The sequence below is a fragment of the Dendropsophus ebraccatus genome, chromosome 7 (assembly GCF_027789765.1).
Source record: "Dendropsophus ebraccatus isolate aDenEbr1 chromosome 7, aDenEbr1.pat, whole genome shotgun sequence".
NCBI classification, from domain to species: domain Eukaryota; kingdom Metazoa; phylum Chordata; class Amphibia; order Anura; family Hylidae; genus Dendropsophus; species Dendropsophus ebraccatus.
Genome location: NC_091460.1, coordinates 56,805,957 through 57,094,314, shown reverse-complemented (window position 1 = coordinate 57,094,314; position 288,358 = coordinate 56,805,957). Strand labels below are relative to the sequence as shown.

The 288,358-nt window shown below is 43.1% G+C and overlaps 3 protein-coding genes, 2 long non-coding RNA genes and 1 other non-coding gene across 8 annotated transcripts in view; 3 read left to right on the top strand and 3 right to left on the bottom strand.

Moving 5' to 3' along the window:
• The window catches only part of BEND4 (BEN domain containing 4), a 118,544-nt gene extending 18,442 nt beyond the window's left edge, over window positions 1-100,102 (top strand). The window contains exons 2-5 of the mRNA XM_069976506.1: window positions 37,974-38,543; window positions 45,929-46,020; window positions 74,986-75,226; window positions 99,418-100,102. Of these exons, the coding sequence (XP_069832607.1) occupies window positions 37,974-38,543; window positions 45,929-46,020; window positions 74,986-75,226; window positions 99,418-99,635 (1,121 nt within the window). The 3' untranslated portion in view covers window positions 99,636-100,102. The remainder of the gene's footprint in view (window positions 1-37,973; window positions 38,544-45,928; window positions 46,021-74,985; window positions 75,227-99,417) is intronic.
• Window positions 100,103-116,869: 16,767 nt separating this feature from the next.
• SLC30A9 (solute carrier family 30 member 9) lies at window positions 116,870-186,808 on the bottom strand. 2 transcript variants are annotated; one of them, XM_069977574.1, is made up of 18 exons: window positions 186,540-186,806; window positions 177,419-177,580; window positions 168,076-168,138; window positions 167,522-167,621; window positions 165,556-165,648; window positions 162,829-162,911; window positions 161,959-162,017; window positions 157,835-157,902; window positions 157,496-157,598; window positions 149,816-149,871; window positions 145,243-145,378; window positions 145,120-145,159; window positions 144,313-144,384; window positions 142,714-142,821; window positions 136,947-137,112; window positions 134,427-134,556; window positions 133,822-133,935; window positions 116,870-120,620 (listed from the first exon to the last, which is right to left on the bottom strand). In XM_069977574.1, the coding sequence occupies exons 1-18, from the start codon at window positions 186,637-186,639 to the stop codon at window positions 120,576-120,578; spliced, it is 1,698 nt and encodes a 565-aa protein (XP_069833675.1). In that variant the 5' UTR covers window positions 186,640-186,806; the 3' UTR covers window positions 116,870-120,575. The 2 variants fall into 2 exon arrangements, with proteins under 2 accessions (XP_069833675.1, XP_069833676.1); XM_069977575.1 differs by lacking the exons at window positions 157,496-157,598; window positions 157,835-157,902 and having other exon boundaries at window positions 186,540-186,808.
• On the top strand, window positions 186,705-194,740 carry LOC138797434 (uncharacterized). The gene is made up of 3 exons (XR_011363935.1): window positions 186,705-186,920; window positions 193,992-194,149; window positions 194,665-194,740. It is a non-coding gene; the product is annotated as an uncharacterized lncRNA (long non-coding RNA).
• A 7,630-nt stretch (window positions 194,741-202,370) lies between these two features.
• Window positions 202,371-202,561, bottom strand: LOC138797957 (U2 spliceosomal RNA). The gene has a single exon (XR_011364044.1). It is a non-coding gene; the product is annotated as a U2 spliceosomal RNA (small nuclear RNA).
• A 4,339-nt stretch (window positions 202,562-206,900) lies between these two features.
• On the bottom strand, window positions 206,901-223,827 carry TMEM33 (transmembrane protein 33). 2 transcript variants are annotated; one of them, XM_069976505.1, is made up of 8 exons: window positions 223,808-223,827; window positions 217,125-217,180; window positions 216,177-216,271; window positions 214,023-214,210; window positions 213,000-213,067; window positions 211,018-211,151; window positions 210,189-210,272; window positions 206,901-208,153 (listed from the first exon to the last, which is right to left on the bottom strand). In XM_069976505.1, the coding sequence occupies exons 2-8, from the start codon at window positions 217,167-217,169 to the stop codon at window positions 208,024-208,026; spliced, it is 744 nt and encodes a 247-aa protein (XP_069832606.1). In that variant the 5' UTR covers window positions 217,170-217,180; window positions 223,808-223,827; the 3' UTR covers window positions 206,901-208,023. The 2 variants fall into 2 exon arrangements, with proteins under 2 accessions (XP_069832606.1, XP_069832605.1); XM_069976504.1 differs by lacking the exon at window positions 223,808-223,827 and adding an exon at window positions 223,549-223,687.
• Window positions 223,828-230,495: 6,668 nt separating this feature from the next.
• On the top strand, window positions 230,496-258,016 carry LOC138796809 (uncharacterized). Its single transcript, XR_011363826.1, has 3 exons — window positions 230,496-230,580; window positions 234,344-234,414; window positions 257,574-258,016. It is a non-coding gene; the product is annotated as an uncharacterized lncRNA (long non-coding RNA).
• The last annotated feature ends 30,342 nt before the right edge of the window (window positions 258,017-288,358 follow it).

The following is a 288,358-nucleotide window of genomic DNA, read 5'->3' as shown; positions in this document are numbered from 1 at the left end:
AGTAGTCTATAAATCTTGGGGTAATAATTTTATGATGAAGGCAGATGTATATTGCATATATACACCGATCAGCCATAATATTAAATTCACCTGTCTTTTTTTTTACTTAACAAAAATTATTTATTAATTCCTTAATTGAAAGTTAACAAACAAGTAGGCCTGCAAGCCGTGACATCAGCCAACACGAGAAGTCAGGTAGGCTCAAGAATAAGTTATATATCTTCCACTTATTCCATTTTATTTAATCACACTCCACCACCCCCTCCCTCACAAGGGGCACGCCACCTATTTAGGGCTTCCCAGATTCCCTAAGGCCTCATTGGTCCAGTTTCTTTTATATATAGCCATTAACCCCAAATAACACAGTTTTGGGAGTTCCAAAACTGTGTAAATCTTTGCGCTGCTGTACTGGCTGTGAGCTCTGAGGTCTGGTCTGCAGAACACTGTCCGTGCATGGACAGTTTTTTGCAGGTGTGTACCCTTACAATGTTAACAGCAGATTCTGTATGTTGTGAGTTGGATCTATAGATTAGGCATTGAGAAATTTAAAAGTAGACTGCACACCTTGATCTCTTTGTCATTTTCCTCGTTCCTAAACAGTTTCTGCCTACAGGAAAGTACTTGGTCTGCAAAAATGATATTGGTATGTGTCCAAGTAACATCCTCATGAATGCCAGGAGACAGGTATTTCCCAGGACATTACACTGCCTCTGCTGGCTTCTGTTTTTTCCCATAGTGCATCCTGGGGCTCAGGGGCGTAGCTAAAGGTTGATGGGCCCTGGTGCAAAATGTTAGCTTGGGACCCCCCATCTCACCCGATCAGGCAAAGTCCTATCTAACGTTATATCCAATTAATCTTATGTGCCACCATGTTCTAATGCACTGCGACTGCCTCCACCTCATGTACTGCACTACTGCTCCTATAATTAATGGACTGTACTGTGTCATTGTCTAATCATTGTATTCCAATCTTTGACTCTCCAGCTGAAAAACTACAACTCTCATCATGAACTGCCAGTTGGATATGATGGGGGTTGTAGTGCTGCAACCTGAAGAGCCAAATGCTGCAAAACTCCCATAATAAACTATCAGCAGGGCACGATGAAGTTTGAACTTCTGCAACCTAGAGAAGTCACCTGATATCACCTGCAGTCCTATGTAACACCACAGATAACAGCGATATCCCTCTGAGTACAGATAATGTAGTAGATGTCACATGCAGTCCTATGTAACACCACAGATAACACAGTGATATCTCTGAGTACAGATCATGTAGTAGTCACCTGCAGTCCTATGTAACAGCACAGATAACACAGTGATATCTCTGAGTACAGATAATGTAGTAGTCACCTGCAGTCCTATGTAACGCCAGACAACACAGTGATATCTCTGAGTACAGATAATGTAGATATAGACCCCCTGTGTAGCCCCCCATAGTATAGACCCCCTGTGTAGCCCCCCCACAGTATAGACCCCCTGTGTAGCCCCCCCACAGTATAGACCCCCTGTGTAGATCCCCACAGTATAGACCCCCTGTGTAACCCTCTCATAGTATAGACCCCCTGTGTAGCCCCCCTCCCATAGTATAGACCCCTTGTGCAGCCCTCCTCATAGTATAGACCCCTTGTGCAGCCCTCCCAGTATAGACCCCTTGTGCAGCCCCCCCAGTATAGACCCCTTGTGCAGCCCCCCCTCATAGTATAGACCCCTTGTGCAGCCACCCCCAGTATAGACCCCTTGTGCAGCCCCCCCTCATAGTATAGACCCCTTGTGCAGCCACCCCCAGTATAGACCCCTTGTGCAGCCCCCCCCCCAGTATAGACCCCTTGTGCAGCCCACCCCCAGTATAGACCCCTTGTGCAGCCAAGCCCCTGCCCCCCAGTATAGACCCCTTGTGCAGCCCCCCCCAGTATAGACCCCCTTGTGCAGCCCCCCCCAGTATAGACCCCTTGTGCAGCCCGCCCCCCAGTATAGACCCCTTGTGCAGCCCCCCCCAGTATAGACCCCTTGTGCAGCCCCCCCCAGTATAGACCCCTTGTGCAGCCCCCCCCCAGTATAGACCCCTTGTGCAGCCCCCCCCAGTATAGACCCCTTGTGCAGCCCCCCCCAGTATAGACCCCTTGTGCAGCCCCCTCAGTATAGACCCCTTGTGCAGCCCCCCCCAGTATAGACCCCTTGTGCAGCCCCCCCAGTATAGACCCCTTGTGCAGCCCCCCCAGTATAGACCCCTTGTGCAGCCCCCCCCAGTATAGACCCCTTGTGCAGCCCCCCCCAGTATAGACCCCTTGTGCAGCCCCCCCCTGTATAGACCCCTTGTGCAGCCCCCCCCAGTATAGACCCCTTGTGCAGCCCCCCCCCTGTATAGACCCCTTGTGCAGCCCCCCCAGTATAGACCCCTTGTGCAGCCCCCCCAGTATAGACCCCTTGTGCAGCCCCCCCCCTGTATAGACCCCTTGTGCAGCCCCCCCCTGTATAGACCCCTTGTGCAGCCCCCCCCCTGTATAGACCCCTTGTGCAGCCCCCCACATCGCAACATTTATGTAAAAAAAATAAAAAATAAAAATAAACTCACCTTAGCTGGATCCTTGATCTCCCTCAGGCCTGGCAGCTTCTCTTCAGTTCAGTGAGCTTCCGGGATGCCGGCCCCGGCCAGAAGCTCACTGATGCAGGACCGCGGTGCCCGGATTTCTCTTCTCTACTGCACGGCGGCTGACATGTGACGTGATGACGTCACATGTCAGCTGCCGAGGAGGAGAAGTCCCGGCGCCGCGGTCCTGCATCAGTGAGCTTCCGGCCGGGGCCGGCATCCCGGAAGCTCACTGAACTGAAAGAGGTCCGGGGGGCATATCCCCTGCCGCGCCCCCCCCGGATTGGGGGAGCACAGGAGGAAGTGGCAAGGGGGGCCGTGCGGGCTCCCCTAGCGTAGGGGCCCGGTCACCATGGCGACCCCTGCGACCCCTATAGCTACGCCACTGCTGGGGCTATTTCTTCCCATAAGTAAGCCACACACATAGGCCCATCCATATGATGTAAAAAAAAAAGCTTATTATATGTTGTAACACCACCTGTAAAATTGTTCATGCCTTTGCAGGTGTTGGTTGTTACCTCTTTATATGAAAAATTAATTAATTTAGAATTAGTTAAAAAAAAAAGAAAGCTTAATTCATGTGACAAATCCACCAGGAGAGTAGGGTGTACATCGGGGAAATCGGGCACATTTTTGTGCAACCTGGGTGGTTTGCACAATAATCTGACCTTTTCTCTGCCGGGGTGTCTTTATAACAAGGCAGGCTAACCTCTTCCCCCCATACATACACCTCAATGAGCTTTGATGCCCCATAGTCCGTGCAACAGTAGTTTTGGTAGGTACATATGGTAGGTGCTAACCACAATATACTGAGGACACCCCACAAGACCTATGATTTTGGAGATGCTCTGACCTAGTCATCTAGCCATCGAAATTTGGCAAAAAGTTGCTCCCTACATTTGCCCATTTTTGCTGCTTCCAACACATTTTAATGCAACATTTTAAGGATTTGTGGTTAGATACATCATCTTGACAATGGGATTGTAAAGCTTTCCCTGTGAGGGTGGTAAAGGCAACCCTGTCTACATTGTAAGTACAGACTGTGGTGAGTAAATGTCAATAAATTGTCCTTTTCCAGGATGTTTGATTTATTATTCTGGATCTTGGTTGGCTACCACTAATAGGGATCATTAAAGTACCCATTGGGACTGCCACTGAGAACCTTAGTAGGTCCCAGCTGCTTCTTCTCTCCCACAATACTGTCTCTGTCAGCTTTCATAGTAGCTCTGATGTTCACTAACTGTGTTGCTAGAGACCCAGGTAGGAGAGTATCTGTAACCCTGCTGCAGCAACCCGATGCACTGTGAAAGTGAGTGCCAATCTGCTAGATCGATGCTTGCTTACCAAGCCTATTACAGCTCCATGATCTTGCAGCAAGGGCTGCATGGACATTCTTAGTGATGTCCATGCAGCCCTTGCTAAAGAAAGTGTATGATAGGTGTAAAATAATAAACATTATACTTACCTCTCCAGGCTCCCCTGGTGTCCTCTGGCCTGTTCTGAATGTTCCCTGCTGAACGCAGCCACCACTGGCTCTTCTGAAGACATCTCTGTAGTGACAGGTCATTTAGCCAATCACTGGGCAAGACAGGACTGCACCACGGCCAGTCATTCAGAAGACTCAACGGTGGCTGCTGTTAACGGGGAAAAGCCAGGACACCAGGGGAGCATGGAGAGGTATAATCATTATTAATATAATTTACCTTGTCATCGTCTGTCGGCCGTGCATCGCTATTACACACAGCGATGCAGACTGGCTGCCGATGGTTTTTATACATCTTGAAAGACCACGATCAGCTGATGATTGGCTCTCCCGCTGATCGTTGTCTTTATTACTCAGAGCAATTTCTGCTCGAATCATCCTGATTGGACAGATAATCGCTCCATGTAACAGGGCCCTTAGAATACAGGTCAAAAAATAACGTGATTACCATCTGTTAGCATTGCTGTTGTGGCTACGGTCTCCGCCAGCTTTTAAGAAAGAGCATTATATGTTGCCAGCTTATGATGTGAATATGACACATAGCTTGTAGATATAAAGAAGCTTTTCTTAAAGGGGTTGTTCAGAGTAAAGATTGGGGGGTGGAGGGGAGGTGTTCCCAATGCTTTCACCAGAGAACCAGTAAAAAAAAAGTTGCAAATACTTGACTTAACCCCCTCGACCCAATACACTTCCACAATCCTGGTCTGGGCTCACTTTTGTAGATGTAAATTATTCAGTGTATAGTTCATAAAATTCTACATTAACACCAATCGACGATGTAAATGAGGCAAGACGCGTCTACCAGGGTAGGGCTCTCTAGATCCCTCTCCCTCAATTTGGGGGTATGTTTTAGCCGAACCGCCTATGTGATTTGTCCACTGTTCCTTGGTGGTGTTGGGGAGCAGTCAGACAATCCTTTCTGAAAATTTCAAAAATTACAATATTTGATTTTACAGCTTGAGGTTGGGTTCACACAGCGTGAGACACCGGCCACTCTGTGAAATGGCGGGGGTCACAGAACGGCCGGTGTCAGTGAAGATCGTCCCAGACACTACTGCAGTACTGGCTGGATGCATTTCATTTATGTTGAATTGGGATGCGGGTACACCCATATGTGCCCGCATCCCAATTCACCATTGCACACAAGGGACAGTGTGGCCGGAGCCGCACTCTCCATTGTGTGACCTGACAGTTCTGTGCGGCCGCTATTCAATAAATGTCAGTCTTTCTTGTGGCAGCTAAGAATCCCGGCCGGGGCGTATACTATGTGTATACACTCCGGTCGGGATTCCATTCATTTTCAATGCAAGGTATCTTTTGAATTAATCTCGGCCGTTGTTGCAAATTGCAACAACAGCCGTGATTAATTAAAGAAATACGTTGTGTGAACTTAAAAGGCGTAAACACCCTTCTATACTGCTGATCAGGAATGGAACCTAAGCAGGGGCTTCACAATGCAGCTCTGTATTCTCAGTCTCTGAAGCTCAGCATGATAGCTGTCGAATGGACTATCGTTTATTTAATTGCAGTAAATGGAAGCGCTTGTGAGGTCCTGGAGTGAAGAGCATTATCAGCTTTAGCTTCTACAAAGAAATTTCAAAGCTGAATATTTGTTTTCTTCTAGTTTTCCGAAATTGCGCCCCACCCCCCAGCACCCCATGTGGCCACCTTTCCCACCTATATCTATCCTGGCTTTGGCGCTAATAAAACCTTCTTTCTTGTAGACGTGAATGCCCAGTGAATGACAAGGAAAGTTAGAAACCACAATTGGTCCCCTATAGAACCCGTATGTGCTGTCAGAATGATAAACTACAGTATGGTTATGATAACTAGAGATGTCGGAGATGTTGGCTAGTTGAGGAAAGGTTAAAAAAAGATTGAGTTCCTTTGGATAGATACGCATGACCAACAACCCATCCCCCCAAATCTCCCTTACCTATTTATCTATCTGTGATCAATCTATCCATCTGGCCATCAATACATCTTCCTATTTCTCCTGCTGTCTAGATATAAAAGTGGACAATCATTTATGCAGATGCATTCATTTTAAAGATAAAGTCAATGAAAGACATCAATGTTACAAATGAAATGTGTTAATTCCTTTATCTGATTCCTTTACACAAAGGATGTGGTAGAAACATTGTATCTGTATTTCCAAGAAAGTAATTTTCAATCTCTTCACAGAACACCAGAACTGACATGTAACTAATCATATCTATGGTAATGTTCTTTCAAAATAGAATCCACTGGGGAGACTTTTTTCTGCATTGATTTGCAAATACTCTTTAATTCCCGAATGATTATGTTGAGTGACATGCAGAATTCACTGAAAAATAACACTGTACTTTTATTATTAGTATATCTTAAAGAAACCCTTCAGCTGGGAGATATAGCCTCTCCTGTCAGCTTCCTACAAGTCTGCCGTCTACCGCTCTACATGTTCTCTATCCGTGCGGACTAGCAGCCATCTTCTCTTATGCAATTCAGAGGCATAAGTGCTAATGTCAGCAATACTTGGGAAGTCCATGATATACTGCTAAAATATGCCATTGATGTCCATCTGATGGGGGTGTTTCTGCTGTGACCCTCATTGTTTGCTAGAACAAAGTCCCTACGGCACTGTGACCTTGCTGGCTCTTGATGGCTCTGCTTGTCTTTTCCAGAAGCCCCATGGTCATCCAAAAAATATTCTTGGCAAAAGGAATCCCATTCTTTACCGCCATTCTTTTTTTTTAGATGTGTATACACTGGGTGTGAAATGGTAGAAAATACACAATTAGACTACTCAGTACTACTAGTATTCAGAATGATCAATGGGTTTGGACTAGTAATGTCCTCATGTTTCCTTCCGTCTTTAATGCAGTCACGTAGATCAAGTTATTAGCTCCTTAGAAATGTATTTCTTTTATATTTAATAGGAATTATAGGATTCTAATTCAATTCAAGTTACAGTCACTAGATCACTAGAGATCAATTGGTGATCCAGGGATTTACTGTATTCGGATCCCCATTTGGAGTTAGAACTTTTTTCCCTAAAATGACTAAATTATTTCAACCCATTGAGATTTGCCTTCTTGTGGGTCAACGCCAGGTGGATTTATGATTTTTTTTTCCGTCTTAGAAACCATTTAATATTAATGGGGAGTTAAGTTTTTTCTAATTACTATATTCATTTTTAATAACATTTAGATAAAATACCAATGTTGTTACATAACATAAGAAAGAACCTTCAATCCCATCCATAACTTTGTGGAAAGGAAAAAAACTATTTAACAATATATTTGCAAGTAAAACAACCTCAGATTCTGTCTGTCCCAATCCTGGAAGTGTGGAGGAGCTGCAGATAACCCCTCCAGAGTTACGTCTAACCTTAAAAGAGTACTCCAGCAAAAAAAAAAAAAAAAATCTTTTAAATCAACTGGCGACAGAAAGTGCCAGAAACTTGTAAATTACTTCTATTAAAAAATCTTAAGTCTTTGGCCATGTTCACATGGCGTAAGAGACCGGCCATTCACGGAACGGCAGGTCTCTGAGAAGATCATCCCTGCAGTATGGGCCGGATGATCTTTTGGGCCGCAGTGTTCTGATGCGGGCGCATCTGTGCTTTCTGTCATCTATGTTTTCTGCGGCCGCTATTTAGTGAATAGCAGCTGCAGAAAACCATGTCAGTGCACACTATGGAGCGAGCGGCTGTATACGCTCGCTCTACAGTGTGCACTGACATGGTTTTCTGCAGCCGCTATTCACTGAGTAGCGGCCGCAGAAAACTGAGGTGGCAGCAAAGAGCACTGTGTCAAATTGGAGAGAATGCCCCACTTCCTGCAAGACATACAGCAGCTGATAAGTACTGGAAGACATGAGATTTTTTTTATAGAAGTACAAATCTCTGGCACTTTTTGACACCAGTTGATTTGAATGAATTTCTCTTTCGCTGGACTACCCCTTTAAGAGCTGAATCAGATGATTGTACTGTATCTTCACCTCCTGTAGTTATAGTATTAAAATACCTAGAGTTGCTGCTTCATACCCACCCCTTGACTCCATGGAATCAATGTTATCTACTTCTCCCCTGGTATTGTTATTGCTGATTGGTTTATAGCCGAAACTCAGGTATAGCAAAATTGTGAGCATGTCATTTATATAGTTGTCTTTTACTTGTTCCTTTGAGCTTCTTAATGTCATTCTGAATTTGTGCTTCAAGTGCATGGATTGGTAAGGTTAGTGCCATCTTGCTTTCTATCTACAGTATACTCCAAAATCTTCAGTAACATCCAAAGGTATCTACACGTTCCAGCTCTCCATTCTGAGAAAAAAAAGGTTACAGGAAATACCATGACCCGGAGAGTTGAGGTCCTTGTGTTTATAGACACAGCTTTACATTCATTTTTCAGTCTCTTATATTTGCTCTGCCACGTGCCATCTCCATTATATTTCTTAAAAGCTGGATCTTTTGATGTTAGTAATTGATCTAAGTAGACAGAAAATGTCTTCTTCATCTAGGTCTTCACCATCAACTTTAAAGTTAGATTTTATCCCTGTTGTTATAACCTTTGTTTTCCTTTTATTCTCATTGTTCTGTAGCTTGTCTCATAAAGATCTTTAGATCATCTATATTTTAGGAATACTCTTTAGGGGACATGCAGAATAAAATCTTGTTAAATGCGAAAAAAATTACAATCCTGTCAGTATACTTACATCTATCTTTATGACCTGTCTAGATCGACCTATCCCTTTATTTATCTCTATCTATCTATCTATCTATCTATCTATCTATCTATCTATCTTTCTATGTCTTAATTTATTTATTTATTTATTTGTCTGATCTATCTGTCTTTCCATTAATCATCTATCTATCTATCTATCTATCTATCTATCTATCTATCTATTATCTATCTCCTATCTATCTCCTATCTATCTATCTATCTATCTATCTATCTATCTATCTATCTATCTATCTATCTATCTATCTATGTCTTAATTTATTTATTGATCTGATCTATCTGTCTGTCCATTAATCATCTATCTATCTATCTATCTATCTATCTATCTATCTATCTATCTATCTATCTATCGTATCTATTTATTGATCTGACTTATTTATCCATCAATCTATCTCTATCTATCTATCTGACCTATCTATCTATTGATCTGACCTATCTATCTATTTATCTACGCACCTATCCATCCCTTGCATGTATTTTTTTATCTTGTGGCATACTTATTTATATATGTATATATCTAATCTCTATCATATGTCTCTATATTTAACTTTTCTCTTTCTATGTGTACATCCATCTCCTCTATGTATCTATTTCTGTACTATCACATATTCTTCAATCTGGCGCAACATCTATTTATCATATTTCTGTATCCAATTTATCTATGTCATCTGTCTATCTATTTATCTTTCCGTATTAGATATTTCTGGAATCTCAGGCTGTACATCTATACAACATGTCATTTCAGCCCTTACATAGGGCATATTATAGGACAGGCAGCTACACTATGTATTGATTTATGGATCAGTTTAGCAGCCGATGTAAAATGTCAGATAGGAGAGGTTAAAGCTGCAGTCTTCTCCTCTACTGTGTTTATGTATATGTGGGATAAGACCGTCAATTTGTCTGTTTGGTTATCTATCTATCTATCTATCTATCTATCTATCTATCTATATATCTATTTATATATCTTCTATCTATCTATCTATCTATCTATCTATCTATCTATATATCTATTTATATATCTTCTATCTATCTATCTATCTATCTATCTATCTATCTATCTATTCATTTATCTTCTATCTATCTCCTATCTATCTATCTATCTCCTATCTATCTATCTATCTATCTATCTATCTCCTATCTATCTATCTCCTATCTATCTATCTCTTCTATCTATCTATCTATTTATTTTTATATCTTCTATCTATCTATCTATCTATCTATCTATCTATCTATCTATCTATCTATCTATCTATCTATCTATTTATCTTCTATCTATCTTCTATCTATCTATCTATCTCCTATCTATCTATCTATCTATCTATCTATCTATCTATCTATCTATCTATCTATCTATCTATCTATCTAGAAGTAAGACAGAGTAAGCAGCACTGCTCTGTGTACGATGGGTGCCAGCGGTTCTGAGTCTTGACCAAGACTGAAGGTAAATATTTAAAGATAGTCCACGGCACACCCGAGTGACGGTGAAAAACTTCAAGGCTTTTATTTACAGCAAATCATAACACAGCACTCCAATGACACGACGTTTCAGCAGCCTCGCACTGCCTTTCTCAAGCGCTTGAGAAAGGCAGCGCGAGGCTGCTGAAACGTCGCGTCATTGGAGTGCTGTGTTATGATTTGCTGTAAATAAAAGCCTTGAAGTTTTTCACCGTCACTCGGGTGTGCCGTGGACTATCTTTAAATATCTATCTATCTATCTATTTATTATCTATCTATCTACCTATCTATCTATTTATCTTCTCTCTATCTTCTATCTACAGTATCTATCTATCTATCTATCTATCTATCTATCTATCTATCTATCTATTATCTATCTATCTCCTATCTATCTATCTATCTATCTATTATCTATCTCCTATCTATCTATCTATCATCTATCTCCTATCTATCTTTCTATCTATCTATTTATTTATTTATCCCCTATCTATCTATCTATCTATCTATCCAGTGGCGTAGCTACCATGAAGGCAGGGAAGGCGACTGCTATGGGGCCCCTGCAGGAAGGGGGCCCGAGGAAGCCTGCTCTGCCTTCATGGTAAGTACTGTATGCCACTGACAGCCGACCACTGTACCCCGCTCCCCCAGGGGTCCAGAGAGGAAGAGGGACCCACCACTGCACTGTTCAGCCCCCTCACTGTAGTGCCGGGTGTGCGAGCTGAACATCAAAAGGAGAGGAACAGAGGAGCAGGAGCTGCCAGGTCCTGCACGGCACAGGAGAGGGATGAAGGACCTTATAGTCACATGACCCAATGGTCCTGAATACTTCTATGTGAAGATCAGCCCAGACTACAGGAGGAGGAGGGGGGAAGCCTGGGAGCTGTAAGTGCTGTGTATGTGTGTCAGTGAGTGTACATATGTATCTGTGGGTATATGTTTATATGTTAGTATGTGTACATATGTATCTGTTGCTATATATATATATATATATATATATATAGTCTGTAACACTGGTGTATATGTGTGTTTGTGTATGTCAGGTGTGTCTCAAGTGATTGACAGGTTTACTCCCAAAGATGTTCTGCAGCAGCTTCTATTAATGCTGGACTCTAATAAAAGAACCCACCATTAATATCTGCTGCATTTTCTTTTATTTCTGGTTGGGTATTTCTTATTACACTGAGATGATTTCCCCGTGTACAGTCTACTCATGGTGTATACATCAGCACTAGTGTAATCACATTACAGCGTATATATGTGTGTATGTCAGTGGCGTATCTGTATATATGTTAATGGTGCCTCTGTGTGTATATATGTGCATCATTGTCTGTGTTTGGCAGTGGGGTGTGTGTGTGTGTCTATCTATCCTCTATCTATCTATCTATCTATCTATCTATCTATCTATCTATCTCCTATCTATCTATCTATCTATCTATCTATCTCCTATCTATCTATCTATCTATTTATTTATTATCTATCTATCTATCTATCTATCTATCTATCTATCTATCTATCTATCTATCTATCTATTTATCTGGGGTGTATGTGTCTATCTATCCTCTATCTATCTATCTATCTATCTATCTCCTATCTATCTATCTATCTACAAAAGGGATACACCAGCAGCACCCCTTTTGTATTATTGAGGACCCGAGTCTAAGGTCCCACCTGCTGGCACCACCAATCAACATAGTAGTGCTGCTCTCATCCTTCAGTATCTATCTATCTATCTATCTATCTATCTATCTATCTATCTATCTCCTATCTATCTATCTACTATCTATCTATCTATCTATCTATCTATCTATCTATCTATCTCCTATCTATCTATCTATCCATCTATCTACTATCTATCTATCTATCTATCTATCTATCTATCTATCTATCTATCTATCGCCTATCTTTCTATTTTGTTACAAGCTTTTAATTATTAAATATTCCTATATTGATGCAACATCTCACTGCCTGCAATCATATACATCAGGGAGGATTAAGGTTTTTGCGGGTGATTTTTTGATTACACGGTTATTAAGGGCATCTTATAATCCATCTTAATAATGGTTCATTTGATATGTTATTCAAATGCGTATAACAACTTCCCTTCTCCATCTATATCAGTAAAAAAGTAGGAGCATTCAGCAGAAGGAATAAACTGCTGTTACTTGCAAGCAGCCCAAATGTAAGCTGTGTTATAGAGCAGGCTGTTATATATTGATTGAATGTATTTTGTATCGGTTTAGCACACAATGTATATTGTGTTCAGTAACCTGTAATTCTGTAAGAGTTCAGACTGCTTCAAGAAGTATAATCTAGATACATACAATTCTAGCAGACTTTTAATTTTGTAGTAAGTCTATATGGGCATTTAGTTTCTGGATGTAAACTAGAATGTTCCCATTTACTCTCAGCAAACAGAGATCTTGCATATGGTAAATTACTTTTAGCCTGGAGCTGGGCAAGATAACAGATTCAGTGACATTTTCAGAGGTTTTGCCGGTCTCAGAGTTTTCTGCACAGGTAAGTCTGAAGGTTTGGGGTTTGTTAGTCATAAGTCTTGCAGGTGGTCCAAAAAGGAGATGTACAAGAAGGATGGTTTGCATCCATCACATATAGGTACACAGGTACTTGGTGAGAAATTCAGATTGTTTTTTGGATAGGCATTTAGGGTATGTTCACACTGAGCAAATGTGGTAGAGCTCTCCACCACGTCTGCCTCAGGGTTACACAATTTCTCTATGGGATGGCTTGCGCACCGCGGGAGTGGAGGCCCATGAGCCCTCCCATAGAGAAATAGTTTAACCCTGAAGCAGACACGATTCCGCAGCGGAGAGCTCCGCCACAGAATTCCACCACATTTTCTCAGTGTAAACATACCCTAAGGCTATGTTCACACTACGTAAAAGTATGGCCGTTGTTGCCATCGGCAACAACAGCCATACTTTATGCAGTGTGGAACATTGCCTACATTTCTATTTGATCCCGGCTGGAGCGTATACACATTGTATACGCTCCGGCCGTGATCCCGTGCGGTGCCGCAAGTAACTGACATGTCAGTTTTCTGTGGCCGCAATTCAATGAATTGTAGCCTTAGGAAACCATGTCAGTTCACACAATGAAGTGAGCGGCTCCGGCCTCTTGCTTGATTGTGTCCTATGGGGAGTTCTGATGCGGGCGCGCACTTATGCGCCCGCATGAGAACCCTGCGGCCGGGATGATCCGAGGAGAGTCACGGAACGGCCGGTCTCTTACCCCGTGTGAACATAGCCTTAGGGTGCGTTCACACCTACAGGATCTGCAGCAGATCTGCAGCAGATTTGATGCTGTGTTCAGTTATTTAAATGAAATCTGCTGCAGAAAATCAGCTGCAGATCCTGTAGGTGTGAACGCACCATTAAACTGGATAAAAAGGACAGAAATAAAATTGCGAAGGAGGATTTATGTCCTTGACCAATTACGATAAATAGTTGTATTGTATAAGTGATTATATAAGTGTTTGGTTCAGTAGTCGCAGTGGTTAGTACAGTAGATGCAGTGGTTGGTGCAGTAGTCACAGTGGTTGGTACAGTAGACACAGTAGTTGAGCTGAGCTCAGGGAGACCAGCGACAAAAAATCAAATGGAGTACTCACTGATGAGTCTCCACTGATGCATTGTCCCCTATAAATTTAAATATGCAAAAGAGGGGTCTGTGGAGCCTCAGTTAAGAGTCTCAAAACACAGGAATAGCCAGATATCCCTCCAGGGGAGGGAAGCCTATTGCCAAGGGGGTGACTCCCAGTGGGGAGATCACCAAACCACCCTGATACGTAGCCCCTTAAGTCCCACTCTGTTGCAAGTATTGGAACATAAATTGGTAACTACCAGGGTGGCCCTTTTTTGCGCCAAAGTCTTACTCTGTGGCGAGCATTGCGTCATGACAAGGGTTTACCAAGGCAGGCATCCATCCACAGACGGCCGTTTTGGGATAGTTGCCCCTCGGCAGTGTGGAGTAGGATTCTGGCTAACAGGGGCAATGAAAAGTAGACCAACAAAACACAACAATCGCTGAGCTCAGGGAGACCAGTGACAAAAAATCAAGTACTCACTGAAGAGTACTCACTGAAGAGTCTCTATTGATACATTGCCCCCTATAAATTTGAATATGCAAAAGAGGGGTCTGTGGAGCCTCAGTTACGAGTCTGGTGCAGTAGACACAGTGGTTGTTGCAGTAGACGCAGTGGTTGGTGCGATAGATGCAGTGGTTGGTGCAGTTGATGTGGTTGTGGTAGGTGCAATAGATGCAGTGGTTGGTGCAGTTGACGAAGTGGTTGGTGCTGTAGATGCAATGGTTGGCCCAGTTGATGCGGTTAATGTTGGTAAGGTAGATGCAGTTGGTGAAGTAGATGAAGTTGGGAATAAAGGTATTATGTATTAGTAATCTTCATGCAATGTGTAGGAATGCTCCCAGCTTAGGAGCCAAGATCTGTGTGCTGACGGCCATTATGTCTAGGGATTTGGACTTAGTTGCTGTAACAGAGACTTGTTTCAAAGATTCTAATGATTGTGAAGTAGGTACACCAAGATATTTTTTGTACAGGAAAGACAGAGCAGAGAGAAGGGGAGGCGGGGTAGCCATTTATGTCAGGGATAGTCTTAAATTAACGGTCATCCAAAATACATATAAAGAGCTGGAGACTCTCTGGGTTTGCATGCAGTTCAAAGAGGGATCTGTTATTAGAATAGGTGTTATCTATAGGCCTCCGGGGCAAAGTGAGGACTATGATAACATGTTGATGGATGAAATTACTGAAATGTCGTTAAAGGGGGACATTGTAGTTATGGGTGACTTTAACATGCCGGATGTGGATTGGAATATCCCTTCTGCACTTACATGTAAAAGCAAAAATGTAACAGAGACCCTTACAGGGGATCTCTTAAACAGCTTGTGAGGTCACCAACCAGAGGAGAGAACATTCTAGATTTAGTATTTACTAATGGGGATCGGGTGTCTGAAGTTAGAGTGGAAAAAAATTTAGTTTCCAGTGACCACCAGTGTTTATGGTTTGACATACAAACTGACCGCGTCCAATCCCATACTACAACAAGAGTATTAGATTTTAGGAAGACAGATTTTAAGAAAATGGGGGAGTATTTAGATAAAGAATTAAGAAGGTGGGATAAAACATCGGGAGTGAGCACTCAGTGGGCAGTATTAAAAAATGCCATATTATAGGCAACTAGACTACATATGCGGGAAATTAGCAAAGGTAAAAGGAAGAAGAAACCACTATGGTTCACTAGAGGTGTTAAGGCTATTGTAAAGGGAAAAGGCAGCCTCTAGAAGGTATAAAGAGACTGGAAATGTAGTGAACAGAGAGCTGTATAAACTTATACAGAAAAAGACAAAACAGAAAATGCTGCTAAAGCCTCAAAATAGAAAGAAATGGCAAAATCTGTTACTTTGGGGAATAAAACCTTCTTCAGATATATAAGTGACAAGAAGAAGAATGGCTGCAGCATTACTAAAATAAGTAATGGGGAGAATACGTTTATTGACGGAGCTAAGGCGGTCGCTGACTATTTGAATAGTTACTTCTGCTCAGTGTTTTCAGAAGAAGGCCTTCACAATCACAGGATGGTTGGACACAGAATTGGATCTAGTTGCATGGATCTAAACACAATGTTTTCAGAGGCTGAAGTTGCAGAGGAACTTGTGCATTTTAAGTTGAATAAGGCGATGGGTCCAGATGGTGTCCTCCCCAGGGTTCTTAAAGAACATCGTAGATGTTTCTAATGATTGGAGAACAGACAATGTTATACCCATCCACAAGAAGGGGAGAGGAGAAGAGCCCAGTAACTACAGGCCAGTTAGCTTAACATCTGTACTAGTAAAAATGATGGAAACTCTTCTAAAGAAGAAGATAATGGATCACAGAAGAATCAACAATTTGATGGATCCAAACCAGCATGGCTTTACTGAGGGCCGATCATGTCAGACTAATCTCATTGATTTCTTTGATTTTGTCACAAAAGTGCTGGATGAAGGTGGTGCTGTGGATATCGCCTATCTGGACTTCAGCAAAGCCTTTGATACTGTTTTCCATAAAGAGCTGATAGAGAAGTTAGTAAGGATTGGACTCAATCCCTGGATAGTTCAGTGAATTTGTTGTTGGTTGAAGGATAAATATCAGAGGGTTGTTGTTAATGGTGTATATTCTGAGCAGAGACTGGTTACAAGTGGTGTTTGTAAGTTTGTAATATGCTTGTAAGTGACATGGGAGAAGGTTTGGCAGGTAAGGTTTGTCTGTTTGCTTTTTACACAATTTGGGTGATGTTCTTGGTGGTGTCAGTGGTATGGAAAATGATTTAGCGTCACTAGATAAGTGGTTCAAACAATGGAAACTGCAGTTCAATGTATCCAGATGTAAAATAAGGGACTTGGGGAGGAGTAATCCTCTATCCGAGTATAGACATATGGGCAGTTCTGTGATGGCAAAGACTTCAGAAGAGAAGGATTTAGGAGGAGTGATTTCTGACAGCTTTAAAATGAGCCACCAGTGCAACCAGGCAGCGGGGAAAGCAAATCGTATGCTGGGCTGTATAGCTAGAGGTACAACCAGTAGGAAGAAGGAGATTGTGATCCTGCTAAATAGAGCTCTGGTGAGACCACATCTGGAATACTGTGTCCAGTTCTACAAAAAGGATATTGATAAAATAAAATGGGTCCAAAGATGGGCTACAAAAATGGTGGAGAGTGTCAGTCATAAAACTTATCAGGTTTCAATCTGTATATTTTGGAGGTAAGAAGAGAAAGGGGGAACATGATCGAAACCTTTCAATATATTAAAGGTCTAAATAAGGTTCAGGAGGAAAGTGAGAGGTTAGTTTGGGGAAAGATCAGAAGCAAAGATAGAAGAAAATATTACTTTACTGAAAGAGTAGTAGATAGATGGAACAAAGTTCCAGCAGATGTGGTAGGTAAATCTACCATGACTGAAGGTAAACTTGCCTGGTATAAACATGTATCTATCCCAAGATAATAAGAAGGGAAATACTAAAAGGGCAGACTAGATGGACCCAGGGGTGTGGTGACAGTCTTCTATGTTTCTGTTTCTAGGCTATGTTCACACTATGTATCTGTGCGGCTGTATTTTTTATGCGGCTGGAAATGTGCGTCTGAAACTACGGCCGTGGGAAAAAATAGACATGCAGCTGAAAACATACTGTCATTTACTTGGAAATCTGGTTCAACTAAAAATAACAAATAAAATCTTTAGAAAGTGATGCAAACACCTCTGGATGCATCTGGGAAAGCAGGGAAACAGTTTACATGAATTGCTATTACCGGGGTTTGCGATCATCTGCAGTATGCCGATGTCTCTCATGGTTAATATATTTAATTAATAAAACACATTTTCGTTGTAATAAAGTCCCTTTCGTTGTTCAATAATTAAATTTAAACGAATCCATCATTTTGCAATTAAATATACTGTTAAAATAAATATATATAAAAATAAATGTATATTTATATATATATTTATTTTTTGACAGTATATTTAATTGCACAATGATGGATTCGTTTAAATTAAATTATTGAACAACAAAACTGATTTTATTACAACGAAAATGTGTTTTATTAATTAAATATTAATTAGTACAGGAAGCTCCATTAAGCCGTTAATTCATATTCCCGGTAATAGAGCATTCTGTACCAATCATCACTTTACTTTAATGAAAACATCAAATGTTTCTTCTAATTATGTTATCACAATAGCATTATTAGAAGAAACATTTAGAATTATATGTGCGCTCAGCTGATTGGCTGATCGGCTGAGCGCACATATAAAGAGCCGGTCCGCAGTACAGTGACTTCATTGTGCTGCGGACAAGCCAAGAGGACACATCGGGGTGAGTATAGAGCTCTCCCCACCCCCTCCCCAGTACTGCACCCATCCCAGTAAGGAAGGGGGGTCACTTAACCCCTTCCTTGCTGGGATGGGTGCAGTCTGACATCAGTCTGGCCCCCAAGGGGTTAAGGGGAATGCAATACATCCTCCCTTAACCCCTTGGGGGTCAGACTGCAAGCAGCGATCTGTAAAGATGCTGCATACTGTAAGGAGCACAACACCGCTCACAATGATGGGTGTTGTGCTCCTGTTTGTGTGTTGTTTTTTTTTGTTTCTCCCTTTTTGTTTTTCAGATATCGGTATCCTGTGGATTACGTCGGATTCGGTGGACTACGTCGATGACCAGCGGTTGTTTGGTGTTTTTTTTTTAATAAAATGGTCAATGAGGGGTGTGGGGGTGTTTTTATTTGAATAAAAAAAAATTTTCACTTGTGTGTTGTCTTTATTTCTTTACTTTATAGACTTAGTAGTGGAAGCCGTCTAATAGACCGGTATAAAATGGCTAACACTAACCCCCCCATTATTACCCCAGTACCCAATGCCACCAGGGGTACTGGGAAGAGCCAGGTGCCAGTGGTCCCGGAGCGTCAAAATTGGCGCTCCTGGACTGGGCGGCAGCAGGCTGGTAAGATTTAGGCTGGGGAGGGCCTTAACCAATGGCTCTTCCCACCCTGGTGTTACCAGCCTGCTGTCGCTTGGTTTTTAACCCGGCTGGTTATAAAAATAGGGGGGACCCTATGCGTTTTTTTTAAAATAAATAAATAATTAAAAAAAACGCATAGGGTCCCCCCTATTTTTATAACCAGCCGGGTTAAAAACCAAGCGACAGCAGCCTGGTAACACCAGGGTGGGAAGAGCCATTGGTTTAACCCCTCCCCAGCCTTAATCTTACCAGCCTGCTGCCGCCCGGTCCAGGAGCGCCAATTTTGACACTCTAGGACAACTGGCACCCGGCTCTTCCCAGTCCCCTTGGTGGCATTGGGTACTGGGGTAATAATGGGGGGTTAGTGTTAGCCATTTTATACCGGCTAACACTAGGCCCCGACTTAGCAATGGATTCCGTCTATTAGACGGCTTCCACTACTAAGTCTATAAAGTAAAGAAATAAAGACAACACACAAGTGAAACTTTTTTTTATTCAAATAAAAACACCCCCACACCCCTCATTGACCATTTTACAAAAAAAAACAAAAAAAAAACAAACAACCGCTGGTCATCAACGTAGTCCACCAAATCCGACGTAATCCACAGGATACCGATATCTGAAAAACAAAAAGGGAGACACACACAAAAAACACACAAACAGGAGCACAACACCCATCATTGTGAGCGGTGTTGTGCTCCTTACAGTATGCAGCATCTTTACAGATCGCTGCTTACAGTTTGGCCCCCAAGGGGTTAAGGGAGGATGTATTGCATCCCCCTTAACCCCTTGGGGGCCAGACTGATGTCAGACTGCACCCATCCCAGCAAGGAAGGGGTTAAGTGACCCCCCTTCCTTACTGGGATAGGTGCAGTGGTGGGGAGGGGGTGGGGAGAGCTGTATACTCACCCCGATGTTGCCTCTTCGCTGGTCCGCAGCACAATGAAGTCACTGTACTGCGGACCGGCTCTTTATATGTGTGCTCAGCCAATCAACTAAGTGCACATATAATTCAAAATGTTTCTTCTAATAATGCTATTGTGATAACATAATTAGAAGAAACATTTGATGTTTTCATTAAAGTAAAGTGATGATTAGTACAGAATGCTCTATTATCGGGAATATGAATTAACGGCTTAATGGAGCTTCCTGTACTAATTAATATTTAATTAATAAAACACATTTTCGTTGTAATAAAATCAGTTTCGTTGTTCAATAATTTAATTCTAACGAATCCATCATTGTGCAATTAAATAGACTGTCAAAAAATAAATATATATATAAATATACATTTATTGATATATATATTTATTTTAACAGTATATTTAATTGCACAATGATGGATTCGTTAGAATTAAATTATTGAACAACGAAAGGGACTTTATTACAAAGAAAATGTGTTTTATTAATTTAATATATTAACTATTAGAGGCATCGGCATTCGGCATTATTGCCGGCTATTTTGGAAGTACTCCGTATGGACCGCCTGTCAATCCACGGCCGTGAATTTGCACAGTTCCAGACGCAAACAATGGTCTTGTTCATTTTTTACGGGTCCGTTTACAATCGGGCCGTAGGCTCATACATAGTGTGCACTGTGCAGCCGTATATCGTATACTTTCCAGCGCACTCATGAACCGGAAAAATACGGCCGATGATTTACCGCCCGCAATACAGCCGCACAGATACATAGTGTGAACCTAGCCCTATACTGCATATTAGAAAGTTGCCTACATTTTCATTATACATTGCAATAAGACTTCAGTTTTCAGTCTTACCTGTCTACTTCTTGTTGCCATAATCTTGTTTCGATCAGAAGTTATTCTGTACCATTTCATAATATAGTGATTCATTGTCTCTTTTTACATATCACTTCCTTTGGTTGGTCTTATGCCTTTTAACGCAAGCTAACAAAGATTATCTGGAAAAAAAGATAAAGAATAGCTGGCTTTCAGTAAAGATAGGCTTCCCTTACCTTACAGACTGGCTACTATGGACTTATGCCTGACAACTTATAACAAAAATTATAGTGTTAAGCATCTGTGCCAACCAGACAATTTCATATTACAGAGCTATTCAGGCTAAAGTGTATATCCAGTATAATATGAAAACTTTACAGTGCACTTAGATCCTCATGTACCTTTCATACCCTCATGTATTACCTTCCAATATCAAGCATTTAGGCTGCAGACCTTTCTAATTCACTTCTAAACCTTACCATGCACTATACTCTGCAGTGTTCAGAAGCTCCATAGAGGATGCGTGGAGTGGTGACGAAGCATGTGTGTGCTACTCCATTCACTCAGGAGACTATTGGCCTCTGTTCTTGTGATCAGCGAAGATCTTCACAGTCAAACCACCGTTATCAGCTAGTTATCCTCTATTCTGCTAATCCAGAGGAGCCATCTCCTCTCACACTGCACAGACTTCCTGCTTGCATCGCTGCCTGCATTCCCTGTGTAGCGGCTTTGCCAACGTAGTGCAGCCACAGCTTCTATTCACTTCAATAGGACCCCGGCACTGCATCTACACAGAAAGCGGCTGCTTCCAGATTAGTTCTCAGAGTAGTGCAGGTGCTCTTCTGGAAAGACTACCTATATATATATATATATATATATATATATATATATATATATATTTGGATAACTACTCACTAACAAGAGTTGACATTTTTCTGTAATGACAGGCGTAGAGTTTGGCAGCACTTTTGGTGCAGTTTACAATATTAAAATCTGATGGTATAAATTACATTCTATATCCACTACTGGAATGTAAGGGATGCTGTAAACAGTTCCCATAAGTCAGCAGAGAAGCAGGGGTCTGAAAAATAGTTTCTTTATATTTCCATCATGTTTTATCATTTCCAACAGGTTTCCTTTTCTTTGACAGACAAGATAGCTTAGATAGCATTTTCATCTGCTGTATCCAATACAAAAGCAGAAATCTGACATAAGGCAGTGGGATCATATAACAGATCACTGCTAATAGTCATTAGAAATGGGGCGCTAATGACCTGTGATTACAATGACATAAGTGTGACCTAGTTATACTCGATTAGTGCTAAGGTACTGTGTAGCTTGCAGGGGATGTCTATGGACTAAATATTAATTTGCTGTTAGAGTAGACAGAACAAAACTAATTTTTATTTAAAACAATGCAAAAGAAAATGTTTCTGTGTCTAGTTATTCTGCCTTGCTGTGAGTCCAGTTTAGATAGCCACCTAATGTGTCCAGTGCAGCCATTTCTTGTGTGCTCATTCTTATTACTTGACCCACACAATATAGGAAATCCCTTTACCACCTGTTTACCGGGAAATCTAGATGGTCTGACTGGGCATGTGTGACCAATTGGATCGGTAGACACTTTTCTAATGTAAGTCTATGAGTCTCACTGGGTGTCCCGTACACCTTAGATTTTAAGTCATCAAAACCTGCTGCTCACTGTGAATTCGTCCATCAATCTAAAGGCCCTATTACACACACAGACTTATATGTCAGATCATTGAAGCCAAAGCCAGAAACAGATTATAAAAAGAGAACAGGTCATAAAGGAAAAACTGAGATTTCTTTTTTTTCAAATCTATTCCTGGCTTTGGCTTCAAGAAACTGTCAGATAAATCTGTATGTGTAATAGGTCCTTTAGGTGTATAGGGCTCTCCTGACTATCCAAGGACAGATGTCAGTGGAGATAGAGGTCGGGCATGATGGAAAACCATGCTCGACCCCTTTGTTTCACGAGAGATAAGCACGGCTTACCTCTCCCCATAGAGAAGACAGGAACTAGTGATAGGTAATTTGTGAATGATGAGTTCAAAATGAACTAATCTTCAAAGTGACCTAAATGATTTAGTTCGCTTTCCTGGCAAAGATTAGTTCAAAATGAACTACAGCTACGTGGTGACAGAGAGTCCAGCACAGCAGCTCCAGCTCTATCGCTTTCATACTTCCATTTGCTTTTTTACTTCCCCATACTGGAAAATGAATGTAATAGAAGACAAAGAAACAAACCCCATTTAAGTCAATAGGACACTCAATAGGTCCTCCTCTTCAGCAGAAGGGAGGGTGTCTGGTGCACCAGAAAACCTCAAAAAGGCTACAAACACACACACTGGAGCTGCAGCGGATTCGGCCGGCCATGGATCCGCAGCAAATGTTGCTGCAAATTCACAGTGTGAAATCCGCTGGGGATCCAGTGTGTGTGTTTGTAGCCTAAAAATGACTTTTGGACAGTTGTGGATATAACTATTACTAGCCATATACCAGTATACTATTCTATACAATACTGGTATATTTTATGGAATTAGTTCTTTCAGTCACAACACTCTTGGGTGTTGGGTAAACCTAAACGCTTACCTGTCTAACCACACTAAGTCTAGACTATGGGGGAAATTTATCAAACTGGTGTTAAGTAGAATTGTCTTAGTTGCCCCTAGCAACCGATCAGATTCCACTTATCATTTTTCAAAGAGTCTGTGAGGAATGAAAAGTGGAATCTGATTGGTTGCTAGGGGAAACTAAGACAATTCTACTTTACACCAGTTTGATAAATCTCCCCCTTAAAGGGGTAATGCAGCGCTAAAAAATTATGCACAGAATAACACACATTACAAAGTTATACAACTTTGTAATGTATGTTATGTCTGTGAATCGCCCCCTTCCCGTGTCCCACCACCCCCGCCCGTTTACCCGGAAGTGTTGGTCCATTATACATTACCTGATTTGTGTCACACATGTCCTCTATCTTGTGCCAAACGCCGAATCGCTGCCGCCGTCCCCCCTCTGCCGCGTCATAACTGTGCTCAGCCGCGATTGCCACAAGATAGAGGACATGTGTGACATGGATCAGGTAATGTATAATGGACCAACACTTCCGGGTACACGGGCGGGGGTGGTGGGACACGCGAAGGGGGCGATTCACAGACATAACATACATTACAAAGTTGTATAACTTTGTAATGTGTGTTATTCTGTGAATTTTTTTTAGCGCCACACTACCCCTTTAATCTTTCCCTGCTGTAGCAGCTCTCCCTTACAACTAACAGCAAGCAACAGGGTCAATCTTTTGGAGACCTGGGCCTATATACACCCAGGTCACCTGATGCAGCCGTCCAATCACTGCTATTCCAGCAGCCAACATAGCTGCTGTGTAGCAGGATCTACCAGCCTCTTTCTCGCATGTCTATTGGCTAATTAAAGCTGCCAAACATACAGGGAGGAGACTATCAATTTTATTCAAGCACCGCACAGTATTCGTTTGAGTACTTTCCAGTACCCTGATACTTGAGCAAATAGTGAGCTAGAACTCGGAGCAAGTTCGCTCATCTCTAATGGAGATGGAAATGTCAGATTCAGGTAGGTTAGTGGATGGGGGAAACACAAGGGGGGAGACTTATCAAACTGGTATAAAGTAGAATTGTCTTAGTTTCCCCTAGCAACCAATCAGATTCCACCTTTCACTTTTCAAAGAATCTGCGACAAGACAATTCTACTTTATACCAGTTTGATAAATCTCCCCCAAGGAGTTGTTTTAAATATATTCGGTTTTAGATATAGGAAGGGTGTGATGTTTGAGACAGCAGACAGACGTGCACCATCGTTTTGTAGGAGTGCAGCGGTGATGTCACAGGATGTGTATCAGCAGCATAGAGATGGTAAAGCAGGATAGATGAGAGTAGACCAGGCCTTCCAGGAGTTTATGAATGGAGGGGAGATTAGAGATTGCAGCACTTTACATAGAGATACGGCTCTGTATGCTTCTCCTTGTCACTCCCTGATCTCTGTGCTTGGACTGTAATAATTTATGGCATTTCACTAAAAATTAAAGTGTCACTGTCGTTATAACATTCAAAATCTAAATCAACAGTAGATGTGATATAAAGCAAGTTTGCAATTTACATTCATTATTTTTTGTTGTTATCATGCTGTAAAACTAAGCTGTACTTACCAGAAATCCAGGTCCATTTTTTAGTTTTGTGCTGGTTGATAAAAAGAGACTAAACGCAGTAATTCCAGCCAGTACAGAGAGTCATGGCTCAATTAGTCCGTCAATCAGATCACTGTCTTCTCTGTAACTGCCTGGACTTCCTCTGTTTGGTCCCTTTTTTTCCAAAGAGACTAAACTCAAGAAATTCCAAGTTTTCCATGTTAACAAAAAAAAACACAATAATAATATAAATTGCAGACTTGCTTTATATCACATCTTCTGTTGATTTAGATTTTGAAAGTTATAATGACAGGTACACTTTAACTAGTATTCATTGCAGCTGCCATAAAGCACACAAGCACACAAGCACGTCAGACAATTGCAGGAAAGAGGTTTCCAATATGGTCAACCCAATGAAGTTTTGAAAAAAGGTTAAATGAATAATAAATTAAAAAATAAAACAATATTTCTTACCTACAGATAAATAAAACTAAAATTATATACATGACTTATTCCCTTTAAGGTTCGAATATAATTTTTTTTTTATTTATTTATGCTTTTTGTAGCCGTATTCAGCTATATAAGCATGGGGAGGAAGCACTATTTACATTCATTGGTGTGCCTTTTTTTATTTACAAGTGCTTTCTGGAGTGGACTGTTCTGCAGGTATTTTATGAGGAGCCTGGCTGTGTTGTAAGTGTGGCTCAGGCGATTGGTAATTCTGTAAGCTGCTTTGTTGCTATGCTGTATTAAGTTAATATTGAATTTTGAATTCTGTGCTTAAATTAAATTTGGTAGAATGAGATCATAAAAGATCTGAGTGATTTCAGCTTGTTATGGTGATAAAACTTCATGAGTGATTTAATTGTAAGCTATAAACACCTAATTGGAAGATCCAGGACTTTTTAGCAAATGCTAATAAGTTGCTGTTTTCAGAGTAGTTACTGAAAACGGTAAAGACAAAGCATGAAATCACAAAGTATCTATAAATGGAATTGGAACAGTATGGTAAGATGCTGACGTCGGTGTGACTAACACCCTGGTGCTGCACAGAAGAAACTTCTCTCTCCTTATGGAAAGGGGATTATTCAAAGTATGACATCTCTTAGGTTAATGGGCTTGTCCTATTATGTGTCTGATCAGGGCATACATATTGTCATAGATGGGGATCCCCCTATGTAGCACCATGTACTAGGTGGTTACCCATTTCAATGAGCATTGTGTGGTACCACATATGTGTTAATGCCATCATGTATAGCTGATCATTGTTTTTGTTCATACACCTTTTGTAACCCCCCTATGAGTAGTCACCGCACTAGTCACCTCAGTGTTTACCGTAGTGCCCTCTTCTCCAACACCCAAAGTAGCCATTCAAAGAAATATCCCTTATTGTGTTTAATACAATGGTTCAACCTTACACTAGTGTCTACACTGTACAAAGTCATGGCCTTGCACCATCACCATTCCCAGTAGTTACAGTTGTGAGGTGTCCTTCTCTCAACAGTAGCTACACCTTTTCCTCCAGTAGACACAACAGTGGTTCTTTACCTTACAACAATAGGCCTTTTCATCTTCCCTAGATGTAGCTGGGGGTTGCAGGTGGAGAATGTCCTTCAGGTGCTGAGTGCCAAAGCGGACAGGTGCCAGCAATACACTCTGCTTTGACTATAGTATTTTATGCAGGGGTATGGGTGCACCTGTTAAAGAAAAATCATAGTTCTCAATTATTTTTAGCAGTCATAGCCCTGATACCCATCATCTCAAATTCTCCTAATCTTCATTCCCTGCAGTTTTTCCCTTCATATAGCTATTACTTTCCATCCCACATTGTGCCCTCTGTTGGATGGATTGAATGTAGGGATGAGCGAACCGAACCGTTACGAACCAGTTTCATTACGAACTTTGGGAAAAGTTTGGTTCGAGTGCCGAACCGAGTGTACTACTGTCCAGATAGAATGTCCAATTTCCTTTTTTTAAATTCTTCATTTATTATTTTTTTATTATTTATGTTTAGAAACAAATGAGAATAACCCAATGCATAAGGGATGAAGAAACAATAACAGGAATTCCACTTGATTGGCCAACCCAGCCAAAAAAAAATCAACCCCCATACTAAGGTGTTATGGCTAGAGATAAGCGAACTTTTCAAAAGTTCGGTCCGACCGGACTTTCAGATTTTTTGGGAAAGTTCGGTTTGACCAAATTTCGGATTTCTTCGGATTTCATAGTTTAAAGCATCTATATGATACTGGGGTAGTGTATTTGGTTGAATTTAGGGCTCTACATGTCAGTAACATCATTATCTTTTCGATATCTCAAAGTCATTTTTTTTTTTTTTTTAGACTTCAATATTCCCCATTACAGGGTCTATGCAGGAAACTCACAATTACAGGGTCTATGCAGGAAATTCACCATTACAGGTTCAAGCCTTGAAAAAGACTCATGTTAGAGTCAAACGTCGCTGTTTGTGATTGGGTGAATAAACCTTTACTTTACATTACTGGAGTGCCGTCCTCATGTCTACATTATATATATATATATATATATATATATATATATAGCACTTTTTTTCAGATATAATGCTTACACCTGAACCAGGTATTTTAGTCTCTCAGGATAAGACGGATGTGATATACACACTATCAATCAGAAGGGTCCAAGTATAGAAATTGTGTATATATATATATATAGCACTTTTTTAAGATATAATGCTTACACCTGCACCAGGTATTTTTGTCTCTCAGGATAAGACGGATGTGATATACACACTATCAGAAGTATAGGACTTGTATATCTGTACTGCACGTTTTGGTTCCGTGCACCCTTTGCTGTCCTATGCCTAATCTATCTATCTTTCGCCCTCTCTATATTTCTTTCTCAATCACTAGATGTTTCTCCTCTCCACTTTCCTAATCTTTCCTTTCCCACAATATCTTCTCAGTAGTCTATAGTACACAACAGCTGCTTGCCTCCTCTCTCTCTCTTTCTTTCTCTCTTTCTCTCTGCACTGCGTGGTGCGGTCATGTGACCGCTCCTTTTAAAGCAATACCGACGTCACACAGGGGGTGGGCTAGTGCAAGATCCCTGCTGATTGGATGTGTTCCGGGCATCATTGGAAAGCGCTTTTCCATCCCAGAACACTTCCTGCTTTCTAGAATGGCGGCTGCCATTTTAGAAGGCAAGGAAAAAAAAAAAAACAGCGGATTTCCAAAAATCCGAATCCGATCGGACTCGGATTTTTGGGAAAATGTAAACCGGATCCTATACCGGCCGAACCTGTTCGCTCATCTCTAGTTATGGCGAAGACATATGGCACATGAAGAAAGACTGAAGTGAGGGTAGGAGAAAGAGAGAATGGGAAAGCTAGAAATGAGATTAACCCCTTAGCGACCCATGACGTATCTGATACGTCATGGTGCCGCGCGGGGTGTTCAGAGAGTGGTGCCGCGCGGGGTGTTCAGAGAGGGGTCCCCGCTCTGAACGGCACTGATCCCGGCTGACATGTGCAGCCGGGCAGTGCCTCTATTAGCCGGTCCCGTTGCCGCGCCTGACAGCTGCACTTAGAGGCTTTCCTCCGTGCATCCCTGGTGTCTAGTGGGTCGGATCTCCCCCCCGCGATGCGATCGCGGGGGGGCGATCCGTTCTTCTGCCCATGCCGGGCCTCTGCGTCGGAATGATGCTGATCCCGGCTCGGCATTAGATTGCTATGGCCTGCAGCAGGCCATAGCAATCTATGACCGATCTAATCGATCTTTGCTGTGTATATACACAGCATTGATCTCTATGAGAGATTAGTGCTGTCTATATACAAGTCCCCCAGGGGGGCTTCTAGTTAAAGTAAAAATAAAAGTAAAAATGTTTTTTTATTAATAAAAAATCCCCTCCCCCATTAGAAGTCCAAATCACCCCCTTTTCCCATTTTCTCTGCATCTAAGGTGAGTAGGGCTGGGGAGGGGTGGGAGGCCGGTTTATTACGTACACTATCTAGAACAGCCAGTACCTTTCGCAGGTTAGCAACCGCTGATCTTCCCTGAACAAAGCCCACCTGGGAGGGAGTGATTAGGTGAGGCAAAAGGATGGCTAGTCTATCTGCCATCATTTTGGATACCAGTTTTAAATCCACATTGATTAGGGAAATTGGGCGATAAGCCGTCGGACACGTGAGATCTTTCCCTGGTTTCGGGAGTACTTTAATATAGGCAGTGTTAGCTTCTCCCGGGATCCTCTCTCCCCCCAAGTAGCTATTGTATAATCCAGTGAGACAGGGTGAAATTTGATCTTGAAGTGCCTTAAAAAATTCCCCCGTGTAACCATCGGGGCCTGGGGCTTTATTGCCCGGTAATTTTTTAATAGCAGCTTTCACCTCTCCCTCCGTGAAGGGGGCGTTTAACATATCCCTATCTTCTGATGAGATTTTAGAAAGGCCCACACTATCCCACGGGAAGGGCTCTAATGTATTTCCCGCTTCCCTCTTAGAGTATAGCTGAACATAGAAATTCCTCAATATATTATTGATTTGAGCCGGATGGGAGGACATTGAACCCCCTTGATCTCGCATCTGGGTTATAGTGAATAGGGGTTGCTTGCCTTTGGCCAAATTGGCCAACAGTTTTCCCGATTTATTGCCGAAGCGGAAGAGTCTCGCTTCCTGGCAGGACAGGTACAGTGTTTCCCTTGTTTCTAACCAATACTCATACTCTTTCTTCGTTAGCTGCCATGTGTGTTTTGTGATATCTGAGGGGGAGGATTGAAAGTCAGTATATGCCACCCGTAGGGCATTCCCTTTAGTTTCTAACTGGGTCGCGATCTCCCTTTTCTTTCTGGCCACATATGACATTATTTGTCCCCTCAGCACCGCCTTTGCCGCGCTCCAATACAGCTGCGGATCCTGCATATGTTCCGAGTTATTAGCTTGGTATTCAAGCCACCATCCCCGCAGCAATTCCAGAAAGGAATCGTCCGTGGTCAACTGCGTAGGAAAGCGCCAGAGGAAGTCCGGGCCGTGTATTTGGGAGGATCGCAGATCCATATTAATTGGGGAATGATCTGAGATTAGCATGTCGCCTATGTCTATGCTGCTAACGCGAGAGAGGAGGGGGGTGGACACCAACATATAGTCAATACGGGACCAGGATTGGTGCGCCCACGAAAAATGTGTGTATTCCCTACTTTCAGGGTGTCTGAACCTCCATGTGTCAGTTAGCTCGGAGGCCGATAAGAACGTTGGTAATGGGGAGTCCCTCCCACCCGTAGTTAGTTTAACCGGTACGTCATGACGCCTGTCTTCTAGGGCGTTGGCTACTACATTAAAGTCCCCCCCTACTATTTTCAAGGGCGTTGTGTCCGCTAGCAGAGTATCCCTCAGGGAATTTAGAAATTCCTTTTGACCCGTGTTTGGAGCATAGATGTTATAGATGCTAATTGGTTCGGGGGTGCCCTTGAACGTGAGACTCACCACCCTCCCCTCACTGTCATGTTGTATGTTGGTGGCTAAAGAGGCTAGGCGCCTGTGGATCAGAATTATAGTACCTGCTTTACCCCGGACCGCTGGAGATCCCACCACCTTGCCCACCAAGAGTCTTTGCATTCGTATGAAATCCGCCTCCTCCAGATGTGTCTCCTGCAATAAAGCAATTTCAGATTTAAGACGTTTCAAGTGCCTTAGTACCATTAGCCGCTTTTGCGGCGAGCGCAATCCCTTAACGTTCCATGTCGTGATCCGCATAAGAGTAATAATGTAGATAAAAGTAATAGGTACTGCATCTGTGGAGAAACCGTCCCCCCCCTCCCCCCCATTAAACATGCCCCAACAGAACAACAGAAACAAAAAACCCAAACATTGCATAGGTGACTCCCTTTTTTCCGCCATGTCAGGTGCAAGACCCAAACTAGGCCAGTGGAGGTAACTCAGACTAAACCAAAAGTATAACAACAGTTTAAACATCTCGAGCTAACTAAGTGCAGGAAACGCACTTCACCCCTCTGAAAACATTATAAAAAGTTACAAATGTATAACCTGTGGACACAGTTACTCAAACCTGTCGGCCTCTAGTTTGTAACTCATCATCGAACCATTAATTATAATAGCATTAATAGCAATAGCAGTAGTCCCCCCTCCCTTTTTTTTAGCATTGAACTAGATCATGACCTCTCACTATTGATCTAGAGTACATTATAATGTCCCCAGGTAGGCTGATGACATCACTTCTGAAGCAGGTCAACCTTCATCTCTATGTGAAGAGAGGTCCACATTCGATCTTGCCTTCCTCGGGCCCCTCTGGCGCTGCTCCTTGGGCATAGAGGGCGGTTTAGACGTCTCCACTACGCGTCTGGCATCTTGTTGGCCCCAAGAGGATCTTCTCTGGCTTCCCTTCCTGTTGTTAGAGGAGCCAAGGGAGTGATCGGCAGGAGAGGAAGGACTAAGTCCCAGGGTTTTTTCTGCGACCAGCGGGTCCTGGAAGGTCATGGTGATCCCGTCTGGGTGAAAAACTTTCAGGGTTGCCGGATACATTAGGGCAAATTTCATCTGCTTTCTGTGGAGTATGGAGCAGAGAGGGGAGAAGATTTTCCTTTTTCTGGAAACCTCTGCTGAGTAATCAGCGAAAATCAACAGTTTATGTCCTTTATACAGCACAGGTTGATTCTGTTGTTTAAAAGCTCTCAAAATCGCTGTCTTATCCGTGTAATCCAAGTACCGGACAATCACCTGGCGAGGGCGAGCAGATGTCTGGTTGTGATTGGGGCCCGTGTCATCCCCTGAGCGAAGGTCAGGGCCTATACGGTGCGCCCTTTCCACCTTGCATAGTCTAGAAATGCGTAAGAGCTCAGGTAATTCAGAGTCGCAGAAATGACGTAGGTCTTTTTGTGGTATGGCTTCTGGTACTCCCACTATGTGCAAGTTATTCCGGCGGGATCGATTCTCTAGATCCTCCACCCTCTCCCACAATTTTTTATTTTCGCGTTGCATTTCTTGAAGGCCCGCAAAGGAGGAGTCGACATCATTTTCCAATGAGGGAAGCCGCTGATCTATGTCATCTATGCGTTCCCCTTGCTGGGCTACTGTTTGCTGGAGCTGTTGGAGTGAGCGGGCGACCGTATTTGCCAAAGTCTCTTGGATGTCCGGCGCCAACTGTCTGGCCACCGCCTCTGCTAGGCGTTTGTAATCCAGTGAGATATCTTGTGACCCATTCTCGCCGTCCAAGGCTTGTTGGGAGGCTGGAGGTCCTGATATATCAGGAAAACTGCCATTAGAGGCCCCGTCCTCTAAAGAAGGGTCTGACAGTGCTGTCGTTAGTTTTGTGGTTTTCACTGTTTTGTTCTTAGTTTTATTGCCCATTTTGACCAAGTACTGCTCCATCCAAGAAACCCGTTCGCTGTAGGAGCTTTTTGCCGCTCTTCTCAAGTCGTATATATGGCTGTACAGGGTTATTTGGATGTCACTGTAAAAGTCCAAGCACCGCTTCCCAAAGTTTCCACACTGGCAATACCAGAAAATATGGAGGTATATACTGATACCAGCTGATGGGGAGGGCTGAAGGTGTTAATACTGTAGCATGCAGTTAAAGTGGGTGGACAGTATTATAGGTGGTAGAAGTATTGCAGGCTGTGAGGGGCAGAGTCCATGTACTAGGCTCAGGTTCTCGTCTCTCAGCACTAGTGGGGGGATGGGGCGACAGGTATCAGAGTCCAGTGGTGGCTAAGGAGCAGGCCTCCGATCTATCTCCGTGTCTGTCCGTCACCTATTACCCCCCTCCGGGTACCTCACCACTCGCCGGTATCGGTCTCCTGACCGCAGCTCAGATAGCCCTGATCACGTGGCAGGATGGTGCCGCAGCCCGGTTGGGCAAGATGGCGCCGCAATCTTTCGAGGGGCCCTCTCTCTGTACCGCTCCTGGTCTGACAGTAAGTCCCCTCCTCTCCTCCACGGTACTCACAGCCCTCCGGTCTGTCCCCGTCAGTCGTAGCGCGGCTCCGTCCAGCGCTTGTACAGTAGGGGCTCGTGGTGTTGCGCGGCAAGATGGCGTCCGGTCCCATCCGGCTCCGTACCTCAGGAGCTCAACCCCGCAACAGTAGCTGGTTGCGGCGCCGCACCGATCTCTTGCCCTCCTCTCTGTCCTCCGGTATAAGTGCCCGGCTGGCTGCAGCGTGTGTGGCAGGGAAGGGGGGGATCTCCGTTGTTGAGCGGGGTGGTTGTGCGGAGCTCCCTCTCCACACAGCCTCACATGGCGGCGCCGGAACCGGAAGTCCCCCCTTTTCCCATTTTATAAATATAAATAAATAAATAAACAAATAAATAAACATATTTAGTATCGCCGCGTGCGTAATTGCCCGAACTATTAATTAATCACATTCCTGATCTCGCACGGTAAATGGCGTAAGCGCAAAAAAATTCCAAAGTGCAAAATTGCACATTTTTGGTCGCATCAAATCCAGAAAAATTTTTATAAAAAGTGATCAAAAAGTCATATATGCGCAATCAAGATACTGATAGAAAGAACGCATCATGGTGCAAAAAATGACACCTCACACAGACCCATAGACCAAAGGATAAAAGCGCTGTAAGCCTGGGAATAGAGCGATTTTAAGGAACATATATCTGTTAACAATGGTTTGAATTTTTTACAAGCCATCAGATACAAGAAAAGTTATAGAAGTTACATATCGTTGTAATCGTAACGACTTGAGAAACATGCATAACAAGTCCGTTTTACCATAGGTCGAACGGCGTAAATGCAAAACTCCCCAAAATCAAAACAAATTCCTTTTTTTTCAATTTGACAGCGCAAATGATTTTTTTTCCGGTTTCGCTGCATATGTTATGGAAAAATAATGCCTTTCATTGCAAAGTACAATTGGTTTTGCAAAAAATAAGGGCTCATATACATCTCTAGGTGAAAAAATGCAAAAGCGCTGGACTTTTAAACATAAAGTGGAAAAAGCAAAAGTGACCTTAAGGGGTTAAACAATGCATGAGGGTCCCAGTTTCTTGTTGTTTCCTTACTGGAATTGTATTCATCAGAGTCTTGAAAGATAGTCCAATAGTAACAGTTCATATTTTGTGGAGTTGAGTAGTAAGATCCTTCATCCTTTTCCAATCCTCCTCTGTAGCCATATTTTCAGAGTAGGATGTTTCAGACATTTCCATAGAGTCAGAGTACCCAGTTCTATTATGACATCTGGTATGTGATTGGTGGTAAACATGAAACACACCGATTGTCAAAAGAGCCGAACATAACAGCAATGTGATTCCTCTCAGACTATTGCTTTGTGATCCTGGTGTCAGCCGACTTCTGTGTGATACAAAGCCAACATGCTCAGCCTGTTCTGTTCTATAGTATAAGTGGTATAGGTGTTAGCTGAACTGCTGGGAGAAGGGTGCGCTCCATTTACTGTTTCATGTTCTGCAAAATGGATCTTTAATTGCTTCAGCAACATAAAACTTTGGTGTAATGCAAATTAAATTGTCTGGTTCTGCTCATCTAATTAACTGTTGTCTTTGTTCTATAGTTTAGTCACTTGCAGAAATATTATAGAAAAATACATTGGTTAACATTGGTGCAGACAATAATTTTCGGTATAATTAGTGTAGGCTTAAAGAGCGAGATGTTCAATGTGTTCATTATTAGCAGGTAACCTATGATAGCTACATTTTGTCTAATGGCTTCTGTTAACAGTAATGATAGGTGCCAGAGTTGGCTGCGCTGATCAGTGGCTTATAGCGGCAGAATTCAGAAATTAGTGTTCCTCTACTTATATTTCCTTTAGTATCATAAACTTTTTTATACCACAGAATGGAAGTCGCTTTATAGTATATCTTATTTATCTTTTGTGTCGTCTTTAACGGGTATCTATTAATGTGACCTTCTACCTTTTCTGGGCAGTTGGTTAAAAAAATGTGTAACTAATTGGAAACTGTCAACAAGCGGCAGATTTTTGTTATAAAGTTCTGTAAACATTTTTAGCCAAGAAAATTATATACCAGACATCACACCGTGTAAGAAGAATTCTTTTTACATAGCTAACAAACTGTCATACATACAGATAATTTGGATATGTTCAGTACAATTTCCACCATTTTTGACCACTTTTGAATTCATTTACTTGATTGTACTATTAGGCTATGTTCACACGTCGTATGAGATCGGCCTTTCTGTGACCCAGACAGGTCACCGAACGGCCGGTCTCAGAAAAGATCGTCCCAGTACCGGCCAGATGATCTTTAGCGCCACTGAGTTCTGATGCGGGCGCATCCTTAAGAAATATGGGAAAAAGATGTTCCAGGTAAAACCCCACCATAAGAAAAGGGCCACTGCCTTCACCTGGAGAAAAAAAGGGGCGGACAAGCCCTCTTTACCATGAGAACAGTGATCTGTGGAACAGTCTACCCCAGGATCTGGTCACAGGAAAACAGTAGAGGTCTTCAAAAGCGGCCTAGACAAGTTCTTAGACCAAAATAATATAAATACATATGTATAGAAAGTACCCATCACCCACCCCTTTCCCCTCATCCATCCCCTCCTTGGTTGAACTTGATGGGCATATGTCTTTTTTCAACCGTACTAACTATGTAACTATATTGATAAATCTTCCCCAGTCTATAGATTAAAGATTGTGTAGTTTTAGGAGTTATGAATTCTAAAACACTTACTTAAATTCTAGCAGTCATTGTGTAAAATGAAGAAGGGATTAAGCAGAAGCATTGACAGGATTACCTGGATTACTGTAATCTGTTATTGTTTTCCAATTGTTAGTTTTTTTTAAACCTAGAGAGAACTTTTAAGGAGGTTGAACAAATGTACTAAAGCAGAAAGTACATCACCACATTGGATGAACCAGCATCAGAACAATAAGGCTCCTTTCTTACCAATAGGTTGTGTCTGATATTACAACTTGTCCCCATTCACTTGAATTTGGCTGAGCAGCAAACTATCTATGGAAAGGAGTGGCAGTATTTCTGGATGAAGGCAGCAATGTGTTTCTAATCTCATACAAGCCCTATTACAGTCTACAAAACAAACACTGCAATAATACTGGTATCAGTCCATGCCCGAGGCTTAAATACCTGTAATGCTGTGTGTTAGATTTCCAACATCAAATATTTGAAAAAGATTTATGTCAGTAGTAGATAAGGGTTAAAAATGACAGGTTTCATTGAGTGTAGCGATACACAGAATATTTGCCATTTACTGAACTCTACATTAGTAAAGCGGATGGCTTTTGCAACCTCACTGCAGTTGCTACCTAATATAAATCAAATATTTGCAAACATCATAAAGGAGAGGAAGCAGAAGAATGGATTTTTAGAGCATAAAAAATGGTCCCTGGTTTAGATCACTAGACCTCCAAGTGCTTTTTATGCTTATGCTTATTTTTTTTCTTATAGTAGTATCAAAGGAAAAATCTTCAGTTAATGTACAGAATATGTAAAGTGTATGCTTTCCAATGCAGATTGTACAGAGGAAGCCTGGTGCAGGGGAAAGCAATTACTTCTTTACATCACATCTGACAGATTTACATACAAATGCTCTTACGTGTAAATAGGCCTCTGAAATAAATATATGTACAGTGTTCATACACTGTACTGTATATAGACATACGATAGATAGATAGATAGATAGATAGATAGATAGATAGACAGACAGACAGACAGACAGACAGACAGACAGACAGATAGATAGATAGATAGATAGATAGATAGATGTTTTGGTGCCAATCGGTATGCATCCCTGCAACCACAGGTGCTGAGCCGTAAATAAAAAGATAAATAGATAGATAGATAGATGATAGATAGATAGATAGATAGATAGATAGATAGATAGATATGTTGTCTATAAAATGAGTGCCACTTGTCTCCCCATTTCACCACTGGCCTGACAGTTTAGCAAGATATATTGTATGGTAAAAATTATGAGTCTGGGAAAATTGCTTTTTGACTGTAATAGCTCTTAATTATGAAAGATTGCCGCTGTTATTTCTAGGACAAGCACCGCCTATTCATACAAAAGATGCACCCAGGGCCAAGATAATACTGTGTGCTGCCTTTTAGAAAATCAGGGAATACATTTCCTAGGGTAAACTTACTACAGGTTGAGTTACTATCTTCTAGGTCTAGGGTATGGGCAACATGCAAGTGGTGGAATACACAACTTCACACATATGTGGCACCACTATAGTAAATGTAGTAGTGACTTAGAAAGAGCAAGGAATCGTCTTCTTCCTACGATTCTCATACACATAAAATAACTATCTTGTTGAGCCTATAGCTACTTGTCCTCATCCTCCTACAGTGTACAAATTCACACTTGGCATGGCTGGGCATGCATGCTTGTTCTCAATGAGAAGAGGGGAGAAATCCACAACCAGTGTTTTATCTTTGGGCAAGAATTGGGCATGTTGAAATCCAACATGCAGGTCCATTCTGTTTGCTGGTAGGTTAGTTCTAAGAGGCTACCATACACAAAAGATGGTCAGCTAAGGCAGCCAAAATCGGTAGCTTTAACTGAATATAATCTTAAATTGCCCAAACATCTTCAATAGCTGTCAGTCGAATGCTTATTTGGCAACAGCTACCTCTCCCAATCTCACCATAGGCCGAATATTTATGTCAATGGAGAGAGGAGGGTAGGCTTTTGCCACAAGGGTCCAATGTGCCCAACTATTCTCTCCTCCAACACCATCTTTCGGGGGAGAGACAGTCGGCTGGTCCCACCAAAGTCGGCAGGTGTGTTTCACTTCAGACTAAAGTGTATGGGGACCTTAATGTGTCGTAATGTTTAGTTTATCTATACATATTCATTGTCAGCAGGGGGTGACAAGTAAAAGAATAGTTGGAGGAGGACTTAAGATGCCAGCTCTTTGTCTTCAGAACCAGCTTTTACTTGACACTCAATAAATGAAATGTTATTTTTGATAATTCCTATTCCTTGCTCCTACAGAGTACTATTATCAGTCTTTTGAATGTAAAAGGTGCATTTACTTTGTTATACACATACTACTTCTAGGTTGAAAGAACTCATTTGAGGTTTCTTGAAGAAAGCAGTTAAGACTGGGTACATTCAGATTTTCTTGCTGTTTAATACATGCCATTGTTAATTATGCAAATCAATAAGAACATAAGCAATTAACTTTACATTGCGGTGAAAGCGTGTGTTTCTTGTCAGATTGAATAACGGGTAATTCTGTTAGTTAATGAGGGAATGGGCCCATGCAGTCTCTTTTTTTTCCCTCCGATGCTTTTGTACCATTTTTGTTACTATTTTTGTTCTGTTTTGCAGAGAGCCGAATGATTCTTGATGCCTTTGCCCAGCAGTGTAGCAGAGTACTCAGCCTGTTGAACTGTGGGGGAAAACTTTTGGACTCCAAGCCTTCCCAGTCTCTGGTGTCATGTGTGAAACAGGAAAATAACGGTTACAGTGAGAGGTCAGAGCAATGTCAGTTTAGTAAAGCCTTTCACAGCCAATCACCAGACAAAGCAGACAACGTAGAAATGCAGTACATACAAAAAAAGCAACAGACCTCAGCATTTTTGAGGGTCTTCACAGATTCACTCCAAAACTACCTATTGGCTGGCAGCTATCCTGCTCGTAATACCTCATCTTCAAGTGATTATGGTCACTTGACAGACATGGATATTCTTTCGTCTTCTCCAGTGCACACGATGGGTGGATGGGCATCTCCTGCAACCTCCGAATCACACGGCCACCCATCCTCCTCTACACTTCCAGAAGAGGAAGATGATGATGAAGAAGAAGGTTACTGCCCAAGGTGTCAGGAGCTAGAACAAGAAGTCATCTGTCTACAGCAAGAAAATGAGGAGCTCAGAAGGAAATTAGAAAGTATTCCAGGTATTCTTATTGTACAGCTTTCATTGTATGTTGTTATGATGATTATCCTTCATTGTAGTAGAATGGTTACATAATATCAAGGTGGTATCTGCTCAGTCTGGAGAGAGTTTGCTGTGCCCTATGGTACACCTAATAAAAACATTTATCAACCATGTAAAGAAATGTAAGGCTGAACCTTGATAGCCCAAGGATATGCCATTAATGTTACATCAATGGGAATCTGAACTTTGGGATTACTGTAGATTAGGATGGTACCGCAGTTTAGCACTGTTCGGCTGAAGGTTGTGCCCATGCTGTAGGCATTAGAAGATTTCCTGACACATACAACAAATGAACACGTGGTCAGAAAAATCCTAATGTTTCCCTTTCAGAGAGGTTGTAGCTCAGCTATGAAATCCCTAGTCATTCCCAAAGGCTTTTAAAGGGGTTGTCCAGCGAAAATCTTTTTCTTTCAAATCAACTGATATCAGAAAGTTATATAGATTTGTAATTTACTTCTATTAAAAAATCTCAAGTCTTCTCATACTTATTAGCTACTATATGTCATGCATGAAATGCTGACATCTCTGGCCGACACAGGAACTTTGTCTCGGTTTTCTATGAATCCCAATAGAAAACCTCTCATGCTCTGGACAGTTTCTGTCTCGGCCAGAGATGTCAGCAGAGAGCGCTGTGTCAGACTGAAAATAAAACAACATTTCCTGCATGACATATAGTAGCTAATAAGTATGGGAAGACTTGAGATTTTTTAATAGAAGTAAATTACAAATCTATATAACTTTGTGACACCAGTTGATTTGAAAAAAAAAAAAAAAAAAAAGATTTTCGCTGGACAACCCCTTCAAGGAGCCAAACATTGACCTCCAGTAGGTGGCACCAAAGAGCGAGCTCTTTTTCTTCTGGGGTAGCTACTTTGCATATCCTTTTTCCCAGAGAAGCATGAATGGCCTACATGTCTCCACATGCCATTTGGCGCTCTCCTCAAGGAAAAAATTTTCCCCTCAGCCCCAGGTGTCCTTTATTTTTATGCTATAGTCCTATTGGAAGAATAGGTGTCTGTGCTCGACCTGCAGCCACTGCGTGCACATGGCACTCTCTATTGAAGTCTGTGGGAGCAAGCATTGATCTTTATGCAGACTGTGTAATCGACTGCTATTCTCTCCATATTTGAGCATGCAAGAGTTTGGGTCGACACCTATCAGGCATATTCTTTGGTCACACTATAAATGCATATTATAAGAATGCATATTGCCTCTTTATAGTAATAGCTATCGAGTTTTGCCTCAATATTCACAGAAAATATTTAGTTAGGGGTACATTTCAATATATGGCTGAGATCATATGTAGTCATCCTGCAGCTTAGTGTTTCGGGCTGTTGTCATTTGATTCTACTAATAATATCCCTGATCTGTTTTTTCAAGGGGCTGTTATTCTCCTGTTACCTATGGATTTTCTTTGTGTTGCTTGTCTCAGATGCTCATGAAATTGATAAATGGAATATTCCAGATTTTATACTGAACTCTGATAGCACTGCAATGCTCTATTGATCGTCACATGCATAAAGCACAAAAATTTGTCATGTCACCAGGGAAAAGTAGGGCACATCAGCAGTCGTCTGTAATTTCAGCAAATAACAATATACCCTTGCATTTCCATGATCTCTGATCAAGGTTGTGTTCCGAATGGCAGATAGCAATTCTTTCCCTGCCATTTTGCCACTTTTGCTGAACAAAATATTTTCTGAAATATTGTAAGGTTTTATTTTATGTTTTATTATTTTTAGTTTAAAGGGGTTCTCAACTTCTGTACACAATCCCAACTTGTTAGAAGGGTCCATTGACAACAAACTAATGACAGTCTATTCATGCTAAGAAGGGCAGCTGTTATCTGATCTGTAGACAGTTAAGGCCGTATTACAATGGGGGGGGGGGAGCGAGCGCCAACCTGTCAGGTCAGCAGTCACTTACCCCTCATTCCTGGTTGCTGACTGTGCTATTACACGCACAGACAGCGAGTGGGGAGCAGGGTGAGGGGCTACCCTGGCGATCCTTAGATCATCTGAGCAGCCCATTAAAGTCCTATTACATGGAGACTGTCACTGCACCGATCGTTGCATTTTATTGTGTTGAAAGACCACGATCAGCTGAAATTGTGCATTTCCAGATGTGTTACCATCTGGAAGGGCCAGTAATCGGCCTACTACAGCCAATAATCTCTTAGTGTAATAGGGCCTTTAGGCCTCATGAACACATTGGAGGAGTTTTATCAAACTGGTGTAAAGCAGAATTGTCTTAGTTTCCCCTAGCAACCAATCAGATTCCACTTTTCATTCCCCACAGAGTCTTTGAAAAATGAAAAGTGGAATCTGATTGGTTTTTAGGGGCAAGTAAGACAATTCTACTTTACACCAGTTTAATAAATCTTCCCCATTGTGTTTTTTTTTTTTTTGTACAGTGCTTGTACAGTGCTTGTTAATAAAGTTAAACTGTATCATAAAAGATGCCCAACTCCTGAAAAGGTCACATGATTGCTTTCAGCCTGTGACATTTCTTGGGGAATCTGTATTTTTCTGCAGACCTGTATTAAGGTAATCCGTAAGCAGTTAATCCGCAGAAAAATCTGGGTCCATAGGTGGACAGATTGTGTACTAATAAATTAAGGATCATGTGAATAGCCCAATAGAAATCATTGGGCACTAAGGGCCATATTATACAGACAAGGAGAGAAAGGAGCGCTGCACCTCACACCTATGGCTGACACTAATGCCTCTCGGCTATATTTAAATACCAATGCCAGCATGTTGGTATATAATTTAATCAAACCATATTGCCCCATGTACCATGCAGGTCCCTACACTAACTCACCACTGTGTCAGTCACTAACCCCGCAAAGCGAGCACAAACAGGTAAGGGAGGCCATAGAACGGCCCTGCAACCTCAATGTCACAGGACCAATCCCCAAGGGCCCCCCAAAACCCAGCAGGCACCGCCGGTGGAGAAAGCTGCCATCAAGCAACACAAGTGTGAACATGGTCTTGTCACTCACCATTGCTCCTGCAGGTAGAAAGGGAAATATAGGAGGTACTAGTCATGTGTGCACATGTGCCTCCTGCTGATTGCATTCACATGGGTCTTACCAGGAGGAGTGCAAACACTCGTAATGTAAAATACGGACAAGGAGAGAAAGGAGCGCTGCACCTCACACCTATGGCTGACACTAATGCCTCTCGTCTACATTTAAAAACCAACGCCAGGATGTTGGTATATAATTTGATCAAACCATATTGCCCCGTGTACCACGTACCAAGGGCCGTATTAGACCTGTCTGGTCAGCACTCACTTGCTCCTCATTTCCCCACCCACTGCCTGTGCTTTTACACTCACAGACATCAAGCAGGGAGGAGCAGGGAGTGCAGGGAGGTGCTTGACGGGCTTCCCTGACAATCTTTAGATCATTCAGGTGGCCTATAGAAGATAGCAGCAGTCTGCCACTACTGCTCCTATTACATGGAGCCAGCAGACTGTCGCTATCGTTGTCATGATTATAGGCCATGTTTTAAATCAACCATTGTTGTGGTTTGACTGTTGCTTTTTAACACAACCTATTACACCTATTGCATGGTTCAGGAAGAGAGTTGTGACTAGTCATCTGGCTGTTTCCTAGTCAAGGCTCTCTGCCTATCAGTGGGCTCTGCATCAGTGATTGACAGGCAAGGTGGCCTGTAGACCTTCAGTCTATCAACACTGTCTTCTATGCCCTTCTGTATGTCAGAAAAATTCCCCAGCTCCTCTGTGTGGGAGAGCACTCCCAATATATGTCAGAATCCTCCTTTCCAGCTTCTCTATAAGCTAGAACATTATTCTGTCCCTCAGTGTGCACTAGATCACTCCTACCCACCTGCTACACTCCTTTCCTGCACCTCAATGTGGCAGACATCCATTTCCCCAATTTGCATATGCCATTTCCATCTTTCTCTAAAAACATATTTTTTCAGCCTAAAATGGAACGGAGAGAGTAGAATAGTATTGGACCACGTCACTCACTCACCCACTGTTCTACCCAACAAGTTTGACTTTGGACTAAACTCGGGAGTGGAGTCTAAGGGCTCTATTACACCAACAGATATCTGACAGATTTTTACAGCCAAACCCAGGAATGGATTTGAAAGGAGGAGAAATCCAGTCTTTCCTTTATAACCTGTTGTCTGTTAAAGGAGAAGTCCGGCGAAAATTTTTATTAAAAGAGAACCTATCACCTAAAAATCACTGTCCCTATTATTAAAGGTCCTCTCTCCCTAAGTCTATTCCTGAAGATACAGACTGCCTTTGCAGTCTGTATCTTATTCTTTACCTAATCCTCTTCTTCGGTGTAGTAATGCCGGGGCGCCGCCATCTTGATGACGTCACGCTGGAACGCACGTGCGTTCCAGCGTGACCTCATCAAGATGGCGGCGGCCGGCATTACTGCATCGGAACAAAGGAGTAGGTAAAGTATAAGATACAGACTGCAAATGCAGTCTGTATCTTTATGAAGTCTATTTATGAAGATACAGACTGCATTTGCAGTCTGTATCTTATACTTTACCTAATCCACTTGTTCCGGTGGAGCAAGGCCGGTGCCGCCATCTTGATGACGTCACTTTGCGTTCCACTGCTGGAACGCAAGTGACGTATTCAAGATGGCGGCGGCGGCCGGCCTTGCTGTACCGAACAAGAGGATGAGGTAAAGTATAAGATACAGACTGCAAAGGCAGTCTGTATCTTCATTTTGTCTATTTATGAAGATACAGACTGCCTTTGCAGTCTGTATCTTATACTTTACCCAATCCTCTTGTCCGCTGCCGGGCGCCGCCATCTTAATTTAGTCACTTGCGTTCCAGTGGTGGAACGCAAAGCGATGTCATCAATTTGGCGGCGCCCCCAGCATTGCTGCCGCTCTGCATGACGGGAGCTTCCTGTCTCGCGCCGGCTCTTTTCAAAAGAGCCGGCGCGAGACAGGAAAGTAAAGTGTGTATATCTCAAAAATACAGTTATAAAAATAATTAAGTGCATTTGCAAATATTAATAAAATTTAAATGTACAGCTAATTAGCAAAAAAAAATTTTTTGAATTTCGGCCATGATTGGTTCTCTTAAAGTATTGTATTGCCCTCCAAAAGTTACACAAATCCCTAATTTACTGGCTTCACACTACGTATATTTCAGTCAGTATATGTATATTTCAGTCAGTATATTTCAGTCAGTATTGCAACCAAAACCAGGAGTGGATAAAAAACACAGAAAGGATCTGTTCACACAATGTTGAAATTGAGTGGATGGCCGCCATTTAATGGCAAATATTTGCTGTTATTTTAAAACAACGGCTGTTATATTGAAATAATGGCGGTTATTTACCGTTATATGGCGGCCATCCACTCAATTTCAACATTGTGTGAACAGATCCTTTCTGTGTTTTAATCCACTCCTGGTTTTGGTTGCAATACTGACTGAAATATACTGACTGAAATATACATAGTGTGAACCCAGCCTTACAGTTATTACATGAAATGCTGTGGCTGCTGAAGAGGATGATGGCAGGGGGACACTGAGGGACACAGGGCACTGGAGGGACACTGAGCATCCCTCTGCCATCATCCTCTCCAGCAGCCACAGCCTACACAGCTCTGGGAGTCGGGTCGTGACATCACCATGTTATTCAGGAAGTGACATCACCATGTTATCCAGGAAGTGAAGCCTTGATGCAGTAGTAAGTGCAGGGAAATAAGCACTTTATTAGCATTTCCCATAATAAGTGTATGTTGGTGATTTGTACAACTTTTGGGGGGCAATACAATATTTTTATAAAAATTCTGTTCCTGGGTTTGGCTGCAAAAATCTTTCATATAATCTGTCAGATATCTGTTGGTGTAATAGGGACCTAAGTCCCCTCCACTTTATTCTGTTGGGAAAGCTTAATTTAGGTACTAGAGGGTACCAGGTTGCTACCTCAAGAGTAGTCCTGTTTTGGAAAGTGGCTGGCCATGTGGGCCAGACAGCCCCAGTGCCCAATATATGTATATAATATAGGCTGGTAGCTGTGTGGTGGAGTCATGTCCAGACAAAGGAGTCTGCAGTCTGGGTCAAGCACAGGGGAGTCAGTGTGGTATAGAAGAGTCAAGTAGAGACAACATTAGGTAAAACCATCAGAGGTTAGTTACAGGATAGCAGATTGGTAACACAGACCATGTAGAAAACAACACAGTTTTTGCAATACAATTGGAATGGTAAAGTTGCAAGAAAAAACACATGTGCACCCTGTGGCACAGATCAGAAGGGAGACATCAGGGAGACAGGAGAGCCCAGGACTGGCAGAACAGAGAAGGGATGCAGCGGTGAGTGCCAGGACATACAGTACGCTGGTCTTACTGTCACCCTACATTCACTCATATTGCCCATTTAGGAAGTGTTAAATAAATCAAGTATATATTTCATGTTTGTCTTTCATTACTGTCTCTGTGATGGTCCTGAATGTAAAGTCTGCCAAGTTATATAAATACTGTAGTATCCCCTATTCTAAGCAGATTCACCATTAAATTAAATCTAGGCATGACTCCAAGAGAAATAGTAAGAAATGTCTAAATAAAAAGGACAATTGGCAAGACCAGTGATAAAATACAATAACTATGCCTCCCCTGTGGCTGAGTAAAGACACACGGAAACCAATGATCTACACCTACCAAGACCAATATAAGATGCGAGTCATTTATACAGATGTCCGAATATCTGGATGATGGCCATTATCAGCAGCAGGAGCCGGAACTCCAGTCATGGGGAACATGTTTCATTAACTTGTCCCTTTGTGACTGATCCAATTTAATTGGAAACCCATTGTTTTATTGTAACACAGAGGAATGTATATTGTTTATATTGTTAAAATATTCATGAACGAGATGAAATAATATGAGGATATCATTGTAAGAAAGTTTAGTACTTTTTTGACTTTCATACAATTGCATTTTGTGAATTATTGACATTGTTTGCGAATCTCACGGTGGCATTAGAAGAAACTCCACTTGTGGTGAAACCATGGAAATATGTCACTAAGGTCAGATTTAAGAGTGACTTTAACTTCATGCTCAATCTCGAAACATTAACCATCTGGAATGAATCTAATTAAGGTTATAATGGCCTCATTTGCATTTCATTAGAAAACGAGAATAAAAATTAAATGCGGACTTTTAACGGGAATTAAATCTGTTTAAGATTGCCTCCTTTACTTTAAGGGATACGGAAAGTTTATTAACTACACTTAAGGCCTTGGGAAGATGACCAGATTCTACAAAAAGGTACAATGTATCTCAATTTCATGTTTTATAATTTTTATTTTTGACTTCTTTTTCTTTTACAGTGCCCTGCCAGACTGTGTTAGACTATCTGAAGACTGTTCTTCAACATCACAATCAGTTGATTATACCACAACCCATAGAGCAACCATCTGAGGTAATGTACCTTAAGACCTTCTATAACATGGAAATGGTTTAGGATATGACTAAGGTTTAACAGAGAATTCCACTTTTGTCTAGGTTAGAATTATTCTCATACTAAACAGAATATTCTTTTGCCTTGCTTCCTTTGGGTTATTTTAACCATATAGCCTGCATGGAATGATGCATTGAACCTATCATGTTCTGTGTGATACTTAATTTTCATGGCATGAATCGGTAGAGGGAGAATTTAATTCTTCAAAAACTAGGGAGGGTCATGACACTGCTGTGTGCTGGGGATGAGTTAAAGTTAGGTGGCCAAGCAAACTCTGAAGAACTCTTGGGCCCACATAGAGTTTTTAATGTCTACTACACAATGTCTTTTCATAGGAAAGATAAGTTGCAATAAATGGCTACCAATTCCATAGTTACCAACATTTTAAAAGTTAATCCAGTTATCCATTTGTAAAAATTATTGGTTTACAAAATTGGATTTTGCAGTGGTCTAAAGGTGCCCATACTTTTTATACAATGGACCTGGGTGTTTATGGTGATGGTGAAACTGGTAGTTTCCCCTGGGGCGCCCTTGATTTTGGTGAGGTGCAGAGTAAAGCAGACAACAGGAAGTCGAGGTCTTGAGGTGCAAAACTTGAGATACATAATATCAACAGTCTCTCCCACTGTGGTACCTTCCAAGATGTCCGTCGGTCAGAGATGGGTCACTTGTGTTGGTGAGGAGATTTGTGTGTGAAAATGGAGTCGCCCTTTGAAGTACTGACAGTGAACCACAGACCAGTGGGATGAGTCTTTTTGCATTATCTGGGCCGGGTCATAAGCTATAATGTTTTAGATCCCAGAAAATACTAAGGGTATGTTGAGGAATTCCCCCTTAGTGTAAACAGTGCCTAGAAGAGTGATTATGTTCCCTCTCTGGTAAATAATAAATAGAAATAAGCTTCATAACTCTTACCTGTCGCACTGACTCTGTCTTTGTTAGCTAGCTCTTATAGGATACTCTCACAGTTCCTTATAAGTTTGTGTTCCCCTCTTAGATGCTGATTCTACCACAGATACTCTGACTCTGAATGAGCCTGACTCAGGAAATTCCTCACTCAGCTGCCTTTTTATAGGGAGCTAATTAACATAACCCCACACACTTTCTAGATTTTTTTGTTAGCTGTTATAATCCAGAAAGGAGGCGATTGGTGGTGCTGTGCTTAATCCCCTGATTGTGGTGTGTGTGATTGTAGATAGTGACCCATCTCTACTATAGCTTGTGTCTATCATACATATTAAAACAATTACATACCTCTCATACCTATCATAACACAGGGTCCATTCTCAGCCTAGCCTTAGGGAAGACAACTTCATCACACTGCATGGGGGCCTCCATCTCTTCACTGATAGATGATGTCGGTGGAGTAAAGGTCGGAGGAGCATTTTTGTCATAAGAGATATCATAATGTTCCCACATTCAACTGAAAAAGAACATAAGCGAGAATCATAGGAAAGTCTTATTAATCTGTGGTCAAACAGTCAGCATTGCAGGGAGTTTTCTAAGGTAATTTGTTGGCTGCTCCGTAATGTCCTTAATAGTTTGATGCAAGTGCAATATACAGCCTTTAAAAGGGAATCAGCAGCAGATTAGAAGGCTGTAACCTGCTCAGATGTCCCTATAGAGCATGGGGGGAATGAGTATGAAGGTAAGTTTCTTTCCTTGATACTCAGCACTGTTTTCAGGGACTTTGCAGTTTATTACATTGCACTGGAGGCAGAGCTACCACCCTCAGTGACGTCATTCCCGCTTTCATCACTGCGGAGTGCCAGATGAATATTCATTGGGAGGGTAGGCTGACTGGGGCAGATCGGGTTGTAGGGTAGTAGTCCTGCCCCCAGTGGACCAAAGACACTGAATTGAGCTGTGATGATGCTGGTAGGTTACTACTTCATTTGCAAGTAGTAGTCGAGGACCGCTCTTTTATTGATCTGTGAATCTCTGAGCAGTTGAACCCCCAGTGATTTATCACCTAACTGGGAAAGTGGGCTAACCCCCTTAGGGGCCACATAGACATTGGATATTTGTCAGCAGAAACTCTTAAAGGGGTTATCTAGGATTAGAAAAAAAACTCAGAGCTACTGTCTTGCCAAAATAGCACCACCCAGGTGTGGTGCGGTTTCTGGAAGAATGTGGCCATGTTTGTCTAAGCCTGGATAACCCCTTTAATCTTGGTTGAGAGTTGATTAGAGCAGGTTGGTAGATACTTACCAAAGAACTAGATCAGACATGTTTTTTCTATCTGTCTCAATTTCTTTTTCATGCAGAGGTAAGAATTAAAACCTTCTTGGCCAACAAATATTTTATGCATTTTTTTTTTCCAAATATTTTTATTGGATTTTTCAAATTTTAGCAATAACAATACAGTTACATATCAAAGTAAGATATAAATAAGATACAATATAGTAAGTTTGAAAACAATTTTGCTATAAAGAACAATAAAATCTAAAGAACAAAAATGAATGCTCTACAAGATAGAAAGAAATGTAGATAAAGAATCTCTTTCTTTAATATAATTAAGGAACTCTGAGTACTCCTAGGGTGCCCTTTGCCTCCGTCATCTGATACCAAACAGTATTACAAAAGTGTTTCATAACAGCTTCCCTCTCCTCCTGCGACATAACCTTTTGAGAAAAACTTTACATTTTTTAATGACATGTTTGGTGGAAACATCTTTTTTGCGGATTGCATCCAGCATTTCCCAATGAGGTACATCCTCTTGAATTTAACACACCGATAGAACGGCGCTGTCATGAGGAAGCTGGTGCCATGGTCCTATTTTGAACCGCGGCCTGGTTCCCATGTACGGCGCCGTTCTATCCAGCGGTACTGGGCCGTGCTGAAGCACTGGAGGTCGGCTGGCCCGCCCCCAGTGGGAGGGAATTCCCTCCCCTCTATGACTCAGCTCCATTAGAATCAATAGAGCTGTGTCATAGAGGAGAAGGAATTCCCTCCCACTGGGGGCGGGCCAGCCGACCTCCAGTGCTTCAGCACGGCCCAATACCGCTGGATAGAACGGCGCCGTAAACGGGAAGCGGGCCGCGGTTCCACAAAAATCGGACCGCGGCACCGGCTTCCCCATGGCACTGTTCTATCGTTGTGTTAAATTCAAGAGGATGTACCTGGTGGTACATCCTCTTTAAGCGAGGTTGTTAGCTCAGAAATAGTGGGAAGTGTGTTAGAGATCCAGTGGTTTAGTAAGCCTTTTAAGGCCAATAACAGAGTAAGATAAATACATTTTAAGGCTATAGGTTTTTCAGAGGGATCTCCATCCCCGGCCACCACAACATGAAAAACATAACTGAGTAGAGTTAGAGGTATGGATTCATTCCATGTATTCTGAATAAAGGTTTGTACCAATTGCCAGTATGTCTGAATTTGAGAACCAAGACCAAACACAGTGTAATAAATCTGTGCTAGGTTCTTTACATTTTGGACAATATGTCAAGAAATCATCTGGCATGGTGGAGTAAGAAAAGTTAAAAGCGTAAATTGCCTTATGGAGTAGCCGGAAGTGGATTTCCCTCAATTTCACACTGGGAGTGGCTGCAGTAACATATCGGATGCTATTTAGCAATTTTTGTTCCAAACTACCTGTTTGTATTTCTGCAGCCCATTTCCGGAGAAAAGGGGGAGGAGATTTGTGTAAGGAATCAACACATATCCTACAGTATATTTGTGAAAGTGATAAGGTGGGAGAAGAATTGGAGCATAGAAAGTCAAAATCATTAGTTTTTTCTGCAGTTGCACAAGATTTAACTCTATTAATAGCAAAAGAACACAGTTGTTCAAATAAAACCTGGTGATGGGGAGGGATATCATACATGTCTCTAAATTTTTCCCAAGATAACAAATCTCCCTTATCCGAGTCTAGTAAGTTACTTAACCCTTTGAGGAACAGGCTCAAAATGACCCAGTGGACCGCGCAAATTTTGATCTTAGTGTTTTAGTTTTTCCCTCCTCCCCTTCTAAGAGCTCTAGCACTCTCAGTTTTCTATCTACAAGCCATGTAAGTGCTTGTTTTTTACAGGAATAGTTGTACTTTGTAATGGCGTCATTCATTTTCCCATAACATGTATGATGGAATTCCAAATATATTATTTATGAAGATATAAATAGGTGAAATCGTAAAAAAGAATGCAATATGGTAACTTTTGGGGGGTTACTGTGTCTACGTAATGCACTATATGGTAACAGCGACATGACACTATTATTCTATAGGTCAGCCCGAACACAACCATATGCTGATTACACAGATTCTCTAATGTTATATATAATTTTTTTTATGAAATCCTTTTTTTTGGCAATTAAATAATAATAAAATGGGCCTATTGTGACACTTATAACGGTTTTATTTTTTCACCTACGGGGCTGTATGGGGTGTCATTTTTTTCCGCCATGATCTCTAGTTTTTATTAATACCATATTTGTGAAGATCGGACATTTTGATCACTTTTTATTGATTTTTTTTAATATATAATATAACATAATAGTAACATAAAATCGGTAATCCGCGCACTTTTTCCCTCTTTTCGTGTACGCCGTTCGCCGTTCGCAATGACGGTTGTTATATTTTAATAGATCGGACAATTATGCACGCTACGGTATATTATATGTTTATCTATTTATTTATTTTTATATGTTTTATTTATATTATGGGAAAGGGGGGTGATTTCAACTTTTATTGGCGGAGGGGTTTTGGGGTAGTGTAATAGTGTTTTGAACTTTTTTTTTTTTACACATTTGAAGTCCTTTTGGGGGACTTCTACATTCACTACTTGGATTTTTACACTGACCATTGCTATGCCATACGCATAGCATTGATCAATGTTATCGGCGATCTGCTCATTGAGCCTGCCTGTGCAGGCTCAGTGCAGCAGATCACCGATCGGACTGCACGGAGGCAGGTAAGAGACCTCCGGCGGTCCGTTTCAACGATCGGGACCCCCGCAGTCACACTGCGGGGGTCCCGATCGGTAAGTGATAGGGGACTCCCCCTGTCACTTGCACTTAAACGCCGCGGTTGCGCCGCGATCGCTGCGTTTAAGGGGTTAGTGACACGCTGCAGCGTGTCATTACCGGTGAGGTACCGGCTGCTGATTGCAGCCGGCCCCCACCTCCTATGAAGCGCGCTCCGCTCCGGAGCGCGCTTCATAGCCGGAGAAACACCCAGGACGTAAGGTTACGTCCAGGGTCGTCTGGGGACAGACTTCCATGACGTAACCCTACGTCCAGGGTCGTCTAGGGGTTAAGTGAGTGATTTGTTTTTGTTTCCATACCATATAGTCAGGATTGGTGTTACCGTATAGTAAAAGGGGATTGTCCCATAATGGGAAAACTTAAAAAGACTAAATGGGAGTTTATACAACGGTATACAACGACGGTATCAGCGATAATAACATTGTGTTTTAAATGTGAGGGTAGTTCTGAAATAGAAAAGTGAAGAAGCGAGGCCAAAGGCCAAGGAGAAGAAAGAGCAGACTCCAAGGAATAAGTAGAAAAAAAAAAAGTACAGTTTATCCAGTCTCTGATGTGTCTGAAAATGGAGGCCACATTATAGAATCTGATATTAGGTAATTGAGCACCACCCTTATGTTTGGGGAAGCTGAGAGTATCGTATGCTATTCTTGGTCGTTTTGACCGTTTTTCAAGATTTTTAAAACACCAGGGATGTGTGATGTGGGATTTTCTAGGAACAATAAGGGGTCATCAGCGAAGCAAGCTATACGTACTTCTTCATTGCCTACTTGAATGCCTTTAACTTCAGGTGTGAGGAGAAGAAATCTAATTAAGGGCTCTAATGTTAAATCAAAAAGAAGGGGGGACATTGGGCAACCTTGTCGGAAAGTGTCGGACAAGAATCCAGGTGTATGAATGCGAGCTGTTGGGATATTGTATATAGTAGAGATAAGATCTTTAAAAGGTCCTGTAATGCCATAACAAGAGAGGGTCACATCCATCCATTCCCAGTTAAGATTATCAAATGCCTTTTCGGCGTCTAATGCAAGCAGTCCTGGTGAATGGTTTGGATTTTCCCTTCGTCGTACTACTTCCTGTACGGTTAGAACTGTCCTAATATGAGTTATTGCTGAGCGGCCCTTTATTAAGCCAACAAGTAAACAACTGTCATGAATAATTTGGTAAAGGAAAACTCTTTCTTTAAGATGAGACCTTAAAAAGTTATAGTAGAATAGGAGGAGCAAAAGTAAAGGGAGAAAATGATGGAATATAAAGATATAGGAGATATAAATAAATATCTGAAGTAAGATGATGACTCTTGTTAGACAGTATAGTTCATCACTCCATATCTACTGAAGGAGATGTAGGACTATCAAGACGTCGTCTCTTGTTCTTATCTACAGGAGGACTAGCAAAAGTTGGGTCTCTCAAATTCTCTAGGAGAGTTGAAGCTTCTTCAGGGGTCTGGTATACACTGGTAGATCCATCTGATTTGAAGACTTTTAGAATAGCAGGGAAGAGGAGTGCAAATCTAATTTGCTGCTGTACTAGAGCCGTACATATTGGTGCAAATGCTTTTCATTTTTGGACTACTGTAGCAGAATAGTCATTGAATATCAGAATTTTGTGACCTCTTATAAGAACTTTTACTTTTTTCATTTCCCTTAACGCCTGTAAAATAGCAGCTTTATCTGCATAATTAAGATATTTGACTATCACTTGTCTCGGTTTGTTAGTAGTAGCCTGTTTGGAAGGGGTTAAAGTGTTTGCTGGAGGGCCTAAACGATGTGCCCTTTCTACTTGACAAGAGCCTTGTAACCCTAGGGTCTGTGGTAATTCTGAGGTACAGATGATGGATAATTGTGACAATGCTATGCTTTCAGGCAGACCTATTATGCGAAGGTTACTCCGTCTTGATCTATTTTCTAGATCATCTGTCTTGTCCCTTAATGTTGCTGTAAGTTTCATAGTTGTTTGTAGCTTAGATTTAGTCGTGGCTAGTTCATCCTCCACTAACCCTAGGCGCTCTTCTAATTCATGTATTTGGGAGGTATGATGAGAAATGTCTCCCTGTATAGCAGATAGTGAGGTCATTATAGTGGCTTCCAAGGAAGCAGTAATGTCTGGTATTATTATTTTGGCCACTTCTATGGCTAGTGATTTACAGGAAATAGACAGTCCAGAAATAAAAGATTCAGTGTTGGGGTAATTTGTGACCATTTCAGAAGAAGCAGGAGGTGAATGATTTATATTTGTGTCTCCTGAGGTGATGTGCTGTGCTGCTGTGTGAGGAGACACAGCCATCTTGGATTTTGTTTTCTCCCTCTGAGGGAGAGGTATAGAGGAAGAGGGGGCTCTGTGTTGCTTCCCAGCGCGCTGCTGTTGTTTCTCCATGTCCCTAACTGGTAGAGGAGTATGTCAGGTGCTCTGGTATTTACCGTGGTAACGGGTAACAGCTGGGAGCCGAGTCTATAGCGAGTTACTGTGGGAGCTCCTTCACAGTGCTGCCATCCTGTGTGCGCTGGAACTGGAAGTCCTTATTTTATGCATTTTAATAACATTATTAATTAACATCTATATAAATAGTCACGTTTAGTGGCATACAGTATTATAAGTAATGTAGAGAAATGAACCACACTGCAACTTCACACCAAGTCTTATATGCAAACATGGCGGGTTAGAAATCCTGATTGTTCTTCTCTACCATTGACCTACCTGTAATCATTGACTTACCCTACTTATCCTAAATCTCTGTTACTTTGAATTGTACTTAAAATATGATAATGACATTATTTGTTCACAGCAATGATATGCATTCATATAAGCAAGCTATCTCCACAATTCCCAGTAGTCTCGGAGAGTTATTGAAGGTAGAGGGCACTGTAGCCTCCTGCAAAGTATCCAACTCTCACATCACTTTGATGGAAGTTGTCTTGATATGTTAATTGAAGATCACATCTTATCTTGTGCATAGCTTTTATGGCTACCCACACTTTTTCTCAAGTCCCATAGGACCTTAGATGCATTATGATAAGTAGAGTCAAGCTTCATCTTAAGTAACTGTTGACTTAGATACTTCACTTCTTTAGAAATAAATTGGGAAATGTGTGCACAATATTAACCATAATTTCCCCACAATAAAAACTGTGTTGTATAGTTACTTTCTTAAAGCACACTACATCTAATAAAGCTGCGCTCTGATTTATCCGAAGATGTTGTACTCCCTTTGTCTCCAGATTCAATGGAAATATATTAGAGTCCATAGAAAGCTCTTTATTCATTCTTTCATTTATGATGAAAACTTTCAAACATTTCTGCTGACTTAGCAATGACCTTGTATAAACCTGATCTTATGGAAATATTCACTTTATTGTAGTATAAATGTTACTCCCAAATGCGTACTAACCATGTACATTTCCTTGTATTATTATTATTCATTTATAAAGCGCCCTTAATTCCAGAGCGCTAAGTATAAATTATAGAAGACACACACATAAATTCATGTAAATGGAACCCCTAGTTGATCCAACTACAGTTGCCTGAAAATGGCTGATGGTCCATATAGACATCATAGCCACATGCATTGACTCTGTAAAGTAGCACAAGTCTCTACAGGTCCAGTATGGGCTAATAGAATTTTCTAAGCACCGTATTACAGATCTGTAGAACACAAGGTCATACACTGCTTATGAGTCTAGAATACTGTTTGTATATTTTAGTTGTAGTACATTTAGACATTTTCTTTTACATTTGGCACTCCACCATATCAAACCAAGGGATAGATGCACTTTAGGAGCATATCTTTTTCCTCATTTTATACATATAATGCTTACTGAAAAATATGCAAATCTCAAGTATATTGCTTTGCTTAAATAACCAAAAATGTCAAGTTCTCTCTTTGGAGTCAGTGATCATTAACATTCTTGTCTTTTTCATCGGTGTCATTGCCCCATTCCCCCTGATGAAGTTTTATTTGTAGCAGTGAAACACTTGGAGGGGGGGGGGTATGCTTTGAACATAAAAGGGTTATCCAGGAGTAGAAAAAGCACAGCTACTGTCCTGCAAAGACAGTGCCACCCCTGTTCTTAGGTCGTGTGTGGTATTACAATTCAGCTCCATTTACTCATGAAACTAAGCTGCAAAATCACACCAGAGTTCAGTAACTTTGTTTCTAAGCCTTATCAGTAGAGTTTTCGGACAGTTTAATGTGAATGCAATGATTAAATGCTGAACCCCCTAATGGATTTTTAGCTTTTCTAGGCGCATATGATAAGAGTTAAGGCCCTTGTACACGAATACATTATTGGTCGTATGTGGCTGATTATGGGTCATTACAGCTGGTATTCGATTAGTGTAATAGAAGGCAACGATCAGCCGACATGAATGATGATCGTTGTTGAGCAAGTGAGCTCGGACCTGGCAGGTCGGCGCTCGCTTGCTTTCGAACATTGCCCTGTGTAATAGGAGTTAGTTTCATACAATATTTCAGTGGATGAGAACATAGATTTTTATTTTTACCCACAGTGGTAACATTTTACTTTGTGAAAAAGTGTGAATTAAGGCATTGCATCTATGGATATTTTGGCTGCCCTATTCTGTGGCTGCCTAGATGAAAAACACAGAAAAGTTCTCTTATACTTCTCACTATATAATGTCAACATTTCATTTTTTCAGTATATAAACTGAAATCCCCCTTTAATATTCAGTTATTCAGAATTTAGTATTGATGGCTCAACTGAGATTTTTAGTTTATGAGTTACGGTTAAATCCCTTTAAAAAAAAGCCTCTCAATTGATTAAATGTTTGATTGATTGATTGATCAATTGATCGTCTGTTCTGTGACAATCAGTCCAGTCACAAGATGCATTCAGCAGCAGCTGCACCTTTCATCTGTGCTTACTGACTAGCCCATAGATCGTCTGATCAATTCCGCTGCAATTAATCTTGTGGCTTGGTGCACTGATTCTGCGGATCAATGATGCTGTAGAGTTCAAACCTATATTTTAGACATATGTAAAATCAATATGCAGTGTTCACATAAGCAAGTCTGTCAGAGCAGGAGGATATGGAAAGTGAATGTGTTCCTGCTTTCTTTATCTTTTTTTCCCCATTAAACAGTGATTTGCTGTGAATTTTTCCCTTTGTCATATACCGTAAATAGTGCTGCTTGGCTTGAAACTGCTTTACTAAGTCATCAGAGCAAGAGTCGCTGCTGCCAGTTATCTAGAAGAAATTGCAGATTTGGGCTTCTAGTCACCCCAGACCTCTTGACAAGGTTTTCAAGTGACATCATCTGTACAAAGCTGCATTTATTGCAATGAATTTTACCATCTGTGAAAAAAAAAATACATATACATTATCAGCACAACCCCAAATAACATAACTTAAAATTTCCTTTAGGCTATGGTCACACAATGTTGTTTTGCAATCGTCTTTTTGAATGCAGGAAAGGGAGGAACATAATAAACAAGGTTTACTTACAGTACCTCTCCCAGTGCCTCCACAGCACTGCCTTACTGCTTCAGGACTCCTGCCAGGCTCCCGGATCTGCTTCTGAAGGGACGTCACGACTCATTGAGGCTGTAGTCACTAATTGGCTGAACGGGCAATCCATCAGCCAGGTTGGGGATTTTCTCCTGAGTTATGAAGACATTGAAAATTAGTTCCAGCAGTGGTCCTGGGTCTGTGATGCGACACTGCAGAGGCATGGGGAGAGGTACTGTAAGTAGCACTTGTTTATTATGTTCTACCCCTGCCCTTGCCTCCTGGAAAACCCTGTTGTTTCCCTATTCATGTTCCAATACTCACAACCGATTGGGATTTAAGGGGCTACCTATCAGGGTGGTGTGGTGCTCTCCCCATCATGGAGGCACCCTGGGGCAACAGGATATCTAGGAATATCTGGCTATTCCCGTGTTTTGAAACTCGCAACTGAGGCTACACGGACTCTTGTTTTGCATATTTAAATTTTTAGGGCCATCAATGGAGACTCTTGATTGAGTTTTTCATTGGACTTTGTTCACTGATCTCCTTGAGTTCAGTGATCACTGTGTTTTGTTCTGTGAGCCACAGCAGCCACAGAAGTATTGAGACTCCTGCTATAAGGGTAAACATTCTATGACACACAGAGTACCTACTGCTTTGGTAAATGGTAAAAACGGCAATGGTAAACACACAGTATTTTTGTCTGTCCCTTTTGCCCTACTTAAGGGCATATAGGTTCAATTTGGCCATTGAACCCCTTTCTAGGTATCTCCCTTCTACAACAGATATACAGGGAGTTGCGGTTGAGGGGGGGAGAGGTCAAGGTGGGTTTGTTTGCTGATGACCTTCTGTTACTGCTAGAATATCTAGAACAAGATTTACCCAGTGGTGTAGCTACAGGGGTCACAGCGGTCGCCATGGCGACCGGGCCCCTAGCTACAGGGGGGCCGCTGGCCCCCCTCACCACTTCCTGTCACTCTGCAGTACTTCCGAATCAGCTGTGATAATGTCAGCTGGTTGGGAAGAACTGCAGTGAGCTGCTCTATTCTCCTGTTCAGGCTCGGACCGGTGTGGGCCCCTCCCCCTTCCTCCTCCAGGCCGGCTGCTGCAGACTCCTGTCACCTGGTCACTTACTGATTCTATAGTGTGAGCTGGAGTTCCAGCTTATTGTATAGAGTCAGGGAGAGACCAGTTGTGTGACCAGGGAGTGTGCAGCATGTAGTGTAGGGATGCCATCAGGGAAATATTGCTGTTACTGCTGTCAGGGGCCTGGGGACCTGCTGCTGCCTCACATACTGATATGTGGCTAAAAGAACGGCTCCTTGCAAGACAACCGAGGCCGTTCTGTATATGGAACTAAAATCATGGCCCCTCCCCCCTGCACTCTCTGTGGACTCTCTGCAGCAGCTCTGAGCCTCCTGCCTGCCACCCTCCGGCCACCCAGGGTGCTCCCCCATGGAGTAAATAATCCCTTAGGTATAAGACAGGAAGATGCAGAGAGGCAGCAGGCCCCCTTCTCTCTCCTGACCCTCCCCCTGCTATGATGTTAGCCTACTGCTGCTGTGTATACACTGGTATACAGCTCTGCAGTCGGTGCAGAAAAGGAGGGGAGGGCCTGCAGGCTGTAAGGTCCAGACTCGGAGCAGAGAAATTGGACCTGGATGGAGACTTTACAAATGGACCCCCCCAGCTTCAAGTCCTTCATAAAAAGTAAGTGTGTGTATTTGTGTCTCTTTGTCACCTGTGTGTGTTTGTGCATGTCATGTGTTTATCTGTGAGTGTGTGAGTACTATAGATGTGAACATATTATACTTACTATATATGTAATCTGCATGTGTTTTTAGCTGTGTTATGTTTGTGCATAGCTGTGTATATATGTCGTGCAGCGACATATATAAACCCCCATTATATGGGACAGTGGCACAATACATGAGGGGGAGGCAGTGGCACAGTGCATGAGGGGCCAGTGACAATTCATTAGGACACGGTGGCACATCAGGGGGTGTCACCTTAGAGGAAATAAATGGGTCTGATAGAGTGGGATAGGGGGGGGGGGAAACAAAAATTTTGCACCAGGGCCCATCAGCCTTTAGCTACGCCCCTGGATTTACCTAAGGTGTTTCAGGTATTAGAGATGTTTGGTAAATACTCTGGGTATAGGGTCAATGTCTCTAAGAGCGTCCTTCTTGACCTCTTCCTCAGGGGAGCCCTCGACAGTAATCTTTTATCCGTTCCAGTGCAGGTTTCCCATTCCTCAGTTCGGTATTTATGGATTAATATTGGTAGATTGCCCCATTCCATATACTCACTGAATTTTCCACCGATCATCCAGAAAGTAGTTAGCGAATTACATGATTGGTCTCACTTGCCTTTACCTTTAATGGCATGTTGTCACCTTCTTACAATGATGTCCTTCACTAAATTGCTATACCCTCTTCAAACAATACCATTGTTGCTTAAACATTTAGATGCCCTGAAACTTCAAAGGCATTTATGGACTTTATATGGGTGGGTAGACGTCCGCATATAGCGTACAAAAAACATGTGCTGGCCAGGGAACAGGGGGGGGCTAAACATGCCGGATATACGGCTCTATAATTTGGCATGACTAATTGGCTTAGAGGATCAGAGGGGTTTTCCAATATTGCTATTGGAAGTAGATTGGCCTTCCTATGGTCCTTGAACTCGCTATTACATACTACATTTTCTGTTCTTCCCAGCTTCATTAAAAAAAAGTGTTCTCTCTACCCCCTAGTTTTCCCCCCACTTCCCCTCCCCCCCTTTTTGTACTCCAGTTGTGTGGTACTGCAATCATTATCCTCTTTGAATCTGTTTGTACCATTCCTGCACCTTGTGGCACGTGTTTGTATTATATTTGTTTTGAAAAATTTTAAACAGATTTAACAAAAAAAGAAAGTGTTCTCTTTAGAGACACAGTGGCTGCTTGGAAGACTATTAGAACTAAGCTGTCGCTTCCTCATAAGGTGAGCAAATCTATGACTTTGTGGGACCATGTGGAATGTCCAGCGGGGAGGGAAAATAAGTTGTTATAAGTATGGAGGTCTAAAGGGATCATGAGGGTCAGTGACATCTTACGTGATAAGGAACCGCGTATACTTACCTGCTCTAAATTGTCCACACGTAAGAGGCTCCATTCGGGTCATTTCTTAGCATATAATCAGGTGACGTCATTTTTATCCTTGCAGCTGCAAGTGGTCTAAGGAATGTGTAAAAGGGGTGCAAGATGGTTATGTGGACTGCGAGACAGCGGGCCACTCATTGGGGGAGATTTACCAAAGGGTTTAAAATTTAGACTGGTACAAACTGCCCACAGCAACCAATCACAGCTCCTCTATCATTTTACCAGAGCTAAAAGCTGAGCTATGATTGGTTTCTGTTGGCAGTTTGCACCAGTCTAAATTTTACACTCTTTGATAAATCTGGGCCATTGTCTTTTTCATATCATGATCTTAAAATTGCAGACTTATCTCTTGTGGCCCGATCAGTATTCCAATATTGGGAGAGGAAATTAGATACACCTGATTTGTTGAGGCCAATCTTGTCTGGATGGGAGGCTGTAAGAAGATCAGTGATAAACGAGGGGTGGGGGGAAACTCACTCTACATCATGCCACATATGGCTTCTCTTTGCCAAAAACACCTACCCATCCAGATAGGATTATGGCTTGTCCGAACTGCTCCTCTCCAGGAGTGTGGGAAAAATAATAATAATAAAAAAAAAAAATAATAATATATATATATATATATATATATATATATATTTAAAAAAAACTTTAACGGAGGGCATGGGTATTCACTTTGAGCATGTGTGGACTGGGACTGGCAGTTAGATGGTCAATTTAATTGAAGAGGCAGTAGCAGGGCATATTTCTCTGATCACTCAGAGACTCAGGAATCTTCTACCTGAGGCAAGATGCATCTCTCGCCTCATAAAGCTGTGGGAGGCACATAGGGGCAATAGTACTGTTTAGGGTGCAAAGACTGCACTACTACTTCATGTAACCTTTCTCATTTCTTTATAACTCTTACTGAATCCATCTGCTTCACAGTATGTAGTTGACCATAAATTAAATTTTCACATTAGATATGAGTTAAGGGAACAAAAAAAAAAGTCAATACAAAACCAGGCTTGGTCGGGAATATTGCTGCACTAAAACCTTGTGTGGACTCAGCAGTAATGGGTTTTCCAGTATCTATTTCTATGGTTTATAAACACTAAAAGCACATTTGTTTCCTTAAGAAAAAAAAAAAAATTCTTAGCTGACTTGCAGCTGGCTCATAAACCTCCCTACAGAGCCCCATTTGATATCATCTGTGCATCATCTTCAGCTTTTACTGTAAAACCAAAGATTCTCTTTATTGGCTATTTTTACATCCTAATCAGAAGAGGAAGATTTATTTTATAACATTATTTATCCCTGATATCGCCCCCTTACCAGATAAAAAGGCTGAGCAAGCCGGTCTTTGTCTTCTATCTGACATCTTAGATATGGATCACTCACTCGGCTTCCACTTTTATTTGACTTATATTTGGCTGTTATTTTACTGCAATTGACTTTTTTCACACATGATGGGTACCTAGCAGCCGTCCTGTGTGTAACTACAGCATATCAGTATTGTGTGCATGCAACATGGATGTCATATTATGGCTCCTGGGTGCTGACCAAAGGATCACAGAAAAGGGGAGAATGGGGTTATGTATTTACATAGGTCATAAAACAAAACAAAACTGTGGGCACCACCTCAATATGGTTACAGGGTGCAGTAGGACACAAAAACACTACAATCTATCTGAAGAAAAAATCGATGTGTCATATAACTGCACAACCAAAAGAATGGATTCATCATAAAAGCTTATTTTTATTATATTAGCTCAGGGTTATAAAATGCATGACAACAAAAACAAATACATATAACCTTGGCCAAAAAAATACTTAACGATAGCATCCCATGTATTGGGAGCCTACCCCACTCACTGGGTAAACACACAATGGATAGTCCCCTCACAGTCACAAAGTAAATATACAAGTATTCTAAGAAAAGAGCATGTAGGGAAGAAGTGATACCACTACCACCCAGTGGGGAGTGGGATACCCCACTCATATCGCTCCACCCACGGAGCCTTGTGAGGAGACAGTGAGTGTTCGAATTCAGTCATTATTTATAGCCAAAGTAATCATAAATTAATAGTGTTATTTGTGATCAAGTGACCTGTGATCACACAGTGATATTGGGATGCGGAAAGATGACGTACGGGATCGCGTAGATTCCACTGATACCGCTAGGATACATGGCTGCCTGCACTCACAGGTGCATACTATTAATTTATGATTACTTTGGCTATGCATAATAACATAAATAATGAGTTTATATGATGAATTCATTCTTTTGGCTGTGCAGTTATTAAATGAAACATACTGTAGCTTGTTTCTTTAGATAGAATGTTTACATATGTATTGATGTATGGGTATGCCCCTTTTAGTTATACCTAGTGTGAAAAAACAGTGCTGAAGTACCTCCTCTGTTAGAGTGACACACTGGACTTAGTAAATTCCTCCTTGTTTGCTCTTCCTCTTATTTCTCATGGAGATGTGTGGATGAATTGACAACTGGGTGTTTCCTTTCCATTCATCTTGTTAATTCAGTTTTCCACTGTGTGACAGAGGGGTTTATAATGAAAATGCATCATGATTGATGAATTACATTGCTCCTAGATACTGTTGTTAGGGATTGTTTCCTCAACTGGGGGGGGGGGGTCTTACCAATCGGGTTTATAGACAGAGTTTGAACTGGGCAGACAACCTCTTAAAGGGTAGATTCACACGTAACATGTTCACAGCGGATTTCATGCTACGCATATCGCAACAAATCTGCTACGATACACGTTACCATAAGGGCCTGTTCACACTGAACTCGGAATTCCACCTTCCTCGGTGTCAAACAGTGTCACTATTGTCAGAATTGACATGTCAGTTCTTTGAGCGGAGAGTGGCGGAAGCGGAGGCGCTCAAGCCTTCCCATAGAGACACTGTATGATACTGAGGCAGGCGGAATTCTGCCGATTTTGCTCAGTGTGGACTGGCCTTTAGATTCTATAGCCCTGCATTCTCACAGCGGATTTTAATTTAGCTGTGAGAATGTTGTGGCAACTTTCTTGAACTACTTCTATGCTGGGCCAACATAAATAGTAAAGACACCATGCTTACCTGCTCCCTTTCCTCTGGCTTACTCCTATCTGCTTCTTTGGGTCTGGGCCCACTGACAGTCCCACTGCTCAGCCAATCAATGGCTGCATGTGGGGCTGAGTGATGTCCTTATTATTTTTACTGACCCAGCATAGAAATAGTTAAAGAAAGCTGCCACTACATTCTGAGAGTCTTGTACTGTGATATTATACATACACTCTATCTTCTTGCATACCATCTTTAGCGAACCATTATGAGTGAGTAAGAAACAAATAATGTAGATAGCATAATCTAAATGGTGCCGAGTATCATCTCTGGTGGACACCCAGCTATGGCTTGAACTCACTGTATACGTTTATAAGCATTTTTATTGCTAGTGAATCTGTGTTTATTAGAAGGCAGGGAGAGCTGATTTCTATTGCGAAAAGCACAAATGATTGTAAAGTATGCAGGCAACTAAAAAAAAAAAAAACTTATCAGGTAAGTGAAACTGTGTTTTTTTTGCTGCCATTTGTTCAAAACCGCACTACCTGACAGTGTGACACAGTAATTCCTGATCATGCAACTGGGAATTGTTATTTAACCCCTGCCTAAAGGCCCTGATACACGGGCCAGTGCTGAGGAGGAGGCGAGCATCGAGCTGTCAGATTTAGCGTTTGCTTCCTCCTTGTTCCTTGCTCACTGTCTGTGCTCTACGCACAAACATTGAGCAAGCAAAGGAAGGGGGGGGGGGGTGCGGAAAACTTCGGGGGCTACCTTTAGATTATCCAGGGGACCTCTGATCCTATTACATGGAGCAAAGTGCATTTCAGCGGATCATGACTTTTCAACATGCACTATTACACCAAGCGATTATCGGCCAGAACAGTTGGTAATCGTCCAAGTTCGGCCGATAATCTCTTCATGTAATAGGGCCTTAAGGCTGTGGTTACACACAGTAAAATATGGCAGTAATTTTGAGTGATAAAAAAACAATGTATGAACTTTTTGCAAAACAGGTAGTAAATAATGAGCATGTTCATTATTTGAATGGTTGTAATAAATTACGGATGTTTTTCTATACAGTGTTGGTTGCGTGACCATAGCCTGACAGTCCTGCTAACAGTTCATGGTGGGAGTTTTGCAGCCTGTGGCCATCCAGGTGGCAGAACTACAACCCCAATCATGTCCTGCTGACAGTTCATGATGGGAGTTGTAGTTTTTCAGCCTGTAGCTATTCAGGTTGCAGAACTACAACCCCCATCAAGCATTATTGGCAGTTCATAATGGGAGTTGCAGTTCTGCAACAGATTAAAGGATGGCACAGTATAGAAGGGGGGAGGCAATGGCACAGTAGAACTACATCTCCCAGCATGCTGTTTGGTAATATGCAGGGCTACATCTCCCAGCACGCTGTGTAGTAATATGCAGGACTACATCTCCCAGCATGGTGTATGGTAATATGCAGGACTACATCTTCCAGCATGGTGTGTGGGGTAATATGCAGGATTACATCACATAATGGGACATGTAGTTTTACAACAGATTAGAGGATGAGAGTAAAAGAGGGGGAGATGGTTTTACGGTTGCACAGTACCCAAGGGGGAGACGGTGGCAGAGTACACTAGGGGCCATGTGGGTACGTGTGATGTATGTGGAATGTATGTTTGCATAATAGGCCATATTGAAAACTTTTTTTTTCCTGATCAGGAAATCCTGAAGGCAATTCCTGACAGTTTCCTGAAAGTAAAAACGGATTGCTGTCAGGAAATCCTGATGGTTTCCTGAAGCCTTTTGTGGCCTCCTGATCATGCACTACACGGAATCTGCCCAAATGATTGGAACGTTTACTATACAGAACAATGAAATACATATTTGCATATGGTGCTGAATTCTCTGCTTCCTTTGTAAATCTTCTGAGAGGGATGAAATGTGTTAATTTTCAACATTCCGCCAATTATAGAAATTACAATGTAACATTTACATCTTTTAACAATTAAGTTTTTTTTTCACCCTGCATCAACTCGCTGTATATGTTATGAAACATATAGACCATTAGTATGAATTCATTAAAATATGTGCTAATTATCCTGGCAAATTAATACAACACCTTAATCCCAATCATAGTAATGAATGTTAATGCCACGATATTGTGTGCCCTGATCATTGTGTTCCTCATCTTCATCAATTCAGTACATAAAATAGATGTGATATCTCACTTATAGAACAAGATGTAATTTCATGCAATTAACTGTTGATTAATATCAGTAACTGCATGCTTCTCCTAGAAACTGTGAGATAGCTATATATATATATATATATATATATATATATATATATATATATATATATATGGTATACTGTATATCCCATCAGTGGTGGATTCGGCCAACATCACTATAAGGTGTGCATGTATGGGGACCTTTAGTCTTGTAAGCTTTTTATCAGATTAGGCAGTATAGAACTGGCCCTTACCTTTAGAGAGTACAACTGCCATAAAGGGGTTTACTTAGGCCGCATTCACACGTTCTATGTTCTGCACAGAAGACGGATGTGTAATGCATGTAACGGACCCCCCACCCACCCAGGCAGCATCTGTAACTAGATGCTGGGAGTGGGGGAACTGTATGCATATGCGCCACGCTGTAGTGGCATCGCCGCACGACTGCTTCATTACAGTGCGGCACATATGCATACAGTTCCCCTGCTCCCAGAATCTAATTACAGATGCTGCCTGGGGGGGGGGGGGGGAGTCCGTTACAGACGTTCCACGTCCGTGTTCCGCATGGAACGTGTGAATGCGGCCTTAGTCTGTGCAATGGGAAGGGTAGTATGTGACAAATGAATGTTAACCACCAGAACATAACCAGCTGCCCGCTGTCCTATAGTACATCCTGGAGACATCTCTTTCCCAGGTAAGCAATGTCCACACACCTAGCCTCATTACTTATTATAAAGCAGCCAACCCCTTGAAGGGAAAGCTACCTTAAAAAAGGGTGACGTGCGATCTGCTTTGCATATCCTTTTTTCCTAGAGCATAAATGGCCTGTAAAGCTTCATTCACACCTTCAGAAGTTTTTCAAGACCGTATTTTATGTTCACTATTGTCGTTTGTAATCGCAAAAAAATAATCCTTAATGCATCTGTAATCCAAATCTTTTGCGGACTTTTATGTATATTCCGTAAAAATCATGGCTCCGCAAAAATTACATCCACTCCCTATTCTATGGGACACGTTGCAAATCAATAAAACTACGTATAGCGTTAACAGCCATCAGTGAGCAATAAATTTGTCCAGAATTATGGATCTTCAATTAAGGACAAATTTACTAAATGTGTGAATAAGGCTTAAGTCTCCACATTTTTTTCAAGGAAAAACTTAAAGGGGGTACTCTGACGAACAAAATTTTTCTTTAAAATCAGCTGGTGTCAGAAAGCTATACAGATTTGTAATTTACTTCTATTTAAAAATCTCAAGTCTTCCCATACTTATCAGTTGCTGTATGTCTTGCAGGAAGTGGTGTTTTCTTTTCAGTCTGACACAGCGCTCTCTGCTGACGTCTCTGTCCAAGACAAGAACTGTCCAAATCAAGAAAGGGTTTCTATGGGAATTTGCTGCTGCTCTGGGTAGTTTCTGTCTTGGACAGAGATTTCAGCAGAGAGCAATGTGTCAGACAGAAAATACCATTTCCTGTAGTACATACAGCAGCTGATAAGTACTGGAAGACTTGAGATTTTTAAATAGAAGTAAATTACAAATGTATATAACTTTCTGACACCAGTTGATTTGAAAGAAAAAGATAACCCCTTTGGACTTATGACACCTATAATAGAAACCTTTCAAATAGCTATCAGTAGATCTAAGGGATTGGGGCCAGATCAGCTATCCATCTCTCCCCTCATGCATCAGCAAGCTTTAGGTGTCTTATGACCCTGGCTGGTTTACCGGTTGTCCTGAGAGGACATTTTGATCTGTGCCAGTTTTGGGGTCATTAGGATATTTATCACGGCATGTTATAAGTATGACTTCCTTCTCCATGGGCTTCTTTACTGGGCATCAAAATCATGTTACAAATTTAACAGAATAATACCGTGAAAAACACCTGTAAAAATGCTATAAGAAGAAAAAAGTTTAATAGCCTAAAAGGGATTTTATTTAAAGGGAAATGCTCTTTTAATGGTTATTTCTATCTAAGTGATATACCATCACTTCTTGATTGGTGGGACCCCCACTTCTTCTGACAACCAGGGAACCAAAAGACTGCTTTAGCTATACAACCTCATCTGAGTTTTGCTTGCTTTTGGCTACCGGGACCTTAAAGGGGTTTACTTCTATTAAAAAAATCTCAAGTCTTCCCATACTTGTTAGCTGCTGTATGTCCTGCAGGAAATGGTGTTTTATTTTCAGTCTGACACGGTGCTCTCTGCTGACATCTCTGGCCAAGACAGGAACTCTGTCTCGGTTTTCTATGAATCCCCATAGAAAACCTCTCCTACTCTGGACAGTTCCTGTCTCGGCCAGAGATGTCAGCAGAGAGCACTGTGTCAGACTGAAAATAAAAAAACATTTCCTGCATGACTTTACCCCTTTGACTCATTTATGTGAGTTGAGCATAGTTGGTGTCTATAGTAAAACCACTGAAGGAGATGCAGTACCATATTGGAGCTTCAGCCCCTTCATCCTCAGGATTGGCGGGGGTCCTAGAGGTCAGTCCTCGACCGATAATAAAGAGGTTGCATATTCTAGCCATATGCTATTACTTGATGAGATGAAGATGAGTATTTACTAGTAAGGATCTACATCTAATAAACAGCGGATGAATCTGTATTATTGACACATCGCCAGTATAATGATATGTGGCTCTTACAGATTCCAGTAATTAGTCCCAATGCTTCCAGTTAGCCCCGGAGTTTTACAGCTCATGTAAATTATCAGTGTGTAGGATTGCAGCTTGACACGGTGACATTTACTTAGTGCTGTAAACTGCAAGGAATACTTTGCCTTTACATCAAGCGTTTTAACAGGTTTAATGCTGCAGTTTTATTGGTCTGAGACGTTTGTTTTTTATTCCACCGCAAGATTGAGCAGCACATTTTCCACTACTTAATGGTAATTTAGGGAGCTGATGATAAAGCGTCATCTGTACAGTATACTGTCACCCGTCATAAAGACGACTCCTTCATCAGACACATCCCGGGCACCTGACATGTTAATAGAGGAAGAGGAAGGTTACGGGTTATATTTAAATGATGTTCTCAGTCACTGGATCATTGACACTTCTGCTCCTACCTGCTAAAGTGCAAATTATAAATAACTGCTTTCTCAGAGGTGTTCATTATACCTCATTGGGTCTTGTTATGGAAAATGCAAATGTAATTTAAAAGTGTCAGCCCTTAGAATGAGCAATTACTTGTTCATTTCAGAGCATGTTTTATTGTCAGGGTAATAGTATGCTTGTTTTTTTTTTTGTTTTTTTTTCAGGGAATGACTTCGACTACATTTCTTTGTGCGTTGCAATCAGGGCTGGTGCCAACATTGTGTTGTGCAGGAATGCTGCATGTAATCAGGCGTGAGAAGGGATGAATGGGGCACCGATCTATACCAGTGTGCGTGGCGTAGAAAGCAAACCAAACAATGACACCTTGTAGAGGATTTAATTAGGCATATTTAATAAATTGACATCCATATACAATCTATGTGTCTGTTGAGAAAGTTCCAGCACTTTAGAAGGGTGCAAAAAATATGCTTTATTCACACGTATCTGCAAACAAAACAGACGGGTTGGCTGGCATGAAGTGGTTTTGTTTGAATGCTGTATGCAGTTGTTTTCAATCTATATCTATCTGCAGTAATAAAGTGAAAAAAAAACATTATTTCTTCCTATTTGAAAAAAATCCCTTAAAGTATCACTGTCGTTATAACTTTCAAAGCTAAATCAACAGTAGATGTGATATTAAGCAAGTTTGCAGTATACATTCATTATTTATTTTGTTGTTATCATGCTGTAAAACAAAGCTGTACTTACCAGAAATTCAGGTCCAGTCTCTGGAAGGCAGATTTTCTGACACAGGGATTCCAGCCACGGGACTTCCTGTTTTCTGACTGTTTCCTGTTTTTTTTTTTTTTAGAAAACAGGAAGTGTTCTCTATGATAACTAAAAAATAAATAATGAATGTAAATTGCAAACTTGCTTTATATCATATGTTCTGTTGATTTAGATTTTGAAACTTATAATGACAATGACACTTAAGTTGGACTGAAACTTCACATGAAGTATATGAGAATAATCACTACCACTTCAAACTGCTGCAACATTTTTTTATTTTTGGAAGCCTTAAAGGGACTACAAAACAAGACCACTTTTTGCACCACTCTTGTCTCCAGATTGGGTGGGGTTTTTAAACTCAGTTCTATTGAAGTAAATGGACCTAAATTGCAAACCACACCTGAACTGGAGATGAGAGTGGAGCGTACGTGGCCATGTTTTTGTAGCGCTGGATAACCCCTTTAAAGAGTTCTCTGATATCAGGTAGAAAAAAAACATGCTGCAGAAGCATGTAGCATTGTTTACCTGTCTGTCCTAGTTCTGAAACCACCAAAATCTACTTATTTGGGGGTCTGTAGTTCTGTATTTACTGGCTGTACTTCCTTGTTTAGCAGTTGCTCAGTACTACAATTTCCAGAATGCATTGCTTCCATCAGCTTTATCACAGCCTGCCCACTCCCCTCCCACAGCACTTCTGCTAGTTTCCCACCCAAAGCTGTTGCAGAACATCTCACTTCACTGATCACACAATGAGGTTGCAGCACCTGCTGCATGTATTCCCTGTCTACTAGTTCTGTGGCATCATTCAGCACAAGGCCGCATGCTGTAAACACAACTCATTCTCCCTAAGTGTCCCAATAAAGATATATATGTATGACAGGGAGATGGTAATGTAGGCTGTAGGGGCTGGGCAGAGATAGTAATATAGCTCAGGGGACAAGGCTAAAGATCCATTCAAGTCTCCCGTGATATCAGAAAAGGATGTGTTGTCTCGGGAGAGAGGGAGGAGCTGGGGAGCTGTAGGCAACATAACATGTAGTGTAGCCCTTACATTTTCAGTATCTCCAGATTAATCATGCTGAAGCAGTACAGTTAGTGATAACAGTATATTTTAAGGGCCCTATTCCACCAGACGATTATTGTTAAATCGTTCGAATCTAAATGATAATCGTTCGGTTGAAATGCAGTTAACGATTAACGACCAAACAAGAAATCGTTGATCGCTTTATAAGACCAGGACCTATTTATATCGTTGTTCGTTTGCAAAACGTTCGCAAATCGTTTGCATTGAATAAGACATTGTTCGGTCGTTCGCAGTAGATACGAACGCAATAGCAAAGAAATAGCGAAGAAAAAACTATCGCAAATACGATCATAAGTAACGATTATTGTTCCATGGAAATGAGTGAACATTTTCAGGTCTTTCGCTATAGCGGTCGTTTGAGATAGTTAATCGTTAACGATTATGCGAACGATAAATCGTCCGGTGGAATAGGGCCCTATGTTTTATATCATGGGGTGATAGTTTTATTAAAAAAAAATTCTGATACTGACGACTGGGTTAAGGCCGGGTTCACACATCGTATAACACCGGTCGTTCTGTAAGCCGGCCCTGTCACAGAATGGCCGGAGTCAGTGAAGATCATCTTGGCGAGTACTGCAGTACCGGCCAGATGATCTTCATCCCAATTCACCATTGCACACTCTCCATTGTGTGTACTGACATTTCTGTGTGGCCGCAATTCAATGAATAGCGGCCGCACAAAACTGACTTGTCAGTTTTCCGTGCAGCTTGTTGGAATCCTGGCTGGAGTGTATACTATGTGTTTACACGCCGTCCCGGATTCCATTCATTCAAATACAAAGTATCTTTTGCATTAATCATGTCTGTGTGCAGTGTGCACAGCTGGATGCAGTCTTTTCCAGTTGGTGCCAGCAATCCAGGTGTTTAATTTAATATCATATTAAAAAGATTGCAGCACTCCAGTTCAGGGAAAAAAACGTGAAGTGGTTTTATTCCATCAAATGCACAATACCAAAAACCAAAAATATTTCAGGTTCCTCTTGAAACCTTTTTAAAGCCTTTGAAAAGTCCAGATACACAACATTCATGGCCTCATCCCTCCATGCTGGTGCTATGTGATAAGGTTAGTATCATTGGGATACTCCAGTATAGCACCTCTTAGAAAACCCTGATATACTTTACCCACAATAGATGTTAGACTTACAGGCCCATAGTTTCTAGGGTCACTTCTTGACCTTTTCTTGAATACTGGCATCACATTAGCTATGTGCCAGTCTTATGGAACAATCTCTGTCATTGTAGAATGTTTAAATATTAGGAATAAGGTTCAGTCTAACACAGTACCTAATTCCTGAAAAACTCTGGAATGGATACCATCTGGGCCCTGTGATTTGTGGATTTTAATGTTTTTAAGTAAGTGCCGCACTTCTTGTTGGTTAATGAGGTGAGATTTATTGGAGGATTTACATTATCCCTAGTCATGTCATCTGTCATTGGATGTTCCTGTGTAAATACAGTAGAGAAGAAGGTATTTAGTAGATTAACAAACAACTTACACATTGTCGTAGCCCAAAATCATTGAGACTCACCCTTCATTTTACTTAATGATTAACAACAGTACCCGTAAATACATGAAAACAAGAGATGAATAAAAAACTGTACAGATTGAAGACACTGGGTAAAAAAATGTTCATAGATTCCTTGCACAGATGAACAACACAATGCACTAATTAACTCCTTCAGGACCAGACTAATTTTTGTTTTTGCGTTTTTGTTTTTTCCTTCTCGTGTTTAAAAAGTGCCATAGCATGAGCCCTTATTTTTTGCGCCACTAATTGTACTTTGCAATGGCAGGCTTAATTCTTCCATAATGTATGCTGTGAACCCAGAAAAACATTATTCATGTAGTGAAAAAAAAAAAGAATTTGTTTTCATTTTGGGGGGTTTCGTGTTTACGCCATTCTGACATGTTATTTATGTTCCTCAAGTCGGTACGATTACAACAATATGTAATTTATATCACTTTTATTTTATGACTGCTTTTAAAAAATTAAAACCTTAAAAAAAAAATGTGTTTAAAATCGCTCTATTCCCATCCTTATAACACTTTTATCCTTTGGTCTATGGGGCTGTGTCAGGTGTCATTTTTTGCACCATGATCTGTACTTTCTATTGGCACCTTGCTTGCATATATGCGACTTTTTGATCACTTTTTATTTAAATTTTTCTGGATCTGATGTGACAAGGAATCTGCAATTTTTCATTTTGGTGGGATTTTGCGCTTACGCTGTTTACCATGCAAGATCAGGAATGTGATAATTTAATAGTTCAGGTGATTACGCATGCGGCAATAACAAACATTTTTTTTATTTATTTACTTATTTTTATTTATAAAATGGGAACAGGGGGTGATTCTAACTTTTATTAGGGGAGAGTTTTTTTTTTATTAATGAAAACACTTTTTTTTTTTTTACTTTATACCGTACCTTTTGTCCCCCTAGGGGACTTTTATTATTACTGCAGTGATCTCCCCAAGTGTCACTGACGGTTAATTTTTTTTTTCTTTTGCAGAAATCAATAGTACAGGCGAAAGAAACTTTGTAATTGTTTTTTTTTAATGATAAAAATGCATTTTTATCATGAAAAAGCAGTTTGAAGCTCTCCCCCCCTGTCTTTATTGTTCTCTATGGGGAGGGGAGGGGTAGAGGGAGATGAGGCATCAAAACAGGACAACAAAGAATTAATTTAAAGCTACATCACCGGGCTATCTCCTCTGAAGTCAGCACTGACCTCTCTGACCTCTGAATACCAGATTTCACATAGCTCCCACTGTGTAATCCTTTGTTCTCTGCTCTCTGCTGTCGAATAATGTCCCTCCTTCCTCCTCCCCCCTCCCCTCTTCATTAATAACACAGGGCTTGACTGATGTAAAAGAGTCGAGATTTCCTGATAATGAGCAGTGAATGAGAGAGAGAAGGTGAAGGGGGGGCGGGCTGGGGAAAGTATTTTTGAATGCAGATAGTGGCATATTTGTTCAATAAACCAATTACAAAGTTTCTTAAAATCGCCTGTACTATTGATTTCTGCAAAAGAAAAAAGAAACACGACAGTGACTCTTCAATACAGCAATGATCGATTAGATCATTGCTGTATTACTCTGGTCTGCAGCAGACCAGATTCATCGATTGCCGAGCTGGGATCAGCATCAGTGCGACGCTAAGCCCCTGCCTGGCAAGGAGAAGGAATCTCCTCTCCGTGCTCACATCACAAGGGGGAGATCCCCCTAGACACCAGGGAAAGGGGGCACATAGTACATTTAAATGCAGCTGTCAGTTTTGACAGTTGCATTTAAATGTATAATTAGCGGGTGTGGCGATCGGACCATGCCCGCTAATAGTCACGCTCCCAGGCTAAAGAAAGCTCCCGGGATCGCAGCGGTTCAGAGCAGGGTCGCCATGCAGCTCCTCCCGCATCAGGACATTTAGTTATGTTCTGATGCGGGGAGGGGTTAAAGGGGTAGTTTAGCAAAAAAAAATCCTTCAAATCAACTGGTGTCAGAAAGTGCCAGAGATTTGTAATTTACTTCTATTACTTCATTCTTCCAGTACTTATCAGCTGCAGTATGCCATGCAGGAAATGTATGTATTCTTTCCAGTCTGACAGACTGGAATGAAGGGCATACAGCAGCTGATAAGTACTGGAAGACCTGATATTTTTTAATAGAAGTAAATTACAAGAAAATAAGTAACAAGCTACCTCAAATCATGCACTGTGCATACATAAATAGTTGTATAGCATAATATCTGAAATAGTAATAGGATGTAACCAAGCTGTGACCAGTTCCCTCCACCTCCGGCTCCAATGCCCCTTGCTCAGCTTCCTCTGGGATATTCCATGTTTTATGGTTACTGTTGTTAATCATCACTTTTTTATTATAACCAAATGTGACTCTCAATTACTTTGGGCCCAATGACTTTCCGTAGGTTGTGCATATATAAGTTTTGGCTTGTATATGAGATTCATTATTATACATTTAGTAGATTGTTTTTTTTCCTCGTCCCCCTCCACCATTACGCAGAAACTTTTTTAAAGGCCAACAGTTTTAAGGTATGTTTACACTGCAGAATCAGCAAGATATCAGAAGAAGTGGAGCTCACTCTACAGACTCCGCTTAAATTCTGCCTGTCCTATTGATTTAATGGAATTTTTTAAGTGCAATCTGCCATCCGCCCAAAGAATTGACATTCCTGAGGCGGATGGCGGATTGCGGATTGCACTGGATAAGTCACATTGAAACAATGGGACAGGTAGAATTTCAAGCGGAGTCTGCAACAATTCTGTAGTGTGAACATACCCTGAAAGGGGTTATCCAGAATTTAAAGAAACATAGTTGCTTTCTACCTAAAACAGCCCCACATCTGTCCTCAGGTTGTATGTAGTATTACAACTGTTTTATTTACTTCAATGAAACTGAGCTGTAATACCACACACAAACTGACGCTATTTTTTGAACAAAGCAGGTTTTTTTTTCTAATCCTGAATAACCCCTTTAAGTTTCTCATTCGGCTGGGTTCACACTTTTATTTATTTTTTTTTTCTTCCAAAAAACGGATGGAAAAGTGGATGAATTTGTGTTTTGATCCGTTTTTCCATTGACTTGCATTATAAAAAAAAAAGAATCAAAACGCATCTGTTTTTTTTTTATGTGCAAAAAAAGTACTTGACCTTTTTTGTGTATGATAAAAAAAAGATGCATTCTGATTTTTTTTTATAATGGAAGTCAATGGAAAAACGGATCAAAATGGAGGCGCACAAATTTCTTCCTTTTTTTGCCTTACTTTTTACAGTATTTTACAGTTTTTGTTGAGACATCTCACAGCATACACCGTATATGTCTCCATAGAAGCCATTACATAATGGAGGTAGTGAGACTGTATGGATACAGAGAGTATAATTTTATCTTCTGTCCTGGTGGAATACTTTGGACCTTACATTTACTTGTATGGAATAGAGCTGTATACAGTGAAAAAAAAGGTATACCACAAGGCTTGTTAACATCGGAACCTAGATATAACAGATGCCTCCAAGCATCTGTCACATGTACAGTATACATCAGCGTTAATCTTCATGGAATTCTCCAGACATATACACCCGACAGACAGAGTGTGATAAGAGCCTTAGAGATGTACTGGTATATATAACAGTTTCTATGTCTGTTACCTCCGCAGGGCAGCAAACAACTGTTGAACAACTACCCTGTATACATAACCGGTAAACAATGGGATGAGGCAGTCAACTCCTCCAAGAAAGATGGAAGGCGTCTCCTCCGATACCTCATAAGATTTGTTTTCACAACAGATGAGCTTAAATATTCATGTGGCCTTGGGAAAAGGAAAAGGTCAGTGCAGACAGGAGACTCTGGTCCTGAAAGACGTCCCCTGGATCCTGTTAAAGTTACATGTCTCAGAGGTACTGCATCTTTTCACTCAGTGTAAATCTTGGTTTATCTCATATGTGGCGCTTTCTTTTCCAGGCTTCTTATGATAAATCTATTGTTACGTGTTTATTGTTCGGACTGTTTTCATTTACATATATTTATGTGTCATGAAAACTATACCGGAGCGTATACTGAAGAGTATTTTCTTAATGAGATTGGAGGATAAATGTGCTCTGAGTAACTGGAGGGACAGCGGTGTACTCGGCAATCCTTAGCGGCCCCTTGACTTCAGTTGGTGGGACAAGGGACTTCCATTCACAGTGTAGACACCAATAGTTGGACCCCCAATGATCAGAAACCTTTTACCTATCCTGTAAATAGTCGATTAGTTATAATTTTGCCACAAACTCTTATACATCAATTGTGTTTATTAGAAAACAGAAAATACAGATGTGGATTGACCCCAGCACATGAGGTTATAGTCACTGTAACAGTAGCAGAACAGTTGTGCATATAGAATCCACAACTATATATAATACAAATGTATCTTAAGATGTATTTGGTTGTATGCAAAGTTTTATGTTTTGCATGAGTGATGAGCAGAATGGGGTCATATGAGGATACAGGAACTCTAGGGTTATGCTAGACATACATATTAGATAGCTGTTGTTGAAACGCTTCTACTGACAGCTATCTCTCCTGACAATCCTTATAGACATGTGAGAAGAGGGAGAACAATAGACATCTGCCTAGGCCTCTGGATGTTGAAATCCCAAGTGCTCAATCTTTCTTTTCTATTAGCTAATTCCATTGATATCCACAGAGTTTTAGATCTAATGTGTATGTCAGGTAATATGACATAAGCTCTTGTAATGTATAAGAGACCTAAGTCATACTGGAAACTGGGTGAAAAAAAAGAGACAATGCAGAATTGTCATCTTTGTGTTTATAGATGGAGGGTAATTATTCATAAGATTTTTTATTTTTATTTTTTATTTAACGATGAATGGAAACAATGGTTAGTCACGCCCTAATACAAGTGATACCTGCTCTCCAGCTGTAACCAGCAGAGGACGCTACATCTGAGCGTACATTTCTCTGCAGCAACCTAGTGTAATGGCTGTGTGTGTATGAATGGACAGCTCTAAGGGTACTATTACACGGAACGATAATCGGGAGAATCGGCCCTATCCGGCCGATTATCATTCCGTGTAATAAAGACAACAATCAGCCGATGATCGTTGTCATCAGCTGATCGTTGATATAGGTTCTGACCTGTAATCGTCAGACGCCGACTGCGCACCGCTACGTGTAATAGTGGTGCGCAGCCGACGCTGACGATATGCAAAGAGCAATACATACCTATCCAGGTTGCAGGGCTCTTCTTCCTCTGAGCTTCTCCCTGGGTCCCGCTCGCTGCAGCTTCAGAGCGGCCTGTCTTAGCTGACAGGCCGCTCAGCCAATCACAGGCCGGGGCCGCCAGCTGAGACAGCACAGAGGAAGAGGAGCCCTGCCACCTGGACAGGTAATGTATACAGTTTAAACAAGGGCTGCAAGGACATCGGTAACGATGTCCCTGCAGCCCTTGTTAAACGATTATCGAGCCATGAAATAGGCCCAGTAAACGAGTGCCGATCTAGCAGATCAGCGCTCGTTTACAGGTATTATCGGGCCACCATCAGCCCGTGTAATACCACTCTAAGACTTCTGTCACAATGCATTTTTGCAGTGTATGTTAGTCTTGCAGTGTAATATTGATCTTTAAAGGGATTGTTTACCAAAAAAATGTTTCTCTCAGATCAACTGGTGCCAGAAAGTGCCAGAGATTTGTTATTTACTTCTATTAAAAAATCTCAAGTTTTCCAGTACTTGTCAGCTACTGTATGTCCTGCAGGAAGTGGTGTATTCTCTCCATCCTGATGCACTGCTCTCTGCTGCCACCTCTGTCCATGTCAGGAACTGTCCAGAGCAGTAGCAAATCCCCATAGAACACCTCTTCTACTCTCCAGACCAGAAATAATACACCACTATCTGCAGGACATACAGCAGCTGATAAGTACTAGAAGACTTGAGATTTTTTAACAGAAGTAACAAATCTCTGGCACTTTCTGCCACCAGTAGACATATCCATTTACTCCCATTACCGCAACAAGTGTAATTTTGTCCTTGTTTTAGGTTTTGTTTGTCATAGTTTATATTAACGCTGCTTCCGGGGGGGGGATTGTGTAAGTAGACCAATCAGGGAGAAGCACTGCATAATGGGAAACGAAGTTTCCCATCCAGCGCCACCTTGGATATAAATCGGCTCATGGAGCCGCGTCATGGAGGGGCAAGGGTTTCCTCCCACTGGGAGCGGGCCGGGTCACCTCCAGTGTCTCACCCGCGGTAACCATGAATAGAGCGGCGCCGTACGTGGGAACCGTGCAGTGGTTCAAAAAAAGGACCTCAGCACCGGCTTGCCCGTGCCGGCGCCGTCTGATTCATATGTAATTTTAAAGAGAGTGTACCTGATGGTACATTCTCTTTAATTTTTTTGCTCTTGGGAGGGATACCCATTTAAGTTATATCAAGAAAAAAACAAGTTTGTGTCTGATTGCTGTCACACCCAAGGATCACAAGAATGGGGCTCCCTGGTCTCCAGAGTGGATAGAGCAGCAGCGCACATGCTTGACTGCCTCTTTATTCACTTGAAATAAGACTTTAGGATAATATTTGGATAGCTTTGGATAACCCTTTATCACACTATCTCCCTCTTTTAGAGAAAATGCAGGAAAATGTACATATTGAATGATTGTATCACCACGGGAGACCACACAGCTGGGTATCCATTGTAGTGTCACCATGTCCCCAGCCAATTGATCTTTCCCATAATAGTACCATATATTAGTAGTTTTTCTACAGTATTCCCAAATACCTTACTGCCCCCCAGGAGTTGTAATTATAGTGTCCTTAGTTATGCCGTGTGCAATCACTGGGTCCCATGGGGGTGCCCAATAGTTTCACCAGTAGTATCTATCTTATACTGATCTTTCTAATTATGCCACAACACTCCATACATAGCATAGCATATAAATACAGCGTGCCATGGATTGTATCTAGCATGCTGGTGTATTACTTGACTTTTCTATATAAATAATTTTTCAGGATATTCAAATTGTTGTAGTTACACTATATAAAACCACAAACGGCAGCTGAAACCACAGCGATCAGTAAAGCAGATACTGCACCTGCTGTTTAATGATACTGGTTGCTACATTGCTGTTTCTTAAGTGTCTAGATAGATGTTACAAGCTACAAATGTGTAAATAACACTTCTGTTCTCTAAAGGAAACTAGAAATAGCTATTTATTGGGTTTCCAAACGTGCCTTAAAAGCTAGAAACATAACTTTATTCACCTTCAGCTTATAGAATAAACTAAACAGTTAAATAACATTGTAATACATTGCATGGCCTATTGTGTACTGATCCTGAGCTACAGTCGGTATTATAAAAGCTGTAGCTTACTATAAGGCAGTGCTCTGTGTAATGTAGGCTACTGTGGACTAAAGAGAGTTTGTGGGGGGAAAGGGGTACTTAGATACAGGACAATGTCGAAAGGCTGTAGTGATAACTTTCTGATATCCCTGGAGCCTAAATGATTTATCCAGCCTTAAAGCCCATTTACACAGAGCGATTATTGTTTTAAAATTCGCTATAACCATCGAAAATTAGCTATTATATGTCTGTGTAATAACACCCAATGATCAAACCACGAATGAAAAATCACTTTCAACATGTTGGTAGTTCGCCGATTGTTCGCATATCTGTTCGGTACTAAGTCGTTTGCTGATATAACATGTTGTGTGGGTTGTCCTGAGGAAGGATTAGCGAGCATATAACGACATGAAAATGATTGTTCATAACAGTAATTGGTGAATGTAATAACCTCAAAATCGTTTCCTACAAAATTGCGACTGATCATTATAGCGAATTTTTAAGCGATAATCTTTACGTGTTATAGGGCCTTTATAAGTTGATGTTCTATCCTTAGATTAGGCCAGAAAGGGCTGCGGTATTCATGTGCATACCGCAATCTCAGCTTCTACTACTACTCAGTGTTGCCCTGTTCGCTTAAATGGGACCATGCTGCAATACCTCGCACTATTAATAGTACAGCAAGTAGAAGTTCAAGCAAAATTAAACATTTAAGAGACTGAAGTATTTTTACCAGTGCCGATAACTGTCATGATGGACAGGAGGCAGCACACAACCATACTCTACAAGTGCCGACCTGTCACATCAGTGCTCGCCTGCTCCTCATTCCCCGCTCGCTGTTGGCTCTATGGGAGGGGCTGTGGTAGGGGCTGCCCAAAAATCTTTAGATCGTCTGGCTTGCCCAGAGAAGAGAGTGGCGGTCTGCTGCCACCACTCCTGTTACACGGAGCATCAGCAGATCATCGCTATTGTTGTAGTTTTTTTTTTTTTTTTTTCAAAATGTTAAATACAAATTTACCAAAAAATTTCGCCAGACTCTCTCCTTCAATTGGTTCCAGCCATCCAGTAGTAAATAACCAGGACGGAGCACCCTCTCGATAAAGTACTTGGCCGATTACCATCTGTTCTAGACGATATTCATCTGATGTAATCAGCTGACATGCACAGTGTTGGCTGATCAGGATCTTTCAACATGTTGAAAGATACCGATCATGTAAGAGATGGTCAGCTGTTCACTGGTCTGTGTAATAGGAGCGGCAGCAACACACCGCCACTAACTTCAAAGGGCAGCCCAGACAATCTAAAGATCATCTGGACAGCTCCTTCCACTGCTTCCCACTTGCTGTCTCTGCGTGTAATAGCACAGTAAGCAAGGAATTGTTCCAAGTAATACGGCCTTATACAATATATGCCCTTTTGAACCTTATGGGGGACATTTATCAAGACTGACGTATGAGTAGACCAATCTTAAATAAAGCCCTGCCCCCTTTTCCTCGGACGGATCTACTAAAAGGCTCACACCTTTTAGTACAACCACTGCCCCGCTCTAAAGCAGGTGTAGATCTTTGCCTGGTTTACGCCTGTTTCCAGGTGTAAACCTTCATAAATCAGATGCGGAAGGAGGACATGCCTCTTCCCTACTTTGTCGCCCGCCCCCCCAGGCAAACGGGGCATACGGCAGGCATACGCCATGGAAAGGGGGCAAATCTGCTTGGGCGCATAACGATAAGTCGCCCCCTATGTGTTCATGCATTAAATCCATAAACTATATCGGTTAGTCTTAGTTTCCAAATTTAAACTGATCCCATTCATTTGACCGACGCTTCAGTCTAGACGCTGCTTTGCCAGAAACAAAAGACGGAAGAATGCATCTTGCATTGTCTCCAACTACTGATAGTTTATGAATAAAAAGGATAGGATGCCTGATGACATCTGATGTATTTTTGCCATCGGCGCCATTCTCAAAAGAAGGATGGTGGACCGGCATGATATATGCAAACCCGGTCTTACATAAAAGTCTATGTACACCACATGTATGGAGGTGCACGGCTGCATACATGCATACATTCAGACAGCAACATAACTGAGAGCTCTGTATTTGAATATTTTTACGGCTGAACTAGATAAGTGGAGATTATAATTTCCAGACACCTCCGTTTAATAACCGCATGCTTACTAACACATTATAGGAAATCTGGCAAAATATAAACATGAACATCTGTTTCCACACATATTCTATTGTGCTTCCTACAAAATAGTGAGAAAATGTAGAAAAGAATCACGTCTTTTGTATAGTTGTGTCAGCCAGGTTTACAGTATTCTGTCCCATTTTTTTTTTTTTCACCAAAATCAGGAACAGATCCCAGCAATTTGAACATGGGAAAAAGGGCTGGAACTCTTCCTTCGGCACTCAGTTAATGTTACTGATGTGTGGTTGTCTACTCTTACAAGATAAAGGAGATTTTACAGTGTGAATCTAGCGCCCTCTGCCGCCTTCCCCTTGTGTCTCGGTGTCCTCCTATTATTCCCACAGTATTGTGAATGCCTAACATATTGTTAGCCATGGATTATTAAGGATACGGGACAGATGAGAACAAGGTGAACAGGCATTCTTAATAAAGGGGCTAGGAAAGACCATCAGTATTACATTGGTAGGCGTTGAACACCCATTACCCCACTGATCAACTTTGTCAAGTAGCCAGAGTGCTTGTGTGAGTGCCGCAACCTTTTCAGTGTTTACTAGCACTCATCCTTTTAATCACTACTTTTAGTAGAACTGATCCAAGGGTCTGCAGTTGCCCTGTTCACTTGTACAGTATGACATTTTCCTAGTCTATACTGAGAAAGGCTGGTTAACCCCTATAATTACTATTCTAACATAACCTCAGAAGAAACTGGTTATCCTGTTGGTCCAATTACGGTCCAGAAGTCTTTGAGCTTGGCGGAGACTTTGTCTTAGCAGAGAATTTCTAATGGTAGCTGTGATTTCTGAAAGAGTAGTGGTTGCTATGTACAAAAGTGCCCCCATCAGTGTTGGCATGTGGTGTTGGTTACTCCATTTCCATGGCACACTAGACCAGGGGTCCCCAAACTTTTCACACAGGGGGCCAGTTCAGTGTCCCTAAGACCGTCGGAGGGCCAGACTATAGAAGAAAAAAAACTATAATGAAATCCCAATGCAAAATGCCAGAAACCCCCCCCCCCCCTTTCTTTCCACCCCTCACCCAGCCCCCACTCAACCCCTCACTCCCCCCTCAACCAGCCTCCCCTCACTCCCCCTTCATCCCCTCACCCCCCTTCCCACTTTCAACTACCCCTCACTCCCCCTTTCCCCGCTCTATCAGCCCCCCCTCACTTCACCTTCACCCCCTCAACCAGCACTCTGGGCCTCCCTGCAGAAATACTCACCACACTGGGTTCTATCTGTTTGGAGGAGGCAGCTCTGTCAGGATGACAATGAGGCACGCTGAGCTCACGCCCGTAAAGCTGGCTGCAAGCCGAGACATGTGACGTCACGCAGCGGAACGTGCATGAGCAGCGTAACTATCACTTGCACTAGGCCTGTGGGAGGATACCTGCTGTCGGCGCCAGAGCGATATCAATTTGCTCCCCTTACTGACCACCAATGAAAGAGGTGCCCCTTCCGAAAGTGCGTCGGGGGCCCGATAAAAAGCTTCATGTGGTCCACGGGCCGTAGTTTGGGGACCCTTGCACTAGACTGTCAGCATAGTGCCCAACAGAATGTATATACACTCTACTGCCAGATCCCCTGTCCCTGTAGGTACTCAGAGGAAATGTATAAAAGTACCCTACCAGGTGGGAGAGCACCCAGGCGGCAAATGGAGTGAGTTAGCGGCAATTCATACAGTACTGTATGCAATGGCGGATTATAATGTAGGCGGTTTGGGCGGCCGCCCGGGGCCCGAGGCTCCGGGGGGGCCCATGCCTTGCCGCCCACATTATAATGCCGCCCGGGAGGCCCCCTCGCCACTGCACTCTTGTGACCGCAAGCATTGTTTCGCTTGCAGTCACAAGAGTCTCCGGCTGCCTCCGTCTGATGCGCGGCTGCCGGGGGTGTCCGGTCCTCTCCCCGGCAGCGCGCGCATCACACAGCTCCTAGTGCCGCCTGGGGCCCTGTCTTCCGGTACTGGGAGCGCACGTACCGGAAGTCAGGGCCCAGGCGGCACTAGGAGCTGTGTGATGCGCGCGCTGCCGGGGAGAGGACCGGACACCCCCGGCAGCCGCGCATCAGACGGAGGCAGCCGGAGAGAGGATCGACGGGGGAACGCAGGGTAGGTGAGTTATATTTTGTTATTTTTGTGTTATTTACTCACTGGGGGGCATCTATAAAGGGGGGGAAAGGGGGGGCAGCTATAAAGGGAGGGGGGAGAGGGGGACCAGCTATAAGGGAGGGGGGAGAGGGGGACCATCTATAAGGGAGGGGGGAGAGGGGGACTATCTATAAAGGGAGAGGGGGACCATCTATAAGGGAGGGGGGAGAGGGGGACCATCTATAAGGGAGGGGGGAGAGGGGGACTATCTATAAGGGAGGGGGGAGAGGGGGACCATCTATAAGGGGGGAAAGGAGGACCAGCTATAAGGGGGGAGAGGGAAGAGGGGGACCAGCTATAAGGGGGGAAGAGGGGGACCATCTATAAGGGGGGAAAGGAGGACCAGCTATAAGGGGGGAGAGGGAAGAGGGGGACCAGCTATAAGGGGGGAAGAGGGGGACCATCTATAAGGGGGGAAAGGAGGACCAGTTATAAGGGGGGAGAGGGAAGAGGGGGACCAGCTATAAGGGGGGGAGAGGGAAGAGGGGGACCAGCTATAAGGGGGGAAAGGAGGACCAGCTATAAGGGGGGAAAGAGGGGGACCAGCTATAAGGGGGGAGAGGGAAGAGGGGGACCATCTATAGAGGGGGAAAGAGGGGGACCAGCTATAAAGAGGGAAAGAGGGGGACCATCTATAAAGGGGGAAAGAGGGGGACCATCTATAGAGGGGGAAAGAGGGGGACCATCTATAAAGGGGGAAAGAGGGGGACCATCTATAGAGGGGGAAAGAGGGGGACCATCTATAAGGGGGGAAAGAGGGGGACCAGCTATAAAGAGGGAAAGAGGGGGACCATCTATAAGGGGGGAAAGAGGGGGACCATCTATAGAGGGGGGAAGAGGGGGACCATCTATAGAGGGGGGAAGAGGGGGACCATCTATAGAGGGGGAAAGAGGGGGACCATCTATAAGGGGGGAAGAGGGGGACCATCTATAAGGGGGGAAAGAGGGGGACCATCTATAAGGGGGGAAAGAGGGGGACCATCTATAAGGGGGGAAAGAGGGGGACCATCTATAAGGGGGGAAGAGGGGGACCATCTATAAGGGGGGAAAGAGGGGGACCATCTATAAGGGGGGAAAGAGGGGGACCATCTATAAGGGGGGAAAGAGGGGGACCATCTATAAGGGGGGAAAGAGGGGGACCATCTATAAGAGGGGGGAAAGAGGGGGGACCATCTATAGAGGGGGAAAGAGGGAGACCATCTATAAAGGGGGACTATCTCCTATAGGATTAGCACCCTCCTCTCCTGACATCCTCTGTGCTGCTGGGACCTCCCCTATAGATCAGCACCCTCCTCTCCTGACATCCTCTGTGCTGCTGGGACCTCCCCTATAGATCAACACCCTCCTCTCCTGACATCCTCTGTGCTGCTCGGTCCTCTCCTATAAGATCAGCACCCTCCTCTACTGACATCCTCTGTGCTGCTGTGACCTTGGGGGGGGCAACATCAGGGGACCAGGTGAGGTGGCGATATGTTTATTGGGGGCAGTGGAGGTGGGGTGGGCAATGCTTACTGGGGGTAGCAGCAAGGGACCAAACATTATGTTTATTGGGGCCAGCAGGAAGGGGAGGCAGGCAGTGTTTATTGGGGACAGTGGGGGGTGGGGGGGGAACGCAGTAGCAGATTATAATGTGGGCGAATTGACTGGGGGGGGGGGGCAGGTTGGGTCGACAGCCCGGGGCCCGGGGTACATTTAATCCGCCACTGACTGTATGCATCACCACAAATTTCATTGTACTGTTCTATCAATTCTATCAAGCCAGCGTTTGTATGTGCCACACCTGTATATGGTGTGGTGCTCTGGAACACTATTCCAATCCTTTTCAAGATTGTCTGGTTGTTTTTTCTTACTTTTCTGTTTGAGATTCTTTATAGAAACAAGTAACTTTTTCCCATCAACATTGATGACCAGTGACTAAACAAAGTAAAAGAAAGAGGTGACACAGTTAAGGGGAGAGTTATGATACCTTGTGCAGGGGAGCAGTTACCATAGCAACCAAGCAGATTTCAGCTTTCATTTTTTAGAGGCCTTTTTAAAAATTAAATTTTAGCAACCAGTCAAGAATCAGTGGATATTTGGCAGGGTAGGACCCATTCACACTGAGCAAAACAGGCGGATATTCTGAGATAAACCTGTGCCGATTACTCCGTTTGAAATCCGCACTCCGGAATTTCCGCCTGTTTTTCTCAGTGCAAACATAGCCTAACGGAGTAAAGCAAAGTGTTTTAGTCAACACAAGTCAAATAGCTTATATGGCAGTCTAGTGTCTCCCTGCCTTGGAGGGGCTATTGGTGATGTTCGTAGGAAATTATTTTTTCCTTGAAAGGGGTTGTCCAGGCTTTAACCCCTTAAGGACGGGGCCCATTTTCGTTTTTGCGTTTTCGGTTTTTCCTCCTAGTGTTTAAAAGGCCATAGCACTTGCATTTTTCCACCTAGAAACCCACATGAGCCCTTATTTTTTGCGTCACTAATTGTACTTTGCAATGACAGGCTGAATTTTTGCATTTGGTACACTACGAAACCAGAAAAAAATTCAAAGTGTGGTGAAATTGAAAAAAAAAAACGCATTTCATTTATTTGGGGGAACTGTGTTTTTACGCCATTCGCCCTGGGGTAAAACTGACTTGTTATTCATGTTCCTGAAGTCATTACGATTAAAATAATTAAAATCGCTCCATTCCCAGGCTTATAACGCTTTTATTCTTGGGTCTATGGGGCTGTGTGAGGTGTCATTTTTTGCGCCATGATGTGTTCTTTCTATCGGTACCTTGATTGCGCATATACGACTTTTTGATCGCTTTTTATTAAATTTTTTCTGGATTTGATGCGACCAAAATTGCCCAATTTTGCACTTTGGGATTTTTTTGCGCTTACGCCGTTTACCGTGCGAGATCAGGAATGTGATTAATTAATAGTTCGGGCGATTACGCAAGCGGCGATACCAAACATGTTTATTTATTTGTTTACTTTTATTTAAAACCTGGGAAAAGGGGGGTGATTCAGACTTTTATTAGGGGAGGGGGCTTTTTACTATAAACAACACTTTTTTTTTTTTTTTTTTTTTTTACACATATACTAGAAGCCCCCCTAGGGGACTTCTAGTATATATACTTTGATCTCTCATTGAGATCTTTGCTGTATAGATATACAGCAAAGATCAATGAGATAGGCACTCGTTTGCTTTCGGCTGCTGCAGCCGGAAACAAATGAGTGCCGAGCCGGGGACGAGTCCCCGGCCGGCATCAGACAGGGAGATCAGACAGCGATCTCCCCCACTAGACACCAGGGAACGGTTGCCTCCGGTAATCGGAGGCAGCTGTCAACTTTGACAGCTGCCTCTGATTAGCTAATTAGCAGGCACGGCGATCAGACCGTGCCCGCTAATAGCGGCGGTCCCGGGCTACACGCGGCACCCGGGACCGCGGCGCTTCAAAGCGGGTCGGGGTAGTACGGGTACGTCATATGTCCTTAAGAGGTTAAGAAACATGGACACTTTATTCCAGAAACAGCAACTCTTCTGACCTCACTTTGGTTATGGTTTTGCAGCTTCGTTCCATTAAAATGAATGCAGCACACACAACCTGAGGATAGGAGTGGTGCTGTTTTTGTAAGAAACTATGTGGCACATTTACTAAGGAGTCTAATAAGTGCAACTAGTCTAATGGGGATTGGTGTGTATTTTGTTCTAATAATTTGTGATTGATTCATTAATATGTAGCACTGCCATAGTGAATGCATGTAAATAAAAAGGTGCAAAAAAGGCGCAACTATGAAAACATTGCGCAGTTTTATTCACCTGGTTCTGACCAGACATAAGCTTGCGCCTGTTTATGCGACTTTTTAAAAAGTCGCGAATGATAAATTGGGCGCAAACTTTTGGGTGAATACTTAAAACAGGCAGATTTTTAAAAAGTCGCATCTAAAAATATTCAACTGTCGAATACTGGTTCATAAAATAGAACTTAGACCAAAAATGGGTGAAAAATGCAATTATTAAAAATTATTGTTAAAAATTAGGAGCAAACCCGTTGATGAATGTCGCCCTATATGTGTTTTTTTTTCTTCTAATTTTGGATAACCCTTAAAAGCACCCTAGTACATTCCATCATCCAAGATCATTGCTCAATTGTAATACCATTAGTAAGCTGTTTTTGAACTAGATTCCTTAAAGCGTAACTGTCATGTTTTTTTTTATTGAAGAAATCAGTAGTATAAGTGATTTTAAGAAACTCTGTAATAGGTTTTATTAGCCAAAAAAGCCTCCTTCTGTACTCAAGAAGCAATATCCCAGCCTCCCTCCCTGACTTCTTATCTGTGCATTATCAGGCAAACACGTCTTCATTACAGAGAAGCCAGTGAAGACGGGCTCTGCTCTCTCCATTGTAAGCCTATGAAGGGGGGAGGGGCTGAGGGAGATGAGGGAGCAGGAAGAGGTGACATGAAGGTCAGCTGTTTGTAGACTCTCTGGGCACCTAAGACGCTGGATTCTGGGGTCAGAAAGGTCAGTGCTTATCTATGAACTTACTGAGAGAAGATTGCAGGGTGTTGTGCTGTGCAGAAATCCTCCGTGCTCAGTCACTCCTAACAGCCCCTCCCCTCTCCATAGCCACATAATGGACAGAGAAATCCTGCTTCATTTGATGTGAGGGGGGAGGCTGGGAGATTGCTTTTTCAGTACAGAAGGAAACTCTTTTAGTACATAAAACCTATTACAGAGTTTCTTAAAATCGCTTGTACTATAGATATTTAATGTTTTCAGAAAAATGACCCTGAAATGACAGTTACGCTTTAAAAGGAATATTCACATCTCAGCTTGTTATTCCCTGTCTATAGGATAGGGGATATCATGCTGAGATGGGAAAACCCCTTTAAGGGTAGCTTCAGACTTACCATATTACAGCGGATTTGATGGTGAAAACAGACATATAGCTTGTGTTGAAGTTGTATGGCAGTTTCCATTACTGGTAATTTGGCTGATTTTGCTGTGAAATCCGCTGCGATAATATACCTGTGAAAGTACCCTTCTACTATATCCAGAATGCCTGCACCACATTTACCCTGTTCTTGTTTTGTAGCATAAATAGTTTCCTTGAATTTTAGTGACAAATTACTATTCATTTTTAAGTTGTCATCTTTAAATTCAAAGGGTTTCTTCATTTCAATGAAATATATGGCTGCTATGATAATCATAACTCACTTTTAGCTACTGGTACTATTAGTCTACATATTTTATCACTGGGTGCCCCACCGATCACTAGAGTGGGGGCCCAAAGCCAAGCCCTTATTTTTAATAATGCAAAACGGCTGTTGGCTGTTGAGGAACCATGCTGCCCTCCCAAGGTATTTGCTTGTATTGCATGGATTGGATATATGGATGAATATATGGTGAAGTTACTACAATATGCTTTTAATTCAATGGACAGTCTTGCTACGTTTAACTAAGCACCACCATACACACTGGTGCCATTACATGGATCACACATTAAGTCAGCCAGTATATGATCTATTGCATGTGAGTAGTGTCAGTGTTGTCTTTCTCTTTGTGAGTTGTGCATCTAGGAGACCAATAAATAACAGTATAGCAACACAAAAGTTTGATATTTTCCAATACCCCTTAGGCATTTCTAAGGTACAGTATTTCTTATACAGTCTTGATGTTCTGGCCCTTGTTGGGTGCAGTAAATAAAGCTTGTAGCTGGGATTTGTTCTTGCATATGTGCTTTTCATCATCATCTGTACTGAGGAAGATACCGTTTTGTGACTTCCTCTCTATCCAGGGCTCAGGTAGTGGATCAGGTCTCAGTTCCTGTGTATATTGCTGCGTACCTTCCCTTATTAGCTGATAACCTTATTAACATCTTGACAACATCCCCAGAGATGGGCGCCCACATACACAGCGAGTAGATGTTGCACTAACCATAGTAATAAGCATTATTCCAATGCATATTAATTAAAGTCATTTACATATGAATGCTCACTGTTCTATGCATTTATATGGAAATTCTCACTTCAGCAGGTTCTCTTCCCCTAGATTTACCTACAGGATTGTCAACTGTCCGTAAATTCCCGGACAGTCTGTAAATGTACACTTTATTCCCAGCATCTGTGTAAAAATAATTTGATTCATCATTCATTCTTTGTAAAAATTATTGTTATTCTAGTATTACAAGTCAAAATAATTTATTTATTACTAGTAATCTTCATCCTTCATACAATATGTTGGCTATCTATGGTTTTTATGCAGGGGTTTTAAAAATAAGTTAAAAATCAGGTTGGCAGCCCTGGATACCTGTAGACGCAATCCTACAATGCTTTTAGGTAAATCTAGCCCTGGCCATGCCATACGTACTGTGGCACATGGGTAAATTCAAAATTAAAATTAAAAAAAGATCATCTATTCACATTTTAGGTCAAGGTTGATTCAAGCTTTTTGGTGTGCAAAGTGAAAACTAAAGTGGCCCCTCGCACAGATATTGAAAATCATAAGTAAGAAAATCTGCAGCATATGACAGTACCAGCAAAGTGTACTGTATACCTTTATATAAGAGTTATATGGTAACCAAATAATTACTGCATTCCCAGTCCAGACTACCTTGCCTTCCACATCAGTGTCCAGCCATCTTATTTAGTCAATGGAGCCAGTGGTGTGTAGCAGAAGATGCCTGACAGTATGATTTGTGGCCAGTCTATAGAGCAAGCGCCTTTAAGGAATTCTGCAGTCTGGTGCCTGAGGCAAGACACTCATTTCACTTCATAGCAGATATGGGCCAGGTCCAGGTTGTAAGTGCATGATCGCAGGAGTCCAACCATTGCAACTCCCTATATCACTAAATTGAGGTCCCCCATCCTCCGTCAGAGAGGAGTTTGAATCTAAAATCTTTGGGACTTGTCCATCTTTTTGAGCCCCCAAGACATGGAATAGAGTAGCAGGACATAGGTGTGACCACAGCTCTATACCAATTAAATTAATTCTCACGATTAGTGGTGGTCCCAGTGGTATACTGTAGATGATAAATGTTTTGTTTGTTCGATAACCCTTGTAAGAAAAAGTATATTCCCGCAACATACGCACAATACTATCACATTACTATTAGTCACGAGCAGTGTTAATTTCCACTTGCTTCTATTGACAGTCTGTCAAAAACCAGGTTTCATAGTGCTTAAGGTCTAGAATAGCTACTTGCATCTTTTCATGTTTGCATTGACACATCCTGTGGGCATGTTCACATCACTGAGCAAAAGTGAATGTGTTAGAAATTACCTATGTAGTGATGATTCATATACACTACAGTAGATGTAAACCGCATACAGCTCAGATCTCTACACCAGTATAAAGCTCCAGGCATATTGTGATGTGATAGGGTGGGTGGGGGGGTCCTCATAGTCACAGTAATGGATGTAAGGAGAGATGGCTGTAGGACATGACACAGGCCAGTAAAAAGACTTAGTAGCTAAACTGGCTGACAAGGAGTAGCTTTCTGTGTGGGGAACACTGCACTCCTAAAGGGGTAATCCAAGCAAAGTTAAAATAAAAGGGGGGGGGGCAGGAAGTATTGGGAACGTAATAAAGAAGTGATACTTCCCTTACGTCCCATTGGCATCACAACATATGGGGTAAATTCGCCCCTGCGAGCCCCTGGGACGAAGGAATATTTAATGAAAAAAATAACAATTCAATTTTAATCCCCTCCTCCATGAGGTATAAATAGGCTCCACCTCCCCCTAGACCTCAGTCTTTTTTTACTTCGTTGCTGTTAGCCCTAGGGGACTTTGTCCCTCCTCCGTTTTTATGCTTTGTTAACCTGTTGCATTCAGGTTTTCTCTCCAGGTAATGATTGCTGGGATGCCGCTGGAGCCGGTGTCCAGGTAGTATCCTGATATTTGCTTCTGCAGGTCTTAGCTTTTAAGTTTTTCTTACCTAGTGCGTCTTGGAACGCACTCTGCGTGTCACCCGAGCCGCTGGCTTTTCTTCCAGTCGCGTTCGACTGTGGAACGCATCGGCGCTGCGTGCGTCTCAGCACTGCGGCGTCGGCGTGATGTCACTTCCGGGGGCCGGCAGCTGCGCACGCTCTCTGCACGCCGGATTAGCTGTGTGTTCAAGGCAGAAGGTAAGCTGTTGCTACCTCTAGGTCTGGCTGTCTTCCTCTGGAAGGATTTTCTGTGGCTCATTTGGATCTAATAGAAAACATCTGAGTGCAAAGTGCTGTGATCTCTCTTCTATATACTTAAAAGTAAGTGTTGCTGCCACCTAGTGTCTCTTTCCGGTATCACTCTAGCCAGGCTAGTGGTTTATATGTATTGTAATACATTGATTATTTGCAGATGTCTGAAATGGAGACCAGTCCTGCTGCTGGCAAAAGACCTTCTAAGGAAGCACTTCATGTGCCGAGTGTGAGACTCCTCTACCTGACGGCTATGGATACCGTAGGAGGATAATTTTTTCCAGATAAGATTCATCCTTTCTTTCATAAAAATATTTATGAATGCCTATGTGTTTCAGTACACTGTCCTTCATGCAGACCTAAACCTATGAGGAGCCTGATGTTCAGGATGTAGTTGTATGCGTCAAGGACTATGTGCAAAAGACTTTAGCGGCTAATGAGAATCGCCGCCCTTGTCCTAAGATAAAGACCAAACGGAGTATTTCTCTCTTTACTCCCAGCCTTTGAGTATATTACTTTATGGCTGTAGGATTATGGTCATTTTCAGTTTTACTGTGATTGATGAAGTTAAGTCATCATCTTCTTCTGAAACCTCTTCTACTTCTGAAGATGAGAATTATTCAGGGGGTATTTCACAGCTGATAGAATTCACAAGCTCTGCTAAGCTGTGCAAGCTGAAATACACCCTGAGGAAATAGAAGAGGATAAGGACTTGTCCTCCTCAAAAAAGCCTAGGGCTTTTTCTGTGGGTAAGACTTCATTGTCTATGTTACAGGCGCAATGGAAAGAACCGGAAAAGGCTCCGGGTTTGAGCAAGAGGTTTAAGACCTTATATGTTCTCAAGGAAGAACAATGTAAGGACTGGATTGAGCCTCCAAAGGTGGACCCGGCCATAGCCAAACTGTCGAAACATACTGTGCTGCCTGCGGAGGACGGATCCGATCTTAAGGATCCGATGGATAGAAGGGTGGAGGTAGCCCTCAAGAGATCATATGCGGCAGCCCAAGGGGCAGTCTCCATTTCTTTTGAGGTTTCTAGAAGCCTAAGAAGATGGCTGGCCAAGGTCCAGGAAAATTTGGAAGGTAGAGCTAGCAGGGACAAGGTCCTTCGCTCCTTAAAAAAGGTCATTATGGCCATTGACTTCCTCTGCGATGCGGCATCTCAGGGAACCAGGTTAGCTCTCGACCGCTGCCAAAGGGCGCTATGGTTAAAACCCTGGGTTGGAGATGCTAACTCCAAAATTCAGCTCTGTAATATTGAGTTCCAGCCAGGTAGGCTGTTTGGCTCTGAGCTAGATAAATTAATGGAGGAATTGTCTGACAAGGAGGGGAAGTCCCTACCATTGTCCTATAAAAGCCGTGATTCCTTTCGCAGAGCAAAATCTCCTCAGCGAGGCAAAGGGAGATACCAGTACAGAGGTCGAGGAAGAAACTATTCCAGAAGAGGTTCCGGGAAGCAGCAGAATAAGGACACCAACAAGAAACCAGACTTCTGATGCCAGAAGCAGTCCAGTGGGGGGGACGTCTGAGTTTGTTTCTCCCTGCCTGGGAAGAATTAAGAAAAGATCACTGGATGTTAAATATTATTCAAAATGGTTATGTCCTTCATTTATCATCTCTTCCTCCTCCAAGATTTCTTCTGTCAAGAAATCTTAAGCCAGAAAGACACTTAGTCCTAGACAGGGCCGTATTTACCACTAGGCACCCGTGGTCCGGTGCCTAGGGCAGCACCTTGCAGGGGGGCAGCACCAGGGAGCTGGGGGGAGAAAAAAAACTTTTTTTGTTTTTATTTTTTTTTTAATCTCCCACCTCCCGGTCAGACTTGCCAGTAAATCTGGTGTCTTTTTGAGGGGGGGAGGGGGGGAGGTATGGTCAGGTCTGGTGTGGTAGTGTTGTTCAGGTCTGGTATGGCTGTGACGCCTGGAGCTATTACCTACTTATTTCCTTCAGACAATATGCAGACTTCTCTAATCATTGATTCTATGTGAAAATTTAGCTTTTAAGCAGTTAAAAACCATGAAAAACGTGATTCAGACAATATTTCTACATGTTTCTACATGGGGAGCATGTGGCCGAAACCACTCTCCCCATGCTCCCCAAGATGGGGCGTCTTCAGGTTTAGTGCCTAGAGCAGCAGCAGCTCTTAATACAGCCCTGGTCCTAGAGACAGAAATTCTTCACCTCCTTTCCATTGAGGCTCTAGAGGATGTTCCTCTATCCGAGATCGGTCAGGGAGTTTACTCCCCAGTGTTTCTAGTGCCGAAGCCATCCGGAAAGTGAAGGCTTATTATAGATTTGCGATATCTCAACAGGTGCATCGTAAAGAAGACGTTCCACATGGAGAACATAAGATCGGTAAAATCTATCCTCCAGGAGGGAGATTTTATGGTCACCATAGATCTTCAGGATGCATATCTTCATGGACCGATTCTGAAGGCGCACAGGAGATTTTTAAGAGTCGCCATTCAAATCCAGGGGAAGGTAAGACACTTACAATTCAAAGTCCTTCCATCCGGAATACCTCTGCACCCTTTGTTTTCACAAAGGTAGTGTCACCATGATGGTTCGCTTCCGTCTACAGGGGATAAAGTTATCCCTTACCTGGACGATTGGTTGATTATGACAGGATCTTCTGAGAGTTCAGTAGAACTATGTCCAGGACATACTTCAACAATTAGGTTGGCTTATCAACATAGAGAAATCAGACTTAATTCCTAATTCCTCCTCGTCAGGTATCCATAAGAACATTAATGCGCTTTCTAGGGCTCCTTGCCTCAGCTGCAGACGCGGTGCCATGGGCGTTATGGCACATGAGATTTCTTCAGAGAGAAGCACTAACAGTATGGAACCGAGGCCTGAAGGACTTGGATGCGATGCATGTTCTATCGACTCAGACAAGACATTCTCTAATGTGGTGGAGACAAGTCAAACATGGAGTTTTAATTTCAGAACCACACTGGATAACCATCACGACAGATGCTTCAGGAACAGGTTGGGGAGCTCATCTGACAGTCATCACGACTGCAGGATCTTGGAGTCAACAGGAATCCAGGGTCCAGGGAATATTCCAGGGTCAACATCTGTGCAGGAATCTTTCCAGCCTCAGCTTGACAGCTCGGAGACTGAGAGGACCGTATTAGACTCTAGTTTTTCTGAGAAGGTATAGTATACCCTTTCTCACGCTCGTAGTAGCACTACAAATAAATCATATGCACGTATTTGGAAGATTTTTCAAGATTGGTGTGCAAGCAAGAGTATTGATGGACTTAAACCTTCTACTCCACAGTCATTGGAGTTTTTACAGGAAGGCTTCTATAAAGGATTAAAACCTAGTTCCATCAAGGTGCAGATAGCAGCCCTCTCTGCACACCTAAACTCACGTTTTTTTCAGATCTTGGAGGTAAAGAATTTTGTTAAGGCTAGACTAGGCCTAACCTGGTAAAGCAGGTAGACCCATGGGACTTATCCTTTGTGTTGAGACGCCTGTGTCTTCCTCCCTTTAAGCCTTGGGAGGAAGTAGACTTCAAGTTAACATTGAAAGTTTCTCTTTTTACTAGCCATTACCTCTGCTAAGAGAGTTGGAGAACTTCAAGCCCTTGGCTCTGCACCTCCATACGTGATTTTTTCCCAAGACAAGGTTATCCTTGGGTTCCTTCCAGGATTCCTGCCTATGGTGGCTTCATTTGCCAACATCAACCAGCCTATAGCATTGCCTGTATTTTCTCCTACTGGATCATCTGAAGAAGACTTGGATCTTTCTTTATTGGACGTATCCAGAGCTATCAAGATCTATCTACATAGAGTAGGTGAATTTCTTTATCCCTTTCGCAGAAAAAGAATAAGGGGAGGAAGGCTTCAAAACCTTCAATATCCAGATGGATCTGTGACTCCATTGCCTTATGTTACTCCTCTGCAGATCTGGATCCACCAGAATTTACCAGGGCTCACTCACTAGAGCTGTGGCCTCCACTTGGGCAGAGCGTGCCGCTGTGCCACTTGAGGACATATGCCAGGCAGCTACCTGGTCGTCTTTGACTACCTTTGTGAGATATTTCAGGCTGGATACTTCTTTTCTTGTCAAGAACAACCTTTGCAAGATCTGTTCTTAATGCGGACGTAATAAATAACCCGCCCATTGGGGATAATGCTTGCTAATTACCCATATGTTGTGATGCCAATGGGTCTCAGGGAAAACAAATTAACATAATAATTTTAGCTTACCTGTCCTGGTGCATCAGCATCACTAATCACAGTCTCCTGCTGGTCTCCTGTATCTCCCAAACCTGTAATGTCATGGTCCTGCTCAGCCAATCAGTGACTGGGGCAGGACACCTCTGCAGTCACTTACTGGCTGAGCAGGTTGTTCCTGTGGTGCCGTGACAAGAGAGATTCAGGAAACCGGTGGCTGACAGTGAGCAGTGGCGCTGTAGCTGCAGGACCACTGGGACTGATAAGTGTCACTTTTTATTATTTTCTGTCCAACCCTTGCTCTCCCTGTTGTTTTTTAATTACCATTGCCCGGAGTACCCCTTTAACACAAGGAGAATTAGGTTGTGCCGAATGTTTGCTATTGCCCTCAGGAAAGACTCTCAAAATGTGTTTCCTGTTACAAGACAGCAGAGTATTCTGAAAGTCTAGTCAGGAAGTGGTGGGAAGTAATTAAGATGTGATACTTACCTGTCCCGTCCCTGCAGGGCAGCATTAGTAATCAGTCACTTGCTGGTCTCCTATATCTTCCAAACCTGTGATGTCATGGTCCTGCTCAGCCAATCAGTGACTGGGGCAGGACACCTCTGCAGTCACTGACTGGCTGAACGGGTAGTTCCTGTGGTGTCATGACAAGAGAGATTCAGGGGATCGGAGGCTGACAGTGAGCAGTGGTGCTGCAGCTATGGGGGCAGCGGCACTGATAAGTATCACTTTTTATTATGTTCCGTCCAATTTTTGCCCTCCCTGTTTCTTTTTCTTTTTTTTATTACCATTGCCCGGAGTACCCCTTTAACACAAGGAGAATTAGGTTGTGCTGAATTTTTGCAGTTTGCTTCAGGAAAGCTTCTGAAATGTGTTTCTTGTTACAAGACAGCAGAGTATTTTGAAAGTCAAGTCAACAGTTATTAGGTCACATGTCTGACAACGAACTGCTGTCTGTTTCCCATGGCAACCAGAAGAATTTGGAAATTACTCTGTAAATGAATAGAGCAAAGGACATAGGAGAAAAATGTGGAATGACACTGTGATGTACAAACACTTCTATGGGTCCATTGTTTTATTGCTTTAAGGCATCACATACAACACAAAGATGAGCTGTTTGCACATTTACATTTTATCTCTGTTTAATAGGCCTTGGTTCAGAACATTTTTTTGCTTGCTTTGATTTGAATGACTCTTTTTAATATCCATTTGCTAGACAAAAGGGCTAGCTCCGAGATCATTAATTACAATACAAACCACAGTCAATGAACATTCAGACAAATCATATCATTCCATAAATACAGATTAACAGATGTCTCTTTTGATCATTATTTAAAGCCCAGCCAGATGTTACAGCTATATAAATTAAAGCAGTGGAGATTATGAAGTATAAACTAATAAAGCAGAATGTGAGGCGCAGCTCCTTCCCCAGCAGAATGATGGTAATATAAAGAGGTAGAAGCTCCTATTTAATTAACATGATAGCGCTCTAATTGAAAAGATCTAATGTACACTTCATACTGCTCCATTTTCCAAGCACTCCAAAGATCAGCCTACTATGAAACATAGAAGATTGACAGCAAACAAACACCACCTGGTCTATCTAGATGGTTCTTTTTTTAGTCTTACATAGATATGTTTATCCCTGGCATGTTTAACCCATTAGTGACTGTCCATATACTGTTTTATGGTGGCTAAGGAATAGCCTGGCAAAGGTGTTCTGTACTAGGTATCCCTGGATCTAAGTTGTCTAACCCCTTAGATGCCACAATCATGACCTGACCGTGGCATCTAAGGGGTTAAGGGAAGGGAGGAAGCTCCTTCTGTCATGTTACCAACACCCCTGTGATGAAATTTTGCCGTGTAAATGAGTGTCCTTGGCCTAAGGAGGGCCCCAGGACTGCCATTTATACCCCCATAACAGTGCGATCCCCAGAGGAAGCCACATTACCCCAGTGTCTTGAATTATATAGCAGTACCATATTCTTATTGTTCCTTAAAAGAGTACTCCAGCAAAAAAAATTATTTCAAATCAACTGGTGCCAGAAATTTGTAATCTACTTTACTGTTAAAAAAAACAAAAACCTCCAGGCTTCCAGACTGGTATTCTTTCCAGTCTGGAGCGTAGGAGAGTTTTTTTTATGGGGGATTTGCTACTGCTCTGGACAGTACCTGACATAGACAGGAGTGGCAGCAGAGAGTACAGTATCAGACTGGAAGGAAAACACAACTTCCTGTATGACATACAGCAGCTGATCAGTACTGGAAGACTGGAGATTTTTTTACAGATGTAAATTACAAATCTCTGGCACCTTCTGACACCAGTTGATTTGAAACATTTATTTTTCTGCTGGAGTACCCCTTTAAATGTTGTATTCACCCTTACTTAATACAGAGTAATACAATTTGTGCACTTTTCTCGTGTGATACTTTCCATGGAGTAACTTTGACCAACGCGTCCTTGCCTGTAGACATTAATTCTTGATCGTATAGACACAACAGTTCCCTTAACATTTTCCTAAAATTGAGAAATTTGTAAAGATCTTTAAAATCAGCAGGAAACTGTGAGCATGCTGTGTATATTATGTAAATTTCTAAATACTTACTTAAAAAGACACATTTTTCTTGGAAAATGACCTGTCAGCTTTCAGCCGGTGAAGTAATCAATAGGGAATGTCAGCGTACAATGCGTGGTGACATTTCTTGTTCAATACGAGCACTGTAATGGCGGATCAGAAATTACTGATAAAGCCTGCTAATCTCCATTTTGATTGAATCAGAGTGGAATTGTGTTTAAATGTATCTTGTGACATGTCATAGAGACCTAGAAGGGGGTGGTAAGCACAGACTTGGTTACCAAAGTTAAGGCTGTCACGAATCAATGGTGTTTTATCATGGGCCCTGTGATGTGCTGGGGACTCCAACCACATTGTGGAAGATTTTCATGGAACAGAACAAAATTCTTTGGTTTAGAAATTAGCACAAGTTTAAAGAAACATTCTCACGAATGGTATACTCCATGATATCTATATGACAAGTTCCTCCCAAAGAACAGATCAAAATTCAGGCAGAACCTAAGATTCTATTTGGTGTGTATTTCTAATGGGTGTGTATTGGGCTAGTGATTCCCCCTCATGCTAATTCACTTTGTACAGGGAAGCGGACTGCATTTATAAAGCTCTGTATCATATCTATCATGTATATTAGAAACACAGTATATCACCAGTAATTATTCATATAGGTTTAGCAACAATTTGGGTCTCTTATACTCTTCATCAGGCCCTGGAGAGTTCAAACACTGAGAAAACTTGGAAATAGGAAGGTTGCTCAGTAAGGGTATGTACACACATGTAAATGGAATCCCGATGGAACACCTGCCGTGGATTCCGCAGCTTGCACCCACTCGCAGATGCTGGTGGCCGCACACATCGCTGCTGCTTCCATAGACTCCATTCTATGAGTCCTCCCAAAGAATGAACCCGCTCATTCTTCGGACGGACAGCGGAATCTAGCAAACCATAGAATAAAGCCTATGGGAGCAGCACACGTCCGCTAGCATTGCAAGCGGGTGCAAGCTGCGGAATCCGCGGCAGGTGTTCCGTAGTGTGCACATACCTTTATTTGGTCCTCAGCAGCTTCAGATTCACATCTTCCTATTTCCAAGTCTTCTCGATTCTTGAACCATCAATCTATGCTCTCCTTATGCCTGAAGAAGGGTAATACACCCCTGAAACATTGCTATCACTATATGAAAAATCACTAGTGGTATATTTTGGTCCTGAGATACGTGATTGACTAATAAAAACATTTTGACCAATATCCTGTTTTTTTTTAGTGCTGTCCTATCACTTGTAGCTAATATTCCCCCAAAAAACAGGTGGAGATTCAAATCTTTCCATTAAAGTTTTTCTGTGTTGGTTGCATTTATGCTTTGGATCAAAAATACTGAGCAAAATACTTCATGTGACCAGTCAAAAATTCAGATCTATTAAACACATGAAACATCCTTAAAAAAATTTCTCCTTGGTAAGTTCTCTAACGTTTTTCTATTTTTTACCCTTTCAGAATTTATTAGGATGCATTGTACTTCCAACCCGGACTGGTGGATGCCATCCGAAGAGCAGATCAACAAAGTGTTCAGTGACGCAGTAGGACATGCTCGCCAAGGACGTGCTGTAGGAACGTTCTTCCATAACGGAAACTCCTATTATGACCCTATTGACCAACAAGTGTGTCATGAGGAGATATTTAACAGAATCTCCCATGATGGATCTGGAGATTGATGAAGAACGAGGACTAAGACGAAATGGAGAATTAAATAACAAAAATGTGAAAGAAAAAGTTAGCCACAAAACAAAATCTTAGTGTAAAAGTTCAAGTTAATGTGTCTTCAATGTTTTGTTGCTGTGCAGGGTGCCTGGGACTTTTTGTGGGCCCTACCAGCAATACCAGTCTGCCACTAAAACCAGTCCAAAGTATACTACAAGTCTGTACAGTGTGTGTGTGCGTGTAAGACTTTTGTCATCTTGGTAAATGCTTCAGGGACTTCCTGTGGACTGTATTATGTGACTGTTACTCACTCTTCTTCAAATAGAACACAACACAGACTAAACAAGGTTAATGGAGACTGAATGTCACTGGACGGGATGTGTTGGTGTGTTCTGTAGAATTAGCTTTAATAGAATTTGCATTTTCACAATTGGGTTAAATTATGCAAGAATTCAACTTGTTCATCATGTGTTCATAAAATGTCGCCACTAATCCGACACAGAATATTTTTGCGTATTTTTTTTGTGTGGATTATTTCTGTCTCTGATAATATTTATGTGTCTTTGTGCTTATGTTGAGTATATTTTATTCCCTTGGCTGCAAAAGCAAAACAGATGAGAGTAGTTCATTCTCTTTCAGAACAATCACATCATCATCATAATCTCAGGTTTCTTTGTTATACGGCTTATCATGCAGAGTAATGTGCTCAGTGAATCAGAAGCCATATCTTCTTTGATTACTCAAGTGTTCTTCTCACTGTGTTTTATTTGGTAACAGCAACGCTTCTTCTCTTCCGCCAATGTGTTTCTTTCCACTTCTCTATTGTGCTACATTAATAAGCAACAATATACAGGTACTAAACATGCATGTGCAATTAACCCCTTAGGACCAAAGGATTTTTTTTTTTTTATGGCTACATTCCAGGAGCCATATCTTTTGCAAGTTGAGTTGTATTATTGATGGAACCATTTTAGGGTATGTATAATTAAGTTACTTTTATTTACTCTTTCTTTCCGAGGGAATGGACAAAAACAGCAATTACGCAATTGTTTTGTTGTCTTGTCTCTTTTTTTTTTTAAGAAGATCAGTTTTATTTAAACAAGAAGATAAGGAAGTATTAACATATAGTACATACCATGCGCAAATGATGCAAAGTTAACAGCCTTAGCCTTAAGATCCCAGTGCTCAGGCTGCCAATCAAGTGTGTGTGGCTGGGAAGCAGGTGGAGGCAGTGTGACTACATGCTGCTAGGGCTCCAACCCCATCCCTGGTTAAAGGAGAAGTCCGGCGAAAAATTTTAATTAAAGTATTTTATTTCCTCCAAAATTATACAAATCACCAATATACAGTTATTAAGGGAAATGCACATAAAGTGCTTTTTTCCCTGCACTTACTACTGCATCAAGGCTTCACTTCCTGGATAAAATGGTGATATCACGACCCGACTCCCAGAGCCATGCGGGCTGTGGCTGCTGGAGAGGATGATGGCAGGGGGACACTGAGGGACACAGGGCACTGGAGGAACATTGAACATCCCTCTGCCATCATCCTCTCCAGCAGCCACAGCCCGCACAGCTCTGGGAGTCGGGTCGTGACATCACCATTTTATCCAGGAAGTGAAGCCTTGATGCAGTAGTAAGTGCAGGGAAAAAAGCACTTTATAAGCATTTCCCGTAATAAGTGTATATTGGGGATTTGTATAACATTTGGGGGTCAATACAATACTTTCATCAGAGTTCTCCTTTAAGCTTTAAAAACATAGCCCTCTTCCTCAGAATGCATTATTAAATATTTAGTTTTTTTAAACTCACTGGAAAAATGGCTGGTAGTTTCATTCCGGTAAAATTATACAACCGTAAAAAAAAAAATATATATATATATATATATATATATATATATATATATATATATATATATGTGTGTGCAAAGTCCTTTTTTATGTCCATTTACAAGACTTTGTAGAAAATTGTTTGCTCATCTTTTATGCTGTTTTTCATCCCAAACCAAGGCTGGTTTACAAATAGTATAATAGGATTTTAAAAAAAAATGGTGAAAATTTGAAAGCAGCTAAAACAAAAAAATTGGTGCAAAATTGTTTTGCAAATAATTTGTACATGACCATACCTACAACACGGGAACACAACCTAATAGATAAGGGGGAAGCCTCAGCTATAAGAATGCACTTGGAGTCACAGTCCAATATTAATATATATGTGACAAAATCAGAATTCAGTGTTTGACTCATTGCATGTTCTTATCTTCGGTTTAGTAGTTCTTTGCTGTAAACAGAATATAGCTATAGTACTGTACATACTTCTCTTCTTACCTTGCTTTCTCACATAAAAAAGTCCATCTCACCAACATCACTGACCCTATTATACACAGTATTCATAGCTTGCATTAATATAATGATGCTGAGAGGAACAACCACATGAATATTCATCATGCAGCCATGCTTGTATCATCTAGGTCTTGTGCATGCCTAGTGTTTATAATGTAATTATTCAAGACCCTTAGTACACATTGAGACGCACACATCTCACAATACAATGACCCTTATGCACTGAGAGCAATGGAGGTGCTTCATTAAAATACAAGTTGTGATTTTGCTTTAAAAAAAAGCAGCAAGAGAAGTCATAGAAGACATACAGAATGTTATTCTGTTCTATTGTACAGGTATAATGCTATACAGAACATGTCTGTATCAATGTCTATCTCATATTCGAAAGGAAGTAGACATATTAAGGAATTACAATATAATAATTTCCTTATGTTCTAAGGGGTTTCTTTACAGCTTCCTTGTTCTACTGTAGTTTTGAATCGCTACATATAGTAGCCGAAGCAAATCTACTAATGAAATCATATGAGGGAAAAACACATAACCTCACCTTAGATATGTACGCCCACCATTCTATTTATCCTTTACCTCACTTGAAAAATACCATCTACAACATTGAGAAGTTGCTGTTAGAGACTACTCCTTATGCACTGAGTATTTACTGTGCAAAGTCCATACATCCAAGGATTTTGCCACTACTGAGCATGGGTTTCTGGTGGTGACTCGTGGTAAACACTTTGGGTGAAGAAGAAAAGGCAGTTGTGATGTTTAGGGAAACATGTAATCCCTATGTTTGTTTTCTACTGTTGGGGGGTTGTGGGATCTCTGGAGGACGGTGTAATATTGAAAAAGATTGTGTCTCACAGGTCCCACACCAGAGCAGAGTGCATCATAGGTGTTTCAATCCCAAGTGAAAGGCCATGGTAGATAAAGTGCGGACCTTGAAGAGAAAATACTTCTTTTTTAGTCTACGACAAGAAAAGAAGTCACTTTGCCTTAAGGATCTGGCACAGGTCAGGCATTAAGGACAACCATAGAACATGGCAAGATTGGAAGGCAAATGCAACATGGGTGCTATGAATCCATTTGATGTTCTTCTCTGCCATCACTGAGAGCACCTCAGAGGAATTAAAAAATGGGAAGAGTCAATGTGCCTGGTAAGCTTTCTAAGCAATTGGGGATTTGTAAAGGATTACATGCCAGTTTTCTGGTGTACAACAGTCATATGTGCAAATCAAATTTTCTTGCACTGCTTTCACCACTTCATGGTGGGGGAACTTAGAGGAAGGGGAAGGAGCCTTCACAGCCTGGCAAATTTACTATAATTTCTAAGCCAGTAGGTGAATGGCACTACTACTCCTCAGAAATATGTGAAGATCCTTTACATTTGTAGGGTCTGTCTGAAATGATCAGGGAGTATTGGCATTTCTATTAAAGTCTACAGAATCATGTTAGTCAGCCTTTAGGATGGATTTTGCAAAGGACATTTCTGGTAACTTCCTTGGTCTGAATGAGACAAACCTGTGAACTCTAACATCACAGTGTTATGAGGCCTGTGGAGTAGACAATTGAAGATAAACACCACCATACCATGAAGGTCTTCTAGTTGCTTTAGGAAGCTGCCAGAGCTTGGTGTTTTCTTCCTAATCCAAGTTCATAACATAGGCACTTGGTAGAGTATGCTGAATGATGGAAGATATGTTCCCTATGTTCTACGCTCCCCAGGAGTCCTGCAGACCAGCCATTTCAGAGACAAACTCATCTTGGGAGTGACTGCTCCCTCAGCCAATCATTGGTGGCAGCATCGACCCGTCTCAGTCAGTCATTGGCTGATATGGCGGTAACTCCCGAGACAAGTCCATTTCAGTAGTGGCAGGGCTGCAGTCAGCAGGGGACACAGGAGACATCGCAGCAGGACACCAGGGGAGCAAAGAGTGGTAAGCCTAGGCTCATTTTTATTTTCTACTAGAAAATGTACCCGGCGCTGCCCGTGTATAAAGTGTCAGTGTTTTAATTAGATTTGTTCTAAGGTGCCCAAGAGGCCAAGCTAAAGGTATTGTTTCATCTGAGTTAATCAGTGGAATTAGTGTATACCTGTAGTGCATAGTTGGAGGGGTTCTGTATACCCACAATGTATAGTTTTTAGGGGTCTCCTATATCTGTAGTGCATAGTTGGGGGGCTGTATACCTAAAGTGTATAGTTGGGGGGGTCCTGTATACCTGTAGTGTGTAGTTGGGGGGGGCTGTATACCTGTAGTGTATAGTTGAGGGAGGTCCTGTATACCTGCAGTGTACAGTTGGTGAAGGTCCTGTATACCTGTACTGTATAGTTCGGGGGTCCTGTATACCTGTAATGTATAGTTGGTGGAGGTCTTGTATACCTGTAGTTTATAGTTTGAGGGTCCTGGATACCTGTAGTGTATAATTGGTGGAGGTTTTGTATACCTGTAGTATATAGTTCGGGGGTCCAGTATACCTGTAGTGCATAGTTTGAGGGTCCTGTATAACTAGTATAGAGTTGGTGGAGGTCCTGTATACCTGTAGTGTATAGTTTGGGGTCCTATATACCTGTAGTAAGTATATAGTTGGTGGAGTTCCTGTATACCTGTAGTATATAGCTTTGGGGTCCTGTATACCTGTAGTATATAGTTTTGAGGTCCTGTATACCTGTAGTATATAGTTTGGGGTCCTATATACCTGTAGTATATAGTTGGTGGAGGTCCTGTGTACCTGAAGTATATAGTTGGTGGAGGTCCTGTATACCTGTAGTGTATAGTTTTGGGGTCCTGTATACCTGTAGTGTAAAGTTTGGGGTCCTGTATACCTGTAGTATATAGTTTGTGGAGGTCCCGTGCACCTGTAGTGTATAGTTTTGGGGTCCTGTATACCTGTAGTGTCCTGTATACCTGCAGGGTCGTATTTACCCGTATGGCAGTGTTATTCAGTCACATTGTGTCGGTATTGGTCATGTCTGGTATGGGGATGTTATCCAGTCACAGTATGGCGGTATTGGTCAGGTCTGGTGTGGCGGTGTTATCCAGTCACGGTATGGTGGTATTGGTCAGGTCTGGTATAGTGGTGTTATCCAGTCACAGTATGGCAGTATTGGTCAGGTCTGATATGATGGTGTTATCCAGTCACAGTATGGTGGTATTGGTCAGGACTGGTGTGGCGGTGTTACCCAGTCACAGTTTGCCGGTATTGGTAAGGTCTGGTATGGCAGTGTTATCCAGTCACAGTATGGCGGTATTGGTCAGGTCTGGTATGACAGTGTTATCCAGCACAGTATGGCGGTATTGGTCAGGTCTGGTATGGCAGTGTTATCCAGTCACAGTATGGCGGTATTGGTCAGGTCTGGTATGACAGTGTTATCCAGCACAGTATAGCGGTATTGGTCAGGTCTGGTGTGGCGGTGTTATCCAGTCACAGTATGGCAGTATTGGTCAGGTCTTATATGACAGTGTTATCCAGTCACAGTATGGCGGTATTGGTCAGGTCTGGTATGACAGTGTTATCCAGTCACAGTATGGCGGTATTGGTCAGGTTTGGTATGGAGGTGTTATCCAGTCACAGTATGGCGGTATTGGTCAGGTCTGGCAGTGTTATCCAGTCACAGTATGGCGGTATTGGTCAGGTCTGGTATGACAGTGTTATCCAGCACAGTATAGCGGTATTGGTCAGGTCTGGTGTGGCGGTGTTATCCATTCACAGTATGGCGGTATTGGTCAGGTCTTATATGACAGTGTTATCCAGTCACAGTATGGTGGTATTGGTCAGGTCTGGTATGACAGTGTTATCCAGTCACATTATGGCGGTATTGGTCAGGTCTGGTGTGGCAGTGTTATCCAGCACAGTATGGCGGTATTGGTCAGGTCTGATATGATGGTGTTATCCAGTCACAGTATGGCGGTATTGGTCAGGTCTAGTGTGGCGGTGTTACCCAGTCACAGTGTGGCGGTATTGGTCAGGTCTGGTGTGGCGGTGTTACCCAGTCACAGTATGGCGGTATTGGTCAGGTCTGGTATGGAGGTGTTATCCAGTCACAGTATGGCGGTATTGGTCAGGTCTGGCAGTGTTATCCAGTCACAGTATGGCAGTATTGGTCAGGTCTGGTGTAGCAGTGTTACCCAGTCACAGTTTGGTATACCTGTTGTGCCCTGTATATACATGTACTGTATGGATGGAGTAGGGGGCCCTGTATATACATGTACTGTATGGATGGAGTAGGGGGCCCTGTATATACATGTACTGTATAGATGGAGTAGGGGGTCCTGTATATACATGTACTGTATGGATGGAGTAGGGGGACCTGTATATACATGTACTGTATAGATGGAGTAGGGGGTCCTGTATATACATGTACTGTATGGATGGAGTAGGGGGCCCTATATATTCATGTACTGTATAGATGGAGTAGGGGGTCCTGTATATACATGTACTGTATGGATGGAGTAGGGGGTCCTGTATATACATGTACTGTATGGATGGAGTAGGGGGCCCTGTATATACATGTACTGTATGGATGGAGTAGGGGGTCCTGTATATACATGTACTGTATGGATGGAGTAGGGGGCCCTGTATATACATGTACTGTATAGATGGAGTAGGGGGTCCTGTATATACATGTAATGTGTAGTTGGAGTAGGGGGTCCTGTATATATGTATGTACTGTATAGATGGAGTAGGGGGTCCTGTATATACATGTACAGTATAGATGGAGTAGGGGGTCCTGTATATACATGTACAGTATAGATGGAGTAGGGGGCCCTGTATATACATGTACTGTATAGATGGAGTAGGGGGTCCTGTATATACATGTACTGTATAGATGGAGTAGGGGGTCCTGTATATACATGTACTGTATAGATGGAGTAGGGGGTCCTGTATATACATGTAATGTATAGATGGAGTAGGGGGTCTACCAGTTATTACTGTGGATGTTGTGAGGCAGCTTCCCTAGCAACCATTGCTCCCTGTGAAAATGAAAGCAGTAATCCTATTGGTTGCTAAGGCTCCAACTGCCGTGTCTGCTGCAGCTAATTATGTCACCTGTTTGCAGTAAGGAGATTTTCCCATTAATTTCTATGGGGCGCCTCTCTTTCCCCTCCCCCTCCCCTCCTGTACATCTGGCGGGGACGGGACCTTCGCAATAACCTTCCTGGGCACCCAATGTATCTGTGTGCCAAATTTGGGGTCAAACGGTTCAGGCGTTTGGAAGTCTATAGAGGACAGACAGACAGACAGAAGGACAGACAGACAGACTTTGATTTTTATGATATAGTTATAACTATATACCATACATTTTCTCATGACAGACAACCCCTTTAAAGGTAGGTGGGTCTTCACAAACTTCCACAGAGCAAATAGGACCAGGAAGGGAGCAAGCATTATCCTACCACCATAGCCAAGGATTGTACTTGGTCTGAAACAATGGAGAGTTGCAACAAAGTAATGTCTATATGAATTCCAGGATGCAAAAATGGTCCTAACAAAAAGCACCCAGAACACCACGCTGCTTCTCCCAGCTTGATTTCTCATTGTGGATTATGCTGCCATTTCTTTCCTAGGTAAGCAATGCCCATGCACTTAGTAGTTCACAGTATGTAAAAGAAAACATAGTTCATTAGACCAGGCCACCTTCTTCCATTGCTCCATGGTGCCCATTGTAGGCACTTTTATGGGTAGGTATAATGAGCTCCGACCTGTTTGTGGCTATACAGTTAAACACTGTGCATCTTTTTGTCATACGCTATAATAGCGTTATCTTTTTCAGCAATTTCTGCTACCATAGCTTTTCTGTGGGACCTAACCAAATGGGTAAGCCATTATGAGCATTAATGAGCCTAAGGTGCCCATGACTGTATGGTTTATGGGTTGCCCTTCCTTGGACCACTCTTTTTGTTGACCACTCTATACTGGGAATACCCCACAATCCAGCTGTTTTGGACATGGCTGCCTTCTAGCCATTACAATTGGGCCCATGTCAAATTCACTCACATTATTACATATACCCATTTTTCCTGCTTCCAACACTTCATTTCCAGAAACTTACTTGCAGCCTAATATATTCTGTCCATTGACTGGTGTCATTGTTGTGTGATAATCATTGTTATTCACGTCACCTGTCAGTGGTTTTAATTTTTCCGGTTGATTGGTAACATTACCTTTTCCGAAGAAGGTGCAATAGCTGTATTTACAAGATGATAATAGTGTGTGAAGTCTGATGATGCAAATAACAAACAACATTTATTCACAATTAGGAAAGCGTTACATGTACCTTTCTGTACCAGCAGTGTGAAGACAGTGTTACAGTAGGCCGTGACTAAGCTAAGCTGCCGAAAGTAGCCACGCAGTCATGTCACTATAAAGCCAAGTTGCCAACACCTCCATTAGGATGATTTAGTGATTATATATATATATATATATATATATATATATATATATTTTTTTTTTTTTATTTTTTTTTTTTTTGCTCCATGGTATTTCATACAGATCTTAATTTTTCACAGACATGAAAGTCTATAATAAAATGTGAAAGGTTTTATCCAAAGAGCAGAAAAGTTCTATCTGTTCTGCTTCCCCACACTCAACTTCCTACCTATGGCTGTCTATACTATCTGAAGACAAGAGGGGCAGATGCATGTTGCTAGCCTAACGTGATGTTCAATGGCTTCTTAATGTTACAGATATCATGGCAACATTGCTTGCCTCTCTGCTAGAGATGATCAAACATCGGAAAATCTTAGGTTCTATAGAACTTGAACCTTGTCAAACCTTCCGCATTTGATTTCCGATGCCTTCCCGGTCCGTGGAGAAGGCGACAGCCCGGGTACCATCTGGAATTCCGGGATTCAGTCTATTACCTATGCTGCTCAGAGGTAAGAGGTGGCATACACCATAAAGAACCACTTACACACAGACTCTATACGACAACCTCCAAAAAAACAGTCTGACCAGTATCTGTTGTCATCTGCAGCCAGTCTGCAGGGTTGCTTTCTTTTTTAGTGCAGCCATATCCAACCTCACTGCTCATTGTCCTGTGTAACAGGTGACATACACCATAAAGCACCACTTACACACAGACTCTATAAGACAACCTTCAAAAGTAGTCTGAGTAATATATTTTCTTGGCTTGCTGTGATCTGTAGAGCAGCTCAGTCTTGACTGTGCAGTGTCCATAAAATGGTGAACCCCAGGGGTAAGGGTCGAGGACGAGGTTGACCACCAGGCTGTTGCCCAGAAGTAGGCATCATAGTGCGATTAGGTAGCCTCAGAGGCATCCATTCATGCTGCCCCTGCTGTTTCCTGTCCATTTCCATGGTGTTTCCATCATTTCCTGAGGTTGACAGGTTTTCACGCAACCTTCCCTGGGCCGAGCTTGGGTCCCCTGCAAAAATGCTCGAGTTTCCCATTGACTTCAATGGGGTTTGTTACTCGAAACGAGCACACAAGCATCAGGAAATATTCATCAGTACCAAGCACCCGAGCATTTTAGTACTCGCTCATCACTAGTTAGAAATAATGAGCAGCAGCCAATCTGTCCTATATCGAAGAACAAGCCACAAACCTATAATGAAGTATCAGTGAACTAGAGGTTTCCTTAAAAAAAAAAAAAAAAAAAAAAAAAAAAAAAAATTCCAGGGTGGGCAGGGGGTGAAGGAACATAATAAAGAATCTATACTTACCTGACCATGTGCCCTGCAGCACAGCCTCACCGGCTCACTAAAGCCTCCTGTTGCTCCTGACTCCCTGCATCGTCATGTCCCAATGGAAAGTACCTGCTAAGCCAGTCAGTGATTACAGAGGTGTCACGCTGCATGAGTCTGTTGGGGTCTGTGAGCGGTGATGCTGCTGAGTAGGGGGTAAGTATAGATTCTTTTTTTTAATAATTGTATATTTTATTGGAATTTTTTTTCAAAAGAAGAGAGCATTCAGTATGAGACCACAGCGGTCAACAAACAACAGCGGGTCGCAGCCGCAAGTAAAAAAAAGGGCCATAAGGTGTAGGAAAGACACAGTAAGGAATCTCAATCATAGGTATTGAACATATGGCCAGAACAAGTAAACTAAAAAGTACATGTCAATAAGAACAATAGTGATCAGAAAGAAATGGAACAAACCAAGACCTGACGAGACACAGAAGGGAGACACACAGGGAAACAGGAAAGGACTGGAGAGTAGTATAACAACCAGGATCAATATCATGGAGGTGGCGGAGGGCGAGAGGCATTTCTCTCTTCCCAATGGACATCCCATAAGCGCCAAACCTTCTTAAAGTGTTCCATTTTATTGTCAATCATAGCTGTGAGTTGTTCCATATTTCTCACGTCTAGAATTCGAGCGTGCAGGTCTTCCAGTGTTGGAGGGGCAGCACGTTTCCAATACTTAGCTATTAAACATCTAGCAGCAGTGAGAATATAGATCAGTAACTTTAAGGTCATGCGCCCGACTTTGAGAGAGGTCACGTTAAAGAGATAAAAGACCGGATCTAGTGGTATATCTAAGCCCGAGATCTCCTTAAGCAGATCTTTAACTACTAGCCAATAAGGGATGATAAGCGAGCAAGTCCAGTAAATATGTGGGAGGGAGCCTGGGGCCCGCTGGCATCTCCAGCATAGATTTGGAATCGTCGGATTCATAGCGTGCAAAGTCTCCGGGGTATAGTACCAGAATAGCATGATTTTATATTGGTTCTCTTTGTACGTCACACATATGGAAGTCTTAGCAGCCCTATCCCAGATAATCTTCCATACACTCTGGGGTAGTCGTCTCCCAAAGAGACTTTCCCATTTATCCATATAGGGGTATCGCACTTCAAAATCCGGCAAGGGCTGTTTAAGAAGTCCATATATGTCCGAAATAAGGCCCTTAGTGGAGACCCCCGCCTTACAAAGGCGCTCAAACTCTGTCGGCAGCGATACAGTGGTAGAGGAAAATAGTGAGATCATAAAGTGCTTAATCTGAAGATGTTGATATTGTGTCATTGGAGGGAGACTAAAATCTGAGGCTAGACTCGAGAATGATCGCAGGCTTCGATCTGAGGGATTCACGATATCCGCAAAGCGGAACAGTTCATTAGCATACCAATGTTTTGTCATTCCACTAGTGAGGCTATCAGGAAATTTAGGATGAAATAAAAATGACGTCATTGGGGAGCGCTCTGAGGCGAGAGGGAATTTACGTTTACAAGTATTCCAAATCTGTCTGGTGTGTGCAATAGGGCCTAGGGTAGGGCCATGAAGGTTAGTGTCAGAGGTAGACCACAGCAAAGAATTCGGATGCACCGGCGCAATCCAGAGTTTTTCAATAATCATCCATTTTGAATAGGCTCGCAATGCCGACCAAGCTGGGATATGCCGTAAATGTGCGGCCCAATAGTAACATATTATGTCAGGGAGAGCAAGACCTCCCCAATGTTTGGGAGCCTGTAGGATATTTTTTGCCACTCTGTGGCGCCTGCGAGCCCAGACAAAACGGAGGATAGCTGCTTGTATTGATTTGAGCGCACTGAGTGGGACTTGGATCGGTAAGGTCTCAAAATAATAGAGTAATTTAGGTAGTATTGTCATCTTTACCGCTGCTATTCTCCCTGAAAGTGATAGAGGCAGTGTCTGCCATTTGTCCATTAGAGTCCGTATGTCAGAGAATAGCTTAGGGAAATTATGAGTATATAAAGATGCATAAGAATTGGAGATCTGTATCCCTAAGTATTTAAGGGAGTGTTCCTTCCAGTTATATTTATAATTGGATTTCAGATTGGTTAACAAAGAGTCCGGTAGGTTAATAGCAAGGGCTTCCGTTTTAAGGGTGTTAATTTTGTATCCCGAGAGATGTCCAAAGTGAGACAGGAGTTTATGTAGGTTGGGTAAGGATATATGTGGTTGCGTTAGCGATAATAAAACATCGTCTGCGAATAAGGAGATTTTAAAGTCAACCCCTCTAATTTGGACACCGTGGATATCTGGGTGGTGTCGTATTGCTGCCGCTAGCGGTTCGATGCATAATACAAATATGAGGGGAGAGAGCGGGCAACCTTGTTTCGTGCCATTGTGAATTTGGATGGGATTAGAAAGGATATGGGGGAACTTAATAGTTGCTGACGGGGAAGTATATAGGCCTTCGATCGCTGTGAGGAAAGCCCCTCCTATGCCAAATGTTTCCAAGACTCTAAGCATGAACGGCCACCCCAGGCGATCAAAGGCCTTTTCCGCATCAAGGCTCAGAAGCATTGCCGAACCTTTTTCCTTATTTACTGCATCTACTAAGTCAATCACTCGCCTAGTGTTGTCTCCCCCTTGACGGCAGGCAACAAAACCCACTTGATCCTTGTCAATGAGTTGAGGGAGCCAGAGGGACAGTCGAGTGGCAAGTATTTTAGTAAATAATTTCAGGTCAGTGTTTAGGAGAGCAATAGGGCGATAATTCCCACAGTCCAAGGGATCTTTCCCCGGCTTGGGGATTAGCGTAATATAAGTATGTGACATAGTGGGTGGGATGGGCGCACCTTGGAGGAAGGCATTAAACATCTTAAGGAGATGGGGCATTAGAACAGGAGCGAAGGTTTTATAATATATATACGTTAGCCCATCCGGACCAGGAGACTTACCATTAGGTAAATCCTTTAAGATGCCCCCCATTTCTTCAGCAGTGATTTCTGCATTTAGCGCCTCGCGAGCTTCTGAGGGGAGCGTGGGGAGTTTGCAGGTAGTCAGGAAGGAGTCAAAAATCTGCGTTCGGTCTGCCGGGGTCTTCGGCAGTGCATCCGGGAGGTTGTAAAGATGAGCAAAATATTCCCTAAAGATTTCCGCTATGGCAGAGGGATCATGAATTAAGGTGCCATCCTTACCCCTGATAATATGCGGGGTTTGTTGCTCAGTTTGGTCTCTTAATTGTTTAGCTAGAAGGGTGTGAGCTTTATTACCTCTATCATAGTAACGTTGTTTGGTATATAGTAGGAGTTTCTCAACTTTATGCAATGTCAGGCTCTTTACTTTCGCCCTGACGCTTAAGACCTTCCGCAGCAGTGCCACTGAAGGGGAGGCAACTAATCTAGACTCCAGAGACCGCAACTGCGCAGATAATTTGTCTATCATGTGATTTCTATCCTTTTTTAATTTAGCACTTAGGGATATACAACAGCCTCTCATCACAGCCTTGTGGGCTTCCCAAAGCACCGCCGGAGACCCCACCGAACCAATATTGATGGTAAAGTATTCCTGCAGGGACGTGAGTAAAGTATAGATTCTTAATTATGTTTTCCACACCACTACCTGCCTGGTATTATTAGATTCAGCTGGAGTTCTACCTTAAGAGCAGAACTGTGTGCAAAAGTGACATCATTGTAGCAAAGATTTTCTGCTGCAGAATTTTGCCGCAAATCAGCAGCAAAATTCATTCATACTTGATACAGATGTTATTACAGATTTGGCTGTGGATATTTCCTTACACACTACAAATGCTAAACCTACAGTGATAATGTGTGACAAATCAAAGTGATGGAAAATCCATAAGAAGACCTAAACACTGCACTGATCTTTTCTGCTACATGGCATATAGCTGGCATTTAAAAAAAAAAAAAAAAACCCTATCTACATGCATTGTACTTTGATGCTGATCTACAAAAGTCATGTATGGAGTGAAAATTCACAAGAACCTCCAAATAGATGTCTACTCCGTCCTGGGGAGTTTCTGGCTTGGATTATTATATCCCCAGCCATGGTCTAAGTCTTCTTAAAGAAGTTAAACATGGACATAAAGGGAACACTATCTCCAAAAGTTTTTTTTTTTTTTTTAAACACCAGTGCAGACTGTGATGCCTTTTTTAGCCAAAAGGAATTCAAACTGTTTTTCTAACACAAAAAGCATCACATCTATAAAATTTGTATTTCAACTAAGTATTTTCAAACAAAGCAATTATAGTATTAAAACTATTCTATTCTAGAAAATCAGTGGCCTAGGATATATATAGGATAGAGCCGATTTAAAAGATATTGCAGATAAGATGAGATCAGCCAGAAAGATGTTATTGCTGATGAAATACAACATTTTCTCTGATAATTTCTCTTTTCTCTGTGTTGTGGCCCCTGGGAATGCAGAGAGCAGCCAAATGCAGATTCAGATTGATAAGAATATATTTGGACACGCACACCTCCACACTGCACTGATACAATAATAATGGATATTACTGTAAATGTCACCGATGATAAGCTGTCACTCACAGAAAATTACATATAACCTGTATTGAGGCAAAGTACTAAATCTCATCACTAAATGTGATTGTATATATGACGTTGGAACAAGTTCTTTATCTCGCAGGTTCTGTTCACAAGTATCACGATTCCTGTTTTTACGGGAACCATGACTAATGTGTTACAACCATTTTTTTTTCTCTTTTCATAAAGGATCAGTCAGGTTTCCGGCAGGTATAATTTTTTTGTAAAAAAAAAAAAAAAACCTTAACATAAATAACTACTGTAGAAACAATGGTCATTTTTATTGAAGGGTCATCATAACAACAGCCATTAAACTATATATTATACAAATAATGTCTGTTACAAAATAACGGCCGTTATTTATCGTTAAATGATGGAAAGTCCAATAAAAAGAGATGTTATTTTGTGTGTGAACATAGCCCAAAACGGTCTTAGATAACACCCCCTAACTTGGCACAATGTTGTGCCCATGGAAGCTGAATGACCCACTTACCACCATATTCAGGAAAAAACATTACCAAAGCATTAGAACATTCACCCAGGCTCTGATAAAGGATACAGGTTGGGTATATGAATTATTATTCTTATGGTTTAAGAAAGTTAATCTCTGGTCAACCTGATTGACAGAAGGAACTTAAATGGGTACTCAGGAGAAAAAAAGTTTTACAGATTTGTGGTAGCAGGGAGCACCATGTAAGACAAGAGTCCACCACGTTCTGGAGCCACGTCAGAGAGGGGGAGAGGGAATGTTGTCACACTGGGGAGCGCCGGACACGTGCACAGGAAAAGAACTGCGCCAAGTGCAGGAACTGGACAGCGTTTTTTTTTCATTTTTTTATTTTAAGGACTGTGCCATTGTGATCCCCATGCCAGCGTCAATTGGCTTATGCAAGTATAAAAAAAAAAAAAGAAAACCTGAAGGTACATCCGCTTTGGATAGAAGTAATTTACAAGTCTGTATAACTTTCTGCCACCAGTTCATTTAAAGTTTTCCCCCCTTGACCCTTTAAATGAACCAAACTCTCTGTCAGAATGTTCAATGGTAAGATAAGAACAGAAAATAACATTATTTAAATCAGTATAGGTAACATGTCAATATCCACATAAAATAAACTTGCATCGCAGGTGATGTATAAAGAGTGAAGCTTTCTGTTCTGTGTTCAGTTCACTTAGTAGCTTTTCTGTATAGCACAGGACAGAAAGTACAGAGCCATCTAAATATCATTAGAAGGCAAATCAATTTTTTTTTTAAATCAGATGATCGTTAAAAATATATGTATTAAAGTGTCATCGAGACTGCTGATGGGACAGTGGTAAATTCTATTCTGCAGGCGGAAGTTTGGGTTTCTATGACTACAATTATGCATGAGACCATAATGCTGGCAAAATGCTATTGGATCAGAATATTGGGGGGGGGGGGGGAGAAGGTTCGGTATTGCGCACATCAAGGTCTTATGCATGTTTCTAGCCACAGAGCACAGAATTTCCGCCTCAGAGTGGAATTCACCGCTGACCTGGCAGTGGCCCTGATCAAGTCTGTACATAGGTAGCTACAAGAATATAAAGAAACTCACAGCTTTCCACATACCTGATTTATACTGAAGGTTCTCCTACTGAAATAAACTGTACGAGCAGACTGGAAGCATAATAAGCTATGATGAAGTGACAGGCTTGGTGGAGAGCAGTCCCATCAGTGAAGTGATTGTTGGGGGTTATAGAGAACAGCTTCTCATCAAGGACATCTTTGTCATGTCTCAATGACCTCAAGATTTTTAGACTTATCGCAGTTATGCCTGTGAGAATGATACATAGAAAAGGTACAATAGAGACCTGATCAATGCCAAGTTCCTGCGGGATCAGGCTGCTATTTAAGCATTTACAGACCCTATTAGTTTAGCTTTTTCATTTTTCTTGACCTTCAACAATAGGAGATGTAGATAAAGTTTGATAATTGTAGATTTAACATTTTAATTCTATATCTAAATTTCTGCACTAGATTTTACGACTGTCAACATCCTCCATGTGTTAATGGGGTTTCTGCACAACTGTTCACATTAACTATTTCTATGAGACAAAGTAGAATTTCCTTAAGATTATACACAGAAAAATGTCAGTTTGGCCAAACATGATTCCCCCCCCCCCCGGAGTACCCCTTTAAATAGAGTTAAACTTTGTCGACTGGTGATACTTCACATCTGTGCAAGAAATCTGAATGTAAGTCTTGGATTCCTATTGTGACTCTTCCATGTGTGAATATATTCTGATAACAGATCATGTGTTCAAGTCTGTGTAATACAAGCACATCCAGAACAGTGGTACACAGAGTCACTACACCTTGTAGTACCCACAAATAGTCACTTTGTGTGCTATTATACAGGGCGACTCCATAGGGCATAATATTACAATGAAACTATAAAACAGCATCTGCCAGAGCCCTTCATATGAAGAAAGAAAACAAATATGGCATAGCATATGGACATAAGTATAATGTCTAAGAAGCCATCATGTACATATGATTTAGAGCACATATGAGGCCATAATAATGGTGTCCAGAATTTTAGGATGGCACTCAGGCATATATACCTTTCTCACAGCACTGCATACAGCAACAGAATTCCAGTCAGGAGTCAAGTGACATTTCCACATGTGCTTCAGTACTTTTTCCATGTTGTTAAAATGAAGATAAAGAGGCCAAAAATATTTTTTGAATTTTATTTCTCTTAAAATATTTTTTTTTAACCTCCATTATAATATCCAAGTAAATACACAAGTCAACAGTTCATAAAAAAAAAAGGATAGGAATTCTCTCTCGACCTATGAGCTACAGTATGCTAACAATATAATGAAGATTACACATTCACAAAGGTTATGTATCTCCTTAACAAATGGGCGCTCCGCATATAACAAGGGGAGCGGTTACAATCAGTAAATGCTGCCACCCAGCCGCCTGTCATTTGATGCCAAATGTTACTGATGATCCTGACCCGTGTGGCTGTATACTGCACCATTGCTGAAAGTGACAACTATTACACTTTATTAAATGATGAATAACTGTGTAGGTGGCATATGAGGCGATGCAATATAGAATGTAACAGCAGCAAGGAGGCGGCATGTACTTGTGCAATTTGATTAGAGTCTAAGGAAACTAAGGTAGTTTACTGTCATCTCTGTTAGCGGCTCTTCTCTAAAACCTAGCATTTGTTATCGGGTTGTACTCATGGTTAGGAGACTTGAAACCCAGAAGGTTAATATACCCCCCATCATCCACTTCAGACTATGTCACTACAATTTATAGCTTCAGAGCCCAATAACTGCTATGATGAAAAATCTTTTAAAAGAAAGTGAATCTTGACCATTTAACATGCTTTCAGGACCTAAAGATCTTTATAGAAGTCTGAATGCAAAATCCACTGCATAGATTAGAGGCCCTTTATTGACTATATGGTGCAACTCTTACATCTATACAAGGGATATGGAGCTTTGTGTTAGGAAATGGTGTTCTAACAATTATAAAGCAATGTTAAAACTTTAAGGGGGATATCTCAGGATGAAACTTATCACCTATCCATAGGATATAAGTGTCTGATCGGTAGAGCTTTTCTATGAAGTACCACAGCTGAGTGAATGGAGCAGTGGCAAAGTATGTGCTAGCACTCCATTCAATAAAGGGAAAAGGGACCTAATCATGTGAATAAGGAATGCCTTTTACTCTGGGGCTAATCCCTTAATCAGCACAGAATGAGGTTCAAAGGGGTATTCTAATCTGAAGAAGTTATCCCCTATCCACAGCTTTGACCTAAGAAATTGATCTGAGGGGGATCTGAAAGCTGGGACACCTCTGATCCGTAGAACAGGGGACATAATTGTCCCCCATATTAATGAAGCACATAGGGCATGCACAACCGAATCTCTGCTCATTCTCTATGGAGCCACTGAACATTGCCACATGCTGAACTTGGAAATGTTTAGCAGGCACATTGCACTCTGTTCCTTCCAGGCATTATTCTGCTTCTGACAGAATTTCAGACCCCATGTATTATGGATAGCTTCTTCAGATGGGAATACCACTTTGAGGCATTAAGCGTACCACTACTTGGAAATTTTTAGTGCTATCTGTGCCACTCTTTTCTTTGCTACTAAACTTGCACACAAAAAAATGGCACTTGAGCCGCCATTCCATAGTGTACCAACATTACAACAGTTCCTCCATTACCAGGTTGAGCATACTGTATATGTATGGGGCCAGGAATTTTCCTGTTCTTCTGTGAATCTGACAGCAGAATACAGGTCTCTATTCTCCGAGAACGTCTGCATCTGTCATAAACTCTCTTGCTACAAAAGAAGTGATCCTGATAATACCAACTGTATATCAGGGAATGGTTCTTTTTGGAGTTGGTTTATATAATAACTTTACATTCCACTTACACGCATAGCTCTTGTAATTCCTCACACTCTCAGTATATACAAAGGATTATCTACATATGAAGTAACCCAAGGTTTTACTTTCACCTAAACAAATAAACTTGCTATGACAATGAGCCATATTATAAAAACTGCACTCCGACAGCTAAATGCCCATATCTCAATAAATAAAACACATTCTTGGTTGTGAAATTATAGTGAGCATTTTAGAATCCACATTAAACTAACAAAAGAAAAAAAAATGGAGATTTTTCATTAAAAAAAAAGTCTACATAGGTTATAAATGAGATCCCCCCAATGGATATTACAAAAATAGCTTGAAGTCTACATATGATCCTTGGATATTAATGTATTGCTCAGACTGTGATTGGTAGTTCTCTGGGGTTTCTTCTGGTCTACTACCTCCTGATTATGACACCTTACTAGTTGTATTTGTGTATCTGTTAGATATTATAAGATGCGGTGAAGCACACAAGCATTAAAACGTGGCCCATAATGTCCTTCTGTGGACCTTGGCAGTATGTAAGTTTGCACCTTTTGTATAAAATTGTGCTGCTAACTACAGAACCTAGTGAACCCCAACTTATCAAACCCTTAGAAGACTGTCAGAGACTGGCACACCACCAGAAGTCTTTAGACTAGGGCTACATGGTGACACCTGCAGTCTATAATCACAGAGGACAGGGAAAGGAGTGTTATGGTATCTTGTGTTTCAGTTATGCAACTTGCATGACGGCAAAAAACACAGATGTCTTGGCCGCCACTTTGGCAAGTGCCCAGGAAATGTGCTTCTATGACTTAGGTGCCCAGAACTCTCAATTTTGAAAAATTCTGTGGTCCCGCCTCTCAGCTTTGATTGACACTAGTGTCCAAGGTGTCAATCTATATTTAATGTATTACAGTTGCAGTCAGCAAATGTTATTTCTGAAATAATGATGAAGCAAATAAGTTATCATGTAGAGACATGTCTTAAGTTCCATAGGAGCACATTATAAGTCGACTTTTTTTTTTTTTTTTTTTTTTTTAAATCAGAGCGGAGAGTGGAAGCCCTGCAGCTTGTCTTCTCCCCACTCTATCTCCCAAATGGTACGGGTCTGAGCACTCAAACCTGGACCATTCAAAACGTTTGACATATCTCTATGACGTATCAAAAGTTTTGTATAACGACAGGTACACTTTAAGAACAAAAGAAAATCCTTTTCATTATATAAAGAATAACCTTTACATGCTGAAATCCCAAGATCCCATATCTTCAATAAAAGCTACAACCACCAAGTCTCACACCGATTTGTCTGTTCTCTTATGATACTGAAAAGCGATCATTGTTTCTAAACTAAACTAGAACACTTAGATGTTAGTAAATCTCAAGCATAGGACATAAAGATGACACGTATGATCCCCGAAAGGCAAAGAGATGCCTGTCATCATGTGGTATAGAGCTCTGTGGTTCAATTTTATGTAGCAGCTTTATCTAAAAGATTTTGTAAGTTGTATAAAAAACATTATAACCACTTCCTCAAAACTATATGTTCTAACAGAACTCCTGATCTATACAATGCACATATAAAATATGATGATGGAATGGCCTCAATGATTATAGGAGTGCATTTGCCATTTAAAAAAAAAAAGAGCAAAAACTAAAAAAGAACCAAATTAAAACACACCCTAAAAGCGATCATTCACGCCAATGGAATGGAATAAAACAAGGTGGTTTACTGACATGAGGCAGTTGTACAAATAAATAACATTAGCTTTCCTTTGTCCTGCACAAAAAAGTGTAATAATGTTACAACCACGGACTCTAAGATGCTCTTGTAAACATGACTTATTATGCGAAGCATTTGCATTGCCGTGCGATCTGCACTCATTTACAATTTAGTCATGGAGCATGCACCCTGGAAAATGAAATGAAGCTTCTCTTCGTACAGTCTTCTTCTTCCCTCTTCCTCGATGAATTGCATGAATAGGAAATTCTTCTGCTTCTATAAAATTTCCAAGTCAACATGCCGAACATCAGGATTGCGTTGCTATAACAAAGGAGAGATGTAATTAATGACACACAAGGAAACATTTGCATCCCGGCCACATTACTCTGTCTCCAGCAATAGAAAAATGGTCTCTACTACAGATATAGTCTATGAAAGGTAACAGTTGGGGAAGAAATGCCCCCTGCCTGCAGAACTGCAGACGTGCTCTGCAACCTCAATCTCTTCCCATCATAAGCAAGGCTTAATGGTCATAATTAACACTAGAAAGTCCTCTTCTCCCTGCTCCGTCTACATGGAAGCTTGGGAGGAACAGATGGCTGGGCAGATGCAGACAGCAGGGCTCGCCCCTGACCACGCTCCCAGGTCTTAGCTATAAGGCATCTCTGTCCATAGGGGCTCGAAGTTTTCTTAAGATAGACCCAAATGTATTCAGTTTATTGTACCCCCAAGCATAATACATTTCCGGACAGTTTCATACCTGTGCATCAAAGTTTACATTAGCCATGTTTTTCTCACAGGACAAATAGAACAGAGAAACCATAACAGAACACAACACATGATATGAATCTACAGTATGGAAGAGATCTGATAATATTTACAAAAAATTCAAGAAACACTTTGAAATCAAATCTTAGTGCAATTTGAGTGTGAGAAATTGTGACCCCACACCTGTGTTAATGGAGCAATCACTGAAACAATGTTAGCTGGTCCTTTTAAGGCAGGGCTGCAATGATGTTAAAATGTGTTTTGAGGGATAAAGTTCATTTTCTAGGCAAAATATTGACCTCACAAGTAATTGCTGTTAAGCTGATGACTCTTTATAACATTCTGGAGTATATGAAAAATGCCTTTTTAGAAACTTAAGCAGTAGACTTTGTAAAAATTTATATTTCCATCATTCTCAAAACTTTTGGCCATGGCTGTATTGGGCAGACCGAAGAATGGCTACAATAACGATCTCACTCTGCAGGACCCAGCACAACAATGTATTACACAGACGCTTCTTTGATTTTAATGTGAACCGTGCAATGCGTCATTTCTCCTGTGGTGGCGCTACAAAAGAAGTCAAAGGGTTTCTCTGGAGGGGGGAAAGAAAAATGTTTACAACTCAACTGGTGCCAGAAAATTATACAGATTTGTACATTTCTTCCATAAAAAAAAATAAAAACTTTAGGGTGTGTTCACGCGTGCAGGATCTGCAGATTTGATGTTCAGATTCAAAGCTGGGCAATCAAATCTGCTGTGGATCCTGTACGTGTGAACGCACCCACACAGTGCTTATCAGTTGCTATATGTCCCACTGGAAACCATGTAATAGTATCTGTCTATCACTTTGCACCCTGCTGCCACCTTGGTCTGTGTTAGGAACTGTGCAAAGTAGGACAGTTGTGCTATGGACATTTGCACCTGTCTTGGACAGTTAGTAAAAGGGACAGAGGTGGCAGCAGAGAGCACTCTGTCATACTGAAAAGGCTACATGACTCCCTGCACGACATACAGCAGCTGATATGTAATAGGAGGCAATTTATAAATCTGTATACCTTACTGGTACCAGCTGCTTTGGACACTCTTTTTTTCTGGAGTCCCTGTTAAACATTTGACCCGTACATTTTAGTAAATACTTGTATTCCCTGTGAAATTATTCTGGACCAAGTTTACTTGGGGATGGGTCTCGTGTAATACTGCTAGTTTTGAATGGATAGTCTCAGACAGTATAGGGACACATCCTGCCACCAACTACTAACACCTACTTGGCCATTTAGCCATTCATATCTAGTAAGAACAAGAGGGACTGCACAGACCTATAAGAAAAGATGCTCCGACACAGTTATATCATGGGCAATACTGGGCAGTATTTACTAAAGGCAACAGATCAGGAGACACTGCAGATCCTCTTTTGGGGCCCTATTAACAGTAACTACACTTACGAGGGTAAAATGAGGAACACACAATAAAAATAACAATAGTTTCTGATGTTTTTACATTGATGATATTGCCAGATTAACATAGCGATCCTGCATGCAGAAATTTAATGCATGGTCCTTTTGCTCTGCTCATTTAAATGACATGCATGCCCAGCCAAGGAGGAAATGGGAGGAACAGCTGCCAACCAAAAACTATGCTAGTGACAGTATACGGCCACCTTACAGCTCGATTTCCCATAGACTGCGTATGATTACTGGGAATCTCAGAATTCTGTTGTTGCTTAATTTTGGCAAAACAAATGCTGAAGCTTCCTGAATGAGGAGAAAGTGTCTTTTTCTGGTATTCCAGATCGGCCGAATTCACTTTAATGGGGATGATGATCTGTAGAATCAAACACAGCCCATGGACAGACTAGATTACATTGGAGAATATTGGTCATACTAATGAAGAACAAGGGTTAAAGGGGAACTCCAGGTAGAGGTAAAAATAAAATAAACTAGCTGCAGAAGCATAAAGCATTACTTACCTATCCCAGTTTTGAAACTACCAAAAATCCATTTGTTTTGGGGTTTTATGTTCTGTATTGTGTCGTTTTACTTCCTGGTTGATCAGTTGTACACAGTACTACAGGTTCCAGAATGCATTGCTATTCCATTACAGTCCTACACCCTGCCCATTCCACACCCAAATCTGTTGCAGAACATCTAGGCTGTATTCACACATTGCAGTTTCATTGTGTTAATGAATAATTTGCAGTACTTTATCATTTCATTGTGGTCCCACCCACACAGCACGCTGTATTCTCTACATGTAACACTGATATTGGAATAAAGTAAAGAACTTTTTGAATTTAATATAACATTTATTTTCATCTCCACGCACATATTATGATCAAGCATCTTTTATCTTTGAAGTTGAGCCCCACAAAAAGGACTTTATCTGATATTATCTTACATGGGATATACTGTTTATGCCTTGTTTCTTCTCCATGTGGGATTCACAGTGTTGGCTCTGATCCTCTCTGCGTTTAGCATCATTTAATTGTGTTACTGCATTATTTTTGTGAATACGCTGCAGTACCGCAATGAAATTGCAACATGTGTGAACATAGCCCTAATTTCACAGCAGAGTTTCGCACAATCAATGAAGTTGCAGCACCTGCTTCTGGCTGGTCAGAGATGGTGAATCACTCAGGGGATTGGGGATCCAGCCCCGCCTCCTGTGACATCACGCCCTGCCCCCTGTCTACATTTGGTGCTCAGCAAACACACACAATGTGAGACATAGGCATGAAATCTTTGTCTCCTAAGGTGGGAGAGCAGTGGGAGAAGGAGACAATGTGAATTGGCACAGAGGCCAGTTTTCTTCACTTCCTGGATGTCAAATCAGCTAACAGTGTGGCAGAACTGCACAGATATGGTAATACGTTATATAGACACATCTATATAACATTTAATGTACTTCTAATAGAAAACAAGTTTTCCTTATCTGGAGTTCCCCTTTAATGGGTACCTGGGCTGCGCTGTGGTTGGCACTACACTTGTGCATGTCTCCAGGCTTGTAGATTCCAGTTCATCAATGGCACAGCCTGCTTGAACAAGGGGTCTACTCTACTCACTACACTTTTTCTGCAGTCCAAGCTTCCATTAGCATTGGTTGTGTGTGTATGAATATAGAACATTATGGCGCTATAAAAAAATATTGGCAATAAAAAAAATGCAATTACTGAAATCCAGAGTTTGCAAGTTTCTGTATTCTACACACTTCAGATTTTCAATATAAAAATCTATCAGCGCTGCTCTTATGAAAGCTACATTTAACACGGAAAATCATCAGTCTGCTCAGAAAGACTATTTCACCTTCATACATAGAGCGGTTATTAGCAAAACTGTAGCTGTGATACATCTGCAATGAATTTGGAGAGGGCAACAAGAGCGCGGCCAGGCTGCTTATACCAGAGTGTAATTCAAGTGCATGTTTTACCCCAGTTTTAAAGGGCAAAATGATATATTAATGTAGGGTCACCCACTTATCAGCTTTTGTGGTCCTGCATTTCCATCCTACCAGCTGTCGCTGAAGATCTGACAGGAAGGGATGTTACAATAAGAGAACAGATTTACCAGTCAAAAAGGGTGAAGATCTTCAAGCCAGACTCAGAATTAAGTCAAGTTTACAGTAAAGATTATCTGTCCTGTTATATACGCAGTTAAAGGGGTACTCCGGGCAGGAGGGCTTTTTTCACCATGGCTGGAGAAAGGGTGGATGAAAGCAATGACATTGAATTACCTCCCTGATTCCAGCACTGGGTCCTGCATCACGCTGCTCTGGTCTCCAGTCCGCCGGCCACTTCCTGGTGACAAGATATTTCAAGCCCTCTCAGCCATTCAGTGGCAGAAGTGGGCCTGAAACATTACGTCTCAAGCCAAAAAGAGGCTATAGATGGAGCAGCGTGATGAGGGACCCAGTGCTGGAACGAGGAAGGTAAGTGGATGTCACTGCTTTCATCCATCCCCTCCTCGGCCATAGAAAGAAAAGCCATCCTGCTCGGAGTACCCCTTTAATAACATTAGTATGACCACTTTATACTTTTGGAGGTTGGCACATGTAGCTCATTAATGAAAGAAGTCAGGGGTGGTAAGCTGACTTGGTGAGTATATAAGGTATTTAGTAGGCTGTCTACACACATACCCCCTTATTGCTGACGTGAATAAAACGCACAATTTATCAGAGTTGCAAAAAGGGATGACTACTGCCTGAGGGTATGGTCACACTGAGGATTCCGGGCAGATCACCCGCCACAGATTCAGCAGCTCGCCCCAGCTCACGACCGTGCGCATCACCACCCGTGCCATAGACTGCATTCTATGGTCCGGTAGATTCAGCAGTCTGTCCAAAGAATGAACAGTTTAATTCTTTGGATGGACGGTGGAGTCCGCCCGACCATAGAATGGACTCTATGTCGAAGGCGGAGATGGGCGCGGCCATGAGGGGGGGGGGCAAGCCGTGGAATCAGCAGCAGTCGATCCACCCCGATTCCTCAGTGTGAGTATACCCTTACAGGCCATGGGTGGCAGTATTCCCGAAACTCCTGTTTGTGAACTGTTCATGTGCTGTGTGGTAAAAGTGTATTGTGAATGCAGAGCACCAAATGCCACTGATGTGAGGGCGAACGTTAGCTTGGAAGGTGCGTGAGAGTGGATTGCTATACTAAAGTGGAGCACCTCACCAACAAACAGGACCAGGTGCTACCAAACGTGTGTCTAACACAGTTCAGCTATGGGACTCCGAAGCAGACAAATGGCTACGGTACATGTGCTAACAAAGTTGCATAGGCAGAAAAAAAAATAAATCTTCAAATTTTCACTGCAATAACGGAATTAGACCAGCGAAGGGTTGCCTTCTCTATTGAGTCATTGTTCTTGCTTTATCAAACATACAGATGTTGCTACAGATGCTAAATAAGCAAGGGCTGCTTGAGCTCTAAAGCCTTAAAAATTGTGATTGCACCTATGGACCACAGCAGAAGCTATAAGCACCTAAATGGGGTGGGAAATGCTAATCACAGTATATATAGCTACATAGCTCCTACAATCTAAACAATTCACGTAGTAGGTACTCATATAACCCACATATTTTGCCTTCGCTATATTTTCCACAAAGCTTCCATTGCAATCAATAGGAGCCGCAAAGTAAGTATCTGAATATAAGACAGGTCCTCCATCAAGACAAACTGTGCTACATTATTAAAGGACGGAGTATATAATGGAAACGACATCACTGGAATGATAACTGGATGTGCACACTGTAAACACTCTCCATTTTATGATACTTAGTCTATTGAGCAGCGGTGCCATATGAGTGGCATTTAGAGGAAGGATGACAGCTGCTACAGATGGTATCAAGATATTTTATATGAGAAGGAAATCATTTTATGCAGGATAACTCATAACCTTGTGATACAGCATTTTGTCCTCTTCTGTCAAGTTCTTACAATTACTATTTATCTTTTCCATCAACCATTTTTGGAAAAGCTGGGTGACAGCCATCATGGTAATATCACATGTGCACCTAAATGCCTGACTGACATACCTATGCTATGATGGAGCCTATCTTTTAGGCAATGTCTGATTAAAGCCACTATACCGGATCAAGGGCACATTTTTCCAGTTCCAGAGCTGACCGCTTGACTAAAAGGGGTGAACTTTTTCAGATCGGAAGACCCCTTTAAATACAGGCATATAAAAAATGCAGACATAGGATTACAGTTGCAAGAAAATATTAGTAAACTGCGCTGATCACTAATAAAATGTGGTCTGACTACGGTCAACCACAATTACCTTATTTGTCGAAAAGTCTAACAGTAAAACAGTCTTGGTTGCCTATAGGAGCCAATCAGAGCTCAGCATTCATTTGATAAATGGAACCTATCACATTAAAATGCAGTTCAATCTGTGCATAGCATGCTATACAACAGAAAGAGACATGTCTAATCTTTCTTTGTGGATAGGGGTCCAGGAGTCCAGTGGGAGAGCTTAGGAGTCCAGTGGGCAGTCCTAATCAGTGAATGACAGTTATCTGTGAATGCACTCTTATACAATGTAAGCTGTCAATCACAGACTGACTGCCGACTAGACTCCTAAGCCCCAAAGGAGCAGATGTTTAGAAAAATAAATGACTGGTATACCTATTTGTATTACTAGTATAACCAATCTGCTCAGCTCTTCCCACTCTAATATTTTCATGAGCAATACAAATGTCAGTCAGTGACTATGCCCCAATAACGGGGACAAGTGTCCTTGCCTACAAGCAGCGTCACTGCAGATGCACTAATGAAGCTTGGCTAGTTGATGGCTCTTGCACCCAATGAATAACCCTTTTGCACGTCTGATCAGGGGAATGTGAGCGTGCATACGTTCCATTTTAAGGTGCACAACCTTTATAGAAATGTAGCAGTCCTGTGATCCTTAATTTCAAGGGATACGACTGCTGAAAACCTCTTGACATGCAATATGACCTCCATACATGAGTGAAAAGACTTCACCGCAGCGTCTGATGTGTCCTGCGGCGCTCTGATTCTCTGTAGGAGCTCCTCCTGAGCAGTATGAGCCGGGGAATGTGTTTAGCATTGTGTACTGCACATAATGCGCTGTATTCTTACCTCATCTAATGATGCATAACTTAATGTGACAGAACTCATCTCTTCAGCACATGCATCAACAGACATCCTCTGCCTGGATTATGCTCCTGTATATGACTACATTACAGAATGTGCATATAATAGATAAGCAAACAAGCAACATTACTGCAAACTCAGGAGAATAAATATAGTGACATCTAGGAGAAATGTGAGCAAGGAAATCCATAAGATAAGAATCAGTACATGCTTATTACAGATAAATTACCAGCACCGCAGAGAGTGGATGGAGATGGGGTCCTATTATCTGCAAACTTCACTAACAATGAAAGTTCTAAGGCTCACTAGTATTAGAAGGATCTATTCCCTTGCTGCATATGTAATGGGCCCCGCTATGATATTGGAGCCAGACACACACATCCGTAATGTCTGCAGATCCTACTTATTGACATGAATAACAATATTACTGATGCTTTGGGACCTTAGATGTTACTATATCACTTATCAGTACTAGGTGACAGCTTATATTGTTTTATTGTATGCGATCTTGAAAGGAAGCTGTAGCAGTGCTGTGCATTAGATGCCACCATCCCAGCACTGTCAGATAAGACCAAGACTATTCATTTAAATGACAATCCCACATCACTATAGTCATGTAGAGATACACCAATGTCCACCCTTGGCTATGCCATAGGAGCAAGACTTCTCAGGAAAGTTGTGTTTTCTGTTTGGGCATCCAGGTCACAATTTCCATAAAGTGTGCACACTACTTTTTTTTACCAGTCCGGACGTTACCTTCATAAATTAGTCACACAATCTGGATCTAAACACAGTATTGCAAGGTCTATTATAGTCAACCAAGTGCAGATGCATTTCTTCTTAATAACGGAGTACACAAAAGTGGTCTACTAATACTATAGCTTCACCATTTGAAACATCAATATTTTCTAATTGTGTCCTATAAATCCTATTATGTACATTGATGTCAAAGAAAGGGTTTTTCTTTGTAGTTTCCCCTTCCTATCCTTAATATACACTGCTCTCATGTCTAGAACTAAAACACAAAGTTCTGTGATTGTATATATGTTGGGCAGCAAGTGTTATCTGTAATATAAATAACTGTCAGTAAGAGGGCTCCCCCTATTACTCCAATAGTGTCCCTGAGATTCAACAGCTTAGTATGATATGGGCTGTCAGTGTATGTATTGGGCACTGAACTACAGAAGTATTGCATCATAGTATATGGGCAATCAGAAGATAAGCTCCCTAAGTAAACTAACTGTAAATCAAAACACACCAATGGTGTAAAAACATTGAAATAAAAATATCAATTTAGACCCCCAAATATTGTTTCCTCACCAAGCTCCCCAAATAAAAAAAATAAACAAAAAACACAACACAACAAGCAATTACAGGAAGTCCTTAACATATTCTTGTTATAAAGTAATACGATAAAAGGACTATAGTGCAGCACTGTGCACAATAATCATTTTTCTAAAATAATTTTAATATGTCTGTTTAAATACCTGTCCCCTCTCCCATTGTGTGGTTATGAGAGGCCCGAAGCGTGCACCACAGCTGCTAACTACAAGTACTTGGATATCAATATAAAAATTTAAGTCATTCTGAAAAATGATTATTGTGCACAGTGCTGATTTTTTTATACAAATTTACAGTCACATTTTAAGGGGTTAATACTGCATGGTACTTTTTATAGCCTGCTGAATTATTAGGATTTCTGGACCATAAAGGTGCCAGACTAAACAATTGAAACTTTATAACAAAATCAGCAAATTACAAAAGCAATACACGGCACATGAATAGCACAGACACGTGACCATGATACGCATGTACTTTCTAACTAGTTCACTGCCTAAACTTGTACATGCTGATAACAATTTTTACAGCAATTTTATTAAAAGACAAGAGCTCATATTTCATAAAATTATAAAGCATTTCAGTAATAATCACACAATTAATCTTTAATTATAGTTATGCCAAAACATGATATATTATTCTGTTAAACGGCGGGCCAGCAAATTAATTATGTGAGGCTATTAACAATACTGCGCCGCTATAAAAGGTGAGCGCAAGAATCTGCCATGTATTGCAAAGTATAAAATTATTACAGATTTAGGACAAAGTAAAACTGCTTTTTAGTTTTATGATCAGCAGATTACTTTGTAGCGGCACTGACCGTGACCCATCACCTGCACGGGATAGATTCTTCTCATAACAGAAAGTGATAGCATATTGCTATTGGTATGTCACGGAAGGTCAAATTGTTAGCACCCCCCCCCCCCCCCAGCAATCCTAAGAATAAAGGGGATGCAGTGAAGATATAGTATTGTGGTCCCTTTAGAGTTTTCCCCTGCACAGAACTGCAGAGCAACTTCATTCACTTAAATGGAGCTCTGCTGGAGCTAAAGGAGCCCTTTCACTATCACAATCAGCAGGCGGCCCCAGATGCCAGACCATCACTACTCACAATATGTTATACTCAGTGGAAAACGCCTTTTACGTAAATATAAAATATAAATTTGCCTCGAAATATAAGTCTGAGTTGTCCTTGATATATTGTTCAGTCCATCTAATTGATGTTAAAGGAAAAGTATCACCTACATTTGTTTTTACTGTATGGAGCAATGTCCCTTTTTTATTTTCTGCTTCTGTCTTCTGATTATATTTTTTGTTATATATTTTTCATTTTATTATTTGTAGACTATTATGGGGGCTGCCATCCTGCCTCAACTGTACTTAACAGCATTTAGCTACATTCTTTACGGAAAGCGTTATGGACATCTCCAGACCCTATTCTTTATATGGGACATATTTGTAACCATGCTCTGTAACATCTTAAACCTATGCAAAGGTTAATCCACAGGGAGGAGTAGGTCAAACTCCTATTGTGTTTTCTTTCTATCTACTGGTGCTACCTTCTGATGCCATTCTGTACAGACCACTTTCCAGTAGACCACTGCTTATCACAGACAGAACAGAAAGTCTCAGATTAGATTTAAGCCTAAAAAAGGCTTAAAAAATAAAATAATTAAACAAGTAATAGAAAATAATAAACAAGTAAACAAACCCCTCCTTGTGCCTAGTAGTGCCGCTCTGGGGTCCTGTTCACAGCAGCCGGAGTCCTGCAGCTCTACTAGCTGCAACGCCAAGTCTGCGGTTGAGTGATTGCCCGCTCAGCCAATCAATGACTGGGGTGGGACACCGCCCCAGTTAATGACTAGCTGAGCGGGCAACCACTCTGCCAGGCTGTGACTTTGCAGCTGGAGTTGCAATCTGCCAGTTTCCAGCAGATGACGACAGTGGGCTGCTGTGAACAGGACCCAGAAGCGTTGCAACAGAGGCACAGGGGACAGCTGAGTTCACTTGTTTATTATTTTCTCTCACCCCACCTGCCTGCCAATTTTAGTTTTCATGGGACTTCCTCTTTAAAGAGAACCTATCACCTAAAACTAACTATCCCTATTATCAATGTGCATCTCTCCCTAAGTCTATCTATGAAGATACAGACTGCCTTTGCAGTCTGTATCTTATACTTTACCCAATTCTTTTTTTCCCGGCACGAAGGCCGGGCGCCGCCATCTTGAGTTCCACCGCTGGAACGCAAGTGACGTCATCAAGATGGCGGCGCCGACCTTCGTCCAGCGGACAAGAGGATCAGGTAAAGTATAAGATACAGACTGCAAAGGCAGTCTGTATCTTCATTTTGTCTGTATACGAAGATACAGACTGCCTTTGCAGTCTGTATCTTATACTTTACCTGATCCTCTTGTCCACTGCAGCAAGGCCGGCGCCGCCATCCTGATTACATTACTTGCATTCCAGCGGTGGAACGCAAAGTGACATCACCAAGATGGCGGCGCCGGCCTTGCTGCAGCGGACAAGAGGATCAGGTAAAGTATAAGATACAGACTGCAAAGGCAGTCTGTATCTTCATTTTGTCTATTTATCTTATACTTTACCTGATCCTCTTGTTCGAGCCGGGCGCCGCCATCTTGATTACGTTACTTGCGTTTCACCGCTGGAACGCAAATGACGTAATCAAGATGGCGCCCCCCCCCCCCCCCCCCCGCCTTGCTGCCGCTGTGCATGACGGGAGCTTCCTGTCTCGCACCGGCTCTTTTGAAAAGAGCCGGCCCGAGACAGGAAAGTATAAAGTGAATAAATTAAAAACGCAGCAAAAAAAATAAGCAAATATATTTACAAAGTTTAATAAAATTATATGTTACATATAATTAGGGAAAAAAATGTTTTGATTTTCCTCCATAATTGGTTCTCTTTAAAGATATACTTACAAAAAAATACTTTAATTAAACAATAGGTAATTTTCTGGTGTCACATTCCTTTTAAGTTACAGTATATTAGTCTAAAAGAAGTGGATTTTTTTAAGGAGACAACCACTAGAGACAACTATTACAATACTCATAGGAGCCGTCACTATTTTACACTGTGACTGATAGATAGAGATAGATATTATCTATCTAGTTATAATCTTCTCTATAACTGCTTTCTCAAGTTCTGTTCTACCTACCTAAGTATCCATTCATGTCAAGTTTTGGCCTTACCTTTGATGGTAGGCATACGGTTGAATATATGTCACCAGCTCCTAGAGAAAAGCCCCGGGGGAAGCTCCTTTCATATAACTGTATAGACAGTTACATCATCAGAGCTCCCCCAGGGAAGCAAGTCAGTCATCATCTCTTCCTTCTAGAATTCTCAGAGGAGTGGTATGGCTGGCAGCTATCCGACACACATTTTAATAAAAAATGTATGCTTGGGGGGGGCTCCATACCCCTACCACTATAATGGTATCTATTAAACTGGTACCTGTGACAGATGGTGTAAACTGTATAGAATGGTTTAAATGACTATACTAACCCACAGCCAATTCTTATAGTATAGGACTTTCTGGTTCCTTCTGGCTTCTGATATCTCCTGCAACCTCCCCTCCACCCAGTCACAAGTCCTCTGGCAGCCCAGAGGATAGCAGCGTTCTGCTACCGCCACTCCAATTCCGCAGGGCAATGGCGGCAGATTGCTGCTATACGAGTCGTTTGTCTTTCAACATGTTCAAAGACAAACGACCCCAATGATCAGCAGACATCGCTCATGTCGGCTGATCCTTGTGTTCTATTGCACAGGCTGTAACGGCCAATATCGGCTGAATATGGACGATAGTTGTTCTGTGTAATAGGGCCTTAAGATTCTGCGTCTGCACAGTAACACCAGCACTACGGGCCCTGACAGATTATTATTGTTATGCTTTGCTGGGTGCCAAGTCCTCAGGTCACGAAGAGGTTTAAAAAAAAAAAAAAGTCTACAATATGATTGATTTTCCCCCAATCCAGATATATTCAGTTATTCAGATGTAGGGTACTATTCCTATTTGCCAAGTTAGCAAAGAGAATCCAAAAAATTTAATTAGAGAGAACAACCTAAATTTCACACGTTTCTTCAAGAGCACTGTGTGAGCACAGCACGGTAAAACACATGTACATAAGACTGAAAATAAACTCTCCGGGGAGCTGACAAGTTGAATAGTGAAGAAATTAGCAACTATAAATTAGCAGCAGCAAAGTCTGTTGCAGAAACATAGAAGTAAATGTCAAACAATAACTGGCTTCTGTTGTCTGGGTCTCTGTGACTGCGGGCCCTGCGCCCCTGGCAGGCAGCAATCCCAAAGAACAGAAAATACTTTTAATCAAGTGTACTTAGAAAATGTAAATACCCTGCAACGTAGTTCAGAGATGCACAGATGCAAACCAGTGCTATCCTTTGGGAATGCAGAGCGCCTTTAGTTTTATCTGTATCGTTCTTGCCCTGTTCCCCTTTGTCTCACATGTGGCACACCAAGGTATGTAAAAGGGTGCGCTTTGCCGCTGAAACTTAACATGCTGATCAACTCCTAACTCTCTACAAAATGAGGTGGGGGGGGAGAAGATCAGGGGAGCAGATGGAGGTGACCAGGAGCAGCATCCAGAGCTCAGCTTCCACTTCTTATACCGCTCTAAAGGAATGAGTGCTGCATCATAATAGGTTATTATGGACAACAAGTTTTCCATATAACTAGCTCTGAATAATAGATGAGGGCCATAATATTTTAAGGTATTATGCAGAAACTAAATTGCGTGAAAGAAAAGTAAAAATCCAATTGTTACTTACTTTCAGTTCCTTTTCAAGTCTGTCTACTTCGGCTCCTAGGGTGTCAATGATGTTTTCCCCGTGTTTAAGCATGAAAGCTTCCAAGTCTTCAGGAGTCTTTACTTGCCGAATTTCCTGAATCACAAATGGAAAAATCTTTATCAAAAGTCATTTTATATAATCTGTATTAGCATAACATAAAGCTCCATTGACAACTTTAGATTAAAAGGGGTTATCTAAGATTTTTTTCTAAAAAGTAGCTACTTCCTTGCAAAAACAGCACCACCCCTATGCTTAAGTTGTGTGAGGTATTTACAATGTAGCTTCATTCACTTTGATGGAATGGAGCTGTAAAACCACACCCAAACTGATGACAGGAGAGGTGCTGTTTCTGGAGGCCATGTTTTTGTTAAAGTGTCACGGTCGTTTACATTTCTTTTGCAGAAATCAATAGTACAGGCCATTTTAAGAAACTGTGTAATAGGGTTTATAAGCCGAAAAATGCATTTTTATCATGAAAAAGCAGTTTGAAGCTCTCCCCCCTGTCTACATGGTTCTCTTATGGTTCTCGTCAGGCTGTATGTTGGCAAAATGGTATTATACTTGGGTATATGCAATGGACTTACATGTAACACCTGGTCGATATCCTGCTTTTCTAAGTATGACCTGGTCACTACACGTCCATCAAAATCAACCTCTGCCTTAAATCGGACTTTGCTCATTCCCATGTCGGTAGCTTTTACATCGTGAATGGCCCTAAAAAGAAATACATCCGTTATGGAGAGAGCAACGTTACCATGCACTGAACCTGTACCTGACATATATCCTTGCTCTCTGTACTTTTTCATTACACAATTGACTGCAGTCAGTAAATGGATTGAACAACCTGACCACTACTATAAAGTGCTATGTACCATTATGCAGATTAAATGACTATTAATACACATTCAGCGGCCTCTCTGCAATTACCACCGTTCTGCAGATGAAATGTGTTCTGGATAAATAGGATACGCATTAATCCCGGCCTCTGATGGCTTATGTTGTAGGACAATAATTGTGAGCAGGTTCAGCTGTAAATATCTACACTGCCCCTTCATAAATATATGCTTTCCTACAGTTCTGTACATTCTGAGCTCTGTTTGCATTGCAGCCTCTGTATTATCACAATGGTGATTTGACTCCATAGAGGCACAGTACATTTCCAGCTAATGATCAGAAGGGAGATTTTTCAATTGGAAAAAAAGTCTGCATGACAATATGCTGCTCAACTTGTTTGACTCACGGTTAAAAATAAAAAGATTGTTAAATTACAATTAAACAGTGTTATTATTGCAGCTTTAGGGTGCATTTACACAGGAAGATTATCTGACAGATTATCTGCCAAAGATTTGAAGCCAAAGCCAGAAACAGACTATAAGCAGAGATCAGGTCATAAAGGAAAGCCTAAGATTTCTCCTCTTTTCAAATCCATTCCTGGCTTTGGCTTCAAATCTTTGGCAGATAATCTTCCTGTATAAATGGACCCTTAGTTTGGATGTATGTAGTCATAGAATAATAAGTGCAAAAAGAATAATGTGTGTGTGTGTGTGTGTGTGTGTGTGTGTGTGTGTGTGTGTGTATGTATGTATGTGTGTGTGTGTATGTGTGTGTGTGTGTGTTGCTAGAGATAAGCGAACCGGGTTCAGGTCGATCCAAACCCGAACGTTCGGTATTTGATTAGCGGGGGCTGCTGAACTTGGATAAGGCAATACGGATGTCTGGAAAACATGGATACAGCCAATGACTATATCCATGATTTCCACATAGCCTTAGGGCTTTATCCAAGTTCAGCAGCCACCGCTAATCAAATGCTGAAAGTTCGGATTCGGATCGACTCGAGCATGCTTGAGGTTCGCTCATCTCTAGTTGCTGCCCATGGTGAGACTAACAATTCCTTCCATATTTGTTATTGTCTGTTCAGTCTCCTTCCACCAGTTCTGAGCCGCTGCTTTCTGCTGAGAACACAAACATCTGTGTGTGAGGAGGGGACAGAGAATAAGGCTCACACACAGATTTTTTTTGTTTTCAGCAGAAAGCAGCAGCTGAGGACTAGAGGACGCAGACTAAGTAGATGGTAACAAGTATGGAAGGAATTGTTAGTCTTACCATAGTCAGCAACATATCAAAAGTTATGTTTGAGTGGAATACCCCTTTAATCTCTACAGAATGAAGATGCCCCACTGTACTTCTTCCTTGCCCTTTTGTGAACTGGTGCAGGAGAACCAGCGGGAGAAGCATGGCTGAGTACTGTTTTCTGCTGTCAACTCCCCACGTTCAGTCACTTTTGTTTGGCATTTGGTATTCTTGGGATTGTGAGACACAGCTGTTTTAGAATATGTTCTGTTTTTACACTGCTTCTGCAATAATAGCCTGTAGGTGAAACTATAAGCCAGGGTTGCCTAATTGGCAGCCTAAGGGCTTTAAAGCACCCAAAGAAAGGAAATTAGTATAGTGCAGCTACCGGTATAAGATCAGTTAGGTGCGATCCTGTACCCTGAATACTCTACTCAACCCTAAATGGACAGAAAAAGATCTTAATTCCAATTATAAGAAAGTTCTATATTTAAAAGTTGTGTGTATATGTTTTTGAAGACACCCTTTTCATTCGTGGGACAAGGGACTATCATACTTGAGATTGGTTGGCCGCCATCAATCCGATATTCATAACTAAGTCGGGGATAGGAGTTTAAGTGTCACTGATGTTTAGTAAAACTTTTAAGATGTCATAGAGACACGTTAAAAGTTTAAATCGGTCCTGGTCTGGCTGCCGCGCGGTCCACTCCCTGCTTAGTGTCAGTGAAAAGGTCGGACTCCATAGACTTACACGAGGAGCCTAACTTATTAAGCAAAACAGACCCGGTCTCACTTGGTCTTCTCCTGGCTTGTTCTCATAAGCAGACCGATCAAAACTTTTCACATGTCTCTGACGTGTAAAAGTTTTTCTAAATGACAGTGACACTTTAAGTTATAATTATGGATTGACAACAGACCTTTATATTGTTTAAGAAATTGACCCCAAAAGTAAAAAGGAGTATGGCAACATGAAAAAGACTTGAAGAGTCAGATCTGCTATGAGCAACAAAGACAGTTTTTCTTTTAGACCATACCTTACAGCAGGGTCACTTTCAAGGAGTTCAGTAAGACGCTGGACTTGCTCTGGTTGTATCGATCGACCAATAAGGGCCTCTGTGTTAGTGTATATAAGGAATGCCGATACTGCTCCTAACAAAGTCCCCACACCCAGTGAGCCTAGTGAGTCATAGTAAGGATTCCCTGAAAGATATAATGGTTACAATAACATAAGAGAATAATAACAGCAGATACAGGAAAAGAAACTGAATATTAGAACCCAACACATGTCTGCACCTCTATGCTAAAGGCACTGCCCGGGTGGGTGTAACAAATAAGTGGCACAAGTTTATTGAGAAACAAGAAGTCAGAAGAAAGTCATTCTAGGCAGCAGTAGAGATCAGCAGAGCGGATAAGAGTATTAGAAACCTTAAAATTGAACCTGTCTCTGTGACAGGTGACACACAATAAAACAAAGAGACGTGAGCCTGCACTTGGCAGAACTAACAGATGTGGCTGTTGAGATTTATGAGGTGAAAGAAAGCATTAAAAGTTCAGAAAATAGCGGTGTACACACATAATTCATGGAGATTTGCCTTGGGTGCCTGTGTCCAATCAAGGAAATGTTTCCAACAACTATATCAAACACTGATTTATTATTAAGAACAATGACACCAGATGCGGCTTATTGGGAATTCAGGCTAATCCTATAGAAACATACAACTATTTCTGTTTTTTACGTCTTTAATATGGCTACAGGGTATACAATATTATCAAGATATTACATACTAAACTGGATATTACATACACAACTCCATGATCCAGTCTCCTGTTTTGTATACAATAAATAATTGGATACAGACAGATGCTCAGTTTGGTTTAGACGGTCATAACCATTTTTATGTCTACTAAATGTAACCAATTTGTTAATTTTTTTTTTTCCAATAAACTTTATTAGCAGAATTGATCCCATATTGTATAAAAATTATATTGAAGCCCCCCCCCCCTTCCCCAAAAAATCCCACATTGTGGGCACATGCACATTCACTGACAAAACTGACAGTACACCTCGTTTTATTGCACCCAAGTGGTGAGGTGTACTGACTACAGTATCATTTGCAGAATATGCATGCACCCACAACCGCAGGACACAAATCCCCCAGTCATCTCTGGTAAACATAAATGTTAGAAAAACTCATTTAGGCAGTTGAATAAAGACATGCCAGTATAGGTATAGTGCTTACACTGTAGTTATAGAGTCAATTGTTTAGCCACACTTACTGAATATTCTCCGAAGTACATGTCTGCCGAAGGATTTCATCACATCCCTTCAGGCTGAATTCACACATGCAGTTTTAATGCAGCTTTATTTTTTTAAATACATAACACAAGTGGATGTAAAAGAGAGAAGTAATAGTTTTTCCGCTCTACTGTTCCTCTTTTTTGGACTGACTCCTGGCTTTCGCTCATAAAGTGTCATGTCACTTTAGCCTTAAGGTAAATTCACACATAAAAGCATGTGCTAGCTGTAGAAGGAGCGCCATCTAGACATATGGAACTCATTTTCAGCAGTAGAATTTTTTGCAACAAAAGAGAATAAGGCACCAATTTTAACCCCGCAACACCAATAGATGGATGATGAGGCTGCAGTACGCCAGCTTAGGCTGGAAATGTGCTCAGGAATAAAAACATCTACTCACCTGCCCCAGAACCCTGCCACCACTGTAACAGTCCCTGGTCCCACTGCACAGCACATCCTGGTCTCAGTCTTGACACAAGGAAGTGCCTGCTCAGCCAATCAGTGACTGCAATGAAGCCCTGCCTCAGCCACTGTAGTGGTTGCTTGTGCAAAAAAAGACACCAAGAAAGGTGGGGTTCAACAGGACAAGGAAGCGGCCAGAATGGCTGCAACAGATGATCAGGGCTGATGAGTACACACACTGAGCACATTTAAATGTAAAAAAGGATTCACAAACATTCCCTTTAAAGGGCAACTATCAGCAAGTTAGATGAATTTAACCTGCTGATAGCCCCCGGGATGGTGAGGAGGAAGGTATGTGACTTAACTTCCTCCTCGGTGCCAGTCCTGTGCTGTTAGTCAGGGTAAACTCCGCTCCGGAGTAAGGCCGTATCATCCGGCCCGCCCCCTACGTTAATTATCATTAGAAGGGGCAGGACGGATTACGTGGCAGTGCTCCTAACCATGCTCTGGAGTAAAGTTTACCCCGAATAACAGCGCAGGACCGATGCAGAGGAGGAAGGTAAAACACATACTTTCCTCCTCAGTGTCCCTGGCACTATAGGGGGCTATTAGCAGGTTAGATTCGTCTAACCTGCTGATAGTTCCCCTTTAAACATACCTATTTTGCCAATCCTACTGAAGATTTAACTGGGCATTGTGCCATACGCCAAAGAGATGCTAAGTGTCCACCAACTTGTCCTGACTTTTTCATTGTAAACCCTTCCCAACTCTTGAGAGATGGATCTAGTGGACATCACGTTATCATGCTGGAGACCAGTGGCGTAGCTACAGGGGTCGCAACGGTTGCAGTTGCGACCCGGCCCGCCAGCCAGGGGGGCCCGGCTGGGCCCCCCATGCCACCTTGCTGTGTCCTCGAAGCTGCTTGCATTCATGGGTCACATAGAGCCATGGATGCAAGCAGTTACAGCCGGCGTCCCGCCAGCGTCTATGCGTTCTTGGTCCGCACCCCACCCGTTCTCTGCCCACACACATAATTGCCATCAGTCCCGGGTAAGCCCCGCCCCCATCGCGGTAAGCCCCGCCCCCGGCACCCACCGCGGGGCTAACTATCCAGCAGAGTACACAGGGCCAGAGGAGGAGAGACGCCATGGACAACAGGAAGTATGGTAAGTATAATGGGTCAGTCTCTTACCATATTTCCAGTTGTCCATGGTGTCTCTCCTCCTCTGGCCCTGTGTAGTTAGCGCCGCGGTGGGCGCAGGGGGCGGGGCTTACCAGTGACTGATGGCAACTACTGGCCGGTCACCGGAGCCAAGTGAAGTCTGTGTCCTGCCCGTTCACGTCGTGCCACTCTGTCTCTGTGGTGCCGTTCTGTGAGTATAGTGCTGTGTGTGGTAAGCCTGTGCTGTGTCCTGGGTGTGTGGTGGGCTTGTGTGCTGTGTCCTGGGTGTGTGGTGGGCTTGTGTGATGTGTCCTGGGTGTGTGGTGGGCTTGTGTGATGTGTCCTGGGTGTGTGGTGGGCTTGTGTGATGTGTCCTGGGTGTGTGGTGGGCTTGTGTGCTGTGTCCTGGGTGTGTGTGGTGGGCTTGTGTGCTGTGTTCTGTGTGTGGGGTGGGTGTGTGCTGTGTCCTGGGTGTAAGGTGGGCTTGTGTGCTGTGTCCTGGGTGTGTGGTGGGCTTGTGTGCTGTGTTTTGTGTGTGGGGTGGGTCTGTGCTGTGTCCTGGGTGTAAGGTGGGCTTGTGTGCTGTGTCCTGGGTGTGTGGTGGGCTTGTGTGCTGTGTCCTGGGTGTGTGTGGTGGGCTTGTGTGCTGTGTTCTGTGTGTGGGGTGGGTCTGTGCTGTGTCCCGGGTGTAAGGTGGGCTTGTGTGCTGTGTCCTGGGTGTGTGGTGGCCTTGTGTGATGTGTCCTGGGTGTGTGGTGGGCTTGTGTGGTGTGCTGGGTGTGTGGTGGGCTTGTGTGCTGTGTTCTGTGTGTGGGGTGGGCTTGTGTGCTGTGTCCTGGGTGTGTGGTGGGCTTGTGTGCTGTGTGTGGGGTGGGCTTGTGTGCTGTGTCCTGGGTGTGTGGTGGGCTTGTGTGCTGTGTTCTGTGTGTGGGGTGGGCTTGTGTGATGTGTCCTGGGTGTGTGGTGGGCTTGTGTGCTGTGTCCTGGGTGTGTGGTGGGCTTGTGTGCTGTGTTGTGTGTGTGGGTCTGTGCTGTGTGCATATGTCTGTGGTGGGCTGTCTGTCTGCGTGCTAGTGCCATCCTCTGCCGGGCCCATACCCTTAGTTCGTGGTCATAGAGTGGATGCTCTGCCTACCGATGCCACGCGTGGCACACCTTCAGCTCACTAGGGAGGAAGAAGGAATGCCTGAGGACTGCAGAGCCTGGTGAGTATGTATTTTTTTTACCTACATGAGGGGAAATATCCACCAGGTTAGCATGGTTGGGGTGAGGGGTCTTACAGCCAGGGGTCATGAGACATGGGGGCACGATTACCCCTTTAGGAAGGGAGGAACTGCCTACATGGAGCATACCAATTTACTGTGGGGGGGGGGGGAGGCAACTACCAGAGGACTACTTACAGGGGGGATGCACAGAGGGGACCTACAAACTATATGAGAGCACATAAGGGGCTTGTCTATTATTTGGAGGGACATATTAAGCATAATTACTTACATGAGGGCACAGAGGGGCACTGATACTGTGTGACGCAATACACATGGAGAGTTTTTGTAGAGATGAGGACAATGTTGTGGCGAGGAGCCTAAAATGTTTTTCTGCCAGATCCTGTGGAGACGAGTCATGGCTGAAGACGTTTTTATGATGGCCGGGCAAGAAGGAGAAGAAAAGGAAGAGTGAAGAACTCCGACTTGCAAAAAGGTCACAAGAAGAGACAACGCCCCCTGTGAGTTACTGAATGTATCAATTAAAAAATCTGCAGAATCCAGCTGTCACTGCTGAGGGAGAATGATATATAGTAGATTTTATGCAGTAACAGTGCAGTAGTATTATGCAATGGCAGCGTGGAGTGAGGGTGTTAGGGGGATATGTAGGTTTGGATTGGTATGGCGTCACCGGTGAAGTGGGGGCCCCAAATTGAAGTTTTGCACCAGGGCCCATGACATTTTAGCTACGCCCCTGCTGGAGACCACTAGAGCTGCCACTCTTACAATTCTAATACTTGTCCTATTACACAGAGCGATTTTTAACGATTAACGATCGCAAATGAGATTGTTTATCGTTAACCTGAAATCGGTCACCATATTACACCGAACGATAATCGTTAGTTACGATTGTTACTATGATAGTTATTGCGATCATTACTATGATCGTTTACTCCTTCTGATCCCAGCAAAACAATGAACAATGTGCAATTACACTGCACGATTAGTGAAAAAACACGGAACTTGAGTGAACGAATGTGGAATTATAGCAAACGATTAACGATAATTTTAGGTTCAGATCTAAATTAACGACATACGAACGATTTTTCAACCGTTGCCTGCAATTACACAGAACGATGTGTAATAGGGCCCTTACGGGGACAACTGTAGAAACTAAACTCCCCTGGGAAAACCAGAAGAGAGGGGTTAAAAAACGATCATATGATCCAATCTGCAATAAATCAAGATGTGCTCTTTATTTTTACACCAGTCTGTCACTTTGCAGGCTACCTAGTGGATGCAATGACACTGGAGCATCAGTATGATGCCATAACACAGTTACACTACTAATACAAGGTCTACCAACTTTGTCAGATTTGATACATAAAATCACAAGGCGCTGTAAAAGGTCTTTGTTAGTAATTGATGTCTTCTCAGATCATAAACTGTTCCCTAAATGACCTGTCTACTCAATGATGAGTCAATGAGCTGCACTATATAACTTCATGGCTTATATCTAGGCTGGACAAATCTCTGGAGGAAGACAGTGAATCCATATATCGGCTTGGGGGGGGGGGGGGGGGGGGGGGGGGAGTCAAACTTTGTTTTTAACAACCCTCTGTTTTACTATAATATGTTACTAAATGTAAACCACAATGTATGCGTTCACTGATCAACTGATTATGAATAGCGAAAGAAAAGCCAAATTATACACATACACAAACTGTGCAGAATATTACCTGTGAGCGAAGTCAGACCCATACAGGAGGCCGCCATTATCACTCCCAAAACTGCTGCAGCGTCCTCCATCAGGACCACATTAGTACTTGGATCCTTGGACTGGATCACTAGAAGAACAATGACACAGTTTACCATACTGCAAACAGGCTCCTAAATAAACATTTCTCAGAAAAGATGTGGACACTTAAATAAGAATTAGGTTTATTTGATGTCTATAGGATCAAAGAAAAGGACCACGAGCCGAACTGTGGAGTGAAAGTCATGGAGCCTGAGGAAGTTTTCAGCAAAGTTGAAGGAAATGTGCTGAATCCAACCCCAGCTTCAGATGACTGATATATGACTGATATGATGGTAACAAAAAAATGTTACCATTTCACTACAGTAAATTTGTTACTGCTAAGCATCAAACTTGAGCCATTGATGAGTCAGACTTGGGTAAAACTGAGAAGTTAAACGTTTGGCATACCCACTTGACAGCCATGAACATACATAAATATATGATGAATTTACAGATTTACTGGAATTTCTAAAAGTTCAAGATGTTCTTAAAAGGCATTTTCCGGGGAAAGGTAAACATTCATGCACTGCCTACAATAAACAAGTACATACTTGCCTCCCCCTATCGCATCTTCAGGCCCCAGCGACACTCTTGTTTTCCCAACTTCCAATTATATTCCAGACCCCTGTTCAGCTCTGTAATTGGCTGAATGGGGCCTCTTTGGATGCTGGAACCAGAAGATCCAATAGTGGACACAGTGGGGGGTAAAAATGCACTTGGCTTACTGTATTAATGCAGTGAGGCAATACATAATAACCCTATTAGGGACAAGAGAAACACCAATATCATCCCTTGCCTCACCTCCAATAGTAGAAGCAGGGAGGACGGGTGGGATGTTCTAACTACTTTTTCAGTGCCTAAAGTAGCATCATTCATGTATTAGTGAACTGCAGTTTAAAGAGAAGATACCACTTTGTTTACTTAAAAAAAAACAACCTATTTTATGCTACTTGGTTGGCAATGGTGCATAGATCCCAGTTGCACCGGTTTCTCGATTTGGCCAGCTCAATGCACAGGAGGGGGGCCCATGGCACCCAGTTCACAGATGTCCCCTCCCCTCAGTGATGCAGCCAGACTGGAGGCCCATCACACAAGGATGAGGACATTGGTGCACTGGCTGCGCTGAGCCAGCCTCCTGTGCATAGAGTGAGCAGAAATGCAGATCAAGGAACCGGCACAGATGGCGAGAACCAATTGTCGGTTCAAAAAATGGACTGTGCCACTGGGATCTATTCACTACTACTACTACTTTCACAAAAATCTTACCAATACATAAATGTCTGCAACAGACCATGGACCATCATCAATGTCCTTGAAGGGGTTGTATGAATTAGAAACAGAGATTTGCTTTTTCGCACGACAAAGTGTCGCTTTTCTCTATGGGCTGTGACTGTTATTTTAGTCTAGCCGCTAGCACCTAGTATTGGAGATGATGAGTATAGGGCTTGAAACTAATCATTGAGAAAAAATTTAATGTGGCATGCAAGGTCGGGGACCTATAGTTCAGATACACGACTATGATCAGGAGACCTATACATACCATACTGATAGAAGGACAATCCCTTCATTCTTGAGCTTTTCCTAATCTCATTAATAGCAACCAGGAGTGTAGCTAAATGAAAGAGAAAACATTACTGTAGGTGAGGACAAAGATACCAGACAGGACACAGATTCCAGTGAGCCAATTCATGTGAGTCTTAAGGATTTCTATCTTTAATGGTCCTTTTAGACGGAGCGATAATTCGCCCGACCGCACGATTAACCATTTTGAATGAACGATGTGTTTTTATAACGATCAGCGTTTAGACGGAACGATACATCGTACAGAAAAATCGTTTTGCGATCGCCCTATCTCACACACAGGTGAAATTGTTGAAAGACTGTTTACATCGAACGATCTGCGAATTTTCTGCGAACGATCAACGACTATTTGAGAACATGTTGAAAGATCAAAATGAACGATTCCTCGTTCGTCGCTTGATCGTTCGCTGTGTTCACACGGAATGATTATCGCTCAAATGCAATAGTTATCGTGCAAATTTGAACGATAATCGTTCCGTCTAAAAGGACCATAACTCTGTCCTGTATTGGATGATTCAGAAAAGTATAATGGTTTTACTCTTGGATATGTCCTAGCTAACACGATGCCTCTAGTACGTAACCGCAAGTGTACAAAGGAAGCCATCCACAAGTAATAACAGTAATGAGATTTCCAAGGATCCAGAAGAATCAGCTCCAACAATAATATTATGGCAGAACTGATAAGTATGCTTATTATTCTCTCTAATAGTGAAAACATATTCAAGCTAAAGAAGAAAGAACAAAATATATAGACAATATTTCTTACCTCCTTCAGAAACTAATGATCCTGCCAGAATACAATATGCCTGCAATAAGTAACACAATTCTTTTACTTTCTCTAGGAAGAGACTGTTTACCGGAAAGTGGTAAGGTGAGATGTAAAGCTTACCCAGAGTAGAGACTCTATAGGTTGTGGATGAAGTAACCCCATGATGCCATGGTACCAAGATAGTCCAGCGCCCATCATAAATATGCCTACGCCGCTAATCAACGAAGCAATATAGCGCATATTGGTAAAGCCATAGCTGTGCAATAAGAGAAAAAAAAACGATGTCAATAATGTTTGGTGGTTTACCAATACTGTATATTTGTAATAGTAATAACACAGAACACACAACCCAGCAAGGGATCCTTAGTGTACAGTGTGTATAGACTTCAATAAGTGGATTCTGTTCCCCCATGACTTTCCATGATCACAAAATCAATAGTAAAGAAAATAGTAGTATATGGTTTGTATATGATGCATTAAAAGGTAGTTTGCCCATGAAGCAGACTCAAATGCAGAATAAGTGACGAGTGTCTGATCAGTTGGAGTCTGATCACTGAGACCCCCAAGGATCACAAGAACAAAAGTTTTGAACTTCTCTCATGATCAGTGGAACACTTCATAAAACAGCATTCATAAAATGCCTAAAAAAAAAAAAAGGTTTATCCAGACGTATTGTCTTGTCTGATCTGACATTGGACACTAATATACTGAACTGGCTGGTAACACCAAGCATTATTGTTCAAGAGACCTACACAAATGAATAAGACTGAAGACGATACTCGCTAGGTGTTGGGTCATTGTCTCAGCAACCTGACTAAACTAAAGTTGTCTCTTGCCATGTCCAAACATAGCAGACACGTCAAAAGTTACCAATCCCGAGATCTGAGATCCTGAGACATGTCACAAATTACTACAAATGACAGTAAGGGCCCTATTACACAGAGCGAAAATCGGGCCAATTCAGTTGATTATCACAACGATCAGCCGATGAAACGATCGTTAGCTGATTGTTTCTTTAGACCCAGACCTAAAATCGTTGGCCGGTAAACATGCATCGCTACATGCTATAGTGACGTGTGACTGACGACTGCCCAAATAGTTAATACTTCACCTGTCCATGCTCCCGGTGTTCTCCTGTGCATCCCGGCACTGTGAGCTGTGGCTATAGACAAGCCAGTCAGCTCAGACGGGTCGCTCTGAAGCTGCAGCATGCTGTGCAGAGATGAATACAAAGCGCAGGAGAGGACAGGTGAAGTATTTACAGTTTGGGCAAGGGCTGCACAGTTATCACTAATGAGGTCTGTGCAGACATTACTAAACGATTATCAGGCTGTGTAATAGGTCCAGGAAACGAGATCTAGCAGATCGGAGCTTGTTTACAGTATTGATCAGCCCATGTAATAGGACCCTAACACTTTAAAAGTGTCTGCATACTGTGTGGCAAAGGGCAAAAGTGCAAAAGTGGTTTTAAACCACAAAAGAAAACCTGCAGCAACTCATAGTAAAACTATAAGCGGTCTTGCCAAAAACAGATACGTGCATCCTAACAAGCAATATAAATAGGGGTTTTCCTTATTTATACATTTTGACAGGGCATGAGAGTGTCATGGGGCTTCTCTGCTTAGCACCCCACAGAGAGCAGACACTTGCTATCAATCAGACTCAGACTGACCATTTATATATCAGGGAATGCAAAGGCAATTACAGCAAAAGGACCTGCTGCAATGGGATTGCCAACATATACATGGAACTCATTGCAGTGTGAACTTGGCTTATAATGATTGCTATTCACTTGAATGGGTGCATGTACCTGGTAGGGCATTATGTTGAGGGAAATGAGCGGTTAACAGCTTTTCCTGGCACAATCATCTGAATGCCAGGTGTATTGGGAGCTTCTGTAATATTAAAGGGAATGTCAGTGCTAAAACAACCATTGCAAATCAGTACCAGGTTGTCCAATGCAGTCAGGCTGTGGTTATAATATGTGTCTTGTATAGCTACAGTAGCATTTTGTTCCACTGTATAATAATAACTCTCTAAAAACACCACGTATTATTAAGTACTGCAAAAGTACACAAATTAAGAGCGGGGCAGAGGCATTTAATGGAGTATTATGATTGCATGGCCTTTTCAGGGTTTCAAAAAAAGTAATTTCATTCTGTATATTTTTTTCTAATCCTCTCCCTGCATAGGCTATTTAGATCTAATCTTATTACTTTAATGTTATGCACCACAGCTGCTGATGAAATTGATTTAATCCCTTTTTTTAATGCATTCAGATGTTTAATGAACAGGGGAGTGTTTAAATATTCGCCGAATACCATCCTGAATCTAATTCCTCTTGTCGTTCTGAACAATTTCAGATCTGTTTTGATACATGAAATACATTTTCATATTTGTAATTTTACAGCATTTAGAAGTCCAAAAAGCTGGTAATTATTATGTGGGAATAGGCCGACTGTGCTTCCTGCGCAAAGATGGTGCGTACGAGGGCGGCCGCCTGGCAGGTGGAAGGGGCGGAGGTGAGCCACAAGCTAATGTATACAAAACTGGGAATGGGGAAATTAAATATTTTGGATACACTTGAAAAAAAAATTATAACTAAAAGGGAGCAAGTGTTTGGGGTGGGGGCTAAAGTAAGGGCGACTTATCGTACACCAAGTAGGGACTCCATTATTTAGGAAATGCTATAATTTTTACAATTTAATCACATTTTTTTTAATTAAAGGGGTCGTCTGGTGAAATCAGAGGACGTTTTCTTTAAGACTGTGGGGGAGATTTATGGTTTTGTATTATAAGAAGATTCTTGTTATTGCCCACAGCAACAGCAAACACAGCTTTATCAGAGAAAAGCTCTGATTGGTTGTTATGGGCAACTAAGGGAATCTTCCTATAAGAGAGCGCGATAAGTCTTCTCCTATGTTTACATGAAAGACAATTTTTCCACATCCATTGCCGGCAATTAATAAAACGTTGAAAAACTACTAACTTCATGGTGGTTAAAAGAGGATGGTTTCAGCAAAAAGAGGTTAAAGGCAATCTAACAGCCCCTATCACGTTAGATTTTTTTGGTGCGGCCCCTGATGTACCATTACTGCTGCCAGCTGTGCAGTCTCCTCATAAACATTAATCACATGCTCTATAGAAGTGGGAATGCAGCCTGCAAGGATTTGATACTGAAAGTATATTGAAAAACTGTGTAACTTTTCATTGTGCCAACAACCACCTTAATACTTCATCAAATGAGTTATCCAGAATTAGAATAACACACCTGCTTTTTTCCAATAACAGCCCCACACCCATCCTAAGGCTGTGTGCGGTATTTCAACTTGAGGGTATCTGTACACTGCAAAATTTGGGATGAAATTTCAAGCGGACTCCGTGCGGCGGCCTCTGCTTGAAGTTCTGCCTGTCGTCTAGACTCAATGATTTTCTGAAGCTCAATCCGCCGTCACAGACTCAGTTTGAAATTTCCACCCAAATTCTGTAGTTTAGAGTAACTGAGCTGCAAAACCCCACCCAAACTGAAGACAAGAGGAGTGCTGTTTTTGGAAGAAAGTGGCCATGTTTTATAAATCTGGATAACCCCCTTTAAGGCTAGAAACACAGAGTTTTGAGTGCAGTTTTTAAAGCCCTCCATTACATTTCCTATTGCCTACATATGCACTCCTGGCTTTGTGTTATAAAAAAAAGCATCCAAAACTCCATGTGTGATTCTACAGCTATTCTAGGGGCCTGAGGCCAGTGGACAGGCACAGTGCACACTTACAGTAACTTCCCACATTTCTTACTGGTAAGGTAAAGAATACATTACAGAGCAACACGTGGGATGATCAGAGAAATGCTTGTCTGCTTAATGTAGCCCAAGACCACTATGATACGTGACTATACCATAGTGATCACAAGTTTCATTCATTTTATCTACAATAATATAGAAGATAGAAAAATATATGTAACATGACATAACCTGTTTACAGGTCAATGTGGACACAATGGAAAAGGCCTGTGACAGTAGGACCCAACTCTCCTGAGTAGTTATGATGGTTCTATATGGGTCTGAAGAGTTAAACCATAACAGGCCTCTATAACTGGTAAACAGAAGACTCAAGGACGTATTTTCATAAGATCTACTGATGTGTGTGGGACATTGTTCTTGCTAAGATAAGACTGTAGCTAGTATCTGTCCCATAGTCACATTCATGTATCAATTTGTGTATTCCTTACACTGGAACTGTTCACACACATTTAGTGAAGACAACTAATTTACAAAGCTTTTGTCTAAAATGCTGAGTCTTTTGTATTATTTCTACCCAGTGCTGGTCATTGCATAGCAGGATTCTATAACCATTTTTGTATTATGAAAACATCAGTATCAGTAAAGCAGAACCCACGCATGATGTGTGCTCCTATCAATCGACCTAAGATTTCTAAGAGGACATTTAATAGGGGGTAATTTTACTATTCTAACAACCCCAAATGTTGTTTATAGTAGATAATTTAATGCCGGCTTTCCCCTACCAAAAAAGCCTGGTTGCTGCCTATGGGCCACTCAGATCTAAGCGTATAAACCGCTCCTAACACTTTGCCATAGAGTAGAGTAAACAGACTATAAGAATAAAACGTTAAGTTACAGTTTATGACTGGATAATTTATTAGTTCTTGTCACTATATACTGTAAAATAACTGTTCTTACGGGTGTCCTGGATCAGGCGTCCGTGCAGACTGTGAAATACCTAAAGCCAAGAGTGCCTGAAATACACAAACAGGAAATGTTCAGTTCTTATGTCTTCATGAGCCAACACCTAAAGGAAAGGAGATGTCTGCTTTAATAAAGAAGGCTACTTTCAGACTGTCTCTAGCAGAGGTATACAAGTACGGTATAGCCACGCCAACATTAGTGCTGCAGCGACCTATAGGTAGCATGGCATAGGTGCAGACTAGGCAAGTGTATGTGAGAAGCAACACGTCCATGAATCTCTTGTCTTCCCCAGGATGTAAATCTAAGATCAAATCTGATTCATTCTGAAGAGAACTAAACAAAGATTTGTAGATATAGGAGACTACAGAAGCAGCTGGTGAGAGGGAGTCCAGCCATATAATCAACACTGAACAGCACTGAGCAGCTTGCAATAGATTGTAGTAGTCCCAAACTACAGAAGGAAAACAATCAGAAATATTGAAATGACTACCAAATATATATTATTTTACACATAATACATGTAAAAAAAAAGGCCAAAATGTCTTCATCCTTTACAGGATGCCTCATTCACTTAGTGTTACCAGGGGGGTAATGATGGCTTGAATGATATCGGTGCTATACAAAGTTTGACTTTTCTCCATGTCATTCTTCTAAAGGCAAGATCTGTGTCGTTTGGTGCATACGAGCTATAAAGGTCTATATCATGAAGCATAAAATATCTGCACTAGATGTATACACAATGATAATATTTATAATTATTATAGTTACAATAAGCATGAAAGAGCAAAAACTATGTACACAAGACATCCTGCTCACAATGCAGTCACTTGATGAAAAGCAGTGCCACCTAGTGGCAATAAACCATAGTTACACATGTGCTGATATTTAGTGTATTTCAGCAAATAATGACTATTGTTTGTATAACATTTACTAATCAAATGTTTCAGTCTCTCAGGGGGGTTTACAACCCCTGTGATGGGTGTGCAGCTGGTGAAGATACAACTCTAAAAAGCATACAGAAGTGATATATACAGCTGGGATCATCACAGGGCCACAACAGATTCTTGTTCACACAATGAAGGTATCCAATAAATAAACCACAAGAAATAAATGCAAAACCTGATGTGGAAAATTATATACATTAGCTTATAAATAACTTATCAGCTAAAACCTTCTCTGAACACTTCTGTTTGTACTTTATTACAACCTAGGTTCTGGTTAAAGTAATAGTGAATTACAATGAGAGTATTTGTTTAGGACATATACCACTATTTATACCCGAGTATGCTTAATAATGGAGTACTTTGCAGGTTTGGATAGGGTAACTGGTGAAAATTGTGCCAATTTATTAAAAGTCACATTCCCTATGATAAAGCTGGTATATTTGGAGTTGATAATATCAATATCTTTTATTGCCTTGCTATGAGCATTTTACACATTTGTTTCACCTGGCCTTAAAGGGATTATGCAGCGCTACAAAAACATGGCCACTTTTCCCCCTACTGTTGTCTCCAGTTCAGGTGCAGTTTGCAATTAAGCTCCATTTACTTTAATGGAACAGAGTTTCAAAACCCCACCCAAACTGGAGACAACAGTAGGGGGAAAGTGGCCATGTTTTTGTAGCGCTGGATAACCCCTTTAAAAAAAAATAAATGTCATTTTTCCCACTACTTCCTGACTAGGATAATTACCACAAGACAGAAAAATGAATGCCTGCTGCTTCATGTCCTTCTCTGACGTGTTCTCCATAGTAAAAACATGTCAGATCACAGACATGTATACAAGGAGTAGTAGTAGGGGAACCTGGACATCAGTGGTGAAATTCAGTGAAAAATGGATTTATTGCACCTGTAAAAAAAACTAATATATACACCTGTACATATACTAAAAAGAAGATGATTTTTTTTGTGTGTTCACACTGTCTTTGTGGTTTCCATCATAACTGGAAACCAAAATGCAGAGCCAGATTATTCGCACAACAAACAGCAGCAGTGACAAGGGGACATTTAAGGTCATGCATTTTATTTTAACTCTTATTTTATTAAGTTTTTTCGTTTTTTGCAGAAATAGGGGTTACAGACATATCAGCAGAAACAGTGTCATAGCGCCAAAAGTATACAATGACGTGAAGGGTCCAAAAGTCCAATGGAGAGCACTGTGCGGTAAAATCCGGATAGCGTCCATAGGGCCCTTCCACCGTGTATGCATAACTCAGTAGCCCCAAATGAAATGCTCAAACTACTGCAAAAACACACATACACATTTTCTCAGCAAAAAAACTGAAAATAATACATTGCAACCATGCAAAAACTGAGTCATAAAGAAAGGGTGGACAAACCAGACTAACACAGACAAAAGACACAGGGGGTAACACAAAAGGGAGCAGACATAGACAAATGATGTTCACATAGAAGGAAAAGCACATCAGGAATGAGAGGCCTCTATTGTCACTATACAAATAGAATGTGATCACAGAGCCCTCAAGGCAGGAGAGAAAGGAAATTGGGTGAGCTCTCAAAGAGGATCCATGGGGTCCATAGCTTAGACGCGTGTTCCATGCGATCCTGCACCTCGGCTACCAATTCCTCCGCCCTCTGTATGGCCCGTAACTCTTTATGCCACTCAGACAGCGAAGGAATCACCACCGTTTTTCAGTGGCTTGGAATGACAGTTTTAGCTGCAGCTAGTATGTGTCGGAGCATGCTCTTTTTTTGGGAGGCGAGGGTGCCAGGTAGTAGGGAGAGGAGAGCAATCTGCGGGGTACGTGGAATCGCTTTGCCTGCGTACTTTTCATAGATGGTAAAAACACCTTCCCAAAAGCGCTGAAGCAGGGGACACTCCCACCAAATATGGAGAAGGGAGCCCTCCCCACTGTGACATCTCCAGCACCTATCGGACACCTCGGGATACATGCTAAGCAATAGAGTCGGACACCGATACCAACGAGATAGAATTTTATAATTCTTTTCCTTGGAGTGTGAGTCGAGGGACAGCCCATGTGAGAAGGAACACATTTTCAGTTCGTCCTCCGGAGTGAAGGTGACACAGAGGTCCCTCTCCCAGGCGGAGAAAAAGGGCGGTCTGTCGGTATTGCTCAGGGAAAGAAGAAGAGCGTACAATCTGGACAATGTACCCGACTCACTCCCCGAGGACAGAATCCAATCATCCAGTTCCGTAAGTTCCGGGCTCGTAGGAAGACCCACTGAGGAAGCATGGAGAAAGGAACAGAGTTGATTGTAAGCAAACCAGGATAGGGTTCTATCGGGACACTGCGCCTGCAAGTCAGACAAAGTCGGAATCTTCGAGGCTATCAGGAGATGATGTATCCTAGGAGAATCGTCTACCCTCCAAACCAGAAATGAAGAATGTGTCATACCTGGCCCGAAAGCCAGATTAGCAAACAAGGGAGTCATCAGTCCTGGGCGATGTGAAAGTGCATGCCTAGATACCCACAGGTCCCACACACAAAATACATGCTTAGCCAGATATGGCCAACCCTGAACAGAGTCCCGGTCCGTCTGTATGAGCCAGGGCGAAGTGGCCAAAGTCAGGGGTGCTAAAGCCTCCTCGAGAGTCACCCATCGTTTTGTGGTCGAGTTATGGGACCAGTCTATTATCCTGGACATAACGGCCGCAGCATGGTACAGGCGGAGGTCCGGTAGTCCTGTCCCCCCCCCCCCCCCCCCCCCCCCCCCCCCCGTGATCTATGCTTAGTAAGAAATTTGACACTCAATCGCGCCCTAGCATTACCCCACACGTATCTGACAAAGGCACACTGAAGCAGTCTAAAGTAAGTAGCCGGGACATGGATTGGTACTGTCTGAAAGACATAGAGAAAGCGCGGCAACACATCCATTTTAATGACGTTCATCCGACCAAACCAAGAAAGGAAGGTACGGTGGTATGATTGGAGCATGTGCAATGTCTTACTCTGCAATGGGAGATAATTCAGCGGAAACAGCAACTCCAAGCGCAAAGGGATCTGAATTCCCAAGTAGGTAATACTCTCCTTCTGCCACTTAAAAGAAAAATTTTCCTGCAGCAGCGAGAGATCAGGAGGGGTCAGTGAGATGTTGAGGCCCTCGGTTTTGGAAAGGTTCACCTTAAAGTTGCTGAGTCCGCCAAACCGCTCAAACTCCTTTAGGACTGCCGGGAGAGTTATGTGTGGGCGGGTAACATATAGGAGCAGGTCATCGGCGTAGAGCGCCAGTTTATGATGATCACCCCTAACCTCTATGCCTGTCACATCGGGATTATTGGGTAGCGCAACGGCAAGGTGTTCCATCGTGATGATGTAGAGCAACGGTGATAAGGGGCACCCCTGCCTCGTGCCATTTTTAATTGGGAAGGCCTCCGACAGGGATCTGTTAGTCCTGACCCTGGCCGAAGGGGAAGAGTACAGGGCCATAACTCTGGTGATGAAGTGGGACCGAAGATCCAACTGGGTCAGGGATGCAACCAAGAACTGCCAACGGACCCTGTCGAAGGCCTTCTCCGCATCAACAGATAGAAGACAAGACCTGGTGGAAGTAGCGGTAGCATGGGCTATCAACGTGATAGTGCGCAGTGTGTTATCCCGCCCCTCCCTCCCCGGGACAAAACCGACTTGATCATAATTTATGGTCTGGGGGATAATCGTATTCAGTCTAGTAGCCAGGACCTTTGAGTACAACTTAATATCACAGTTGATGAGCGAAATCGGCCTGTAGCTACTACACTGAGACGGATCCTTCCCTGGCTTAGGTAAAACCACAATGTGAGCCTCCAATGCTTGCTTTGGGAACCCATTAACCGCCGAGATGGAATTGAATACCTTTGTCATAAAGGGGAGCAGCCGCTCCTTAAACATTTTAAAAAACGCCGCCGTATACCCATCCGGGCCCGGGCTCTTCCCATTTTTCAGCGCCGTGATAGCTGCCCCTAATTCCCCTTCACCAAAGGGAGAGTCTAAGTCGTCCTTAGCCTCTTGATTCACCATTGGCAAAGCCGTGGCCTCAACGTAATCCTGTATTTTCCCTTCCAGAGTGCAAGGTCATGCATTTTAAAAGGAGGTATGGCACTGCATGCCATACTACTTTTCCTGCTAAGTATGAGAAAGCCTTTGACATGGTCTGTACAGTTTGCTGCACAGTCATTTTACATGACTTCCATGGTCCCGTCTAAAAGACAACAATAAAAAAAAGAGTTTGTCCAAGTGATAGCATTAAGTTATGATTGGTGGGGGTTCACCTTCTAAGACTGCTATCAATCCTGCACCTCAGCCACCCACTGTGGGGGGAAAGTGCAACACAGCTCCATGCAAGTAAAGTTCTCTGCATATCCAGAAGGCAAGGGGCACTGCCAGGCAGAAAAGAACAGTGAATGGCCCTCAACGATCACCTGAGAGCATATCTGAGCAACTAGCCACACTCTAGGAATATCCAACCCCTTAAGGGGAAAATAACCTACTGATGTGTCCCTATAGAGCACAGGTGCTGATGATGAAGGCAGCTTTTTTACCTTTATCCTCTGCGCCGGTTTTAGGAACTTTGTAGTTTAATCCATATGTAAATAAGTCAGTTGTGTGCACTGGGGGCAAGGCTACCACCCTCCGATCTACCTCACCACTTTTAATGAATATTGGGGAAGCCCTCTACAGTGACATCACTCCTGCGCCCATCACTGCAGCGCACCATTAGAAGGGACGGGCCAGTCAGAAAAGATTGTTGCATTGAGGGCAATAGACCTGTTCCCAGTGCACCAAACCGCTTAATTTACATATCGATTAAGCTACAAAGTTTCCAAAAACGCCATCAAGGATCAAGGTAAAAAACTTAACCTTAATCCTCAGCACCAGGGCTGTGGAGTCGGAGTCGTGCAGTTGGAGCTAGTTTTGGCTGGAGTCGGAGTTGGAGTCGGGAAAAAAATGTACCGACTCCAGCTTTAAAAAAATCTTTAAACAATTTAGAATTGAGTTTTGATATGAATTTTATAAGTTTTGCTCATCATTTTGTGTGTGTGTGCTATGGCTGCAGCAGGCTGTGCGTGTGTGTGTGTGCTATAGCTGCAGCAGGCTCTGTGTGTGTGCGCTATGGCTGCAGCAGGCTGTGTGTGTGTGTGTGTGTGTGTGTGTGTGTGTGTGTGCGCGCTATTGCTTGCCCTCACAGTGACCCTCAACATCACTATGTGTGACTATCAGTATGGCTGACCCCTCTGTATCACAGGGATTTGACAGTGTTAGTAGTGTTTCTTTGTGTATGGTGAATATTAGTTAGAAACATCGAAGATTGTCAGCAGGAAAAAACACCTGCTTCATCTAGTCTAGTTCTGAGTTGTACAGGACATGGAGGCTGGAGACTGGCTGAATCCTCTACACACACAGGAGAAGCTGCTTTATATACAGTATTCCTTTATTCACTCAGAAGTTGCACCAGGATCATGTAGGACATTAGAGAGAAGCTGCTGAACCAGTGTGATAAATAACTCCCCTGGTATCTGACCGGCCATTTATGAAGGAGCAGGTGTCGGAGTCGGTCCTGATAAAATTCAGGAGTCGGGGGTCGGTCCTGATAAAATTCAGGAGTCGGAGCTGCGGCTTACCGACTCCACAGCCCTGCTCAGCACCTTAGGGACATATCAGCAGGTTAGATACTTCTAACCTGCTGATAGTCTCCTTTTAAAGAGGCTGTGCTGGGAAATTTTCAACTATATATACTGCCTCATTGTGGTATAAAACAAGCAAGCCATAATTAACTCACCATCCCCTTGCTGCTCCCAGCTGGTTTCCTCTTCTGGCAGCTTCTGCTGATGTCCCACTTCACAGTTCAGCTATGTGACTGGCTGAGCGGGAAGAGGGAGGTGAATGAAAGCTGACAAAATGGGAGCACACCCAGGACCAGATCGTTTTATGCCACAGGGAGGTAGTATATATAGCTTAAGATTTCTCCAGACAACCTCTTTAGGGAGAATAAATAAGAATACACTACATAGAAAAAAGTATTAGACTCCAGCTCTTCATCATTGAATCCCAATGTTTGATTAAGTCTCATTGCCACAAAACTTGGATTGCATGCCACGACCTCCCATCTGACACGAGTGTCTGACCTCATAAATGGTTTTCTGGACGAAGGGCAAAAATTCTTAGACACTATATTGATTCTGTAGAAAAGTCTTTCCAAAAGAGTGGAAGTGATTATACCTGCACAGGGAGGACTTATTCCATATTAAAATGGTTGTCCCGTCAGCAAAAAACAGCTAGAGCCTTCTGCTTGCTGGCACTCACTTTTAGATCCTATGTTTTCGAAGTAAGCACTCCTAGACTCCGGGTGAACAGGGCTAAATCACGATTATTGCGCGTGGTATCAAAGAGTTGCACAGTATCTATGACATTGCGGATATACTGTACAGCTATTTGTGATTGCGTGGGAGTGTGTTTCGCCCACATGCGATGATCGCGACTTCATTTCCCACTCCATTGTCTCGGAAGGGAAGGGGTTGAAAAAAATATTTCCGCACTGGCAAGCAGAAGGCTTTAGCCATTTCCTACTCTGTGGACAACCCCTTTAATTCCTATGAGCGGAGAATGGGATGTCCTAAAAGCTTCTGGAGGTGTCCCAATACTTTTATCCAGTGTAATTCTTTTGGTCGTTTTAACCTTAACTAGAATGGCGATACACATTGTCTTTTGCTTCTTACCTGGTTACATGTGTCAGCTAAGGAGTGAATGGCTTCAGAAAACATACTAGCAGATCCCGTGTACACCCAGGCCAAAAGCTTAAAGAAAAAATTCAATCCATTTCTGTAGTTCAAGGAAATAAAACAAACATATAAACAAATCGTGTTACTCAGCATAATCAATGACATTGCATTGTATATGCAGGAATTTACTACTAAATCTATACAATGCATTCAAGTGATGGCAGCCCCGAATTAGATCTTCTCTCTGGGGCTACATCAGGCATATTACAGATAAAAGTACTATAGGACTGCATGCAATATTTAGTTATTTGAGTTAAAAAACTGAAATATACTTACATGCAAATAGCTACCATCACCACTTTACCAGGGCCCTTTAAGAACATAGATGCTGTACTTAACCGGGGCTGAAACCAAACAAAGACATGTTGGATTCAGAACATACAATGTAGTGCAAAAACGCTAAGGCTGGGTTTACACATGAGCGGCGGTATGGAGGCGTTTCCCTCCAGCGCAGGAGAAAAGCGCTGGAGGGAAATGAATCATTGAACTGATCCCATTGTTTTCAATGAGACCGTTCAAAACATGCAGCAGGAAAATAGTGCCCGCCGCATCGCTGGTCCTAACGCACCGCAGCTCCCATTTAAACAAATAGAGTGCCGGAAGCCTCGCTGGGCAGGACGCATGCCGTTTGGCTCTGGCTTCCGGCGTTCAGCCAAAGAGAAGCACAGTATACAGACAAACATATCTCTCCCCCTGTGTGCTCTCCCCCCTCCCATATTGCCCCCTGTTGCTCCCCCAGAAGCATATAGCCCCCCTGTTGCTCTCCCAGAAATATTTAGCCCTCCTGTGCGCTCTCCACCAGTAATATATAGCCCCCGTGTGCGCTCTCCACCAGTAGTATATAGCCCCTGTGTGCTCTCCCCCAGTAGTATATAGCCCCCCGTGCGCTCTCCCCCTCCCAATTAGCCTCCTGTGTGCTCTCCCCCTCCCATATAGCCCCCCTGTGCACTCTCCTCCGTAGTATATAGCCCCACTGTGAGCTCCCCCAATTAGTATATAGCCCCCCTGTGAGCTCCCCCAATTAGTATATAGCCCCCCCCCCCCCCGTGCACTCTCGCCCTCCCGATTAGCCCCCCTGTGTACTCTCCCCCTCCCATATAGCCCCCCTGTGAGCTCCACCAATTAGTATATAGCCCCCCTGTGGGCTCCCCCCCATTAGTAGATAGCACCCCTGTGCGCTCTCCCCCAGTAGTATATAGCCCTCCCGTGCACTCCCGCAGTAGTATATAGCCCTCCTGTGAGCTCCCCCATTAGTATATAGCCCCCCTGCTGCCACTATACTCGCAGCGTGATGACAATAGGCAAATTCCGTTGAAAATGACAGGAAAACATATAGGGAAAAAAATTGTCAACTGATGAGAGCAAATTGTGACAACTGATGGCAAATGATGGTTTTAATGAAGAAGAGGATAGAAAAACTGATGACAACTGATGCATTTATGGCATCAGTTGTGACATCAGTTGTGGTCAGTTTTAAGGCAAAGACTGCAACTGACGCAACCTTATACAGTATATGTAAACCCAGTCTAACCTGACTTTGTAAAAGGGTATGTTCACATGACGTTTTTGGCCGCACGTCGGGCTACACGGCACAAATCAGTGATAAAAGGATGCTGCCCTGCAGTTCGAAGTGCGGCCGGCGGCCACATTGACTTAAATGAGCAGGACGGAGTCATTATGTGACAACGTTCTGCTTATTTGCGGGACGTACACAGCTTTTGTGCAGGACTCAAAAGCGTAGTCGACTACGCTTTTGAGTCCGGCACAAAAGCAGAACACAGTCACATAATGACTCCATCCTGCTCATTTAAGTCAATGTGGCCGCCGGCCGCACTTCGGGCTGCACGGCAGCATCCTTTTATCACTGATTTGTGCTGTGTAGCCCGACGTGCGGCCAAATATGTCATGTGAACATACCCAAAGATCCCTATTATAGTTCAATTAAGACATTTACGTGTCCTTCTCAATTTAAAAAACAAAAACTTTTGACATGCAGTTTTGACTGGGTGTTCAGACCTCAAGTTATATTGAGCTGGGAGAAGCATGTGGCTGAGCGTTCTTTCTGGCTCGCTGCTCAGTGGGCACCAAGACCCCGACTAAGGGTGCATTTACACGTACAGGATAGGTGTTCAGTTATTTAGTTTAAATCTGCTGTGGATCCTGTACGTGTGAACGCACCCTAATCAAATCTTTTATCATGCCAGCATGATATGCCAAAGGTTTACTTATTGACGGGAAGTGACGGAAAGACATTATTTCCTAAAAGTGTCTGTTTAAAGGAAGAGACTTTAAGCCATATAGATAAATCCACTCCCCAGATTTGTCCCTTTTTAACCCTTGCCTCTCAAAACTTCTGGGGTCTAGTGAACTTAGGGTGGAGGTTAACGGCAATGTGGCTAGCACTGTGGTGGGACACTGCGGTACTACAATACGTATACTTTCTTTTATATTTTCTTTTTTACTACATGCATGTAGTGACAATATCAGACTAGACATCCTCCTGCATGAAAGGTCACCTGATGGGAGGCTACAGGGGAAGGAAGGCACAGAACGGCACTAACTTTCTGTAGGTCATGAACTTGATAAATGTCTCCACTAAAACGGGTCCAACCCCCAAGAAGAGAGTGCAGACTTCCTTCTCCCAGCACTGCAAACTATAAATGAGTTTTACTTCTGGGAAATCAATAACAGTGATTTATGGTTTCATTATTCTACAATATCTCAGGTCATTACCCTAAACTTCTATTACAAAGGAAATAGCGATACATTAGACATTTCATTTGTGGCTCTAATAGCCTGCTTTACCAATGAAACCCTCTCTGGAGCTGATACATAGGTTAACAGCAGGTTAATGCTGTATGAAGCTAGTACCCAAAGAAAAGAACACAGAGGATACAGATGGAGACAGTTTCTCTGTCATAATAGGAATAACTAGCATACAATCAATGAAAGCATAGAGAGGCCTATGCCTTAAAGGGGTTATCCCTAGATTTAAAGTTATCCCCTAAGCACAGAACAAAGGAAAACTAGGCTAAACAATGAGGTCTAAGGGCCGTATTACAATGGATGAAAAGTAGTGTAAAACTGCTAGATTTACTTGGCCTATTACACTCCTCATTAATTGTACAGCAAGGGCTGCATGTGTACATATATATATATATATATATATATATATATATATATATATATATATATATATAAAAATTATATATACATTAGCGATGTCCATGCAGCCCTTGCTTGGGGGCTGGGTTCACACTATGTATATTTCAGGCAGTATTTGGTCCTCATGTCAGGTCCTCATAGCAACCAAAACCAGGAGTGGATTGAAAACACAGAAAGGATCTGTTCACACAATGTTGAAATTGAGTGGATGGCCGCCATATAACAGTAAATAACGGCCATTATTTCAATACCACAGCCGTTGTTTTAAAATAACAGCAAATATTTGCCATTAAATGATGGCCATCCACTCAATTACAACATTATGTGAACAGAGCCTTTCTGTGTTTTCAATCCACTCCTTGTTTTGGTTGCTATACAGCCTCACAAATACAGCCTCAAATATACATAGTGTGAACCCAGCCTAAAAGTGTAACATAAAAGTGCAACTTCAGAGCCGGTTTATGAGGTGACAGGCTGCTCAGCCAATCACTGGCCATGGCTGTCCTGTTCCAGCCAGTGATTAGCTGAGCAGCCTGTCACTTCAAAGACCTGCTCTGAAGTTTCACCGCTGGCTGCAGGAAATAGCCTGGAAGACACTGGGGAGCATGGAGACGTAATAAATATATTAGTATTTTATTTAGTCATCAACCGTGCATCAGTATTATGATTAGAAATGCGCGGCCGGTGATTTTAGGCCAGGACCAAAACAGACACAATCAGCCGTTGTCTTTATTACACTGAGCGATAATAGCTCTGTGTAATAGGGCCCCGACTCCAGGGACCCCCACTGATCACTGAGGTCAGTTGTCTCTCCCAGAACAAAGGGGTCGTGCAATAATTTTCCCCTCAAGCCTGACCCTTATCTTTACCGATATCACCTGGTGGTGGACGGTCGGGAGAGTCCCATACACATGGGGTATTCCTATCCCAAGTTGATACACGCTTGACTGGCTTAGAGGTTTCTGCTACCAATCTAACAGTGACATGAAAAAATATTTCCCCTTTAAAAAAAGGATGTATGTAAGATTCTCCACAAAAAGGGAAATTGTAATTAGAGTAGTTGCTGAGAGATGTTCATTGATGTAAATGACAAATGTATTAGTGGCATATAATAAGTGCCAAAAAGAGTGTGTATATTGAGTGAATTATAGGTTCATCTCATTCATTAGAATTTCTTCTAACAAAGGGAATAATATCAGCTATGAAATAAAATACCTAAAAGTAAATTTCTATACCTTAGTATTTCCTAGGAATTCTTTGTATTCTTTTAATAATTTCTGATTTCTAAATAAATCTGAAAACAGGAAATGATAAATTCAGTAAAACACGTAATACAAACCAGGTTTACAAGAGTCATACAATAAACTTAAGCTTTTAAAGTTTTTGTCAGCTCATGTGGACTCCAGGACAACCCATTAGGCTGGGGCTACATGGCAAGTCTAATTCAAGTCATGCAACCAAAGTGGTGTATGGCTTATTATCACGTGACTTTATTGCAGTTGTGACTTGAGTGTTAACAAAGGAAGCATGGTGCAGTCACACTGCTACTTGCCCTAGGATGTACTATAAACAAAGTTATGTGCTACTTCCAATATGCCACCAGGATGGATTTTTAGTGGCTGAGATGCTGCAGTAGCACAATAACACCATTTATCAACATTAGTTGCAAAGTTTCACAACCAATGTTTAGCCCTAGCCTTAAAGTTATTAAATGGAGTTACCCAACATAGCTGACAGCGTCACAGAAGTGTGTCCATGACACTGTCAGCACCCTTCCCACCCTCTGGCCACAGCAGCATCTTCTGGCCACCGCCTCCTCCAAAAAGATAGACAGCAGGTGGGGGGGAGAGATACAGCAGCGGCCAGAAATCAGGGCAGGCTGGGGTTGTGACACTGTCAGCCAGGAATGAAGATGCTTTTTACAGAAAATGCTGGATCACAGAGTATCGCTAAAGGTATGTATGCAATGCTCTGGTTAACAGCGTCTGGAAACTGGCAGCACGGATATATGCATATCCATGCTGTCACTGTCCCATTAAGAGGTCAGATCTGCTGTGTATCTCACCAATTTTCTAGGTGAACATAAATCCTATATTTTAACCTACTTTCTTTGTACGCAATTTCTTCTTCTTTTCTTAACTTCCGTTCCCTGAAAATGGCTTCAGGACTCCCCCAAACTTCCATAGCTCTGTGTAGAAAAATAGCTATAGTTATCATTAGAGGACAAGTTATGGAAAGGGGTGTCAGGGGTCAGATCAATGTGCATTCTAGAAAATCCATTTTCCATCTTATTCACATGTAGGGCATCTGCTGCACACTATGCATGTTCAGCTCAGCTATTTACACATAGCAGACACGGTATGTGCGAATGCACCTACAAACTCACTAATGGTAAAATGGTATTGTTCATCATCTTTCCATATAAAAGACATGTCTCTAAAGAATCTTATTGTGGCACAGAAATACAGAAACCCCTCTTCCTTGTGCAGATTCATTTTTTTAGATTCATCTTAAGATCGCCAGCAGATGTAAAAATGGCTAGGCCTGAATGCATTACTGTAGGCCTCACTGCAACGTCTTTTGACGCTTGAAAGACGCTTCTTTGTTTTAAAGAGTAGTTATCATTATGAAAAACTTCTGACAGGTCCTAATGACAGGAGAGACGTTGTGATCAGTTAGGGCATGTTCATTTCTGCCTGGCTCTCCTCAGAAAGTGTATGGAGCACATATTTATAGGACTTCTCATCGTCTTTCTTTAAATCTGTACAACAGCCACTCCTCTCTCCAACGCGGGCCAAGCAGTGCCACCTAAAAAGAATGGCTTTCAGCTTAGTGTTTCTGTTTCTTCATTTTAGCGATCCTCAGGAGTCTGAGCATCCAGAACCCCATTGACCAAAAAAACTTCTAACATGTCATCATGGCAAGTCAGAAGATTGTCAAAATGGTATTCACCAAGCTAGAAAGCATTAGGAAGCAATCATCCTTTGAATATTGGGTATGAAAATAGATTCTAGATAGAGTCTCAGAGACGTCTTTAAGACCAGCTGCAGGTATTCCCATATTGTACACTGCTGGTATCTCTCTAGGATATGCCAGTACAATTAAGAGTCTGAAGTCTTTGACCCCACCAAACCTGCAAACGGTAGAGCAGCAGCCTTATTGCCACATTCCGTGCACAGTTTGTATATATAATACATATATTATGTCAGGACCTCCAAAAAGAGTTTAAATCTGTACTGATAAAGCTACGCTCCATTGCACACCATCAGTATATACAGATTGTGCACGGAATGTGGTAATAAGGCCTAATGGTGCGTTTACACAGACAGATTTATCTGACAGATTTTTAAAGCCAAAGCCAGGAACACAGGAACAGACTATATACAGAAAACCGGTCGTAAAGGAAAGATTGAGATTTCTCCTCTTTTCAGATCTGGCTTTGGCTTCAAAAATCTGTCAGATAAATCTGTCTATGTAAACACGCCCTAATACTAGAGCTCCTTTGCAGACCCTGCACAACCAGGAAGCCTGAAGTGTGGGTATACCAGGAAAACAATCTAAGGGTTTGTGGTAACATCTAGCTGTAGGACAGAAGTGGCTGCACACACAGAGTAATTGTACCATATACTCCAAGAGAGGTATGGAAACAGAGTGAACTGTCCGGTTCTTTATTAATCTTGAGTTGACATCGATGAACAATGGCTGTCTATTTCTGACAACCTCATTGTTAAAAATGGGTTACATGGTGTCTCAGCATTCAGGACGTTTCTAGATAGGCCCAATGGAACAGATGAAAACGGGGTCCCTACCCACTTTAGCAACATAAGTTTATACTCATGTGTCCCAGTTACCTTCCTATGATCCTTGTGTATCCTGTGATGTGGGGATCTCTGCACATGTTAAAACACAATAAAGTAATAGTCCAACAAGCCTGAGCACCTTATTTCCTGGGGCCTAATAGCTGTCACATGGGTGGACTCTACATATGCACATACGCCCTTCTGAGTACAGTATACATATTAGACGCTAAATACATTTAGCTTCCCCAGTTATCCTAAATTAAAGTATTAAAGTGTGACCATCATTTCAAACCACTTTTCAGAAATTAAGTACAAGTGATTAATTTAGTACAAGCGATTATAAGAAACTCTGCAATAGGTTTTATTAGACAAAAGAGTCTCCTTCTGTACAAACAAGACTGTTTTCCAGCCTCCTCCCTCACTTCCTATCTGTTGCAGAGAAGCAATGTGAAGACAGATTTGCTGTGCCCACTATACCCTATGAAGGTGGGAGGGGCCGAAGGGGATGATCGAGCAGAGAGAGGAGAGAACCAAACTGCGTAGTTTGCAGTATAGGAGCCAGCATAGCACAACATCCTGCTGGGCTGGTTCTCTCCTCTTCCTGGTTACTCATCCCCCTCAGTACCTCCATAGGTTATAATGGACACATCAAACCAGTCTTTACTTTGCTTCTCTGTAATGTAGACGATGTTGCCCGATAATGGACTGATTCAAATTAAGGCAGGAAGATGGAAATCAGTCTTTTCAGCCTTTTACCTAATAAGTTTCTTAAAATCTCTTGTACTATAGATTTCTGGAATGACAGTCACACTTTGAACCTCTTGCTTTTGGGATTTGTAATGAAAGGGCTGACATGTGATTACCTTTTGCAGTGTCAGTCTGTAAGGTGGGGGCTGTCAGGTTGCTTTCCTACCTCCCCAACCAGTTTACCCAGTCCCATTTCTTGGACGTTATATTTGGCAGAGGCAGAGTAATATGTAATAAAACACACTGAGATGAATTCTGTGTTGCTTTAGAAGACTATGCACTTACTTTGTTTCTACATCTGATCTTAGGAACACAGTAAATGACTCAGAGTCATCATGCGGGCTTCTTCGTCTAATCTTCCGCAGCGACTCCAGGTCACTGGTGTAACAAAGCGAGAAATAATGGGGTTAATGCGGATGAACTGGACTTCTCCTGGACAAATCATCATTAAAATAGAAGTTAATCTGCCCTTTACTGCAAATTGGCTAACACAGCTTTTCTGTACAGTCTCAGCACCATCACATCTAAAACAACTCTTTTTCATATTTGCTGCAGCCATGAGTAGACAGCTATTCAATCTTGCTTATCTCCTAAAGCTTATATAGCACCAACATGTTAACTTCATTTAGGTGCTGCCTTTGGTTAGAGGACTAAACTACAGGGTTATCAAACTTGAACACCCCCTCCCCCAACTCTGAAAGGGAGTTTGTTGCTTTTAATAAGGTGGCAAAAATCAGACAATGGGTACTTCAGATGATGTGCTCATCATATTAAATAAAAAAAACATTTTCTTCAAAAAGTTGACTATAGGTGGTGCTATTGAAGTAATTATTTATAGAGCAGCTTTTAGAGATACACAGGTGATTAGTACTTAAAGAGGTATTCCAGGAAAAATAAACTTTTCCCCTTTCTACAGGATAGAGTAAAACTAGGAGATTGCGAGTGGTCTGACCTCTAACCCCTGCTGGCTCTGTTTTCAGCTTTTTCCCTCGGTTCCATAGGAATGAATAGAGCCACGGGTCACGTGCTGGACCCACAGCCCTATTCATAACAGAGACAGTGGGACTCAACACAGAGATGGGGAAGGCACAGAGGTCGGACCTACTTTTCCACTATCCATTTTTCCCGGAATACCCTTTTAAACAGGTTCACACATGCTCTTATGTTGGTATAGGGCAATAAAAGTAGATTGTAATGGTTGCTGATGCGCTGTGTAAGATATTATAAACACATATCGTTTGGAGCACTGGGGGCATTCCCCAGTACATCAGTCCACCCACCCATTAACCTTGTAAGTCACGCCTCGTAAGGAATATTCATTTAGTTCCCCTGCAGTGATGTAAGAGATCCTGTTCTAAGCTTCTGTTTAAGTGCAGTAATATCAGCTGTACAGTGGCCGGGAAGGGTTACGCCACATGCACCAGTCTGTCACTGAACTCGGAAGCAGAGAGGCATCTGGACCATGCACGGCTGTGACGTTGTAAGTGCCTGCAATTATAATAGGTACAGACTGCTGCATGTGCCATAAAACTGCCCGGGCGCCTGGGTATTACTGCACTTACACAGGATCCCTTATGTCTCAAGCAGGGGAACAAAATGAATATCCATTACAAGGCGCGGCTTGTGGGTAGAACAATGCACTTGGGGAAAGGGGAATGTTCCCAGTGCTTCAAATGATCTAATTTACATAAAACTGTTTAGTTTGCTGATGCACTTTTTCTAAAAGTTCTAAAGGTATCGTTACAATCTGCATTAATATCTCTATACCAATATAAGAGCAGGTTCACATGTGTGAACCTGCTGATATTTTCCCTTTAATTCCTAACCTGGTGATAGCCCCCTATTGTGCACGGGGAGCTGAGGACAAATTGAGGACTGAACTGAAGAGTGGCTATTTCTGGAAGAAAGGGGCCATTTTTTTATTATTTTCTAATGCGTCATAATCTGTTAATAACCTACAGTGCCTGGATGTGACTGAAGAGTTACATAATACACTGGAAAATCGTATGTCCAACACAACACGTGTTTTTTTCTAACCATACTACCTACAAAACCTGAGCTTTGTTTTGGTGGTTTAGGTGTTTGCATGACCAAAGGAAGGGTCCACAATGAACAACAAAGCACTTACACCCCTTTGGCACTGTCTGATTTCCATAACTTTAAATCCACTGTTATTACCATATGACAGGTCTATGGCAGTGTGCCCTGATAAATAGACATCAAGGCCTCATTATGAAACATAGATGAATACCTGGGTTTAAGGCAGAATTCATTCATTGCTCGTATTCCGGTGATGAAATTATTCTTCATGTATTTGCTTCCATATTCTCGCTTTTTTAGTACAGCTTTAACTAAAATAAATATCAAAGTATAACTTAAAAACAGGTCACATACAATAATACAAAGAAAATGTTGTCATATTATATAGCTGTCAGATCAAATCACTGTCCCTTCAATGCAGATACAGCAGGGGATCTGTACCCGATAGAACTGCAGCTGTAGTGGGGATGTCAGGGCTTGCATTAATGTGTATTCCTAGAAAACCTCTTTACCCAAATTAAATGTAAAACCTTTGAATGTCTATGTCTAGGTCTATAATTTCTTTGCAAAGAGAAAATCCAGCCTCTAAAGACCGCTCCTCAGAACTACCTGAAGACAAACAGGACTGTCATGTCCAAACACAGCCACATGCTTCTCTCCCAAGCTCTCTGCTCCCTCCGACTTACTATAAAACCCTCCTAAAGCAAGGGGGTGCAATTGTGAACAGAGTATAATAGAGAAAATGTAGGAAAACCGATCACAAACCTTTTACTTGAATAGGGTCGGGGGGTAAAGTGATTTTGTGTTCAGATTTGACAGGATCCAGTCCTGGTGAAGATACAAGAAATTAGTTATCAAACTTTGTCCAAAATTCTCATCTCCAGTTTCTTAAACTACATAACATTTATTGGAGGATTTCTACATAAAATATCTGGCATTTTTAAGAAAATTTCTAATGAGACAAGAAAAAATTAGGTGAATTCTGCCGATCAGACTGCAATGCAAAACCCAGGAATTTAATGTTTTTTGGTGGCAAGACAACTACATTCACCTACATTTTATGATCCTACACACTTTTTTTTTTTTTTTATAAAGAATCAACAATATAGACAGGACTAAATTCCATTCATTGTAAAATACAAAGTTCATCAACGTTAAACGCAAATGACATTCATCGAGAAATTCACAGAGGGGTCTTATAATAAAGTGCCCCCTTGGATTACACATCTGTCTATTGCCCATGAGAGTGTTCAGCTTTGCTGGCTTGATGGAAATAGAAAGCAGTGACTGACCCTCACCTTGACACTGTGTCTGATCATAGAGATAATACATGGTCTCCTGTGTGCTCCACAATCCAGAGGGCTGGTATATACTATAAATTACTATAATATAGTAATAGTGTTATAGTCTAGTTCAAAACCATGTCCTCAATATCCTCAATAGGAATAGGGATATGTCTTCTACTGACATCAGGTTACCAGGATGTACATTAGTTCCACTGTGTGGGGGAAAGCCAGTGATCAGCTGATGAACAAGAAATCTCTAGTTCATTGGTTATTACTTAAAGTAGAAGTTCGGCGAAAATTTTTATTTTTGTATTGTATTGCCCCCCAAAAAGATATACAAATCACCAATATACACTTAGGGTATAAACCCACACACCGTATACGCAGCGTATTTACTGCTGCGATACGCAGCAAATACGCAGCAGATTAGATCTAAATAACTGAACACAGCATCAAATCTTCACCATCACATCTGCTGCGTATACAGTGTGTGGGTTTATACCCTTACTATGAGAAATGGCTATAAAGTGCTTTTTTCCCTGCACTTACTACTGCATCAAGGCTTCACTTCCTGGATAACATGGTGATGTCACGACCCGACTCCCAGAGCTGTGCGGGCTGTGGCTGCTGGAGAGGATGATGGCAGAGGGATGCTCAGTGTCCCTCCAGTGCCCTGTGTCCCTCAGTGTCCCCCTGCCATCATCCGCTCCAGCAGCCACAGCCCGGACAGCTCTGGGAGTTGGGTCATGACATCACCATGTTATCCAGGAAGTGAAGCCTTGATGCAGTAGTAAGAGCAGAGAAAAAAAACACTTTATAAGCATTTCCCGTAATAAGTGTATATTGGGGATTTGTATAAACTTTAGGGGCACAATACAATACTGTACATTAATAAACAATTCACCAGACTTCTCCTTTACAGTGGCATTCCTTAACTTCTTTGGGACATATGCCGTACCCGTACGGTATATGTCCGCAAAAGGAGTGCTATCTGCAGTGCAGGACCGCGGCTATTAGTGGGAGCGGTCCGATCGCCGCTCCCGCTAATTAACACCGTTAATTAACACCCCCACCCCCGCGATGTGATTGCGGAGGGGGAATCCCTTCAGCTTACCGGGTCGGGCCTCAGCGACGTAATGACGCTGATCCTAGCTCAGTATTCTATTGTATTGGCCTGCAGCAGGCCAAAGCAATAGAGCAACGATTTCATGGATCGGTGCTGTGTTATACAAGTACACTGATCTCTATGAGAGATCAGTGTAGCTGTATTAGAAGTCCCCCAGAGGGACTTTAAATTAAAGTGAAGGTGAAAGAAAAAAAAAAAAAAAAGGGTTTCCATTAATAAAAAGCCCCCTCCCCTAATAAAAGTTTAAATCACCCCCCTTTCCCCATTTTATTAATAAAAATAAACAAACAAGTTTGATATCACCGCGTGCGTAATCGTGCTGCACGGTATACAGTGTAAGCGCAAAGACCCGCCAAAGTGCAAAAATTGCGCATTTTTGGTCACATCAAATCCAGAAACATTGTAATGAAAAGCGATCAAAAAGTCGCATATACACAATCAAGGTACCGATAGAAAGAACACATCATGGCGCAAAAAAATGACACCTCAATCAGCCCCATAGACCAAAGGATAAAAGCGTTATAAGCCTGGGAACAGAGCAATTTTAGGGATTTTTTTTTGCTGTAGAACATTTTATTTTTTTAAAAGCCATCAAATAATATAAAAGTTATGCAAGTTGCATGTTTTAATCGTACCGACTTGAGGAACATGTATACCATGTCAGTTTTTCCATAGGACAAACAGCGTAAAAACGAAAACCGCCCAAAAAAAAAAGAATCGCGTTTATTTTTCTATTTCACCGCGCACATAATTTTTTTTTTTTTGTTTCGCAGCATATTTTATGCAAAAATTAAAGTCTGCCATTGCAAAGTACAATTAGTGACGCAAAGAATAAGGGCTCATGTGGGTTTCTAGGTGAAAACATGCAAGTGCTATGGCCTTTTAAACACAAGAAGGAAAAAAATGAAAACGCAAAAACGAAAATTGGCTCTGTCCTTAAGAGGTTAAAGGGGTTATACAGGCTTATAACAACATGCCTGCTTTATTAAAAAAAAAAAAAAAAAAAAAAAAAAAAAAACACACACACACTAAAAAGAACAGTGCCACACCTGTCCTTAGGTTGCATGTGATATTATCACATCAATGGAACAGAGTTGCAAAAACTGAAAACAAGAGTGGTGCTGTTCCTGCAAGGCGGCCATGTTTTACTAAGCCTGGATAGCCTGGATACTAAGCCTCTTTTAAATCACCACTAGTCAACTGCACAACCACCCATGTAAAGATGATAATAAAGGCTCTGCAAATGAGCATCGAGCTTGCTGATCTGCGCTCACATCTTACACTGAATCGGTCTAGGTAAAAGGATCCCTACAGAGTCAAAACCCTTCCATAAGTCTTATTAGAATATGGTCACATGTGGCATATATGCTAAACATTTCAAACAATGAAATCTGCAGCATTTAATCTGAGTTTCTGCATAAAAACTGCATTGAATGCTGCTGTTTTCTTGCCGATTTCACTATGGATTTATTACTATGAAAGACAAATAAAGGGAATACTGTATAATGTAATATAAATATAACCTCTGTATTGTGTGTAAAAAAAAAAAAAAGTTGCAAAATCTGTTGCCGCTATACAAATATTATTATATATTATTCCCCGATTACACAATGTGCACATCATATCCATATCATATATGCTATGTGTGAACATACATTTAGAAGCCTAATCTTTTAACAGAGACAAAGAAACAAATGACCATCAAGGGCTTGCTTGTTGGCTGATCTCTGGCCCTATTATAGAAAGGGCGATATTGGCTTATTCAGACAATAATTGCCCAATGTAATACGGCACTTTTTTACAACAATGTACTTCTAAATCTTTATATCACAACCTTCTCGAATAGTGGGCAAATATCTGAGTGTTCAGCCAGTTTACCATACAAACAAGAGTCAGTATTATGTGTACCCAGGTCTGCTAATACTAATGCTGTACATTGTAGCACTGGCTGCTGCTCAAACAAGGCATCAATATCAGTTAACATGACAGCCAAAGAAGAAACATCTCCATAAGATTTGGCTCTTTTTAAAGCGAAGATTGAAAATCTGATTTTGTTTTTTGTTAGAAAACGCGGGACAATACACACTGACGGAAGGCTCGCAATAAATAATTCTAAACACATACATTTATCATGAGCCATCGCCTAAAAAGAATAAAACTTCTCCGAAAATGCAAACAACTGATGGATTTCAGGGAAATTAATATCCGTTTGTTTTGCTAATGACGGCAGATGTTTTTGTCTTATAAATCTTATGCGGGGGAGATGGAGCTTGAAGGATTGCTGCTTAGATATTCAGGACTTGTAATAAGTGACTAGTTTGTTGCCTTAAACTACTTCTAGATGCTATCGGAATAAAATGACTTTAACCATTTTGTGGTTTGGATGACAAGGAAAATAGGACTATGTGACCCTGCTATGTTGAACCCATCACTCTATAGCCATGGACTTTAAAGGGGAACTATCAGCAGGTTAGACGAATCTAACCTGCTGATAGCTCTCTAGTGGGCACAGGGAGCGGAGGATGAAGGTATGTCTATTACCTTCATCCTTAGCGCTGGTCCGGAGCTGTTAGTTGTGCCCATAAGCAGTTAGGGGCACTAGGGGCATGGCCTTCGCCCCTCCGAGAACAGATATGGGCAGCCCCCTCCATTGACAATCATTAAAGAGGGCGCCGCACGGGAGACGGGGCTTCGGCCCCCAATGATTATCAATGTATTGGTGCTCAAAGGGGCAGTAGCCATGCACTCAGTGCTCCTAATGGTTTACGGGCACAACTAACAGCATAGGAATGGTGCTAAGGTTGAAGGTAAGAGACATACCTTCATTCTCAGCGCCCTGTGCCCACTAGGGAGACGTCAGCAGGTTAGATTCAGTTTACCTGTTGATAGTTCCCCTTTAATATCACATTGTGGTGCTACTTAAAGTGACACTGTCACCCCCTTTGTGCATTCAGACATCTCTACACAGGTGTAAAGGGTAAATTTAGCGTTTTTCAAACCTTATTTCATATCATACGTCATGGTGCTTGTTCAAGTAAAAAGTGTCCTTTTATCAACGGCAGATTGTATTAAGTGGGCGTGGCCTCGTGGCATTAGCGCCACTTAGCCCCGCCCACAACACCGTTGGTCCTGCCCCCTTCACACCCATTGGTTGGCCGACGTAAAGGGGGTGGCGTCTAGACCTTTCGGCCAGCCTGTTCCAATGGCCAGCGAGGGGGCGCCCACTTAACACAATCTGCAGTTGATAAAAGAGGACTTTTTACTTGAACAACCACAATGACGTATGATATAAAATAAGGTATGAAAAACGCTAAATTTACCCTTTACACCTGTGTAGACATGTCAGAAGGCAAAAAGGAGGTGACAGTGTCACTTTAAGCTTCTACTCTTCTGTGGGGGCATTATTTTATATGTCACAATTACTCTAGTACCAGGATCCAAGGACCCAGGCTTTGTATTTGCCATATGCCACTGGTAGAACAACAAAGTTTAAAACAGGCAAGAAAGTCAACGGTACTCTGGTTTTATTCTATCTATGAGCAGACATGCAGTGTAAATGTACAAGATTATATAACAGAAAAAACAAAGACCACAGAATTAAGATACATGGCCCAGATTTAACCATAGAAATAGAATTTGCCCATTTGAACCAATTTTCCTTTAACAGAGCTCAAAGCTATGGGCAAATGACACCCATTTTTGTTTCATACAGATTGATAAATCTGAGAAAAATATAGTTCATAAACAGCTTATTACAATTATTCGAGCACCCCTGTGCACAAACTAGTGCCATATACCAATAGAAAGAAAATAATGCAACATCAGGCATCCAAGGTGATGAGTAAAAACTGCATACTTTAATTAATGCATAATTAAAAAAAAAAGCCATCGGGATCGGACTGACCACCAGACATCTGATGCTTTTTGAGTTATCTTAACCCATAGTTAACGGGTTATTCACACTTCCCGTTACCTTGCATACTTTCTGGCTTTCTCTGTGAGCGGGCAGCGGGCTCCTTAACTGTGATTGTTCCTTTTTACCAGCAGCACTTGGATTGGCATTATGGCTGCTGGCCGGTGCTTTGCTGTTCTGTGCTGAGCTCAGCTACACCAACTCTGACAGCTCCACAGAGCTAGGAGATACCAGTGTGATGGATTACTGCAGATAATGTGGGCTGCAGGGGAGCCTGTATAAACCCAGCCAGGGAGGGAGTGATCAGCCCAGCCAGGCCACTGCTGATAACAGTGGTCAGGAACCTGGACAACCTGCTGTCAACAGGGAGCAGAAAGCCAGAGCTAAAAAGGTAATAAGAACGAATTGCAAAGTTTCTTTTAATTACCTTACGTTTTAATTATAGATATAGTTATTAAGATGGGAATACCCCTTTAAAGAATCACTGACTAAAGGTTAGGAAAACTTCAAATGCGTCAGATGTCTGGTGTTTTGTCCACTGTTTATGGCTTTCTTAATTATGTGTCAATAAAGTTTTCAGTTTTTTATGTCACCTTGATTGCCTAACATTGGGGAAAAAAATGAAATATCACTAAGTTACACATACCATCAATGTCAGATTGTTGGAAATGCATCCATGGGGACCCATCTACAGTATGTCTAGAATAAAGGGGCTACAGCTCCTTCTGCTCCTCTAAAATGTCAAACTGCTCCAACCGAGGAATGTGTCTGGCATTGCATTAGACTCATCCAAGTGAGTGGGAGGGATACCTGTCAATTTCATGATGCCCAAGCCATTAGTCACTGGGGTGTTCCCTGGTATCTTCCCCTCTTCACACCAGCCCTGTTTGATAGATCTCTCCATGTTTGGGTATAGAATAAGACCTTTAACCCTGAAGACCATTTGGGGTTCTCCCAATAAGTTGTGGTTCAGGCAGAATGAAAGTGATGTCAGGTTCCTTTCAAAGTCTTTCACCAGAGGTAAGGTGTTATGTAACTTATTGGTTTAATACAACTTTCACTGGTTTCCATTGGTGGTCTGCATATTCTCCCGTTTCTGTGTCTTACACAAGCTAATATAAATCGGTTACTTAAGGGATGCAAGTACAGTTCAGTGCTTACTGTCTTACTGGTCTGTACATTTACAGTTTGTTTTTAATGTATTATAAATGCTTTATAAAAAGAAGCTAAATGTAAAAAATATACAGCTGTCCAATATCAGGCAGAATGGTTATAGGCCCACAGAACGTGTATAGGCTGTACATGGCTAGCCCTGACTTGCCACCTCCTTAAAACTTCTTGCATTTCAGACAACTTCTTGTTAATACCTACACAGCTACCATACCCCAAACCCTTTGTTTTACACTTTGACACAACAAGTAATAACTTACTAGATGTCACCTTGCACCTTTTTATATAGGAATGACTTTCCATATCTGTGCTACAGATCATAATCCCGGTCAGAGCAGTTATACAGGAGTTGCAGCCACTGTGGTAGCTATTTACTACCGGGCTATACAGGTTTATGACCGATCACACAAACATTGTCTTTAACCATAAACATAGATTTGTTTTGTTGTTTTATTTGGGTTATTCCTTTTCTCTCTTTTATTTAGGCCACCAATGTCTTTTTAGCAGAGCCAGAGCTCCTGCATATACTGTACAGTACACAATGAATGGAGTCGGTGACAGACAGCTTGGATCACTGTGTAAAGTATTTGACAGCTTCCTATTAACTTCAATGGAAACTAAGCAGCAGTAACTCAGAATGGTCACTACACAATGACTGGAGCTGTCCGCTTCAGACTTTGTTCATTGTGTGCATGCTGAAGCTGACACTCTGCCTTACAACTGATTTGCCAGGGTAGAGGCAGCCCACCAATGAGACACTAATGGCCTATCTTCAACATAAAAGTAATTGTGCCAAAATGGCAGTTATAGTTGCTGGGTCCTGTACCTGTCCAGCTTCTGATCACAGGTGGTTCTCATGGCAGGCAGGGGACATTCTAGAGGCCTCCATGGCTGCTATGTTAAAAGGACATAATAAAAGTTAAAGGGGTAATCCAGCATTAGAAAAACATGAACACTTTCTTCCAGAGACAGCATCACTTGTCTCCAGTTTGGGTGAGCTTTTGCAACTCTGTTTTATTGAAGTAGATAAAGCTTAATTACAAAACCACATCTGAACTGGAGACAAGAGTTGTGTTTTTTTCTGGAAGAAAATGGCCATGTTTTTCTAACGTTGGATAACCATTTAAGGGTAGGTTCACACTACGGAATTCGGGCGGATAATTTTCGTCGGATTCCGTGGCTCCATAGACACCATTCTATGGCAGGACAGATTCCGCGTTCCACCGAAAGAATAGACATGTCAGTTCTTTCGATGGAACGCAGAATCGGCCCGGCCATAGAATGGTGTCTATGGCACTGGCGGATATGCGTGGATATGTAAACCTACCCAAACTGTGCAATCAAACAATCAGTTTTGGTGAAAAAAAAATTAAAACTTCAAATACTAAACATAGAAAACTGGTATCACCATGTACGGAAATATCCAATTAAAATATATGTTTTTTTCCTGCACGATGAGTGTCATAAACCGAAGGGGGAAAAAAAAATAGCACTCAATGCCAAAATTACCACCATTTTTTGTTACCGCTCATGCCATGAAACATGGGAAAAAAACACACAATCAAGTGTACCCCAAATTGTACCAATAAAAATGACTTGCATAAGACTAACAGATAAAACTTTGGACCTATTATTGAGGCACATGTATTCTATAGAACAATTATAGGCGGCAACATAAGGTTTTTTTCACACTGCATTTTTTTTGCAGTGTCCAGCAGGTGTATATAAGTCAGGATTGTTACCTTTGTCATATAGCTTTAAATTTATCATTAACGGATCATGCGCTATGGAACAGCACAAACTGTGCTATTAGACCCACAAGAAGAATGGAAATCCTGATGGAAACCACTCGATAGAAGGTCGAAATTACCTCCATCATATCTGGGGTTACATTTGTCACATGACTCGGATAGGCAGATGGACACCACAAAAGTGGTGAGAATAGAACTTAAATGTAATTTGGTTCTAGGTTTATGCTGCCTTAAATGAGGGCAGCACAAACTATTGACAGAAATGCTGAACAGATAGTTGCATTACTTACATCTTTTTGTTCAGAGGTTCTCCTAATATGTAGGAGAATGGAATTGTGCTGCACCCTTACCCCCGTCCTCCAGCTGTTGACTGACAGGTGACTGCCTATACACAGCATGAATAGATAACTGCCAATCAGCAGCTGGTGGGCTGAGTTTTCTGCTTCTCATGAATATCCAGGACTACTGGGCTCATGCACATAATAGAGAAGACTACTTATTGTCCATGTTATTCAGGAGGATCTCTCTGCATCAGCTGAAGAGAACAATGTTAAGTGATACATCATTGTGTTCAGTTTCTTAATCATTTTGAATATGTAACGATTAGAGATGAGTGAACCTCGAGCATGCTCGAGTCGATCCGAACCCGAACTTTTGGCATTTGATTAGCGGTGGCTGCTGAAGTTGGATAAAGCCCTAAGGCTATGTGGAAAACATGGATATAATCATTGGCTGTATCCATGTTTTCCAGACAACCTTAGAGCTTTATCCAAGTTCAGCAGCCCCAGCTAATCAAATGCCGAACGTTCGGATGGACTCTAACCCGAACCCGGTTCGCTAATCTAGTAAAGATACTCGTTACCTGCTGTAGTTTTCTCTGTTGTGCTCGCAGCATTGGCCTCGGCTGCTCCGCCTCCTTCCTTGGGCTCATTTGAAGAATACAGACGGATTTGTGCTTGCACTGGCAGACGACCCGATGGCATTATACAAAATAGCCCTCTGCTCTTTACAGAGCACTGCCATCCTGGGGAAAAACACAGGGAGTTACAATGACAGCTAGAAATACATACATAACTTCTTAACATAGTCTGTTTCCATTTTTAAATTGTAAATTTTTTGGTAATTCTTTCTTAACCTTATTATAGGGCCATCCATCTTATCTGATCTGTTTTTGACAGCAGTTAGAGATATGCTTTACAGCAAGCCCCATAGACACAGGCACAATGGACCCAATTGACAATACTGGGAACATTTGCAAACCATGCTCTGTGACCTATGCAGAGGTCCATTCTATAGGTACGGGTGAGCTAAGTGCTAAGCTTCAACTATTGTGAATGGTGTCTTATATACTGGCGTCACCTTTCACTGTATACCTTTGATAAGGAGGATACTGCTGGAAAGTGATCTGTACAAAACAAGTCACAGCTTTATGGGACACTTCAGAGGGCAGGGCTGTGGAGTTTGAGTCATGGAATCATGGAATGTAACCACTCCAGCTTTTAAAAAAAAAAGACATGAATTTTATATTAATATATTTTATGCTCTAAAACCAGAAAAACACTTTCTCACATACATTTAGTTACACAGGGTAAAGTTTTTCCTCCATATATCAGTAATAAAGCACTGGCCTTATTAGATTGGAGTGGTTGGGGAAAAGTTGGAGGTAACTATTTGGCAGCTTTCTTCTCCACTGTGTGGAGGGAGATGTGTTCTCTTTTTGGATGCTGGATGACTGTATATGAGCAGCAGTGTAATTTGAAGATATCCTGTGTAATATAGAGAAGGAGGAGAAGCCATAAGTAGTGTAGCAGTAGCCTCTGTCCTCAGTGTAGTGTTTTCTCTCTGTAAGAAGATTGTCTGTTTTTCATCAGTGTACTATGGCTGCAGCAGGGTGTGTGTACGCACTATGACTATGTTAGAAGAGGCTGAAATTAAAGGGGTATTCTGGGCAACAATAAAAAATCAGGGGGGACAGGGGGTGGAGGGATCATAATGAAGAAGCCTATTTATGATGTCATGACCCCACTCAAAAATGCCCACACAGCCGAACAGTGACTGAGGTGGAACACAGCTGCAAGTCACTGACTGGATGAATGGGTAGTTCCTGTGGCTGGAGACTGGCTGCATCCTCCTGTGTGTGTAGTGAAGCTGCTTTATATTTTTGCCTTATTTCCTAAAAAATCACCCCAGTATCATGTAGGACATTACACAAAAGCTGTGGAGACAGATCTCCTTTACACCTGTGTGATAAATAACTCCCCTGGTGTCTGACTGGCCACTTATGAAGGAGTCAAAGCTGTGGCTTATCGACTCCACAGCCCTGTCAGAGAGAAAAGTTTTAAATTTTGTTAATACACTTTAATTACTTTGTTAAATAACATCATTAAAATAAATGTATAATGCTGCTTCTGCAATCATTCCCTATAGATTTGTTGTATCCTATGTGTAAATGAATGAAAGAATCAGCTCATTGTGGCTGTGTCCTGAAGCAATGCTTTAGCCTTCACATCACACAGAGCACGCTGAAGACATAACAGAGTACACGGCGTACAGCGTCTAACAATACATCATCATAAAAGTCATTTCACCATTACTGGCTGCAACTGGTGGCCTCCTGTCCAGAGAAAAAAAATGCCTGAGCTTGTCCTTCTGTATACCGAGCTTACAGATGAGCAACTTTATGTTACATGGAAAACATATACACATAGGAAGAAACACGTACAGCAATCTCGGTGATACACACTGGTTGAAATCCTAGCTCCATCTAGGAGAATACATTCTTCACTATAATACAAGTACATAATAAGTGTGTGGGTATATCTAGGACACATAATCTTATCCTGCCCATCTGACCTGTTAGGGATCCCCCTGTATTATTTACAGCATCAGATTGTAATTCACATTTTTTTTGGGAATCCAGCTTTCTTTAGGCCCCAGCCATCATCCTGCTACAACCACAGTATGTACAGGCAGACATTACTGCTGGGCAGAAGGGCACCATGTTGTCACAGCCACTGCCCAAGTAAAAGCTACCATTATGGGTGGTCACAATGAGCAACCTGATGATAAATATACAACCTGAAGTCCAGGGAGTAGTGATCCAATGACGTAAAAACCGGGCCTCCTGCATACAGCCGTATCATATCTGTATTGTAAGGAGCTGTGACAGGACATCACATATGGCCTTTACTATACCCATTATATTAGTAATTTGATACAGATGCATACAGTGCTTATTCCGCTAGTTTATTAATTAGAGATGAGCGAACCTGGAGCATGCTCGAGTCGATCCGAACCCGAACATTCGGCATTTGATTAGCGGTGGCTGCTGAAGTTGGATAAAGCCCTAAGGCTATGTGGAAATCATGGATATAGTCATTGGCTGTATCCATGTTTTCCAGACAACCTTAGAGCTTTATCCAAGTTCAGCAGCCCCAGCTAATCAAATACCGAACGTTCGGGTTTGGATCGACTCTAACCCAAACCCGGTTCGCTCATCTCTATTATTAATGCATCCAACAGAATAAAAAGCCAAAAGAGAATATTGCTATGTACAGCCCAGGAACCCGGCTCATCCGGTGACATGCACCCAGGACCCAAAACCCCGGCTTATTTGGTGGGGCCTGTCTGGACCCCGGCTTATCCGGTGGCAAGTGCCCTGGACCCCAAACCGTGGCTTATCTGGTGGCACACACCCAAGATAAGAAACTGGGTGTTTAGTCACGAGGCCTTATTGAAATGCTACTATGTTCCATGTAAGTGTTATCCCTAGTGCCTAGCCTTCCTCAGGATTAGGGTCCACTCCACAAGTCATTTTATAATCTTACCATGTCTAGCACTGCCATAGCCTATGCCGGACGACCTCTCTCTACAACAATCCATTGTAACACGAAATTGTCAGAAAATCCAAATATCCTCCAAGTCTTTTACGAGAAAGAGTACTTCATGCACATGACCCAGAGGAGCAGCTGACAAGCATTACAAAATTACATTAATGTCACAGGATTTCTCTTTAGTTTGCACTTGGAGAGAATTACACTGAAGCTGCTGCAGAACAGCTTACGGCTGGGTTCACACTACGTATATTTCAGTCAGTATTGTGGTCCTCATATTGCAACCAAAACCAGGAGTGGATTAAAAACACAGAAAGGATCTGTTCACACAATGTTGAAATTGAGTGGATGGCCGCCATATAACTGTAAATAACGGCCATTATTTCAATATAACAGCCGTTGTTTTAAAATAACAGCAAATATTTGCCATTAAATGGCGGCCATCCACTCAATTTCAACATTGTGTGAACAGAGCCTTTCTGTGTTTTTAATCCACTCCTGGTTTTGGTTGCAATATGAGGACCACAATACTGACTGAAATATACGTAGTGTGAACCCAGCCTACATATGTATGGACATTATGTTACTCTCTTACTTATTAAAATAAATGTGGATTTTCCACCAATTGAATCCCCAGTGTATCTGCCCCTATAACTATGGTTAGAACAATTTCTTGTTACTGCCTCTTCTGGCCTTCACCTTCACATCATAGAAAGCGCAGTGCATGACGGCTGTAGAGAGTTCACAGAGTTCAGCATCTAACAATATATCATCATAAAAGTCATTTCACCATCGCCCCAACCGCGACCGGTGGCCTACACACACACACACACACACACACACTAGTAGTTGTATATAGGAAACATGTATACAAAGGAAGAAATCCACATATTCAGGATCCCCCTACATTAGCAGAGAGACAGTAACCAGTAGCGGCCTGTATTAGGTGGGCAGCCATAGAGGAGATGATAAATGTACCCGGCAATCTGGGCTGTCAGCTCTGGTGTGTGATGAGACATCCCAATAACATGGAGGAGAAGCGTCTGTCTAGGACAGAACATTACGGTAATAACCAGCTGACCTCTGGCTGGACCAGTCATTATTATATTATGGTTTCCAGGCAGAAGCCCGTCCTGCCGGGCACTGACCACCAGCTGAAGAGAAGATTGTCCTCCTAGGGATCACAGCATGGAGACACTATCACTCTCTATACATTCTATAGGCAAGACCAAAGACGTCTAATAAAATCTAGTTTTAGCTGGGAGGAGTGCATTGTGGGAGCTAATATAAAAATCATACTGTAATACTGATGAAAACTTGTCTCTAGGACACCGGTGTCCAACTTGTGGCCCCCCAAGCTGTTGCTAAACTACAATTCCCACCATGCCCAAAGCTTTAGCTGGCCATGCATGATGGGAGTTGTAGTTTTGCAACAGCTGGAGGGTCACAAGTGACTGACTGACAGTGCTCATTTAACCCCAAAAGCACCACAATCATTCCCATGTCATCAGCTCTTACAAACACCTATCAACTCTGTGTGTGTATGTATATATATATATATATATATATATATATATATATATATATATATACACTCCAAGGGGACTGTAAAATAAAGGATACACAGATGGAAACCCCATAAGCTTGTGCTGAGTGTAATGTATGTGACTACATGACAAAGCAGAGCGGCCTGTGCAGCATTGTTATATATGGATCCGGAATCATCTGAGCGGGGAATCATTCCACAAGCTTCACTACAGTCACATGCCCCAGAGCAGAACTCCACAATGGAGCCTCAGAATAAAAGGTAATTGAATTACAACCCAATTCATACCAATGCTGCTTCTAATAAAAATGGCATCTACAGGATGCTGGAAGTTTACTGAGGAAAAGGCTACTTATGATAGGCCTCTTACCAGAGACAAGTGATGTCCCACCACATTTGGAAGACCCATTTGCAGTTTTAGGGTATAAACCCACACACCGTATACGCAGCAAATATGCAGCAAATACGCAGCAGATGTCATGGTGAAGATTTAATGCTGTGTTCAGTTATTTGCTGCGTATCGCAGTAGTAAATACGCTGCATATACGGTGTGTGGGTTTATACCCTTAGGGTACAAACCCACACACCGTACACGCAGCAAATACGCAGCTGATCTGCAGCAGATTTGATGGTGCAGATTTGATGCTGTGTTCAGTTATTTAGATCTAATCTGCTGCGTATTTGTTGCGTATTTGCTGCGTATCGCAGCAGTAAATACGCTGCGTATACGGTGTGTGGGTTTTTACCCTAAAAAACAGTTTTAGCTGTTTTAAACTATTTTCTTTGCTACACTAAATGCTACTATGCAAGACAGACCATTTTTGAACGGAAAATAAAAATCCTAAAAATGGGATTTTTCAAAGCTGTGCAGCTAAAAACAAAGCTTTGCACTTAAACTTACCCAATGGTTTTCCACTTTTCAGCTCAAAAAGCTGTGTCAACATAGGAGAGAACAGATCTTAGGGATGAACTGCGGAAACCTGTCTAGGTCTAACACAGTGGGGCTCCTCTCATGCAGCATTCAAGATTCTGATAATCTGGAATTTCCCCAAAACCAGTAGAGAGAACCAATGATGGGACTCCTCTGATATCAATGCTGTATTTTGTGTTTTAAAAAAGGAGCATTTCTGATAATCCAGAATATCTGAAAAACTGGCAACAATGAGACCCCATTAATGCCAGACTAAAATAATATATGTGTCTATGGATACATTATAGGTACTCACAATACTTACTGTATTCTAGAAATCAATAAGGTAGCATAGTTATGGGACTTTCCTCAGGACAGGCCATCAATATCAGCTGAGGGTCACTGATCATATAGTTAAAGGGGACCTAGCTCTACGGTAGGCGATGTGACCTCCTCATTGGTTACTGAGCACAGCTTTGTACAATTAGCCGATTGTGCAGGGAATTCACTTGAATAGGACTGGCTATGGCTATGTTCACGGATATCAATGTGGTCAGAAATAAATAGTGCTATTTTGCCATTAATTCGCAAAATCTTGAGATTTTTAAAGAATTGCATCAAAATATTTGATCGTGAAAAACAGCGCTAATTAAACGTGCATTAAATGCTATGTGCAGAGGCATAACTACCACCATAGCAGCTTCTATGGGGCCCACAGCATAAGGAGGCCCCTGGCCTGCTTCTGCAATACACTAGGCCCCCCGAGCCCACAATCCAGTGGCCGAGCGGGACTTCCTTCAACTGCAGGCACTCCTGACTACACTTCACGGCTTAGTGGTCAGTTGGGTGGGGCCTAATCAAAAGTTTGCTTTGGGGGCCAGCCAGTTCTAGTTACGGGGCCAGTGGCTGGCCTAAAGCCTTACTTCCACGTTCCATGTTTCAGAATAACAGGGACGTGCAATGCCATCAATGGATCCCTATCGGCTGCACAGCAGCATCTCCAATATGATGCTGGGAGCGGGGAACCTGTATGAATATGCCTGGTGCTGCAATGCTGAGTCTCACAGCTGCTGAAGTCCTGAAAAAAGGAAAAAAACCTAAAATGCTTTATGAAACTCTGTCGGCCCTTGTAAAATATATAGATAAGTGCAATCAAGAATAACCAAAAAAGAGCAACAAAATAGCTCCAGACAACTTAAGACCCAACTTATTACACCGGGTGATGTCCAGGAGCAAGTATGTGCCGACCTGTCAGGTCAGTGCTTTCTTGCTCCCAGTTCCTCGTTCGCTGCCGGCGCCGAAAGCAAATGGGTAGGTGCAGGGGGGCCCGGGGAGGCCCATAACAACGATCATCCGGGGAGCCCATAGGAGATAGCTGCTGCCGCTCCTATTACACAGAGCAACGGCAGCAGATTGTTAATATCAAGGTTGTTTGTCTTTCAACATGTTGAAAGACAACAGTCAGCGGACATCGTGCATGTCGGCTGACTGTTGCGTTTTATTACACTAATCAATTATCGGCCTTAATGACCGATAATAGGCCAAATACGGCCGATAATCTCTTCATTTAATAGGGCCTTAAGGCTATGTTCTCACATAGCATTTAATTAGCAATATTTGACACTAAAATGCTACGTGTTAACATAGCCTCATAGAACAAGTGCTCTTACTCAATACAAATACATCACTTTTAAAGGGATATTCTGGATAATAAAAATTATCACTAACTGCATGGCTGCTTGAGCCCTGGCTCAGCACAGTTACATATCGCTAGCAAAACTGAGCCTCCCCTGCTGTCTATCCTAATGCATGTTAGCGAGAGAATAGACATTACCGTTGGGGAAACTAGCTATTCTAACGCTAACATGAATCAGAATAAACATTAGAGGCGACTCAGTATAGCCAACACGGCATGCAGCATTGCTAGCAACATATAACTACGCTGGGACTAGGGCTTGAGCAACCCTGTAGTTCCTGACACAGTCATTAGTAGCAGCAGATCCGCAGCAGATTTGATGGTGCAGATTTAAAGTTGAAGATTCAAAGCAAATCAAATCAAATCTGGGCCATCAAATATGCTGCGGATCTGCTGCGGATACAAATCTGCGCCATCAAATATGCAGCAGATCTGCTGGGGATCCTGTACGTGTGAACGCACCCTTAAAGACTACTGCAGTCTAAGAATTATTTATCCTCTTTCATGACAAGCTACTGCAGTACTTTTGCTGGTATGACCTGCTGTAGCAGTGAATGATAACACAAATTGAGGCCACTAACGTTTACAGGGGTTATCTAGGGTTGGGGATAACTAGCTGATCTGTGGGAGTCCAACCACTGATCACAAAAATGGTCAATTGTCCTTCACAGGAATAAAGTGGTATCAGGAAGACAGCTAGGTTTGCAGCAGTGGCACTGCCCTATTTACCAAGAGGACAATCACAATCACTCTCCTTAAAGTGACTGTTCCACCAGGCCCAGGCTGAAGCACTGGAGGCGGGCCGCCCCCACCCTTTGGGAAGTTTTCAGGCAGAATTCAAGCAGAATTTAAGCCCCCCATTGACTACTATAGGATTCCTCTAGCAGATCTAGAGCAGAAAATTCTGCTCGGAAATTCTGCAGTGTGAACAACAGAGCAGAAAACCCATTGGAAAAAAATCAGTATAACTGAAATCTGTGATGTTTCCATGCTAATAAGTCCAGTGAGTGACACCGCCCACTGGACTCCTTATCAAAGAATGATCAGGGATTTCAATCAACATGTTACAAGTTATACTGATTAGATAGCATTGTCATAGTGACAGTTTCCCTTTAAGAAGAACTAGTATTCCTTCGACCCATGTCGACAGGGCTCTCATTAGCCAGCCAACACCCTGTTCTGCACTGATGAGGGGCAACAACCCCAAAACAGCTGTCTACAGATGGGAAGTCTTTCCTTTTGGAGAGACTGTTTAGCTTGGCACAGAGCCCCAGTCAACGTACCAAGACTCCTAGATAGAGTAAAGCACTGACCTGAAGGGGCACCACTTAAGGGGGATAAACATATAGCTTTTCACTATAAGGGCAGACTAGATGGGGCAGGTGGTAATATCTGCTGACTACCTGCTATGTTTCTGTGAGTTGTAGGTTTGTGAACGTTAATAACCAGTGATGTGTGAGCATCGGAAAAACGTCGGTCTGCGGCCGCACAGCTGAACACAAACACTCAAGAGCTGAATGGCGAGTGTCTGTGTTCGTCCACACACGGCCATTTTTCCGATGTTCGCTCATTACTACCAATAACACATGAAGGGGGAGATTCTCCTTATTGCCCATAGCAACCACAGCTTTCATTTTACCAGATTATGAGAAATGAGCGGAGACTGGTTGCTATGGGCAACAAAGAGAATCCTACTATAGGAGAGTGTGATAAAGCTTTTATAGTACTGCCAGGACATGGGTTATATAGGGGGGGGGGTCTCCTCACAATGCTGTACCCCCACAGCACACAGATCATGTGACATACCATAGAGTGATATGGGGACCCCACTGTAACAGGGCTAATCCACGGGGCCACAACCCAGAGGCCAGAATACACAGAGAACACACCAGCCTGTGCCATCACACCAAGGGGCTGCACAAAGGGTCTAAGGGATGACCTGAGAGGAGGCACTATGTCTGACCTCCCCCACCCCACACTCCATATCAGCCTACTCACCATGACAGGCCCGGCCGCAGCTTGGCGGTACCGCATGGACACGCAGGTAAAGCCTACAGAGTGAGGACCAGCCCCGGCTCCGGGCAGACACCCCAGCCATAGTGCAATCCTGCTCCTTTCCGGCGGCAGATAGAGCTCATCCAGCTGTCTGTGTTACCTGTCAGGAACAACGGTCACTAGAGCGGCGCATTAGTGTCTCTAGTCCAGTGACCATTTTAGGAAGTCATCACCGTTGTTTTCAAAGCAAATCGGCTTCAAGAAAATGGCGCGCGATGCTGACAGCGAGGAGACACAAAGTGCCGGTCAAGTACCACAGAGTTTGTGCACAGGGAATGTGACATACAAAGTGAGCGACGCGCTGCGCACTGGCGCCATCTATAGGTAGGATGGAAGACGGCTAGTTTACTACAACAGGGCTTTATTTGTATCACAGCAGACACTACAGCCTGTGTGGAGGCCATTCTATGCCCTTATTGTTTTAAGTAGCCCTTTATATATCCGGACAGTTATACATTATTGTTTAATTTGTAACCCTCTAAAACTGGTAGTGGATGGAATCATAGAACTAGAAGGGATATTCTGGAAACTGATATATATATATATATATATATATATATATATATATATATATATATATATATAAACAGTGGTACCTTGGTTTAAGAGTAACTTGGATTAAGAGCGTTTTGGTTTAAGAGCTCACAGTTTTCAGGCTGGGGCTTACATCAGGGGACAGGACTGTGGAGGTAATCTCTTCATAGCTGTAACCCCTCTCTCCCCGGACAGAGAGCGCTGCATGTGTGTGCCCACCCTGCTCATTATTTCATACTCCGTGCAGTCTCTGTCCGCCCTTGTGTTTCCCATCCTTGCCATTATGGGGATCTGCAGTTCCATCCTGTATCTACAAACAGCTGCTGTATTTTCAGGTTTATGCAGTTACTATACATTATACTCCACATGCTGGTGGCTATATTGTACAGTAACTTATAGTATCACATATTCAGCTGTTTATAAATCTTTCTTACATTTGTTTTACATGTTATTCAGAATAAAAAATCATTATTTTTGGGGTGTGGAACCAATGTGTATTTTTGGTATACGCACTTGGGGTGCAGCTGTGCATTTTGTACATAGTTTTTTGGGGGGGGCGGGGGGCGCACTTGGGGTGCAGCTGTGCATTTTGTACTTTTTGGGGGGGGCACACTTGGGGTGCAGCTGTGCATTTTGTCCTTTTTTTTTGAGGGGGGGCGCACTTGGGGTGCAGCTGTGCACCCTGTGGGGGGTGTACATGCATTAAAGGGGTTATCCAGTGCTAGCAAGCTAGCAATCTATCTTCTATCTACGTGTCTATGTAGCTATAGATAGCTACAAATTATTACCTAACTATTCTAAAAAAAAGACTATAATAAATACTCACAACATTAGCATTATGCAGAAGCATAAATTGCCCCCCCAAAAAATCCAAATGAAATGGTTTGAACAGTAACTACCAGCATTTTCCTTGCTGCCTACCTATCTGCTCACCTACTTGGTTGGCTGCCTGGCTGCAGCTACAATGTTTGCCTGCCTGGCAGTTATATGTGACATCATAGCCATGATGACATCACAGAATACTTTTCTGTGTATGCTAGATGTAAACAACTTTTGATATATTCACACATGCTAAATGTATAGCCTTATATGCAGGGCCGTTTTACCAGCTGCTGCTGCTGCTGTTGCCCTAGGCACTAAACCTGCAGACGCCCCATCTTCACTCACCAATTAGCATCATGCTTTTCTCCTTTCTGGACATCATATTGATATCTGATCAGTCTAAGGCCGTATTCCCACATTTACTGTACGACACCACATGCAGCCGAAACCAGACCCTCATGCGGTAACCAAGAGGCGTATGGCCAATAATCCTGGTAACAGCACATAACTACTGGGGAAGGAATGGGAGCCTGGTTTTGGCCACATGCATTTCTCTACATGTAGAAACATTGTCTGATGCGCGTTTTTCATGGTTTTTAGCTGCTAAACTGCTAACTGATAAACACATTTCCACATTGAATCAATGATTAGAGCCGTCTGCATATTGTCTGAGGGAATTCGCACCACAGGATTGGTAGATTGGTAGGTAATAGCTCCAGGCGTCACAATTACCACTGCCACACCAGACCTGACCAATACCTCCATACTGTGACTGGATAACACCACAAGACCTGACCAATACCAACATACTGTGACTGGATAACACTGCCATACCAGACCTTACCAATACTGCCATACTGTGACTGGATAACATCGCCATAGCAGACCTGACCAATACCACCATACTGTGACTGGATAACACTGCCATACCAGACCTTACCAATATTGCCATACTGTGACTGGATAACCAGTTGTTTCCTTCCCCCTTCTCCCTGGAGCCACCCCCCTGCAAGGTGCTGCCCTAGGCACCAGACCACGGGTGCCTAGTGGTAAATACGGCCCTGGTTATATGCACTCACCTTACAACCTTACCTTACAACACGCAGGGTGGTATAAAAAGTCTGCTACGCACCCTGTGGAGGGTGTATTTTTTTCGAAACGCACTTTGGGAGCAGCTGTGAACTCTGTGGATGGTGTATTTTTTGGAAACACACTTGAGGTGCAGCTGTGCACCCTGCTGGGGGTGTACATGCATTAATCTCTCTCTGTCTATCTATCTATGTGTTTATGTAGCTATAGATAGCTACAAATTATTACCTAACTATTCTAAAAAAAAAAAACTATAGTAAATACAACATTAGCGGTATGCAAAAGCATAGATTGGCCCCCCGCAAAATCTTAATTTAACGATTTTAACAGTACCTACTTACATTACGTACCTTGCTACCTACCTGGTTGGCTGGCTGGCAGTTATATGTGACATCATAGCCTTGATGACATCATCACGGAATACTTTTCTGTGTATGCTAGATGTAAACAACTTTTGCTCCATTCACACATGGTAAATGTAAGGCCTTATATGCAGTCACCTGGCAAGGTGCTTACAACATGCAGGGTGGTATAAAAAGTCTGTTAGGCACCCTGTGCACCCTGAGAGGGATATATTTTTTTTGTAACGCACTTGGGATGCAGCTGTGCATTTTGTACAAAATTTTTGAAAACGCAATTGGGGTGCAGCTGTGCATACTGTGTGAGGGGGGGGGTATTTTTTGGAAACGCTCTTGGGGTGCAGCTGTGTACCCTGTTTCTGAATACCCTGGTCTGAATACCAGCTTTCACACAGCTCCCACTGTGTAATCCTTTGTTCTCTGCTCTCTGCTGCCAACTAATCTCCCTACTCCCCCCTCCCTCTCCATAGATTGCACAGGGCTCGACTGATGTAAACCAGACGTGATTTCCGGATAATAGACAGTGGATGAGAGAGAGGAGGAAGGGGGGACCTGGGAAAAGTGTTTTTGAATGCAGATAATGGCATATTTGCCTAATAAACCCAATTACAAAGTTTCTTAAAATCGCCTGTACTGTGCACCCTGTGGGTTTTTTTTAACGCACTTGGGGTGCATCTGTGCATCCTGTGGGGGATGTACATGCATTAATTTCTCTTTGCTGCCTGTTTCTCTGTCTGTCTATCTATCCGTCCGCCTGTCTATCTATCTATCTATCTATCTATCTATCTATCTATCTACCTTCTATCTATCTAAGTGTCTATCTAGCTATCTATATTATTAATTACCTAACTATTGTAGAAAACATCTATAGTAAATACTCGCAATATTAGTGGTATGCAAAAGCCTAGATTGGCCCCCAAAAATCCAAATTAAATGGTTTGAAGAGTACCTACTTGCATTTTACTTGCTACCTACCCACCTGATGGTTGCTGTTGCACCTTCTAGTTTTTTTGTCTGTACTTAAGCCGCAGCGTGCAACCTGCAGTGTGAATAGAGCCATAGATGTGCTGCCAATTTTTCCTTTTTTTTTCTGTTGAATGTGGGGGGGGGGGGGGGGCTACCTCCTGATGGCCTGCACTCCACCCATGTCCCAAGGCTGCTATAATAAGAGATCATTTGGCTCCTATCTGCCCAGTTGTAGGCTTATCAGCCCAGGAGTGGCCATTGCTAGTGTGAAAATGCTAGAGTAGGGAATATATCTCAAGGACGCCTTAACGTGGCGACATGGTACACTCTGTTTGATAAAATAGTTTGCTAAGATCCTTACTTTTTAATATCTACAGAGCAGGTGTTTACCGTGTGTACGCTGGGAGGAGTATATACGGTGAGCCCCTGCACCTGTTGGTTGCTGTTGCGCCTTCTGTTTTTTTTTGTCTCTACCTGGTTACCTACCTGGTTGGCTGCCTGGCTGCAACTACAATGTTTGCCTGCCTGCCAGTTATATTTGACATCACAGCCTTGATGACATCATCAGTGAATACTTTTCTGTGTATGCTAGATGTAAACAACTTTTGCTCCATTCACACATAGTAAATGTATAGCGTTATATGCAGTTACCTGGCAAGGTGCTTACAACATGCAGGGTGGTATAAAAAGTCTGTTAGGCATCCTCTGGGGGGGGGGGTATTATTTTGGAAACACACTTGGGGAGCAGCTGTGCACCCTGTGGAGGATGTGTTTTTTGGAAACACACTTGGGGTGCAGTTGTGCACCCTGTGGTTTTTTTTTTTTTGGAAACGCACTTGGGGTGCAGCTGTTTGTTCTGGTGGCGGGTGTATTGTTTTGAAACGCACTTGAGATGCAGCTGTGCAGCCTTGTGGGATTCTATTTTTTGGAAACGCATTTGGGAGTGCACTAAACCTGGAAGCACTGCAATACCAGCTCAATGTCTGGAGAGGACAGAGTAAGCTTTTTTTTATCTATGTGTCTGTCTGTCTATCCATCTGTCTGTCTATCTTTTATCTAGGCATCTATGTAGCTATAGATGGCTGCAAATTATTACCTATCTATTCTAAAAAAAAAACAACAAAAAACTATAGTAATTACTCTGGTTGGCTGCCTGGCTGCAACTACAGTGTTTGCCCGCCTGGCAGTTATATGTGACATCACAGCCTTGATGACATCATCACGGAATACTTTTCTGAGTATGCTAGATGTAAACAACTTTTTCTCCATTCACTCATGGTAAGTGTATAGCCTTATATGCTTTACCTGGGAGGGTGCTTACAACATGCAGGGTGGTATAAAAAGTCTGCTACGCACCCTATGGGGATGTATTCTTTGAAAAACTCACTTGCGGTGCAGCTAAGTATCTTATACGTTTTGTTTTTTTTGGGGGGGGGCACTTGGGGATGAATTTTTTTTTTAAACACCCTTGGGGTGGATCTGTGCACCCCCCCCCCTTTTTTTTTTAAATGCGCTTAGGGTGCAGCTGTCACTGCCTGTCTCTCTAGGTGTCTGTCTATCTATCTTCTATCTATGTGTCTATCTATCACAAGTAAAGCATGCAGCACAGACAGTCCTTTAGATGGTGCCAGTGCAATGTTTGTACAACAAATAAATTCTATTTACAGAAAAGGGGCGTGGAGATGGGCGCGAACGTCGCGCCCACCTATGCAAACATCGCCATTATCTTCCTTGAGGAACATGCCATCTATTGCTCTAACCAATTCCGCCATTCTGCGGTATGGTACAGGTACATAGATAACCTGTTCGTCGTTTGGACTGGGGGTGAGGAGGCACTACTGACATTCGTAGACTTCCTAAATACAATAGACACTATTAAATTCACAGTCACGTACTCTAGAGATAAGATTGACTATCTTGATGTACACTACCGTTCAAAAGTTTGGGGTCACCCAAACAATTTAGTGTTTTCCATGAAAAGTCACACTTATTCACCACCATACGTTGTGAAATGAATAGACAATAGAGTCAAGACATTGACAAGGTTAGAAATAATGATTTGTATTTGAAATAACATTGTTTTTACATCAAACTTTGCTTTCGTCAAAGAATCCACCTTTTGCAGCAATTACAGCATTGCACACCTTTGGCATTCTAGCTATTAATCTGTTGAGGTAAGCTGGAGAAATTGCACCCCACGCTTCTAGAAGCAGCTCCCACAAGTTGGATTGGTTGGATGGGCACTTCTGGCGTACCATACGGTCAAGCTGCTCCCACAACAGCTCAATGGGGTTCAGATCTGGTGACTGCGCTGGCCACTCCATTACCGATAGAATAGAAGCTGCTGCTTCTGCTGTAAATAGTTCTTGCACAATTTGGAGGTGTGTTTAGGGTCATTGTCCTGTTGTAGGATGAAATTGGCTCCAATCAAGCGCTGTCCACTGGGTATGGCATGGAGTTGCAAAATTGAGTGATAGCCTTCCTCATTCAGAATCCCTTTTACCCTGTACAAATCTCCCACCTTACCAGCACCAAAGCAACCCCAGACCACCACATTACCTTCACCATGCTTAACAGATGGCGTCAGGCATTCTTCCAGCATCTTTTCATTTGTTCTGCGTCTCACAAACTTTCTTCTTTGTGATCCAAACACCTCAAACTTGGATTCATCCGTCCACAACACTTTTTTCCAGTCTTCCTCAGTCCAATGTCTGTGTTCTTTTGCCCATCTTAATCTTTTTCTTTTATTGGCCAGTCTCAGATATCTTTTTCTTTGCCACTCTGCCCTGAAGCCCAAAATCCCGCAGCCACCTCTTCACTGTAGATGTTGACACTGGTGTTTTGCGGGTACTATTTAATGAAGATGTCAGTTGGGGACCTGTGAGGCGTCTGTTTCTCAAACTAGAGACTCTAATGGGCTTATATTCTTGCTTAGTTGTGCAACGCGGCTTCATACTTCTTTTTCTACTCTGGTTAGAGCCTGTTTGTGCTGTCCTCCGAAGGGAGTAGTACACACCGTTGTAGGAAATCTTCAATTTGTTAGCAATTTCTCGCATGGAACAGCCTTCATTTCTAAGAACAAGAATAGACTTTCGAGTTTCAGATGAAAGTTCTCTTTTTCTGGCCATTTTGAGCTTTTAATTGACCCCACAAATGTGATGCTCCAGAAACTCAATCTGCTCAAAGGAAGGTCAGTTTTGTAGCTTCTGTAACAAGCTAGACTGTTTTCAGATGTGTGAACATGATTGCACAAGGGGTTTCTAATCATCAATTAGCCTTCTGAGCCAATGAGCAAACACATTGTACCATTAGAACACTGGAGTGATAGTTTCTGGAAATGGACCTCTATACACCTATGTAGATATTCCATCAAAAACATGACATTTGCAGCTAGAATAGTCATTTACCACATTAGCAATGTATAGAGTGTATTTGTTTAAAGTTAGGACTAGTTTAAAGTTATCTTCATTGAAAAGTACAGTGCTTTTCCTTAAAAAATAAGGACATTTCAATGTGACCCCAAACTTTTGAACGGTAGTGTAAGTGTGACGCGAGTTGGAGACAAATTGAGTACCAACATTTATCATAAACAGACAGACTGTAACACGATTTTGCATTACTCTAGTTGTCACCCGAGGAAGATGTTGCAATCCCTTCCTCGCAGCCAGATGCTACGTGCAAGAAGAATTATTGATCAGACATAAGATTTGGACATTGCTTTGGAGAAAATGACCAGGGACTTTAATACATGTATACTCCTATACCCAGATTGCGGAGCTACAGGTACCACTTCTATTATCATACAGGAGGGGTAGGAACCTTAGGGATCAGCTAGTAAAAAGTGATATTGTTAAGAAACAAGGGACCCAAAAGTTTCTTGGACCACAGAAATTGGGATGTTACCCATGTTTGGGAAGTGTCACATGCCAGTATGTAGTGAAGGGAACACACTTCACACATCCTGGCACAGGAGAACAGTTTAAGATTAAACATCATCTGACATGTGGATCTCATTTTATTATTTATGCTATCTGAAAAGGATCTAGAGGTAATGGTTATCGAGAGGGTTGCACCATTGAAATTTGGGGGTGATAGACAAATACTATTAAAAAGGAGAGTTAAAGTGGATACATGATCTGAACACCTTGGGCCCTATGGGGCTTAATGTTGAATATAAGGTTACTGGTGGTATGTTCAGGTGAGCTAGTCTACACTTGCCCAGAATCTGTTCTTAACATGTGTATATTTGTAAATATTGATATAAGAGATGTTAATTATGTTTTGTTTAAATTCCCTAGATTCTATTGACGTATCGGACAAAGACTTACCACTTCACCCAAAGGACGGGAGATATTAAAATACATCTGAAATCAAGAGCATATGGATAAAATTCCTTTTTTTTTTTACTTCACACATTTATGGAGGCACACAGGAGTTCACACTTGGCGGCTGCGGATGCGATTTCCTTGCCTTGGACCTGGAGTGGTCTACTGAGTCAACAAAGTAAGTGTTGTGCTTCAGGGATCCCCTGCATGCGGGGGTGAAGTCAATGTCATGACATGAGGGGGATATCTGGAGGGATATCTGGCTAGTCCTGTGTTTTTAGACTATTCAATTTGCATATTCATCTTTCCCAGGGGGCAATGCACTTAGGACTTCACTGCATTGAGCGCTTTCATTAGCAGCTGGCAGTGTTGTCGTTTGGCTGGTCTCCCTGAGTTCAGCAATCTGTTTCTCTTATGAGGGGGATAATGTCTCCAATGTTGAACTCAGACCTCACGAATAGTGTCTGCGCCATGCCGTGACTCCGTCTTCATGTAAATGCCTTCGGTTACCTTAGTGACGGGAACGCTCTGGATAATCATGTGACGGCCTGCAGCCAGAACTAGGGTGGTTCCAATCCGAATACCTTGATGATAGTATCCCTCGATGGGAATCTGTGGTGAGTCATATGATCCGCTACACTACAACTACCTCTATTAATTGAACTATGGACTTTGATACTAGTATGAATTAGCATATCGGCCAAAGATTTCAAGCCGAGGGTTAATTGAGAACCCTCCGTGACTGAATCTGCACGATCTATTGTGGATCACTGGGGTTTAACTGAGAACCCTCCGTGACTGAACTTGCACAGATGCATTCACTTTGTAATTTAGACTCACCAATGAGATTTTAGCACGTATGTATAAATGAAGTTAACAAGTTGCACTGGAACACGCTTGAAAATGGCGGCGTGATGCTGCTGAAACGTTGCGTCTGTTTGGAATGCTTTATTATGCACAAGATTGAGTAAATTCACACTGACACTTCTGAACCTGAGTGCTGTGGAGTATACTATTATATATGTGTATATCTAGCTATCTATAGATAGCTACAAATTATTACCTAAGTATTCTGAAAAAACTATAATAAATACTCACAAGTTTAGCGGTATTCAAAAGCATAGATTGGCCCCCAAAAAATCCAAATGAAATGCTTTGAACTGTACCTACCTGCATTTTCCTTGCTACCTACCTATCTGCTTACCTACCTGGTTGGCTGCCTGGCTGCAACTACAGTGTTTGCCTGCCTGGCAGTTATATGTGACATCACAGCCTTGATGACATCACAGAATACTTTTCTGTGTAGGCTAAATGTAAACAATGTTTCCATCTATATATTTGTATATGGACAGTTATGCCCATCTATTATTACTTTTAATTTTGATTTGGTTATACTCATCTGTTTGTCCAGCGATGTCTATCTGTGTTGAATGTAACCACTTCCGATATAGTCATGCCCATATGGATTTATTTAAGTGAAACAGCATTTACATATATTTTCCCATATATTGCTTTTATTTGATGTCTTAACACCCTTTTCCATGGTATGTGCCTCCCTTTTTAATACCTATATGTACTTTTCCGCAATATTCATATATTACAGTGACATATTTGTATATGGTTTTAACCTTGTCTTTGTATTGTTATTGTGTACTAACACTTCGTCTCTCTCTATGTATGTATGTATATATTGTATAGATGCCATGAGTAAGGGCCAGGCTGGCTCGAAACGCATCGACAGCTTTTTTTAGGAGTTTCTACAATAAAATTTGAATATTTTATATGAGCTGAAGAAATCCAGTCTTTTTCTTTTAAATGTAAACAACTTTTGCTCCATTCACACATGGTAAATGTATAGTCTTATATACAGTCACCTGGGAAGGTGCTTACAACATGCAGGGTGGTATAAAAAGTCTGCTACGCACCCTGTGGGGGGTGTATTTTTTGGAAACGCACTTGGGCTGGGTTCACACTACGTAAATTTCAGTCAGTATTGTGGTCCTCATATTGCAACCAAAACCAGGAGTGGATTAAAAACACAGAAAGGCTCTGTCCACACAATGGTGAAATTGAGTGGATGGCCGCCATTTCATGGCAAATATTTGCTGTCATTTTAAAACAACGGCTGTTGTATTGAAATAATGGCCGTTATTTACTGTTATATGGCGGCCATCCACTCAATTTCACCATTGTGTGAACAGAGCCTTTCTGTGTTTTCAATCCACTCCTGGTTTTGGTTGCTATGAGGACCTGACATGAGGACCAAATACTGCCTGAAATATACTGTGTGTGAACCCAGCCTTGGGGTGCATTTTGTATGTTTTTTTTTTTTCTTTTTTTTGGGGGGGGGAGGGGGGAAACACTTTTGGGGTGCAGCTGTGCACCCTGTGGGGGGTGTACATGCATTAATCTCTCTCTGACGCTGCCTGTCTCTCTATCTATCTATCTATCTATCTATCTATCTATCTATCTGGCTGCAACTACAGTGTTTGCCTGCCTGGCAGTTATATGTGACATCATAGCCATGATGACATCACAGAATACTTTTCTGTGTATGCTAGATGTAAACAACTTTTGCTCCCTTCACACATGGTAAATGTATAGCGTTATATGCAGGGCCGTATTACCAGCTGCTGCTGCCCTAGGCATTAAACCTGCAGACGTCCCATCTTCACTCACTAATTAGCATCACGATTCTATAGTTTCTGAACATCATATTGATATCTGATCAGTTTTAGGCCGTGTTCCCACATTTACTGTACGTCACCATATGCAGCCAAAACCAGACCCTCATGCGGTAACCATTAGGCGTATGGCCAATAATCCTGGTAACAGCACATGACTACTGGGGTAGAAATGGGAGCGTGCTTTCGGTCACATGCATTTCTCTACATGTAGAAACATTGTATAAATCGCGTTTTTCATGTTTTTTAACTGCTTAAAACATAAACAAATTTAAAACACCAGACCTGACCAATACCGCCATACTGTGACTGGATAACACTGCCACACCAGACCTGACCAATACCGCCATACTGTGCTAGATAACACTGCCATACCAGACCTGACCAATACCGCCATACTGTGACTGGATGACACCGCCATACCAGACCTGACCAATACTGCCATACTGTGACTGGACAACACCGCCGCACCAGACCTGCCCAATACCACCATACTGTGACTGGATAACACCGCCATACCAGACCTGACCAATACCGCCATACTGTGACTGGATAACACCGCCACACCAGACCTGACCAATACCGCCGTACCAGACGTGACCAATACCACCATACTCTGACTGGATAACACCGCCAGACCTGACCAATACTGCCATACTGTGACTGGATGACACCGCCATACCAGACCTGACCAATACTGCCATACTGTGACTGGACAACACCGCCACACCAGACCTGCCCAATACCACCATACTGTGACTGGATAACACCGCCATACCAGACCTGACCAATACCGCCATACTGTGACTGGATAACACCGCCACACCAGACCTGACCAATACCGCCGTACCAGAGGTGACCAATACCACCATACTCTGACTGGATAACACCGCCAGACCTGACCAATACTGCCATACTGTGACTGGATGACACCGCCATACCAGACCTGACCAATACTGCCATACTGTGACTGGACAACACCGCCACACCAGACCTGCCCAATACCACCATACTGTTACTGGATAACACCGCCATACCAGACCTGACCAATACCGCCATACTGTGACTGGATAACACCGCCATACCAGACCTGACCAATACCGCCATACTGTGACTGGATAACACCGCCAAACCAGACCTGACCAATACCGCCGTACCAGACGTGACCAATACCACCATACTCTGACTGGATAACGCCGCCAGACCTGACCAATACTGCCATACTGTGACTGGAAGCAAAAGTAAAAACAGGAGATGGCTGGAAACAGCCGTACCCGAATGATAACCAGCGCTGCCCAACAAAGTATTCAGGAGTAGAGTGAGAGTAAAAAATGTAAACATTTATTAAATAATGCACATATTACGCGTTTCAAGAGTACTAGGCTCTCTTCATCAGATTGAGTGCATGGTACAGGTAGTAACAACAAGGTTTAAATACATAAAAGGGCGCCAATCACGCCCACTAGCTGAGAGAGAAAAAAAAGTGTAAACAATAACACACTGGACACACATGTGAAAGCAGAATAGCGGGATGGAACTGTATAGTGATCATATGGATACTGGTGATTGTATAGTCTGGGGAGCGGATAGCCACTATATGATATGGATAGAAGGATCATCAGATCTTTAATGTGCCGTGGCTTAGGCAGCGCAAAAATTGATATAAATCTCGGGCCGCTATCTCAGGCTGCTATCGGGGCTGACAGCGGTCACGTGACAAGAGAAGACCAATGGCAGATGGAGGAGTGTCCGTATGGCAGCCAATGGGGGCCGGGGGATTACGCTGTCTAGGATGACAGGAATCTGTAGGGGAGTGTCCGCGCGGTGGCCAATGAACGCTGGGGAATAACGGAGATGCGGTTAAGCCGGGCGGCTACAGAATCGTCATTGGGCTGGGTAAATAGAATGATAGTAAAGCGGTAATGTATGTTAGAATCTGTTGGGATTATATGTTATGATTAGACCGGAGACCCATGTCGGCAGACACCACATCTCGCAGATAGCTGTCAGAGCTAGTGGGGACACGTGACAATAGGAATCCAATAGCTAAAAAGGAAAACATCCAAATGGCCAATAGGAGTGGAGGGGCCCGGAGCTGTTGCATGGATGAAGGGATAGAAAGTAGCAAAGAGTGAGATAATGAGTACATAGATACTAGTAGCGCATAGAAGCTAAATAATAGCGCATAGAAGCTAAATAATAGCGGACATACAAATACTCAGGAATACATCATGATTCATATAAGTATATACCTGCAAAGGGGACACAACATAAATATAAAAACTAAAGAGTAGTAAATATAAATAAAGGTATATATATATTGATATACATGAAGGTAAAAGGACCATAATATGCCTAAAAAAATGGCTAAAAAATATAATTAAATGCCTAGATAAACGAATACATGCATATATATATAAATACGTATATGTGAAGAAAAAAAAGGAAAGCATAGGTGCGCAACCGGATGGATACATGAGTACGCACAAGTGAATATCTAAATATAGAGCTCAATATCCTTTGTAACAAAGATGCCAGTAATGTAAAGAGAGGATGGATTAATACACATTTTCAATGTATGCGTTTAAACCCTGGGGAATGAGTGTTTTTAATTTAAATATCCAGAAATTTTCCCTTTTTCTCAGGCTCTGGAATCTCTGACCACCCATAGGGATATGTTCAATGGGTGTGATGGAGAAAGGGGTGAAGCTGGAGCATGTGCATTCTGTTGCGTGTCTGGAGACACTATGCAGGACAAAACTTTTTTCTACATTAGCCCTATGTTGGTTGATTCTGCTGCGTAACTGTTGAGTAGTGCGCCCAACATATTGTGTCCCACATTGACATTCCAGAAGGTATATAACGAAGGAGGAGGCACAGTTCATACGGGATTTAATGGAAAATACTGAAATACCTCCTTCATTAAATCCCCTATGAACTGCGCCTCCTCCTTGTATTTGTATGTCCGCTATTATTTAGCTTCTATGCGCTATTATTTAGCTTCTATGCGCTACTAGTATCTATGTACTCATTATCTCACTCTTTGCTACTTTCTATCCCTTCATCCATGCAACAGCTCCGGGCCCCTCCACTCCTATTGGCCATTCGGATGTTTTCCTTTTTAGCTATTGGATTCCTATTGTCACGTGTCCCCACTAGCTCTGACAGCTATCTGCGAGATGTGGTGTCTGCCGACATGGGTCTCCGGTCTAATCATAACATATAATCCCAACAGATTCTAACATACATTACCGCTTTACTATCATTCTATTTACCCAGCCCAATGACGATTCTGTAGCCGCCCGGCTTAACCGCATCTCCGTTATTCCTCAGCGTTCATTGGCCACCGCGCGGACACTCCCCTACAGACTATTGGTCGCCTCGGGTCACATGACTCCTGTCATCCTAGACAGCGTAATCCCCCGGCCCCCATTGGCTGCCGTACGGACACTCTTCCATCTGCCATTGGTCTTCTCTTGTCACGTGACCGCTGTCAGCCCCGATAGCAGCCTGAGATAGGGGCCGAGATTTATATCATTTTTTTGCGTCGCTAAGCCACGGCACATTAAAGATCTGATGATCCTTCTATCCATATCATATAGTGGCTATCCGCTCCCCAGACTATACAATCACCAGTATCCATATGATCACTATACAGTTCCATCCCGCTATTCTGCTTTCACATGTGTGTCCAGTGTGTTATTGTTTACACTTTTTTTTCTCTCTCAGCTAGTGGGCGTGATTGGCGCCCTTTTATGTATTTAAACCTTGTTGTTACTACCTGTACCATGCACTCAATCTGATGAAGAGAGCCTAGTACTCTTGAAACGCGTAATATGTGCATTATTTAATAAATGTTTACATTTTTTACTCTCACTCTACTCCTGAATACTTTGTTGGGCAGCGCTGGTTATCATTCGGGTACGGCTGTTTCCAGCCATCTCCTGTTTTTACTTTTGCTTCTTGTCCACACGGGCCCCTCTTTTTGGGAGCCATACTGTGGACTGGATAACACCACCATACCAGTCCTGACCAATACCGCCATACTGTGACAGGATAACACCGCCATACCAGACCTGACCAATACTGCCATACATAAATGCACTTGGAGTGCAGCTGTAATGTGGGGGGTATACAGGCATTAACCTCTCTCTGTTGCTGCCTATCTATCTATGAGTCTATGTAGCTATAAATAGCTACAACTTATTACCTATTTTTTGGTAACGCACTTAGTAAGCAGCTGTGCACCCTGTGGGTGGTGTATGTTTTGGTAACACACTTGGGATGCTGCTGTGCACCCTGTGCATTAAAGGGAATCAATCAGCCCAATCGGGTTGATATGGTTCCCAGAACTACTGTATACAGCTCCTGCAGCAGCACGTGGCATGTAGCAACCGCGGCTGCAGCAGTAGCTGTATTTCCCAAAAAAAGGACTTTAATCCACAGGGCGCGTGACAGGCAGCGTCAGGGAGGTAGCCATTTGGGCGGCTCCCCGTCCGTATCTAGTCACCGCTCTCTGCCTGTCAGCGCGCTTGGAGGGATGATTGACAGGCAGATAGGCCAGAAAGGGACCTCTCTGCCTGTCATTCATCCCCTTGGAGCTCGCTGACAGGCAGAGAGCGGTGACTAGATACGGACGGGGAGCCACCCAGATGACTACTTCCCCACCGCTGCCTGTCACGTGCCCGGGGGATTAAAGTCCTTTTTTTTGGGTATACAGCTCCTGCTGCTGCCGTGGCCGCCACGTGCCACGTGCTGCTGCAGGAGCTGTATACAGCAGTTCAGGAAACCATATCAGCCCGATTGGGTTGATTGGTTCCCTTTATTCTCTCTTTGTCGCTGCCTGTTTCTCTCTATCTATCTTCTATCTATGTGTCTATTTAGCTATCTATAGATAGCTACAAATTACTACCTAACTATTCTTAAAAAACTATAGTAAATACAACATTAGTGGTATGCAAAAGCATAGATTGGCCTCCAAAAAATTCACAAAAAACGGTTTGAACAGTACCTACCTGCAGGTCAATACCAGGTCAATAGCTGGAGAGCACAGAGCTAGCTCTTTTTACATTTCCTTGTTCTAAAAAAATCTTTAATATATGGTCCCCAGATAGGGGACGTATCAGATATTATACTGATAAGAACAGATACTACACTTGATCTTAGCCAAAAGGCCGAGAAGCGAAAATTGAGCGGCCTCTGAGAAGACGCAAATCAGACAACACATGTAATATATGTTTGATTTTCTTTGGCGGCGGCTCTCCCTTTACACTGCATCCCCTCACACCTACCACTGTGCCTGTCTCATCTACATAGCAGTGCCACCCACTTTTCACCACACCCCCATTCACACTGCGCATGCTATATTATGGACAACACACACTGATTTTTTTTCCAGCTGATTGGTTACCTTTAACACAGGTTGCATTAGTCCACTTGGCCTCTGCCTGAGCACATTGCAGCTCACGTAATCTCACTAGCTAATGCAAGATCTCATGGACCTCCTGGATGCACATATTCTTTGGAGGAGGGAGTGATGTTGGCCACTTGGCACGTCAGGAACATCTGGCAAGGCTGTAGCACTGAACATTTTGCATGAAAAATATGAAAAAAGGCAATGTTATTTTAATAATCATGTATATTATTTTTTTAATGTGCTCTGGAGTGTTATTAAATAATAACACTGCAACCTTCATTCCTAGTGATAGGTTGTCTTTAAAGTGACTTACAATTCTGCTCCATTCACTTCAAAAGAACTGAGCTGCAAAACAGCACCCAAAGTGAGGACAGGACAAATGCTGTTTCTGGAAGGTGGCAGAGGTTATATCGTGTTTTTGCAAACCTCCTTCTTCATCCCTATAGTCAATAAAATATGGTTGGGTGAGCTGGATTTAAGGTGCATTTCCCTTTTTTCCCTATTGTTCGTAAAATACATTGAGCAGTGCTGCTACATTTATGAAAAATCAGTGAGATCTGCAATGATATCTATGCAGTGAGCTCCCCCTAGTGGTGTCTATAGGGAAACATGTTAAAAGGGGGTTTTCCCAGGAGAGAGAACTACTGGCTCAGGCATTGGCCAAGAGGGCAGGTGTTTGCCCATTACTGAGAAACAGAGAGCAACATCTGAATGGTAACAGCAGGTGAGTAGGCATCATATTTTACTCTTAAATTGGCACTGTAAATGCAATCAGCAGGCAGGGATGAAAATAATAAACATGTAAACTTACCCCTCCTCGAGCCTTGTTGCACCACTCCAGGGTCCCGTTTACCACAGCTAGATGCAAAATCACCACCCCAGCTGAGTAATTGCCCCTCAGCCGGACCACGATGTTGCTGCAGAAAGAGCCGTGTACATGACGTAGCTGGTTTCCAGCGGCAGATTTCATCTGGCAGCTGGCATAGGGGACCCTGGAGTAGTGCAACAGAGGCATGGGGAGGGGTAGTTTACATGTTTTATATTTGCACCTTAACCTGTCCGCCTGCCTGCTTATTTTCGTCTTCTTGGGACTTCTCCTCCAACATTTTTTTTTAATTCTCCCTCTTGATTGGTACTGTTTTAGACTGTTTATCAGGGAGATCATAGATTTCAGCCGCGTTTTAAGGCCATGCCTCAAATATTGGCCTTCTCAAGTGAGAAAGCCAAAAAAAAAAGTGAGAAGGCAAAAAACAAATGTTTTTTTTTTGGTCTAAACCACTATGCTAATCCATAAATACTGTTCATTAACATTATTTGCGTCCCTCATTATGAAAAGAAGGGTGCCCTCAAATGACTGCCTGTTCCCATAGTGGAAACATAGCCTAAAGTTTTTATTTTGGGGGTTACCTTACCTTACTCATCTGTCCCATGGGGCCTAGTTCTGGGTAAGCAGCACATCCTGCTTTCCTTTCAACATGCAGGAAGCACCCTTTTATCAAACTCTGTTAACCTTGCTCTCACTTTAAGAGACTGGAAAGGATGGTCTCTGATCCACAACAGATTTGTAAATTACTTCTTTTTAAAAAAAATATTAAGCCTTCTAGTATTTATCAGCTGCTGTATGTCCTGCAGGAGGTGGTGTAGTCTTTTCAGTCTGACACAGTGCTCTTTGCTGCCTCCTCTGTCTGTGACAGAGGGATAAAACAAACACCATAGTGAATTATATAGTTTGTGTTATAGGAAACTATTTTAGCTTGTCAGCATTAACTTTTTACATAGATAAAAACCTCAGTAAATAAATCTCAATAAACTCACCCCAAATACGAAGAGAAATCACATTAAGTAGTTTCATTTTCTCGGCGTCAATAAATCCTGCGTACGACTGCCCAGCAGAGAAACAAAGCAATTTAATTTGTCTTGAAATATTATTTACCATACAAAGCAAATGCCGTGAAAAAGGGCAACTCCAAATTGCAAGTAAAGCCGTTGTTTACCTCAATCACGCTAGAAAGCCCCTGATATTTCCAATTTTGTTCCGTCAAATGTATCATTTTTGCTGATTTAAGCACAACGCTCTGCAGATATGGATCCCTGAACTTACGTTGCTGGCTAGTGGTATGGATAATTTACTGCGCTGATCCAATTTTACAATCAGTGGGGACCAGTAAATCGCTGCAAAAAAGAAAAGTCGAATGAGGTCCTTTTTCTTTAGTGTCAGCAACCTGTGATTATTATGTTTATTAGATTTCACTGAATGGGCCTCACATTTTCTCAAATATGCAGGAGAGTTTTATTTCCCCTGGAGTCTCGCATTAGCATTTCCATGCCTCAGTCCTTGAATGGAAAACAAGAAGTGTTACAGTGTATTCTAACATTGTGCGGACTAGCAGTGGTTACAGAGCTGTGTGGTCCTTGCCATAGAGACATCTTTGGGGGATAGGCACCGACATATGGCCTAACCAATGTGGATCCAGGCCCTGTAACCTGTTTCTGAGGTTTTCAGAGAAACAGAAAGTCACTAAATTGTACAAGATAGGACCAAGAATCAAGGTTAAGTTAAAGGGATAAATAGGGTTCAGGAGGGAAGTGAAACTGGACACAAGAACAAGGGGTTACAATTAGAGATGAGCGAACCGTCCGAGGTTCGGGTTTGTATGAACTCGAACTCTCGGCTTCTGATTCCCGCTGTCTGCCCGCTCCGTGGAGAGTGTGGATACAGCCTGAGGACCGCCTGGAAAACTGAGATACAGCCTATGGCTAGTTACAATCTGATGTTAGTTGGACAGAATCACTCTTACCGATCATCCCCTATCCTTTATGAGTAATCCCCTTTAAAAGCACCGTACACATTAGATATACATATTTTCCCTAAACATTCTGATATATCCCTACTGCACACAGGGAGCTGAGGATAAAGTTTCAGCAGAGCGGGCCAGCAAGGATGGATCGGTGCACTGGTGGTGGAAACTTACCTTCATCTTCAGCTTTCTATGTGCAAAAGAGACATAACAGGTTATATGCTTCTCACATGCTGATAGTGAGCTGAAGCATTAAAGGGAAACTAAGACATTTTGGACCATTGAATGCTTATATCTCTGTGGTCACAGTTTGGGTTCTGCCCTTTTCTGCTCCACAATCACTGTGCCCCAGTGCACAAAACAAGATCCAGAAAGAACCTGCCAACTTTGATGCTAAGGATTTCAAGTGGTCTGTGCAGTCTCTATTCAGGACTTGTGTGATAAATTGTAACACTGGCTGCCAATAAGACCAAATTGTCCAAAAAAGGTGCCTGACGGCAAAATGCTCCTTTGGTTGAGCAGGCAGGAATTCCTATAGACATGCTCAAAAGTCTAGTGGAAAGCTTCCCAGAAGAATGGAGGCTGTTATAGCTGCAAAGACCATCTGCATTCAATATTGTTTCTAACAAGCACATAAAGGAGTTATGGTCCACATCCTTCTGGAAGTATATTGTACATTTCTAGAATAGATGATGACCTGGCCCCGTTAAGGTGGACCGAGACATACTGCATTGTAATTTACAAATAAACAAGGCTTTGGAATCATACCTTATCAGCATGTGTTTGGAGTATTGCCATCCACTAAAAAACTGTTTCCACCACTGTGCCCATGCCTTAGGTAGCTTTAATTAAAACATTGAAAAAAAGTCTCTGGATTTGCAGTATTTATGAAAGGTAGTGATTGATAATGCCACCTTGAACCATTGTCCACCATAGAAACTAGTCTTGAACATAAGAGTTGAGTTATTTACAATATAATGGATTTTCATATACAATAAACTGCTATGTCCGAAAATCTTTCAACTATTTTATGATATCTATACATGTCCAATCCTCTTTAATAAAGCCAATGTCGCTGGACACTACAATAATTGCCAATACTGTTCCATCGATGGTGCTAATGCACAGTTCAGAGTTATAGCACTCAAAGACACCTATCCCAATGTAAGCACCTACACAGCCATGAGTCAGTGAGGTTAAGCCAGTAACACTCATACAGCCACGAATACATCCAATATATTGAAATTCACAGATTTATTCTATGGGTCAGTATGACTACAAGAACACCAACTCATATACATTGTTTTATTTTGCTACTTTTTTTTTCTAGAAAACGCCTTTGCATCACATTTTTCGTAATCCCTACAACATTTATACGTTTCCATCTACAGAGCGATGTAAGGGCTCATTTTCTTCACTTTGATCTATAGTTTTTTTTTTTCGTACCATTTTGGCATAGATAGGACTTTGAGTAGCTTTTATAACTTTCTTTTCCAAAAATCCGCAATTCTGCCATTTGGTATTTTCCCCCTCATTTACACCATTCTCCATGTGCAGTCAATAACATTATTATACCATTTTGATAGTTCGGACATTTTCATACCCATAAATTCTTCTTTGGGGAATAGTAGTAAGACAGTCCTCATTCAGATACGATGAGACACCATAGGATTGGTAGTAGAAATGACCAGAAAGCACAGGCAGTAGATGACATTCAATATACTACACAGCCATGTTTGGTTGTATTGGTGCAGGTATGAATTTTATTGCATCTTTTGAATGTGTACACTGTAAAAAAAAAAAAAAAAAAAGTGGGGGAACATTTGAGTTGGACATTTTCAGAACCTACATACCTCGAAAATTGCTGTAAAATCACTGTGTAAATGAGTGTACCCTATGTACATTTAATTGTTATCTTCATACAAAGGAAATTAGATAAACAGAAAGAAATAGATCAGACCCATATTTAATTTGTACAATGGTCAAACTACTCTGTTCCCGTAAAGCTGAAACTAGAACATTTAGATATCATGGTACTGTCCCTTACAAATAACTCCATCTCAGACAAACTTTGTGCATTTTTTGCAGCTTATATATTAAAAAAAAAACAAAAAAACACAACATGCTGCAAATTTCTAAGGCGACCATGGGAAAGGAGATTCCTGACAGTACTTGTACAAGTATGTACAAGCTAGGTTCATGTCGAAGGGTATAGCAGCCAGGCTTACATTCACCTATGGGGAACAAGTCACAGGGACCACTCTAAAAAATCGTAACAAGTGATGTATAAAAAGGCAGAAGAGAAGTCAGCATTGCTTGCACGGATCTGTGTGGATGCCATCATTGTAAACCATCTGGATATCGTACAGAGAGCAGAAATTCCAGCTGCTAATGCTCATTTACATACATATTGTATAATTTAATTAAGAATAACTTATGCAACGGTTGGTGCTAGTCGGCTTATAAAGGCAATGCTGCTGAGACACAATCTTCTGACAAAGTCTGGACATGCTGGTTTCATTACAAGGTGCTCCAGGATAATCCTCAGCTCGGTGAACAGAGTCCTGGAAAAGGGGGGATTAAACATACTTTGTATTAGCGCACTGCAATTAATGACATTGTATACTACAGCTCTACAGGTGTCACACACTAGACTACAGCGGAGGCTGTGACCCAGATTGTCCACTTTATGACAAACTACAACTTTCCTATGGAGCGGTTGTACACACTGGGGCTTGAATGTTGTCACGGGATGTGTTCTTTAGCACTGTTGTATTTTATTTTTAGCAATTGCTAAGTATTTTGAATAGATATGAACAAATTTAAAGTTACTTCGTTCTCGCATTCTGCTCATCAGGCTGCAGGCTTTGAAGTGTGCTCCGCTCTGTGCTGCTCCTCCCCAGGTGTTGGAAAAAGCTGGATCCAGTCCTGGGAAACTTCTCACAGTTTCCCAGCATTGGATCACAGGGCAGAGCAGACTTCAAAGCCTACAGCCTGATGAGCAGAATGCAGATAGGAGCAAAGCTACTATGTTCCTACTGTAAATTTGCTAATTTCTACTTTTGAATCCTTATGTGTCATTTTCTTACAAGTAAACTGTACATTGATTGGCTGTGGACACTTATTTTCAATTGCATTTACTTTAGAAATTTAATACACTTGCAGTAGGCTTTAACATTAATTATGGCTGTGTGGCTTCTGCAGCTTGTATGTATAACAATACGTTGCAAGCTGCGTTGTGTGCTATGATGTCTCTCTCTCTCCTAAACACTAATCTAAGCTGAAACCTAATAAAATCAAATGAAGTCAAATAGGACTTGTGCTTGGATTGATGTTCAGGAGAGGCATGAGAGGGGCTGTAGTCATTAGAAGGGTGATGGATCGCACCAGCACAAGAGGCAATGAGCAGCTTACTCTGTATCTATAATACACGTAAACTAAAGAAAACTTGGTAACTTTTTTTTTTTTAAATAAACAAAAAATTATAGATGAGTGGCCGTCGAGCACACTTGGGTTCATCATTACCAGTAACTCAAGTATTTGCTCGATATTGCTCATCTCTACTGAAAATGTAACGCTGTCCATAGCCTTTAAAAGCATGCTTCTCCTAGACTTTCCTTCACAGATTAGAGTCAGATACTAAAACATGTTTTGTTTGTTTGTTTTTTATTGGTCTTCATCTTCTTACTGTAATTATTTTTATTTCATGTTTTGTACATTATTATTGGGGCTGCCATCCATCTTGACTTGAGCTTTACAGCAAAACTCATGGTGGACATAAACAACACTAGACAGACTCTGTCCCCTTGAGATGAATGTGAAACATTGTTAAAGGGGTTGTCCAGCGAAAAATGTTTAACTTTCTGAGACCAGTTGATTTGAAAGAAAAACAGATTTCTAATTTACTTCTATTTAAAATCTCAAGTATTCCCATACTTGTAAGTTGCTGTATGTCCCGCAGAAAGTGTTTTTTTTTTAATTTACATTCAGAAACAGTGCTCTCTGCAGACATCCCTGAGCAGGAGAGGTTTTCTATGGGGATTTGCTACTGCTCTGGTCAGTTCCTGACATGGACAGAGGTGGCAGCAGAGGGCACTGTGTCTGAATGTAAATAAAACAACACTTCCTGTAGGATATATAGCAGCTTATAAGTATGGGAAGCCTGGAGATTTTTAAATAGAAGTAAATTAAAAATAGATATAACTTTCTGACAACAGTTGATGTGAAAATTTTTTTTTTTCGCTGGACAACCCCTTTAAGCATTCTGTGACCTTTGAAGAGGTTATTCCACAGAGAGCTGCTATTGTCTTATACTGGTGCTATCTACTAGTGTCACCTGTTGCTGTAATGCTGTACAAATCACTTTACAGCACCCTCCTCTTATCCTCACAGACAACAGGAAGTCTAAGCTTAGTTTGTGGCGCAGTGGTGAGAATAAAAACTGCAAGATTTTAGGATTATTTTATAATATAAATAGCAAGAATAAAAATTAGAAAACATCAAAAATTCTTAAGATATGTTTAACATAAAAGATTTAAACAGTAGGTCATTTTTGATGGCACATTCTTTTTAAGGGCAGGAAAATTCTGTGATACTTACCTGCAGTAGGGATTCCTTCTGGAGGAGTAGCGCAGAGTAAGGAATCTATAGTAAATAAAAGGCTGCAACAAACTTCCCTGTCCACTGTAAAATAAATGTAAAATACATGTGTGGGTTAACAACTATATAAAACTAGAATTTAGTCTAATGAGTGTGTGCAGAATGAGGTATAAGTAGACCACACTGTTTTTCAAGGAAAAGCTCTATTCACAACACATATACTATGCAACATGCATGCTATAAATTATTTGTGGGGTTTTTGTTTGCATTATGTATAGTAGGAGTCAATCACAGACATGTATGTCATTTATTATGGTATTTTGCATACAGCTGAATGTACATTTCTTCATAAAAGATGGTGGAAGGTCCTTCAACTGTATAGTGACTCTCAGCAATGTAATGTTGACACAGAAGCCATGCCTAAAATCATAGCTCTATATTGTAGACTGTAAGCCCTTAAGGTCAGGGTCCTCTAACCCTATGTGCATAATAAAGAAGCTATGCTTACTCTTGCCTCCACAGTGCCACCAGCTCACTTACAGCCGCTGGCCTCCAGTACCATGTCCTGGCAGAAAGTACACGCTCAGCCAGTCAGTGACTGCAGCGGTGTCCCACCCCAGTCATTGGCTGGATGAGCAGGTATTTCTCAACCAGGATGTGACATTACAGGAGCTGGAGGCGGCAGTCAGGTGTCTGTGAGCTAGTGAGAGTGCACTGTAGTCCCCTTGCTTGCATTCGACTTATAGATTTGTCTCCTTTCTTTCTCCTTTAAGTGTGCCTCAAAAATAAATACTAATCTCTAGCCTGTATTCCTATCACACATGCATACCTAAGCAGCATGAAGACGGTAGCTGGCATTAGGAAGATCTCATTACAAGCGATGAACTTCAGGATATTTTGCTGATTTGAGTTTAGTTTGTCCAGGAAAGATCTGATTAATGGCATACTGTTTGCGCCTTTGGCCTGAAATAGGAATAAACATAGGGAAAAATAAAACTCAGACATGCCTTAGAAGATTTAAAACAATTGTGCTCAAGAATAATAACCAGAACGTCAAGGTTCTACAATGGTTTAAAATAGAAGTCTGGAGAAATTTTTTATTAAAGTATTATATTGCCCCCCAAAAGTTACCGTATTTTCCGGCGTATAAGACAACTTTTTAACCCCCCAAAAATCGGGGTTAAAGTCAGGGGTTGTCTTATACGCCGGATATGGTCGCCCCATACGGTGGGGGGGGCTCAAAAATGGCCCCACCCGCACCGTATGGGGCGACCCCTATGAAAAAACAAAACACATTTAACTCACCTAGGGCCCGTTCCCGGCCTCCGCGCACCTCTGATGCCGTTCCCGGCGCAAGCAGTGTGACGTACACTACCTGCGCCGGAAATCGCCGAACCTCTCCCTAGCAGCCAAGCGTCTCATTTTCCAGCGTATAAGGCGAACCCCTGACAATCTGCTTAAAAGTCAAGGGTCGTCTTATATGCCCAGTCTCCTTATACGCTGGAAAATACGCTATACAAGTCACCAATATACCCTTATTACAGGAAATGCACATAAAGTGATTTTTCCCTGCACTTATCACCATTTTATCAAGGAAGTGAAGCCTTGATGCAGTAGTGTCACAACCCAACACCCAGAGCTGTGCGGGCTGTGGCTGCTGGAGAGGATGATGGCAGGGGGACACTGAGGGACACAGGGCACTGGAGGGACACTGAGCATCCCCCCCCCCACAACTCTGGGAGTCGGGTCGTGACATCACCATTTTATGCAAGTGAAGCCTTGATGCAGTGGTAAGTGCAGGGAAAAAAGCACTTTATGTGCATTTCCCATAATAAGTGTATATTGGGGATTTGTATAACTTTTGAGGGGCAATACAATACTTTAATAAAAAATTTCGCCGGACTTCTCCTTTAACTCTGTATGTGAATTAAGTTGCGCATACTTTGGCCAGGCGAACCCTACTCTCGCTACAGATTCGGCTGTCAGTCTGTGGTGTATAGGGTCCCCCTAATCAACCAACAGATGATGGCGGTGATGATAGGGGTTGACCGTGATAGAAAATCAGGTCCGACCCCTTTGTTAAGAAATAAATAAGCCACAGTCCAGTGCACATATAGCACAGTAGTGTAGACAAAGGGAAATGTGTTGGCCGAACATCGAACATTTTGGTGGGGCTGACTGATGATCCATAGGAACCTTTTGACTGCCCCTCCGATAGCAAATGCCAGGGAAAGAAACGGTCAGGCATGTTAAAAAAACTGGTTTGTGAAAATAAGCCACAACAAGACGTGTCTGGCAGCAACACGCATCCCCTCCCTCTATTTGGAACTCTCTTTGGGCCAAGCAGAGTGTTCATCTGTACAGGGTGGACACGACAGATAGTTGTTGGCCAGACAAACCTTGGCTGAGAGCTAATTAAGGTGTTCTAGCACTGCATCCTTTTTATGTCACAAGAACCTGTGCAGGTCTATGTGAATTCTGGACACCAGTTTATCATAGGGTTGTATGGTCAGATATCTAGATTGCACTGATATTACTTGCGTCATACAAAACGTACCACTATAGGGTACTGCCCAAAAGAAGGGCCTATGCACTTTTAATTATAATGAAACTTGAACTGTATATAAAAAGGTGCAACATACTGCCTTACCACACACCACCGGCTACAGTAGTCATATTTTCCAATACAGAGTACATTACATCCTGATCAGAGGGAAGTGTATTTATGTTACACGAGTCAATGTATCAGTCATGACAGAGTAAGGCTGCTACATATGTCACCACAATAACCTATAAAGACAGAGTACTTACATCCAGGACCTTCTTTGTATATGTTGATGCATGAAGCAATGAGAACAGCAAAACAGGAAATATACTCACTGAGAAACATATTAAGGAATACAAGGAATTTCTACTTAAAAAAACATTATGTTACATTGCTTAAAACAATGAGAGAAATAATTAAATTTCATATTCATTACACTGTTAAAAAAAATTATAATTTGCATTTGCATGTGGTTAAAACAAAGTGAAATGCTAAGCAATGTGTATAGCAATGCACACGTCCACCTACTGACCTGGTGCTGGTGGACACACATGCTCAGTTACTTTCCCCACAGCTAGACCTCACTATAGTGATCCTCGCTTGCTGCAGAGCAGCCAAAAGAAATAGCTGTGTCTGCTTTGCAGAAAAAGATCAGAGCCTTTTGTAGTGGCTAGACAGTATAGCTGAGAAGACTTTCTGTAGCAAAAGTTATAAGGCGTAAACTTTCAGCAACCGTAAGGAAAAGGAGGCTTTTAGTCAGAGACAAATGCTACCAATAAAAAAAGGCCAACGTAACCTATAAAATTGATGCATAGTGGCCATATTATAAAATAGTCAGATCTCCGTTCTACACATCCGAACTAAACCTGAAAATAAATTCAGACCCCAAAACATACCCTAAAATATAGTAACACTAGAGTTGAGTGAACTTCAAACATGCTGAAGTTCGTCGGAACCAGAGTGTGCGGCATTTGTTTAAAGCTGAAGTTGGATGCAGCCCCCCACCCCTACCCCAAAGAAAAAGCAGGTGGAGTTGCTTTGCTGTTTTTTTTTTTTTTTTTAAGGATAGCCTACCTCAGATCAACAACACATCCCTACCATCACTGCCATCTCCAATGATTACAATGAGAATCCAGGGTCTCCCATTCTGTCTCATCCACATGCCCACCTGTTCTTTGGATAGGAAATAAGTGTGTACACACTCCTAATTCACAATGTTCAGACCATGCATAATCTTACAGTAACAACTTTACATGTAGCCATAACCAACAGCAGCTAAAAAAGGATACTTGTGACTGGGTAGGAGTTAACAAAGATGAGTGAATACAATAGGTAGTGGCAGCTGTCCTCTAACAGGGCCTGGCTCAGAAATGCCCGACTTAGCTGGAAGTGTGGTAACCTCTGGTGTAACCGCAGGGCACTGGTGAGAGCATTGGCGAGCAAGGCACGCTGATAGAAACTGGCAGCTTCATGTAAGCTGTAGAAGGAAAAAAAAACACATTAATACTGGTGATACATGCAAATCCATAAAATATTAGTTCTCTTTGTTACACATGTTGCAATATAAGGAGGTCATCATAATAGGAAACTTTCAGGAAAACTGATATAATGCAGGTACAGTCATTTCTGATCACACAGCGATCATGTCGGGCAGCCTTCCCCCAGATACTGTGTGTGGGAGGGAACAGGACCCTGCTTTGTATAAGATCAGAGAAGAGGATCCGGAACTGCAAGGGTTAAACAGGATTGCAATCCCTAACACAAAAGTGTGTATATATATATATATATATATATATATATATATATATATATATATATACACACATACACACACACACACACATTTAATTTAACAAGGTTATTTTACAAATTAATATAACTTTATTAAAGCAATGTATTAGGGAAAAAAATCTTTTGCTTTCAAATCAAGAAAGAAAATTTAACAAAGTTATATAGATCTGCGATTTACTCTTAGGAAATGTCGATTTCTTTCCAGTCTTAGCACAGTGCTCTCTGCTGACCAGGGCTGTGGAGTCGGAGTCTGAACTAGTTTTGGGTGGAGTAGGAAAAAATGTACCGACTGCGACTCCAGCTTTAAAAAAAATCTTAGAACAATTTAAAATTGAGTTTTGATATAAACTTTATAAGTTTTGCTCATCAATATATATTATGAGCAACATTCTAATAGGACACTGGCCCTATTACATAAGGGTGGTTGAGGAAAAGTTGCCGGTCACTATTTGGCAGTTTGTTTCTGAGCTGGAAGAGTCCATTGTGTGGGGGAGATCTGTGCTGGTCTCTTCCTGGATGCTGGATGACTGTATATGAGCAGCAGTGTAATATAGAGATATCCTGTGTAATATAGAGAAGGAGGATAAGACATAAGTAATGAAGCTGTAACCTCTGTCCTCAATGTGGTGTTTTTCTTCAGTGTTCTATGGCTGCAGCTGTGTGTGTGTTTGTGTGTGTGTGTGCGTGCGCTATGGCAGCAGCAGGTTGTGTGTGTGCTATGGCTGCAGCAGGCTGTGTGTGTGTGTGTATGCTAAGGCTGCAGCAGGCTGTGTGTGTGTGTACGCTATGGCTGCAGCAGACTGTGTGTGTGCGTGCTATGGCTGCAGCAGGCAGTGTGTGTGTGTGTGTGTGTGTGTGTGTGTATGCTATGGCTGCAGCAGGCTGTGTTTGTGCACTATGGCGTGCCTCCACACCCACAGTGACCCCTCTATATCACTATGGCTGACATCTATATTACAGGTATCTGGCATTGTTAGCAGTGTTTCTGTGTGTATGGTTAATATTTAGTTAGAAACATAGAAGATTGTCAGCAGGAAAAGACCACCTGCTCCATCTAGTCTAGTTGTGAGTAGTTCAGGACATTGAGGCTGGAGACTGGCTGCATCCACTGCACACACAGGAGAAGCTGCTTTATATCATTCCTCATTCCCTCAGAAGTTGCCCCAGGATCATGTAGGACATTAGGGAGAAGCTGCTGAGCCAGTGTGCTAAATAACTCCCCTGGTATATGACTGGCCATTTATGAAGGAACTGTGCAGAGCAGCAGCAAATCCCAATAGAAAACCTCTCCTGCTCTGGACAGTTCCTGTCTCGCACAGAGTCGGTAGCAGATAGCAATTGGTAAGCCTGGAAAGAATCCACCACTTCCTGCAGGGCATACAGCAGCTGATAAGTAATGGAAAATGAGATGAGGGACTTGTGATTTTTAAAATAGATGTAAATTACAGGTCTATTTAACTTTCTGAAACCAAATTTGAAAGAAAATTTTTGTTTGCCAGAGTACCCCTTTAAGGGTGAATTTTTTAAAGTGTTACTGCCATTTTTAGTAACTTTTGAAACATAAAAAGACACATAAAAGGTTGGTGCTCCTATACAATCCTCATACTGTAATGTATTTTAGGAACAGTTTATGTAGAATAAAAGTTACCTACCCTAAAATAGGAAGAATAAATAAAGCAGAACAGTATACTGTAAACCACCGAGACAGCCACATAGCCGTGTCAAGTTTATTAGCCATCAGGAATTGCTGTTGAAGAGAAACAAACAAAAGTTATTCAATGTGAAATGTTAGTAATCTTGATGTCCACTCAAACACCATTTAATTCACCCCCCCCCTCACCCCCCACAAAAAAAAAGATAATTATGTTCATGATGTTTCACGCATCATATTATATTCATTTTATCTATGTGCTTTATGTACATCTCTTGCCTGTCTTTGCCTGCATTACACAGGCAACCCATAGAAATTAATGGGCACAGTGTAATCCTTCATGTCCCCTGTGGGGGCGCTGCAGGGAAACTGAACAGTTATTGCCAGGTTACTCTATAGATTACAGTGGATCACTGGAGGTCGCAGTACAGGAGACTTTGTGATATGTGTATTGTCAAGGATTGCCCAAAAGCAAAGAACTCCTTGAAAAGTACATTACATACATAGAATTCCATGTATCAGTAATAGCAAGTAAGGAAAATGGAAGAGGACTAGCCATAAAATGACTGCAGCTATTCAAGGGCATTACGTTCAATTATAACCCGCTGGTGGAATGTGTCGGGGAGTATTCGGGAAAGGAAAGAGTTAATATTTAATGACAGCTTTTAGTTACTGAGGTGACGGCACACAAAGGTCACCAAACTATAACGGCCCGCATTATCATACAGATCTGTGAATCAGGATCAGTCGCCAGATGCCACTCTTTTACATCTCATAACAGAAGTCATGACACTAGGCCTCATCTGTAGTGTACTGAATCCCGATAGAACCCTGACTTACACCATGGTATATAGGGGTGTCATTGTTTTGCTGTATACAGTGCTGTGCTTGCCGCCAGCACTGCTGTCATATCTATGACTCTAAAGTAATAGGCGATACATCTACTCACCACTGCTCCTCCCTGAGGAGTGCTGGTAGGGACGGAGTCCGCCATGTCAGCTAAATCTGAAATAGACAGGAAACATTATTGTAAATCTCAGTTACCAGTACAATGCTGTGTGATACTACATGTTATAAGGAATTTATGTAGCTATCAATTCCCACCATTTCACAGAGTTTGTGATGGGTTTGGGAGCCAAAAAGTCCTGCTGATCCTTAGGAAGGGACTATTAGTTACAATTATGAGCCAATGGCACATCACTAGGAATTGCCAATACTTTACAACTGGTGGGAGTCCGCAACCCCCACTATCCCTGAGAATGTAAGGACCACAGTCCATATACTATATTCACTCATAATTGCAGCCCATATACTAAACTCCCCATCATCCGCTGTGATGGGACCTGCAGCACAGCTTCATTTATGTGAATGGGACCACTATGCAGATCCCAGCCCAGCTTCATTCAAGCAAATGCAAATCCCAGAATAGCTGGGTGGCTGAGGGCCAATGCTCAGTGAAAAACTGAGGGCTACAATGCTGAATCAGCACCACAGACTGGCTCAGGGGAACTGAGGGCAAAGATGATAGTGTGAGGACAAATCCCCTTCTGGTACTGTTGTAACCAGGAAAAGAGGGTTAATCAGCAGGGGAGGGGATATACTACATCCCTGCACTTTACTTCAATTATTTTTTAGCCTGTGTTGTATATGAAATACAATGTTATATGTTTGGCCACTAGATGTCTAACTGGAAAACTGCATTTAAGGTGCCGTCACGTAGGCCATTTGTAGTAACAGCAAAAAAGAGGGGGGGGGGGGGGGGGTGGGAGGTTATATGTCATAATATGTACTCTTGAAATAATTTAAGATGTATTTGTATAAGCCATTCAAGTCTAAAACGGAGTTCACATGTCTGTGTAAGGTTCTTGTCCCATACATAGTTATCCCATTTATGTAATTTCTAGTCTACCTATGGCAATATATATGGCTCTCTTATCAGTAGAGGAAAGGTGTTCAATGACCTGAGAAAGTAAATACTCGAAAGAAATCCTTCACCGATTACATCACTAGTAGTAGCAATAGAAAAAAAAAATCACAAGTAGTGTTTTTTTCTCATTTGAGCAGGAAATTATAAAAAGTGTCTGCTTTTTCTTTTGAAGATGATATCCATTATTACTGTATTTTAACTGACCTCGATGCAATGACGGCCGCCAATGCACACAATGTATTAAATAACAGACATTGTTTGCACAGATTTCAAAATAATGATCATGATAATTCTTTTCAGACGTCTTTTGCAAACAGACGGTAATTTTTTAGTTCAGTTTTTCTTTTTACAGTCTTTATATTAAATTCAAGAGACTTTTCAATTAAAGACACACCCAAAGGCCAATCTGTCCCCCTGAACTAGAGTAATGTACCATCAGCCATCATTGCACTGACAGTCGCTGAAACATGCTAGACCTCGGACGTTATTTGATACTCTGTTGTTTTAAAGAGGATATACCACCAGGTACATCCTCTTTAACCTGACACAGGAATAGAACGGCACCGTCACCGGCAAGCCGCTGCCAGATTTTTCGTTCCACGGCCTGGTTCTCTTGTACGGCGCCGTTGTATACAGGGGAGGGAACTCCCTCCCACTGGGGGTGGGTCGGCCCGCCTACAGTGCTTGAGTACCAGCCCAGGACCCGTGGGTAGAACAGCGCTGTACACGGGAATCGGGCCGGGAATCGAAAAACGGACCGTGGCACTGGCTTGCCCGTGACGGCGCCGTTCTATTCCTGTGTCAGATTAAATAGGATGTACCTGGTGGTACATCCTCTTAAGTTTCAAACAATGGCCAAAAAAAAACCATCATGTGAACATAGCCATAAGCTGCTTTTATTCTTTAGGAATAAATCAGCTTTGTCAGTGAATGGAACAACATTCAATACTGTCACCACTTCTACACCAATGTATGTCGTTTGCAAGTATAAATAGACCCGAAACCAATATAAGCACTGAAAAGGCTGCAGTGCTTGGCCAAGCATCATGGTCCCAAATAGCAGGTCAGCGGTGGTGCTGATAGCTGGACCCCCACCAATCTACCAATTTTAGAAGGCTGGATCCCCTTTGAGGATTGTACATTGTATAACAGAAGAGTTAAATGTGTCTGAATAGAACATACTGAGGATACAGAGAACATAGGCCTCTACTGCAACATGTGACCTTATGTCATAGTTTCTACTGATAAATGGAAAAAATATTTCTTAGGAAACAGTATCTGTCTGACTTCAGCACATCCATGGAGTGATTTCATCACACTTCGAGGGAGTGACTACCCTACCAAATGCCAAGTAGGTTCTGAAGATTACAACACACTGGAAAAACTGGAAATGTCTGCAGAAAAAGGTGAGTGCAGCTATATGCCGCGTATCACATAAACAGAGAGAGACTTAACATGGAAGCCTGCGGGGCTTCTATTCCACACCGAGACCTCAGCTTCTAACCCTCACTGATTTCATTATATCTGTCTTCTATGTTGGAGATGGAGTGTTTGAAGTGTCCCTGTCATTATAAAAAACAAAACAAAAAACAACTTTGAGATGTTGCAGTGAAGTGTCAGGTTCTGGATGTTCAGACCCCAACAATCTCTAGATATAGACAGGTAAGGCGTCCATCTGAGAGCTACTCTCCCAGTGTCCCTGCAGCACGAGAGAAGCTTCATTATAAGTCTATGGCACTTCTCTCATGCAGAGAGATGGAGATCACAGGGAGCATAATTTTCCCGGCTGTATCTACAGATCCGTGGGGGTCTGAACACAATCTCGGCCACACGTCAACTTTTTTCTTTAATAATAATGACAGCAACAAAGGGCAATTCTGGCAAGATGATTGTACAAGGGTCTTATTAACATACTGTATACATTACTTACAATGTACCTATCGTATAATATATGCATGCTTACTCGCTCTTGCTGCCGGATTTTGGGTGACCGTTTCGTGCACAAGCCCTAATGGACCAGAATACGGAACCGACCAAGTGTAATTATATCCATAGTCATCCAAACTACCAGTGGCAGGGGTGTAATAGGAATGACAGGGATGCTTACAGGGGACCAATCAAGTTAAAAATGGCTATTAAAGGGGTAGTGTGGTGTTTAACATTTATTCACTAAATAACACACATTACAAAGTTAAACAGCATGAGGGAGGGCTGGAGCGGTCTGGCCGGCCTCCTGAAGATGACGTGTTCGACCCAAGATGGCGGCCGGGGTCGACAGTGCTTCGGTGAGTATACTGTATCACACTTCCGGGGTGGGGGGGGGGGGGACACGGCGAAGGGGCCATCCGCCGGGTATGTTCGCCCTATATGGTGGGGGGCTCAAAAATGGCCCCATCCCCACAGTATGGGACGACCCCTATAAAAAAACAAACATTTAACTCACCTGGGGTCCATTCCCGGCATCGGCACGCCTCCCGTACCATTCCCAGCGCAGGCAGCGTGACGTACACTACATGCGCCGGAGATCGCTGAACCTCTCCCGGGCAGCCGAGCGTCTCGTCGGAGAGGCTCGGCTGCCGGGAGAATGAGAGAGGTGCAGGAAGTTCCTGAAGCCTCTCTCATTCTCCCAAAGCTCTCCCAGCAGCCGAGCGTCTCCAAGCCTGTATACCATGACGGTCCCCTGGGCGGTTTGGCGATGTAATCACGCCTCTCTGGGCATGAGGGGCGTCATTTAAACTCCAGTGAAGCTGTGACGTCCTCCACAGACGTTCTGGCGGCACGCTGACGTTCTGATCACACCGCACATGAGCAGTGCAGCAAGTCCCATTCTGTGCTGTAGGCGGCATGATGAGAATGTCAGAGTGCTGCCGGACGCTACGGATCGCCTCTGGAGGACGTCACAGCTTCACTGGAGTTTGAGTCACGTCCCTCATGCCCAGAGGGGTGTGATTACATCGCCGAACCTCCCAGGTGACCATGACTACCTTCCCACAGCCCACCGCCCAGATGACTACTTGGGGGTCATTACCATACAGCACGCTCATCTGTAAAAGTAAGATTATAAATTTTCATTTGCAGGGACGGGGGATATAAGGACATGTATGGGAAGTGTGCTGAGTGATTTATCAGCACACTTCCTGAGCTGAATAGTCATTTTTAGGGTGCGTTCACACCTAGAGGATCTGCAGCAGATTTGATGCTGTGTTCAGTTATTTAAATGAAATCTGCTGCAGAAAATCAACTGCAGATCCTGTAGGTGTGAACACACCATTAACGTGATTGGTTCCCTTTAAAGGAGTTATTCAGCACTACAAAACCATGGCCACTTTCTTCCAGAGACAGCAAAACTCTTTTTGGGTGGAGTTTTACAACTCAGCTCTATTGAAGTGAAGAGAGCTTAATTGCAAACCACACCTGACCTGGGGACAAGAGTGGAGCTGTCTCTGGAAAAAAGTAGCCATGTTTATGTAGCGCTGGAAAACCCCTTTAAGGTTTCAGAAGTCAGGTGGGAACAGCCTGCCCCATGAATGGGTGCCTTATCACATGATGCACCTGAATCCATAGTAACATGTAGATCAGCATGTTCTTTGATGGCATCGCTGAAGACACCAGAGTACAGTCCCTGTAATCCCATGGTGACAGAAGAATCAGGACTTCCATTCTCAAGCTGTGCAGGTTAGTGGGGCAACTCCTTGGCCACACAGCAGACTGCTATCTGGGTGCCCATACATGTCTGAGGTGACACAATCACATGTGGACAACCACTGAAGGTACATAGGTGCAGCACTGCAACCAGCAGGATAACCACTATCTGCAGGTACAGGACTGCAACCAGCAGGATCACCACTATCTGCAGGTACAGGTGCAGCACTACAGCCAGCAGGATCACCACTAACAAAGTACACAGGTGCAGCACTGCAACCAGCGGGGTCACCACTATCTGCAGGTACAGGTGCAGCACTATAGCCAGCAGGATCACCACTTACAAAGTACACAGGTGCAGCACTGCAACCAGCGGGGTCACCACTATCTGCAGGTACAGGTGCAGCACTAAAACCAGCAGGATCACCACTAACTGAAAGTACACGGGTGCAGCACTGCAACCAGCAGGATCACCACTAGCTGCAGGTACAGGTGCAACACTATAGCCAGCAGGATCACCACTAACAAAGTACACAGGTGCAGCACTGCAACCAGCGGGGTCACCACTATCTGCAGGTACAGGTGCAGCACTAAAACCAGCAGGATCACCACTAACTGAAAGTACACGGGTGCAGCACTGCAACCAGCAGGATCACCACTAGTTGCAGGTACAGGTGCAACACTATAGCCAGCAGGATCACCACTAACAAAGTACACAGGTGCAGCACTGCAACCAGCGGGGTCACCACTATCTGCAGGTACAGGTGCAGCACTAAAACCAGCAGGATCACAACTAACTGAAAGTACACGGGTGCAGCACTGCAACCAGCAGGATCACCACTAGCTGCAGGTAAAGGTGCAGCACTGCAACCAGCAGGGCCACCACTGACTGCAGGTACACAGATTCAGCACTGCAACCAGCAGGATCACCACTAACTGCAGGTACACAGATGCAGCACTGCAACAAGCAGGATCACCACTAACTGCAGGTGCAGCACTGCAACCAGCAGGATCACCACTAACTGCAGGTACACAGGTGCAGCACTGCAACCAGCAGGATCACCACTAACTGCAGGTACACAGGTGCAGCACTGCAACCAGCAGGATCACCACTAACTGTGGGTACAGGTGCAGCAGTGCAAACGGCAGTCATTTAAATGATGGTGAAAACTGCACCGACCGCCACCTCCAGCAGCAATGGGTGAACCTGTCCTCTGTCAGCTGTAATGGCCATTTTTTCCTGAGAAGCTGGGTGATCTGATAAAGGTTAATAATTGTTTATATGGCACCGACATATTCTGTAGCGCTGTACACAACTTGTCACTACAGGATCTTTCATCACTGTCTGGCACTTCTTATTATAGATTCAGAACTATAACTACGAACAACCATGACAGGACATGTGCTATAGGAGTCTTCATAGGTTTATACCGGTGCTCCCCAACCGGAGGCTGTTGCACAACTACAACTCCCATCATGCCCTGCAGTTGTAGTTATGCAGGAGCCCCCGGATGGGGAGGACTGCTGTATAGCATGGGTATCAGCAGTGCAGCACGCTGCCGGGTTGCTAGGAGAGCTGACTACATTGTCTCCGCACACACAGCCTCGCTATACCCAGGGGAGATGCACAGCACATACAGCCTGCCCCAGGCCTCCGGCATCATGGCTCCCGAGTCCATTCATTCTACAGGACGTCACGGTGCCCTCCCCAGCCGCACACAGCCCGGTTACCCCCACACTGTGCTGCCCCCTCCGCTCTACCGTGCCCACCCCGCACCCCCCGGGCCCCGCCATCCATCCTCACCGCACACAGGTCTCTATAGCGGACACTTTCTTCCTCCGGCAGCGACAGCAACCCAGTGACGTCACCCAGCAGCCCAGCCAATGACTGCTGCGGAAGAAGAAAACGAGGCGTGGTTCCATGATGGCAGCGGGGCGGGAGCTGTCGCGAAGCTAAGGACGTCATCTTGACTGGCCGAGTAAAGAGCCAATGAGATTGACGGATGTAATGACAGTTCTAGAATGTTCTGCATAGTGGATGCAATCATGTGAGGTCAACCTACACTGGGAAGGGGCTGGAGCTCAGCCAGCGCATCCAGAAGGGGTGGGCGGCAGGAAGCGGCGATGTACAAAGGCTGCGGCTAATGTGTAGGCTGCAGGGCGAGAATACGTCATATCGATACTATATACATGTATATCATATGCAAACAGAGATAAATTAATATATACAGTGGTGCCTTGGATTACGAGCATAATTCGTTACGGGATCGTGCTTGTAATCCAAATCCACTCTTTAACCAAGGCAAATTTTCCAATAAGGAATCATTGAAATACAGACAATTGGTTCCACCTACCAAAATGATTTTTTTTTTCTGAATAACATGTAAAACAAACATTTAGAAAGCAGGATATGTTATAAATTACTGTAAAGTAAAAAATAATCAGCATGTGGTGTATAATGTATATTAAAGGGAACCAATCACTTCAAAAACGGCTATAACGCTATGGGAATGTGCTGTAGCAGCATCCAGCACACTTCCCAAACATGCTTCTACACCCCCGTCCCTGGAGTGCACAGCCCGAAAACTTACTCTATAAACTTGGCGCCCTGTATGTAAATTGTCCCCAAGTAGTCACGGTGGGCGGTGAGCTGCAGCAAGTAGTCACGGTCCCCTGGGCATTCTGGAGCGGTAATCACACCCCTCTGGGCGCGATGAGCCTGCATAATTGTGGCGACGCCACCGAGAGGCACGCTGTCCCTAACGTCAGCCCGCCTACGTTCCTGCTGTGCTGCTCATGCCCAATACAGTGGGTTCGGTCTGCGCCGTACTGCGCAGGTGCAAAATAGCCTCAAACTCATTGCCGGACCTCCAGCATTGAGTTTTAGGCTTTCTGCACCTGTGCAGTACGGCGCAGACCGGACCCGCTGTACTGCGCACGAGCGGCACAGAAAGAACGTAGGCGTGCTGACGATAGGGACAGCACGCCTCTTGGTGACGTCGCCACAATTATGATTACCGCTCCGGAACGCCCAGGGACCATGGCTACTTGCTGCAGTTCACCACCCACCGTGACTACTTGGGGGCAATTTACATACAGGGCGCCAAGTTTATAGAGTAAGTTTTTGGGCTGTGCACTCCAGGGACAGGGGGTGTAGAAGCATGTTTGGGAAGTGTGCTGGATTCTGCTACAGCACATTCCCATAGCGTTATAGCCGTTTTTTAAGTGATTGGTTCCCTTTAAGTGTATAAGATTGAAAAAATAGCAGTTTGCAGATACAAAAAGGAACTGCAGATCCCCATAATGCAGTAGTGTAGTACAACAGGCTAGAATAGAGAAGCAGGGCTGCTGTCAGAGGTCTGTGTGGTCACATGACAGTAATGGGGAAGGGTGTGTGTGTTCAGCATGGACCAATCAGGAAGTGAGAATCACAGAGCTGTGCAGGTGACCAGTGACAGAAACTTCTCTATACAGCAGTGTGGGTGGCTGAGTGTAAGTGCAGGTACATTATAGCATTAGTGTGAATGGCTGAGTGTAAGTGCAGGCACATTATAGCAGAAGTGTGAATGGCTGAGTGTGGGTGTGGGAACATAGCAGCAGTGTGTATAGCTGAGTGTGAGTGCAGGAACATTATAGTAGTAGTGTGTATAGCTGAGTATAAGTGCAGGCACATTATAACAGGAATAGAGAGGATGGGAAACACAAGGGCTGACAGACTGCAGGGAGCATGAAGGAATAAGCAGGGCAGATGTGGGCACATAAATGCAACACTGGGGAGAAAGGGGTTACAGCTATGGAGAGTTTACCTCCACAGTCCTGTCCCCTGAAGCAAGCCTCAGCCTTAAAGGACAAGTGCCATGAAAAACTTTTTCCCAGTAATTGAAGCACATTACAAAGTTATATAACTCTTTAATATGCTTCAATCTCCTATCTGCCTCCCTTCCCTGTTTTTTCCCCTCCTCCACCCCCCACCAGGAAGTGTCCTGACTCACACAGACCTTATTACTGTCGTCACCGTCACCAGGCAGCTCCTTCTTGTGAGGATGAGTCATCAGCAGGAGGGCTGCTCTAGGTCCTGTTACAGCAGCCCCCCCTCCCCAGTCTAAGTGATGGCTTGCAGTTTTTTAGCCAATGGGAGCTGAGCAAGCTGAGTCACCTGACAAGGCAGGGGAGGGGGGAGGCTAGTGTAACAGGAGAAGTGAATCGCCTTCCCTGTGTTTCCCCCCACCCACACCAGACCCGGAAGTGTAGTGCTCTATACATACCTGCCTCTTTCCGACCCCGTCCGCCATCTTGTGCCAATGATGTCATCTTCGGCCGGCCTAACCGCTCCGACCGTTCCTAGTGCTGGCCGCCCTCAGCCGCGTCATCAGCTGCTCAGCCGCGATTGGTTGAGCACAGTTATGCTCAGCCAATCACCTTTCTCAAGCACCTCACCACTCCTTGAGAAAGGTCTACGAAAGGCGTTGGAGGGTGAGGTGCAGGGGTCGTAATACAAGGGGGTGTGGGATTCCATGTGTTTGGCATGTTCTGAGGGTTTGAGTTTTTCCGTTGGCAATATCAGCCATATGATTCATATTGTTTCCAAACTCGGTACCAGTTATTTATGAGAAGTTTTGTACATTGACCTTTAAGGTATATGGATTTAGCCATCTGGAATCCCATTATTTATGTAATCTTTTATTTTCCCCTTTTTGTGTAAACTAATGCGATTTTGCTATGTATTTGTATATGATCCCCTGCACCCTGTTTTTAAAGGGAACCTGTCACCCCCCGTGCCGGGGTGATAGGCTCCTGACCCCCCGTTAGAGCCCCTATACTCACCTAATCCCGCCGGGTCCCGCTTCTGGAGGTGGTCGGGTGATGAAGATCTCAGCCGCTGCAGCCCGGCGCGCGCGCTGAGAGATGAGTCCAACGCTCATAGAGAATGACAGAGCACTGGACTCTCCTGTCATTCTCTATGGGTGTTGGACTCATCTCTCAGCGCGCGCCGGGCTGCAGCGGCTGAGATCTTCATCACCCGACCACCTCCAGAAGCGGGACCCGGCGGGATTAGGTGAGTATAGGGGGCTCTAACGGGGGGTCGGGAGCCTGTCACCCCAGCACTGGGGGTGACAGGTTACCTTTAAAGGGGTTGTCCGGCGATAAAAAATTATTCACAGAATAACACACATTACAAAGTTATACAACTTTGTAATGTATGTTATGTCTGTGAATGGCCCCCTTCCCCGTGTTTCCCCCCACCCACGCTAGACCCGGAAGTGTGGTGCATTATACTCACCGCATCTCGTGTCGTCCACGGTCTCCGATCGTCAGCAGTGACGTCTTCTTCGGGAGGCCAGCGGATCTTCCCGAGTGCCGGCCGCCCTCTGCAGCGTCATCCGAAGCTCAGCCGCGATTGGCTGAGCATAACTGTGCTCAGCCAATCGCGGCTGAGCGGCTGATGACGCGGCCACGTCATCAGCCGCGATTGGCTGAGCACAGTTATGCTCAGCCAATCGCGGCTGAGCTTCGGATGACGCTGCAGAGGGCGGCCGGCACTCGGGAAGATCCGCTGGCCTCCCGAAGAAGACGTCACTGCTGAGGATCGGAGACCGTGGTCGGCACGTGACAGGTAATGTATAGCGCACCACACTTCCAGGTACACGGGTGGGGGTGGTGGGACACGGGGAAGGGGGCCATTCACAGACATAACATACATTACAAAGTTGTATAACTTTGTAATGTGTGTTATTCTGTGAATAATTTTTTATCGCCGGACAACCCCTTTAAGTGTCTCATGTAGTTTTTATGGGATAGGTTTGGGATTTATGTACAAATAAAGGATTTAGATTTTTGGTCATATCTATTGGTATGTGATTTCTTTATTTGGTTATTTAAGGGTTGTTTGTTTTGGTTGTATATCAGGCATGTCCAAACTTTTTTCGAAGAGTGCCAAATTTGATGAAGTGAACATGTGCGAGGGCCGACCATTTTACATGCTACATGCTATATGCTTTATAACACAGGCAGATAATAGCAAGCTGGATACCTGGGGGGCCGTAAAAGTTTGGAACGCGGGCCGCAAATGGCCCTCCGGCGGACTTTGGACATGCCTGTTGTATATGAATTGAACCCTTATCAGTAAATATTGGTCAGAGACCCTAATATAGGTTTTTTTGTTTAAAGTATGAAACAAGGGCTGCAAGGACATCGGTAACAATGTCCCTGCAGCCCTTGCTAAACAATTATCGGGCTGTGGAATAGGCCCAGTTAACGAGCGCCGATCTAGCAGCTCGTTTACATCGTTGATCGGGCCCTGGTTGGCCCATAGAATAGGACCCTTAGAGAGAGAAGCAGAAATTAAAGGGGTATTTCTGCAATTAGTGAAAAATGCAGGGGAGATAGGGGGTGGGATCATAATATAGGAGTCCTATTTTCCCATCCCTGTGCCCCCATATATACAGCATAGATCAATGACAGATCAGTGTGCTTATACTAAAAGTCCCCCAGGGGGGCTTCTAGTATAAGTGTAAAAAAAAAGAAATAATGTATTGTTATTGATAAAAAGCCCCCTCCCCTAATAAAAGTTCGATTCACCCCCCTTTTCCCATGTTATAAATAAAAATAAATAAATAAACATGTTTGGTATCGGCGCGTGCGTAATCGCCCGGACTCTTAATTTATTTCATTCCTGATCTCGTATGGTAAACGGCGTAAGCGTAAAAAAATCCCAAAGTAGAAAATTGTGCATTTTTGGTTGCATCAAATCCAGAAAAATTGTAATAAAAAGCGATCAAAAAGTTGCCTATGTTCAATCAAGGTACCGATAGAAAGAACACTTCATGGCGCAAAAAATGACACCTGACACAGCCCCATAGACCAAAGGATAAAAGCGCTATAAGCCTGGGAATGAAGCGATTTTAAGGAACATATTTATGTTAACAATGGTTTGAATTTTTTGAATGAGATAAAAGAAAAGTTATACATGTTATATATCGTTGTAATCGCAACAACTTGAGGAACATATATAAGGCCCCTGTCCATGCAAACATCATGGAGGAGGATTCCCTGTATGAGCCATGACAGAGTTGCTCATCTGAATAGCCGTAGAAACACAGGGTAGTAGCTGTGGAGGGTTAAAGGGAATCTATAACAGAAGAGATACTACCTGCCCATGACACAGAGACTTCATCATCTGACACTAATAAGATAAAATGTCTGGATGTTCTGGCTCCCTTGATGTAAACTACCCAGCCGTGTGGCAATAGAAACACTGATAACCAGGATGAGGACAATTACTGCTGAATATTCTCTGTCTTGTTGGCTTCACTCTCAGTGTAATATATAGGGTGGAGCTCTCATGCTTAGTGAGCGCTCTGCTAGGATTTCACATCTGGGGTCTCCAGAGCCTGGAAATTCTTCAGAGTCTCAATTACCTTGTGTTCTAGTTACATCACTAATGGTGATAATGTCAGCTACGAGGAGAAATCATCCAGATGTAATGAGAGGGATGTGCCATGGTAGGTTACAGTCTTCTGAAGAAACCCATCTTCACATATACCGTGTTTTCCAAAAAATAAGATGCCTTCCGAAAATAAGACACTCCACCTACTCTACCCTCTAACCTAAAGTAAGGCATCTCCTCGAAAGTAAGGCACCCCCTACTCTACACTAGGGCACCACCCGAAAGTAAGGCACCCCATCCTCCCCCCCCCCTCGCCACACCACCCAGGACTCGCCTAATCCCCTCATGGACCTCTGAAACCGGCACCACAGACAGCCTTCTCCGGTACAATTTTCATTGTTGTATTACCACTGCCACATGCACCTTCTTCCTCAGTTCAGGCTTTCCTTTCTTAACTGTGGCCATCACCATGTCGCCAACACCAGCAGCGGGCAGTCTGTTCAAGCGACCTTTGATTCCCTTGACGGAGATGATGTACAGGTTCTTGGCACCTGTGTTATCAGCGCAGTTGATAACTGCGCCGTCAGGGAGACAGAGGGAGATTCGAAACTTCGCTCCGGAAGAATCTCGGCATCCTCTCTTAGACATCTTGGTTCCCAGAAAGACTGTAAAGGATGTGATATTTTGTATATTTAGTGAAGCCATTACAATATGGCGCTGACCTTCTAAACAAGTAGAGATATTTACATTCCTTACAGCTTACGTTAGTAAACACTAGTGCTACGTAACTAACTCCTTTTGTACCTTAGCTAATGAAGTACTGACACGAGCCTTAGTAGAAGTATTCAGGCCCCCAGGGTATTTAAACTGGCTGCCATCTTTGAATAAAGGAGATCCACCTTAACCATCAGTGTGTCAGGGTGTTTGATTCTCAGTGCGCACTATAAACTTATTACTTGTAATTTGGAGCAGACAGTCAATATGACAGCACTCTTGAGGTGCGTCCATAACAGTAGAAGTGCTACACATGTTAAGGGGTTGGCATCCTTATTGATGTCAATGTTCACCGAACACCCCAGTGTCCACCACTGAGCCTGTATATTCCTATGGATGACACAGGGGGTGGGGCATGGTCACATGCTCTTCCATGTCAGCCATCTTAAAGGGGTTTCTGGGATTTTTCAATAAGCTAGCATTGCATTGACTCCTGTGGTGTTGTATATTCTACATACACTTCTATTTTTTAGAGCGCTGGTTGTGTGGCTTAGTCACATGACCCCCCCTGCCTTTGATTTCCTTCCTGTGATGTCATGTTCCCTTTCTGTTTCCTGTTCATCAGTCATCAGGTGGGCAGGGTTATGCATCCACATTTTGTTATGCTAACACCTGAGCCCAGTAGAAACTTCAGCAGTAAGGGCAGCATGACATGGAGGAGACAGGAGCACAGAGGTTAGCCATGTTGTGTGTGGGGGGGGGGGGGGCACAGAGGTTTTCCATGTTGTAAGGGGCACAGAGGTTAGCCATGTTGAGGGGGGGCACAGAGGTTAGCCATGTTGGGGGGGCATAGAGGTTAGCCATGTTGTAAGGGGCACAGAGGTTAGCCATATAAGGGGCACAGAGGTTAGAAATGTTGTAGGGGGCACAGAGGTTAGCCATGTTGTAAGGGGCACAGAGGTTATCCATGTTGTAAGGGGCACAGAGGTTAGCCATGTTGTGTGTGTGTGGGGGGGGGGCACAGAGGTTTTCCATGTTGTAAGGGGCACAGAGGTTAGCCATGTTGAGGGGAGGGGCACAGAGGTTAGCCATGTTGGGGGGGCATAGAGGTTAGCCATGTTGTAGTTGGCACAGATGTTAGCCATGTAAGGGGCACAGAGGTTAGCCATGTTGTAGGGGGCACAAAGGTTAGCCATGTTGTAAGGGGCACAGAGGTTATCCATGTTGTAAGGGGCACAGAGGTTAGCCATGTTGAGGGGGGGGGGCACAGAGGTTAGCCATGTTGGGGGGGGGCACAGAGGTTAGCCATGTTGTAGTTGGCACAGAAGTTAGCCATGTTGTAAGGGGCACAGAGGTTAGCCATGTTGTAGGGGGCACAGAGGTTAGCCATGTTGTAAGGGGCAAAGAGGTTAGCCATGTTGGGGGGGGGCACAGAGGTTAGCCATGTTGTAGGGGGCACAGAGGGTAGCCATGTTGTGGGGGAGGCACAGAGCTTAGCCATGTTGTAGGAGGCACAGAGGTTAGCCATGTTGTGGGGGGGGCAAAGAGGTTAGCCATGTTGTAGGGGGCACAGAGGTTAGCCATGTTGTAGGGGGCACAGAGGTTAGCCATGTTGTAAGGGGCAAAGAGGTTAGCCATGTTGGGGGGGGGCACAGAAGTTAGCCATGTTGTAGGGGGCACAGAGGTTAGCCATGTTGTGGGGGAGGCACAGAGGTTAGCCATGTTGTAGGGGGCACAGAGGTTAGCCATGTTGTGGGGGGGGGCAAAGAGGTTAGCCATGTTGGGGGGGGGCACAAAGTTTATGTTGCTTTGTAGTGTTGGGGTCCTGCGATAACAGCTGCATGTATGTCCCCCAATGTTTAGATGGATTTTATCACACTCTTCAAAACATTGTGAGCTTCATTGGGGACAGTGACCAAGATGAGTGACTACAATCTCTGTACAGGACTGCAGAATAAGTTGGAGCTATATAAATAAAGGAACTATAGGAGGGGTGTTTTATCAGAGGAACAGGGAAACAGTTGCCCATAGCAACCTATCAGATTCTAGGTTTCATTTTAGAGGCCTTTTTAAAAATAAAAGAAGCAATCTGATTGGTTGCTATGGGCTATAATAAATCTCCCTATATATTGTTTTGTTTATTATTGTGCTGTAAAGATGAACAGTGTTAGGGCAGTGCTGCTGCTGCTTCTGTCTGTAATATGGAGAGGAGAGAGGCTGCTTCACCTCATGGCAGAATCCTGCCTCCTTGAGACCCCGCCCACCAGTAGGATGGCTACTGTAGTGTATGTGTAATCCAGGACTACAACTCCTAGGGGTTTGTAGTCCTACAACAGATAAAAGATAAAAAAAAGTAGTCTATTTGATAATATAAGTAATTGGCAGACACTGAGCCTCCTGAGTGGGTGGGACTATATTCAGAGAGGAGGGGGTGGAGCTATAGGTTTGCAGAGCTGTGATGTCACTGCTGACCCCTGTGACCTGGAAGTTCTTTATGTAAAACAAACACAAATCCAGAAAGCAGCAACAGAGGAGGTGGCCTGGGGACAGAGAGGTGAGAAAAGGTTAGAGAAAACCACTCAGGGAAAGGGACAGATTACATATTATTCACGTTTCCAATAAGAAAAAAATGTTGGACAACCTCTTTAAGGACAGACTCACCACAAAGCAGGGCAGTCCAGCCTGGAGGTGAGGAGTCTTTAGCTCTATGAGGTACACAGGGAGCTGCTGTCAGTATATACAGTGAGTACACTAACAAATACTGTACAATTGGCCAACCCCTTTAAGTTCCTCCTGCTCTACAACATGCTTCAAGAAGTATCATGACCTTGGCATCATCCACTCCTGTTTCTGAAAGCAACTATGTTTAGCATCTACAGAACCAGGTGTTCAATTTGTAGGGTTGATACCCCATGTCAATACTTCCCGTGCTCCCACATGTGATAGTATTGGGCACTGCCAACTGACACTCCTACCCCTACAGTTCCCTTACAACCCCCCTACACAAGAGGGTAGTTAGTGACCTCACCAAGGTAGTGACATTGACCATCCCGATCCCAGGTGTGCATTTGGTGTATGTATCTAGGACCTGCAAATCCTGGAGCTCACTTTATATGGCCAGCACTCCTTGTAATACCACTGCTTACTTATGCACCCATCTGGGAAGTCTTGACCTGGAAGGCCTTAGTTATGGTATCACATTGGTTTCTTTATATTGCTATATACTGTATATTCACACAAGGCAAACATGTTGCAAATATTTCTGTCACTGTCCCATTTATCTTAACAGAGCTTACAGAATACCATTCATGTTATAAAAGCAACCTACTCTAATATATGGGCTATATTTAAGTCACAGAAACTAAGTGTCAACATGTTCTTAGGTGTTCAAAACACTAGGACGTTTAAAAGGGAGTTATCAGCAAGTTAGACTACTCTAACCTGCTGATAGCTCCCTAGTGGGCACGGGGCGCTGAGGATGAAGGTTGAAGTGCAGTTAGCTGTGAAATCCTCTGCCCGGTAAGCCATTATGGGCATTAGGGGGCGGGGCAACTGACCTCCATTGATAATCATTAGAAAGGGTGGGCCCCCTTAATGATTATGAATGGCCCCCTCCTCATGCTCCTAACGTTTACCAGACAGAGGATTTCACAGCTAACAGCGCGTAAACAGCACAGAGGATGAAGGTAACAGACATACTTTCATCCTTAGCCCCACTTGCCCACTAGGGAGCTATCAGCAGGTTAGATTAGTCTAATCTGCTGATAGTTCCCCTTTAAACTTCCCAGTGTTTTGAACACCTAAGGACATGTTCACACTTGGCAGATTTGTTACAGAAGTTTCTGTGACTTAAATATAGCCCTTAACCTAGCCCCTAACATCTAACCTACCAATAGTTCCCCTTTAAGAAAGAAAAAAAAGGAAAAAATTTACAATTGTTCCTGTAAGCTGGATCACATATTATAAGTCATCCAATTGTTGTAGACATTTGTCCATGTTGCGGCATTGAACAGCCATAAATAAATGACTAATATTCTTTCTCTTACCTGTTCCAAATGTTTTAGAAACCCCTCCCCCAGTTCAAGAAAGACACTTTGATTTCTTATCCCCTAATTCCAGCAATGGTAAATGTATTACAGTATAATTGGCAAAAATCCTTTGTCTATAGCTTTCTAGAAAATAGCACAAATGTACTCTGATGCTGCATGGCATCCATCAATAGTATACAGTCTAGCATCTCTGAGTAGAACCTGAGGCCAGAATCATGTTTGTAAATCATTAACAAATGATTGATGGAGACAATTTTTACAATAGAACCCTTCTATGTAGAGAAGAAGTGCCATTTATTTCCTGCATTGTTTGTCCATATCCAGGCTGTACTCCACCATGTTACCAGACAAATAAAGATTGTGTTCCTGAGAAATGATGATTAGTGAAGAAATCTCCGCATGTCACTCCACAATGACTTATGTGTGGTCTCCTTTTTGCTTTCTTTTAGGAGGACCGAATGACGTATGACATTGTGTGGACCAAGGGATGGAACCAAGTAGCATTTCTAAAATTGTAAATGTAATGCTGTATACATTTACAACCATCGCCCAATTGAATGAATGAATCTAAAAATTAATACACCTTATTCAGTGCAGGACCCAAGTGCATTGAGCTGGGACAATGGGGAAGATTCAGCAAACTGGTACAAAGGGAAAGTGGAGCTGAACCCTTTCAGAGTAATCATACTTGTAACTTCGGCCAGGAGTCTTTAGGGTGGTCCCCGGCTCTGATTGACAGACTGCTCCATGTTTGTAAGGGGAGATCTGGTGATCAGGTGCGGTAGACTGCCCGATGACTCTAAGCCCTGTTCCTGTTTGAAGCTACAACTTTGATTCACACAGGACGGGCACAGTGCAACTTCTATGCAGCAGATTTTCAGTGTATTAGCCCTGTGTGGCTTTGTTTGAAAATTGAAGGTATGTGAAGATACAGCAGGGCCCTTGGCATTCTTTGAGCACTTTATTTGAGATCAGTGTTACATAGTTGCCAACAGTCCCGGTTTTGCCGGGACTGTCCCGATTCTGAGGAGACAGCCCCGGCAAAACCATGTCCCGGGTATGTCCCGGGAAGCTCCGCCCCTGTTGTCGTAAGCCCCGCCCCCTTCCAGCGCTAGTGATGTCACTCATGCAGAGCAGGGAAAGGAGTCACTGGGGGACTAGAGGAACCATACTGGTGAGGTAAGTATAGCTTTTTTTTTTAAATACAGATGAAGGGACAAGAGCATGCTGAAGGGGGTACTGGTATGATGATGAAGGGACTGGAGGAGGATGAAGGGGGAAGTAGTATGATGATGGGGCAGGAGGATGATAGGGGTTGTACCATGATGATGGAAGGGAAGAAGGATGAAGGGGGTAGTAGTATGATGATGGAAGGGCAGGAGAATAAAGGGGGTAGTATGATGATGGAGGGGCAAGGAGGATGATGAAGGAGTAGTAATATGATGATGGAGGGGCAGGAGGATGAAAGGGTAGTAGTATGATGATATGGGGTGCAGCTGCATCATATGGGTACAAACTACCAGTATATGCAGTCATTCAGTAGAATGCAATCTCTGAGTCTCAGTCTGCTCTAAGTGGGGTGTGTAATATACTGCGGACCTGTAACTGGGGTGTGTAATATGCTGGGGACCTGTAACTGGGGTGTGTAATATGCTGGGGACCTGAAACTGGGGTGTGTAATATACTGGGGACCTAATACTGGGGTGTGTAATGCTCCTTTTGTGTTGTTCTGACTGTAATTTCTAACTGAAAAATTTTGAACCCACACCCATGATAGGCTACACCCCACCGAGACCACACCCACAATAAGCCACACCCCTTTTTAACGCTAACGTGTCCCTGGAAAAAATTTTAAAGTGTTGGCAACTATGGTGTTATACAAATGTGCATGACCATCTTTAGGGTGTAAGGGTGAGACTTAGAATAAAGTCTCCTCAGATATACCTGGGTGTAGGCAAATTGGAAAAGTTTGGTGACAGCTGCAGTCTGTCCGCAAGTATCAACCAAAGACATGAGACCAAGCCAGTGTTTAAGCTGATTCTGTTTACAATAGGAACAACCCTTAGTTTATATCTTAACAAGAAAGCTTCAAAAGGTAGAAGGAGAAGGACAATCAAGGTGTTTCACACATCCTACATAGGAAGTCATGGTATCAGTCTCTGTTATCTATTGGCGAAGACTCCCAGTCCGGACCTTGAATTAAAGCAAAAGGGGGGGGGGGGGGGGGGGGGGGGGGTCCCGGTCTCGCAGCTGCTTGCAAATCATTACACAAAGCAATTATACATTTTAAGGCTGGGTTCACACTACGTATATTTCAGTCAGTATTGTGGTCCTCATATTGCAACCAAAACCAGGAGTGGATTGAAAACACATTACAAATACCCTGGAAAAACAGCAAGCCCCCACTTGTAGACTCTTAGCAGTGATGACCATGTGACCACATAACTCCCCCTTTATGCTTTCTAAAGACTGGCCTTATTACTCATCTGTCATTGGATGGGACACTGACATCACTGAGTTTTGTAATTTTATAGAAGTTTGTTTTTCATCTAAACAAAGTGTTTCCAAAGTGAGTTTCCAGATGTATAGCACATATAAGAATGACTAAAATGAGGTCTACTTTATTAGAGACCTTTCGATCCATTTTCTCTGGGAACATCCTGCTGCTATAGTTATTATCCAAACTAGTAGAAACAGACTGCCTCATTCCCGAACTGATTAAGTTACTCCAGATCGTGCTGAGAACTTTATATCAATACTATAAGATTATGGCGTGTTATACAGAGCCCCGTATATAGAGAGTTGCTGAGACATAGATTTCAGAAAATAACTCTCCGAGAAATGATTACATTACTCTGCGATTCCAATATCATTCTGGTACAGGAGATGTCTTTACTGGATGTCTTACAATCAGGTATTGTAATTGTGATTTGGCCTTCCTGTTACTCAAGCCCATTTGGTGCCTTGTCAATAGCTGTTAAATGGCTGTAGATAGATCTTATTACGCACTGCAATAATGTGTTTTTTCATTATTTAGTTGTCTTCTTCAATCCAATGTTGTATTTATCAGGACAATGGAAACCTTTTTATGTGCAGATACTTCACCGACATCTGTAAGTGTAGCCGTCATTTATTGCACTGTCAGTTCACATTCCGCCAATGTTCTCTTTTAGTAAAGCACATCACTGAGCGTCGTATTCATTACAGGTGTCCGCAGCCTAAATGCATTGCCAGGAAAGTCAGCAAGTGCTTGAGGATGACAATGGTAGAAACTAAAATGGATCCATCCATCCATGGGTTTTTGGCCAGGATTTAGTCTTATTCTAGATCAGGGCTGTTGGAAAACTACAATTCCCATCATGTCTGGACAGCCAAAGACATGGCTTTGGCTTCCTCTGTATGATGGGAATTGTAGTTTTGCAACAGCTGGAGAGCCAAGGTTCGCCATCACTGATCTAGAGTAAAAAGCACTGCTGCCTAAACAAAGACAACAATCAATATATTTATAATACATTCTATTTATCTCTTTGTATTATTGTATTAATATCTGAGAAAGCTGTGTGACAGGCATGAAGGCTTCGATCATAGTCCCTATAGCAATTTTAACTTCCGTTTCCCATAACCTGCAAACATTGGCCATACTGGCAGAGCAAGTGGTGGCGGTGGCAACAGGAGAAGGAGGGAGAAGGAGTAAACAGCTCAAACAGCATTGTGACCTTTATAGATTCATACTGCTATGAAGGGGTTGTATGAGATTAAAACAACAAGGCTGCTTTATCCTGGAAATAGTGATACTCTAGTATATTGGCTGTGTCTGGTATTGCAACTCAGCCTCATTAAAGTAACAGATTTCTAGGTACTCCTATAAACTTTATTCAGACCTTTTTATGCACCTATATCCCTTCATGTGATAGTTGGATGACCACTGTGACCACTGTTGGTTTTACTCAGCTTGTGGTTCAATGACCTCAGGAATATAGCCGTGCTGGTACACTGTTCCTGAGTCTGGGAAGGCTGTATGGCAGGTTTCATTTATAATTTGTCCCTCAAGAGTCACTGTCGTATTTTTTTTTGCAGAAATCAATAATAAAGGCAATTTTAAGAAACTTTGTCATTGGGTTTATTAGGCAAATATGCCATTATCTGCATTCAAAAAGACTTTTCCCAGCCCCCCCCCCCCTTCTTTTTTCAATTCACTGCAAATTATCAGGAAAATGTGTCTTGCTGCATCAGACATGCCCCTTTCTGTTCTATGGAGAGGGGAGGGGGGAGGAGGAAGGAAGCAGCAGCAGAGAGCAGAGAACAAAGGATTACACAGCGGGACCTGCATGAAAGCTGTATTCAGAGGTTAGAGAGGTCAGTGCTGAGGAGCCGGGTGATGTAGCTGTAAATTAACTCTTTGTTGTCCTGTTTTGGTGCCTCATCTCCCTCCATCTCTCCCCTCTCCATAGACAACCATGAACACAGGGGGAAGAGCTTCAAACTGCTTTTTCATGATAAAAATGCATTTTCCGGTTAATTAACCCAATTACAAAGTCACCTGTACTATTGATTTCTGAAAAAAAATTAAACGACAGTGACACTTTCATGTCTTATCATAATCTGAGTGTATACGGTAGATGTAATATGGGCCCTAAAATGCTAAAGTCTGAAGTCAGCCAATTGCTGCAGAGCCTGCTCTTTCCATCTTGTAATCTAATTCTCATCTGATGTAAATAAGGGAGAACCTTTTGATAGTATTGTATAATGGTGCGTTTACACGTAACGCTTATCGTGCGAATTTGCGCGATAACGATCGAATTCGAACAATAATCGTACGTGTAAACACAGCGAACGATCAAACAACGAACGAGAAATCGTTCATTTTGATCTTTCAACATGTTTTCAAATCGTCGTTCACAAAAAATTCGCAGATCGTTCCGTGTAAACAGTCTTTCACCGATTTAACCAATGTGTGAGATAGGCTTAAAGGAGAAGTCCAGCGAAAATTATTTTTTATATGTTATTACTTATGGAAAGTTATATAATTTTCTAATGTACATTAATTATGGGAAATGCTCATATACTGCTATTTCCCTTAATTTAGTGTATCAGGAAGTGTTAGAATTATCTCTGAAGCAGTGACGTCACGACCAACGGTGTAATTCCTATGGAGTGTCCAGCAGGGGGCGCTCTATATATAGAAGTCAATGAGTACCATTGACTTCTATATATAGTGCGCCCCTGCTGGACACTCCATAGGAATTACAGTGTATGTAATGTAATGTAATGCACTGTACTGTTGTGACTTTATGAATACATTTATGGAATACTTTGGGGAGCAAGTGTCCTTGCTCCCCAAAGTATCCCATAAATGTATTCAATGAATACATTTGCAGGGCACCGAGCAGGGAGGGAGAGAGGTGCCATCTACCTCCCCCCTCCCTGCTCGGTGCTGGGAACATATACAAAGTACTACTCCCCCATTATCTGCAGATAATGGGGGAGTAGTACCTGTGCTATCCCTATCACCGCCCGCGCCGCCGCTCACACAGGGGCTGCTATTCATCGCGTCAGCCCACCCCCACCCCGGCCGGGAGCACGGCGCTTCCTGGTGTCCCCGGCCGGGGTGGGGGCGGGCTGACGCGGCCGGCATGAGCAGAGAGCGGCGGCGGGCGAGGAACGGGGCGGGCGAGCGAGCGGGCGGGTAGTTAGGAGCGGCGCGGGTGGCGGGGAATCAGCAGCGCGATCGTAAGTTTGATGCCGGGAGGAGGAGGAGGGGGAGCGGCGGGGGGCATGAATAGCAGCCCCTGTGTGAGCGGCGGCGGCGCGGGCGGTGATAGGGATAGCACAGGTACTACTCCCCCATTATCTGCAGATAATGGGGGAGTAGTGCTTTGTATATGTTCCCAGCACCGAGCAGGGAGGGGGGAGGTAGATGGCACCTCTCTCCCTCCCTGCTCGGTGCCCTCCAAATGTATTCATTGAATACATTTATGGGATACTTTGGGGAGCAAGGACACTTGCTCCCCAAAGTATTCCATAAATGTATTCATAAAGTCACAACAGTACAGTGCATTACATTACATTCGGAAAAGAAACGAGTCCAGCTCCCGGCAAGGTGGAATCAAGTGCGTTGTTTATTGTATCTCCGTCACCGTACACACGTGCGGCATGCCCCCAACTGAAGCCTACGTGTTTCGGCTGCTACACCGCAGCCTTAATCATGGCTATCCTCCACTAAGTTAGATCACAATAAATAGTTACCAGCCGGCGGGGGGGCAGGGCAGTGGACCGCCCACCTCTCTGACTGCATCTGCATCACCGCACAGCTGAGAACTAAATAAGTGTGATCAGCTTGTGGAGACAAAAGACTAGTGATTCATAATAGCAAAATACATCATAAAACACAGATCACACTAGTGTATGTGTAATATATACACCTTTGCCCCAAATGCCATACATGCTCAACATATGAGCACAAGACCATACTTATGCTAAGGGTGAGACAGGAATTCACACTGGTATAGCAGTGCTGAAAGCTAAACAGCTGAGCAGATAGACAGGAATTCACACTGGTATAGTAGTGCTGAAAGCTGAACAGCTGAGCAGATAGACAGGAATTCACACTGGTATAGCAGTGCTGAAAACTAAACAGGAATTCACACTGGTATAGCAGTGCTGAAAGCTAAACAGCTGAGCAGATAGACATGAATTCACATGGGAGTCATCAGGAATCAGTATAGCTACATAGAGGAATATAACCAAGCTGCTGGCCGAGAAAAAAAGGGGCAATCACGTATATGTGGTCTCAACTTGTGGAGTATGTATGATAATTCCCAACATATAGAACACAGAAGTAATCAATAATAAATGAGAAGTTCTCTCTTTAAATTCATGCCCTGGGGGAAACAGGTGTCCAGGCAGAACATCCAAAAAGCTTCCCTGTCCTTGAGTAGCTTCTGGGTGTCGCCTCCCCTGATGGTGGTATGTACTTTTTCAATGGCAAATATGCGAAAGGATTTAGTGGATCCGTTGTGTATATCTAGAAAGTGTTTTGAAGCCCCGGATAGTGTTCTGTTGCCCGGGTTTTCAATATCGTATAGATGTTCGCAAGCACGGGTTTTCAACTTACGAGTTGTACAGCCTACATACAAAATATTACAGCTTGTGCATTGGATAATATACACTACATTAAAGCTGTTACAGTTTAGAAAAGATTTTATTTGGTATGTTTTGTTACCTCCTGTATCGGTGAATTCTTTGCGTGTTATGCTATATGAACATGTTTTGCAGGGGTGATGGCCGCATTTGTAAAACCCAACTGTGTTGAGCCAAGTGGCATTATTCCTGCGATGTTTTTTGTTACCCGGCATAGATGGTGATAGTGTGTCACCTAATGTGCGCGCTCGTCTAGATACAACATTGATGCCGTCTGACAATACTGTCTTCATTATAGGGTCTACCTTCAAGATGGGTAAATAAGTGTTAACAATGTTCTTTATGTGTGTGAATTGGGGGCTAAATGTAGTGACTAGTGTAGGTTTCTGTTTGCATTGTGAGTTAGATGTGGTTCTGTCTTGTAATAACTCTTCTCTACTCCTAGTGTCCGCTTTTTTGCATGCTCTGTCGATCATCCACCTTTTGTACCCTCTGTCCAATAAACGTTGTGTGCATATCTGTTTTTCACGTATGTAGAGTGTCTCCTGGCTGCAATTTCTTTTCATGCGGAGAAGTTCACCTACTGGAATGGATTTAATTGTGTGCGGGGGATGGTTACTTTTAGCATGTAGTGTGGTATTTCCTGAAATGGGTTTTCTAAAATTTGTGGTGCCAATAGCCTGGCCTGGAATACCCTGCAGTGTCAAATCCAGGAAAACCATAGTATTTGGATGCATGTTCGCTGTGAACTGTAAGTTCCAAGAGTTGGAATTGATGTAAGACAGAAACTGGTCCAAATCAGACATCTCTCCGCTCCATACAATGAGCAAATCATCGATGTATCTGCCATACCATTGTATGGAGCGGAGAAAGGGATTAGACACAGTATAAATGATTTTTTCCTCCCAAAAGGACATAGTGATATTAGCAAGGGAGGGGGAGTACTCCCATGGAAACTCCACTTATCTGTAAATAAAAATTGCCCGAACAGAAGAAAAAAAAAAAAAATTATGTGTCATGAGAAACCAGGTGGCCATCTTGATGAACACAATCAAATCTGAATCATAATGGCTATACGTTTGTAGATGGAAATCTAATGCTTGCATAGCTACTGGGTGAGGGATGGACGTATACAATGAAACTACGTCCAAACCTACCCAGGTGTATTCTGGTTCCCAGGGGACATCATGGAGTGATCTTAGAACATCAGTGGTATCTTTTAGGTAGCCTGGGACACGCCGCACAAGGGGCTGTAACAAACCATCCAGCCATGCGCACAGTCTCTCACAGAGCGACTGTCGTCCAGAGACTATGGGGCGCATGGGTGGTGGAGTTACCCCCTTGTGGGTTTTGGGTAGACCGTAAAGGATGGGGGTGGTGGGGTTCTGCGGACAGAGAAACTCAGCCTCTCTATCAGAGAGTGCATGTAGTGCTACGCCCTCCTGTAATAATTTTTGCAGCTCTTGAGTGTAACTTTTGGTGGGATTACCAGACAGTTTATGGTATACTTGTTGATCTGACAGTAATAATTGTATTTGTGTATCATACATTTGCCTGTCCATCACCACCACCCCCCCCCCCTTTGTCTGAGTTTTTTATTACAATGTTGTCTAAGCTCTTGAGATCTTCATAGGCTTTCTTCTGATGTATAGTCAAGTTGGATTTATGCTTTGTGCTTGGCATTTTCTCAGACAGTTCTTTCAGGTCTCTGAATACACATTGCTGAAAGTGTTCCATATGGTCGGTACGAGATTGTAAAGGATAATACTGGGGATTAGCCATCCTAAAGCGTGGTGGATCTTGTATATCCTGTTCCGTTTCACTATTTAATTCCTGGAGCTCTGTCAGGCATTTTAAAGAAAATTGTTCGGTGAAATTCAGACCCTGATATATATTAGGCTGTATAGACTGCACATTTGGTTCCATAGTTTCATCTTCTTGGAAAAAATGTTTCCTCAGTGTAAGATCCCGGATGAATTTATTTATATCCTTAATGGTAGCAAATAGATCGAAGTTCTGCACTGGTGCGAAGCTGAGACCTAGTGACAAAACTTCGATCTGAGTATCTGTAAGTGCATGGGAAGACAAGTTGATCACACTTGATCTTGTTCTTTCAGTCTCGTTCTGGTGTTCTGACTCGGGGGTTCCTTCCTGATTTATGATGTTTCCTGCCCCCACGTTTGCGTTGGCGTTTTTTGGGGGCCGTACAGTTTTGGGTTTTTTGTAATATGTAGCCTGTGAGGTGACGTTGGTGGAACTGGAGTCAGAACCAGAGGGATCATCAGTGGTCTCGGCATCTGGGGAGCTGAAGGTGACTCTACTCTTTTTGTGTCTACGTCCTCCTTTGCGTGTTTTCAGGATGGACTTAGGTGTAGAGAACACCTGCTCCCACCTGCCCCATTCATAGACTTGATCTTGTCTGTAATCAAACAGATCCCTCTGAAACTTGGTTTTTTTCCATTTCGCTATGCTGTCCTCTAGGGCTTCAATACGTTTGTTAGTTTCTGTCAATAAAGTGTCATACTCCGTCAGTTCATGAAAAACTTCAATGGATTTTTTTATTTGTTCTACTTCTATCTTTATTTCCTCATGTTTGTCTTTTTCATATTTTATTATAAGATTCATTAGATCCAAGGAGCATTTACTTAAGTTCATTCCATTGTTTCACAAACTCCTCAGAAAATACAACTGTTGGGATCTTCTTTAATCTTAGCCCCCGTGGAATCATGGCTTTAGAGATGTAATTTTGCAGTGAGGTATAGTCCCACCATACTCGTGTCTCATTAGCCAATGCTTTTTCCAGCTTTTTCAGGGCGGCTTTGAAATCAAGCAGTTGTAGTTCTGAGCCTTCCTCCGTAGTGAAGACATCTGCTATTTTCTCCACCCTGCTCTTTTGGCTTTCCATGTTGGTAAGGGGAATGTGTGAGTCTTGAGTAACACTATGGGGGCAAATGCCTGTGTGTACGGGAGTCAATGCTGATCGGAGTGAATGTATATAATAAACGCTGGGGAAGCACGGCTGAAATTGGATATCACAGTCATGAACGGAAAAAAGCCAGCTTACCCCATCCACCGAGCTTCACAGCACGGGCTCACACTCCAACAGGTATCCTGAGTAGATGCGGAAAAGAAACGAGTCCAGCTCCCGGCAAGGTGGAATCAAGTGCGTTGTTTATTGTATCTCCGTCACCGTACACACGTGCAGCATGCCCCCAACTGAAGCCTACGCGTTTCGGCTGCTACACCGCAGCCTATACGTGATTGCCCCTTTTTTTCTCGGCCAGCAGCTTGGTTATATTCCTCTATGTAGCTATACTGATTCCTGATGACTCCCATGTGAATTCATGTCTATCTGCTCAGCTGTTTAGCTTTCAGCACTGCTATACCAGTGTGAATTCCTGTTTAGTTTTCAGCACTGCTATACCAGTGTGAATTCCTGTCTATCTGCTCAGCTGTTCAGCTTTCAGCACTACTATACCAGTGTGAATTCCTGTCTATCTGCTCAGCTGTTTAGCTTTCAGCACTGCTATACCAGTGTGAATTCCTGTCTCACCCTTAGCATAAGTATGGTCTTGTGCTCATATGTTGAGCATGTATGGCATTTGGGGCAAAGGTGTATATATTACACATACACTAGTGTGATCTGTGTTTTATGATGTATTTTGCTATTATGAATCACTAGTCTTTTGTCTCCACAAGCTGATCACACTTATTTAGTTCTCAGCTGTGCGGTGATGCAGATGCAGTCAGAGAGGTGGGCGGTCCACTGCCCTGCCCCCCCGCCGGCTGGTAACTATTTATTGTGATCTAACTTAGTGGAGGATAGCCATGATTAAGGCTGCGGTGTAGCAGCCGAAACGCGTAGGATTCAGTTGGGGGCATGCCGCACGTGTGTACGGTGACGGAGATACAATAAACAACGCACTTGATTCCACCTTGCCGGGAGCTGGACTCGTTTCTTTTCCGCATCTACTCAGGATACCTGTTGGAGTGTGAGCCCGTGCTGTGAAGCTCGGTGGATGGGGTAAGCTGGCTTTTTTCCGTTCATGACCATTACATTACATTACATACACTGTAATTCCTATGGAGTGTCCAGCAGGGGCGCACTATATATAGAAGTCAATGGTACTCATTGACTTCTATATATAGAGCGCCCCCTGCTGGACACTCCACACCGTTGGTCGTGACGTCACTGCTTCAGAGATAATTCTAACACTTCCTGATACACTAAATTAAGGGAAATAGCAGTATATGAGCATTTCCCATAATTAATGTACATTAGAAAATTATATAACTTTCCATAAGTAATAACATATAAAAAAATAATTTTCACCGGACTTCTCCTTTAAGCGATCGCAAAACGATCGCAAAACGATTTTCCATATGATATAATGTACCGTCTAAACGCTGATCGTTATGAAAAAAAAATCGTTACTCCGACATCGTTAATCGTACGATCGGGCCAATTATCGTTTCGTGTAAACGAACCTTAACTCATTCTTCTGAAGTCCTTTTTATGCTGCATTCTGCCTCCTGACCTGCTCACATTCTCCATCCCTGGTTTGCATTTTCTTTTCCCTAACCTTTGACCAGTTTATTGTCAGCCACCTTGTGCTCTAGTAGTACGCCCCTGCTTCATGTCCTACCGCGTGACATTAATATGTCATATATTATGGGCGTAGTTTGTTATTACCTAGCATCGCCGGAGAAAAATCTGTTGTTTTCTGTTCTTTTGTCTGGTCAGATACAGTTTCAGATAAAGTTTTATATGTAATAAACACCAGAAAACTAGGAACTATAAAATGATGCACAAGCTAAAAACATTTTTAGATTTTTTTTACTGGGAAATGATCCCCAAATGCTGTCGATAACTGGCAACCCCCCCATAACCCTGCCTTATATCTATTGTAATGTTTGACAGGAATCTGTGTCCATATAAGACAATAAGAGCAGGCTACAAAGATAAAAAAAACATCTATTTGTTACATGTTACGAGCTGTACTGTATTTGTGTGCACAGGAACTGCCCTATTAGGCCTTATTCACACGCTCTGCAAAGTTGTCCATAATTGCAGATCTGTAATGATGGTTCAGCTTAGTGCACTTTGACATATATAGGGCTATTCATACATTCCGTTTTAATTCTGATCTGAAATCTGTTCCTTAAAAAAATAGGACATGTGCTAGTGCGGATTCTGATTGCGATACTTATTACCAATAGAAGTCTATGGGATCTGTGTTTGTTGCGGACATCATGGATGTCACATCTGTGACCAGGGCCCTTTTAATACATTGGTGGGCCCAGTGCACAGCCCTCAAGAGTGGGCCCCCCCCCTTCCCTTTCAGCACATTGTATTATGTACTGAATTTCCCCCCACACTGTATCAAGAGCCCCAATACATACAGTAGTTACCTTATAACACTATTTCCACCATACAGTGATAACATATTACATAAAAACTGCACTAAACAAATGTCAGGGACCGGACAGCAGGACAAGACAACACAGTGAGCCCTAAGCTCAGCCCCGCCCACTGTCCTCTACCTATTTGCCACAATCCGCCCTATGGCGGCGAGCAACTGGGCGTCAGTCCCTGCACTGGCTAGGTGGGACACAAGGACAAGACAGACAGACAAAACACAATAAAGAATGGTCGACAGTCCGGGTCACAACAATCGGGCAGCAAAAGTACAAAATCACAATCCAAAGGCAAGGTCAAAAAACAGGCAGTATGGTCAGGGGCAGGCAGCAAGCAGGAAAGGTCAGAAATACAAAGCAGAGTCAGAATAAACAGAGCAAGAATAGCAAAACACAGAACCAGGCAGAGACAAGCTCAATATCCAGCAAAGATATCCCAGACTGAGGTAGTTATATAGGAGGCCAGGGTTCTGATCCAGAACATAATTGGACCATCCCCCTGAACTCCAAGCACAGACAGCTGAGAACAAAACAGATCCACTGGCAGGAAGACCTGTCAGTCACAGCAGAACCAAAACACAGATTAACCCTGACATGGCCAGACAGAACTCAGCAGGTAAAGTCGGGTGTGTCTCTCAAGGTGAGCAAATACCCAGTGTTCACACACTACAAAACAAAACACAGAAACAGAATGCAAGAAAATCAGCACCTTCTCGGCCGCACAGCATGAGCAGAGGGACGCATGACGCTCCGCAAAGATACCATCCTGACAACAAAACAGAAAGATATCACCAATGATACCATTACATAATACCGCCACATCATGACCCCTAACACTACCCCTAACCCTATAACAGAGTGCAGTTACATCCAGTGACTCACCGGGGCATCTTCTCTGATCAGAGTCTGTCACCTTTTCTTTTTCTCTCCATCCAGCCTGGGCCACCTTGAAGTCTTCTCCTGGCTGTGAATCTTCTCTCCAGAATCTGCCAGACAAATATTTTAGGCTCCAACACATACAGTAGTTAGGTCCCTTGTACCCCTATACAGTAGTTACACCCCTCTGTGCCTCCATAGTTTTAAGGTGTCCCTGTAGTATATAGACCCTCATGTCCTCCTCCAGTTATATACAGCCCTCCTGTGCGCTCCCCCATTAGTATATAGCCCCCCTGTGCACTCTCCCCAGTAGTATATAGCCCCCTGTGCTCTCCCACAATAGTATATAGCCCCTCTGTGCTCTCCCACAATAGTATATAGCCCCCCTGTGCTCTCCAATAGTATATAGCCCCCTTATGCTCTCCCACAATAGTATATAGCCCCCCTGTGCTCTCCCACAATAGTATGTAGCCCCCCTGTGCTCTCCCCCCAATAGTATATAGCCCCCCTGTGCTCCCCCCAATAGTATATAGCCCCGTGCTCTCCCCTATAGTATATAGCCCCCCTGTGCTCTCCATAATATATAGCCCCCCTGTGCTCTCCCCCATAGTATATAGACCCCTGTGATCCCCAATAGTATATAGCTCCCCTGTGCTCCCCAATAGTATATAGCCCCCTGTGCTCCCCAATAGTATATAGCCCCCTGTGCTCCCCAATAGTATATAGCTCCCCTGTGCTCCCCCATAGTATATAACCCCCTGTGCTCCCCCATAGTATATAGCCCCCTGTGCTCCTCCATAGTATATAGCCCCCTGTGCTCCCCAATAGTATATAGCCCCCTGTGCTCCCCAGTAGTATATAGCCCCCTGTGCTCCCCAGTAGTATATAGCTCCCCTGTGCTCCCCCATAGTATATAGCTCCCCTTTGCTCCCTTATAGTATATAGCCCCCTGTGCTCCCCCATAGTATATAGCCCCCTGTGCTCCCCCATAGAATATAGCTCCCCTGTGCTCCCCCATAGTATATAGCCCCCTGTGCTCCCCCATAGTATATAGCCCCCTGTGCTCCCCCATAGTATATAGCCCCCCTGTGCTCTCCCCCATAGTATATAGCCCCCTGTGCTCCCCCATAGTATATAGCCCCCTGTGCTCCCCAATAGTATATAGCCCCCTGTGCTCCCCCATAGTATATAGCCCCCTGTGCTCCCCCATAGTATATAGCCCCCTGTGCTCCCCCATAGTATATAGCTCCCCTGTGCTCCCCCATAGTATATAGCTCCCTGTGCTCCCCAGTAGTATATAGCTCCCCTGTGCTCCCCCATAGTATATAGCCCCCTGTGCTCCCCAATAGTATATAGCTCCCCCTCCCATATAACATTGAAAAAAACAAACACTTTTACTCACCTGGGTCCACGCATTCCTCTTCCCTTCCCTCTTGTGGCCGCACTTCCTGTGGCCACAAGAGGCTGCACTCCCCTTACCCTCGCGCCGACGCTCCAGTGATGTCGGGCGCTAAAGGGAGAGTGCGGCCTCTTGTGACCGCAGGAAGTGCGGCCACAAGAGTGACTGACAGGGAGGGAGCCAATGGCTCTCTCTCTGTCAGTAACGCTGATGCTGAAGCGCGGCCGCCACAGCCGCAGCAGCGGCAGACGGGCGGGGGCACCGGCGGACGGGGGGCCCTGCAGGGGGCGCCATGGAGGGGTAAGTAGATTACCCATCCATGGTGCTCCCCCCTGACAGGCTGGTGGCCAGAGCCCTGTGCGACCGCACTGGTCGCACATAGCAACGGCCGGCCTGCTCGAGGGGGGCCCTTTAACCAGTGGGCCCGGTGCACGTGCACCATGTGCCCTCTGGTTAAAGCGGCCCTGTCTGTGACGTCTGTGAAAAATGTGGATCAAATCTAAGTAAACTGGTCACATTTTTTTTACCAGGTCAACATTTTATGAACTACGGATGGAAATACAGATGATTTTCTACGGATCACAGAGGTTTTGTGGGAGGTTCTGCAGTTCAGAAAAATCACTGAACGCATGAATGAGGCCTTAGATCACGTTATACAGTATTTTGTGATTTTCGCCGGTGGCGTACACCACAGAGAAGGTACAGATTCATACCTTTTCTATGGCGTACGCCAGCCATAACCCCTGCTCGCCTGATAGGTTGCCAGGGGAATGGGCATGCCTAATTTATCATGGTTTACACCTGGGCATAAACCATGCAAAAATCTACATCTGCTCCAAAGCAGTAAATCTGGTGGGTTGAATGGGGACAGGGCCTAATTTAAGACCAGCATGCGAGTATGCTGGTCCTAATAAATGTCCCCTATATATCTATGTCTCTGCTGTGCAGCACGTCCTTGTCAGCACAAGACATAGCCAAGCACTAGGTGATGGGGAATGCTGCTGCAGCCAATGATTGGCAATGAGTATCAATGTTTTGGGCAACTCTAGCGTCAGGAAGTACTGCACAGCAGAGAGCAGGCTTTGTGATAACCGGGGCTGCGAGAGCACAAGGAATGTGGAACATCTTCTCAATTACGTAGCTTAGGCATACCTAAAAAGAAACAAAACTTTTTCCCAAATGACCCCTTTACATCTTCTTTAGAAGGAATTAAACTGTCACTCTAGCGCCACCTATAGGTAGAAACACAGTTTTCCTCCTTAAAGCCCTATTACAAAGAACGATTATCTGCCATATTCGTGTGATATCGGCCGTTACATGAACAATGTCAGTTGATCGTTGCTGTAGTTTGTCTTTCTACATTGTAGACTGTGATAGCAGTGATCTGCCGCTGTCGCTGCATGGGATAGGAGCAGTGGCAGCAGAGCCCCGCTATCCTCTATGGGTTGCCCAGACGATCTAGAGGTCACCTGGGCAGTCACACACGCTCTCCCCCCGCAGCTCCCCGCGGCCCCCCTGTGCTCACCGGTTCACTTCCGTCGCGTGTAATAGCGGCAGCAGCGAGCGGGGAACAAAGAACAAAGGAACGCTAAGAGTGCTTGTTTGCTCCTCTATGTTGCCATGTGTAATATACCAGGTTGAACCTTTTAGTAAAAAGCAGTAACACAACCTCCAAATCTTTACTTTCCAAAAATATAGCAGTAGGTTAGTGGCTTCCATACATTTGGAATAGTAAAAATCTTCATGTAATTTGAAGACAAGTGGCAGCGGTCTGTGTATCCGAAGGTTTAAAACCTGAGAAGACCGAAAACTTCTGTAGAGCTGAGGGTTTGTTACAATTGTTTATACACAGTTATTTTCTTTCCTTTTATCAACCAGTGTCCAAAAATGTAAGATTGGTTAGATTGCAGACAAATCCTCTTTTCTCTAAAAAGTTTTAGACGTGAACATACAGACTTTTTTTTTACACGTTAACCTGGAATTTTGGTTTCTATTATATATATAAAAACAAAATACAAACATAGTACAACAAACCCTTAGACACAGAGAAACTACATTTCAACGTGGAAGTCCTGGATGTGTAATAATATCCCAAAGAATGTGTCATGTCAGTGTCCACACATAACAAAGGAGACCCTCCTCCTGCCGGCCTACCACACAAGTTGCTTTATCCTTCCTCTGGGACCATATTAAAAAACTCTTAGTCATGACCATTCTGTACATAGGTGACTGATGGCTGTCAGACAAAGAAAATATCTGCAAAACCTGGGCTAAAAGGCTGTGTGCTGGGCTCTTCCCTTTGACCTCTTTGCTACTGGCTTGGCACTTTGTCCACAGTAGGTTACAAAACAGGATACATTTAGTTAGTGTCCAGCACTAAATCCCTTTTCTACTCAATGACATGAAGGGTCATCCTCTGGCTGCATCTCATGATCTCAAGTCATTACGTTCAAAGGATGAATGTATTTCAACTATGTAAGCCAGCTAAGTTCTTTATGAGGCTAAACTCCCACATGGATGAAATGCTGCAGTTTGTCCCTAAGGATTTTCATCAGGGGAAGATTAACTTTACCATGTTCACCAAGCTTGGGCCCCTCACCCCACTGTAACTATGGCAGCACTAGCGTGCTGTTCATAGTAAAAGATAGATGATGTCATATTTACAATGTACGTGTAAAGTTTTATGAAAAACGATTATCAGGCAGCACTGTGCTCACTTTTTATTTTCTAAATTACTTCCATTTTGAATTTGGTGTCTAAATACCTTAACAGAGGCGCCATTGTCTCAGCTTCCTGCTGTTTGTACCTGTGGAGGCGCCATTGTCTCCGCTTTCTGCTGTTTGTATCTGTGGAGGCGCCATTGTCTCTGCTCCTTGCTGTTTGTACCTGTGGAGGCGCCATTGTCTCCACTTCCTGCTGTTTGTACCTGTGGAGGCGCCATTGTTTCTGCTCCTTGCTGTTTGTACCTGTGGAGGCGCCATTGTCTCTGCTCCTTGCTGTTTGTACCTGTGGAGGCGCCATTGTCTCAGCTCCCTGCTGTTTGTACCTGTGGAGGCGCCATTGTACCTGCTCCCCACTGTTTTTACCTGTAAATTAGCAGGCGGAGCTTCCTGATCCATCTGTGTCCTGAAGGGGTTACAGTATAAAATAATGTATTACCCCCCCTCCCTCCCAATTCAATTTACAACATTATTCCAGACCTCAACCAGAACCCTAAACACAGACAATGGACCCCAAACTTAATTCAGACCCCAAATTACACCAAAATACCCCCTTTCCTTGCACACACACATACAAACACTTCTCCCGTGACCCTGTTCTCTTGTGCCCCTACCTTCACCCCAGACGGGTCACCCTGTATCCCCTTGCCCCCACCACAGTCTGATCACCCTGTATCCCCCTGCCCCCACCACAGACTGATCACCCTGTATCCCACTGCCCCCACCCTAGACTGGTCACCCTGTATTCCCCTGCCTCCACCCCAGACTGATCACCCTGTATCCCCCTGCCCCCACCACAGACTGATCACCCTGTATCCCCCTGCCCCCACCCTAGACTGGTCACCTTGTATTCCTCTGCCTCCACCCCAGACTGTTCACCCTGTATCCTCCTGCCCAGGGGCGCCGCAATCATGAGGCGACCTGAGTCGTCTGCCTCAGGCGGCGCCACCAGCTGTCTTCATGGGGGCGGCATTCAGTGGCAGATTATAATATGAGCGGTTCGGGCGGCCGCCCACATTATAATCCGCCACTGATCGTACCATGTACCAGAGTCCCCCCGCGCCCGGACAGCATCTGTAATGAGATGCTGTGAGCAGGGGAGACTGTATTCATAAGCGCCGCGCTGTAATGAATCAGCCGCGCGGCGCTTATGAATACAGTCTCCCCCGCTCACAGCATCTCATTACAGATGCTGTCCGGGCGCGGGGGGACTCCGGTAAATGCATTCCACGTCCGTGATCCGTCAGGATCACGGAACGTGGGAATGCAGCCTTAGTCCCCCGGCTGATGTGCGGCTGCCGGAGGTGTCCCATCCTGTCTCCGGCAGCGCGCGCATCAGAGAGATCCCCGTGCGTCGGAAGTCACAGCCACAGGCGCACGGGGAGCTCTCTGATGCGCGCGCTGCCGGGGACAGGACGGGACACCCCGGGCAGCCGCACATCAGCCGGGACCAGACCAGAGAGGCTCGACGGGGGAACGGATGGCAGGTGAGTTGTGTGCTGTTTTTTTTTTTGTTTTATCTGCTGTGCAGGGGGGGGGGGAGAGGGGGACCATCTATAAGGGAGGGGGGAAAGAGGGGGACGATCTATAAGGGGGGGGAGGACCATCTATAAGGGGGGGGGAGAGGGGGACCATCTATAAGGTAGGGGGGGAAGAGGGGGACCATCTATAAGGTAGGGGGAGAGGGAAGAGGGGGACCATCTATAGGGGGGGGGAAGGGGACCATCTATAAGGGAGGGGGGGAAGGGGACCATCTATAAGGGAGGGGGGAAAGAGGGGGACGATCTATAAGGTAGGGGGGGAGGACCATCTATAAGGTAGGGGGAGAGGGAAGAGGGGGACCATCTATAGGGGGGGGAAGGGGACCATCTATAAGGGAAGGGGGAAAGAGGGGGACCATCTATAAGGGGGGGACCATCTATAAGAAGGGGGGAAAGAGGGGGACCATCTATAAGGGGGGGACCATCTATAAGAAGGGGGGAAAGAGGGGGACCATCTATAAGGGAGGGGCGGGAGGGGGACTGTCTATAAGGGGGGGCGAGAGGGGGACCATCTATAAGGGGGGGGAAGAGGGGGACCATCTATAAGGGATGGGGAAAGAGGGGGACCATCTATAAGGGGGCATCTATAAGGGAGGGGGGAGAGGGGGACCATGTATAAGGGGGGGAGGGGGACCATCTATAAGGGAGAGGGGACCATCTATAAGGGAGGGGGAGAGGGGGACCATCTATAAGGGGGGGGGGAAGAGGGGGACCATCTATAAGGGGGGGGGGAGAGGGGGACCATCTATAAGGGGGGAAGAGAGGGAAGAGGGGGACCATCTATAAGGGGGGGGAGAGGGGGACCATCTATAAGGGGGGGGAGAGAGAGGGAAGAGGGGGACCATCTATAGGGGGGGGGGAAGAGGGGGACCATCTATAAGGGAGGGGAAAGAGGGGGACCATCTATAAGGGAGGGGGGAGAGGGGGACCATCTATAAGGTAGGGGGGGAAGAGGGGGACCATCTATAAGGGGGGACCATCTATAAGGGAGGGGGAGAGGGAAGAGGGGGACCATCTATAGGGGGGGAAGGGGACCATCTATAAGGGAGGGGGGAAAGAGGGGGACCATCTATAAGGGGGGGCCATCTATAAGGGAGGGGGGAAAGAGGGCGACCATCTATAAGGGGGGGACCATCTATAAGGGAGGGGCGGGAGGGGGACTGTCTATAAGGGGGGGGGGAAGAGGGGGACCATCTATAAGGGGGGGGGAAGAGGGGGACCATCTATAAGGGAGGGGGAAAGAGGGGGACCATCTATAAGGGGGCATCTATAAGGGAGGGGGGAGAGGGGGACCATCTATAAGGGAGAGGGGACCATCTATAAGGGGGGGGAAGAGGGGGACCATCTATAAGGGGGGGAGAGAGGGAAGAGGGGGACCATCTATAAGGGGGGGGGAGAGGGGGACCATCTATAAGGGGGGGAGAGAGGGAAGAGGGGGACCATCTATAAGGGGGGGGGGGGGAAGAGGGGGACCATCTATAAGGGAGGGGAAAGAGGGGGACCATCTATAAGGGAGGGGGGAGAGGGGGACCATCTATAAGGGAGGGGGGAGAGGGGGACCATCTATAAGGGAGGGGGGAGAGGGGGACCATCTATAAGGGGGGGGAGAGGGGGACCATCTATAAGGGGGGGGGGGACCATCTATAAGGGGGGGAAGAGGGGGACCATCTATAAGGGGGGGAAGAGGGGGACCATCTATAAGGGGGGAAGAGGGGGACCATCTCCTAAAAGATCAGCACCCTCCTCTCCTGACATCCTCTGTGCTGCTGTGACCTCTCCTAAAAGATCAGCACCCTCCTCTCCTGACATCCTCTGTGCTGCTGGGACTTCTCCTATAGGATTAGCACCCTCCTCTCCTGACATCCTCTGTGCTGCTGGGACCTCTCCTATAGGATTAGCACCCTCATCTCCTGACATCCTCTGTGCTGCTGGGACCTCTCCTATAGGATTAGCCCCCTCCTCTCCTGACATCCTCTGTGCTGCTGGGACCTCTCCTATAGGATTAGCCCCCTCCTCTCCTGACATCCTCTGTGCTGCTGGGACCTCTCCTATAAAGTCAGCCCCCTCCTCTCCTGACATCCTCTGTGCAGAAAGGGACCAAACATTATGTTTATTGGGGACAGCAGTGGGGGGGGGGGGGGGGGGCAGTAGTGGATTATAATGTGGGCGGATTGACGGGGGGGGGGGGGGGGGGGCGTCATTCTATAGTTCGCCTCGGGCAGCAGAGAGGCTAGAATCACCCCTGCTCCTGCCCCCACACCAGGCTAGTCACCTTGTATCCACCTGCCCCCACCAGAGACTGGTCACCCGGTCACCCTTTTCTCTCTGATTGACCTCACTGTTCCTTTTGTCAGTTTTACACCAGGACAAACTATGTAAAAACAAATACCCCCCAAATAAAGAAAATGCATTGGGCTTTTTTTCAATTTTACCTCACATTGCATTTTTTCCTGGTTATGCAGTGTACTTTATGCAAAAATTCAGCCTGTCATTGCAAAGTACAATTAGTGGCGCAAAAAATAAGGGCTCATGTGGGTTTCTAGGTGAAAAAAATGCAAGTGCTATGGCCTTTTAAGCACAAGGAAAAAAAAAAACGGAAGTGCAAAAATGCAAATTGTCCAGGTCCTCTTAGGGTTAAAGTGCAAGTGCTACAGTCATATCTGGTTTGGTCTCCCATAAGCAAGGTACCACATCTGAGCCCAGGCTTGGACTGGCCTACAGGGGAACAGGGGAATCCCCCGGTGGGCCCTACCCCTTGGTGGGCCCCTGGCAGGAGGTGGGACTCCCTGTCTGACTCTTTCTACCAGAGAATAAAAACTATTTCTATGCTATAGAAGCACAGACAAATATATGTAAGGTACCATGTGTCTTCTTGACCTAACAGCATCTAACAGTGTCAGCAGTTTGGAACGCGAATTACAGCTGACAGAAATCTCGTAACAAATGATAGTCAGGCAGTGGAGTGTGGGAAGATAATAAAAAACTATACTCACCAGTCCCTGTGCCCCTGGACCGCGCTCTCTCCCACAGCTGCTGGAAGTTTTTCAGTCATTTTCGAACAGATTCTGAGTATGTCACAGCCCCAGTTCAAAGTCACATACTCACCTGATGGATTGCCTGCTCAGCCAGTCAGTGACTGCAGCTATGTCCATCCCCAGTTAGTGATTGGCTGAGCGGGCACATTAAGGAAGAGCTTCGGGGGCACTGGGTAAGTATACTTTCTTTATTATGTTCCTGCCTACCTGAGATTTGTTAGTTTCATGGGACTTCTCCTTTCAAGAAACTTAAGTGGCGGGTTATGCTGTTCGCATAGACTGACTGAAGAGTTACTAGTAGTGAGCCAGCATCGCTGGTCACATACACAGCTCTGTGCAAGGTCACTATAGTAATGTGAAAGGTTTGGTGCTTATTATATCTGGTGTAAGGTATGGTGGGCCCCAAGAATCAAATTCCCAGGTGGGCCCAAGGTGCTGCTCCCCCTAAAATCCATAGGATGGGGATGTCAAAAAATCAACTGGTGTCACAAAGTTATATAGATTTTTAATTTATTTCTACTAAAAACCCTCAAACATTCCAGTACTTATCAGCTGCTGTATGTCCTACAGGAAGTAGTGTATTCTTTCCAGTCTGACACATTGCTCTCTGCTTCCACCTTTGTCCATGCCAGGAACTTACTTTGGACAGTTACTTTGGCAGCAGATATAAATGTGTCAGACTGGAAAGAATAATCACTTCCTGCTGAACATACAGCAGCTAATAAGTACTGGAATACTGGATATTTTTTTGATAGAAGTAAAGTACAAATTTCTGGCACCAGTTTATTTGAAATATTTTTTTTTCTGGAGTACCCCTTTACTACTGTGGACTATTTTACTTTCAAACAACTTGACAACCCCTTTTGTACAGTCAGTGCAGTTTCTTCATTGATCAACTAATCGGGTGATCACCGATTTCCTATGACAGCCTGGGAAATGTAGTAATACTCTTTGGCTGCCCTTTTTTACATACAACAAAATCAGATTGTCAGCTGTCTCATTCATGTTAACAAATCCGCCGTATATTACTGTATACCAGTGGTTTTCTAAACTGTGTATAGAAATGTCTGTGAACCACAAGTGTCCCTCCAAAAAGTTGGGAGGTATGGAGGAAGGGCTGACTGCAAAGCATTATGGGGAAGCTTGATGTCATGTTTTTTCAGTCATTATCATCATCATAAGATTTTACAGCAATGGAGACAAAACAATCTGATTCGCCTATAGCAACCAATCACAGATCACCTTTCATATATTAACAAGCTCTTATAAAATTAAAGCTGAGCTTCGATTGGTTGCTATGGGCAGATTAGACTGTCTCAATTGTGCATGGCAACCAATCACAGTTCAGCTTTTATTTTACCAGAGTAATTTGAGAAACTAAAGCTAAGCTGTGATTGGTTGCTATGGGCCACATCAAACTATATTATTTAGTGTTCTTAGTGTGGCCTACCCATAGGCTGTTTGCTTGGTCACAAGTGTGTTTAGTGACCTCTGCAGTAAAGCGCATCACCAGTCATTAATGGGTTAATGCTTGATGTGTTTACCTGCAGTAACCATGGCAACCATGCACTGTGATGACAAGCGCTTATGTCATGAAGAAGGTTCCATAAAGCCATGCACCACGCCCTGATCAGTGCCATCTTGGATGCGCCAGAGGACCTTGAGCTTGACTAATTTACTGCCCCCTACCCTTGATGAAATTTGGAGGTTCTAGCAGGGGACTTGGATCTGTGAAGGAGAAGAGATACAGCTGCCTAGCCATCAATAAGGTGACAGATATTGCAGCCTCATCTCTCTCAACATCTAGTTTATTATACTTATACTATGGTATTACCCTCTAAGCCCAGGGGAGGGGCAGCTCTCCAGCCATGGCTTCCTCGAGGTTTCCCCCACAGGGGGTTCTTCCTTGCCTGAGTGCTGGAGGGTGACTCTTCGTGAGTCGGAGGTCTGCCATTTTCAGTGTCATGTAATTTTAAATAAAATTGGGACCCTTTGACACCTGATTACAATGTGTTGTGTCTTTATTTTGCGTTCTTTGGTTTAACTTGGGGGAGTTGGGAGTCCATCACATATTGCAGAGTCATAAAGCTGGACATCTGCCTGCTACACAGATCTATCACCTGCACAATGCGCAAAAGTAGTATAGAGCGGTGGCTGGAGGAACTCCTGCATGTATGTGCACATCCCTGGATTAAAGGAACACTCAAAAACATGTATCACAAGGTTTATACCTACATCTACAAGGCTTGGCAAAAGGTTTTATCAAGTGACAGGGTCACACCAATCATAGCAACATGGACACCACCATAAATATACATCATATATACATAACCCAGTGATTTTTGTGTGTGTGGACAGGATCAGAGGCAAGGCAGAGTATTGTGCCCCCACACCCATACATCCAGGTGTGGCATAGGTAGCTGCCCCCCCCCTGCAAAATCCACAGGATAGGGGATATCAAGCTGATTGGTTGGGGTCCCAGTGGTTATGAGAATGTGGGAAACATATCCCCCTCAAATAAACATTGTGGACAGTGGTACATTAATTCTCTATAGGTCATGTTATCCCTTATCCTGTGAATAACTAGGAGAGGGGTATGTTCTCATGTACTATATGGCTGGACTCAGACTAGGCGTTTTTCAGAAATATGTCATATGGCATTTTTGGGGTTTAAAAAGGCAGAGACCAGATGTTAGTCAGTGGGGAAAATCGAAACACAACACCCATAGGACATTTTTCTGCTATGGTGTTTTTTTTTTGTGTTTTGCCACAAGCTTCTATAGGGGGGAATATTGTCATGTCTATATGGAAATTAGTGTTTTTCCCCCAGTTCTTCAACATAAAACCTGGAATCACATGATAAAGAATCACATGATTTGTACCGAAAAAGCCCCACAGTGGATAAAATTAGATCTAAACTTTACACTAAAATGAGAACATGGCAGAAGAAGTGCAAGAAAAAAACACCAAAAAGCAGGAAGATGTGCAACAGTCTTAATCTTGGTTCACATTTGTAGTGAATTCAGTAGAATTAAATTGGTACTTTTTTTTCTTTCAAATCAACTGGTTTATAAAGATTTGTATTTAACTTTTATTTTTTTTAAAAAAAACAGTACTTATCAGCTGCTGTATGTCCTGCAGGAAGTGGTATATTCTCTCCAGTCTGACTCAGTGTTCTCTGCTGCCACCTCTGTTCACGACACAAACTGTCCAGAGTAGAAGAGGTTTTCTATGGGGATTTGCTACTGCTCTGGTGAGTTCCTGTCGTGGACAGAGGTGGCAGCAGAGACTGTGCACTGTGTCAGCCTGGAAAGAACACAGCACTTCCTGCAGGACATACAGCAGCTGATAAGTACTGGAAGACTTTTAAATAGAAGTAATTTACAGATCTATATAACTTTCATACACCAGTTGGTTTGAGAAGATAAACGTTTTTGCCAGAGTATCTCTTTAAATTAAATAAATGGGTCAATTAGCTTAACAGTGGAAACTTAAACTAGACGGTGTAAAAATGCACCATATTAAGGTCTGGTTCACACCACATTTTTATTCTTTTTGCCCCATGACCTCCATACCTTCCCATATAATTACAATGGAGGCCACTTTATACCATCTGGTCTACATAGACTCCCAAAATTCATACTGAAATACCTCCCATTCTTGCTTTTTTTAAATCACCTCCCTTTTTCTATTTTATGAATACAAATAAATAAACATATTTGGTATCGCCGCTTGCATAATCTCCCGAACTATTAAACAAGGGCACGGGTACAGGTATGGGTTATTATGTTCTTGCCTGCCTGAGAATTGTCAGTTTAAAGGAGGACTCTGGATAAGAAAAACTTGTTTTCTATTAAAAATACATTAAAAGTTAAATATATGTGTCTATACAATGTATTACCATATCTGTACGGTTCTGCCACACTGGTAGCTGATAATAATCCAGGAAGTGAAAAAAAAAATGGCCCCTGTGCAAATCCACATTGTCTCCTGCTCCTTCTGCTATCCTCCCTTAGGGTACAAACACACACGGCATATACGCTGCGTATTTACTGCTGCGATACGCAGCAGATACGCAGCAGATTAGATCTAAATAACTGAACACAGCATCAAATCTGCTGCGTATCTGCTGCGTATCTGCTGTGTGTGTTTGTACCCTTAGGAGACAAATCTTCCATGTCTCTGTCTCACATTGTGTGTGTTTGCTGAGATCAGGCTGATGATGCAGACAGGGGGCAGGGCGTGATGTCCCAGGAGGCTTGGCTGGATCCCTCAATCCCCTGAGTGATTCACCATCTCTGACCGGCCAGAAGCAGCTGTTGCACTGATTTTTCTAATTGTGCAGAAGTGTGCAGTGAAATTAGGGCTGTGTTCACACATGTTGGAGTGTCATTGCAGTGCTGCAGCATATTCACAAAAATGATGCAGTAACACAAGTAAATGATGCTAAACGGCAGAGAGGATCAGAGCCTTATTGTGGGGCTCAACTTCAAAGATAACAGATGCTTGATCATAATATGTGCGCGAAAGTGAAAAGAAAAAAAAATTTCTTTACTTTATTCCAATTTCAGCATTACAGGTAGAGAATACAATGTGTTGTGTGGTGTTACAGGTAGAGAATACAGCGTGCTGTGTGGTGTTACAGGTAGAGAATACAGTGTGCTGTGTGGTGTTACAGGTAGAGAATACAGTGTGCTGCGTGGTGTTACAGGTAGAGAATACAGGGTGCTGTGTGGTGTTACAGGTAGAGAATACAGGGTGCTGTGTGGTGTTACAGGTAGTAACTGTGTGCTGTGTGGTGTTACAGGTAGAGAATACAGCGTGCTGTGTGGTGTTACAGGTAGAGAATACAGTATGCTGTGTGGTGTTACAGGTAGAGAATACAGCGTGCTGTGTGGTGTTACAGGTAGAGAATACAGCGTGCTGTGTGGTGTTACAGGTAGAGAATACAGCGTGCTGTGTGGTGTTACAGGTAGAGAATACAGCGTGCTGTGTGGTGTTACAGGTAGAGAATACAGCGTGCTGTGTGATGTTACAGGTAGAGAATACAGGGTGCTGTGTGGTGTTACAGGTAGAGAATACAGGGTGCTGTGTGGTGTTACAGGTAGAGAATACAGCGTGCTGTGTGGTGTTACAGGTAGAGAATACAGCGTGCTGTGTGGTGTCATAGGTAGAGAATACAGGGTGCTGTGTGGTGTTACAGGTAGAGAATACAATGTGTTGTGTGGTGTTACAGGTGGAGAATACAGGGTGCTGTGTGGTGTTACAGGTAAAGAATACAGCGTGCTGTGTGGTGTTACAGGTAGAGAATACAGCGTGCTGTGTGGTGTTACAGGTAGAGAATACAGTATGCTGTGTGGTGTTACAGGTAGAGCATACAGCGTGCTATGTGGTGTTACAGGTAGAGAATACAGTGTGCTGTGTGGTGTTACAGGTAGAGAATACAGTGTGCTGTGTGGTGTTACAGGTAGAGAATACAGCGTGCTGTGTGGTGTTACAGGTAGAGAATACAGCGTGCTGTGTGGTGTTACAGGTAAAGAATACAGCGTGCTGTGTGGTGTTACAGGTAGAGAATACAGGGTGCTGTGTGGTGTTACAGGTAGAGAATACAGTGTGCTGTGTGGTGTTACAGGTAGAGAATACAGCGTGCTGTGTGGTGTTACAGGTAGAGAATACAGCGTGCTGTGTGGTGTCATAGGTAGAGAATACAGGGTGCTGTGTGGTGTTACAGGTAGAGAATACAACGTGTTGTGTGGTGTTACAGGTGGAGAATACAGGGTGCTGTGTGGTGTTACAGGTAGAGAATACAGTGTGCTGTGTGGTGTTACAGGTAGAGAATACAGTGTGCTGTGTGGTGTTACAGGTAGAGAATACAGCGTGCTGTGTGGTGTTACAGGTAGAGAATACAGCGTGCTGTGTGGTGTTACAGGTAGAGAATACAGCGTGCTGTGTGGGGTTACAGGTAGAGAATACAGTGTGGTTTTACAGGTAGAGAATACAGCATGCTGTGTGGTGTTACAGGTAGAGAATACAGCATGCTGTGTGGGTGGGACCACAATAAAATCATAAATTACTGCAAATAATTCAGTAACACAATGAAACTGCAATGTGTGAACACAGCCAAGATGTCCTGCAGCAGCTTTGGACGGGGAATGTGCAGGGTGGAGGACTGTGATGAACAGATAAGGGAAAGCATTGCATTCTGGAACCTGTAGTACTGTGTACAACTGATAAACCAGGAAGTGCAGAAAAACAAAACAGAACAAAACCCCCCAAAACAAATGGATTTTTGGTAGTTTCAAAAATGGAATAGATAGGTATGCTTTATGCTCTTTATGCTTCTGCAGAAGTTTCATTTTTTTAACCTCTACCTGGAGTTCCCCTTTAATGGGACTTCTCCTTTCTAGATACTTATGTGGCATCCTATACTGTTTGCATAGAGTGACTGACAAGTTACCAGCAGTGAGCCAGCATTGCTGGTCACATACACAACGCTGTGCAAAGGTTTGGTTCTATCTGGTATATGTAGGGTGGGCCCCTGGAATTAAATTCCCTGGTGGGCCCAATGTACCCCAGTCCGACACTGTCTGAGCCTATCACTATATGGGGTATTTAGCTTCCAGTATCTGTGCAAACATGCAAAGTGGAAAAATATATACCTCAATGTCCGATGGTCTGTGGGTCCCTCTCCTCCCCAATGCACATTTTGCGTAAAAGCGAGTAATTTAGTAATTAGTAATTTCATATATATAGTATATATATACAGTGGTGCCTTGGATTACGAGCATAATTCGTTCCGGGGCCGTGCTTGTAATCCAAATCCACTCTTAAACCAAAGCAAATTTTCCCATAAGAAATCATTCAAATGCAAACAATTGGTTCCACACCCCAAAAATAATGATTTATAATTCTGAATAACATGTAAAACAAATGAAACAAACATTCAGAAACAGCAGAATATGTGATATTATAAGTTACTGTACCGTAATGTAGAGGATGGGAATCACAAGGACTGACAGAGACTGCAGGGAGCATGATGGAATAAGCAGGGCAGATGTGGGCACAGTATAGCAGCACTCACTGTCCGGGGAGAGAGGGGTTACAGCTATGAATAGATTACCTCCACAGTCCTGTCCCCTGATGCAAGCCCCGAGAAAAAGTTTTTTTCATAAAAGCCGACTATATGGCACCGGCCAGGAAACTACATTTCCCAGCATGCAATGCTTCTCGCTGCTTGCTAGGACCTGTAGTTCTACAGAAGCTCTGTGACCTGATATATTGTGATGTGGATGGATAGCAGCTTGCTGGGACCTGTAGTTCTACACAATATATCAAGTCACAGAACTTCTTTAGAACTACAAATCCCAGCAAGCTGCTATCCATTCACATCAGAAGCTCTGTGACCTGATATATTGTGATGTGGACAAATAGCAGCTTGCTGGAACCTGTAGTTCTACAGAATTTTTGTGACCTAATATATTGTGTAGAACTACAGGTCCCAGCAAGCTGCTGTCCATCCACATCACAATATATGGGGTTACAGATGTGGATGGATAGCAGGATCATGGGGGTCGGCCGGGACGGAGCAGACATGGGGATTAGTTGTGCGGGGAGGCTGGGGGTTGGTGGCACGGGCCGCCATCACAGTGTCCGTTCCGGGGGGTGGGGGGGTGTCGGGGTGCCGCTGTCAGTGTCCGGGCCGGGGGTGGGGGGTCGGGGTGCCGCTGTCAGTGTCCGGGCCGGGGTTGGGGGGTCGGGGTGCCGCGTTCAGTGTCTGGGGTGGGGGGTCGGGGTGCCGCTGTCACTGTCTGGGCTGGGGGTGGGGTGTCGGGGTGCCGCGTTCAGTGTCCAGGCCGGGGGTAGGGGGTCGGGGTGCCGCTGTCAGTGTCCGGGCCGGAGGTGGGGGGTCGGGGTACCGCTGTCAGTGTCCAGGCCGGGGGTGGGGGGTGGGGGTGCCGCTGTCAGTGTCCGGGCCGGGGTTGGGGGGTCGGGGTGCCGCGTTCAGTGTCCGGGGGTGGGGGGTCGGGTTGCCGCTGTCACTGTCCGGGCCGGGGGTGGGGGGTCGGGGTGCCGCGTTCAGTGTCCGGGCCGGGGGTGGGGGGTCGGGGTGCCGCTCTGACTGTCTGGGCCGGGGGTGGGGGGTCGGGGTGCCACGTTCAGTGTCCGGGTCGGGGGTGGGGGGTCGGGGTGCCGCTGTCAGTGTCCAGGCCGGGGTTGGGGGGTCGGGGTGCCGCGTTCAGTGTCCGGGCCGAGGGTGGGGGGTCGGGGTGCCGCTGTCACTGTCCGGGCCGGGGGTGGGGGGTCGGGGTGCCGCTGTCACTGTCCGGGCCGGGGGTGGGGGGTCGGGGTGCTGCTGTCAGTGTCCGGGCCGGGGGTGGGGGGTCGGGGTGCCACTGTCAGTGTCCGGGCCGGGGGTGGGGTATCGGGGTGCCACTGGCCGCCGTCAGTGTCCGTTCCGGAGGGGTTGGGGGGGGTGCCGCCGGCCGCCACCAGAGTGTCCGGGCCTGGGGGGAGGGGGTGCTGGCCGCCATCACAGTGACCGGGCCGGGGGTGGGGGGTCTGGGTGCCGCTGTTAGTGTCTGGGCCAGGGGTGGGGGGTCGGGGTGCTGCTGGGCGCTGTCAGTGTCCGTTCCGGGGGGGGGGGGGTAAGGGGGGGGGTGCCGCCGGCGGCCGCCAGAGTGTCCGGGCCTGGGGGGAGGGGTGCCGCTGGCCGACGTCAGATTGTTCGTTCCCGGGGGGGGGGGGGGGGGGGGCTGCCGCTGGCCGCCGTCAGCGTGTCCGGGCCGGGGGGGAGGGGGTGCTGGCCGCCCTCACAGTGTCCGGGCCGGGTGAGTTCTGGGGGGGGTGCCGTTGACGGCCGTCTCTGTGGCCAGGGGTGCCGCTGGTGGCAGGGTGGGTTCCGGGGAGCGGGAGCGCTGGCGGGGATGATTGTTCTGTCAGTCCAGGCGGGGTGGGGGGTAGGATGGGGGCCGGGGGGTGCCGCTGCTAGCCATCTCTGATGCCTGTGAGTCGCGGGGGGGGGGCTGGGCTGGGGGTGCTGCTTTCAGAGAGGGGAGACAGTGATCAGCAGCAGCTGTGGTGAAGGTCTTGTATACCTGTAATATATAGTTCGGGGGTCCTGTATACCTGTAGTGTATAGTTTGGGGGTCCTGTGTACCTGTAGTTTATAGTTGGTAGAGGTCTTGTATACCTGTAGTGTAAAGTTTGGGGGTCCTGTATAGCTGTAGTATAAAGTTGGTGGAGGTGCTGTATACCTGTAGTATATAGTTGGTGGAGGTCCTGTATACTTGTAGTGTATAGTTTGGGGTCCTGTATACCTGTAGTGTATAGTTTGAGGGTCTGGTATACCTGTAGTATATAGTTGGTGGGGGTGCTGTATACCTGTAGTATATAGTTTTGGGTTCCTGTATACCTGTAGTGTATATTTTTGGGGTCCTGTATACCTGTAGTGTATAGTTGGTGGAGGTCCTGTACACCTGTAGTGTATACTTTTGGGGTCCTGTATACCTGTAGTGTTCTGTAGTATATAGTTGGGGGGTCCTGTATACCTGTACTGTATAGTTTTGGGGTCCTGTATACCTGTAGTATAGAGTTGGTGGAGGTGCTGTATACCTCTAGTATAGAGTTGGTGGAGGTCCTGTATACCTGTAGTGTATAGTTTTGGGGTCCTGTATACCTGTAGTATAGAGTTGGTGGGGGTGCTGTATACCTGTAGTATATAGTTGGTGGAGGTCCTGGATACCTGTAGTGTATAGATTGGGTCCTGTATACTTGTAGTATATAAGTGGTGGAGGTCACGTGCACCTGTAGTGTATAGTTTTGGGGTCCTGTATACCTGTAGTGTCCTGTATACCTGCAGGGTCGTATTTACCATTAGGCACTCTTGGTCTGCCTAGGGCAGCACCTTGCATGGGAGCAGCACCAGGGAGCAGGGGGAAGGAAACAACTTTTTAATTTTTTTTTATTTTTATAGTCTTCCACCTCCTGTTCAGACTTGCCAGAAAATCTAGTGTCTTTTCGAAGGGGGTTATGGTAGTATTGGTCAGGTCTGGTGTGGCAGTGTTATCTAGTCACGGTATGGTGGTATTGGTCAGGTCTGGTATGGCAGTGTCATCCAGTCACAGTATGGCAGTATTGGTCAGGTCTGGTATAGCAGTGTTATCCAGTCACAGTATGGCGGTATTGGTCAGGTCTGGTATGGCGGTGTTATCCAGTCACAGTGTGTCGGTATTGGTCAAGTCTGGTATGGCGGTGTTATCCAGTCACAGTATGGCGGTATTGGTCAGGTCTGGTATGTCAGTGTTATCCATTCACAATATGGCGGTATTGGTCAGGTCTGGCATGGCGGTGTTATCCAGTCACAGTGGGGAGGTATTGGTCAGGTCTGGTAAGGCAGTGTTATCCAGTCACAGTATGGCGGTATTGGTCAGGTCTGGTATGGCGGTATTGGTCAGGTCTGATATGGTGGTATTGGTCAGGTCTGGTATGGCAGTGTTATCCAGTCACAGTATGGCGGTATTGGTCAGGTCTGGTATGGCGGTATTGGTCAGGTCTGATATGGGGGAATTGGTCAGGTCTGGTATGGCAGTGTTATCCAGTCACAGTATGGCGTTATTGGTCAGGTCTGGTATGGCGGTATTGGTCAGGTCTGATATGGGGGAATTGGTCAGGCCTGGTATAGCAGTGTTATCCAGTCACAGTATGGCGGTATTGGTCAGGTCTGGTATGTCAGTGTTATCCATTCACAATATGGCGGTATTGGTCAGGTTTGGCATGGCGGTGTCATCCAGTCACAGTATAGCGGTATTGGTCAGGTCTGGTATGGCGGTGTTATACAGTCACAGTGGGGCGGTATTGGTCAGGTCTGGTATGGCGGTGTTATCCAGTCATAGTGGGGAGGTATTGGTCAGGTCTGATATGGTGGTATTGGTCAGGTCTGGTATGGCACTGTTATCCAGTCACATTATGGCGGTATTGGTCAGGTCTGGTATGGCGGTATTGATCAGGTCTGATATGGTGGTATTGGTCAGGTCTGATATGGTGGTGTTAAAAGGGGGTCTACCAGTTATTTCTGTGGATGTTCTGAGGCAGCTGCCCTAGCAACCACAGCTCCATGTGAAAATGAAATTAGTAATCCTATTGGTTGCTAAGGCTCCCAACTGCCATTTCTGCTGGCAAGCTGCTGCAGCTAATTATATCACCTGTGTGTGCAGTGTGGAGATTTTCCCATTCATTTCTATGGGGCGGTTTTCCCCTTCCCCCTCCCCTCCTGTACATCTGGCAGGGACGGGACCTTTGCTCTAACCTGCCCATGCACCTAATGTGTCTGTGTGCCAAATTTGGGGTCGAACGGTTCAGGCGTTCGGAAATCTATATGGGACAGACTGACAGACAGACAGACAGGCTTTCATTTTTATGATATAGATTTCAGTCATCAAAATGAGACCATGTATAAACGGGTCAACAAAAGTCTGTTTTTAATAAAAACAGGTCAGTCAAGTGAGCTTGTTCACTATGTTTAAGCCCTTATGCAATTACAGCCCCTTTTGTCTACTCTGTGTGTGCAATGAAAGCCAATTTTCCATAGAGTTCAATAGAGCACTTCATAAGGCTATGTTCCCTCTTTGGGAATGGGCTGTCATTTAAAGTGACTCTGTACCCACAATCTGACCCCCCACCCCCCAACCACTTGTACCTTCGGATAGCTGCTTTTAGTCCAAGATCTGTCCTGGGATCTGTTTGGCAGGGGATGCAGTTATTGTCCTAAGAAACAACTTTTAAATTTGCAGCCCTGTGTCAAATTGGTGTGGCTTAGAGTGTTTGTCAGCCCTAGGTTTGCAGCGCCTCCTTATCATTAGGAATGCCCCTGGGCGGGAATTTTCCTTAACCATCCGGCTCACGTGCAGTGTTCACACAGGTGATGAATAGGAGAAATTGTTCTTGGGAGGAGGGATGGAGGGGTGTCGCAATCCTAGGGCATAGGCACTCTAGGCCACATCAATTTGACATAGGGCTGCAAGTTTAAAAGTCATTTTAGGGCTGCAAGTTTAAAAGTCATTTTATACACTGTGTGCTTTGGATGTCTGTCATCCCATTGACTCCAATGCATAGCATAACACTCAGTTAAATTGCGGCCATAACAGACGTCTTTTTAAATAGAAAAAGGGTCCGCCTCTTTTTCTCTTTTTTTTGAAGTTGTGTGAATATAGCCTTTGAATGCTCGTGCTCAGTTACTCAGTTTTCTCTGTTGTTTGTGCACTTAAAACCTACTCCCAATAGACTTCAATAGGGTGCATTATTATATTGAATAAACAGGCATATTTTTTCACAGATTTTTATCCTTTTATAATATTGTGATTACCCAGAATAAAGAGTGTCAGTTTTTCTGGAGAAGCCGGTCTATGCATAAATTACAATGGCAGGTGATGGATTTTAATGTCCTGCACATAGTACTTAATTTCTCCTGTGGTTGTGCAGCAGGGGAACACTTGCTGACACATTTTCTGGAGATCGATGGTGATCACAGTAGTAAGACACTATGTGGGGGGGGGGGATTTAAAATGAATGTACTGACATAAAAAAGATTGATGAATTCTTAGTTTGCCATGTTATCTCTCCTGCATAAATGGGACATATTGATATCTAGTCACCTGGGAAAGCAGGGTTACACTTTCTGTAGACCTGCAAAGGACGCCATAATAAGTCAAGACAAACAGATGACAAAAGTATGTGGACTATGCACCGCAAAATTACAGGGTGCTCAGAAGATGACAGGAATATAAATAGTACCAACAAAACGATAAGGGAAGGCCTGTCATATTTACTCACTGGCACACCAAACAAATGAAGAAAAAATATGTACCTTTATTTCACATAAATCAAAATGACAAACATCACACTGGGACATAAACAGTTAAAAACATCTAAAAAACACAAAATACATTAAGGGGGCCCCACTACATATAGGGAAAAGCCCCCAGGACACTCCGACAAGCAAACATGGCAAGGACCATATCTAACCAATGAATCTGATGTGATAACTATGCCCCACTGCTGTAAACAATGATGATGAGGTAGAAAAACTACCAAAAGATGTGCAAAACAAGCAGGGGCAGGTATAACCAAATAATAACCAAATAAAAATTTGTTGTTATTTTTTTCTATTCCACAAAGTATCGGCAGCAGATTGCTGCTATCACAGTCGTTTGTTTTTCAACATGGTTGAAAGACAAACGACTGCAACGATCAGCCAACATGAACGATGTTGGCTAATCGTTACCTTCTACTCCACGAGACGATTATCGGCCATAACGGCCGATATCGGCCAAATGTGGCCGATAATCGTTCAGTGGAATAGGGCCTTAATACTAAAATATCATAGATTAAGAATTTTTACATTTATGGCTGTAGGAGATGGTATTTCTGTCACCTTGTTAATGGCTAGGCGGAAGTACCTTCTTTCTCTTACATATCCAGGTTCAGGCTCGGACTGGCCCACAGGGGAACAGGGGAATCCCCCAGTGGGCCCTACCCCTTGGTGGGCCCCTGGCAGGAGATGGGCCTCCTAGTCGGACTCTTCTTGACCTAACAGCATCTAATAGTGTCAGTAGTTTGGAACACGAATTACAGCTGACAGAAGTCTCGTACCAAATGATAGGCAGGCAGTGGAGAGAGGGAAGATAATAAAGAAACTATACTCACCAGTCCCCGTGCCCCTGGATCGCTCTCTCCCTCAGCCGCTGGAAGTCATTTTCAGTCATTTTTTATGGGGTCCCGTGTATGTCATGGCCCCAGCTCAATGTCACATACTTGGCTGATGGATTGCCTACCCAGCCAGTCAATGACTGCAGCAGTGTCCATCCTCAGTCAGTGATTGGCTGAGCGGGCGATCCATCAGCCAAGTATGTGATGTTGCAGCTGAAGGAGCTGTAGGAGGCCAGTGACTACTGGATATCATTAAGGAAGAGCTTCGGGGGTATAGGGATGGGTAAGTATATTTTCTTTATTATGTTCCTGCACCTCCCAGCCTACCTGAGATTTATTAGTTTCATTGGACTTCTTCTTTCAAGAAACTTAAAGAGAACCAATCATGGGCGAAAATTAATTTTTTTTTCCCGATAATTAGATTAAAATTGTTATTTTATTATTTTTGTAATTTGAATTAATTACTTTTAGGGCCGCATTTTCGCAATATACTTATTTTCTTTACCTTTCTCGCGCCGGCTCTTTTGAAAAGAAGCTCCCGGCATGCCGAGCGGCGGGAAGGGCTCCCATGAGCCTTTGCCACCGCTCTGTAAATAAACAGTGATCCCGCGCTATACAGCGCGAGATCACTGTGTATGAATGTCCTAACTGGGCCTATTAGTCTATTCCTGAAGATACAGACTGCCTGTGCAGTCTGTATTTTATGCTTTTACCTAATCCTGTATAGCGGAGCAGTAAGGCCAGGTGCGGCCATCTTGACGACGTCAGTGGTGCGTTCCAGCGCTGGAACGCAAGGGATGTAATCAAGATGGCGCCCGGCTTTACTGCACCGCTACAGAGGAGTGGGTAAAGTATAAGATACAGACTGCACAGGCAGTCTGTATCTTCAGAAATAAACTTCATGAAGATACAGACTGCCTTTGCAGTCTGTATCTTATACTTTACCTACTACTTTGTATCGGTGCAGTAAAGCCGGGCACCATCCTGATTACGTCCCTTGCGTTCCAGTGCTGGAACGCACCACTGTGACGTCATCAAGATGGCTGCCCCCGGCCTTACTTCTCCGCTATACTGGATTAGGTAAAAGCATAAGATACAGACTGCACAGGCAGTCTGTATCTTCAGGAATAGACTTAGGGACAGAGAATATTTTATTATAGGGACAGTTCATTTCAGGTGATTGGTTCTCTTTAAGTGCCATGTTATTCTGTTTACATAGAGTGACTGAAGAGTTACTAGGAGTGAGCCAGCATCACTGGTCACATACACAGCTCTGTGCAAAGTCGCTATAGTAATGTGAAAGGTTTGGTGCTTGTTATATCTGGTGTAAGCAGGGTGGGCCCCAAGAATCAAATTCCCAGGTGGGCTTAAGGTACCCCAGTCTGACACTGGCCAGCTGATGCTCTCCCTAAAATCCATAGGATAGGGGATATCAAGCTAAAAAAATTCTTTAAAATCAACTGGTGTCAGAAAGTTATATAGATTCTTAATTTACTTCTACCAAAAACCCTCAAGCTTTCCAGTAATTATCAGCTGCTGTATGTCCTGCAGGAAGTGGTGTATTCTTTCCAGTCTGACAAGGAAGTTCCTGACATAGTCAGAGGTGGCAGCAGATATCACTGTGTCAGACTGGAAAGAATACACCACTTCCTGCTGAACATGCAGCAGCTAATAAGTACTGGAAGACTGGAGATTTTTTTGATAGAAGTAAATTACACATTTCTGTCACCAGTTTATTTGAAATAATTTTTTTTCTGCAGTACCCCTTAACTATGGACTATGTGGACTATTTTACTTTTAGGGTAGCTTCACACACACCATATCGCAGCGGATTTACTGCTGCAGATCCGCAGCAGATTTGATCTAAATAATTGAACACAGCATCAAATCTGCACCATCAAATATGCTGCAGATCTGCTACAGATCCTGTACGTGTGAACACACCCTTAAACAACTTGACAACCCCTTTTGTACAGTCAATGCAGTTTCTCCGTTGATTAACTAATCAGGTGATGACCGATTTCCTATAAAAGCCTGGATATTATAGTTTTACATGCCACCCATACTGTCTTTACTCTAGAGGTCTTCCAGGTAGGGATCCCCTCCTTCTCTATTCATTTCAGCAGCTTGATGTATAATACTCTTTGGCCGCCCTTTCCACATACAATTACATCAGATTGTCAGCAGTCTCCTTCATGTTAACAAATCCGCCGTATACAACCGTATACCAGTGGATTCTAAACTGACTGGAAATTGACCGGAAATGCTGGGAATTGTAGTGTATAGAAATGTCTGTGAACCACAAGAGTCCCTCCAAAAAACTGGGAGGTATGGAGGAAGGGCTGACTGCAAAGCATTATGGGGATGTCACGTGTTTTCAGTCATCATCATCATCACCATAAGCTTTACAGTAATGGAGCAGCTTTATCAATCTGCCACAGACAAAACACAGTCTAATTTGCCCCTAGCAACCAATCACAGATCACCTTTCATATCTTAACAAGGTCTTATAAAATAAAAGCTGAGCTCTGATTGGTTGCTATGGACAAGTTAGACTGTCTAAATTGCGCATGGCAACCAATCACAGTTCAGCTTTTATTTTACCAGAGTAATTTGAGAAATGAAAGCTGAGCTGTGATTGGTTGCTATGGGCCACATGAAACTATATTATTTAGTGTTCTTAGTGTGGCCTAACCATAAGCTGTTTGCTTGGTCACAAGTGTGTTTAGTGACCTCTGCAGTAAAGCGCATCAACAGTCATTAATGGGTTAATGCTTCAGATGTGTTTACCTGCAGTAACCATGGCAACCATGCACTGTGATGACAAGCGCTTATGTCATAAAGAAGGTTCCATAAAGCAATGCGCCGCGCCCTGATCAGTGCCATCTTGGATGCGCCAGAGGACCTTGAGCTTGTATACTTTACTGCCCCCTACCCTTGATGTAATTTGGAGGTTCTAGCAGGGGAAAAGGAGTGGTCTGCTTTAGATTACTCCTTCATCTCCATCCTTCAAGTCTCCACCTTCTTAAGAAGTGGACCTGGATCTGTGAAGGAGAAAGGATACAGCCGCCATCGATAAGGTGACAGATATTGCAGCCATATCTCTCTCACATCCAGTTTATTATATTTATAATATGGTTTTACCCTCTAAGCCCAGGGGAGGGGCAACTCTCCAGCCATGGCTCCCTTGAGGTTTCCCCCACAGGGGTTTTTTTCCTCACCTGAGTGCTAGAGAGTGACTCTTTGTGAGTCGGGGGTCTGCCATTTTCAGTGTCATGTATTTTTAAATAAAATTGGGCCCCTTTGACATCTGATTACAATGTGTTGTGTCTTTATTTTGCGTTCTTTGGTTTAACTTATTATGCTTGGCAGTTGGGGATCCATCACATATAGCAGAGTCATAAAGGTGCACAATGAGAGCAAGTAGGATGGAGCAGTAGATAGTAGAACTCCTGCATGTATGTGCATATCCCTAGATTAAAGGAACACTCAACTCTTAAAGAAAAAACATGCATCGCAAGGTTTATACCGACATCTGCAAGGTTTGTCGAAAGGTTTTTTCAAGTGACAGGGTCACACCAATCAGAGCAACATGGACACAACTGTACATATACATCATATATACACAACCCAGTGGCTCTTATGTGTGGACAGCATGAGGGGCAAGGTAAAGTATTGTGCCCCCCACAACCATACATCCAGGTGTGGACTAGGTAACTGCCCCCTCCCCGTGCAAAATCCACATGATAGGGGATATTAAGCTGATTGGTTGAGGTCCCAGTGGTCACCAGAATGTGGGGAACGTGTCCCCCTCAAATAAACAGTAGGGACAGTGCTCCATTAATTCTTTATAGGTCTTGTTATCCCTTATCCTGTGAATAACTTTAGGAGAGGGGTATGTTCTCATGTAGTATATGGCTGGACCCAGTCTAGGGTTAGTCAATGGGGAAAAGGTAAACGCAATACCCATATGACATTTTTCTGCTATGTTTTTTTTTTTTTTTTTTTGTGAAATCATAGCAGGCTATATGTTTGGTATTTTGCCACAGACTTCTATAGGGGGGACTATTGTCATGTATATATGGAAATTATTGTTTTTTTCCCCACAGCAAACCTGGAATCACATGATAAAGAATCACATGACTTGTACTGAAAAAAAAACAAACAAAAAAAACACAGGGTAATTTACGCTAATAGTAATTTACACTAAAGTGGGGAAAAAAAGTGCCTGCAAAAAACACCAAACAGCAGGAAAATGTGCTGGAAAATACAATAGTCCCACCTACAATATCCAGAGTAGTTCTTTTAATCACGTATCCCAGTGTCGCCGCACTAAGCAGTCGGATGATATACTCAATGGAGAGAAAAAAATAGAGCAATACCCAGGGATCAATTCCCTTTTCTTCAAGTTACACTTGAACTTATAGCGTCACATATTTTTGCAAACTCTAACACAGCAGGTATAACAGATTTGGATTATTCATACTCAATGGAGAGAAAAAATAGACATGGCCGCACATCCAAATTCCTTATGAATGACCAGCAAGATTTACTACTAACAATCAGGAGTTGGTTACATTTTGATCAAAAGGCATAAGCCCACACACCGCATCAAAGTTCCTAATAAAGTGTGGGTCCCCAACTTAAAAATGGCGCAGCCCCACGCAGTGACCACCACCACGACAACAACTGTGCCACAGGAGGGAGCAGCCCAGTTGCCTAGCAGCCCCAGCGTTGCCACACCACCCTTAGACACAGTGCTGCCACACCACCCTCAGACACAGTGCTGCCACACCACCCTCAGACACAGTGCTGCCACACCCCTCTTAGACACAGCGCTGCCACACCACCCTTAGACACAGTGCTGCCACACCACCCTCAGACACAGTGCTGCCACACCACCCTCAGACACAGTGCTGCCACACCACCCTCAGACACAGTGCTGCCACAACACCCTCAGACACAGTGCTGCCACACCACCCTCAGACACAGTGCTGCCACACCACCCTTAGACACAGTGCTGCCACACCACCCTCAGACACAGTGCTGCCACACCACCCTCAGACACAGTGCTGCCACACCACCCTTAGACACAGTGCTGCCACACCACCCTCAGACACAGTGCTGTCACACCACCCTCAGACACAGTGCTGTCACACCAGCCTCAGACACAGTGCTGCCACACCACCCTCAGACACAGTGCTGCCACAGCAATGGCCGCTACAATGGAGACCAACACCATAAAAAAAAAAAAAAATATATATATATAGGGTTAGAGCCTGGCTTACTTAGTCTCACTGGCTGAGAGTACAAGGTATGAGTTTTATTTTCCATCTGCTTCTCCTTGTTCTTGTGGTATCAGTCTGCATTGTGGTGGCCATTGTTGTGGCAGCACTGTGTCTGCGGGTGGTGGTGCCCAGAGGCCAAGGGGACTATGTCTGGCAGCACTGGGGCTGCTGGGCAACAGGGCTGCTCCCTTCTGTGGCGCAGTTGTTGTTGAGGTGGTGGTCACTGCGTAGGACTTCGCCATTTTTAATTTAAGGACCCACACTTTATCAGGAACCTTGAGGCAGTGTGTGAGCTTATGCCTTTTGATCAAAATGTAACTAACTCCTGATTGTTAGTATTCAATGTTGCTGAGAAGCAGATGGTCAATCATAAGTTTTGGGATGTGCGTCCATGTCTATTTTTTCTCTCCATTGAGTATAAATAATACAAATCTGTTATATCTGCTGTGTTATAGTTTGCAAAAATATGTGATGCTATAAGTCACAAGTGACTTGAAGAAAAGAGAATTGATCCCAGGGAATTGCTCCAGGCAAATGACCAACTTCCTAGGTAAGTTGTCAACTTTAACCCCTACTAATGATGCAAACAAATGTGGATTTGTTTTTCATTTGGTTATACAGTATATTGTTTCTGTCCCACAGACCTGCCAGGGCTAATTCTGAGCAGCCTTATAGTACACATCTACGGCAGCCATCTCACCAGTGACATTGAATTCCAGATTGTTATTAGAATATTTCTCTCATTATACATTCAGATGGTGTATAGCAACTTTCAATTACAATACAATGAAAGCTATGTGGACCACTCAAACAGTTATCCCCTGCTTAGGATGCCATTAAGTCTGTTTCTATCTATCAATTGAGATGTAACTTGAAATGGATTTCACTAATGGTTATGTAACTCGGAATATATGTCATTAAAAGATATGTATATGTGTCATTTACTGACATGTAATGTGGAATCATCATTCACTTATAGGTGACTCCTGATGTAGGTCACTCAGTATGTAGTTACGGCAGGCTAGATTGTGTACAGTAAAGCATACCTAGCTCTAAATGAATGACAATGGTTATGGCAATTTCAATGAGCGATGTCTATTATGATGAATGCATTAACTGTGACTTCCTCTGTTGTGCGTGCACATCCCATACATGCAATTGCCAATAAGCATTTATTATATAGCTCTGATATCGCTACATAAGGAGCTAACAGTTCCTAATTTTAGTATTATCTAACATTGTTCAATACGGCTATTCTTTGCAACTGTATAATTTTGACATTTTGCTTTATGTTGTTACATAGTGAAAAATATTTTTATCCCACCATCTGAAAATTCCCAGCTGTGGCTGGACGACAGATCAGAGTATTGTCATACATACAGGGGCGGTCTTGGCATTTCTGGGGCCCCAAGCAAAGTCATGTCTGGGGCCCCCCCATGCCCCCCCTCCTCGACATGCGCTGCCCCCCCCCCCCCAGTAGTCCTCTTATAACCCTCCTACCACCATACAGAGATTACATATCACCTCAAAACTGCTCTGAACAAAACAGGAAGATATTACCAATGATGCCATAACATAATACTGCCACACCATGATCCCTATCACTACAGACCCTATAACAGAGTGCAGTTACATCCAGTGACTTACAGGAGGCGTCTTCTCTGATCAGCGTCTTTTACTTTTTTTCTTTCTCTCTCCATCCAGCGTGAGCCACCTTGAAGTCTTCTCCCGGCTGGTAATCTTCCCTCCAGAATCTGTCAGAGAAATATTTTAGGCTCCAACACATCCAGTAGTTAGGTCCCCTCTATGTCTATATAGTAGTTAGGCCCCTCTGTGCCCCCACAGATTAAAGGTGTCCCTGTGCCCCCACTTAATAATTAGGTATGTTCTGTGCCCCAGTATAGTAGTGAGGCATATAGGCACTTCTGTGCAGTCCCAATGTAATTAAGACCACTGTGTGCTGCCCCCAGTTATATAGACCCCTTGTGCGCTGCCGACAGTAGTAAATACCACTTGTGTGCTGCCCCCAGTAGTATATACCTCTTGTGTGCTGTCCCCAGTGGTATATAGACCCCCCTGTGTGCTCCCGCAGTTATATATAGACCTGTGTGATCCCCCAGTTATACATAGCCCCCCTGTGTGCTCCCCCAGTATACTATATAGACCCCCTGTGTGCTTCTCCCAGTCGTATATACCCCGTGTGCTCCCCCCAGTTGTATATACCCCCCGTGCTGCCCCCAGTTTTATATACCCCCTGTGTGCTCCCCCACTTGTATATAGCCTCCCTGTGAGCTCCCCCACTTGTATATAGCCCCCCTGTGTGCTCCCCCTTATATAGCCCCCCTGTGAGCTCCCCCCGTTTATATAGCCCCCCTGTGCGCTCCCCCGTTTATATAGCCCCCTGTGCGCTCCCCCTGTTTATATAGTCCCCCTGTGCGCTCCCCCCGTTTATATAGCCCCCTGTGCGCTCCCCGTTTATATAGGCCCCCTGTGCACTCCCCCCGTTTATATAGCCCCCCTGTGCGCTTCTCCCATTTTATATAGGCCCCCTATATATAACACACAAAAAAAAGCAAAAAAAACATTTTTACTCACCTGGGTCCGGCGTCTCCTCTTCTCGTCTCTTCTCTCTTGTGGCCGCGGGAAGTGTTTCCCCTGCGGTCACATAAGGACGCTCTCCCGTTGTCATGGCACCGGCGCTCCAGTGACGCCTCGAGCGCCGGCACCAGAGACACAGAGCAGCCTCTTGTGACCGCAGGGAAAACACTTCCTGCGGCCACAAGAGTAACTGACAGGGAGGGAGCCAATGGCTCCTGCCCTGTCAGTGCCGCTGCTGCCTGTAACTATGTGCGCTCGTTACGAGCGCACATAGTTAGCCGCAGCGGTCTTGGGCACCAGAGCGGGGCCCCCCTGGATGTCGGGGGCCCCACGCAATTGCGTGGTATGCGTGGTGCCCAAGACCGCTACTACATACATACACAGTGTGATATTTGCCCCCATTGGAATATTATACATACAATCTTAGGTAGGCTGAATGTGGTCTAGAACTATTTATCTACGAACCTACTGTTAGTTCCGCTTTTAAAGGAGAAGTCCATCGAAATTTTTTTAATTAAACTATTGTATTGCCCCCCAAAAGTTATACAAATCACCAGTATACACTTATTATGGGAAATGCACATAAAGTGTTTTTTTTTCCCTGCACTTACTACTGCATCAAGGCTTCACTTCCTGGATAATATGGTGATGTCACGACCCGACTCCCAGAGCTGTGCGGGCTGTGGCTGCTGGAGAGGATGATGGCAGAGGGACACTGAGGGACACAGGGCACTGGAGGGTCACTGAGCATCCCTCTGCCATCATCCTCTCCAGCAGCCACAGCCCGCACAGCTCTGGGAGTCGGGTTGTGACATCACTATTTTATCCAGGAAGTGACATCACTGTTATCCAGGAAGTGAAGCCTTGATGCAGTAGTAAGTGCAGGGAAAAAAGCACTTTATGTGAATTCCCGTAATAAGTGTATATTGGTGATTTGTATAACTTTTGGGGGGCAATACAATACTTTAATAAAAATATTTCACCAGACTTCTCCTTTAAGTGATGTTTTCTTTTCTTTTGATGATACTATTGACTTCTGATGAGTTTGGGTGTCAGTCTGAGCAGTGCTATAGAATGCACTGCTTCTATCTGTCCTATACATTTTACAACCAGTCCACAACACTTTATTTGTGAGTTCTAAATAATGACAGGTTTTTCTTGTATTGAAAGTTGATGTGGGGCCAAGCAGTACTTACTCTGATTCCTAAAATTGTTTTACATTGAGAAATTAAGTATGAACTCAGACGGGTATATAAGTTTATGAAACTTTCCCAATCTTTGAACTGTGTCCATCTGTGGACACTAAACTAAGATAAATTGTTGACTGTTGCCTGGAAACTGGCATGCAGACCTGGCAGAGGTCTACGCTAGAGATTGATGGTGTCATTTCCCTAGACCAGGACATAGAAAATTTTAAAGGGATTACCATTAATGGCATCTTTAAGAAAAGTCAATTTATAAAATTGTACAAGACACGCGTCCTGCAGCCTTTCAGCGTGATCTATGCACCACTAGCTACTCTTCGGTACAGTCTCTTTTCTGTAGGAATCTGTCATGGAGACAGGCCTCTTTGAATAAGGGCACCTACCATGTGCCCAAACAACACTAATGCAGTGGCTTCAAAACTACACACTTAATGGCCTACAAACAGTGTCCTCCGGTGGGCCCCCAGCTTAAGAACCTGCACTAACACTTACTGACATGTCGTTTCTCACTGGTTCTTCATTGGTGCCCCCCCCCCCCCGATTATTTCCTCTGGTGAGCCCCAGACACCCCAGTCTCACACTGCCTACAAATCAAGGCGCCCGCATAGATGCATATCTAGAACCCAAGGATATGCTTTAGTAATGCACAAGAGTGGTCACAGAGACTTCAAATGTCCCACAGTGCCATAAGAACTAAATGGATCAATAATAGTGTTGAGCGGATCTGTCAAAATTTTTGGGGTTCGGCAATGTTATCTGACTCAGAATGCTTCAGTGTTTGATTCCCTGTGGCTGTAGAAATGGATGCTGCCCTAGAGAGTCCTGGGAGACATAGAAGCTGTATCTATGTTTTCCTGGCAGCCCTAGGGTGGCATCCAACTTCTCCAGCCAGTAATTAAAGGGGTTATCCAGCGCTACAAAAACATGGCCACTTTCTTCCAGAGACACCACCACTCTTGTCTGCAACTTGGGTGGGGTTTTGCAACTTGAAGTGAATGGAAGTAACTGGAGCCTAATTGCTAACCATAACTGAACTGGAGACAAGAGAGGTGTTTTCTCTGGAAGAAAGTGGCCATGTTTTTGTAGCGCTGGATAACCTCTTTAAATGCCAAGCTTTTGAATTTAGAGAATGTTGATGAACCTGAACACTTCAGCAAGTTCGCTCAACACTACTGAGCAGTTACGCCATTAAAAACTTAAAGTGACACCGTCACCGCAAATCTCCTGTCACCCCAGTTTTCCTGTGTGCTTTTATCATTGTTGGACAGTGTCACTAAGACGGGCACAGCGTCCTTTGAAACCCCTCAACATACACTAAGATGCCCAAATCACCCACATTATAATCCACCCCAGGAAAGGAGCCTGATAAAAAAAAAGAAAAAGAAGCATTGCTTTCTACTAAGATATATATTTAGAAACATAAAAGATAGAAGATTGTCGGCAGAAAAAGACCTCCTGGTCAGAAACCCATAGACTTCAATAGGTTCGCATTCTGTCCTCAATCACAGATCCACAAAGCACAGATATAAGTAATACGGATGTTTTGTACATTTTGTTATGTTGTGGTCTTGTGCTAAAATGAAGAAAACAATTTAAGCTTTCCCCTATCATTCTGCAGTCAATATTTCCTAATGACAAGAGAAAACAACATGTTAGAAATCTTTGCTGATTTACTGAAAAGGAAAATTGAAAATATTGCTTTGACATAAGTATTCTGAGCCTTTAGTCAGTACTTTGGCAGTGATTCCAGCCTCCAGTCCTCTTTGGTATGATGCTTTGATTGATGCCAAGATGTTTGATTGGGTTTATGTCAGGGCTCTGGCAGGGCCACGTAAGGACATTCACAGACTTGTTCCTAAGCCACTCCTGTATTGTCTAGGCCCCTTCCCCCAATTACTCAGTTTATTGAAGCAGCCAGCTTTAAGAAAAGTCCTGGTTGTTCAAACTTCTTCCACTTAAAAGGAAACTAACAGCAGGTTATAAGGATCTAACCTGCTGTTACAGGGTACACTATACTTTCATTGGCAAGTGCCTCCTCAGCCAATCACTGGTGGAGATGCGGCACTACTGTAATCAGTTACTGACTGAGCATGGACAAGATGGCAGAGATGCATAAAGAAGCAGGGAGAGTGCATCCCAAGTCCAGAAACGCATAATCCTTTTCTTCCAATAAGAGACGAAACATTGACATTTACTAAAACATCTGGATTCTTCATATAGAATATCCTTAATATAGTTAGCAACTCCTTATTTCTTTATTTTATTATTGTTGCATTCAGAAAGTCATAACTTTTTTGTTCTTTTGATTTTTTTCTAACATGGGTTGTTACAGGCATGGCAATTAAAGGGGTTTTCCAATTTAAACATATTTTTCCCCTATCCACAGTAAGAGACCTCTCTGGGTCTGACCTCCGTGTCCCCCCAGTGATCTTCAGATCGGCCCCCAGCTCCTTTGTTTTGAATACAGCCGCAGGTTGGCATGTAACCCGCAGCTCTATTTATTCTCTATGGAGCCGCCAGAGAGAGCTGAGTACAGCACTTGTCTTTCTCTGGCAGCTCCATAGACAAGAATAATCGGCTGGGGCGGCTGTGCGAAAATCGGTCCCTAGTGAATGGTGGCGAGAAGCTCAGTACAAGTTAATGCATAGGGCCATATATGGATTTAATATACCCCCTCATCCCCTGGCACCTGATAGATTATTGGCATGCCCAAAATGCCAACAGGCTTCTACTGACCTGACCCATGGCATATGGACATGTCAATATTCCCAACTGTTCTGGAACCTTCTGATAGAATTAATCCAGAATAAATGGCAGATTTGGCTCCCCTTATCCCCACAACTGCTCCTATTCCATTCTGCCTTGGAATCGCTGAGGATACCTGTGGCCCTACATGCCCTCCTCCTCGTAGCTAAAAGATGTATACTACAAAAGTGGCTGCAACCACTGCTGCCTACCATGACAGAAGTGCTAGGACAGATGAGACACTATCTATTCCCTAACAGAGTGGAATGCATGAGAATGAAAGAAATGAACACCACAAAATTCTTTAAGAAGTGGAGACACTTTATTGTAAACTTCTTATCTGACCTTGAGATAAGAGAGCTGATGGCACCATTCGTGGGCACAAAATGGTATTTGACGTCCGAGCTGGCGGGGTCTCTGGGTCGCTTGAAAATCACGGATACTGGGAGATAGATATCACTAGGGAACTGCACTGGTTATCTGGATCCCTTACCTACTACATATGATATGCTGTTGCACCTGTGGAGAGGGAGGGGAGAGGGAGGGGAGAGGGAGGGGGGAGGGAGGGGAAATTTTTGCTGTAGCGATATGGTTTTTCGTCTTGTAATTTCTTTATAATATGTACCTTGATGCTTTGGACTTATGATGTGAATATGTCCAAAAGTTGACCTATATTGTTTTGTATTATTTTCTATGGAAAATTAATAAAAAGAATAAAAAAAAAAGAATAATCGGCTGACTGTCTTTAGGTCCAGACCTACATGTAATAGCGATGCGTGGCCGATAACTGATGACAGTGTAAAGAAAATAATAAAGTATGTACATTACCGCTCAATACTTTCTGCAGGATAATTTAGCCGTGTAAACACGCTTGTTTACTATATTGATCGGGCCGTCTAATACAGCCCTAGACCTGTCATTGTTAATAAAAAGGGGTCTGAAAGCAGTGGGCCCACCACCACCCCATCACATTCATGTAACCTAATAGGAAATGGTAAAATACTAAAAAATTTATTTATCAACAACAATACTCTCAATCTTTACTTTAGGGCATGTTGCGGCTGCTGCATGTTGTGATGCTCATGGCATGCTTGTTGACTACCACTTGTGAGTGTAACCCCGTCCACTTGTCGGCGTAACCCTGTTCACTTGTCAACATATCCCTGTCCACTTGTGGATGTAACCCTGACCACTTTTGGGCGTAACCCTGTCTACTAGTGGATGTAACTTTGTCCACTTGTGGGTGTAGCCCTGTCCACTTGTGGGTGTAACCCTGTCAAACTTGTGGGGTTAGCTCTGCCCACTTGTGGGCGTAACACTATCCACTTGTGGGCGTAACCCTGTCCACTAGTTGATGTAACCCTGTCCACTCGTAGGTTTAACCCTGTCCACTTGTGGGTGTAGCCCTGTCCACTAGTTGATGTAACTCTGTCCACTTGTGGGTTTAACCCTGTCCACTTGTGGGTGTAGCCCTGCCTACTTGTGGGCGTAACCCTGTCCACTTGTGGGCGTAACACTGTCCACTTGTGGGTGTAGCCCTGCCCACTTGTGGGCGTAACCCTGTCCACTAGTTGATGTAACTCTGTCCACTTGTGGGTTTAACCCTGTCCACTTGTGGATGTAACCCTGTCCACTTGAAGGCATAACCCTGCCCACTTGTGGGTGTAACCCTGTCCACTTGAAGGCATAACCCTGCCCATTTGTGGCAGCTGCAATATCAGAACATACACTCATAATAATCAGCCTCTGTATAAGGCAGAGCACTCATCCCCTATGTGTTCTTCAGAGGTTGTCAGCATAACAGCGTAACCCTGTCCACTAGTGGATGTAACCCTGTCCACTTGTGGGTGTAGCCCTGTCCACTTGTGGGTGTAACCCTGTCAAACTTGTGGGGTTAGCTCTGCCCACTTGTGGGCGTAACACTATCCACTTGTGGGCGTAACCCTGTCCACTTGTGGGCGTAACCCTGTCCACTAGTTGATGTAACCCCGTCCACTCGTGGGTTTAACCCTGTCCACTTGTGGGTGTAGCCCTGCCTACTTGTGGGCGTAACCCTGTCCACTTGTGGGCGTAACCCTGTCCACTTGTGGGTGTAGCCCTGCCCACTTGTGGGCGTAACCCTGTCCACTAGTTGATGTAACTCTGTCCACTTCTGGGTTTAACCCTGTCCACTTGTGGGTGTAACCCTGTCCACTTGAAGGCATAACCCTGCCCACTTGTGGCAGCTGCAATATCAGAACATACACTCATAATAATCAGCCTCTGTATAAGGCAGAGCACTCATCCCCTATGTGGTCTTCAGAGGTTGTCAGCAGTAAACAGGACGATATTTGTGGCCACCTACATTATAGCTTGGTGAGGACCCAGACAAGAAACCTGCAGAGCTGGAGTTTAGTGCACATGCATTGTTCTAGTATCTGAATCAGAGAGTAGTTCTTATCTATGCAATATAAATATTCAGGTATAGGTTCAGCAAAGCCCATTGTGTGGTTCTCATGCATGTAACCAAGACTTACAGAATATACAATGCATATGTGTGCGCCTGATATGTGGTATTTATTTAATGACTTTACGATCTAAGACTCTGAGGTTTACATCAAACGCCTGCCTTACTATCAGTTACATGTTCTTTAGTCTATACAAAAGCCTTAAGACACAAGAGAAAAACATAGCTGGGGCAGATCAGTCAGGAGCTGTCTTTTCACTCTTGTCATCTGCCATGCCCATTGCTTGTCCTTCTCCTCCTATTGTTTTACACTGCTTTCTGTACAAAGTGAAATGTGAATGGTGCAGTGATGGCTCCCCCTTCTCATGGCGGACGCTTAAATAGCAGAAGAAAGAATTCTGTCAATTAAGCCGGGTGACGGCAGCATTTTGGCAGGCCTGGCTGAATAGGATGAAACATGCAGGAAGGCAGGCCAATGTTTGGAACCAGTCAATGGAGGTGACAGTAATTGTGCACATTAAACTTTACGTCCACGTGCACACACAATGGAGACAGATGTGGAGACCCAGAAATGCAGCACTTAATGGTTTGTGCAATCTTAGAATTTTATTCATTGCTGTGTAAGACAGGTTTAGCCCAGCGGATGGTCTTAATACGAATCAATGAAACTAAATGGGTATAAAAGCATCAGCATTTATTGAACTTTATGCTTATAGGATGGAACACCTATCAAACCTGCAGCGAGCACAATACCTATATATGTAGCCATGGAAACAGCTCCAACCACCTTATTCTGACCTATTTTTTTACTGGTTGTTGTTACTGTTGTTGTCAACATTCTCCTAACAATTTCTGTAAATGGGGTAATTGCTTTTTTTTTTAGGCTGGGTTCACACTGCGTTTTTGCAATCCATTTAACATGGATGCAATTATGTGTCATCCGTTTGGCTCCGTTTTTCCACTGACTTCCATTATATAAAAAAAAAAATGTGTTTTTTTTTACAGACACAAAAATAGTGTTGACTACGCTTTTCTGTCAGTTAAAAGTAACCAATTAAAAATGGATACTTTGAGTGGATTGCAAAATCGCAGTGTGAAACCAGCCTTACCTGTATGCAAATCACTGTACAAAGTTATCTAGGATCTATGTGCAGAGCCTGATAGAGTAGGGAATACTGGGAGATTTCAGCTCTGAAGCTTAAAGAATGGTTATTGCAGCTCTGTCTTGATAATATAAGATAAGTAAGGTTGTCCCTCATTTTTTTTCTATACATAAAGTGTTCTTGAGAGACAAGTATGTCTTTAGCCGCTAGAAAGAACCCCTTGAATTATATGGGAGGTGTTACCTTCCCAGCATGTGCTTTTGGTCATGTGATTAAAACAAATCAGTTCTTGGAGTTATTAATTGTGGTCATTTGTGAGGCTCCAGGGAGTGTATTGGCTGAAACATGGCTTCACAATAAAACTCCTGGTGCTTTGGCCAGAAAACTTTGGAGAAAAATGTCAACCTAAGAGCACAAACCTTTGCTCCCGCACTCTCCAGGCCTGCTGATATAAAGAATCACTGTAACTACTTGCAACATGAAAGCTATACACCCCACGGAGACCTATTGGTAGCACCACAGGGAGAGTATTGGGGGAGTTAGACAAATTGTCTTACTAATCCTTAACTTCAGTGTCCTCATGCTGCTTTCCAACTCGTCTGCAGTTCATTTCTTCCTCTAAGGGATGCTCCATAAAATTCTATATGCCATCATGGAATTTAGATAAACTGCGGCCACATGCAAACTAAAAGCAATAAAATATGTTTACCAAGTTTAAAATATGTTTACCAAGGCCAAGATTTTGAGCATGTGCCAGAATTCAGTTTTTTTCCCCACTGTGTCCAACACAGAAAGCATGGTTTTAGTCCAAAGGGGTATGACTTTCCCCCCACTTTTTTTACTTTGGCGCTTTCATTTTGTCCTCCTCACTTTAAAAGACCGTAGAGCTTGCATGTTTTCAGCCCTTTTTTACACCACTAATTGTACTTTGGACTGACATACTTAATTTTTCCAAAAAATATGCTGATTGCCGCCCGGACAGAAACATGGATTGCCCTTTTGCGATCGCATCGTGGGGGGGGGGGGGGGGGATCCATTCACTAGACCACCACGGGTCGCTGCATTTGGCGCGGCGATCATCCCGTGCCCGCTAATAGCTGCGGTTCCCGGCTGCTGATAGCAGCTGGGAGTGCAGTGGTTCAGAGCAGGGTCTCGGCGTTACCCCTACCTGAGCCTGTGATGATGTACGGGTAATTCATCTGTCATTAAGGGGTTAAGGCAATAGTTGGCCTAAACGTAGATTAGACATTCTAATGCAGTCTAAGGTTTCTTTTACATGTACAGATAAATCGCATAAGCGCTCTTTTAGTGGATAACCAGCAATGATTTTTTTTATTTTAAACTATAGGTGTAGAGACAAAAAGATAAATTGCTATGAAAATTTGTTAATGTGTTCGTATTTAGGATGCTAAATAAGATCATAACTGCATTTGTATATATACTGCATTATGGGCCATAAGAACATTATTTTCCATTATCGGCCGTAGGAACATTGGGGGAGATTTATCAAACATGGTGTAAAGTGAAACTGGCTCAGTTGCCCCTAGCAACCAATCAGATTCCACCTTTCATTCCTCACAGACTCTTTGGAAAATGAAAGGTGGAATCTGATTGGTTGCTAGGGGCAACTGAGACAGTTTCACTTTTATTATTATTTATATTATTTATTTATATCATTATTTTTTATTATTTTTTTATTTTTATTTATATTATTCATATTAATAATAATAATAATAATAATAATAATAATAATAATAATAATAATATTATTATTATTATTATTATTCGGAAACCTATAGCCATTGTGTTTAATGACCACTACGGCCGTAGGTTTCTGAATTCATTACAGTGTGTGAACATGGCCTTAGACTGTATATAAAGTACAGTGGTGCCTTGGATTACGAGCATAATTCGTTCCGGGACCGTGCTTGTAATCCAAATCCACTCTTAAACCAAAGCAAATTTTCCCATAAGAAATCACTGATATGCAGACAATTGGTTCCACACCCCAAAAATAATGATTTATTATTCTGTAAAACATGTAAAACTAATGAAACAGCAGAATATGTGATATAATAAGTTACTGTACAGTAATGGAGAGGATGGGAAACACAAGGGCTGACAGACTGGCAGGGCAGATGCAGGCACATACATGCAGCACTCTCTGTCCGGGGAGAGAGGGGTTACAACTATGAAGAGATTACCTCCACAGTCCTGTCCTCTGATGCAAGCCCCAGCCTGAAGTGGATCTGCTATGATTTGGAGGGTGAGGGAGACTTTCTGGGTCAGAGCACAGTACTGTAGACCCCGCTATGCAGACCATCCCCTCCTCCACTACCCAGTACAGGGAGCTCTTAAACCAAAGCAATGCTCTTAAACCAAGTCACAATTTTGAAAAACGGTGAGCTCTTAAACCAAAATACTCTTTAACCAAGTTACTCTTAAACCAAGGTACCACTGTATATGAAATTTTTGCATTATAGACCTCCCTAAGGGTTCTTTCCCATATGTCTGGGGATCTGAAGCTACCATGCATGGTAACATTGGATGTAACAAACTAGATGGGCTGTACTTGGCAGGCCCTCTGATGCCCCAAATGCAATGGGCACCTGTCAACTAGCTGGAGTGAAAAATACTGCATGTGACTTTTTCTTTTTTTTATTTAATTTAACACCAACATAAGGAAACTACCAACAACTATCTGCCAGGTCAGAACCACCGTTATTCAGATGTATTAAGGAGGGGGGCAGGACAAAGGCTGTAACAATAGCTACTGTTATCATAAAATACTGTACTTTCACAGATGTAGTCATATACAGATAGATGTGGAATTAGATAGATAGATAGATAGATAGATAGATAGATAGATAGATAGAAGATAGATAGATAGATAGATAGATAGATAGAAGATAGATAGATAGATAGATAGATAGATAGATAGATAGATAGATAGAAGATAGATAGATAGATAGATAGATAGATAGATAGATAGATAGATGATAGAAGATAGATAGATAGATAGATAGATAGATAGATAGATAGATAGATAGATAGATAGATAGATAGATACAGACTGGCAAATAAAAATAAATAAATATGAGATAGAAAGATAAGTATGAGAGAAAGAAATAGATAGAGATGATAGATAGGATATCAGATCGATAGATGCATAGATAGGTGGATAAAACAGACAGATAAATAAATAAATGTAAAAAAAAGTATTAGTAATAAATGGATAATTCTCAG

What these genes read in the sequence shown, in the direction of transcription:
- SLC30A9 (XM_069977574.1), bottom strand. Translation starts at nt 186,639, where the DNA reads ATGGCTGGGGTGTCTGCCCGGAGCCGGGGCTGGTCCTCACTCTGTAGG. An exon ending in AGATCAGATGTAGAAACAAA is followed by an intron (nt 162,912 to 165,555) that starts GTAAGTGCATAG and finishes TTTTCTACACAG; the next exon opens with AGCTATGGAAGTTTGGGGGA. An exon ending in GACTTGAAAAGGAACTGAAA is followed by an intron (nt 120,621 to 133,821) that starts GTAAGTAACAAT and finishes CCTTTGTTATAG; the next exon opens with CAACGCAATCCTGATGTTCG.
- TMEM33 (XM_069976505.1), bottom strand. Translation starts at nt 217,169, where the DNA reads ATGGCGGACTCCGTCCCTACCAGCACTCCTCAGGGAGGAGCAGTG. An exon ending in CTCCTCAGGGAGGAGCAGTG is followed by an intron (nt 216,272 to 217,124) that starts GTGAGTAGATGT and finishes TCTCTTCAACAG; the next exon opens with CAATTCCTGATGGCTAATAA. An exon ending in AGAAGGAATCCCTACTGCAG is followed by an intron (nt 208,154 to 210,188) that starts GTAAGTATCACA and finishes CCCCTTTTCCAG; the next exon opens with GACTCTGTTCACCGAGCTGA.